Raw genomic sequence first — 288358 nt, 5'->3', positions numbered from 1 at the left:
CCACCACTACACGCCACCATGACACCATTCACACGGCTCCACCCCTTCACACACACACACACACACACACACACACACACACACACACACACACACACACACACACACACACACACACACAAGATATGGTACTATCTTATCTCACAATTAATATTGAACCAAAAGCATGAATTACAAATAGACATGCAAACATGCACAGCCAGGTGTACAAATAAACAGGGTTTGACAAATAAAGGGGAAAGTTGAACTGTAATTTGGTGTGCTGAAGTGTTTAATTTCGCTCTACATCTTTATGAGGCTGATTATCGCTGGCCTCTTGAGTAATGAAACAACGGAAAGAAAAGGTGGAGGGAGAAGAGAGATAGAGGAAAAAGGAGGGAGAAAGAGCGTTAGAGATAATTATAGAGAGTTTTTGGCTCTTATTTGATGAAAAAATAAATGAATAACCATGATAGTAGGTTTTTAAAAGGGCACCGGTCACAGTGTCCACTCTGTCCGCCCCACAGGACGCAGGAGGTGGTAAATGTGTGAGTTTCTGTGTGAGTTTCTGTGTGTGTGTGTGTGTGTGTGTGTGTGTGTGTGTGTGTGTGTGTGTGTGTGTGTGTGTGTGTGTGTGTGTGTGTGTGTGTGTGTATGAACAGCTTTTGTGTAAACTGTGTGTGAGTATGCAGTAGCTACATGTATATTTATTTCCACAGTGTTCTGGCAAGAGACAAATGATGCAAGCTCTTTGAAGAGTTTCCAGCAACAGCCATAATGTTCTCTACCTGTTGTAAGCCCTGGATTTATTGCATCGCTTAGCAGCCTTAATGGCCTAATAAACCACAAAAAAAGTAAATTTACCAGCAAGTATCCGCATGTACAGTCTGGAGGAGCCAAATGAATTTGCAAGTCTTTAAGTTTTTAGTGTCACCACTATAGGTTGAAAACAGTGACTCCTGACCATTCCCATGCTTTTAATGTATAATATGTACACATGTTACCTACTGTAAGGGGCTATGCACGGATGCAATACACGCTGGCAGGCATTGTGTGATGTTATTTGCAATAACTGAAAGTGATTAGTCTTTTCAAGCTTTGTAATATCTTTGGGCTGAGGTGTAAGATGGCGGGTGAAATCCCTTTCAGCCACGATCTTCTGTCTCCATCGTGTGGACACAAGAGGGTACTGCAGTTCAGTTATTAATAGTATAACTGTCACTCTTTGGTTCAGTCTCTTTAAAAAAGAAAAGAAACTAAAACAAAAAAAAACTTCAAGGATGTCAAGGAAGCATCACTAAATCCCTTCTGTCAATATAGGAGTGATAGAACCTTCATCAACCAATATACATGTTATTATGTTTTTATTTTCATCCGCCATTGAATCTACTTAATAATATTAGCTTGAGTGTCTGTCAAGATAGGATGAGTATTAGTATACATTTTCTATCTAATCGTATCATTATCAATATTATAATCGTTATGGTTGGTATTATTGTCACCATTGTGTTTGGTCTGTACTGTTCTTGTCTTCCTCGTTGATCGGTGTGTGATTCGTCTTTTGTCTTGCAATTTTTAGTTTTTAAGTATATCAAAGAATAATTATAATAATCTTTTTAATAATCATTTCTTTCAGAAAATAGAAAAAAAGAAGAAGTTCCCACAGCCCGTGTGACATTATACAAATGCTTGTTTTGTCCCTTTAAATGGTCCCAAAAACATTTCCAGGAAAATTAAATAGAAAAGGGGAGCAAATTAAACTGGTGAATGTTTGGCTTTTTTGCTTCACAACAAATGCTACATTTTTTACAATTTCTACCAATGAACTGAATGACTAATCAATGTATTGTTTCATGACTGTCATCAGGCATGTGTTTCTAAAGGCCCTACACACCCATGCTCCACACTGATTATTAGTCTTTATTCAAACAAGGTTCATGCACAAAAAAAACATTTAAAAAGATGTAAATTATAATGATTTATGTATTTAAATAAGTTAATTTACATGCATCCCCATCACATAGTCTGTACATATACCATGTATTATCAGTGAGACAAGCACACATCAACATATAAATACAAAATAATTAAAGATTTTCTGCTGGGGTGTGTACAAACTGTACCGAATTGACATTTGTCTGACTCTCCTATGGATTTAGTTGCACCTGTTAGCCTGTGTGTGGGTGTGCAGGGCCTTAAATACAGTAACTGTTTAATCTGTTCTCATTATTTATGCAAAACTATAGTTATTAATAAGAGAAACCCCTTATAACTTTAAGGGGAATCAAGAGGATGATTCTATTCTCAGCAGGATGACAGTACTCACCATCCAGAAGAGGGTCCCAGTGGCGAACTCTGCATATTGCTCTATAGTGGACAGGACACTGAAGATTAGACACACCAGGACCATGATGAAGCTGCAAGAGAGAAAACAATTATTCAGGAGGTTATCAGCACATATTACTCACTGTTTCAGTGACAAAAGAAAACAAAAAAAGCCATGCCTGCCACCAACCAGTCATTTGCAGTTTATCTCAATGTCATCATAAAAACATAATGTTATACATTTGTCCTGATTAGCGTATGAATTCTTGAGTTATGGCCAAAAATCTGTTTTGTGAGGTCACAGTGACCTTTGACCACCAAATATATATACATATACACATATGTACATACAGTATACACATACGTATATATACAGTATATATACACACATACGTATATATACACACATAAACATTATACATAAACACACATACAGTACATCTACATATACATCTGTGTATATATACAAATACATACACTGTGTGTAAAAAACAAAATGTCTGTATTAAAAGCTGACGGGATGTTTCCACGTCTCCTAGCTGCAGGGAAACATTCCGACGAGACTGTTCATCTGTCGGTGTTTGGGCCAATACGTAGTCAACAAATATAGCACATCCAGCACCAGCACTACTACATGGAGGTAGAGGAAGCAGAGGTGTATAGAGAGGAAGACGGGACTACATTGAGAGTGAAAGCAGAGCGAAAAGGAGTGGGAGAGGAAGAAAGAGGTGCAACTATCATCAATTCATCTGAAGACTATTTTTCAAGTCTTTTTTTTATTAAATACCAGGGAAAAAGATTTAAAAAATCCCCCCTACCCCTCTATATATTTCAAGAGTCCAAGGTGACATATTCCATTAGAAAGATATTCAGTTTACTATCTTAAGTGCAGTTTAATAATCTACCAATTGTCTAATCAAATAACTAACATTTATTTCCAGCTCCAGAGGAAAAATAAAGAAAATAGCAGAGGGGAAAGGGAGGAAGGAAAAATAAAGTGAAATGGAAAAAATATATATTCTTCAGATTATGGGCTGGATAATGCTTAATAAATTACTTGATTGTTTTAATACACCATAAGGATAATGCTTAAAAAACATAATTAAACTGTGAGAAAATGTAATTCTGTCTTTAATTAGTTTACTTTATTTGCAGATGACTGCATGTCATTTGAACATTCAGTTTAATTTTAGGAGATTAAGTGTTAAGTTTCTTCTTTTTTTAAATTAAGCATTACTTGATCATTCAAAACAGTTATTTCAAGATGCTTTAAAACTTTAAGTTAAGTAATAACTTTTTCCAACTTAGTTAAAAACAGTATTCTCTTCTTAAATTACTGCACTGTTCATTTACTTGTTAATTCAAAATTTTTAAAGAGGCTCATGCGGGGCTTTGCTTGGTCTCTGCTGACCCCGCAGGATTAACAGCAGAGTCCGTTGTGTGCACCATCTCACTCATAATCCTTAGAACACATCTTTTAAGTGCTTTTACAGGAAATACTACAGAATGCGAGTGTGTGGATGCATTATCAGCATCATGATCAAGCTCACTTTAAAAACACACAGCAGTGGATGCATTATGATGTTCTGTACGACACGGATTACATGCCATACGCTGGAAGGGTTATGTAAGTGTCTGTTGTTTATCATTATTTATGTAATCTACAAAATAATTCAGAAATGCAATTACTCTCACGTCAGAGAAACACTTGCACATTCAGAAGCCACCATGCAATAGATGTGATTTACGTATCGAGTATGTCCAAAAAAAGACATCCATGTGAGCCACACCTGCATATTGGACCCCCCCCCCCCCCCCATGACCGAAGCTGATTTAAAGAAAGAGGTAAAGGGTGCTTTACTTAAAAGATCATGCTCAATTCTGGTCTCTCCGGTAGTAGAATGAGCATAAGACAAAGTGGGGGGATGGAGGGTAAGACTCCTAAAGGAGGATTCCCCTTACACACGGACTGACACAGTGGCCAGATGGAACAGTGAGGATTACTGCATACGACTGAACACACACATACGCACACACTAGATGCATTAGAGCCTAATATTCTGGGAGTATTCCTGGACCTATAAGAAAGCCAGTCATCAACAGGAGGGTGATGACATCATCCCCTTCATGTACTTTCATTTTGACCGAGGTGACCACGGTGAGACTCAACCCAGGGTGGCAATGAGGATGCTATTTTGGTTTGTGTCCTCTATTTGCTCCACAAAAACTGGACAGCATGTCCAACACTGAACTCAGTCACATGACGGGATGCTGGAGTGGGACCTGGGGAAGCCATGGCTGAACACGGCTTTGGTGCAGTGTCCTGGACATATGTGAGTGGAAGATTTGAGGTGTGCATGACAACTAAGAACTAGACTTAGAGTCAATCCATCCCTGTGTGGGCCGTACACTTCCACTAAAAGCAAATGATTCAACACCAAGGACACCATGTAAAGTCAAATAGGAGGAGGAGAGGCCGTGCAAATGAGGAATGAGCCAGTTGGATTAAAGCAGTCATTAACACAAGGCTGTAAAAACCAGTCATATTACTTAGTTTAAGATATAAAGGATAATATTGCACTGGAGCGTGCAGATATTGATGAATATCACTGGTATAGCGGCAGAAAGCATCAAAAGACCAGCTCTCCGCGTCCATCACTTTGCTGATCCTCGTCACTTGCTGCTGCAACTGCCTCGTCCATATGACCTCATCCTATTTGCTAAAACTTCATCAGCATTGTTTACTTGACAAAAATGTAATGTTTACATCTGCTTACAGACCCTTTTTTATTATTATTCTGTGGATTTGAGGAGCTTTTTCCAACAAAAAAATGCCTTTTCCAACAAATCCTAACTTAGCAGATACAAGATGTGTAGACCACACATGCAGGTCAACTCACAAAAGAATAATCTTATTTGAACACCTTTACCACTGTCACATGTATTTTGCTAAAAAATGCCCAATGTACATTAGCGACTGGCTGATGGAAAAAAAAAAATTGTGTTCACCGTTGTTGCCAGGCAGTGTATTATCAGCCAGAGAGGGCAGGTAAAAAAAAAGAGGGCAGGTAAAGTCAACTCAAAACCCATTTCTTATGAGATCATCTTATTAGGATGAGCATAAATATGATGTCATAGTCATGTAGGCCATTGAGGAGGTCATGTAATCTGCGTGTTTTCCCTCAGCGCATAAGACTAAAAATATTTGTCCTCTTTTGAAAGGACAACAGTGTAATGCAATACGCATGAGACTCCACATATATGTCATAGAAGATGACTAAAGGCAAGCTGTACTAGATTAGATTATAAACAGTAGGAATCATACATCATATTTGTTTTGTTTTTGAAAGGTAGTGAGCAGCATTTTACCTGCTGTGTTTAGTGATAACAGACCAGTCTGCAACGTTAATAAAGCTAGGAAGTTAGGGCATAAACTAAATATTGCGTAACTGAAGTTGTCATTTCTTCAAGTTTACCAACAGTGTCCCCTTAGACATAAAATGTGTCAAGGCTGTCTTCAGGCTGCGTACAGCAGTGAGACAGAGCATTCCCCTAATGTCATATCCTGAAGCTTTCTGCATTGACACCATGGGGAGGTGTTTGCTGCGGACAGGACTGGGTCACTCTCAACCATTAGCCAACCTTATTTAGTCAGGCCAAAACCCCTGGGATCTGATTAAAACAAAACAGCTGGGGCTTTAGCGAGTATTATTGACTGCAGATTGACCGTCCAGCTTGACTAAAATAAGTAAGGCGTAGAGCAATACCAAACCCTGTACTCAATCAGCTGGGAAACTAAGGCAATATAAACTTAGGGAACATTAAATAAAAAACAGACAGCAGGGACAATGTGATCTCAAAAGTGTGGGTGACAAGAATGTGAAAGGTTCACACTCACAGATATATGCATTTAGCATTAATATATATATATACAGTATGTAAACACACACACACACACACAGCTGGCCAATCAACAGTAGCACTGCAATGCTAATTGTACACATTTAGCTTCTGGGCCAAAGAGGCTGGTTGTGTTTAACTCCAAGTTATCAATACAGATGATTCTACAGGGCCAAAGGTTGGGTGAGCCTTCCCTCCATGCACAAATCCAATCCAAATGTTACATGATGTCTTAACCTTAATCTCATTCAACCCAGCAATGGATAACCCAATTGAACCGTCTGGTAGGTATCACCTTTCTCTCTATTTTGCTTGAGAGCCATGGCCCGCCCAGGTGGCCCGCCATCACGGTTTGTCTCCACTACAAATTGCTAAAGACCAAAACTGCTGGTATCAATCACTTTCTAGGATGTAGTAGTGTATTATCCATACATTTACCTTCAAGTTGCTAAATACAAGATTGGGAGAATTTCTATTGCCTCTAAACCGCTAAACATAACGACGACTAAGCCGGCGGCTGTCAGCTATCGGTGCTAACGGCGCTAACAGTACAAACTACAGTGGGGCACGCTGGGCCGGCCCGGCTACGTCATCAAAGCAAGGAAAAGCTCAAATAGCAACACACACAGAGAGAGAGAGTGACTTCATTCTCTGCTCAGGTAGACATAATGCCACTGTGTCTTTACATAGCAAACAGATTAATGCTCTGAATCCGGTTGTACATTTAATCCACCCTAACAGATACATGAATAAAGGCGAGTCGATGGGGTTGTTGAGAGGGCACCTTCCAATCACAAAGGTGACACAAAGGTGACACAATGTCACATTCAGCACAAGCAAAGATTACATTTGGCGAGCAAAGCTTGTTTTCACAGTCCAACATAAGTTTCAATTGCAAATCCCAGCATCCACTTGCAAACTCTCCACCTCATCTGAAGGCATTATAACTCCAGCTTTAAGATCCTACCTCTACTTACCTTCGCACAACTCTATTACGTACAAAATAAATAATTGAGACTCATTCCTGAGTTTTGTACATCTATAATCTAAAGTAGAGTGGGCCGTCAACAGTCTCATTTATTGAATCTGTTATACTCAACTGTCCATTTATGTGTCAAGGTCAAATAAAAAGAAATACATTGTAAAATGTTGACAATAAGGTGGTCTGTTTAAGCCAATAGTGCTATGCCTTTGCCGCTGCAATACTGCTCAGTTAGCAGATGATATCACTGCTATGCTGCTCCTATGAAAAACATCTGCCCCACCTCTGGCCCAGCAACCAGCTGTAGGCACCGAGTCAAATACAAGTATAAACTTTGCACAAACTGTCTGCATACTTGTGCTCCTGTAATAAATCTGCCCAATGAGAGTTGGCGGACTTAATTCCCATCATATGTATGCATTTGTTTTGGAGCTAAACACCTCTGTATTCTGGGGCTGCTTCTTAAAATAAAAAGTGCGTGTGACTTAAACGAGCACAAATGTCAAGCCAAGAGCACGCACATCGCCCTGTTCATCATCACTGCTAGCAGGCAAGGTCAGAGACAGAGCTGCCCTCCACAACCCTCTTTACTGGCCCCCTCCCCATCCCATCCATGGAAGAGCTTAGGATGGATTACACCACATCCACCACCAGTCACAAACATGGATATTCCATCCTGGCTTAGCTATCATCTTGTCCACCAAATACTTGTGGGGGAAAAAAGAGGTAATTCTCCTTACAGGTTGCAGGTCAAAATTAATGAAAAGAGAAAGAGTTAAAAGGGGTAGCACACGATAGAAGCAGTATCATTCATAACTAGTACCTTTGCCAAATGAATGTCAGATACAGCATCAACTTCAATACAATTGTACAGTTACACACCTTTGCAAGTATTCAAGATACTGTCACAATCAGCCAAACAGTGCAATGAGTTTAAATATCTGAACCAACGGCAAACGGCACTAAGGAAGGCCAAGACATTGAGAGGTGATGCCATTACTTACTGACTGGAGGGTCGGTTTCATAATTTATATTTTTTGGGAGATTGATAATATTAAAGCTGACACAAACACCTTTATTGACAAGACATTGGAATTAGCAAAATATTCCCTTCACTCAAGGTTGGAATTCAAGCCTAAATTGTATATTATGTATTCTATTAAATTATATATATATATATATATTATATATTTTGTATTTGTTTTCTTAATTCAGGAGCAGCAGTCCCCTCTATAGGCTGCTTACAAGTTAAAGTATAACAGAAAGTAAGATCTGCAAGTGCATTGGTAATTGAAACATTTCTTGCATATTGAAAGTAACGACTCAAGAAACTAATTCTTTCAGCCAAAATTGCCAAAAGACAATGGACAAAAGCATTATAAAATATTTCCCAGCATACTTAATTTGCTGCTGAGAAATGGATGTGACCTATACAGTTCTCTTCATTCAGTCGGTAATCTCTTGTAAGCAGATATCCAACACGAGGTTTGCCTTTCTGCCCTTTCCACATGGATGGAGGGGATTCACTATAGCCATTTCAATAATCTGTCCGGATATAAAAGCACACAACTGAACCAAGTATTCCAGACAACATCTGGCCAGCTGCATTTTCACGAGGATAAACAGGTGCAATTCTTCTTCCACCGCAAACTGGCTGTGGTGTAGTGACGTTACAGTAGAAACTTCCTGTATGAGATAATCACATTTTGATCACAGCCACTGCAAATATAAAGATGGAGTTGTTTTAATAGTCAGTGAGAATATCTCTCTTTATTTTGTCTCAAGAGAATGTAGGTGTTTACTTCTGCATTGAAGCACACTGTGAGAAACCAAGATGTATGGCGGTAATCTGCTTCCAGTGTGAGTGAGAAGGGCGTTTAGGAATGACGTGGACATTCATGTCCATTCCCTTTGGTTATGTAAAAGACTCCAGAGTGAGTGGGATCAGAGCCCCTGGTTGTCTATGTGCTGGTGAGTCCGCATGCCATTGCATAAGACTCTTTTCGGGCACTCTTATCATACATATGCTGTCCTGAGTCACAGGGATTTCTACCCACTCTGACTAACTCTGTCGTCAGCAGCGTGACATGTGCGTGTACATTTGTGTGTCTGTCGATTGGACAAGCGTGACATTTCATCTATAATACATTCATTTGTTAAAATTAGTATAAATAATTGATTGTTTTCCAACATCAAGAGGAGACCGAATGTTGCCTGGTGACCCCTAAATAAAGTCTGTAACTGTATATACTGAGGTTCATTAATTAAATCATTTATATTTCAATTAGTGTTATGCTATGAACTCTTCATTAAGTAATAATGATGGTGCATGTGAAGCGCCTAGCTAGAAACAAAGTTAACAAAATAGGAAAAGTAACCACAATACGCCAAAGTTAATGTCAATTCACATGAAAACCTTCTGTTTGGTTTTTAAGGATAAGTATTGCAAATTGAATAAAAGCCTCTTTTCAAAAACTAATGGGATCAATACAAGCTTTCTGAGAAAAAACAAATCTGTCAAATCCATGAGGACTCAGTGAAAGGGTGTTTGTTGCACAAGTGTATATTGTGCAAGCATTAATTTGTGACAAATGTCTCCACATTGATCCGTGTTATCCCATTACGCTCCACACTGATTAGACAGATGTTTTGAAACCGCCAGATGGAGAGTTGACGAGTGCATTTTCAGATTTATAAGCACGATAAAGACAGCTGTGAATTGAGCAGCCACCTGTGCGTGCATGACCCGTCAGTGTGTGTCATCCTCATGTAGAGCAGGCCTATTAGGCCTATCGTGAGTGCTGTATATGGCCTTTTATGCGTCTCTTCTCCCCTGTAAGTCTCTAAAGGAGAATAGCTGGCCACCGGCAATAGCCGTCGACAAGTAAGAGTTACTTAAACGAGTGTCAGCGGGGATCAGTTAGAAGGGTTTAATATTAAATGAAGCACAGGCTCGGGTTCTCTCTCCTCTGTGAGGGGAGAACATTAGAGCCCCAATTACTGCTGGGAAGAGTTATCAGCAAGGCAGGGCACACAATACACAAAAACAAACACAGGACAACAGAGGATTTCTCCACTGTTTCCACTCATCTCTGACTGACAAAGGTAATAGCTTAATGGGACCAACTAACTCTACTTCTTTTCAAGCACAATTTCACACGGACAAAGCTGAAAAGTGGGAGGTGTAGCTGGCATTTCTAACGACTGCACATTAGGCCTTAAATACGTTTAAACGATTAGGTAATTTGAGGGCAGCTGAGCTAAAGCGCTGTAGAGGGAGATGAATACGTTTGGATAATGGATGCTTCGGGAGGAAGGAGACCTAGAGGAGGTGCAGGCATTGAGATCGTTGCACAGAAAGCTAAACACTCCCGGTTAGTCTGGGCCAGAGCTGCAGAACTGCTGAGTCATGATCCAAAAGTGAGACGCCTTTGAAGGTTTAAAGTTCATCAATAATTGAAATATATATATAAAAATTACCTTATATAACTTAAACATTTACCTTTCCTGTTGGTAACAATATGTTCCTTATGAACCTACACTACAGGGTTAACCAGAATTACCTGAATAGGTAACTACTGTGGAAAAGAAAACCACATGGAAACGTATTACTCGGGTGTAATTGGCGGCTGTGATGTTATTTATGTGACAGAATGGTCTTTAAACAGTATGTTGTATTATTCTTAGAGTTTTTCTACAAAAGGATTTTACTTTCCATGACAGTGTGACCTTGATGAACGTCATTTAACCGAATGTGATGAAGTGCTTTGGCCCTCAGGACACCATTTCTTTGAACTGCTCTGTGCTCTGGTTAACCGGTCCTGGGCTCAAGTCTACTTAGGCACAACATAGTATATGGTGGGTGCCTTTCAGCCAATTAATGACCCAGTTGAAGATGCATGTGTAATTAAAGCAGCCGCAGCAACTAATCCTGCGAACACTCTTTCAAAGTGAGTTGGTCTCAGGCAGGTCAGGATGCTGTATCAGGATGTGTTTACTCTACCTAACCTACACACAATCACGAGAAACATTCAATAGAAAAATACAGTCATCTGCGGCTGTAAGGGAGCAAAATAATGCCTTCAAACACAGAATTTAGCATCTATATTGTCATTACCCACAAATGGGGGGTCCAAATGAACCCCACCATTTCCTGAAAAACATTTGGGGGATTTATTTGAGTGAGCTGAAGATTCAGCTGAATATGAAAGAGTTCAGTAGATGACTTTCAATTGAACTTCTATTATTATAATTCATATTTTCTTCTAATCTGGTCTAAATCCATGGGCTCAGGGCTTACTATGACATCTGGGGCAAAATTGTGGGCTACTTCAGAGAGATAACAGAAGATTCTTTAGTCACATGTTAGGAGGGCATTCTTGGCCTTGAAATAATTTTATTTTCACTTTTGGAAAAAGGTAAGCTAACAAAAAAGCATCTCACCATCATTATATTATTCATCGCATATCTCACTCAATTATTTCGATAAAATGAATATTATAATGTGCTAAACATATTTGAATGATATAATATATTACTTAGATATTAAGCACTTGCTGGCCAGGAAAATAATATTCATTTTTAAGTTTGATCATGTTTTCTTATTTTTTATTTCCACTAGTTATTTAACTAATTTACACATCTTCTATTTATTTTCCAGGACATTTGAAAGGGGTCAAATTAAATATGGGGTCAAATTTAAATGGTTTCTACCGGTGATACAATACTGTTTATTCTATCAAATCTAATGTGTGTGACATCAAAACATGCTCCACAATCCAAAGGGTGGTTTGTGGCGGGTCCGGTTAGCACAGGGGTCAGCAACCTTTCCTATCCAAAGAGCCATTTTGCCCTTTTTTCTACCCAAAAAAAATTGTCTGGAGAAGCAAAAGCTATTTGATATCACAGCTTATGAAGTTTCATAAATAGTCATATTATACATATATACAAAAATTATAGTTTGTTGTATTTATGAAATTATAGAACAAAAATAAAGACAATTATTTACATTTGTATTGCTATTTTACCAGTTATAACTATAAAACTCTTATGCAGAGGAGGAGAAAAAAACAGTCATGTGTTAGTCTACATTGAGGTCAATTAAAAAACACAACTATGGGGACCCTGCTTCCTATCTATATTTGTGGCTCATGTGGTAGAGTGTTCATCCTGCAGGTTCAAACCCCGTCCACCTCAAGTGAGGTTTACATTTTAAAACGCATATATTTTGCAATGTTTACACGGAGTGTCCTCACTACGCCGGACTTTTAGAGCACCGCAAACGGAGGAGGACGGATCCGTCTTTACTAGCGGAAGCCTCACTGTCTCACGAGCTGCCACAGAACCAGCAGCAGTACTGGAGATTGGAGACATGATTCACTTCCTGAAAGTATATCTACTTTGCTCAGTTTGCTGCAGCAGTTGAGAAATCGCTCTTTTGGAGCTTGATACTTTTCAGCAGATGCTGTCTGCTTGTTCTGGAAGAGTCTTATAACATTACATGTTTTGCTGTTTGCTAATTTCTCGCCACATATCAAGCATACAGGTCAGCCAGCGTCGTTGGTAGTGAAAGCAAATGAATACGTCCATGCAGAATTAAACTCCGCAACAGACTGGCTAAAGAGCCGCAGGCGGCTCCGCAGCCGCTGGGTTGCCGACCCCTGGGTTAGCAGCATCAAGAAGGAAGTTGCATGAGTTATGGTTGTGGTTGCTGATTTGTTGCAAAATAGGCCGAGCTCACCCGTGCCCAAAGGTGCGGTTGAACGGATCGCACTGACCTGCTTCTGTTGGGCCATCTTAAAACAATCACAGACAGCCAGCAGGCCTCTCCTTTTGTTACTGGGAACCAGAACCTAATGCTGGAAGGAGCAGCACCAGATGTAATTAACGAGAGAGGGGCTGGAGCTAATGGAGAGACAACACACAGACCTGTGTCCAAAGTCAGACACTCAATGATACCGTTTTGCTGTCACAGTTTTAACACGTCCAGGAATAAAGGCTGGTGATTGTTTGGGCTCTCATGATGGAGACTTTTGTTTTGTTTCGTGGCATTGGTTGTTTTCCGCGAGTGCTCCGAATAATGTTTATTTACCCACGATTCAGCATTTTGAGCCCGACACATGCTTGTCAACCTCTACGGCTCTCTGTAACTACGCCTACTCATTCGGCACTGCTGCCAATCTGACCTGCAATCTGTGCTGTAATCAGAACACACAGAACCAGACAGTTACTCACACGAGGAAGTGGTAGAGGAAGCATCTCACTCCAGCAGGTCTCTCCAGGAAGTTGTACACATCCCCCTGCATGCTAGTCTTGATGAAAGGTTTCTGGAAATCCTTTTGGTGATGATGCATCCAGCTCGAACGAGGCAGAGGTAGAGGGCCAGAGGTGATGGAGGGCTGAAACGCCGGGACCTCTGTGTCCGCAGGCGGACAGTAAGGAATACCTGATCCATTATTCACCTCTGTGGGGTCCAGTTCCAGTGAAACAGGAGAGTAGCAGATTCTGTCAGGTGCAGGAGCCCGGAGGGTGCAACTAGTAGTTGTAGAGCCGGTGGAGGCCGCAGGGTCAGCGTCCATCTTCCGGTCCTCGCCGAGGTCGAGGCTCGTGCCGGCATACCCGTTGGGTCTGCAACTTATGAAGGAGCTCCCCATCCTGCTGCCATAGTCGCGTTGCACGTGGCACGTCATGTGAAAGGACTGCGCACGTCTTTCCACCATGGTCCGGTTCAGAGACGGGCCACGGAGGTCCTGGAGGTCACCGAGAGTCAGGTCGAAAAGGGACGAGTCCAGTAGGATGAGACGCCTAGCGAGGCATGGCTAGCTGCCCGCTGCAGACAGGAGCTCTCTCTGCTGCACTGCATGCGTGTCCATACCTGCAGTGAAAGAGGGGACATGTGTCATGGAGATAGTATGGCTGAAAGTAAGCCTCGCCCTCCATGGTTCATTCGGTCATGAAAAATGCAAGACATGAACCCTGAAGTTTGATTGACGCTCAGTTTACTGAACTGACATTACTACAGTTATATATTTTACCAGGGTCAAAGATTGGTAACACAGCACACTGTATTTCCAAAATAATTCAGAGTTTAACGTTTTAAAGCTACAATACAAACATCTTCTCCTGTAACATATGACATTCCATATGGCGTCATATGAGCCGCATAAGAGATGACCTGTTGTGATTAGAGCTTTTCATTGTATAACGGTCCAGTGGCACAGATGCCATCTGCGAGTAAGAAATCATAGCCACATTTCTACGAACATTTGAAAATTGTGATACTATTACGGTTTTGCTTTTAACCTGTGAGATATAAATCATACACATTAACGTGACAGAGACAGGTCAGCGCACAAGTCCATTTCCTCTGTGAGGATTTACTACTGTAAAAGCTGTCGCGTTGTCCCTGACGGATGTCAAGACCGGAAGCGTTTCCCATCTGGTAAGGTAAAACAAATGTACAACAAGCACTCTGCTAACATTTAGAAAACAAAAAAATAATCCAGCTTGACTAGACTACAACAAAATGTAACAGTTATACACGGAACATGTCACATTGCAGGGGCTTAAACAACGTACAATTACAATTACAGCCACGTGAATGTTTGTTTTGCAGCTCTTCTCTCGTATTTTTCACAGTTTTCCTGGCAACCGTCACAGTCAGCTCAAGACACACATTATTCAAGAATGCCAATTCAAGTGGATAGTGACACTAAACACTGCATGCTACTATGATGTGCCTTTGGACATGTATGCAAGTTCATTATTAGCCAACACACTACTTAAATCTACATCAACATCAACAGGAGATGTACAGAAGATACAGAAAAGCATGTGTGCAAAGGGAGCTGCATATCAGGAACACATCCTAAGTATTGTGTGTAATATATATATATATATATATATATATATATATATATGTATATATATATATATATATATATACATATATATATATATATATATATATATATATATTTATATATATTCCTTATCTATGCGAATGTAACTAAGTCCAGACAGTGTGTCAACTTGACAAAAACACTTTCCATCAAGTCAAAGCAATTTGGCTCCTTTCTGGCATACGTAACACTAATTAGGGTATCAAAGCAAAGTAGGTGGTTCGGTGTCTTCTCTGGAAAGACACCGACACCAGGTCGTGTGATAGATGGCCGGATGCTGCCTAAAAGGTTTCGGAAAAAGAAAAAAGAAAAAAAAGCATCATGAGACAAGTGAGGAGGGCCAATTGGAGGCAGCCACCACCGACCATGTCTGTCCTCGGCCATGGATGAGCTGATGACAGGAGCCACATGTGCTGCTGTCTCCCTGTAGATAGAGTTTCTGACTTTAAAGCTGCACAGTCGTGAGACACACAATGGACCGTCAGACACGCACAGGCGGCTGTGGGACTCTACAGTTACAAGAGTATTGTTTGACTTTCCGTTAAACTGAACCGACCCCGTCATGATGACAGCTAAAGCAAAATGAAATGACAGCATGTGAAATAAGGAACATTTAGCTTTTTTTTTCCCCTTTCACCTGTTTTAACTACCCTCCTGAAAGCAGTCAGATAAAGAGCAGGCTGTGGTCTGTTAAATGATGCTGCATAATCAAGAACATGTTATGTCAATATTTGCAGCAATAATGTTACACGCTGGTGTTTGTATCTGAGCCCTTTTAAGAATTAGGATGAACAAGTTAAACAGTATGTCAGACTAGCACGTCACATCTTACCTTTGACTCCAGAAAACACACCTCAAGTTGTAATCGGTGGTAAATAATGAGAAAATAGCCCAGAAGCCAGGCAACAAGTTCGCATTTATTGTTGTTTTTTTTAAACAAATAAAATACAGTCGTAACACCCCCCAAAATTTAACAAGTTAGAAATCGTCTTCGGCGCTAAAAAATAAAACCATAACATCGAAAATACACTGAAAGAACAAGTCTTTTATCGGCTGCTGCCTGCAGGACTCGTCTCTTTGAAGTGCATCGCAGCCTGTGCCTGCACAAACGCTGCGTTCAAGGGTTAGAAGAAAGTTGGTAATCGTAACATCAGCGACCAACAAAGTGGTACCCTGTCAATCTTCTATTACTACCAAGTAGACAACGTGCAAATCTGTAGAACATATGTGAAGATATGTGTGCTCTTATTGTTTTTATTTATTTATTTTGTATCTGTTTTATATTATATTATACTTGTTTTATTACATAATTTTTAGGACGTTGTAATGTTGTGTAAAGTGACTTTGAGTACCAAGAAAAGCGCTATATAAATTAAATGCATTATTATCATTAAGAAAAATAATAATAATAATATTGTACACTGTATAATTTATTTAACTATGAGAGTATTATTTGTGCAGCCACAGCTGCCAAAGTATGAATCCAGAGTGTGAATTTGTGTCAGATTGTGTTATATTATTATTATTAATAGTAGTAGTGTAGCAGCTAATATTGAATTCTAAATAATAATAAAAAAATATTTGATAACATTATTATTGAAAAATGCCCATGATGAATCCCCAGTGCCCAAAATGATGCCTTCAAATCGCTTGTGCTGTCCATCCATAAGTAAAAACCCTCGTAGTGTATGATCCTGAATAAAGTTTGCATGCAGTCATTGATACAGTAAACTATAACAGAGGACTCAACACAACTATTTGTGTAACCATTTGCATGTTAGCATTGTTGTGAAGATGAAAGTGAGTTCATACCTGACTAGCCATACCTAACTAATAATAATAAAAATAATAACTAGTAAGTTAGTAACATTTTACCAGAATAGCAAAAAACATGCTACAGTCGTCTTAAAAGTAGGACTAAGTAAAATAAACAACACAAATGAAGTATATCCTCATATAAAGTAAGCTTGTTTTGTACAGGGTGGACTACTCCAAAACCAAAAAGTAGAAGCTTTTTTGCTAACTTACCCCACGTGCAGGCTCCATTTATGCTAGATCCAGTTAATGCCTTGCATTTCTAACTATAAATATGTAATACACACGTTGTCCATCTCTGACACTTCCTCAAACGTGAGTTAACCCTTGAGTGCTTATTCACTCCAGTTTAAATTACACATTTTAAGTATATCCAACCTGGTTTGAACCGAAAACAATAACTTATGTCATGCCTCACTCCCACGTTTGCGTGGCCGTGTTTTGACATTACGAATAATTGTTACATAGTCTGCGTTTTGTGGCACTTGCAAACCGCGGAGTTGTGATTTTACAGCAGCATTTGAACGCACCACATGTGTCAGAAAGCAGCAGCAGCTGCGGAGTGACAGCCGCCGGTCACACGTGCATGGTCGCGCGCTTAGAGATAATCCACTTGCGTAAATAAGAATGGAGAAGGACTGTTGCATTTAATTCTGCCCATGATAATGTTTTGTGGTTCTTTGATGTTAAAGTATTAAACCCCGGATGAAGTCCCATCATACATCACGAGCTGTGCTTCCACGCCCGTGTTAGCCGGTAGGGGGCACTAAATACTCACAAGTCAAACGTTTTGCAATTCGCATAGTTTATCCCTCGATGGTTTCCGTAGTCATTGGGAAAACATGGCTTCACACACACGCAAGGCATTTCTGTCCCTAGGTCGAATAAATGCTGCTGGTCTTGGTCTTCAGAGACCAGCAAGCAGAGTCACATACGCGACGGATTTGTCTATAAATTCTTCTGCTGGAAAAAAAGGTGAGTTTCTGTGTAGCTGCGGACATAGCTCACACTCATTTGTGCTTCACGCTAGCACAACAGCTTGAATTGCAGTCACCAAGGCCATGTCGAGGGACCTCCTGTCTCCTGTCCTTCAACAGTGATGCACTTTTCTAGTCAAGAATATCTAAACTCGACTGATGAGTCGCTGTGTAACCCGTTTATTTTAAAACTGGGGTTCTTGTGAGGGTCCCTACGTCTATTTTATTGGTTCAGTGTCACTTACTGGATGACATTTTCTCTCTTCCCATCTTAATCTACCCACAGTAGAACTCAAATAGAATAGAAAAAAGCAAAATAAGTGTAATGACAGATGAGGGATAAAGAACTAGATAATATAGCAATTAACAGTTAATCTGCTGATAAATGATCTTTTTTAATCAAGCCATCACAATTTCCTGAAGCCCAAGGTGATGTCATGAAACTGCTTGTTTTGCCTGAATCCACAAAAGGCAGCAAATACTCACAATTAAAAAGCTAGCACCATGAACTTACCTAAAGGGTCATTGTTCTGTACATTGATAAATATGACAACTTAACTAATGTTCAGCTCTTATTTACGATACACAGTTCAACAAAAAACATGCTAATAAATATAATGGATTTCTACTGTGTAGCATGCAGCATATAGTGGGAATTACACCTATTGCATACACCAAACATTAATGGTATCTATGTAGGTGTGTGGCAGAAAATACAAATAACCACAAATAAAATAAACTTAATAAATCAATTCACAAATTGCACTTTAGAAGTGAGATTAGTGTGAGTGTATCTGCAGATAAATGTTTGCAGCATGACATTAAATGTGTTTTTTTTTCACATTTAAAGAAGTGCTGAACTTGCAACATTGTGAATTTTAGGCTTTCCCGATCGCGGCGGTCGAGGATTCGTAAGAAGACCCAGGAGACCTGTAAGTGTGCAAATGTTCTGTCCACGGTTGAATATATCAGGATGCACATATTTCAAATGAGACGAGATGTTCAATAAGACATTTTATGACTAAACAAAAAAAAACCTTCCTTTTGTCATCCAATTTTTTTTTCTGCAGGTAGGGGAGCCCAGGACAGAAAAGATGCCGGTGGATCAGGACTGGACTGCAGTTTATCCAACAGCAACCCCCTTCAGGCCGAACGCCGTCCCCCTGCCTGTGAGGATGGGCTACCCCGTGAAGGGAGGCGTTCCTCCAGAGAAGAAGGGCAACTTGGAGCTGATTAAGGTCAGACCTTATTGCTTATATGGACCCACTGGATACATTTGTGTTCGGAGTTGGGCACTGCATTGAACTGTAGGGCTGTTCCCACATGGTTCAAAGGATTAAAATCCCCTGCAGACAAAATTTGACCACATACGGTGGTCTGTATGCATCCGATCTCTATAGTTCAGCAGTCACCTCCTAGTCTTCATTATGAGGAGTCAAGTTAATTGTCGGCAGACGATCTTCTTGCATTACTGATGGAGCAGTTTCCGCTCTGCCCCGTGGCTTTGTCTCTGTGCCCGGATTACTGAGCTGCTGTGTCCAGACACCAGCTGCTCTATCTGGACTCGAGCCACTTGCAGATCCACTACTTTCACCCGCCACAGCTGGAACTCGGCCGCGCAGCCTAACGATATTGATTTCATTATTTAGCTCAGCCACGAGAGGGTCAACTGCTGTGCATCCCTTTGTTATGTTTGATCTTTAATTATTTAAAAAAAAACGTATTAATCATAACTCATAGATGTTGTTACTTTCAACGCAAACCAACCGTTTTGGATAATGAGAAGTGTTTTTAATGTCAATATAGAATATGCTATAGAATTATATTTATTAAATCATTAACATGCCCCCAACCAATGTATTCTGAAATATAGCATAAAATGTTTGCATATAGTCATGAAAATGTTACGTGAGAGTTTTGCTTTACACTTACTTTGATGTACATATTTAGACTGCAGGACATTTTCATATACTTGTTACATAAACAGTTGCATTTTTTACATTCACATAATCTCTCGCTCATAATCTCTTTCAGATACCAAATTTTCTGCATTTGACACCGGCGGCCATCAAGAAACACTGTGAAGCTCTTAAACGTAATTCATGTTTTTCATTTTAAAACATTGTGAAGCTCTGAAACCTGCTTTACTTTTTAAGGCTATTTCTCGGTGCGGCTTATTTTGTGTATGTAAAATATATTTTCCTGCTTTCAGCCTTCTGTACCGAGTGGCCCTCTGCCTTGGACACTGACGCCAGATGTGACGAGCACTTCCCCATCAAAGTAACAAGCACAGACTATATGTCTGCCGGCACCTCTGTCCGAAACCCTTCAGCCCGTGTTGTTCATCTCAATGTGAGTTCCCCCGCTCTTCCCACTCTCTTTAGTCTGAGCAGTTTCTTCAACTTCAACTGGGCTTCATCAACGTATAGAAGGACTTGTGGAGAGAACGCTGATCCGAAATGAGATTAGAGATTTACAGGGATGCATAATCACCAGCTGCCATCATGTCCCTGTGACTTATCTAGAGATCTTCTTTGTCCAGTGACCTCAAACCTAAGAAGTTATGCCATCGAGTCAACAGAGATTACAGGCCCTATAGAATCACTTACTTTCTTACTTAAGCAGTAAGAAAGTTGTTGTTCTTGTTTGTTTAAATTCTTTGGAAATGTGTATTTGACAACATATTACTTTCACAGTGAATAGTAACTAAACATCTCTTAATTGACATACTGTATTTGTTGGGACATTTTGATATTCCTCTTAATCCCCTCCCCGTTCCACTAATCCAGCCATGTGAAATCCTCCCTACAGACTGGAACCATACATGTAAACAAGTAACAACAACCCATGGAAAAAGAAGATGCAATACATTATCAAATACAATATTAAATTGGTTTAACAGATTAAGCAAATGTCAATTATATTCAGAGATTTTCCATACGGGTCATTAAAAAAAAATGGTGTTGCTAATATTTCAACAATCGCATTACTTCTGTGTGAAGGTGTCGGCATCGTTGTTTTACAGTTCCACAGCTTGATAGAACTGAGCAATACCGTTTTCTTGGTGGCTGAAAAGTTTCCTCATCTGACTTCACAATGTCAAAGAAAGCTGTCGAAAACTGTTCCATTTCATTCTTAACTGCTTTAGTTGTTTCCCCACATGTTAACAATAATAGTGGTCTGCCAACATCTTCCCTTGGACGAGGCCACATGCTGACACAAGATAACCGAGCAGACTTCTGCGCTCTAGAAACTCACCAAATTAAGTCCTGTTTTATAAACTGTGGAATTTCAACTGCCTTTGACAAATCTGTAATTTTATTCCAGGTGAAAATCATTTTTACCATTAATCACCAGCCATCTGCTCCACTGACACTTTGCCTTAGATTACATCAGGACGGTGGGAATTATTCAGACATTAATCCAGGTGGATTAGGCAGAAAAATAGATTAGAGGGCAAATCTCACACAGTTTCAGTTCAACAAAAATGCATTTAATCTTTTTGAATGACGAATGTGTGTAGTAGGGTTGCCTTTTAGTCATTTTGACGTTAATTTAGACGGGATGAAAGCAGCGGGGGAAGAAAATCCTGGAAACAAAATCTGTGGCAGAGTTTTATCCAGACCAGAGGTTCCAGACTAACCAATTCAAAACCAATTGTTATATAAAAACTGTAAATCATAGCTTGTTTTATAAAAAAAAGCCCAAAACTGCTGTATTTGGATGTTTTATACACGTGAAATATATGGTTTGGTACATGAGAAAATTATGCAAAAAAATAGGTTGGTTTTCAAAGTGCTAAACCAATTGAATCACCAGCCGAGGTTTACTTTGTATTGCCTATACATTTCTTTTTGGTGCAGTGTACAAATTGCAAAAGTCAAATCTCATGGAAAAAAACAGAGTATTAATGGAGTAATCTGTTTTTTTTCCATCCATCCATTGTGCTTAGGGGCTTAGAGGTTTCGCTGAGTGCCGGCACATATACAGTCATTTTATTTATGAAAAGTGTTGTATTTTAATCAGTCAAAGGTCTGTATAGAAAAAAACAACAACACTGTTTCTATTGTGGGTTGTGGTTTTATTGTATCTGAAGAGAGATACAGTACATGATGAAATCTCATCTGCTCTTATCTCTGTATGAGTATTTCTCTTTACATTGTGGAAAAACAAGTACCTGAACTATGTCTCTCGTGGTAATCTAAACATGTCATTGCCATCGCAGGTCAAGTTGTCCAGTTTGAATCTGGATGACCATGCAAGCAAGAAAATGCTGAAACTTGTCGGGAATAGATACTGCAAAGATACTGACGTACTCACCGTCAAAGCTGACAGGTAAGCAGTCCTTCCTTAGGCTTCAATATGCCGAATAATTCAGTCAGAAAAAATAAACAAATGCACTAAATCTCTTCACCTTTTATCTTTTTCTTGCCTTCCTCTACCAGCTGCCCATTGAGACAGCAGAATCAGGACTACGCCATGTACCTGCTGACTGTCCTGTACCACGAGTCTTGGGTGAGTTTTTTTTCTTCTTCTCTCTCTCTACACTGCTGAACCCATTTCTGTCTCGACTGAAGAGGAGCAGGCAGATACATCAGTCCCAGTGACCGGATAGGGAAAATGGAGTATTCACAGAATACCAATTTAGTTCAGTCTATTTGAGCCGTGCCATTTAAAGACAACAACAACAAACTCTACCAGGGCTCAAAGGTGACACCGGTACCTTTTCTCTGTCCCTTCTTGTCTTTCCACTCAGTCTCCCTTCTTGTTGACTGACCTTATATCCTCTTTCAGCAATTATCCATTCATTTAAAAGGCTGGTTGCTCACTTGCTTTACTTGTACCAAAGGCCTTCTGTCACATCAGTGTGTTCACCCTTTTGAGAGGTTTGTTTGAGATCAGATGAATGATACCCAATCTAATTGGCTGCAGCATATATATATATATATATATATATATATATATATATATATATATATATATATATATATATATATATATATATATATCTTTTTTCTAAGTATCACAGTGCCTGCATTAACTGCAGGGCCCTCTGTTGATGTATTATATGTAGATTCAGGGCAATTCAAGTCGATGCACCGATCAAATATTAGGTTTTCATATAATTTATCAGTTAATTTACACAGCAAACTAAGAACAACAACTCGTGTCACTCGCCACCCGATCCGCCCATCCTGCTGGATCGGTACTGAGCCGGTTTAACTCAACAGAGATGAGAACAAGATGGCTCCTTCCTTCATTGGCTCCAGAAAATACGATGAAGAGTTGCACATGCAAAGTACCGATCAGGCTGGTCTTAGTCAAGAATGTTACATCAGAGCAGGCAAAGTGTCAGCAATTTGCTGCATTTTACACAGAACAATCTAAATAATAGCAAAGAAACAAAATAATTTTAAAGTTTTATGGCATTCATTCTCTGTAGCAATCATATCGCATCCTTACAGGGTTAGCAGTAACCAGCTTTCTTTTCTTTTTTTTACGCATTGGTATCGGAGTGATCCACAAGTTTAGATATCAGAATTGGTTTTGGAAAAAAATTAAACATTTGTTGGAGCATATTTATGTGTAAAGCTAATGTTTTAGCAAAGTTATTAAACTAAAGGTTTATGTTCGATGAATTAAGTAAAAATAATTATGATTTTGAAAAACTGGCATACTGAGCAGGAAGACTACTTTTGTGTTAAGTGGTTTCATTATTTTTTTTATTAATATATTTATGACCAAATGTTTGTATTAAGTTTATAGCTTTATTTTTATTTTCGTGATTAACATGTCAGTTTTTTTTGGTGACATTTACATCCAGCTGGCTGCATAGCTCAGTAGCTTTTACCAGGGGAATTCCTGTCCACCTTGCTCTGCCATCTGAGATGCTCAGCCCATTAGCGAGGTATCATACTTGAATGGGCAGAAGGATGGCAAACAGCGGCATTGTCCAGTTGACATTTCTCCACAGATTGGGGGATAACAGACTATCCGATCAGGTGTTGACCCCGATACTGTTTATTCACATTAAGCCAGCCACGCCACATCAGAGAAGTCTGCCACCGGGTCATTAGCCCGGGCTCTGTTCGCATGAATTTGCAGCCAGCCACGGAAAAAGAAAACGACTCCCCTTTTTGTGCAACCCTTTTGCCATTAGGAGCTTTTCATGGCTTAGCCACGTTTAAAAAAAAAACAAACAGAAATCTCTCAGTTGGAGTAGGTGTTCGAGTCAGTGCGCAGAACACTGTCCGCTGCCCTTTTGGACACACAATGGAAAGCACAGTGCTTGTCCAGCAGGCTTGTGGAAGCTGTGAGAGTGGCGTAGCGATCAGGTTGTAATGCAAGCCCACAAAGAGGCCGATTGTTAGCAGCCACTGAGGTGATTTCTATCTCCGCACTTGGGGAGACGGACCGTCCCTGCTAATTCCTGTTTGTGCTAACAGCGCTGGGGCTGACTGCTCAAAGCTGCCTCCGACATGGAGGGAGCTTTACCACCAGAGGCACTCCATCTGCGTTTGTGCCTTCATGTCCGACACCTGTCCTTTCATCAAACTGAAAATATACACATCATTTTTGCAGGGACATCATGAACTCAATGGGGGAATGGAGGGCCATTTGTTATCAGTTATTCTGTCTGTTGACCAAACTACTTAGTGATGGATGCAGAAGGACAGACACGGTGTGTAACACTGTGTTCTTTTGCATTCTGTATTAAACCTACAACAGCAGGGAGAAGGTTGGATCGTTGCCGGTAATTTAAACTGTGCGGTAGACTTTTATTTAGTGTGACTAAACTTAGAAAATCAAATATCTCAAGTCTTTTTTTTTTTTTTTTTTATCTTAAAACAAATGTTTATTTGTTCAGTAGGCCTTCATTACTTCAAAAGGAAGCTACTGATCTGTTTCTAGTAGCTAGTGCTCCTCACTCACTAGGGCCTGGACTTGTTCCAGACGGGACGTTATGCGGATCAGATATGTATAGCGGTAATGATGGTCATTATCCTCAAACACCTGGAGAGCAGCAGAGCTGAGGGCTCGGTCGCTGCCCCTGCTTTAAACCGCTGCACAATGGGGCGCTTTGTTCTGGAGGGAATGTGATGACGGGCAGCGGAGGGAGCACTACATATGGAGAAATACTATCTCTGTGAGAGGAGCATCAAAGAAGGGGTGACCATATTTTACATATGTTGCCATAATGTGTTCCAAACTAGAGCCTGAGCCAGATCCATAAAAAAAGAAGAAACATTTTCTTACCATGCAGAACAAAACAGACCTTTGCCACAATAATACACACATACAGTTCAAATTATTATTATTATTATTATTATTATTATTATTATTAATGCTACAGACAATCTAGTTGTTTAACAGTTGTGTTCCGCTTTGCTTTTTCTTCAGAAAACAGAGACCTGGGAGTCTGAGAAGAGCGTGGCAGACATGGAGGAGTACAGCTGGGAGGACAGCCCGTCCCAGAGGAACATCTTGGATACGCTCGTACGCATGAAGGCGGCCGGGGAAGGAGAAGGAGAAGGAGAGGAAGTGCGAGAGCAGCTGCTCGGCAGAATAGAGGTGCAGGAGTATAAGGACTCTGTCACAAGGTTGAAGAATGAAGGCGAGAGCGAGAGCGCCATGCTGCAGTACAAGGAGGCTGTGAAGAAAGTGCTCAATCTGTAATACAGATTAATGTACAAATGTATTTATACGAAGATTGAAACAAAGAGCAGTAGGGTCCACAAAAACGTTAAATATGTGTGGCGTGACTATTCTATTATACATGATATTACAATCTCAAGGGTTGTATGATGCTGTCTTTAATACAAAAATAAAAGCCTAATGTATGCTGTAGTCGAGTGTTCGGTCTTTGAAGTTGGAAAGTTTGTGTGCATGATGGGGAAAGCTTTTATGTAATGAAAGCCCCATTCAGTCCGTTCCGAGTCTAAACTCTCATCCCACTCTCGTCGCTGTCAGGTGAAAGGATGCTTTCAGCAGCAGGTTGTTGAAAGGTACCGCACCCTTCTGAAGGAGCTTTGGTCTGTGGTCCGTGTACCTTCAGGGCAGAAGAAACCTGATGCACCGAGGAGATGTGCTCTGACTAAAGGAGGGTTAAACACTGAAGGGCCACAAGGCAGAAAGTAGTCCGTCATTGCACAGTTCAATTGCAGCAGTTTTTCTATAGAAGTGCCCATTAAGTCCCACTTAAGACCAGCATAGACAACTGGCCAAAGTCCTTGAGGTTTGGAATCAACATCAGCTTAAACTCATTCAAGTACATCAGAAATGTACGCCAGCCAAACGGACATCATATCGTCTTTCTTGAGGCAAATTGCTGCGGTCAAACGCATTGACTGAGTCTGGCTCTTCTGTCAAAAGTCATTGCATCTCGATAGAAACATAAATCATGGCAACTACGTGTTTGGTAATCCCATCAAGAAAACGTTACGCTTCACTCAGCCTGTTCAGTGAGGACACTACGGGTGCATTGGGTAAAACATCCCAATTACACTTCCCCAGTTTATTAATTACATTAAAAACAATATTTTTTGTATTTTAAGATTTGTGAAATTGTATGTTTAAATATGCAAATTAGGCAGTGTCTTCTATTACATTTGCTCATTTGCATAAAGCCATAAAATGGCCCAAAGGCCATTAAAGATATTCATTGTAAAATTGTTATTTTACAAGACACTACAGATGGGGTAAAAACGTTTTTGGAAAGTGTACGTCTAACCATGCATATGAGGCATTATATAATGCTAACTTTTGGTAAATTAAGGAGAAATCAACTAGTCTGAGACAGAATTGTCACCTCAATGCAATATATTACGTTATTATATTATATATAATATATTTCCAGCCCTATCTGCTTGGAATAAAGCAAAAATATATATAAGTGATGTCCCTGCTATTAAATAATCCAGTATGCGAAAATTATTTAACAAAAATATAACACTACAAATTCTAATTTATGTCAATTAAATGTCTCTTCACCCTGGATTCCCTCATTAAAACATTGCTGTAAACAAAAGAGAAAAGTCAGTTCCATCTTTTCTGTCGTCCCCCGGTTTTCAGGAGTTTTCTCTGACCAGCACGTATTTTATCAGACGCATGGAGCCTTTTTTCCCTCTCCACGATGTTCGGTAGCGTCCCATCCTCTTCCTCTGGCCCCTCCAGCTCACGACCAGCAGAACGGAGCAACAGCAGCTCAGCAGCACGGTGACGCAGATGGCCACTGCGACCAGCAAGGTGTGAGCGGCAACGTGCCATTCAGCTCCCAAACCCTCGAGGTCGTCCTCTCCGCTGACCCCTTGGCCTTCATCACTGCCTGCAGTGTGGTTCCTCCCCAAGCTGTCCGTGGTGCCGTTGGGGTGCGTCTCACTGCTCTCTACACTGACCACAAGAGCTGTGGGAGTTGGAGGGCTGGTGGCCAGCTGAGAGGAGGAGGAGGAGGTGGTATGATGATGGGTCGGGGAAGTGGAAGGATGTGCAGTTGTGGTGGAAGAGGCAGAGCTGAGGGTGGCTGCTGTGCCGGATGAAGGAGGCGTAGTGAAGCTGGGCGCAAGAGAAGTGGTGAAGGTGGTCGAGGTGGTCGAGGTGGTGAAGGTTGTTTGTTCGTGGTTCCCGGAAGCGAGGAGAGTCTCTGGAGTGGAAGATAAGAGAGCTGTAGTTGTGGGGAGGGTTGAAGGCCGTCTGGTGCCCTGTTGCGTGGTGGAGGCCGTGGTGGAGGCCGTGGTGGAGGCCGTGGTGGTTGCCGTGGCGTTGGGGTGCACCCTGCTTGCTGTGGTGGGGGGTTTAACTATGGGTGCTGAAGTCAGAGGCAGTGGAGGAGGGTGAATAAACTGGCGTTTGTCCGAGGGCAGCGGCTCTGAGGCGTTGCCTCGGCTGTAGTGGAGGGGTAACACGCCGCGCACAGTGGAGGTGAAGTATTTTCCAAACACCAACAGGTCGGGATCCACGCCTACGAAACAAAGACTGCTAGAGTCACGACTCTCCTGTGTTGGTGGTTTTTCACTTATTGCTGACACATATAAACATACTAGCTTTAAAAAATGTAAATAACAAGTTCTAAGATTTGTACTTGTAGTAGTAGTATTAGGAGGAGGAGGAAGTATTCAGATCCTTTTTGAGTACTGTACGATTATATATTATTTGATTATTACTACTGATGCTTCTGTACACAAGTTGTTTGATGTAGTTCAAGTGATAATTTTAACTATACAGTTGGGTTATTACAGTGATATCGCATGTTTTGTATGACAAATATGAATCAAAAAAGTCAAATAAGTGTAATGGGAAATGTATAATACTTCCCTCTGAAATGCAGCAGGGAATAATGTGGCAGAACATTGAAATACTTAAAGTAAATTACAGCTACCCTTAATATACTCATAACTCACAGTGCTAATCTCTTTTCTTGAGCATGTCACAGGCTGTAGTATATGCAGACAGGCAGAATATAGCTATAACCCCAGACAACATAAATGTAACTTGGAGGACTCATCAGAATTACTCACCCTTTGTGATATTATACAGAACAACGTTGCCTCTGTGGCTGAGGATGCAGCTCTCCAGCGTTGGGCAGTGCAGGTGGAAGCAGTTCTCTTGAGTGGTGTCATAGTGAAATATGGCCAGATTACAGGAAACTGTAAGAGGGAAATAAGATCAGTGAAGGCAAATGAACCAACAACTCCAAAAGAAAGCCACGAGACATGTTGCTCATCTGCGTGACTCACAGTTCCTCGTGAGGCAGCAGGTGCGGCTGCACTTCAGCGCGGTCTCCTCCTGGTAGAACTTCAGGAGCTGCGCTCCTCTGCGCTGGGACTCCTCGATGTCGATGAAAATCCCGGGAAAGCGTCGGATCCAGCAGTTCTTGTAATAGGACGTGGGTGAGCATCTGGACTCCGTGTGGCACACCAGACTCAAGACCGTCAGCAGACCCCGTGTGACGTTCATTGCGCGCGATGTAAATCAGACCATGTCACATCTCAATCTGGACCAAGCCTAGACATGTCTGTGGAGCGGTTTGGTTTGGAGCTGGCAGGCATGAAGTGGTGTGGTTTTACTGGTGCCAGTCTCTCTCTCTCTCTCTCTCTCTCTCTCTCTCTCTCTCTCTCTCTCTCTCTCTCTCTCTCTCTCTCTCTCTCTCTCCAGGTGTGTCACCGTCACGCACCTGGAGGAGGAGGAGACCCAGCCGCGTGCGTAATGTGCGCCAGAAGCTACCGCTGGGACACAATGGCACCAAATGCAGTTAAGATTTTGTATTTACGAATCAAATGTAATAGATTAATTTACTTATTAACAAATGGCAGAAACAAATCTGCTATAAAAAAAACATACTAATACAAGTCAGTCATATTCATACTCAAATGTAATGTCATATAGAAGTATATGGGGTGGGACATAATAACAGAAACACCTTACAGTAGGCTATAATATATCAAACCATTTTATTTCACTGCAAGAAATGAAACCTTTGTGTAGTTGATCATATCACAGGGAAGCCAGAGGAAGGTCCAGCAGATGGAGCTGCCCACTTCTCATGGAAGTGACTTGAGGCAAATTGCCCACTTTGTCTTAGCCCTTTAAGGCCTTTTAGTCCATGTTGGCTTAAACACTGAGAGTAATAGTTTAATTATTGACCTTGAAACCATCCAAGGTCTGCTTCCAAGGTCAAAAACTGACTTACAATCTCATTCTTTGTACGCTCAGTATCTGTATTTGACTCCTCAGGGGCTTTTTCAAAGTATCACCTTAAATTAGTTTGTGGTGTTTTTAAAATTGTGAATCAGAAAGATGTTCCTGTTCTATTGTAACTTTTTTAATGAGAGAACGCTATATTCTTTTGATTTTTAGTCTCCTTAAAATGTATTTTAAAATGTAAGACTGTTGACCTTCTGCAAACTTGTAGGACAATGTTTACCTCACTCATGTGTTTTGCATCTCCACATTACTACACCAAATATTACTCATTGTAAAGTAAATCTTGTTTTCGCACAAATTAAGCTAAACATTCCAGTAACCTCTTGTTTTTTGTGTCCGTCTGTTTTGAGCGAGGTCGGACATCTGAGAGTGGACATGCCTGTATTCTCTGTATTTCTTATCACAATCATTATTTTACCTCTGGTTATGTATTTGCTATACCATTATCTCACCTGTGAAATTCTGTGAACTCAATGTAGACAGGAAAAAAGTAATGACGTCACAGAACCACCACATGGCAGCGTTGTCCAAAAAACACGATGGGTCCCAACTCCATACTACACTAATTTTTCATTTTCATTTAAGATATCAATGTACTTTTGGACTGACATTAAGATAATACATAATTATTAATTACATACATTTCTCAAGGAGAAAGCAAAATGTTTTTTAGACGACTGGACTGTCAGAATGTTTATCACCAATCATTTTGGTAAGGTATTGACATTTTTGCTTGATAAATAACTAAAACAATTAGACAGCCTCTCAAATCTTCTGTTTATTATCACTGTACATGGAATATCTTTAGGTTTTGGACAGTTCAGACAGAACAAGCAACCTAAAGTTGTCACCTTTTGCTCAAAGAACTTGCAATTGGCATTTCTTTCCTTTCTGTTCAATATTGTATAGTCTAACAATTTATCCCTACTTCTAAATAATCAACAGATGAATTAATACTGAAAATAATTGTAAGTTGGAGGTACTTACCTTTTTTGTTTCTGGTGTCTTCTTTGAGCTGTAGCGCCACCTTCTGATATTAGTTTTAATGTTTATGTGCAAGCAGCTCTTCCGTTTGTGCATTGTATTGTTGCATCAACAACACATTAAAAAATAAAGCGGATTTCATATGTTTACAGAAATATCTGAATATGTTTTTACATTTTTCACCGCTGAAGCACAACAAGCAAAACCTTCCTAAATTATACTATCCTATAAAAAATAGGACAGAGCTAAGGTGATCACATTTGAGGACTTTTCACATGTTATGAGTATTGAACAGAATGCAACAAAAACACCGCAACGGAGGAGTTATGTAAGAAACACTTGTATTTTCATCCGACAATTCAGGGCAACTTACAGTTACAGTCAACCTCTGTGATCAGCTTACAGATCTAAGTCTGCTTCAAGTTAGCAGTGTTATTATGTGCCTTTTGGTTGTAGTCGGATCATTTTCAATTTCAAAAACAGTAAGACAATACAAGAGACATTGAACATTAAACATCAAACAACGTGAATGCAATAGCTCTTTTAAATCATTTTAGCCTCTTATCTTCATAACTCATGGTTAGAGGAGATGGATATGGCACTGTACATAATTCCTACAATTACACAAACTATTGGCACAAAAACAGTGATATTTTATGGATGTGCAAAGGAGGGATTCTCAGACTACTTATTTTTTCCCCCATTGTTATTTATATTTAAGTCACTAGGTGGCACCCTGAGGCAGCCAAAGTCCTCTGTAGCAAACGTCCCCTGCACATGCATGTGTTTAAAAAGAATAAAATCAAAAACAAGCACTAGTAAAATGAGATGAAAAACACCACCAATGACAACTTTCTCATGCAGGTCTTGTTTGGCTCCTTTGGTATAGAGACCACAGCGCATCATGGTCCTCTTCTTTTTATTTATTTTTTATTTGCCACTTTTCACACAAAGCCTGTTTCAGCTTCCACAATCCCAAATCCTCCTCTTCCTCAGCAGTAATAGTGTTCCTGGGCATGCTGACAGAGCCAGTGTTTCTCTGGGCTTCTGACCGAGTTGTGTGGTTTTCAGCTTTAAGCTTCCGGAGGAAGTAGTCCATAGTTTAGAGTCGTTGCTCACTGAGGTGCTACAACGGGTCGAGAGCAGGTAAGTTCCAGGTAAGTTGTCAGTCTTTGACTAGCCTGTAAATATGATGCTGTGCGCCGTGCTCACTGGTGGACACCTCGAAGACGTAGGCTATGCACAGGAGGGTTTCCAGTGTGTCCCTGTTAGTCACCACCTGTGGACAAAGAAGGTACTGCTCAGTCAAACCCATCTAGCCTTAGCTACCCATATTTTCTATTTATTCGTATTCACATCATTCTACTTAGCAGAGAAGAATGTAATAATGTGTGCCTTTGAGAATATGTAAACATTTATACTGAAAAACATACATTTCTCACAAAAAAATATTTTGATACGAAGAAATAAATTGTTTAAATATTTTACCGGCTGCTTATCTGTAATGATTTTGTCATGTATTCACCATCATAGAGGCAGTCAACATAATTGACCAATATCTGGTAGTGAAATCCTTATATCAGCCCAACATGTTGGTTTAAATAAAATACATTTAATTTACTCATTTAAAAAGGGGCTCACAACCACAGTAGATAATGTAGTCACTGTGGTGTTGTTGGAGCCATGGCTTTCCAATGCAGTGCTAAAGCACTACACGTATGAAGTATATTTAGACATGCCTTTAATTGTTCTCAAATGTAAAAAATACCGAGAAGCAGAAATAGTATCTTAATTTAATTCAAATCTAGTGCGAGCAGCATATGATTCAGTTTCTTTCTCTCAAACATAATTCAGCTGCTTCTTCACAGTAGAACTCTGAATAATAAATAACGCATGATCTCTGGTCAAAATGTTCTGCTATTCTACATGCGAGGCTAATTTGTATTTGCACACACGTCAGAGAGGTGTGTGGCGACCCAACAAGCATAAAACAAGCACACAACTTCATCAATTCATTGCGCGTTGCATTGAACACAGCACTTACACGAGGCGTATCGATCCATTGTGCTCAGCCTTGCAAAGTAAAATCTGTGAGTGCACCCATTTGTTGTCTTTATGTATGTGGATGTCTGTGCCTGTGTGTGCGCACATCTGTTTATGAGCTGTTCATGGTTATTATGAGCTAAATCAGCCCATTGAGGAACCTAATGACATGCTGCCATTTAGACGTCAGTGTGGGCTCAATATGGTCATTGTCCCATGCCAAGAAGGAATGCAGCCGCCAATGGAAGGAACACCGATGTCTTTGAACCCTGGTGTTGAGGACCACTTTGTTACTATGGTGATGCACTCTCCTTCTATTCACGTCCCTCTCCCCTGCGCTCGCTCTCCAAGGTGCACACTGACTCATTCAGAGAAGTCTGACTTACAGTTGAATGGATGACATATTTCAACTCTGCAAGAAACCATAAAAACACTGTTCATAGGCAGAGTGAAAAATGTCCACCAGCTGTTAATGGTCCGTCAAGGTTACCCCGTCGGAAATAACACAACACAACTATATTCCTTTAGAGAGCAGGATTAAAGAGCTCTGTTCATACGAAGTGCACGGAGCACTTTGCAATTGAAAGGAAGTACACATATGGAACGTCCCTGTTGCCCTATATGTGCTTTATCTCCTCAGAACGATATGAATGGAACTATATGAATGATGGACAATGGGTGTGTTTCAATGCATGAATGTGCTGCAGATAATGGCAGCGGTTTATGCCTTTTTATATCTCAAGCAGAATTTTCTGAGCAAGACTACAGTCACAGAGCTAATGCATTCTGCTAACAGTGAATGTGGTTAAGTGTTGACGTTCCTCAATTACTATGCTGGTATCATATTGAGGTAATTTGCTTTCTTACCAAGAGTAAGAAAAGTAGATCGATACCACTCTCATACCGTATTTTAAATGTGAAGCTACCGACAGCAGCCAGCTTAGCTTAGTTTAGCATAAATAGTAAAAATGGAAAGGTCCCGGCTAGCTCTTTTCCCCTGAAGTAAAACAATATGTGTTGGCAGGATGGGAAGAACCAGAAAACTTGCTGTTATTTCAACTTTGGAGTGTTCACACATTATTAATTCACTGCTAAGCTTTTGCTCAGGCAAGATAAAAAGACTAAATTGGCTTCTTTGTTGCCTTACATTATTGTAATTGCTCGTAAACAAGTGACACAAATAAACAGTGTATACATTAAGTGGTTTGATTATATTACAGTTAATGTTTGATTTTATTTGAATGCAATTTTAACTGTAATTTGTTGACACTTCTAAGGTTCTGTTCTACAGCGCCGAAGTATCATCGCTCTCAGAAAATCTCAGAAATTTCTAGTCAGAGGCTGACGTGAACATTTTTCCGAGTTAGTCTGTGACAACACAACTCAAAAACAGATGTCTTGTTCCGGGACACAGCTTCTGTAAAACCACACGTTGTTGTTTTTTTGTATGGATTAAACAAACAACTACTTGTGAACTAGTGAGCTTCGGAGGTGCTGGAACAATGATTATTGATTTGTTTAAAGGCAAGCTGTTTACCCTGTTTCAAGTCTTTATGCTAAGCTAAGTTACTGGCGGCTGGCTGCAACATCATATTGATCTTTTATGAGATCCAACTCTGAGAAAGAAGAAAAATAAGCATGTTTTCCAAACTATCGCACCATTCTTTAAATATTTAACAGAATAACTGAAAATCCTATATAATACCAGAAGAGTAATCCCCAGCCTCTATACACACTTTTAGGCTCCTGTATATCTCTGGTTGCTGCGGGTAGGCTACCTGTAGGATAGTGAAGTTCTCCAGTACGCTGTTCATCATGTACTTCTCCGGCAGGTGTTTAAGCTTGTGGATAAAGTTGATCATATATTCACATAAAGGGGAACGGTGGATTCGAAACACGTAGCGTCCATTCTCAAAACGTGCATACTCCGTCTAGAAAAAACAAATACAATTCACAATAAACGTATGCAGTACAATATTTGAGGTCATATACCATGTGCAAAGATAATTTAAAACACATTAAAAGGATCAAACGTGAACTCTATTGTAAAACAATAAGGATACGTATTCCACTGAAACGCAATTGGATACATTGGATGTGAACATCGATGTGATAAGCCGTAATATAATATACTTAATGCAGCATATGGCATGCCAGATATGACAATAAACATATTTCTCGTGACAACAGTAATCAAATCATGGAGCCATTAAATATCATCATGTGGTCTACTGAGGCAGATGGCTCTATCTAGGGATGTGTGTGTGTATGTGTTTATATTGTACAATCCATCAGAAGCAGGTGGGGGCAGGGACACTATTGTGTCTAGTTAACGGGAAGCATAACAGTTAGTCATGCTGGGGAGATTTGTTAATCACGTCAGTTTCCTGACCACAGATCAGCGGTAATTGACTGGAATCCATCTGCACCAAAAGCAGTCATTCACTCCTCTGGGTGATAATGGTGGTTTTTGACTTGGTCATGACCTCTTAATGTTGAAATATCACGCAGCTATTAGGCAATTAGGGATGCAAACTTCTTGAACTGTAACCACATATAGTGTTTAGTTTCCTGTTAGTACTTAGGAGCTGTACTAAAAAAAAAATTCCACAAATTGTGAAGCACACAAAGTCAGGGTTTGAAAGAAAAAATAAAAATAAAAAACACTATAATGCGATTGGTCACAATGCCATGTCATGAAAAAGCAGTCTAATTAAATAATTTGATTTCGATTAGCTATCAGAAACCTGAAACCCTGAAAGCACTATCTATTACTGCCTTGAAATTTAAAATATTGTTTAGGAAAATATTATTGTTTGTCATCTAAACGAAACATGAATTACATTTTTTTACATTGTAGATGCAACTCAGTTCAAATGTTGCCACTCAAAGAACAGATCAAATCAATGTTCAAGTGTATGCTATGTAACTAAATGCTGCTGCCCTTTGGCTGCAAACACAAGTAAGATTGTTTAAAAAAAAAATCATCAAGATTTGCTTTCTCTCCAATGTCAGAAATTATGAGAAATGATTGGGGAGCCAATAAACGTTTGTGTTACAATATACCGTAAAGGTCGGGTTACAAGCCGCTACTACGTTCGGTGGGTGTCCCCGCTAGTTCCCCGCTGTAGCCAGCTAGCGCTGCTGCTAGTTCTCTGCTAACTTCCGCTAGCTCGCCGCTAACTTCCGCTAGCTCTTGCTAGTTCCCCGACAACCACCGAAGGTAGTGGGACCAGCCCCGGCTCGACGCCCAACGGGGGCAGTGGCAGCAGCAGCGGGGAGCTAGCAGCAGCGGGGAGCTAGCAGCAGCGCTAGCCTTCTACAGCGGGGACAACCACCGAAGGTAGTAGTGGCTTGTAACCCGGCTTTTACGGTATGCAACTTTAAGTTAGTAATATTTCAAAATAAAGACAGGGTAAGTGCCTGACATAGAGGCATACGTTAGTTTAGGTTTACAAAATAGGCTCGATAACCCCCAGTGTCCTTGTCTTACCTCCACTTTCTCCACCACCTGCTTACCAAAGGAGCAGACTTTGGTGGACGAGGTGATAATCATGTTCTCAGAGCTCTCATACTGACTGGAAACACCATAGAAGAAGCTGCTGTCATCCTGCAGGTTTATACTGAGATCCGCCTAGAGGGACGAAACAGAAAACAGGTCAGGATCAACTAATGCCAATGCACACCTGTCAGTCTGACCCAAAAAGAACAATTATTGCAGCCTGGTGGTGTGGGCATGTATGAGGATTTACTGCCCCTATTTACACACTAGTCTGCTCCACACTCAGCATCTAAAATGTCAAGGATATGCAGGCCTAGATCCATAATCTATAACAAAATATCAGGTTCTACTTTTTGCTCACAGATGTGTATATTAGGGTGTCGTGTGTGTCAGTCTGACAAAGACACGTCACCGAGAGAGTAACAGCTCAACAACACTTGAGGGTGATTCTCTGCAAAGCCAAGAGGCATCTACTGGCCAGATCCTTGTTGACCCAGTGGAGCGCTGTTAAATCCAGCCTCTAGATTCACAAGATGCTGTGCATCTCTTTGTGTGCATGTCTTGCAAGACAATAATGAATATGTTTTTTTTAATAATTACAGCCAAGTTGAAATGAAAAATAGCTTTTTAAACCCTTAAAGTTCACATCAACAGTCATATTGCGCTCCTATTTGACAATATATGCCAAGAAAGAATAACAAATCTTCGTATTTTTATATAAAATTCCAATAACTGTTTCTTCCTGGAAAACAAAAACATGATGTGTGATTACGCGAGCTCGAGCATCAATCAATTACAACCAATAACACCATGACATCTATCCATAAATCAATCTGCAACTTTTCATGACTAGAAAGGTGAGAAGCCACAGTCCTTCCTCTGTAACATTGGGTGTAACTATTTGACTCGTATTATAAATATGTATATCACTTTGGCTGGAAAAATACTTCACATGGGAAGCAGATCAGTCTGATACATTTGATGAAAGAACAAATGTAATATATATCTGTTAGATATTGATAAGATACTGAGCGGGTCTTGCCGAGAAAAGCAGTGGGGTTCACAATAACAAGTCCATTAGAAAGGTCCAATTGAAGTTTTATTTGTAAACAAGTACAGGAAACTAAATCTTTGACCACTTTTACAAAAAAGCAAACAAGGCAACGTCTGTTTTGTTCTCAGTTGCTTAGCGGCGACTGAAACCAATCGAATGCCAAACACTCCGACTACTCGACTGCCTCCGCCAAAAATATGACCTCACAGGTTGAATTTAAAAGGCCGCGTAGAATCAAGTTTCTTCCTCTTCATGTGAACGCTCGGATCCTTCCACTAGTTCAAGTTTGAATCGAGGCGAGTAGCGTGTAATCTGATTTTGGATCAGACTGAGGTGTCGTTTCCTCCGTCAGACAGCTGGGCTGTTTTACCTTTTCCCCTGTCGGGCTCTTGTCTCCTAATGGGCCATTGAGACACCGCTCAGCCTCCTCTCATGTCTTCATCACCCCGTTCATCTTCATCCCTGGCTCATGTAATTCCTCGATTTGTCTTCATCCCTTGGGCCTAGTGACCCTCCCCAAACCGCCATTCCCTGCTTCCCTAACAGCCTGCGAGGGAATTCATCCAATTACAATCAGCAGCGTGCAATTGGCTGATTAGATCATGGCGGGCAGGCTGGCTGTGTAACAATTTAGCAGAGCCAGCTCAAATCGGATTCCCCCTGCACTTCAAAGGCGCGAGACAATCCGTTAGGACAGGGCCACGGGCGCTGAGAGGACGAGGAGGAAGGCGGGGAGCGGGGCAGGGCAGCCAGCAGCCGACAAGGGGGTTTGCTGGAAATTCAATCTAGAATGCCATAGCTTTGGAGGAGGGCCAGCCGCCTGTCAGTGTCACCATGCCAACCCGCGCCTCAGCACACCCCCAAGTCATGACCTACCACGCGGTCGTCCCACAGCGGCGACATCAAATAGGCTCTCCCTGTCTTTTACGATTGCAGAAAATAAAGTTATTGTGTTTTTAAATGTGTCGAGGATTTCATTTGGCTTATCTTCATAGCCAAGAGCGTGTTTTTTCTTCTTCTTCTTCTTCTTCTTCTTCTTCTTCTTCTTCTTCTTCTTCTTCTTCTTCTTCTTCTTCTTCTTCTTCTTCTTCAATATGGGCTTGGACATGACCAGCTGTTTTGTCGCATTTCTGTGTTTTGTCATGAATGCCTTGAGAATTGGAGAAGCCCCTTGGGATACGATAAGATAAACGGACTGAGAGGGGACAGTGTTATAAGCGGGCATGTGTCAGAACTGTTGACTCAACAAGGCTGCGACATGAATGAAGACTCCTTCATTGATGAATGGCTAGTTGCTTACATGGTCCCCTGCCGTTTCTCATGCCATATGTCTGCCATCCCCGAGTCCCTATTTCTATCTTTCACTGTTTATTGCCGTCTTGCTCCCTTTTTCTTTATGATATATGGCGTCGCTACTCATCCCCTCCTCCACCTCACCCCTGAATCAAATGCCACGGCTGGACCAGCTGCTCTTTCAAAGGACCGGAGAAGACTTCTTCCAAAATGGTGTCACTCACCAATGTCTTTTATCTCTCTACAATAAATAAAGTGGCAGTCAAACATGCAAGATGGGCCATGTCATGCGTACAAAGCCACCTGGTGGCATGAGATTGCAAGGCAACACTTTGAACTTGACCTTTGCAGTCTTCGGCCCTCTGAAGCGCAGCAGTTAACGCTGTATAAGCCTATATATCCGCTTTGCCAGTCACCAATGGCCTCAACGCAACACGTTTTTTGACAAAGGTGGATCAGAGCATGATGGTCGACTTTATATTACAATGTTGCACAGGAGTAGTGAAGATGATGGTTTGACATTCTTCCCTCCGCCATCAGCATCCCCGAACCACACAAGTTCAAGGATCCACACCACTTCGGTAAGTTGCAGAGAACCTAGAATGACCTACTGGATCTTCTCTTCAGCGCGCCATTTCATTTCAGACCTGCAAAACACTCTGATACTAAAAGTAATTGGCATCTAGAGACTTCTCCTCAACATTGTGTGTCAGATTTGGACTCTGCTGTGGCTGGGGCACGTTGACCTGATCACTGAACACCAGAGTAAGGCTAACATCCACAACTGGTATGCACAACAGCGCTGCAGTACATGCCTCAGGTGCTACTGAAAGAGCCTTGCCAGTAGTGGGCGGTTATAGCAGACGGAGAGCATGATAGGCCCGGTGCCGAACCTCGGACAACCTCTCAAGGCTCAGCCAGACCCCACTTGTCCTTTCTACTTCAAAACATGAGGAGTTTATTTACTCCAAGACTAACCTCCACCCACAGTAGAGAGGGAAGTGAATAATATGCACCATACTGGCCACAGTGGATCTTCCAGAAGGCTGAACATTGACATCGATTGTGCACTCAGAAATAAATAGGGCAGCTTAGTTCAATGGAAGGAAGAGATTTGTGCAGCAGTGCTGTAGTCGACACTCATTCACGGCGATTCAAACAATTCTACCAGTTTGGGTCCTTTATCTAGGTCTGTATTTGACAATTAACGATGGAATTAAGTTTAAGTTGGAGAATAGAACAAAGAGGCGAGAAAGGGTTCATTTTGTTTTGTTTTCCCACAAACCTATCATTTGTATTAAGATAGTAGATATCTGTGATGTTTATTTATTTTTTACAATTCTAATTGTATGTTTTTTTATGTGCTAAAAGGTTTTCATTTTGAACACCAAAGTGCCGCAACATCCATTATTACCTCACCATCTCATATCTGTTTTAGTTATAAAAGGTGTCCGCACAGTGAAAATCACTTAGTAATCAAAATAGTGTGGCTACCAAGGTGCAAGATGATTGAAGTCTCCAATAAGCTCTCATATACAAGGAAGTAGCTCAGCAGCCCTAGTAGCTTTAACGTGCGTGAAGTTTCAGTAATTCTCTCACATACTTTGTGACAACAATAGTTGCCAATCCCAGCACATTGATTTTAACAAGTGGATAGCCTAAATAAATGTTTTTTTACTCTCTCTTATCATGCTTAATCCTTAGCTCCAATGTAAAACTAAAATGCCAACATAGTAAAGAGACGCAAAAACCTTTGAATAGAATTAAAATAACAGTCACTTTAATAACGAGAGACTGTAAGTGTGGAGAGAGGTGAGAGGGAGGGTTTGAAAGTGTGTACGTGCTGTGCATGACAAACAGGAGCGGTCTTGTCCTGAGGTAAGGCGAGGTGGCCCGATCAGCCGAGATGCACAAAATGGACGTGTCCAATTACACTTGTAGTCCCCTTCTGCGTCTCTCGCTCTGATCTCTTCTTTAATGCCCATTTACAGGTTGTCAGTTGACATATTTCCTATGTTTTCAACGATATCACACATTCTCCTCCATCTGTCTTCATTCCTTAGTCTGCATCTTGTCTGTGTGCGCGTGTGTGTGTGTGTGTGTGTTTTGGGGGGGCTTATCTATAAATAAGTTTGGGGGGGGGGTGTAATAGCGCTGAGACAGGTGCCTGGTCTCACATTTCCTCTGGTGAAAGATCAGACCTGCCACTCTCCCCAAGGCTGCTGTCACACACACTCACACACACACACACACACCTCACAGTCATATACAAATACACACACGCATAATGTGTGCCGAGCAGCAATGCCTTATTTGCCGCCATATAAACCAGCAATCAGGTCATGGGAGCTATGACTTTCCATTGAATCTGGCTTTAAATCACACTTAAGTTCCTTTAACTCCGATGCTTAAACTATCTCAACACAGTTGACACCGCCAAGCCATTATCAGCCAACAGGTGCTGCAAAACATTAACGAGAGTATTCACTGTACTCTCACTTCACAGCCATGACTCCGGGAGGATTATATGCTATTATGATGTATCACACAGAGTATAGGACTGAGCTTTACATAAATGAAAACGGGTATTAAAATTGGAATTGAAACGATTTAGCCACTGTAATTAATTGAAAAAGAATTAAAGGGAACGAACAGAATGGGATTGGACTGATCTGAACTGGGCTTCTCAAAAAATAAAGAAAAGTTGTATATATTTTACCCAGAACTTGACGAGAAAGAACGCGTTGTGTGGCCCTTTGTCGAACAGGTCCTTCAGGCCTCCTTTCTTCTCTGGGAACTTGTCGTAGATCTGCCTGACGTCCACAGACTCCAGATAGGCGTCGCTGTAGCTCGGGTTGGACTGGCCGATGTGCACAAACAGGTGCTTGTTGAACTGGGGAGACGAAAGTGCATAACAGGAGATGAACAAAGCCAAAAATGACAAGTGTCCAGTTTGCTAAATTGCCATTAATGCCAGGTGCACTGTTGGACGCTCCAGGACATCTGTTACTTTGGGCCTGTTGTTCCATTTAAACATATTTATTGGAATATCCCATCACCTGTCTCAAGGGTCCCACCCTTTTCTTCCCACTCGGCCGATTCATCATGAACATGTGATGTGCTGGTGTGTATTGTGTTTTTGTGTTTGTACAGATTATCTTGTGATTTTTGTGAGTTGCTGTCAAACCCTTACACACCAGGAATTACAAGTATTAAACCAAAATATCCAGTCTTTCTCGAGACATCTGTGACCTCTATTTATTTAGATTTTCGATTAAGAAATGTTACTTTTTTGATACTTTATTCATAGGTTTCTTATATGTATATATATATGTATAGTTCTTTGTAATCAATAATCAATTCATAGGTTTTATTTCAAACAGCTCTGTGAGTATTTTCTAAGGATGTTTAAAATATTTCATATAATGGCAACACATGCAATAAAATATAGAAAGTGTGAATCAGAACTAGAGTAGCAAAACTCTTTATATTTTATATTCTATATATTATAATATAAACTTTATTATATTATAAAAGAGTTCTAAAATCTCAAAAAGAAAATAGTAAAAAAAGCATTTAAAATAAAGATGTGAGTACCAAAATAGTGAGTTTTTGCTGTGAGGTACGTGTCAATAAGACTTCCTGATGGGCAAGAATGATAGAAAATCAATAGAGAAATGAAATAAATCTTTGTGTTGAGAGTAAATAAAACCTAACGCAAAGTGAATTCCCCTCTCGTCGACTCACATTCTCTGGGTCCTGAGGTTGCTCGAGGAAGGCGGAGAACTCCAGCATTCGCAGCTTGGAGCTGGCAATACATCTCCCCTGCCAGGGGGGGGCACCGGGAGACATTGACAGCCCTGCTGTGCTTTCATAACCTGCGGGACAAGAGGCCAGTGGGTGCGTAAATGTGCGGTTCGAGCATGACAATGTAAAACCTTAAAAAAAGGAAACGCTGTCATTTTTTTGCAGCCTTTTTCCTGAGCTTTGTGCGAGCTCTTCATCATGAGCCGGGGGTTGGCTCGTCACTTTCCCGGCATGACAGCCGTCTGTCAACGCAGCAGGGTGGCGAAAGAGCACCCACCTGTTATAGGGGTCGGGCCGGATGCTTGCATGGCGTAACTCTGCTGGGAGAAGGGCTTAATGCTGGAGAGACGAGACAGACAAGAGAGGGAGAAGTATGTTATGCACCGGCTCGGCCTCATGACCCCATCTCATGTACTAATTGGACCGCGTGACCTCTAAAGACGCAGGGGGCAGAGCGGTATGCTGAATGTCAGACAGCTGAAGACTTTTCTTTATAATTGTACTGATATGTTTCATACTGAAATGTATCTGATGGTTATTAAGATGATCACATGAGAAATCACTGATGGACACTGCAGCGCTACAGAGTAGAAAGAAGGACTACTCACTCTTCGTGGCCAACCGGCTGTCCTGGAAGCGCCCCGTGCCAAAACTGGGAGAGAAAAAAAAACTATATTACTCAGTTTCACTCACATATGAATTGCATATTCTGCTTTTCAAACCACAAGCACAGAGCGGGTTCTTACAAAAAGAAAATCCAGCTTAAATGTGTGAAAAGTATTTTTGACACACGCAAACAAATGTAATACTGTAAACGTCTATAAAAGTGAATATATCTCCAAAGTAACAATCCCAATAGATTTGAAGAAGACAAATCATCTGCAGGTCCATGAATCTAAAATATGTAAAATTGTAAAAAAAAAAAACACAAAAAATTCTCAAATATCTAGAATTAAGATAAACTAGTTTCATCTTGAGACTCTTTGTGAATTCAAACAACATCCAGGGAAATAAATAGAACATATTAGAGCAGAACGGGTGATGAAAAATAGTGTTGATTGGTCACAATTAGCAAACCACAGACTTTGGGATGAAGTCAAAGGTATTTTTTCAACAGACGTGGCTAATCTGAATAATATGGTGTAAGATGTAGGGGACGCTGGTAAGGGACTCACCCCACCAGGAGTGGGATAAGGCGGCCTAGACAGGCCCTGGAGAGCCATCTTGTTCTGGAAAGCCGTGGGTGAGATGCTCTGGGCTGAGGACATAGTGGCCATGCTATGCAGGGCCTTGTCTTTGGCAACCTGGTCCTGTGGAGACCGAGACAAACACACAGTTACCCAAAGGGAGAGCACTCATCAGACTCCATTTAAGTCTGCGTCCCACTTCCACGGTAACACAAGCAGAGCCCTAAAAAAGAAAATGAAGCATCGAGGCCAGCTTGCATCATCAGTGAATCGCTGCCAGGCGGAGAACTGAAGAGAAGGTGATATTACAGTCAAGGGCCTTTGGGTCAAGAGTTAAGTTTATTGCTTTGGCAGGGGCAAGCCAGCGATGACAAGTCGCTTCTGTTGGAGGTCACACTAGAAGACGAGGCAGGGAAAGGGGCTGATATGTTTCTGTATTAATAATTGGATCAAAACTGCGAAATGGCATTGAGTTTAAAATAGTGAGATAGCTACAAAATTGTCCTTCCTGTAAAGCGATACACCTCTTGTTTTTGAATCCACTCCTTCAGCAGTTTCCAAACCACAGAGGACTACAAGCACTTGCCGCCCAGCCCTAATGGGCAAGGCCACCCGGTGCATTCTTCTTCCCAGAACTGGCGAACACAAGGGCATAGCTGAAATATGGGGGGGTACATGTGCTTGGGATCTCAGTTACACCAAAGACTTATTTAAAAAAGGCCTGTCACAGAGGCCAACCCTGTGACCAGTGCCGGGCCCTGCCAGCTGAACCCTCGTGGCTGCCATCCAAGGTGAGCTGCAGTCCAGTTGCCTGGTGTACGTGGATGAGTAATGTAAACTGAGAAAGTACTGGGGGGACAGGGATGTGTGAGCTCTCAGCCAACCACACAGGAACACTTTTATTGAGGTACTTATTAAATGTAATACTTGGAAGGAATAATGCAGGGATTAATTTGTTCCCCGACAATTGCGTTTGGTTCATCTTGTTCACAATCGTGCACACTAAGCCTCGGGCCTCCTGAAATATGTTCACATTTCATCGAAATGTGTCAGCACGCCATTTAAAACCAGCATCAATTAGAGGGTGCAATTAAAATAACCATTGTTTGTTGTGGTAATGGGTTGTGAATGCATGGCAGTGCAGGAGCCCTACCTTAGACAAAACATGAAACTTCATTATAAGAGAGAATAATATAGTGTAATAACGTTTTCACCCTCTTTCCACCTGCTGCTGCTCAACTTACATAAAATCAAATGAAACATTTTTTTAAATGCAACAAACTAATCACACCCTTAACTCTGCTATGACGTTTTTCCTCCTCTGGCAGTGAGCACCGCCAAATCTGTGCAGTTCAGAATCATGGAGAATACAATAAGGGATTTGATCAAATCCACATTAACATCCTTAAATATGTTTCCTGATGCGTGCATTAAAAAACAAACACTTGTTAATTCTTCCATAACATATTTAGTGAATATAAAAGAGAGGTTGACTCACGTAGCGTACCTTCAGCTTCACCTGGATCTCCCTGGCTTTCCGTCGGGCCAGAACCTGGATGTGACTAGATACCTAAAAGACAGACAACAATGAGATGAGCATCGCGTTTATAAGACATGTTCCCAGAAAAAATGGGAATGAATAAGCAAATATGATAAAGCCATTGAGCTGGGAGTTGGATAAAAAAATGGCGCTGACTGTCTGATGGTTGGTTATGAAAATATAATATAAAAATTAAATGAAATTCAATATGAATATTCATGATCCTCACCCAACTAGTCCAAATATTTGAAATAACCTTGTTATGCAAAAAAATAAAGCAGCACCTTCAGGCCATGTGAGCCACACCACTTGAATATTGCTATGATTGCTATATTGCAGAACTGTTTTTATTTATTGAGTTGTGTTGCGTTATTTTGCTCTTCTTATCTTCACAATTCATATAACAAACTGGATTTATTATGCATTACACATACAGAGGAAAATACATGTTTGCTCCAGAACATTGAATCAGTTTACTGCTGTTGGACCAGCAGGTGTCCCTCTACCCCTCCAACCTGCCCCGCCATCCATTGCTAATCCTTCACTGTCCCCCATTCCTCCTCAAACCTCCACACATCTCTTTTCATACTCACACCCAGTCTGCCAGGTGACTTAGCAGGGACTTCGACTCCCCACATCCATCACTGCCCATACATCAGTCCATCAATATCAGATACCGTAGTGAGGATAGAGTTCCAAATCCCTCGCCCGTCCCGCCTCAGTCTCCCATCCTGATCCCCGTATTCCCCCAGCTTCTTCACCCTTCTAACAAGCACCAGATCCAGGAGGTGGTGAAGAACCAACACCGACACTTGATCCTATAGCATCTGTGCATTGGGCCCTGGCCCTAAATCAATCGTCATCTCGAGCCCTCCAAAACAGGAGGGGGTGGGAAGTCGGGGGGGTATACCCAGGGTGTCGGGGGCATCACTCAGCAGCAGAGGCCTTTTTCTGGAGGGGTTCAAAAATAGGGGCTGCTTGAAATAACATTTGCAGAGAACTTACCTGCTTTCTGGTCCGTGTCTTCCCCGTGCGGAGTTTGATGTACCGTGCAATCAACTCGTTTCGTCCTGTAAGGGACCAGAAAACAGCAGCATTTTAATATGCGGTACCATCAGTGCTTGAAGTGGGACAAATGAAGTTCCAGTACTCCCCTTATGCACATGCTGGCTTGTGTATCAGCCAGTATCAGCAAATCATTATAACATTCTGAATGTCGACAGTGAATAAACATGTTCTAACTCCTAACATGTAAAATACTGGCGCTTGGTCAGAGTGCTTCAGCATATTATACAGACACTTCATTCATTCATCATTTCAATCAACTCATCCCCTTGGATGGCTCAAACAAACACAGGACTAGAAAGCTATTTGTGTCCCGTGTGAAACCAAAGCACCATTAAAATATTTTCCCGTGGTTTTGTTACGTGACTGGCGTATTTAGCCGACGCCAGCTACTTAACGCTCTTACTTATTTTAACCCAAACCAGGATCTTTTCCTTAACCATACCAATACTTTGTTTTTACCTCATCTAAGGCAGTGATTTTCAACCATTGTGCCGCGGCACACCAGTGTGCCATGAGAGATCGTCAGGTGTGCCGTGGGAAAATGTCCAATTTAACTTAGTCGGTCAAAAAATATATAATTTAGTTGCCGCAAATAATTTGCCATTGTTGAGCCTCTGAGCCTGCAATATAGTGGCTGGCCTAGTAATTAAATACTCCTCAATGCCAGTAGGTAGCGCAATAATTACCTACCATAAATGCTGTATTATGCTACAATGTGACATTTTTTAACTTTTTTGGTTGTTGGTGTGTCGCAGGATTTCTTTATTGTAGAAAATGTGCCGCGGCTCAAAAAAGTTTGAAAAACACTGATCTAAGGAATCAGGGAGGAATGAGGAAATGTATATGCACTGTATATTTCTGTGCACATATACATACAAATAAGTCAGTCCATAATTAGGAAAAGTGGCTGCTTAAACATGTCCTTATTCACGTCTGTGTGTACACATATTTGGAAGAGTTTGCATGCATGTACAGATGACATGCAAACCACACGCGCCACAAGCAAGAGTCCCGGCTGTCAAGTTTGTCAATGCTGAAAACTGTAAGTATATCCTCAAGTATATACATCTGTCTTCGTGAGAGCTTGCATCAGCCCGAGTCTGACCCGCCGAGTGTGCTGAGTGAGCTCGTATCTCTGCGGTGTGTGTGTGTGTGTGTGTGTGTGTCTGCGCACCGCCGCTACTGACAGACAGGTCACATTGGCAGAGCAGGTGGAGGCCGCAGCCATGCGATCCTCTGGCCGGACTCGGGACAGACACGCGGCACAGGCCGTGGACCGAAAGGGGGCCCAAGTCTGGTGAGGCAGCCAGGCAGCTGGTGTGTGTGTCAATGTTTATGGAATATGCCTTTACGCCTGCAGTAAATCTTGGTCTTGTTCCCCCCCGCACCGCCCCATTTAGTGTCCGGTTACAGTTGAGGTTAACGGTCACGTGGCTTCTTTCAACCGCTTCTTCAAAACTAAACCTCTAGTTGAATGGCTTGGATTGGTAAATACACACACATAGACATGTATGCATCATTATTTCATAAGTAAGGGTTTGGGAGTGTAATTCATGAATAGAATAGTCCCAAGAAACAATGTGGCATGGGAGATGGACTGAATTAAAGCTAGTCGCTATTATAAAATGAATACACACACTTTTTCAAACATAGTGCTCAAGTCATTTCCAGATAGATGGATGGATGGATTCATTGACAAATAATTAAAACATGAATCTATTTCAGTAATAACTTCAATCTTGAACAGGAACATTGTGTGGAATTTAAGGGAATCTATTGGCAGAAATGGAATATAATAGTATTCCGTATTTTTTTTCTTTAGTGTATAATATAAAATAATAACCTGAACATACAAAATTGTTGCGTGTCCATTACCTTAGAATGAGTCGTTTATATCTACATATGGTGCGGGTCCTCTTCACGGAGCCGGCCGCCATGTTTCTACAGGAGCCCAGAACGGACAAATCAAACACTGGCTTCAGATAGAGCCACTGCACCGGCAACGGTGGTCCTCCTACACTCTTGGCACACTGTAATCTGCAACTTCACCAGTAGATAATGTTTTCTGGTGTCAGCTTCTAATATGAGTATTTGCTGATTTTCATTGTTTCATGTCATTATTATTTTATTATTTAATATATTAATTATACAACAGACAGAGTGATATTCGGTTTGGATAGCAAAAAGAGGAAAAGAGTGGTCGATCTGAGTCCTAGTAAAGTTCCAGGACCCTGACACACACACACACACACACACACACACACACACACACACACACACACACACACACACACACACACACACAGTTTGCACCACCTCTTAAACACGGTCATTTTTCCCTTGGCACCACATCTCCATGTGAATTAACACACAGATCAGTCACGACACACAACCTAGAAACAAACCCGTCAGACTTTCCCTTACATAGTGACGCTTAGGTCAGACCTCACAGCGCTTCATAAAGCGACCAATCGGGTGACCCCAAATGGTGAAAAGCAGAAACCTGAAACTTGACTAAACCCCTATAAGAAATTTCATCAGCCAATAAAAGTGATCAAATTTTTTCGCGGAACGCAAGACACCCTTTTCTTCCTGGGGCTCTGAGTTTGTTCAGACATGAATCTCCAAGTAATGCCTTTTGAAGGCGTTTCATTTTTGTTGCTAAGTCATAGCTTAAGTTGCCAGTTTGTATCCCCAGCAGGGGGTAGCTTATCAGCCAGAAGTCAGGCTCTAAGGTCCAACCTTTTAAGACTATAAAGAAAACCAGAGGATTTCCCAAATAAAAAGCATGTGATTGCTCAGCACTGAGGCTGATCGCCATGATTTCTGGATGACTTTCTAATCTTAAGAAAACTTACCTACTCACTAACTTACCTCCTAGCTTTGCTTTTATGTTGTGTTGGTTCTGTAAGTGATATTTTGGATGAAGGCTTTTTAAATATTAAATCATCATCATTTAAAAAGATAATTTTGGTTTAATCATAGTTCGGGGTATCATTTCTATTCCACTCACCAAAGTAATTACTGAGATGTGGAAATAAAGGAAGTCAGATAAGGCAAGAAATACAACTCTTTTGAAAATACTATGATAGTAATGAAAGCATGACCAAGTTCAGTTAGCTTTAGCAGATATTGTCCCTTTATACCTAATACAAGTGTTGAGGTGGGCTTCAACACCGGCCCTTAATGGCCACACAACACTAGCGGCAAAATATTCTTAAAAGGCGGGGCCCACATCTTTTAGAAATCCTTGTAATTAACCCCCAACAATGCTGTGTTCAAGAACAGCCTGCAGAACGGAGCCACTGTGTTATTGTATGTTTTACAATACACACATGCACAATTTCATGGAAAGCAATATTGGTAATGAGTGGACTATCCTGGTTGAATAAAGCCAATTTAATTGAAACTTCAATTTAAGATTTGTAAAAGATAGACTTTATCATCAGTCAAGTTATATTAGAAACAAACCAATATTTCATACATTAATTATACAACAGAGTGATATCATCTGTGAAGGAACTAGTGCCGGTTTGGATAGCAAAAGAGGAAAGAGTGGTCGATCTGAGTCCTTGTAAAGTTCCAGGACCCTGACACACACACACACACACACACACACACACACACACACACACACACACACACACACACACTCACGCACACACACACTCAGCTGTAGAACTGCCTTTGTGTGAGGCTTTTGTGGACTAAACCACTCTCACAAATGCCGTCTACTCCAGTTTATACACACAGTCGCACACTCAACACAGACTCACGCACACATTTCTGCCTGAGTCGCGGCATTCATTCCTTCTCAATCTTATTTTCCTTTCAGAGCTGTAACTCCTCAACCGTTTAGTGTTTATCGGGAGGTGCACTCGCCGGACGATTGTTTGAGCCCCTAAACGCATACTTCTTTAATTCCCCAGGGATTAAGAAAGTGTTCCACATTTCCTCGCAATCAAACTCTTTAAAAGACGAACAGAGAGCTTTGTCAAAGTCCCCACAGTACTTGACCTAAAATGAACATTAGGTTGCCTCAATCGAGTTCCTCACGTTACAGCAGCAAGCTCTTTCAGTTCCCAGCAAATTATCTTCCGGAAACTTCGCTCAGTGTACAGTAAAATGTACATTGTGTCTCCAATCCAATAGGGATTTTCAAAATAGCAGACACAGATGCGTGAGCATGGCTCCCCAGATGAAGACAAACTTTTCATGAATTCAGAAAACCAGACCATCTTTTTACTTTGATAGCGAGACACTTTTAAAACTCCTATGTTGTATTGATCAACCTTAAAGCCACAGCAAGTCAAATGCTACCAGGAACGACAGACTCAGGCATCAAAATTACAATGAAAAGGTTTTTCTTCTCAAGAATAATGATTTTCTAAATATATTCGACCACCAACAGAGCAAAGGTCAAACGGTTTTATCAATAGGACGGTATCCACGTTCAAAATGGGCCAGGTCTGTACTGCAAGCATGTAAACACCAGCGTCATTAATGGACTGTCAAAAGGAGGCTTCGATTCATGTTCTCATATCAGATGCCCTGCCGCTCCTCGTGTGAGTGCTTGGGGAAGGGCCCCATCAAAAATACCCTCCAACACATCCATGAGATCAGAGAGGGTACTGATGAGATCATGTTATCCAATGGGAGTAGCACAGACAGGAAACTTGTGCCAGCCAAGACTGCAGGAAAGTCAGTCGGAACATTATACCATCATCCACTGGTCCCCAATTTAATTTTATGTTGTTTATTACACTGGATGCAGTCACAGACTTGTCTGGGGGAAATCTGATTCTGGAAACATTTCTTAAGAGCATGAAAGGTGGCCATCAGCATAGTCGGAGTGATCCAGAGTTGAAGGCATTTTGCTGGGTTGTGCAACTTAACAAGCATTATAATTTGTGATTTGTAGAAAGGGAATATTTCTGATGCGGGTAGATGTTGCTTTCCTTCTGGCTCTCCTCTCCTCCTCGGCCTCAGGCCTGTTGGTAGAGGTCAGCGAGAGGTGGACGGGGTTATTGAAGTCGGTTAATCGTATCCCTTCCAAAGTCAACCTCCGGGCCTGGCTGGTCGTAAATCTGCCCTTCCCCAATGGGGCTGCGGTCATCACTGGCCTGGGCTGATCTCTCGCTGTGTCTTCTTCTCAGCCCAGAGCATTTTTCACATTCCTATATAGTGACTGGTCCGGACCGGGTCCTGAAACTGCTGTTCCAACTTCATCCCATGCTTGTTTCTCCATTGGTTAATGTACAATCCCCTATGCACATAAACCAATGGACAACTATATCACTTGGAATGATCAGTTCATCGCCCTAAACCACATTTTCACAGATTAACAGTTTTTAACAAGATAAAAAAATACATATTTTACCTGTCGTGCTATCTGTCAATCTAGATAGTTTTGGAGATATCGGCCATAGAGATGTCTGCCTCCTCTCTGATATAATGGGACGATATGGAACTCGGCTTGTTGTTTTTAAAGCACCAAAACAATCCAGATTGATAAATAGTACGACAGATAAAAGGAAAAATATGTATTTTACATTGTGGGGTGTGCTGCCCCTGTAAACTATGTTAGAAACTATAGTTATCAATCTTAAAAGTACCTTGAATGATTCAGCCATCTCTGTCGAAAAGCACTGTTCCTAGTATGTGTGCATGCAGCTGTATTTTAGTTACAATGTGCATTCATTTTAAACTACCATTTTTTTAAACCTCTGACCAAATTATATCTAATCATCATAATTGCTCACTATATTTGATAGTACGTGCATGTGCACATTTTTGTGCCTGTATGTCTAACTGTATACAAACTGCCATCCTCTCTGAAGACACATCTGCCAGCCATACGTTCCCTTCAACAGCACATATGCCCCAGCATGTCTGCTTTGGAAAACAAAGGTCACATTTAGGCTGCAGGAATGTCTTGGCTGGGTGTTATTTCCCGTCCGATAGAGTCTGGACGCAGCCGGCTGAGCTCTGAAAAGACCTCGACCAAGCCTCGATACCAGCGACGAGTCAAGCATGGCAACAGTATAGAGCCTGGAACGCAACAGTCCTGCTGGTGTTAAGAGAGCCACTGAGAATGGATCATTTAAAAATAAAGTCAAAGACTCAAAAACAAGCAGTAGTTTGAAGTCACCTCAAACTCCAGTGATATGTGTACAACTACATACTCCTATTTTTAGGACATTTTCTTTTCATATGAAGTTCTCTTTCTCCAAACCTAAATCTAAAGATGAAATCATGTTTTCATTTGACAAGTATCAGAAAACTTGTCTTCAATTTATAGGATTGTTATAAAATTAGAAGAATATCATTTTTAAGTTATTATCCGAAAGATTTAGGAATTGTTTTATCCATACAAATGTACTAAGAAGTACACTATTTCTTAAAAGTATTCTTGTCTCAAGGTTCTTGAGACAAGTGGTTAGTTATATACACTTCAAATCAATTACTTCAGTAAAGGGTCGTCCATACAAGTAAGTGTTACTCTCCTTCCTCCTATACTCCTATGAGCTACATTTCTGTGAGTTGTTCTCTAATTATGACAGGAAGCTGTGGTTTTTGCAAGCATGCACGACACCTGCGAGTCCTGCACTCATCAGCATAGTAACGCTGCCGTCCGAGCCATATCTGAAGTTTACTCTTGATTTCTGACAAAGTATAGTATTTCTAGCAGAGGAGTCAATTTAACAGATGTCACGTTATATTAACACAACATGCCACAAGTGTCTTCGCAATTACAGAGATTTATGCAGAGGTAGTTTGCGCGAGGCTCTGTGTATTTCAATCTCATAGACAGATCAACAGATGTCCGACCCGCTCGGGCCCTTTGACCTTTCACCTCGCTGATCTGAGAGGTCTGGATAAAGTGACAGTGACAGCTCTGTTACATGGCTATCGCCGCTCACCGGGCCCTATCGTTTACAAGATGCAGCGAGGTACAAGTACAGACAGACAGAGTAGAGTGACTGAGATGGAGGGAGCAGAGATTCCAGGAGTTCATCGTCAGCAGGGGGTTTCCTCGAAATCCCTCCAGAGAGCATTAAATCCCATGAGAGTCTGACAGTCAGCATCGGGACTAAATGTTAGGAGGTTCAGGTTCATCCTCTTCCTCGTAAGAGGCCAGTGTGACACAGACCACTTATCTGACGTGCTAATAAAAGAAAGGATATGATAGAAAGCACATGTATAATATGATACACAAGACATCAAGAATATTTCCATTTGACCGAGCAGTGCAACAATAAGAAACGTGCGGAAATAGACCCTTCCCCACTTCTTCTCGCGGCTTCTACAAAAGGTCAACAGGTCAAGGTCACTGGTGAATTTCTCACTTTACTGCCATAGTTTGTACCTGGGTGAGGACGCACTGTTGCTTTCCACTGACCTTTACATCACATTCTTAATTAGAATGACTTGAGGTCAAAACTTATTTGCATCGCCTGACACAAAACAACAATGGGAGCGTGATTCATTGTGTGGGAATTCTTTGTACTGCACTGACACAAATATATGCCACTACTGAGGGAAACATTGTTGACTTTATCCTCTTTACTAACACGTGTTTGCTTTTTTTTCTTCTCCCTTTTTCACAGGAAGCAGGACCCATCAAAATGTGAGAAAAAGTGCTCCTTTCACAGATGTTAGAAAAAAGAGTGATGAAACCAAACAGCTGCATAAAACATGGGATGTAAGTCACCAAATAAAAATAAGTCCAAAACGTCAGAAAATAAAACAATTACAAAAGCACATAACTTAATATGCTAGCAGTAAATAAAAAGGGAAGATCATCACATTTCCAGTGACACATTCTTCTAGTGAGAGCTGTCAGCACATTGGTTTCCACGGCACTACAAGTTTGGGACTGTTTTTCCATTATTGCAGCACGAGGCCTTCAGTCAGACCACAGGGCACGACTCACACAAGGCAGGAAATGTTTTCCTTGGCAGATGCATGTCGAATTACCGCTGGAGCACATAACCGCCACAATATCCGTGACACCGTCCCTAATAAGCGAGCTAATGGCTCTGTTGAGTAATGGGCGCGAGGGCCAAAGCTATGCACAGCATTATGGGAAAGAAATGCGATGTATGTACATTGCTAAAAACATTCCATTCAATTTAGGAATTTACAAGTGATAGAAGCAGACATTCCCTCTGTTTCGCTGCTCGGAGACTCAATATCATGTTGTTTAGTAAAGAATGGCATTCATTCCTCAGAGTGGAATTCAACCTCAAATCCAGAGTATGTCGCTCTCGGCTAACCGTTATTTTGCTCGAAGTTTGTTTTGGCTATGCATCTACATTTAGCCCATGCAAAAAGACCAAATAACATTTCCAAAACCATCAAGTCATGGCTTCATGTATGCCTTTAAAGATATTATCAGCTGATATTTGATTTGGCTCCCGGATTTAAGACCCCCCATCAGCGCTTTAACAACATTAACAACACTAAAGACTTTCAAAGTGGCTTTGCATTGATTGTGGTTGCTTGAATGACTTGAGTTGTTGGCCACTTGCGACCCCAGGGATGGTGATAAAAGGGGAGGACAGGAGAGCTGCAGGGGCTGGAAGGGAAGGGCTGCTTAGGGGAGACAGTGGGCCATGCAAGGGATCACTCTTGCATCATTTCTCAGGTCATAAATCTGGATTTGCCGCGAGGGCTGTCAGGTTGAACTCAGAGAGCAGCTGGGGGTGAACTGAAAGGCAGACGGACAAACTGACAGGACTTGTGCAGAAAGGACAAAGAGAGACAGGGAATGTGAAACAAAGAGATAGCAGAGTGGAAAAAACAGAAATAACCGCATAGGAGGTACTCAAAACCTCTATCTTTCTCACTGTAAAATGCAAACACACACACACACACACACACACACACACACACACACACACACACACACACACACACACACACACTGGAGACAGGTGTGAGAGTTTTTGCAACCGAGGCCTTGCAAGACACCACTGCCCACCTTGGTGTTTATTTGTCCACCCGTCCTCCTCCCCTCCAGGCGCTCAAAGGGTAAACGTCTATTCTGGTTTAGGGTTACAGCCGAGCTGCCTTGAACCCCCGGGCTCCCGAGTGCACATGCCATTCCTGGCGGGCCAACGCGCTCCCTGACTCGCATCACCTCAGTGCCTGCGTTGCCAAAAAACCCCACCATCACCACCTTTACCCATTCAGCCTCCACCCCACCCCCACGACACAGAATGAGCCACCTGCCCCGCTCTCCTCCGCACACCCTCCTCAACTATTATTACAGGCTTTATAAGGGTTTACGTGCTGATCAGAGGATGGCCATGACCTCGATAGGTGGCTAAGCTAGGCTAGGCAAAGCCAACAGTTAAAGGAGCTGTCTGGCACGGTGACAGAACAAGGCGATGACAGAGGCTGTCTGATAGCGCCACTACCTCCGTCGGCCCGTTTTCCACCAAACAGATCCGCTATCAAACAGACGGGCAGGAGAGCCCACGATGGAAAAGCCATCTGTTAGCAAACGTCTTTCAGCACGATGTCGTAGAGTAATGTCACCTCACCTTCCACAACCCCTGTTTTGGCAATAAGACAATATCCAAAGATTAAATAAGGAAAGACCTGCAGGAAAGTTGTTGCTGCTCCAAACCGCAATTCACTATTTTAGGATTGGAAGGGAGGCAAAAAAAACACAACACGTCTCTTGGAAGAGAACCAACTAGGAATCAATTATCAGCGGCACAATAGCGCAGACGGAGTGATAGCAAGCAACAGTTAAGGCCACATAGCAAATAGATTACTTGAGACAACATCACACAAAGCTGGCATCCAAGCCATGCAATCACTGCCGGGGAGGTTTGGGGTGAGTGATTCGGAGATACATTTGGTAACAAGTATACTGTAAAGTACACTTCACTATCACTGCCAACATACAATGGCACAAGAGCCTGGACTAAGTAACTCATTGTATGTTAATTAGGTTGACAAATTGTTTTTTAATGATTTACTTTTCACTGGGTTGTCATTTTTATGGATCTTTAAGGGCTGGATAGAAAAGCCGCTTTTTTATGGATGTGTCAGTACGTTGTTTTCATTCTCAGAAATATAATTTCTTCTGATAGAAGATGGACAGATTGAAATCTGCATGAGAGGCACATTGATTGTTGACCAAGTGGAGCTGACAGCTGTGCAGGAAACAGGAGCGATGTGAACCATGAAAACACAGTTGTGGTGGGGAATGCGTGTGTGGGGGATAGTTTGACAAACAAATTGACCATATGAAGTTAATAATAGTTAAAAGTCTGTTTGTGCATGACAACACTGAACACTGTGGGTTTATTTACAGTCACGTTTGTATGGGAAGAGGTTAACAGCCTGTAACTTCCTTTTCACTTACGTCCATCTGAAATAAATAGTTTGCCCCAATTTAATCTTCAACCTCAATATATCAATTACACCTTAAACCGTTAATTGTCCCACAACTCTTAGAGTAGCAGGAACGGCTCCTTATTCCTCCATGATGAAGAAGCAGTTTGTGGAGAAAGATTCTCAATTCTTTGTAGCCAATGATGACACTTTGAGATCAATATTTGTACATCAAAGTAAGTGTATTGAAGAAAATTATGTTTTTTATTTTTGTATTATTATCTCCCTCAGGCATAAGGCTTTTTGGCACTGTTAAAAAACTGACACTCAAAGAAAAGTCTCCGATATGCTACGGTCCAGTAAAGTTAGGCACGATATGAGATTATCTTCCCTGCAATATTGATTGTAAGGGTGCCAGGAGGGACAATTGAGAAATATTCATCTCTGTTTGGAAGGAGAGAGGGAGACACACTTGGCAGATAAATGCACTTTATTGAGTGCACTTTGCTCGTTAAATCCTAAAATATGTGTTCCAAGTCCGAAACAAGTCATTAAGCGCCCTTCGCCCAATTGAATGTTCTAAAACAAAAAAACAAAAAAATGCCTCTCAAAACAACTAAAAACAAAAAGGAATCACGTATGTTACACTTGTAATTTCTCAGCTAAATGTTTTGCATGTTGCCTTCAAGTTTCTCTGACCATAGCAGAGTCTTAACATTCAAATGTGATATTCGGAGATATACTGAATATCTGAATATACTAAAAATGAACAGTGTAGTAAAAGAAAGGATGGAGCAGGACTTTTCTGGCTTGCTAAAGAGCATTGTGCACATGTGCTGATCTTTAGGTCCTGTGTTTATCAACCCATTCAAGAGGAAACAAATGTGCATGACAGTATGACGATAGGGGTGGGCGTACCGTACATCTTGCCCTCGTCAGAGAGGATGATCTTCCTGCGGCCACAGGGCGGGTAGATGGCCAGGGCCTCCTGGAAGCTCTGCTCGATGTCGGGGCTCCACACGCCCTCCGCATCGTTCTCCAGGGGTTTGTCGAGCGCGTCCCCCAGCTCCTCGCTCCCACCCCTGGGGGAGGGAGCCGGCACCCACTCCGCAGACGTGGTGGGACCACGGAAAGGGGAGCAGGGAGCAGGGGATGGAGGGTCTGGGTGGGGAAGATGGTGGGAGAAAGGGAGAGACTGCAGGGAGCGTGCCTAGCTGTAGGAAATCCACAGATGAGATGATGGTCTGGATGTGGAAGGCAGTCCTGGGAAAGCAAGGAAAGAATGATGACATTTACATGGTGCTGTGTAAAGAGGAAGTTTCTCAAATCTAGATTTATCATGGGAACATTTTGCAAGAATCGCACAGGTTCCTCCTCTAAAGAATTTACTGAAGTATGCTTGTAAAAATTGTATTGGATCATAATATCAAAAGTCAGTTCATATTCAGTTCTGACATATTGAGCATGGACACTAACAGAATGAAAAATAAGAATTACATTCAAATAAATAATAAAGGCTGCAATTAACACTCCTTTGTATTAATCTCTTTATATTATTGATCAATAATTCATTGTTTATGCTATGAAAAGAAAGGAAATTTCCTGAAACCCAGGAATGTTTTGTGCGACCAACAGTTCAAAACCAACAGACATTCAATTAACAAAAATTTAAACCAGAATTAGACAAATGTGTTGATTTTCCAGTCAATTGAATAGTCGTTTAACCAACTATTCATGAATATGTGGGCTGCCTTAGATTAAAAACTTCCTGATTAACTCCCCAAAAAAAATCATCTATTTAGGAATGCAGATAATAGTTTTCCAGCCGTTCAGATGGCGCACTGTACTTTAGTTTCTTCAGTGGCGCCTGACAGGGTAAGCTCAAGGGGTCCAAACCTTGCAGACCATGTAATCCTTCACATTAAATCAAACATGAAAGCCACCAAAATATGACTAAGAAGGTTCTTCACTCTAAAAGTACTCGAGCCTCTGAAATCAAGTGACAAGCGAGCAGCTACATTGAGGTCGTCATATGAAACACGACGTGATCACATCACAGCTGCTAATCCTGATCTAGAAAAAGCATCTCTGATCATGAATTAGGTTAGAGAAAACAAATAAAGTGGCACCTAGTGTTGAGACAACAGCGGGAGGAGGAGGGGGAGCTGTAGGGGCCTAGAGTCAACAAATGAGGAGACGCATTAAAGAGGGATCACCGTCCTCAGACACACACGCCACAGGAGGATCATACCAGGATATTAAGGCCAGGAGGCTTTTTTAGGATGCGCCGTTTCTTCATCAAGACCACAGTCGACTGCATGATTAAACGTGGAGAACCGCAGCTGAGATTCTAATCAATGCGTTTGTGCATTGTTTTGGGTGTGGGATTCTAACAATAACCAGCTGACTAATTAAAAGTGTTGACATTCCATTGGCTCCTAATGGATGAAAACGCAGATTCACAAGGAGAGTGAGAGCATCTGGATGTTTGACTTCATATCCTGTTTTCTCTACACACACATTTGTTTAGAATGCGCACATGGCGCTCATACATTCGGGAAGAGGGTTTGAGACGAGACGTCGGCTCCACCTCTTCCTCTCGCCGGAAAAAAAGGAATGGAAGCGGGCACTGATGGAAGGACACGGGGAAGAAAGAGCTCGATGTTATGAGTCAATACAAACATAGCTTTGTGTTTGTCATTTTCTTGCCACTGTGAAACGGAGAGACCTCCATGTCCATGTAGGGCAATAAAAATAAAGAAGACCCGTACGTCAGTTATAATCCCAAACATGTGTGTGTGTGTGTGTGTGTGTGTGTGTGTGTGTTGGCAGTAGGGGTCTACAATTGTGAGGCCGCGGTTGAGAAGGTCGTAGTGAGCTGGTGAGTGAGTGGAGCTCTTCCTCTGAGCCGCCTGATGTAACACAAGGCTTCCTGCAAAGCGTCCGGCCAGTCTGCCATTCTCCCCATCCCTTTCACTCACTCACTCACTCACACACACATACACACACTTGTGTAAACAGACGAAGAAGCACACTCGCGCCCACACAAACAAACACCAACACAGTCATAGACGGTCAGAAACACTTAGAGCCCACTGGACCAACTCAGAGCTACATTCACATAGATATACACGACAGATTGTTTTTGACAGCCGTATTATTCATGGCTTGATGCTGCCACTCGCTTATCTTTCCTGCTGACACGTAATTCAATTCAAAGTGTTTTCCTCCAGTAATGTACAGTATTCCCGGCAGAAAGAAAAAGGGTCATATTCAGGGTTTCAACTGAAAAGATTTGTTGAAATTACTGCCAATACATGTTCATGCAGTGATTGTGGGTACATTTTATTTTTAATGGGAAAAGTAAGGTAGCACTGATACGATTATTTGGTAAATATTTGTTGATTGACAAATTGATCTTAATTGTTTAGCTGAATATCTTTGTTTAAACAAAATCGTCTACATGGACATTAGGAATCATCATTGTATGATTAATGAATGAATGAATATATACTTTATTAAGGGGAAGTTTGTTGTCGGAGTAGCAATTTACAGACACAAAATAAAATAAACAGGGATGAAAGATGTATACAAAAATAAAATGAATCAATTAATCCGAAAAAAATATATTGATGAATTCATTGATAATGAAAATAAAATGTAGTGGCAGTCCAAGAAATATTCTCCTTTAACTGGTGCTCAATGTGAAAAGGCTCACCTTTGAACTCAGTGTGACCCCAAAAGAAAACCTGCAGTGACACCGCACTGAAGTGAGTGTGAGATTGTTCATAATCAACTAGTTAACAGGTCATCTCTTGTGAGGCTGTGAAGGTTTACAGCGTATGTTTATAGAAAATGTTTTCAGCACAGCTTAAACGTCTGCGCAGAGAGAAATACTTTGATCTAAAACAAAGAGCCCTTAACCAACTGTAATGTTAATGCATACATTATGCACTATACATTATAGTTTTGTTGCAAACTCAGACATCTGCCATCGAGACACAACAAAATCACTTAACATTAACAACAGTAAATTAGAACCACAGTCAAACACAACTAAATCATTTGCAGTTATCAAATAATAATGATCCCAGACGTCCATTGCGATAGAGCTACTCAGCTTTAAGGCCGGCATTCTTACCTTTAATGAAAGCAGATAAACTAATCCAAATACAATTTTTCTGAAATAAATCAGGCAATGAGTTAATCTTTTTGTTGCACAATACAATAAGCTCTAATCTTGAGCACGAGCTGACCGACTACTTGACAGCGAACCAATGGCTTCATTAAAAATAACAACACGACAAAACTTCCAATTCTAAATGAAACCACAGCACATGACTAAAATGTTGTCATTTTTGTAACATATTATTAAATAACTGCAGCTGCAGCTCGGGACCACTGTAGCTCACTGAGACGGGTGGAGGCCATAAACCATTATTGTGCTGCTCTGTGCCGCCGTCAAAGTGTCCAGGATGTTAATTATCCTAAGCCCTGCCTTAAAACAACCCCCTTCTCTTACTCCACCATTGCCCCCTCACCCAGCACCAGCGAGGCCCCTCTTCCCTGGATCCGCTCAACAGGATAATCCCCCAGCTGGTGCTGTGGTCAGGCATGGGGCCACGTAACCCCTAAACCCCTCAACCCCTCAACCCCCCCCCTTAACACAACGACACATACAAACACACACACTGACCAACTGAGACAAACACACTCATGGCATCAAATTATGAGGGGAGAGGAAAAAGCCCTAGTGGCCCATCATGCATCACAAATGAGCCACAGATACTTAAACGCACTCACGGAAATCATCAAAGCAAGTTCATATACAACACACACTTATACACACACACACGCCAAACACCACATGAAGCTGCAGGTGGAGCTGAGCCTCTGTTCACATTTGCCCTGGGCCAGTGCCAGACAAGTGGGAGGGTAGCTATAGGTTACCATTTTATATGTTTTGGTATTATTAGAATGGCTCCATATCGGCCGGTCATTTGGTCGACCACTTAGATTAAAATGTCTCAACAACTATAAGATGGATTTCCTTCAAACTTTGGACAGACATTCATGGTCCCCAGACAATGTGTCCTGCTAAATTTAGTGATCCTCTGATTTTTCCTTTCGTGTCGGTTGGCGTTTGTAGTGAAATGCGCATAAACTATTGGAAGGATTTCCATGAAATCTGGTTCACACACTCACTCATGTCCCCCTCAGTATGAAAATTGTAATAATTATTACAGTCCCCTGACACCTTCGTTTAGCACCTTCATCAGGTAAAAGTGTCCCTCTGTCCAATACTTTGGGATTTTATGAAATACCTGCTAAGCTAATAACATTCCCATCACCCTCAGCAGTACGTTCAGTTTATTGCTCATTAGCAAATGTAAGCATGCTATAATGCAATTATATCTGCTAGACAGCATGCTGTCTTGTTACCAGGAGAATGTTTGCATCATATCGTTAGCATTTAGCTCAAAGCACTAAAGTGCAGAGCTGCTAGCTATTCACCCTTTGTCTCGCTGGTATTTAATCATTATCAACAATCAATAGGAAGAAGTGCAAAGGCCAGAGTGTATGATAGTTCAAGTCAATATTTAATACAAATATTTAAAAAATTGAAGGGTGACCAAAACCTTCATTATCTGTGGAGGTTTGAGTTTGTCTGCAGAGCTCAAAAACTCCAGAAAACTGCAATAACATGCTCCCACTTGTGCACTGCATGTGGCATGCATGCATGTGTGTGTGTGTGTGTGTGTCTGTGTGTGTGTGTGTGTGTGTGTGTGTGTGTGTGTGTCTGTGTGTGTGCGTGTGCGTGCGTGTGCGTGCTTGTACTAAACTTGTCACAATCTTCACTAATCAGGCCGGGAATGTAAAAGCAGGAAACTCAGTCTGGGGATCAGGCTATGCGATGGAAAGTTGTAGTGAGAGCCGGTGGAGAAAAACTTGAGTTTGTGCTGAGCACATGTTCTCTGGGTCCCACTGGGCTGCAGCAGTGGGAGTCTCCAAGCTGTGCACATTACACACACACACACACACACACACACACACACACACACACACACACACACACACACACACACACACACACACACACACACCACAGTGTAGTTGTCACAGATCCATGTTCATTTGAACATAAAGAGAGCAAACTCCTCCTTAAAACAAACATCACGTCATTTTGTTTATTGATTAATCAATCAATTACTCCATTAAATGCAAAAAAAAACATCAAGTTGCGTGTGCATATTGCTAGTTTTCTCTAAATCAACAATCCCAACGCAAAGACATTCAATTTATAATCACAAAAGAAACTGATAAAAACTTGAATGGATCACTTTTCACCATTTTCACCATTTACCAAACAAATTCTCTATCGATTGAGAATATAATTCCCATATCTATCAATCAAAAATGAAAATAATGATTAGTTGCAGGCCTTGTGCGGCTGTTGAAGATAGTGGAGCATTTAGCAGCTCAAAAGCCAGATGTGTCTCTCAGGAGCGACAAAGAGAGTAAATACTGGACTTACGTCTGCAGGTGGCGAGAAGCAACTTCAGATGAACAATGTTACTCTGTAACTGCTGGATATGTAAATAATAGGAAGTAACACATTTGACATAATATCATCTTCTATCTTATATGGCAATGTTGTGTTTACAGCTTGTTTTTGCTGCCCCCAAGTGGCCAAAAGAATAACACAAATCAGTTCCAGCAGGTTTAAATGGGGAGATGGGGATCAAAAAGACAACCTCTTCAAATTATTCAAGCTGCACTTTGTATATTTCGCCACATCCCACAGCTCCAACTCCTTATCTAACAGACCAGGCAAGTCTTGACCCTCTGTCCTCTCTCCATGTCATTGAGAGAAGAGTTGGAGCCAAAGAGGACAGAGGGTCTGTCAGATCAGCTCCAGATAGTCCAACAGAAAAATCCATCAGACTGGCTGGAATCAATGGACAACACAGTCACACACATTGCACAGAGCTGTGGGTGCAGAGTGCGGTTGGTAGAAAAGGAGGGGAGGGGTGTGTGCAGAAAGTCTTTGTTCTACAAGGCTCATATCTGAGGGCATTATTCGGTTCTCTCATGCGAGCGGGGGAGGAATGATCGCTATGTGGGATGAGCACGGCAGATAAAGAACTCCTCCGCTGTGGACCTGTCTCAGGGCAACTACACACACATACACACACACACACACACACACACACACACACACACACACACACACAAGGTTGGAACACAAACTAAATCCCTGCTCGCTCACACACCTTTTCATACCTTGTTTTGTACCTCCCTTCTTACTTGTTCCACTCATTCACCCACACAAACATACACATTCACCTCTAGGCCCAGTCACATCCTCCCACACACACTCACACACACACACACACACACACACACACACACACACACACACACGCTACTGCAGTGCAAACAATACAACTTTAGGGTTCACATTACCATATAACTCATAGCCTGAGACAATAGTGAACCCCAAGCCTTCATAACAAAATGGGCCAAAGCCTGGAAAGAACCCAAACTCCTCTGGCTGTCAGACCCTTCAGAGGAGGCTTTGACAGGTGAATGTTTTTACCCCCCCACCCCTCATCACGCTGTCAGTATGCTCCAATCCACCTGTTGCCCCTCTGGGACACCATAACACGCACACACAACCCGGCAAGCCCTGTATTAGTCATCCCTGATCGTAAATGTTCACAGGCTGCCTGTTCAGCTGTGCAGTGGTATGGAGAACAATACCAAGGCTGTCAGTCACACTTTTGTTTGGAAAAAGCACATTTGGTAAAGTTGTAAACTAGACTAAAAGAGTGCTGTAAAGGTGAAATAAAGTAAATTAAACATTTGGATTTTGGACTGCAAAACTATACTGTTCTATGCTATTTTAATTAATTAAGTAATTAATCAGTAATAACATAATCTCTAGAAGCCCCTCTATAACTTACTTTGTGTTTATTTGTCTTTGGGGTATTTCGCAAAACAGGATCATCAGGTTATCCATATTACTCTGGAAGTTATGAAATACAGTACCTTCTGAAATGTTGCTTATTTTAAAGCTCACTTGAGTATTTCCATGTCTTGCTTCCTCTACCTGCTGCTTCTGTATTCGGTTAGTTACTTAAGTATTACAGAAAACAGCAAGAATCAGCACCACCTTGACCAGCTACTACATCAAAATGCTGTTTGATATTATTGCATCAATAATAATGATATTGTAATAGGCTACAATTTAAATACAAATATAATAACTTTCATTTGCACTCATATAGTTGTAAGTAAATGTAGCTAATACTATTTCACTAAATACCGCATTTTACTTGTAATAAAGTATTTCTTACAACGTGTTGTGTTACTTTTACATAAGAAAGTAGCGGATCTGAATGCGCCTTCCACCGCTGTACGTTTACTTGACTGCATGTTAGAAAGCACAACGCTGACTAACATGACTGACTTTTTTTTACATTGGGTTATATTTTACTTTTAGTACAGGATCTGAATACTTATTTCTGTATAACGGGTCATGAAATGCATAAGACAAATGAAGAGCGAGACACATAACAGGCAACACCACCCTGTCTCGCGCCACTTCCAGTCTATTGACACTTGTTGGCAAAAAGAGTGCGTGGAAATAACGCTGTGAATTAAACGCGCTAGTTAATAAATACACCGTTTGAATGATCTCAGTCTGCCGGTGTAAAGCTTCAGACCGACGCTAATGTTTGACTGCACGGCTATGACGTTATTCCTTCAACAACAAGAAAAAAAAAAAAAAAACAAGAAAAAGTTCCGGCTGCAAGCACAGGAAGTCAAACCACACGCACTCCAGTGCTGGAATTATAGGGGAAAAAATGCAGGAATCTGAGCGAAGAAATGCGAGATATTTGAGGAATGTTATCTCCGACAGTGAGTGAAGAAGCATTCAGAGAGAAAGCGGTGTGAAATACTGACTCCACATGCACAATGCTCAATATTCAACTAACTTTGAGTTCACTTTAACTCCGACAGAAGACGCAGTTTAAATCACGAGACCAACACTTTCAAATATTGTAAAACACTTGTAGGAGCTTACCTGGTGGGGTTTCCGTCTGGCAGGCAGGCAGGTGGAGCAATGTTATTATTATTCTTTAAGAATGAAGAGTAATTTAGGAAGGTTTTTCTTTTATTTTGTTGTTTTTTGTTTTGTTTTCTTGCTGCCTCGTCTCTTTCCTGGAGCAGTTTGTTTGAAGCGAGAGGAGGGCAGGAATTTCAGGAATTAGCCGTGGTATGACATGAAGCCTGGAAAAAGCCAGAGAAAAAGACCGAGGGGGAGAAGGAGGGGAGGGGAGGTGAGGGAGGCAGGTCTGACCGGTCAACACGTAATGACGAAGGGGAGGAGAGGAGGAGGAGGAGGATGAGGAGGAGGAGGAGGAGGAGGAGGAGGAGGAGGAGGAGTGCTGCAAAAAGGAAAGCAAAGCAAAGGAAAGGGTGGTGAGAGGTGGGAGTGGTAAGCAAGTATCATCAAGAATAATAAATACTGTAAAAGCCATGCATTTAGAGGGACAAATACATGCATGACAAATACACTACTCATCTTCTTTACAATGACTTATGATGGGAGTACGTTACACAACAGACTATGACAAGGATGTTATAACTTTTGCCCATTGACTAAATTCGGATATCTGTTCACCTTCTTTTTGTTATTGTTGTATGCACATTACCCAGAACATTAGTATGTAGTATGTTACTGTATTACATGTAATCTTACATTTGTCTGTGTTTCTCCTGTTTTTTTTCGGGCTTCATGTAATAATATATATATATTACTGTCTTGAGATGTGGTTCTGAACTTTGGACTCATGTACATGAACTGGGTAACAGAGTCCTCCAGTGGATATTGTGGGTATGACATGGTGCTGGTTTAATGGCCAGATCTACGTCAAAGAGTGAGTGATTTAACCTGGAATTCGAGTACAGTTAGGAATGAGTCATCTTTGTTTCAAAGAGTAAGCAGCTCTTGTGTGCTGATCTGCTCAATGTAGATTCACGGCTGTGCCGCTCTCTTTCCATTTCTTTAGGACTGATTTAACTTCCCTCCAGAGGATGTGCAGGGATGTCATACATGTGTTTGTGTCCATCGCCTGCTATGTGTTTATCAATCATCTCTTCACTGAGTTGCCGGAAGTGTTCCTGTGTCCTCATGGTGTAGATTATTTTCAACAACACTGACTCATCAACAGCAGGACCTTGCAGAGGTGTATTCGTCCTGCAGTCAACAAAACGTGGAAAAGCACAGGTGTTACCAAGAACACTAATGATGCTCCTCTCTGTTCAAGTGTCCCAGTGAGAGACAGTGAGCCAGCATGCCAGGACCCTGATATCAAAGCATTCTATTATTTTTTTCAAGTCAAAATGTCTTCCATGAAAAGGGCCTATTGGCTGCACCAGTGATGATGTGTGTGATTCATATTATGGGGGGAATACTTCCACAAACATTTTGTTTATCCTCATACATTATCCTTTTTTTTTCTGGAAGGAAATGTCAAAAGGGGCAAAGGATGCAGGGACAGCGCCTCCTGGAGGATGGAAGCGACTTCAGTCCAGGAGTATTACTGTGAACAGTTGTGTAACATCGTCTGTGGCTCAGGAGGTGCAATTGTCTTTTGATTGCAGACCCACACAATTGAGAGACTAGCGAGTCACCCCATTGAGATGCAGTTTAGTTGTGATGTGGGAAGTAGGATCCAATAACTCAACAGCAACAGTTACATGGTCTCACTTTAAATCTGTATTACAAGTTGACAAAACGTAGAATACATACACAATTGTACAAAGAGAGTCATTTGTCTAATCCAAAAATGCAAATCACTTTATTTCAAAAGTTTCATTGCATTCTCAATCAAGTTTACAAGTTGGCCTAAGATACAGATCTTCTTTCAACATCGAGTCCATCCAAACCATACACTCAAGTGAGAGTGTATTCACATTGATTTAGTTTTTTATTTTCTTCCTTTTGGTGCTCATTCCTTTTCCTTAAAACAGTGGTACATTCACCCCACAACCCAAAGTGGTCTACAAACAGTCTGCACTATACTCTGTTAAATAAAGCCTTATTACAAATGACAGGAGATTTTTTTGCACTCATTTGAAGGAAATAAAAAAAAGAGAGATTAAGTTGATCTAAAAAGAATATAAATTAACTTAAAAGCCTCCTGTTGATAAAGAAGTTGTACTGTTGTATTTATAAAAGCTTCTATAGAAAATACTTGGAATGTATAGGAAGGTTTTGTACAAAATGGGACCTCCAGTGTCACTCCCTCTTACAGGTTTATAGGTGAGGTCAGTGACCAACAAAGGGAGAACACTGTTCCTAAAGACATTTACACTGTGCTGTGCTGTGCAGTAATACACTGCAGGGACTGACTGTAATCTGTAAAGGACCAATCTAACGAGACTTTGCTTCATGGTGTTGGGGGGGAGTTTTGGTCCAAGCTGAGTGAACCCCTTCACAACACTATGGATTGACACTGGGAGCTAAACCCTAACTTTCCCCAGATTCCCTCCTGTTCACAAGCTGAGTCCAGATAACGTCGAGGGTCTTCCTTAGTTACGACCTCAAGACACATCTCCATCTCCACGTTCTCCTCGTTCTCCTCATCCAGGGAGCGTGTCCTCTTCCCGTTTTTTACGACACGCCTCTACGTGCGTTTTCCTACTTTCACACATGACATCCTGACTCCAAACATCATTTCTTGGAAAGGAATTTCATCTTGTTTCCTGAAGAAAAAGCAGCAGATGCGAAAAATAAATAAGTGTTGTTTGAGTGAGATCAAAGGCTTCTTCGCTAAATGTAACAGTTTACTAGGAATGTTCAAATCTTTAAACTGAGCGTCTCTGACTGAATTGCCAGTTTTCAGAGGGGAATTGATTCATTGATTGACCGTAATTCTCACCTAGACCCTTGAGGAACTTGTTGACCCCTCTTTGCTCGCTCCCCGGCAGCGAGTCCAGATACTCTTGTGCCCTCACCTCAAATAAACCTGGAACAAAAAAGAACAAGTCAAATATTGGTTAGGTATATGAGTGACATAAAACTAACATGGAGCAGATAAGTAGGGGCTGACGCGATACTGAAAAAGCAGCATATACAACCTTTCATCCTTATTTATTTACTTGGGAAACTCACATTAATATTAAGGTCTTAAAACGGAATACATAAAAGAAAACTATAACTACATTATTTAAGCTTTACAGTTCATTCTCCACTCAAGGATCCCTAACTCACTTGTTCTGGAACTTTAGACTGTACCACAGAGTCCTCATCATCAATTAAAGATGTGGTGAGTAAAACTGAATGTAAACATAAACTTTGTTTGTTAACAAGAAAAACTTTTTGGACCACTTTTAGGACTCGTCTAAACCAAAGTGCACTGTATCATGAAACGTGGAACAGCTCCAATTCTATGAATAAAAAGGAAAATTCTCCTGCTGATGAAGATCAAGTGATGCAGTTGAAAGCCAAAACAAGTGAATAAGTGGAATACATGGAGAATGAGTGGAGCTTGCATTGGTGAATTGACATTTCTTCCAGGCGTATGGGAAAACTTTCAATTAATAGTTCACATATGCACATAGGTATTGGTGTTCAACCAGTATTTATACTTCAACTGTTATAAACTGTATTGTAAGACTGCTGCAGGTCTCAGTACCTCGGAGGCCCTGCCTGCGCAGCTCTCTCTCCTGGATGAAGCAGGTGAACATCTGGGTCTCCATGAACACCTCCAGGAACCGCTTCAAGCTCTTGGACGTGACCGCCTTGCGAAAGGCTTCGCGCTGAAAGGACGAGGCGGGGGAAGAAGAGGGGCTGGGCGAGGTGGGGGAGGAGATGGACTCATCCTCTCGCTCTGCTCCACCCATGAAGAGGGAGTAGTGACCCACCATCTCCACGAAGAAACGCACAAAGGCCTCTGAAACCACCGTGCTGAGGGAGCTGAAGTCTGGGTGGAGGTGCAGGAGGGAATAGAAATGAAATAGAAAAGATGAAATCCCAGCATCTTTACTGTCCTGTATTAAAAAATGACTTATACATCCAGGATCTGGAAAAATGATTGATCAATACTCATGACGCAACCATTATCTCTCCAAGGTGTTTTTAATGAAACTTCTAACTCAGAATGTAGGAACTACTACTTACTGGAACTAAAGTAAACAGATAGATTATACATCATACCTTATTACATATTGCATACATTTTCCAGAAATTTGATTGAGGCCAAAAGCCAAGCGCCCAGGCCAAAACATTAAAATGTAATTGTTTTGCATTGTCATACATTACGGCCCCATTGTCTCCCGTTGCATATGGTTTTTAAAGTGTCACCAAAATGTTAACGTCAGTTCAGACAAGTAGGCCCTCAAATTTACGATTTTTTAATAACATTTCATACCTATTGTATTTAGTTTTGGTTCAAATATATCAAATCAAATCATGTGCAACTCTGTATGTATAAGCAGCCTCATCCTGAAGTCAGAGAAACACTCCAAGCATGCATGAGGGATAAAAAACGTCTAACTGCTGCATCACAGCAGTGTTACACTGAACTCTATGGATTGAAATTTTGAGGTCTGATGTTGCATTATTGTGTGCTGCTATATTACTTTTGGGATGTGACATTTTCAACCAGAAAAAAATAAGATTCCTAGGATGGATGAATCCTGAAAGACTTGGAAGACTTGAATCCTGTTATATAATAAAATTCTTGGAAAATGATTGTAATAATTGCCCTAGAAAGATTGCTTTAATGGATCACAAAACTATTTCCAAATTGCTTTATGAGTCATAGACATAGATGTCTCAAAGTGTTTTCTAATTAAATCAGTAGGTCGGTTAAAGTGTGAGTGCACTGTACTGTAGAACATGCCTTACTCTTGATCATTTTACAGCACTGTCTTTTGTATAGTTGGTACTTTTAATAAAACTCGTATTTACTGTATCAATACAGTACACCTTGAGAGAGAAAACACTGTAATAAGTATGCTGAGTCACCAGTGGGCAGATCTCCTTTCTCACTGGCCAGCTCCTTCCTCTTGTCCAGCACATGCTCGAGAGCTGCCTGCAGCTTGTGGGGAAGAATGGAGTCTTCATCATCCAGCTGTGGAGGAACAGACACAGATGTGAATACAGTACACATACTGCAGTGAATGAACATGATGTATTCACATCACATCTGGTAGAGTCGCCACATGTGGAAAAAAGACTCTGTGTAGCAATGGACAGATTTCTACTGTTTCACTTGTGCTTTTACGGTTTCTACCTGTCTTAGGAAGCGACTGTTGACGAGGTCGACCACCAGGACCTGAGGGAAGAGCAGAAGGGGAGTGATGTCATTTCCTGGAGCTATTGTTCAGCGGAGGAAAGGCACCACAGTCAGCGCATCACAAGCACAAATAACTCATCACACCTCTTCTATGGGCAGCTCTTTGAGTCGAGGCAGAGAGCTGGAGAGGAGGCCGACTATGAAGGGGGTAGGGGTGCAGACGATGTCCAACATGGAGGGCGGGAGCACGGGGATGTACGTATGCTGCCAGGTGAAGGGGTAGAGGAGAGCCACCACTGCATGACAACACTGAGACAACGTGCTGCAGGAAGAGAGAAGGCAAACGGTTAATTCTCACGTAGTTGTTTCACAGAAGAAGATAAACCATCAAACAACTGCAGTGTACAGTTTAAACTGAATATCCACCTTCTGCAGATACTGTAATAATGGATTTTAATGTTATATTATTAGATTCGTATTCAAACAGAGCTCTTTCCAAGGTCAGTAATTAACTTTCAACCTCAGTATATAAGCCAACTTGAATGAGAAGCCATTCAAATGCTCAGGAAATCAACAAAACGTGGGATAACTTCATCTGATGAGCCATGTTGGCTTTATTCAACAACCCCCAGAAAACCAAGGTGAACTGTACAGAAGGTCAAGAGAGTGATAGTGAAACTCAAGAGGTCTTGCTCTTTGATTCAGAGGTACAAGACAATACAAAGTAATTTGAGTTCTCAATGTTATTCACAGAAATAGTCAGATAGACCACACACATTTCAACAAAAGCAAAGCCGGTCCTTGTTGTACGTCTGGGGGGAAAATACAAATATAATCTCTACCACAAGATGGTGCTAACCAATAAGCCTCTCCTGTCCCCCAAATCGTAATTTGGAACACAATGTTTAAAATTAATTCCTGTTGCTCCAACAATCCCGTTGTTACCCTGAGAGGAATGTAAAAAAAAAAAAAGAAAGCATCTCTTAGTGGACACTGATAAAAAGTACACAGCGGCAGCAAACACACTCACCCCACGCTGTTCACGTAATCTCTCCCAGGTGTGCATCTGCTCACAGTTAATTCATTAAAAAATTGATTGACGAGGCCAACTTTCCACTCCACAGTAGAGAATGTGCAACGACTCGTGATCTGCTTTTGAGCTCTGTTTGAGAACGGCTTCTTGTAATTTTGGGCGAGAAGGGAAGATGCACACGAATTCTCAACCAAAAATCGGAACTAAATCAGGAAACAATCCCTGCTTCCGCTTGGCCCGCATGCTAAACCAGCTGTACCACAACAGTTAACGGTTCAAAGTGGACTGGGTCGGTGTGATGACGTCACTGTGCACACGTGTTGGCTCTGGAGTCATCCTCTGAAGCCTAACTCTAAGCCTCCGTCTATCTGGCATCCATGACGGTGTTCCAGAGAAGTGATTGTTCCCCAGGCGACTGAATAACAAAACAGCATTCCTTCCTCTCCCACTCCGTCAAGATCTTCTTGTCCTCAGACTGTCTGTCAGCTACTCAGTCACATCCCTTCAAACTCTTTACTCTCTGTCTTTCCAGCATCAAAACACTTCCTTTGATAATCGGATCACAACCGATTGATTAAAAAGGATTCATTAAAATACCGCTATGACTGATGCAAGGGCTGGACATGTGACCTTAAGGTCAGAAAGCAGACAGTGCTCTGCAACGATGTGCGGACGGAGCCCACCTGAGTTTGTCGGCGGTGAAGATGACTCGGCGCTCCAGAAGTAGAGAGGCAAACACTCGGAGGAGGAGGCGTAGACTCAAGGAGGAAAAGAGACATTCAAAGTCCACATGTTCCAGACGAGAGTCTGACGGCCTACACAGCTCTATCACCTGCAGGACAGAGAGGCAGACACGTACACATGAGGACATTAATGTGATTATATCATCTTTTAAACACAACATGTCTGTGTTTTAACTCCAAGAATGGGGGTGAAACACTCCTGGTTCAAATGCTGCGACACCGCCATCATCTCACCTCTGTCCCAGAGCCGGGGAGGAAGTTTTTGACAGTGATGGTCCTTCCTGGAGCAGGGAAGGAAGCTTCCATTATGCCTCTCATAAACGGCTGCACCAGAGCAGGGGAGATCGCCCTCCTCTTCTCCACTTCATCCAGAATCTGCCAAACACAGAGAAAGGGGATCTGTAATTTGAATACTGGCAAGCATGAAAAATTCGATAAGTTTTGAGGTGCCATCTTCAATTAATGTAGGGTCAGGGGAACTAAATGTAACTGAGAATCCTTTGGCATACTTATATTTGGTCAACATCACTGCCTACCATCATCACAAACCTATTCACATTTGCCACGGTGCAGTGGAAACAGTCAAACATTGTCAAAAGTAAATAAATAAAAAACAGCCTAAATCCATCATGTGAACACATACTGTACACATCTGATGAGCATTACACTTGTATGCAGCTGATCTGATACAGATGACACACATTCAGGATATCGTGAGTACTTCCAATGCAGAGATAGCGTTCAATCTATTTGCCATCGCCTTTAACAGCAGATATGCAGTAGTTACCCTTTAAAAAAAAATCTCAATTCTGGCAACGACACATGTACGCTACACAGATTTAAATATATATCTAAGGCCCAATACGGGAAACCTTTTCCACTGTGTTAACCACATCAGCTGCAGTTCACATGTGTGTCTGTACTGTAGCCAGAACTACAAGGCTCAGTGGGAAAGTAGACAGATGGTGGGCGGGGTGGTACCCGTGCTCGGATTCACTATATCCACCTTGGAGAAGAGGTCGAAGCAGCCCAGCCGGCTGACGATGCAGTAGACCTCAGGGAGCCTCCGGCCTTTACCACTGGGCTGTGAACAGGCGGCAAGAAAAAAAGACAGCTTCAAAACAGTGTCACAAGACTGCTCACCCAAGTACAACCACAGGATTAGACTACTGAAGCAAAGCAAAGCCTTTGTTTCACAGAGACTTTGAAGACATATTTACTTTGAAACGTCCTGAGCAATTTTTCAACCAAATTCGAGGACTTTTTGTGGAAATATATAAATTGACAATTTGCAGACCGATATTACAGATATGACTATATAGTGATTATATGGACGAGGGGCAGCCTCAGGTTAGGAGCATACCAGTAATCGCCGACAGTAACCAAACCGCCTGCTTCCATCCTCACCAGTCAGGACAAATGAGAACGTCTCACTGGAGATGAAAATGAGAGCAAAAATAAATATATGTCAGACATTCTGGAAAATATTCAAAGACATTGTTGTGGAAACAGAAAACTCCTTTCCGGACTTGACTTTGTGTTTAGGCAAACAGGACGCGCTCACTCTGCAAATATCCACACAAACCCTCCTAAGCTCTACCTGACAGGTACTCATTGACCGGAGGCGACCTTCCTGACAGGCGAGATTGTGAGCAAGTTTAAAGAAGGCGTGTGTTCAATGCCCCACCCCACTCCCCATCGAACGTTTGCCTCCAGGTAATAATTAGCCGTCATCGGCGGGACACACATCATCACTTCTCAGAACAATGCAGACGTTGAGAGGCTAAGCTAGGAGGTATTTGGTAATACAGCCAATTTTAAACATCACACAAAGGGAGGTGATTGTGTAAAAACAAACCAGGTGTAAGGTGCTAAGTCCACCACTTCTCCCTGTAATCATTTGTCTCTGTCGGTGCTTCATCGTCGGAGAAAGAACAGTCATCTTTACGAGCCAGGGGGGTCATTTCTATTCGGGGCTTTCAGCTTCTTCTCTAATAAGTGGTTATTAACACTCTGCCGGGAAATTCCTCTGACCCTGTTTTGTTTCACTTTTTTTTTAATGTTAAAAGTGCCGTGGCAGCAGTCAGACTCGGACTGACCTGGGGAAGTTGTCGACAGGGGCCCAGTCTTTGGCGTCAGGGAAACAGAACTGAGGGATGACCTTCAGCTGGTCCTCAGCCTCCCGCATGAACTTAAAGCTTCTTTCAAGCTGCATGAAATAAAAAAGAGAGAACATTTTTAGATTTAATGATGCCTGAAGGATAACACCGTTAAAGTCTTGGACCATCATGTTTCACAGATGAGGTTGCTCTACAATAAACATGGAGCTGAGATACATGTGAAACTTACATCTGCATACAGGAAATAAACAATAAACTACAAAAAGAACCACTAAAAGTGCAAACCTTCTTTCTCTATTGCCATGACATTAACCTAAATTAAGTTAACCTTTTCATAATGCTGATCCTAAAACTAAAGTTTCACTATTTTAGGTAAGTAATGACTAGAGCCAAAAGTAATTCAATGAGAATAAGATACTGGTAAGTCTTGTTAACATCACACTATTGAGGAGTTTTGTACATACGAGGTAACCTACTATAAACTGGAACTACTTTCTTTTTCTTGTACTTTCCTTTAGTCAGTAGTAAACGTCACTGTTTAGAAATCACGGGGATATTAGTTTTTTAGTGCATAAAACCTGCTGTTGCTGTTCCCATAAGTACAACATGTCCTGTGCTCTTGCCATAAAAGTCCATACCAGCTACTCATAAACTAGCATATAGGTTGAATTATGACCATTGGTCTGGTTGGAAAGTAGACATCTATTTAGATAAGAATCCTTACAATAACGTCTCCTTTTCAGCAGTTGGTAGAATTTCCAGTATCTCATTTTGGTAAAAAAGTGCTCCAGTAACATTTCTATCCCGGTTTACCTTGAGAGGGAATTGCTGTGTGACTTCTGGCAGGTATGGGACTCCAGCCTTGGTTTTGTGGAGCGCAACAACGATGAAATACTCAAAGAGTTTCCTCTCCTGCAAGTCCATCAGATCCCTCTCCAACATGCGGTACCGCCCCGTCTGCCTCAGCATGGACTGGACCGACACCAGCCGCTGGCTGTGAGCTGAGGGCAAGAGAAGCACATTTCATGTAAATAGTGTCATGTATGCATATACATGCACAGAGGTCAGTGTTAGGCCACCATGTAAGGAAATCTGCAGTTACATCTGTGTATATTTTTGATGTTAGATACACAGTGGAACAATGAAAAGAAAGAAAACTGATCTGATTCAGCCACCTATTGTGCTTATTTGTAACTAATAAAGTTACATAGACACAAATCTATACATACGCTGCTCGGCCTCCCCGAGTATGAAGCTACTGCAAATGTATGTATTAATTTTCTGTTCTCACCTTTTAATTTCTCCTCTGTGTCACTTTCCGACTCACTGTTCTCATCCGTCACTAAATAAAAGAGAAGAAGGAGTGAAAAGGAAAAACAGAGTGTGAGCAGAATGCAAATGACAATCACAGGAAACTCAAAGCACATGGATTTTGCTCTCATTGCTTTCATTCTCGCCACAATGCCACCCAGTCTCGGGTCAGTCTCAACTGACCACAGAATGTAACTTTGCCCATAAAACTAAGTGGATACATATGATTGTTCATTTTATGGAGACAGATCTGTGAAGTCTTTCTGGTCAAACTGAGAGCTGTAAAAGGTAACCTCGTGAAATGTGTCTGCAGTGGGTTAGTGTTCATAATCCTGATGATAAACCTGATAGTTATTTTAGAAACCTTTTTGTCACATTTTTAGTCATGACCAAATAAACGTTTGACCAGAAAAACCTTCACACCCTACTGTATTTTGTTATTTTAACAACACAACTTTATCAAACAGAAGTGTTATAATAGCATTATTTTGTAGTCTTGCTTGGGTGCATCATTTAGGATTGTATTCATATTTTTCTTTTGCTTTAATGTAGGACTAATACACTCTTGATATTTGCATTAGTGAGTATGTGAGCATGTGTTAGTGTTGCAGTGATAGCATGTCTTTCATGTTCTTTGTTCTCTGCCTAATTTGTGTGACCGGGCTGCAGTGGCACATGACACAATTCTGAACATGCAAGTGTGAATGGCCTTTCAACGTTAAGAAAGCTTTTCAAAATAATTCCTGGATACAAACCAGGATCTGCACCTGGATCTGTTTTCCCACAAGAAACTAATCACTCGTTTCTTGGCCCATTGTCTAACTTTCCACCAAATTTTATTGAACTTTGTTAACAAGTGTTTTCGAGACATCCTGCTAACTAACAGAGAAAAACAAACACAAAGAACAGCACAACCCTTTTTTTTAGAGGCATTTCAAAGCTGGACATGATTAAAGTTTTTTTAAAGTGCAAACAGGGAGTTTGACTAAATCCACAGTTGATGTAAAGCAAACTAAAAGGTCAACATGTCATTTCTGCGGCCTGCCTCACCTCTACCTGAGCTGGACTCTGTGGACTGAGACACCCTCTTCATTTGTTTCTTCCCTCTTCGCGCCTCGAAGATGCCGTTGATTTTCAGCACCACCTGCAGGAGGTAAAGGGAAAGAAATATCCATCTCTAACTCCTTGAACAAATAAACCAAATCTGCCAGGCTCCACAGGAGATCCCTTTTCAATACACCTTCTGGGAGGCCTTCCTCTGGGCACACTTCACAATATATATATAAATATCCATCAGAAAATTCCCCCTGCCCTGCTCACCCCCAGACGGCAGCCTGAGTGGCCCACTCCGAACTTTCCCCGAGCAGCAGGTTGGACCATAAATCACAGAGAGAGGAGCATGAGCTCCGCGAGAGGCCTCTCAGACTCCCATACCTTGGGGATTTTCCTTCTTCTGCGATTGTACGGGTCTCCGGAGAGGCAGGGGGTGTCGTCTGGGCTGCTGGGTGTGGAGGGGGGGCTGATTCGGTAAGGGGAGGAGATGCCAATGTCCCTGCCGGTCTTACGTAGCTCCAGGAGCTTGAAGCTTCGCCGTTCTGAAGTTTGTCTGAAGAAGCCAGGCTTGGTGGAGAGCTGGGGAGGTCAGGAGGTGGAAAACAGACACACGGAAGGTCATTTTAGTATAACTTCTTCAGATCTTCTTTGTTTTTTATCCAGATGTGTTGGCGATCACGTACCTTAGTGGGCGTGTCAGGGACAGGAGATGAGGAGGCAGGTGAAACACATTTGCTTCCTAAAAAACTTCTCTCCAGCTCTATATCTTCGTAGGGGTTCTCCTTGGATGGAGGATCTTCAGAAAAAAATGTTTGTTAATTTTTTTCACAACTAATTAATGAATGCCACTTTGAATTCACAACAGCTTCACACATGCTTTCCAAAGAGGAGGATATTCCATGTCAGTCGTGTTTGTTTTGCCAGACAATTCCTACTCCAGATGTGCGTTAACCCCAGCTCATATATTTAACTGCGATGAGATGCTTGCACTGCTAATGCTAAATGTGACTCTAGCCACCCGTCCTCCCCTGCAGATAAGGAGAGAGAAAGTTGAATTTTCCAAAAACCTGTGCCTCTTTCTCTCTTTGTATCCGTCTATCTGAATCTCTCCTCTCCTCTGCTCTATCAATCCATCCGCCAGATGTGACCTGTAGGAGTCGGAGGATGAAGAGGGACGTTCAGTTCCCCGCTTCTTCTCCCTCTGAGGAAACCAAAGGATCAGCGTACGTTTTTTTTGTTACATTGCTGGCTGACGAGAACGTCACACTAATCCCCTCGCTGTGTTTGCGTGTGCTGTCAGCTGCGCACATTTGAGTCTGAATACGTGCACTGCTGACAGTTACTTTCCTCTCAATCTGAAAACCCTGACAGGCATGTGGATTATGTGTTGATGAGAAGCTTGTTTTTGCGTGTGGAGGTTGATGACAGGACTTGGACAAGACAACCGTTCATCACTTGCTTTATCTCTGCTGTTTTTTGAGCATTTGGTGAACCATGTCTGAGCGTTTTAAAGAACGATACCATTGTATGGAAGGAGGAAGCTATAAAGGAATCCAAACTAAACTGCGGCATCACTCAAATGGCGTTTAAATTAATTTGACTACTGCAAGCAAGCAGCACTCATTACCCACCAGTCTCTGTGATTAAAATCAAAGACACATTGAAGCAATTGCCAGTAATGTGCCGTGGCTCTAAGCTCTGATCCCCCCACAGTAGCCGACCTCAGCTGCAGCACGACCTCACACAACGCCAATATTGGGCTTGTTGAAATTAAACAGGCTCTAGGTGGGGTTGGCATAACCTTGCAGACAATAAGGTAGGAACGTAGGTTATATTTCGACGTATCATTTTTAATAAAAGAGAAGCAGCGTGGCTCTAAATTAAAACCGGAGCAGAGTAAAGACAGCTTGGCCTCTTCGTCACCTCTTTACTCTGTACTCTGCACACTGATATGAGAAATGAAACTAAAAAGGGTCATGCAGTGTATGAAGGGCCTAGAAAATTGGACAGCCTACCGACAGTGCAGTATTTCATAATGTTTTTCAGTTTTAGTGAATGCAAAGTTGATTACGTAACACTTTGAAACCATGTCGGGAACTTGATCTTCCACAATGTATTGCTTACCTATAATATCCTCGTAGACGTTCTCTTCTGATAAAGTGCGTGTTAGGCCCAGTCTGGACTGAGCGTACCAGTCCACCCTGCAGCTTTCTGAAGACGACTGGAGCAGGTCCTCAAATTCATACGACTTCCTGCTTGGACAGAGGAATTGCCAAACTTTAGGAGAATTGCACGCCAAATAGAAAAGAAGAGGAAGGAAGGATTTTTGAGTGTTCCTGCTGGTGCTTTTAGGAATGTTTGATATGCCAAGCAGGAAAACTGATGTTACCATTTACTAGTTGCCACATCTGAATGACCACATCTGTGTTTCATCACCGCCAAGGATTAAAGCCAAGTAGGATGAAGAGCACACAAGCATCCGTGGACGCATGAGTTCCCACATGCATGCACATACAATTAAAGTAAGTTTCCTCTTTATTGGTTGGAACTTGTCACATCCATTGCAACACAATGCAACGGTGCTTTCTTTCTGAGGCTGATCATATTCAGTATGGCTCTATTGGATATAGTGAAAAAAATGATTTTGCCACCCGAAATCTTGTCATATGATTTGCAAGGGTGTCTGCCTTGTCTTATTTTGTCAGTATGTTTTTATCTTTAACATTATCTTGCCTTGGAACTACCCATTTGGTTAAATCTGTGCAGCATAACGATGTCAACTGCTGTGCATTGTCCCTAATATATATATATATATATATATATATATATATATATATATATATATATATATATATATATATATATATTACAGTTAAGGAAAGTAAATGATCATGGAGTTAAATAAACACCTTTTGGACCGAGGTTTAGCGAATGACTGACATTGTAAGCTTTACAAAAGTGTGATTAATGGCGGAGCTGTTGCACAGCATTGGGTGAAGCTACTAGGTGTGACTAAACCTGCAAGTCAGTGAAGTTGTTCACACCCACAAAAATGCACACTAAGAGAAAGACAGCCTGACCAAACAAAGGGCTTGACACAGCACACTTGAGCAGACTGAGGCCTCCACATATGGTATGGAATGCAACAGATCCGAGCCAAGCTCCAAACAAGAATTCAGACCACTGAGAAAGTGAACAATAGATGTCCTCCAATACTGCCGAGTTCACATTATTGTGTTCCTTCCAGAGCTTTGTTTGTTTGACTGTAACCATCTGAATTTGAGTGCAACTTAGAAGACTTGTTAATGGCTCTTGGTATAATAAGTGATTCATATTCTGGATCAGAGTTAACGCTTTACAAGTGCACACATGTTTACATTTACAAATGCCCAACAACCTATTTGTGATGGGCTTTGCATTGCATCATTTTTACGGTCAATGCTTAACTTCTTGACAAAGCAAAAGGGCCTCAGCGCTCTCTTCCAGTAGAGTTTTGGAAAGAGGAATGAGTTCAGTTCATGTGTACATTCCTCCGATCCAACCAATGAGCTCATTCTTTGGGATATTTAGAAACAGGATGATGTCACCGGTGGTTTTGATTTACAGCAGATGGGGGTGATGTTTACCTCAGTGTTTGGTGGTGACGGTGGGGGGATGGTCAGAGGATACACAGCGCTATCAATGGTTCATTCTGATTCCACGAGCAACTTAAAACAATATATTTTGGGGGGAATTTAGCTTTGTGGTGAAGACAAGAAAAGCTTCAGTAAAGATCTTCAGGTCAAGGATGGGTGTCTGACATAAGACTGATCGTCCACACTATTCATGGCTGCCCATATCTTTAATTCTATCTGCTTACTCTCTTACCTGTTACTACTGTCCCGGGGTTTGTCAGCCCAGGGTCTCCTGCAAACTCCAGGTGGTGGGCACTTGGGTAAAGGTGGAGGAGGAATGGAGGGCAAAGGGGGCAAGTTCCTCCTTCCCTTCCCCGAGCCAGGCCCTGAAGCTGGGGTAGTGGGGGGGGTGTGATGCTGGAAGGTTCTCTGAGGTTTGGGTAGAGGGTTTATAGACGGAGCCCCTGGCTCACTGTATACGTTCTCTGGATCCCCCTCCCTCCTCTTCCGCGACCCGCCAGACCGAACAACGTCAAAAGTCCCAAAAATGGGCTCGTTGCCTTTCTTTTCTGTTTCCTCCAGCTCCTCCTTTGAAGGAGGGCAGAAGTAATTCCCTGGAAATGCCAGTGAAGGTCTGTCAGGAACGTCCTTTGTTGCCTTCTCCAGTTTCTTAACATGAGTTAAAACACTTTTCTTGTCTTGGGGTTGTTCTGTTGGCTTGGAAGCCCGAAATCCCCTCTCGAGGATAACTTCTCTGTCCTTGTTTGTTAAGCCCTCTGGCGATTTAGGCCTCGAATCCCCCAACTTTCCAACATTCTCCTTACCTGAGTCCTGTCTGTCCCAGCTGACAAACCTCTTGCTATCTGTCCTTTGGACCTCTGAAGCTTTGAAATCCTTTTTCCTTACGGTCTCAACTTCCTTCTGCGTCGTGCTCAGTGGACATGTCCCTGTAGAAGTCGGTGGGGCCGGCTCCTTTTTGCCCTCCCATTGTGAGATCTTATCACGGATGCTGGCGGTCTTTACTGCCGCTGGGCTCTTGTTGTTCAGCTTGCCACACAGCCCGTTCTCCGTGTTGGAAGTCCGCGGGTCGCTGGTGGAGGTGGTTCTCCTGTGAGCCAGCATGGTGTCAGGAGGACCCGGGCTGAGCAAAGGGGAGAGGGGACGCTTGGTGGACACAGCGGGGTCCCTCCTGTCTCTGTCCCCTGGTGACCCGCACACCTCTTGGCGATGGGGCACCGCAGACGACGGAGCCACTCCAACCTTCAAGCCACAGCACTGGAGCCTAGAAGAGAGCCACACAAAGAAAAGTCAACATACACAGTTGATATTCTTGCTTAACCCTTGAAAGGGTTGCAAACTAGCCTCAAGTGCCATACATGTACACCCAAAGCTGCCAAGTCAACTTTATATATGAAGACAAACACAAAACAACAGGAAAAGCCGGCAAATGTATGGTATTTCTTTCCATTTGTGTCAAAATATAGCATTAGCATTAACATAACAGGTTGCCAGTAAGCCTTTAACGAAAACTGCAAATATTAAGCAAATTTGCCAATTAAAAAACAATGTCTATAGTAAATTAAACTTGAGCAATTCAAACTTGCTTGAAAGTAGATTCAAGACAATTTTTCAAACCAGAGCTACATCATAAGATCTGTAATATTTGACAAATCCAGACTAAACAGGCTTAATAATCCCATGCAAATGTATAAATAGCAAGAGAATAAATGATTTCATCATCTTAAAATGATAAGATATTCAAATTTATTGAATTGCACATTTTGCAGGAAAAAGTCGAAGAGTCTTCTCTTGGGAAGGGGACAGTGCTAACGACAACTGAAGCACACTTAATTCAAACCAGAAAAACAGAGGCAGAAAGTACATTGCACCGTTGTCAACTCTAATAATTTATCGTGCAATTATTTTCATAGAAATGTCAGTTGCTGCTTTCAGTGTACACATAGCTAAGAATTGTGCTCCCCATAGCTTTTAAAATTGGCCAAGCAACATGAGCACTTACAATTACGGCCAAATAGGTCTTGGTTTCATGAGGTAAACAAGAATTCTCGTTAAAAGAGCTTAGACGTCTGTTTGGTGCCGCTGTTTTAGCCGTGAGTCACTCCGAGAAGATAACTGGGTCACGACTGTTTGAACTCTGGGTTCCGGGGTCAAAGTTTACAGGACACACACACGCACACACGCACACACACACACAGCCATTTCGGCATCTCTTCTGTTTTACTCCCAACCCTCAAATCTTTGCTTTGGCCTCAAGACCATTCATCAAATTATTGAATTTCCAACAAACGGAGGAAACATGGCCTTGCTGGGTGACTTCTGATGACATTGCTGGATGTGAAAACCAACAGTCATGCAATCCAGAGGAAATCTCAGGGGGAAATTACTGAATCAAGTTTCCTCAGAGACCCTTGAAGAAAAGAAAATACTTTTATGTTGCAACTATATGACCGACGAGGAAACCAAATAATTACCTTTTAAATTACTCTGGGTTTTATTAGTTTGGTCCCTCTCCCCCTCTCTGCCTTTCTTTCTCCTTTTGTGTCCCTCAGTCGAAACACCAGTTTTTATAAAGCATGAAGCAACAGAGAGGGGAAAACTAGGTCAGATAGAAGAGCCAAGCCAAGTAAAGGAGAACGGGAGTAGGCAGTGCTGTCGAGAGGGAAATTAATAGAGTATTTCCCCCCATCTCTATGAAGTGTTATTATGTTTGTGAAAAGAGAGAAAAAGAGTTTTGCCAAGGATGGGTGGGGCACTGAGATGACGGTCAAGGATGGAGAACGGGTACAAGGGCACAAAAACATCTATAACACAGGATCAGCAGATAAGAGAAAGGGTTTGAAATGGGCAGAACAACATAAAAGAGAAAAACAACTAACTTTTAACAATTACCAAAGGAAAATACTGAGCTTTTGAGCAATGGTAGCTACAGTAACCTGGCTGACCCGAAAAACAACAGACATGTGAACCTTCTACTAGACAACCCCTGTTATAGGCACAAACCATAATCCCTGCATTACAATCTAAATGCCACTAATGAATATTGCAAGGGTGACAGAAGGGACTATAGAATGGTCATAGAGGCATTAGACAGTGGCAGCAGGGGGGCAGTAACAGTATCTAGAAGCCAGATGGTCAACGCTGCCCTTCTCTCTCGCCCTGCTATTGTTGCTACTGTTGACCCGAATAGGAAGGGGTGTCTCCAGCTTGCTTAAGAGCAGCAAAGAACTGCATGACGGTTGTGGGAAAGTGTTGTTTAGGCTCAAGCACTATGCGGTGGAGAATGTGTGGAGGCATAAAGATGACAGAGTAAAGTGAACCAGTGTACAGGCTCAGAGCCTTTGCAACATCCTGCAGCAAGTGGGGGATCTGTTAGTTTCAGAAGTGTAAGGATCTTCAGAATAAAGGGTTTCAGAAGCATGTTTTTGGACAGCTTGATAGGTCACATGGCACTCAAATGGTTATGGGATACTTTAGTAATATACTGGCATAACATTTTTGACTTTCATTCTCTCGTACAAAACAAAAAAAGTTTGAATAAAGCAATTACATTTCAAACTCTACCCATCACGTTTGTAATGCCAGCTTTCTATTAAATATCCAGAGCCGCAGAAGACATTGAAAAGCTGTTGGGGATGAGTAGCACTCCGTGTGATGAGGTGCAGGACCCCTTCAATGTTTTATCTTTGGAACAAGATGTTAAATCACGCAGGAATTGACACAAATGTTCTACAATACTCAACCTCTGACGCCACCTTTGCAATTGAAAGCGCTTTGAGAGCTTTGGGAGTCCTAAAACTATAATGCACTTTTTACTTCTTTTCGATGAACCAGATTTGTTTTAAACAGTTGAGGTTATTTGTAATAATAATTCTATCCAAGGTTTGCAAATGCTCATCAAGCGATTCAAGCATCTGACCTATATGAAAAGAATAGGATTGTTACTTTCATAAAGCCACCAAATATAACATTGCCCTGTTACTAGAAGCAAACAAGGCCACTACCAAGATAATATGTAGCCTCTCCTGGCCTCTGTTCTGCACTGATGCTCTTCCACTGGTATAAAGAGGTACAGCTTTGTGACGGAGCGCAGCTGCATGGAGGATTTTACTAGAAGGAACAGTAGCAACACCAACCAGCCAGTGTTCTAAGTAAAAGGTTATTTACTGGCTTGACAACTGTCTCCTTTTTTGTAAGGAAGAATCAGCTAATATGACAATGACAGACAAAGCCGCACACTAAATGGTTGATATAAGAGCCTTGCTCAAGGAGACTTTGACAATAACATGTTCAAAAAGCACTACGTACACTAATAATTATTACTACTAAACATTAAATCAGAATAAAGTATTTGATTGTCTTTTGAGGTACCTACCCGTTGACTAATTGGTAGATACAGTTGTCAGAGTTCGTACAGAGCAGCAGGGCCCTCCCACCGGTCATGGTGCTAGCAGCTGGCATCCTGCACACAAAACACAGTCAGTTAGCATAATATATTTGTACAATGGGGTGAGTGCATTGTGTGGATGGTAAATGTTTGTTGAAAGACATGCGAATGCAGAGCAGACCTACATTTCAGTTTATAGGTCAGGAAGTTGAAAAGGACAACACTCACAAATCAAACTGTTGCAGAGCATAAATATATTTAGACGGTTGAATATATATATATATATATATATATATATATATATATATATATATATATATATATATATATATATATATATATATATATATGGAGATGATACATAAAAATAGGCGGACATACAGACTGACAAATGAGAGTTAGGTCATAAGAATCCTTTCGGTGGGACACATTATAACTCTACTGTGTGAGGGAAACTACCAAATAGCTCAAACTTCTCATTCATGGTGGTAAGCAAAACCCATTTTCTTAACCAAGCAGCAGAGAAGCAGACCTCACAGGTTTCACGCCATCCCGTAAAAACAAAACTTCAACAGACAAACCACATTATAATCCAGCACCAATGTGGCATTATGGAAAATTGATGGAATATACTAAAACTCCACATTGCAATATAATTAAGCTCCATTGGGGAAACATGGAGAAAGGCACTGAGTTCCACTTTTTAAGGGTATCACTCAATGTCTGGTCTTTTCCAGAACATATTTCTGGAGTATTTTCAAAACGAGAACTGCGCACACATTTTGTTTTTGCACTTCAAGTCCTCTCCGCAAACTCTCCTTACATTCCAGAAAGTAGCTTCCTTAATGTCTTCCAGCGCTTCACATTTCTCTCAGCTCTTTATTATGGACAAGTAGTGCCAAGGCGACTGTGAGAGGGAGAAATTATTACTTGGTACATGTGTCAGAGTACAATGAAACCAGATCCGCTTGGAACCATAGAAAGACCCTCCGTATGTAACAGTGAATTAGAGCCGCTGGTGCACAGCGCTCATGAGCTAGCCTATAAATGGTTGTGGAGGGTTGGCATGAAGCTAAAGGGCCTAGCCTCTGTCTGGCTCAGATGTGGTTAACATAGAAGAGGGGGAAAGGTCAGGTCTTACTCCTGTTGGCAGGTATTCACACATTTGTTCTTAAGTAAATTCACAGAGACACTAATACATGCTTTGCCACCCGGCTGCATACTCAAAACGAAAAACCTCATATAAAAACACACCTACAGAGATCAACACATCCTGCCAAATCTTTCATACTCCAGACCAAATTATGGATGTGTGTGTGCATGTGTGACTTCAACCAGATGTGCTGGGATACTTTAGGGTATCCGTAGGCCGTTAAACATTTCCTGTGCACAGCCTGGACCTAATCCCCCCACTTCGATCTTCTCCCAGTAAACCTGCATTACCTAACCGTGACATTTCTCTCCGTTGCCCCCCCTGCCTATGTGACCCGTGTTCAGCTGAATTCCACAAATCATTGTTATAACTGGCAGTCAGAAAAAGAGCCACAATTTCAATGGATTACGTAAAGAAAAAAAAATTGCAGCCAAATAGCTGAACTCTTCCCTGAGTTAACAACATAATTGGCCCTCTGGGTCCAGTGTTTTGGAATTACTCAGGGCTTTTCCTTTTTTTCCTCTTCCAGAATGAAAGATCAACAGGACACTACGGAAAATTTGCGGCCTCGTCTGGTACGAAGTAGACTAAAAGTACAATGCGTTTTTTTTTTTAGCTTCTATTCTCTCAGCTCAACTTACAGCCGTCCATTGCTTTGTCTTCAGCCCCCCCAGAGAGAGGAGGAGGAGGACGAGGAGGAGGAGGAGAGTTTGCGTCAACCATCCACCGGCCTGTGGGCCCAAATTATTTTCAGCTGTGAGCCGAGCAGAGGTCACATGTTTGAGGGGAAACATCAACCGATATTTTTCCCTTCCTCCCCCTCTTGATTTTTTTTCTCCTTACTAAAAATCCAACACAGAAATGAAGAACAGAAATCCTGCGTGGAAAGGAGGGTGGGCAAGAGGGACTGTAAAGAATGTGTAGAGCCTCCTAGTTTTACAGTTTAATTTTTCTCTAGCTTGGGGAGGGTGTTGTATATCACAGTGGGGAGAGGAACGTTGGGGTGGTGGGGAGACAGGGGTTGTCAAAACTAAAGAGGAAAGTGGATATTGCAAAGAATAATACAAGTATACTCTTGCCCTGTTAAAACAGTGTCAGCTTTTAGGCTGTCCCATTTCATTGTTTGGAGCCCCAGGGTTGGAGACGCCAGTGCCCTAAAAGGTAATTTGGTATTTTCACACAATTCAGACTGAATTCAAACTTGACACATGCAAGAGAGTGCTTTGCCGCACCCGCCCGAACCTAAGAAGAAGCAGCCTCGTAAAAGCAGTCAATTTTGACAGCATTGCTAGTTTTACAGCGTTCGGTTACTGAGGAAACTCTTTTCGGGAGCGGCGAAGGCTTTTGTCTCCGACAGCTATTGGCAACTATTGTTAACCCTGACCCTCAGAGCAAGATGGCCACCATAACAATGCAGAGGCTGAGGGAAGCCATCTGTTGAGGCCAATAAAAACATCACAGGAAACTGCCCCCTTCAGCCTCAGCCCTGTGAGGTGTGACAGGCCACTGACACTGTGGCGGAGGAAGTGGTGTTCAGCAGCTGGGTGGAGAAGATGGCAGTGGAGAATGTGTTAGGATGAATATAAGACACAATATGTTTGATGTTTGATATTAAAAGAGTCATTCAGTCCTTCCATAGCCAGAATCCCCTGCTGACTAGAGTTGGTTTTATCTTATTTTCTTAATGATCTTCAGATGAAGACTTTACAACGATATATTCCATAAAGGATACCCTCCTTCTGGCCTCAGATAAAAACGGATTGGTGCTCAGTGAACAGCACACAGTCTTAATTGCCTTGAAGCCTTTACTCGATAGAGATAACGTCAGTCGGGGTCAGATGCAGGGCATCAGAGCCAAGCATCAGTTGCATAACAAACCTTGCGGGAGATTTCTATCAGCGGATGGACACTGGGTATCTGGCCACGGACAGATTATTACAAACATGTACTCAAACACACCGCAGAGAGAGAGGGATGTTTGTTGTTTGTTTAGGCGTAAAGGTTGAATCATGGCGTTGTGTTAATGTAATAAATACAATCTTAAAGTAATCAAGGCTGCTCTAACTAGAGGAAATTTAACTAGAGGAAATTTGGGTATTTTTTGGGCCAAACGCGGCAAGGTTTGACCTGAGGGTAGCACTGGAGGGACCATTTATCCAAAGGGCTGATCCTCCTCTATTCAGTGGCTATCATGGGACATATCAGCTCTACATTTTCAGACCGTTGTCAGAAGGCAACCGTTCCGAACGGCCTTATGTGGAGGCGGGAAAAAAAGACCTGCCGTCATAGAGAGAGGCGAGATGTAACAAGATGTTTAATATGGAGATAATGGTGCACATTTCTATCCAGTCTCTCGTGGTTTGTGACAGAACAAGTTGTGTAAAGAAAAAAGTCAGAGAGAGAGAGAGAGGTTCAAACTCTGCTTACTTTCTCATCTGCACACACCTGGCCAATAGCTGTGTGAAGTGAGTGTGAATCCCAATCTGTTCACAAACACTTTTAATGAAACATCAAGGCAGCTTTAGACAAAGAGGCTATGCTGTTCTTTGAGGTGCTAACTAAAGCGCTGATATGCTCATGTTTAAGCATGTACCATTTAAATGTGTACTGTTAGAACTTCAGAGGTCACCTGTCACACTGAAGTAAAGAAGACAAAAGATGAGGACTCAGTAAATGAACAACGCATCAGGACAAAGGGGTGGACAGATGAACAAACAGCCCAAACGACAGACAGCCATTCGGACTATTTCATTCTAAGGAGCCATTTGAGATGGGATGATTATGATTAGTGTAACTGTCAGATATACACATCTAGGAACCCTAGATGACGAACAGACCAAAGGCCCCCCAAACGCCAGGTCTCCACAGACCAAGCCACGACATCGACTCCAAGCTCCACTGATCAGTCACCCCGTGAAAACTAAACAATATTTGACTTTAGCCCGGTCATAGAGCTGTAAATTAATCCGTAATTCACAAAGTTTTGCTCACAGATTACTCAGTAGCACAAACATGCAGACTTTCTTAGATGACAGCCCAACTGGTTTTTGTTATACCGAACTCACACAACGTTGGATTCATCGAGGGAATAAAAGAATCAGCCCGGACTCACACAATGGCAATGTGATGACACACTCACACACACCACATTTTCCACAGCAAGTTCCTCAAGCTGTGTCAGTTACAGTATGAAGTAGCTTGTAACCGCTTTGTCATCAATCAGGACTGGTGACATGAGAATCCTTTAGTCAGTGATAAACTATACAAATATCTCTCTTTACAGTATCAGACAGAGATATTGTGAGTGGGCCTTTTTGGTTTGCATCTTTGTTGTGTTAACTCTCTGTGATAATCTGAGAAAGTGTTGCTGTATGCAGGTGTGTGCTGTCAGTGTTTCGTAGCTTTATCAGGCCTTTGAATTGTTGTCAGCGAGCTGCTGGCTGCTGCTGCTGTAGTGCTCTGGAGGCCTGCTTGCCTGCCTCTCCCCAACAGCTGCTTTTCATAAAGATTTCATCCCCTCTATCCCTCCGTCCCTCCATCCCTCTGTCCAGCCCTGCAAGAAACAGCTAACACCATGACATCACCATCCAATGCTTGTTCTTCCCAAAACTGCTCTCTTTAGCTCTCTGTCATTTCGAAATACCTAAAAAGGGCAAAGTCGCTCACAGCCCACGCTGCATTTCACACTTATCAGGACATGAAGTCACATAACACACGGAGCGCAAACAAAAAGAGGCAGCCCCTAAACCACTTGGCATTTGTGAGTGAGGTTTGATGTAAAACGGGGATGAGGAGAGAACACGATAGCTCAAAATGGGAATTATATAATGCAATGAAGAAAGAAAAAAAATATTTATTTATTTTCTTTCTGCACCCACGTTGAGTTAAGGACCCTGTCCCCTACTAGAAGTGGCTCATTATAGCATGTGCCAAAAGCCTGGCCTGCAATCAATTTACCGCAGCACTGCACATTTAGCCTGCTCTCTCTGGAAACTGCAAACGGCAAACTTGGCTACTTTTTTCCTCCCCGTCTTTCACTCTGTTCATTTCTCTCTTTCATTCCCACTCAGTCCCGGAGTTGCGGAGACACAAGTATGATGGAGGAGGAGTTGTTTTTAATCCTTATAGCCCCCTCGTTCTCTTTCATGCTGAAATGTACGTCAGAGGTTATTCATGTACGGCCAATTTGTTGTGAGCGCTGCAAGGTTGCCAGATCTGACGGGACGTATGGGGATTTCACAGTGACTGACACGCTGCCTTGACCTGGTCGGCTTTTGCCCGGTTTTTGCTTGATTCCAGGAGAAGTAGAAAAGGAAGGGTTGATGGTAAAGGAAAGGATGTATGGAGAGGAGGAGGGGAGGAGAGGGTCGGGCAAATAAACAATGGAATTTTATCTGGGCCCTGCCGTCTCCCTCTCTCTCTTTCCCTCTCTGTTTCTGTCTCTGTGTCCTGTTCAGGGCCCCTGCTGCTTTCCCAAGCTGATTTCATAGCAAGTCCTTGGACATGAGCCAAACAGGCCAATTCTATGACTATGTGTGCCTGTATCTGTGTGTGTATATATCTGCCCATACACGCGATTGACAGCAAGAAAGTGTGTTACAAGCTTGGAAGCTGCACACTCGTTGAATTTGTTCTACGTGCCATTCAAACTTATAGTCCTCCTGGCCTGCTGTGCCGTGTCCTCTTGCCCCTCCGCTTCTCCCCCTGCTCCCTCCATTGTTAGGAGAGGATGGATGTGAGACAGCATAGAAACTGGGTTTACCACAGAACCAGACAGGAACTGATGGGGGATACCACAAACAATTAATTTCTCCCTGCATGTATTTTTGCTTATCAATCCACAAACACAACAGTGTCCATTGTTGTATTTCTAACGCCACACATGTAGCATTTCTTGTTATTGTGGTTGCCGTTTATTACTGAGACTCTGACGGCCTGGGTGTCTACAGTCTATCCCACTGGGAGCTGGAAGAATGGGCCAAAATATTACCTCAGAAAACGTATAAACAAACCCTAATTATAAGTGGGGCCACAGAGGAAGCCGCTATGGATGTAATTATGGTGCACATGCACAACCAAGGGACAGGATGATACACCATTTAAGCAGCACATGCATTAAATGAATAGGTATTTTCTTGTGTGTGTTTGTGCCCACAAACTAACAGGAAGTGAGATGTGATTTGCAGGAAGTTGGAGTAAGGCTGACCCTTCTGTGTCTTCTGAAATGAAGTCATCAAACTTTTGCACAGGAAGGTTTTTTTTGGCTTAAGAGTTCACCACATAGAGAACTTTAGTTCGCTGGTGATAAATGGGACAGCTCTGACTACCACAAGGTCAAAATGGCAGCAAACGGAAGGAAAACTCCAGACAAACTCAGCAAAATCCTCCCAAAGTCCTTTCCACTCTCTCCACCTGTCAGAGTTTACAAATGATCATCCCGTAACAGTTTAACCACAGGGCTTTAATGGAGAAGGTCTCCCTTTCCCTTTGGAGTTTGTGGCTTCCATTCCACATTCCACTGACTGCAAATGGTGCGGCTTGCAGGGTAATGATGCCCTAAAGTCTTCAAAGTGATAAGCCCTTCTAGGAATACAAGTTTGGAGGGGGAATCGCTGACATTGTTGGCCTGACAAAAGGTGAAAATTAAGTGGATAATTGAAAAAGATTTGCGGAAGCTTTTAAGCACAGAAGAGTTTCTTAAACCTGGACTGACCCGGTGCGAATAAGATTGAATTCTTCCACCTCCACTATGGCTTTTACCTAGCGCCAACAAATACATGAGAGGCCTTCACTCGCTCAATGAAGAGAGGAGAAGCCTCTCGACCTGAGAGGAAGACAAGATCATCACAAGGAGAAGAGAAAAATGGAGGAGGATGAATCCGTCTTGGAGGCAGAGCAAACAAATCTCTCTCTATCCCCCCATCTGGGAGCGGGTGTCGCGTTACGTCTCTTTGCAGGGTCGGCGCATCTGTCCTTCGACTCCCTCCCACAGACATGTCAGCCCCTCCTCCGCCACAGACAGAGAGCTCCCATCAGCAGAGCTCCTGACTCCCCAGTCTGCTCCCAATTACCCTGCTGGCTCCACAGACCAGTGCCCATGCCAACACATCCCAGGGCTTGCTTTCAAACAGCTCTCTCTTCGGCCTACACAACCCCCCCATCCCACACTGCTTCTGTCAAAACCCGAAAATGTGGTAGTCTAGCTTCAGCCAACGTCGAAAGATTCTGTGACGCTATAGAGGCCTCAGTATGTTTCGACCCGAAAGTGCTTGTTGGATTGTCTCACAGCATTTGAAACCACAATGCTTGAATGGTTATTGCGTATGCTTTACGCAATAACTGGTTGGCCAGGTGTGCTGTGGTGAAAGACTAAGCCGGATTTGAAGTTCTCTTTTTCCATTTGTGAAAGTGATTTTACACTTTCACTTGTAAAATCGAGTTGTCGGTCTGTCACTAAGTTGGTCGCTTGATCAATCCACCGCTTTGGTCCAAACTCGTATATCTCAACAACTATTGGATGGATAGCTATGAAGATATATCTCCCCAGACACTTTGGAAACCATGTGATGTTTTCCTCTTCTGCCGCTAGCAGGTCAAACTCTTCACTTACCCAGTGGAATATCTCAACATCTACTTGATGGATTGGCAGCAGAGTTTGTACAGATAATTATAGTTCTCAGATGATGCATTCTAATGATTTTTCCTGACTGTAGTGCCAACTGTTGGATGGATTGCCCTGAAAATAGGGACAGAGATTCTGTCATGTTAGTGCTAATTGTTAGCATGCTTCCCGGTAAATTAAGATGGCATCGTGAGAGCGACAGCTTGCTGTCCTTAGCATTTACATTGCGGCACTGTTGTGCCTAAGCACAGCCTCACAGAGTGTGGTAAAAGTAAAATGTCCATCTATTCGTGTTGGACAACAAATCTATTCCAATTCGGATTATTTACTTTTTTAGGTATTCAGCTCATTTCATTCCAGAGACAAATTAGTGCACACATCATGGGCTCATCTGGCAGTGAGACACCTTGGTGTAGGTGCACCTGCGGTTGGAGTCCTGTGGTTGCAGCCAGCATAAATCATCACTGACAGTGTAAGTAAGGCCATTGACAGGAAAGCTCGCCAAGCAAAAGAGGCCATAGAGCTCTTCCTGGCAATGAGCCTTACTATTTGGCAGGCAGTGATACATTTCAATGGACAAGGTAATTCATAAACAGCCACAGGTGATACGCACATATTCATTCTGTCGTCTGCAAACAAAGCTGTATTCTGTTGAACTATTCCTTTAAACAAAAGGGCACAGACATGGCATGTCTTAGACCCCAGACAACGCCTGTCTCGACTGTTAACAACTCCCAGAAGGCCTTGATTTTACATGTAAGGAAGTGTCATTGAATACACCAGCATTCAATGGGAAAACAGACTCCCAACAGTGAGAGGTATTTATAGCATCTGATATTACATTGCGCTGACACACAATGTGGGATTTTTGAGCCTAATGGTAAAACCTTTGCTCTCTAAAACAGGCTCGGCCACAGTAAAACGCACAGCAGTGAGTGGACCTGCAGATCCTTTCAACAATAACCTGGCTTCTTCAGCACACTGACATTATTCTCTGGGCCCCAGATCAAATTTCTCCTCCAAGCCGCAGTCTCTTGAGCTGAGCTCCAAAGCCAAAATCCTCTCTTCTCTTTCTCCTTCCTGTTCCCCCCCTCCCCTTTACATTTTAAGGGTTCCGCTTGAGAATTCCCACCAGAGCTCCCCCGTCCCATCCCTGCTCTCCTGCACGCCTGCACAGAAACATATTTTTATAATTCGCCCGTCAGTCCCCGGGGGAGCCGAGCGAGGCGAGAGCTTGGGAAAGTGCTCTTCCGGAGAGTATAACTCCAGAGTCAGAGTCAGAGTCGGAGTCGGCGTTTTTTGACCTCCACACACCCCGTGACCGACAACTGTGAGCCCGAGCCAAGACCGCCAGTGGACAAAAAAACTGAGTGAAATGGAGAGGGGTGTTTAGCACTGCCGAAGCAAGCCAAACTAAACTGGTCTTAAAAGGTGTGGGTTTCCATCGTCATCTACTCTGGACAAATAGTACTTAACATATGGCTAATGCACTTTGTAGTTCTAATTGTAGGCAGTTAGCAAAGACTAAATGCGAGCAACTGCAACATGCTGGGCAATAACACAAGGATAAAAGATTGTTTATACAAGAATTGATGATTTTGAGGCGATCCCTATCTGAATAAGACACCTATAAAGAATTTCAAAAGGACTGACTACAAGCGGACACTCTATAGCAGCATAAGAAAGATGACATTATTGTAGCCATCATTACACTACAGACAGACAAAGAGAAAACTACTACTTTCCCAGCTCTAGAGCTTAACAAGACCGTGTTTAGAGATGATTTGGGACGATCGAAGCTTCTTTGTGTCTGCAGTGTGTCTGCAGTATCTACTCATTAAGTTGTTACACTCGGATGAAGCTCCAGACATTGTTTTAATTCTCATTATAGAGTGGATCCCTAAATTGACAGGTAAACAACATTTTTCACATTCTCAGTCATGGCTGCAAGAGAAAGACGAAGGGAAGAGAAGAATATAAGAGCAGGAGTATGATGATTTGAAGGCCGTTGCTTTTACAGTTTTTCCATCCTGAATATCACACGCACATGCTGCACACGGCCAAACTAACAAAGCATGCGGCAAACTTTTTCCCATTTTGCTTGGAATGCTCATTATAACATGGCAACCGGAGCCTAAATCAACGAGCTGTACGGCCACATTAGAGTTACACTTTGAACCCAGATGGACGCATTCCTTTCCAGACGGCAGCCTTCGCCCACATGCAACTTCTTTTTTCCAAACTGGGGACGTCAAACAAATGGTAAATGCATGTTCACGTGCAAGTGCAGTGTGTCCATGCGTCTGTGCAGGTTCTGTTGTATATTTCCACGTCTGCGTTTGCATCGCTCTGTGCCCGTTTTCCTGCATGTGGTTGTGCGTGTTTTCTGGAGGAGGAGGAGGAGGAGGGTTGGGGTTTATGCCACCGCCACACGCTGCCAGAGCCAGTGGGCAAGACCTGCAAAGCCAAACCAGGCTCGAAACCATCGGCTTTAAGATGGTCTTCATCAGCATCGGTTTGCTGTGAAGGTTCTCTCGGCCCACATCTAACACCCTGCTATTAAACTGAAGCTGCCTCTGTCTTCACCAATCTCTCCAGACTGAGCTCAGCGATCCACATTCTGTACTGTTGTCTGTGTGAACGATGCAGTAAGACAGGGTTTTAAACTGCCATGTCCTGTTAAATGTCCCAATTAGAGTCGCAGCAACCATTTTCTCTTAAGCCGTGGTCTGAATTCTTATTAATACAACTTAAGACACATGAAGTGAAACTGCCAGACAGACGAAACAGCTTGCAAGAAACAGGCTTTGAAAGAAAGTGAGCGCATATGTGTGTCAGGGATATGGGTGCATCGAATGAAAAAAACATGGCCAGCTGCCAACTGGATAAATGTCTCCAGTGTCCAGTGTAATGGGATGCATTATCCATGCATGTATTTAAATATGTGTTGGTTTGACTCTAATAAGATTACTAGTGTCTAAGCTGGTATGCATTAACCATGCATCTGTGTATGTGTGTATGTGTGGGTATGTGTGTGTGTGTGTGTGTGTGTGTGTGTGTGTGTGTGTGTGTGTGTGTGTGTGTGTGTGTGGTATGTGGGGGGGGGGGGGGGGGGGGGGTTTGGTTTGATCATGACTAAACCCATGGCCATCTCCCAACATCACAGACAATACGTCCCCCACCATATCTTTGAAACAAGAGGAATTCTTTCACCATCACCACAGGACACATTCTTTCTGAGTGCGTCTCCGTGGTGACAACAGCAGCTCGGGGACGGCAGGAGATTGGCCCGGTGGGGTCTTTAAGTTGCGGGCCGCCCCCGCAGAGTGCCTGTCAAAAGCCAGTTCCTGTAAGAGGAGGGGTATGCAGGCTGTAACCTCCTAAAGGCCTGCTGTCACGTTTCTGAGCAGAAAAGAATAGAGGAGACAGATGTCACTGGCTGCATCCGCTAACACACACACACACACACACACACACACACACACACACACACACACACACACACACACACACACACACACACACACAACCCAGGAGGAAATGTAAAGTTAAACCGTGAAAAATAACCAAGGTAATCACGTTTTCGCATGACAACAGAAATATGGATACTTCTGTGTGTCTGCAAGTAGAACTGGCATCTAATAGTTAACTATCTTGTAAATTGAGGGCCATCGCGTCAACATGAAGCTAAACACTGTTTTCCTGGATGAATTTGCACTCTCGTGACTCATACCAATCATCAAGGCTGATTTCTCCACTGCAGCATGTTTCCGAGAAAGAAATAACACGCCGATTCAGTTGCGAGAGACGACAGACTTAGTCACGGTGCTAAACATCTGCCGTTTGAGTTTTCAAACAAAGCATGCATGCTAATGTGAAAAGAATCTGTGAACCTCTACTTAATAGATTTAAGGCCTCGTGTGTTGCATGTGTTGATATGTCGGGGTGTGTTTATGCGAGGGATCATGAGTCACGGAGAGTGATGACAAGACGTGTCCAGAAATGGGCGTGAAAGAAGGGAAAGAAGGGAAAGAAACAGAGTATGTTGTGCAAAATGAGAGCAAAATTAATCACTCAAGGAGGAAGATCGAGGCACTGAGAGTGAATATTCTGTGAGGGAAGAACACAAGGTCACAAATACCCTCTTTTCCACCACAGTGCACATTGTTTTGCACAGCAGTCGTGTAGACAGTTAGCCTCTGCCCCTGACTCAGAATGTAAACAACTGACCCAATCTGACAGACTGTGTGTGTGATAGTAACATTGGTACCACACACACACACACACACACACACACACACCAGAGCCCCTTTGCAAGATTGCAACCCACTTATTACCTCGCTGACGAGCAGACAGACAGTCCCTCTGTCTTTATCTCCAACTCTATAAACCTTCTCCTCACAGCGCCGGAGAGTCAGCCAGTCTCAATTCAATAAACTCTCAACTTAAGCCAGTTAAGTAAATACAACGCCAGGACAGACAGACACAGGAGAGCAGAGGAATGTTGATTTGTGGTTCGTAAAAAACAATACTGACCTGCGGAAGCTGTGATGCCAAAATGAAAAGAGCACTTCAGCTGCTATTACGATGAAGAATATAAAATCAAATGTTCCACTGTTGCACGTCACCGTGGGTCTTGTTCTTGGGTTTAATCATTGCCCAGCATGGTTGAACTAAAAGGGCCAAGGAAGCTGCTGAGATGGATTATGTTGGCTGGTTGATAACCATCTCTTTTGGGTCATTGCTTATAGGACACAGAAGAGATTCCTGTTGCATTGTGGTTTGAGGTTTGACATGCAGCAGACGATCCGGTACCCCCAATGAAGCGATGTGGTCGCAACACGGATACATGGATGTGTAAAAAGCGTCACGGTGCCCTGTGGAGTTTTTTAATGAAACTGAATGAAATTGTTTCTATATTGCTTGTATCACGAGTTCTACCAGCAAGTGCAGAAATAACACATTGCTTATGCATGCCACAAGCAAAGGCGTAGGACATTACGGGTGTCTTCTTGCAGAGGGCCATAAGAAGGTGGGCAAACAAGTCAATAGTATAGCATAGTCAGGAATGTATATTAACTTGCCCAAGCCATTAGTAAATAAAACTGGTGTTTAAATTTGTTTTAAAACAGCCATGTCAATTGAAGCAAAGGGTCAAGAAAACCCTGTCCTGCAGTTCCACATATTGTCAGTTTGGGTCAGTAAAGTAACAATATGGCAAATCAGAGAAGATGTTTGTCTTGGAAGTTTCGCAATATTTCCAAACATCGAAGAAAACATATGCCAATGTTTTATGAGGTAGGAAATGCATTCAAGCTGGTTGGTAGGCGTTAAGGGTGCATTCTGCTGAGAAATAAACTACATTGTGATTGTTTACAATGCAAACTCCACATGGGGCAATTACAAGTCGGGCTGGATCTTTTGTCGGTAAAGGATATGAATCATTGTCCTTTGTATTGCTCCTGGACCATACAGTATAACCAAGTTACATTCAAACAGTAGCTCACCTTTTGATATTATAAACCGGGGGGGGGGGGGGGGGGGGGGTCACTATTGTGATATCTGTTTCATTCATTCATTTGTTAAAAAGGATGTTGCACGTAGTGCTGTTTTCCAGCTCAGTTATATAGTCAAAACAAACACTGATGCTTGAAATTCAAAATGCCTCACTTCCTGCGGATTAGAGTATTTCCAAAGCCACAATGAGGAAGGTGGTCAAATAACATCATGTAAAAACTGTCAGCAATCGGCCATCAATTGAAACACTATCCCACGTCTTAGACATCCATCATACTGGCATCCTATTTGTCTGTTAAAAAACCTGAGCTGTGTGAATGACCACAGGTCCAATGTAAGCTTTCAAACACAACTGCACAGTTTCCACCATAGCTGGTTGTGAATCCCCAAACCATTTGTTATCCCTAAAAGCAGACTCTTTTTTTGGAGCCACCTGAACTCCTCTGTCCTCCCTGGGGAGGTCCCCACCCCGGCTTGCCGGCCCCATCACGACAATACAGCGGCTGCAGACTCTGCATGAAGAGGTGCCTTTGTTCACAGTGAAGAATGCTCATCTTATCCTCTCCTCTGCTCAGTCCTCCCTCTCCCCCTTTAACCAGCCGGTTTTGGAATATGCTGCTCTCAGTGTTCTCCAAATGGTCACCAAACTATCTTTCTACACCTTGTTTTCATTGAATAAGCAGATGAGAGCCGACAGCCATTGTGTGTGTGTGTGTGTGTGTGTGTGTGTGTGTGTGTGTGTGTGTGTGTGTGTGTGTGTGTGTGTGTGTGTGTGTGTGTTCATGTGAACTCAGCTACTTCAGTGAGGTAGATGAGTCTCTTGTGGGCAGCAGTAATGGACTTGGTGCAGACAGTTAGAGACCGGCTACTTGAGGAATACTTTAACTGGAGCCACAGCAGTCCAGAGTGAAATACGGCTCAAATAAACACGGACAAAACCACATCCTAACATGCACCATCCGTATTGCTTTAGACAAGCATAGGAGTACATTCTGTACATTGGACGCACACATACACACACACGCATCCTGACACATTCAAGGTCACGTACGCGCATGCACATTTAGACTGCAGAAAATAGGAGAGAATGCAAAGTTGATGCACATGCGTGAAGATGAAGGCTCTTGCAAAAAAATAAAAAAATAAGTTTAAAACTCAATATAACCAAATCTCTATGTGTGGAAATCAATCAACACGTTTTGCTCCAACACTGCTGACACATGCGCACTCTCCACGTTACCTTTCTGATGTGGGTGAGCCCTGATGAAGTGCCCTCAGAGTAGTTTCTCATTTTGCGTAACCTGACCCCGCAGAAGACAGCATCCACTTGCATGGTTCCTTTCCTTCCAAGTAGCTCGCCTTCCTTCCTTCTTTCTTTCTTCCCCCTCTCCCCGGCTCGTACACCGCTACCCCTGCAGCCACCGACCTCTCTCGCTTTGCATAGCCCCCGCCTGCACCTCGCGCACACGGAGGACGCGAGAAGTTTGAAAAGAGGCACAAAGTCAGAGAGATCCCTCCTCCCGTCCGGCCTCTGCGCCGGACTGTTTACAGCTCTTTCTCTCCACTCACGGCTCTGAAACACTCATTCGGACTCCTATCTCTCAATGACGCCGGCCCCTTCTCTCTCTCTCTCTCTCTCTCTCAAACTTTTCCCACCCCCCTCCCTTTCCTCCCTCCTCCTCGCTTCTCTCTCTCTCTCTCTCTCTCTCCATTTTCCATCATCACCCCCTCCTCTGCATCCCCCACCCACCTAAACCCTCCACCCCTGAACTAATCTGCAGCTGGCCGGTGGATTGGAGGCCTAGTTACTGGGGAAACAGTGTCCTACTAAAAAAAAAAAAAAAGTAAAAAGAAAAATGGAGGAATGGAGCAGAAAGGGGCAAAGCTGAACACAACTGAATACATAAATAACAGCCTCCTCTGGGAGCAAATTAAAGAAGCCCAAGGACCACTTTGCCTCTCTTAATGAGGGGACAACATGTTCATTTTTTGTATCTCTTTCCATGTGACAGTCAACAACAACAACAACAACAACAAACACAACAACAACAAGCCTACAAGTATATCACTCAGAAAGTGGTTTTGGCAGCGTTTGGGGTGATTACCACTGACCTCAGTGTCAGGTACAAACCGGGGTGTCCAGCTCTCCATCGGGCCCAGGGCTGAGGAGGGACTCAGTGCTCAAAGAGTGGAGAGGAAAGTGAGCAAGAGAGCAGCGAACAAGGCTGGACATGCATACAGATGACCAGTGTGATTAATGATTAACCTGTTAAACCCCACAGGCCCTCTTTAACAAGTCCATTACTACAAAGGTTTGTTTTACAGACAGTTTTCAAAGCCAACCATCTTTAATATCGAAAATGTATTATTGTCATTCATATAGATATGGGTATTTAATGACAAGACACTTAGAAATTCCCATTAATGAGGGTTGCAGCCGTAAAGGGACATCTTTAATATTATGCAATACAGTTGTTTGAGTGAGCAAATAGATACTTCATGGAGATCAGAGATGGAATTATGAGCCTCTCCTAGTTGGATAGTTGATCAAACGAAAATGAGTCCACAAATATACTTAATCATTGTTTAAAATGATAATTTTTCAAGCAAAAATACTAAACATCCCATGTAGCACCACTTTGTCAAAAGCAATTATTTTTGCTTTTGTATGAACTTCTTTTCTGTATTTTGTGAATGCTGGATATCACTGGGTTTGTGACTGTATAAAACGCTGAATGTTGTACTGTAGCTTTTGTGCTGTTGGAATTACACACTGTTTGGTAGTTTGATCTATGACAATGCATTGTCTTTTATAAGATATGTTTAGTCTGTAAAAATCAGAATCTGCAAAGTAACTATAATTATAGCTGTCAAATAAATAATGGAATGAGAAGTTTAAAAAAACGCTCTGGACTGAAGTGGAGTATAGCATCAATTAGATATACTACTAAAATGTACCTCAAAATTGTACTGTACTTAGAGGCATGAAGACTGTACAAGCACACAATATTGGGTACCAGGGTTACCCTGTAATTTAATCGTACAGATCTCTATACAAATGCATTCAGGGGCCTTTAGGCTTCATAACGTGTCCGACAGCATCACCTCTGCAGAGCAACTGCTGACCTCTGAGCCCGAATGCTGACCTCGCCTTTGAAATGCAAGGGAGATCTAAAAAAGCCTGGCTTGTCCATCAATGGCTGGGGGGGAGGCACAGGGGGAGGTGGGGGCTGGTAACATCTGGTTGGCGTTTACCCCACCTTATTGTGTTGCTGAATCCTCTATCAGGCCTACAGATGGGATCCTCCAGTGTCCGGAGGACTCACACCGTGACTGGGAACACGGCTGGTGCAAGTTCTCAGTCCTTGATGCTCCATCGTCGGCTGATTGCAAGACCTCTGGTTTAAGCAGAGGAAATGACAATGCAATCAAACCTAGGGTGTGTTTTGTCCTCCGCCTCCTCCTTTCCTTCATGACCCAGAAACACATTTTTGCCTTAATAATGCACCGCTTAAGTAATCTTTCAGGAACTTCAGGAAAAGACAGCATATCCTATCAGGAAGCTCTTCTTAATGCCACTTCCATTAAGGCCCATAGGCTACCATATACTGTAACTCTGCTCGGCCCAATAGCGTTTCGATCCACAACGGGCCAACAGCCAGCTCGAAGAAATTGTTGTTGTTGCATTAATCTCTTCCAACTCAAAAATGTCCTGCAATTTTAACACCAACAGATTAATCAAGTACATGTATTTTCAAAAATGTGATATAATTTATTTAATACAAATACTTAAATAATACCCAAATAAATAATGAAAACAATTATTTGTGGCGCTAGGAACTAGAGGTGTTGTTCTCTGTTATTCCTCCTCGACTTCACAAGCAAATTCAGAACACGTGTTTAGGAATGCATCAAAACACACTGTTTATGACTTTTTTTTTTACCGCCTTGTCAACTTAACTTCTGTATGAAAAGTGCTATAACATTTGTTTGCTTATAGTTGCCATGGGGTCTGCTCTTCCAAATTGAGATCCAAAAATGAACTTGTAGAATTTAAGCTTTTGATGTATACTCTTCCACAGCAGACATTGACATGTCACAGCAGGGGACGCTTTTAATGGCATTAATGAAGGTCATATTCCATTTAGATGAGCCAGGTCCATAATAGCCACATGCTGGCTCACTGGAAAGGCTTCATGGGACACTTAGTGGAACAGAGCCATTGTTCATGTCAGCTGCTCCCCCTGCTATAAGTCAACATGTCTCTGGTTATTCTATAAAACAGCAAATGGCTCAATCACTATGCTCAATTTTGCATCCGCGTTTCATCCATTCATTCCCTTTCCCTTTCTTCACAGGCACTCAGAATACTATGTGATTTGTCTCCATCTGTAGGACACTTGGCGTCTCTGCAGTAATTTGAAGAAGAAAATCAACTTGAAAAAAACGTTAACATTTTTGCACTATATATATATAGTACAAAAAAATTAATATAAAAAAAAGATCAACAAAACGGACAAACACGTAAATGTACTAGCTAACAAAAAGCGCACACAAAACACAAGTCTTGTTTTTTTTTTCTGGTGACGTGCGCCTTTAAGACGGCGCCACGTGATCTCGTCGGCAGTGCGTCATACCCGGAAGTGAAGCGACTGCCATGATGTTTTCAGGTTTTTTGACTGTGGGAGTAACGTCAGCTGAACTATAACATGTCGCACTCGTCGGTAGTGCGAAAAGAAGAGACCCAGTTTCCTCCCGTTTACAGGAAAGTGACAATAACGTCCACCGGTCGTCAGGGAAGCCAGTAGTAGCTAGCTAAATATTGCTTATTGTAGCATTAATTCAGGTCGCCTCTCTTTTTACTGTGCAATATCTTTCCATAAATTCGTGAATGTTGATATGTAGACCTAAGATTATGTAATGTCTTTACTGCTGCTTTAGCGAAAGGGTGTTTCGTAGAAACAAGACGGGCACATGGACAAAGTCACCTTCTGGACTGAGCTAACAGCCGTTTTATACGATGACCACCATTGTAACAAGAGCAGTCCTCCTCAACCTGAGGTGCGCCATCCAGAGAGCGGGCTCCTTTACCAAAAGCAGACTGGTGCCGAGCTCCAGGCCATGTTTCTTTAGAAGAGGTCGGATTTTAACCCAGATCCCCAAGGTCACGCTGCTGTGTTGGGGTGCAGTCAACGCATCGTCCTGTGCAGCCACATGCCAGGAAGCAACCCTCCCACGTCAGACCGCGGACAAGAAGTCTCTCGTCAAAGTCCAAGTGCACAAAGTTGTGTTCCTTCTCCGCATCAGTCTTCGTGCATTGGTGCTGCTCCTCAAGTTTGGCCCCCTGCTCCTCCTGTCCCCCTTGGCTCTGGTGTCCACGCGCTGGGCGTCCCTGTGGCTGGATGCCCTGCTGTGGGTGACTGAAACATCTGGTCCCACTTTCATCAAGCTGGGTCAGTGGGCCAGCACCAGGCGGGACATCTTCTCTCAGGAGTTCTGCGAGCGCTTCTCCACCCTCCATGTGAGGGTGCGCCCGCACTCCTGGGCTCACACCAAGCAGTGTCTCCGGAGGGCTTTCGGGGAAGGCTGGAGGAGGGTTTTGATGTTTGAAAGCAAAGAGCCAGTGGGTTCGGGGTGCGTGGCACAGGTGTACAGAGGCTGGGCGAAGGCGGAACAGGTGGAGGACCCGGTCTTCCAGTCTCTGGTGGAGGAGATGGAGAAAGAAGACTTGCTGGAAGCCTGGGAGATCCCTGGTCTGGGAGGGGTGGCCAGGTCCCTGTGGCAGCTCTGGAGGGGGAGTAAGGAGGAGGAGGACTTTGGGGAGAGAAGTCACGCAGAAAGGATGAGCAGCGCAGAGGAGGAGCATCTGATACCTGTGGCTATCAAGGTGAGAAGCCTCACCTGAGTGCATTGTGTTCACTGTTCATGTGACAGGCAGCCAACATTGACATCAAATTATATACTGAATCAATACCCTCTGGAACGTTTCCAGTCGTGCATTTTGTAAGGCTGTCATCAGATGTTTATAAATTGAGTCCGGTGTCTTACAGGTGGTTCATCCGGGCATCAGGAAGCAGGTGGAAATCGACATAATGCTGATGAAAGCGGGGAGCTGGCTCCTGCAATGTCTACCCGGACTCAAGTGGCTCAGTCTGTGCGAGGTGGTGGAGGAGTTTGAGAAGCTCATGACCAAACAGGTGGGAATATTCAGACCCTCAGCATTTATAATAATACAGAACTTTGGCGTTGTGCGCACGTTACTGGTTGGCTTACACATATGTGTATATAGGCGGGTTGTAGATATGTTTGTATAGAGGCTCGATTGTACAAAGTAAAAATAATGAAGGTACCTAAACAGCCAGCATGTAAAAAAAAATCTGACTAAACTTTTATTTTCAGATTGATCTCCGTTTTGAGGCCAGGAACATCGAGCGGTTCCAGGAAAATTTCCGCAATGTGGATTCTGTCAAGTTCCCAACCACTTTACGACCATTTGTCACCAGGAACATTTTAGTGGAAACTTTTGAGGTGAGTACAGAAGGATTTAAAATGTGTGGAAAACACTGACTAAGCCAGATCGAGCTCCAAATGTCCAGTACCAGTAAGTCACACATATCAGTGTCAAACGCACACGTCTATAACTAATGAACCAGTCTTTAACAAACTCAACCTATGTGACATAATGTCTGAGATTTCCAGGCAATATGGGAAGGAATTAATATACGAGACCAACATTCATTTTATATGCAACCTTTTCGTTCAGGAGAGCGTTCCCGTGTCCAACTTCCTGAGCCCCGAGGTTCCTCTGGAGGTGAAGCAGAAAATAGCCAGGATCGGGATGGAGGCCATGCTGAAGATGGTGAGATGCGTCACCTGCTGGATGTCGGCTGCATCAGATTGAATGTTGCCATTGCTGTTCATTTCATAACAGGTTTTTATGTAAGATTATATTCATCTGTGGTTTTTCTCCATCTATATGTCTGCATTCCAGGTTTTTGTGGACAACTTTGTCCACGGAGATCTCCATCCCGGGAACATTCTGGTCCACTGTTGGGGCCCTCTTTCCGGCTCCACCGACGGTGCTGGTATATCGGGGGAGCCCCCCGGTAAGACCACCCTCACTGACCTGTGGGACACGGTGGTGGTCAGCTTCAGGCCAGACGGGTGTCCTCTCCAGTTGGTGCTGTTGGACGCCGGCATCGTGACCCAGCTCAACGACCACGATCTCACTAACCTCAAGGCTGTGTTCACAGCTGTGGTGCTGCATCGGGTGAGTGATCCTGATTGAGAACACATTTATAAAACATGTTTGACACATAAAAAGAAAAGAAATCTGTTCCACAGCAAATCCAATCAGTCTTTATCTTATTAAATATTTTTCTTCGGTAGAAAAAAAACAACAACAAACAAGAAAGGAACGTAATCTGTAAATCAAAGAAAACCTCCAGGATCTTTTTGATTTCCTTTCTTCAGGGCGAGAGAGTGGCGGAGTTGCTCCTGAAACATGCTCGGGCCAATGAGTGCCACGACGTGCCGCAGTTCAAGAAGGAGATGGCCTATCTGGTGGACGACGCCCTCAGCAACACCCTCTCTCTGGGAAAGGTACCAACCTCCGTTTCTGCGCTCCGAGTTTGCGTTACTGATGCAGGGTTGCAGGACGATGGCTACCAATGTTGGCCATGATTTATTATGTTAAGGCCCATCCATTCTTATCAGACAACTTTCTGGTGACTTAGTATATACATAGTTAATTGATATTGGTGGTCCATGGCGGTCAGGGACTTTAGGAAAAAACAGTCACTGATTACTAGTAACATGTTTTTTGTTGTTGTTGCCATTTATAGTTCCAAGTGGGTGAATTGCTCTCCAGAGTCTTTGGTCTACTCATCAAACACAAGGTAAAATATCAGGAGGTTCCTAAGGTTACGTTGAACTAACGATCTCTTTAAGTGATATTACGACGGGGAACAACTCTAAGTGACTGTCATCAGGTTTTCTCAAGTAAAAGGTTTTGGGGGAGTTTTTTGTATTTCTTTTTGCAGTACTTTTGAGTTTTAGCTTGAAGAAATGTAGTATAGAAGGTCTATCCTGAGGCCAAAGGTTATTGAGGAGTAGCCTCAGCAACAGCAGACATTCAAGGTGAACCACAAGAGAACGTGACCATGGGAATGTATTACTTATAACTTTATTTATTAAACTCTTGATTCTTCAGACTGAACTGAATAATCATAGTCATGGAGCGAATACGTGTTTTGTCTTTTTCCCCGCTTTTTGACTATCAAAAGGATCAAATCATATTAAAAGATCTTAAAAGCCACATAAACAATCGTGATGTGATAACTACGTTGCTGAGCTTTTAACCTTGATGTTTATTGTCTGTTTATTTTTTTTAGGTGAAGCTGGAGAGTAATTTTGCCTCCATTGTGTTTGCCATCATGGTGCTGGAGGGTCTCGGCAGGTCGCTGGATCCGAACCTGGACATCCTGGATTTGGTCAAACCCCTGTTGCTAAAGAATGGCGCTGCACTCCTCTGACACACACGTACATAGAACACACACACACACACACACAGACAGAGCTCAAGCACAGTGAACCACGCACACCTTGCACCCGTAAGTACACACAGTACTAAGTTGTATATACTGTATACATATAGTGAAGTGTAGATAAGATGCATGTGTATACTGTATCCTCCTAATGCTCTGATGATGATGATGATGATGATGATGATGATGATGATGACGGGTTGTCTTCATGCGTACGATATTCCACTGTGGATCACAGGGTCACCGTCTCGTCACTACATTTTAGCAGTGACCGAATTAAGTTTCACACTTTCATCGCTGCTACTCTTGAGTTTTATTTATATAATATTTTCACCCACAGAAAAAAGGCATTTCTAACTGAGGCTAATGAACGAGGTTTTGTGCGCTTTACTTTTTTATCGAGTGCTAATGGACTCAGTAGCAGACACACACACACAAACACACACACAGCGTTTGTTGTGAGCTAAGATATAAAAGAAAATACTGAGAAAATCCCTAGTTGATACTCTGAGGCATTTGTTTTACTTTTTAATGACATATTTATTCAGGATGTCTTTTATCACCCCCATATTTTATTGCATCTTTTAGATAATGTTGTCTAATAAGCCACATTTGCTTTAGTGTGAATCACAATGTACTGTAACATTGACCATGTGAAGCCTTTTGCTAATAGTTCTCACAACTGACCCATGTCTTTTGACTTTCCATTAAAATTGTAAAAACATGTGGCATATTTTCAAAAAGAGAGTCTCGGCCAATTATTTCTTTCTTTTGTTGCCTTTAGTGACCGGTTGTAGGTTGTGGTTGACTGATGCAGCGTCAAAGCATAAAATTCACTACGGGATCCATTAATTTACAATTTTATTAAATCTGTCAATGAAAAACACAGACAAGAGACGCCATTCTGTCAATGTCATCAGGAAGAACAGTCAGCATGGCTGAACGAGTGAGAACAGGAGGTGCAAAAAAAAACTCATCACATACCCTTTATTGCAAAACTGTTGATTATTTTTTTTTTTCTTTATCGCCATCAAGAGCCAAGACAGCAGCACTGTTCAAGTAAAGAAGGAGGGGAGAGGTGACAACTGTGTAAAAAAAAAAAAAAATCTTTCAATATAATAATAATAATAATGATGACGAAAGAAATAAAAACATCTCTAGAAGACAAACACAATCACCTCAGTATAAGACGAGATTCTGTCACGGTCACAACAACCAGAGAAAAGTTGTTTTCTTTTTTTTTTTCTCTTTTTTTTTAATGAATTAAATAGTTTTTAAAAATATCTCACCATTTACTTATAGTCATCTTTTTTCATTTATTGCGAAAAATAGGCAACTGGACTAATTGTGATGATGCAAGTTTGTGTGTGTGTGTGTGTGTGTGTGTGTGTGTGTGTGTGTGTGTGTGTGTGTGTGTGTGAGAGAGAGGGAGACAGAGAAATAGAGATTAAGTGGAGAGATATAGTGGAACGTCTCGGAGCGTTGGCACCAAGAGCGGCAGCAGTGTGGCAACGCAGTACACTCATTCAGCCACCAGGTGGCACAGTTCAGTCTGAACATTCCTCCAGGGTCAGAGCTATGGCGGCCCACCCCCAAGTCAAGATATGCCAACAACAGCCTCTGTTTGTTTTGTTTTGTTTTTGGAATGATGTTTGTATGTTGAAACTTTGTCCAGGGTCGCTTTTCTGCATTGCAAGATCTCAGTTCTATGTACAAAGGTTTCAAATCCCTGAAGGACATCTACAAAGACAAGTGCAACCTCCATGTGAGACCGTCCCCTTTTTCTGGAGTAGCTCAGGGATCAAAGGGCTCCTCTATAGCGGGGAAAAGAGGGGAATAGTACCAATCAGGTCAGGTAAACGTGCCACAAGAAAAAAAAAAGAAGAAAAAAACGGAATTGTTCTCAGGAATAAAAGTCAGGAATAATGGCAGAGGACCAAGATTTAGGAATGTCAAGAGAGGTTGTAGTTACCTTCCTCAGAGGGGGCACCAAAATATTCTAACTTCTTTCTAACAGAATGTCCAAGAGAGGTGATGCAACAGGAAAGGAACCAGCGAAATGCACATAAAATAACGCAACCATCGTCCGTTTGTCGTATCCGTTCATGCTGATCCATCAGTCTCCCCATGCATTTTAAAAATAGTCTTTGACGACCAAGCGTTCCTCCGCCGTGTTGAATTGATTGTATTTTAGTTTTTTTTTTTTTTTGCTCATCCCGCACTTTCTCTGTCTGTCTTTGTCAGAGTGGCAACTGTCAGTGTGATGCACCCTGGAGGACTGGCTGCCCTCCAGTTCTCTGAGGTGGCCCAGCAGGGGCATGCAGCTCATCTATGAAGGGGGTGGGGGGTTTGATTCTTGGAAGAAATCAGGGTGTAAACTTTTAGTTGTGGGTGCTCTCTTCCATAGCAGGGCGAGGGAGGCAGGGATGGGAAACAGGGCTGGAGAGAGAGGAGAAAGGTCGACGTCGGCAGATCTTGAGCACAGGCACGTGCGCTCGTTACCTCTCTAAAAAAAAAAAACACACACACACAAACTCGTCTGTCTTTGAGGCCCTGGCTTTGTAAAGGCCGTGGCAGATGGAGCTACTCGTTGACTTTTCTTTCACGTCGTTGAAAAGATCAGCAGCTGTCAGTGGTCCATGACTGGATCCAAACACGGTAAAACTGAGCATTCCGGGGGAGATTAGACGGGAGGGACTGGCTGACATCTTGACGGCAGAAGAAAACACGTCTCTCTTTCAGACAGAGCCTGACTTCTCCCTTTTTTCTTCTTCTTATTTTTATACGTGAGCAGCATCCATCTTGAAATGATCTTTTTTTTTGGGAGATGTTTTGGAAGACACAGCTACTATGTCATATTATCTCCATACATTCCTTATGGGAAAAGACGAGGGCCTTGCGTGGGACTTAAGCCTACTCAGATAAGCATGTAATGGATGCGAGGGATAGGGCAGGAAAGAATACGTCTTAATCTTCTACTCTGACTGTTTGTCTCCAGCTTCTCTCCGTGCTGTTGTTCCACAGGCTGCCTGCCACCAGGGGATGATGTTCGGGCTAACTGTTGGGGGACAACGCGAGGAGGACGTCCGATCGGAGCTTGTGGCTACGAGTTGAGCCAAGGGTGGTTGAGGCATTCGCCCGCCGAGGCCCTCTTCTCAGGCACCATCTCCAGCATGGGCATAAGGAAGTGCGTGAAGTGGCCGGCGTCTTCGTGCGCCCAGCCGTACTTCTCCACTAGCACGTCGAACAGCGACCACGGCTTCAGCTTGGTGATGTGCCGAAGCTCACCTGCAGGGGGCGATAAGGGTCAGAGTCAATGACAGCAGGAGGATGTGAGGAGAAGAGAAAGTGGCTGAGTTTAGAGGGTAGGTTCACCGAAATTGGGAAAAACACAATAAAACTGGTGATGTTTTCGACAAAAAATTACCAAAACCAACAATGAATTGATCCTGCAAGTAGCCAAATGATGATATTGCTTATTCCTTTGTGCTGTGGAGCTCCATTGTTGTCCAAACACTATTTAAAACACGTTGTTGTGCTGGCGGACATGTTCCTTCATTATGATGAACATGGCCACTGTGGCTTGTTATGTGTCTATCTCCTGTTGTAGATACACAATAGTCCACCAAATGTGTATTAATACACAGTTGAAGATAGTCCCCAACAGATTAACAGCTGTTTTAGAAAATTACAGGTTTTGTGACCCATTTTTTTAATATTTACATCGTCAATAAGAACAAAGGTACTTATGGCGAAACGTGTTTGTTTTGTTTTTATCATGGAATTTGTTAAAATTTGAAAAATATAGAATAACACTCGTGTTATTACTCTAGTCATATCTAGCCATGCAGATATTTTTTATTTTGCTGATTGTTTAAGATATTCATCTCGGAGATTTCTGCCTCCACCCAAGCGCTATGTTGCTTCAAGAAATTAAATTATATTTAAAGAAATTACAAATCTTTATTCAAACCAGCTAATGCACTATCATGAACATGATCTAAATTATTTGGTATCTATACTTTAGGAATCAATCCGGCAACCCCTAATCTAGAGTAACTAGAACCACGTCTTTAAAAGAAAAGATCTTGCTGTTGAATTTTCTCACGTCATTTTTCAACGTTTTGTGCACACAAGCAAAACTATCTGCATGGCTAGATTCCCAAAGAGGTACGCAGATTTGTGCATTTGGTTGTTTGGGTGAACGGACTCTTTAATCTGATGCCATAGCAGGCCACCACTCTGCAGGCTGCAGCCCAACAGCATCTCACTGTGTCACTGATTAGTTCAGCCTCTCTGTTTGAACGTGTGCTACTCAGTGAGGTGCTGTAGCGATGGAGGGAAGACCTGTAGAGGCCTTGGCTGCAAACCACGAGAACAGAGGGCGAGAGGTGGAAGAGAAAGAGAGAGAGAGAAAGAGCGAGAGAGAGAGAGAGAGACGTGACGAGGTGATGGAAACAGACGTGGAGAGGAAGGTGTTTATTATGAAAGAGCGGAGGAAAATGATTGTCTGGGAGCACAAGACTGACGTAGAGGATGGGAAAAAAGGACGAAGGTCCATATGAACCATGGCTGCCATGGTAACCTCTCCTTCCTATACACTGATTGGAGAACTAGGGGAAAGGAAGCCATCACGACTCCCCTTATACTGTATGGATCCAGGCTCAGTGTTGAAGCATTTTTAGTTTTGTTTTTTTGCATAAATGGAGACGACGCTTGTCAGAAATTACTGTATGTTTCTAATCTTTAGGTGTGTGTTCTTATAGGAGTATATATGTCTCCAATCAATGTATCTACGTCCTACTCCGCCCAGGTTCCATACAGAGCAGTGTGCATGAAGGAAACAAGGTAACGAAGCCGCTCGATTGCACTGCACGGCCGAAGGCAGCGGGAGAAGCCCAGAGAGACGGAGCGGCAAAGTCCGACCAGATTACCAGAGCGCCATGGGATAAAAGGGAGAACATTGAGACATCGAGTGCAGGCTCAGACCTCAAATAGAGACAACATCAAAGGCAGAATATTCAGGTCTCATGGCACATTATGAAGAATGTATGAGCAGAAAGGGAAAGAGAGAAAAAAAGGAGAATAAATGAGAGAGTGCACGGGGTTATCAGCAGTACCAAACACAGATCCACACACTTACCGGGCTCAAAAAAGAGCAGCAACAAGTGAGGTAAAGCCTTGCTGTATGTAGGACTTCACTATCATAGGTATTCATAATATTGCTCTTGTACTTGTATTGCCTTCTTTTAAAGTGTGGAGGCTTTTGCTCATCAAAGAAATATTGATCCTAACTTTGATTCTACAGTGTGTAATAATTAATTACTTTGAAGTTTCACTGCTGAAAAGAAGGCAATATATCTGACTATCTTTTGTTGGTTTGCTGAAGTCCATATTAAGATAATATATTTCCTGATTATTTAGAAAAAAATGACTTCTGATTATAGTGAATTAAATTCTGCTGCATTCCAGATGATGAAGACAATCACAGCAGTCGTATCTGAAGTACTTGAATGTCATGAATACAGATGGGCGATAAAGTTGAAATCAGTATCACAATATTAAGAATATTAACAAACCAGTTTATATTTTGTGGGAACATGGGAGAAATAGAAGAAAAAAAAACATTAAAATAAATATTTAAATTGAAATATTTAAAAAGACAAATGTTCTCAAACTCAAATACAATGTGATCAAATCATGATGCTATTTTAGCAATGAAAATCACTAAACTACAATAATTAATTAACGCCCAGCCCTACAATTAATCACTAATTCCCGCTGTGATTGACATCTTATCATCTTATAATTCCTAATACCGTGGCAGTACTACAAACTTGACTTGATCTCAACCTCTGTGCGGTTCCTCCTCTACTACAGCTTCCCTACATCTGACCAACCACCGTGTCGTTTACCTTTCTTGGAGAAAAACTCTCGGCTGTACTTCCCGGCAGCGAACACTTTGCGTGGGACCTTCCCAAGGAGCTCCGTGATCAGAGCGATGTGGTCTGCCCACCACCACATACATCACAGAGGGGACAGGCACGGTTCATCATTACAGCATGCACACACACACACACACACACATCAACACGGCTGGCTGCATGGGACCGACACACACTGCTGCCGCGGGGCCCTGCATGGACACGCTGCTCCTTTAACACCTTGTGGTGGTGAGGATTTCATCTCACGCTTTTCAGTCATAATTTCTATTAATGCATCCGATTATTACCCAAATCAAATCCAAGGTAACATGAACTTCCACGTTTATATGGCGACTGTTCTCTAGTGTCCATGTCTGTCACATTTTAGACATCTGTGTGTCCCAGTCCCACCAGCTCTCTGGCCAGCGCTACCTCTTCGGTTGAAGAACTCCCGTGAATATTTTCCAGAGAGCGCAAAGTGCCTCGGAATACAGCCCAGCAGCTCTATGATGTGGGCTATGTGGTCTATGGAGGAGAGAGGGAGGTGGGAGGGAAGGGAAAAGGAAAAGGAAGAGGAATGAGGGGAGAAAAAAAAGAAGGATATGCAAAAGAGAGAAGGGTAAAGGGTAAAGACAAGGAAGGGGAAACTTAAATGAAAGAGAGGGAGAGATGAAAGTAAAATAAATTGTAAAGAGGGGGGATTGTGGGTAGGAAAATAAAAACGGGGATAGGAAGGGACAGGTAGAAGAGATCACAGGGTCGGGGAGGAATAAAAAGAGACAGTCACAGACCGCAAAGAAGAGAACCCTGTGTTAGTGAGCTGTGCCTCCACAGCAGAGGTGACAAAGAGAAGTGATCAGCCTAATTGGAATAAAAGTCACATGCATTCGGATTCAGAATTTAATGAGCTGGAAACTGAAGCTAGCTGTTAAATTTGGCCTCAAAGGAGGGAGATGAAAAGGTGTAAATCAGTACGTCATGATAAAACTGACACAAGCGTATTGCCTGTGGAAAAACATGCAGAATGAGGTTAACCGTGGGTCACATGCAATAAGAAAAATGACACAGCCGGTCAAAGATGTGAGGATGACGCTGCAAATAAAGGGTCTGTATTGCTTGATAGAGTGACATGTGACCCGTATATAGATGCACATATACTCACAGGATACTGTAACTGGCTAATGTTGCTCTCGTGCTTCAGTTAATAAATGTCAACGTTTTGCAGTTTCTTGGAAACTGATCTGTTATGCTGCAAAAGTCTCGACATTAAGCAAAATGACAGAAGTTGTGTGAGCTGAGGAGGGTGAAGATGAGTGGAGGCATAGCAGCAGAATAAAAGGACAGGATTTACAGTTGACAGTGGATAGGGGGATTCGGGGAGGGGGTGGCTATAGTTTAACTTTAAACTAAGATCACTGTGGCCTTTTTTAAAATCAATTTACAATACAACTGGTATTGATCTATCACAGTTTTTGTCCATTGCTCAGATGCATAGTTAGAAACAATAGCCCCTATTTTTTTATATAGATGGCATGCTTAGTAAGCATGCTTAAAACTCCTCATGTACAATCAACAATGTCAATTGCTGGTGTTTAAGAGTAAAATGTTGCAACTCAAACTTAATCCTTAAAAGTAGAGTTGTAACGGTATGAGATTTTCACGGTCCCAGAAAATATCACGGTTTCACTGTAGGTGGTATTACACACTGATATATTATTATTATGATGAAATAAAATGACTTTTGAAGGAATGAGAACAGAATTAGAATTTTAAAAAGTATTTACTTATACTGAAGGAGCCAGACTGCTCCTGTCTGTACCTTACACTCTGACACACACACTTACTTATGTCAGTTTTTTTAATACAGATAAGTAAATGTACACGATATGATAACTGTCAATTTCAATAGTGTAGTATACCGTTACAACCCGGACTGAAAGTTAAGTGCATTTGAAGCTGTGACTGCATCACAGCAACAATGCATCTGAACAATGGAGGTACTCTGTAAATTCAATTGAGTTTAAATACCGCACAGACATACATTTTCATATAAAAATACATCAAACCGATTTCATTAAAACAGTTAGGACACGTTTTGTATTACTGCGGTACATTGAACCTTTTCCCTCACCAGAAGCTCTTTTTCATCTTCAAGTCAATATCTAAAAAATATGGTCGAGGAAGTCTACAGTGCTGAGATACAATATTCAGCCATGATTTCGCTGTGGAATACTTTCACATGAGAAGTTTTCTGTTTCTATATTTGGAAATTAAAGTTTTGTGTACGTCATGAAGCTCTAAATACTCACCCTCATCCCGGGAGTAGTCCTCTCCAGAGTGAGGCTCAAACAAGTAATCTCCAGTAGCCAGCTCAAAAGCCTGCAAGAGACCAAACACAGTATACTGTGTTTGAGTCTATGCTCAATATGTATGTGTGACATTTAAAAGTTAAAATCTATGTGTGGATCGTACAGTGTAAATGTGTGTGTCCTCACCATGCAGGCAGTACTCCAGATGTCTGCAGGGGTGCTGTAACCAGCTCCTATCAGGACTTCAATGGAACGGTACTGTCTTGTCTGGATGTCCTCCGTAAAGTGCTTGTGCTGTATCCAGGAGAGGAGAGGAGAAAAAACATTACCCACAATTATTGCCCCCTAGTGTCTTGTTAACCTATGGCACCCACCTCATTACTTCAATTAATCTGAATGAAACCTAATGAAATTAATGATGTCACCACTCAATTCCCCATATATAGCCCTCATTTATTCCTGGGGTTTTCTTTCGCCGGAGGAAGATCTGTAGTTGATCAAAATGTTGATAAGAAAATTAAAGGGAGCGGGTGATTCCAGTTTGTGTGTACTTTTTGGATTGCAATTTTATTGGTTAATAACTCTCCATAAAAACTCCAGACAGAGGCTAAACCAGATCCTCTGACAAAACCAAATAAAAAGCTTTCTGCAAAACTACTAGAACCAAAGAGTGCTGCAGGAATGAGTCCTAAAACCTGGAAATTAGTTTTTGCACCTCCGGTTCCCTCTTCTTAAAGTTAATGAGATTTTGAATGGGGGTTTGGTTCGATGGCGGAAATAAGATCTGTGGTTTATTTAGGCTTAATGATTGGAATGTTTTGCGATATAAAATACGTCATTAAATACCACTCTCATGAACTTTGATGCTTTTCTTTAAAAGGCGGTCATCGCATCGACTAGTTTGCCTTTATGGCCTCTTGTGTGTACTGTAGTTTGTTTATAGCCTAAACGTTAGCTTTTTACTTTTGCCAATTGCATTTCTGCAATAATCCAAAATCCATGGGAACAATCCCATTGGCTTCTTGTCGAGGGAACCAGTGCGGATGCTAACTTCAGGGTTTGGCCTACAAAAGAAAAAGAATCATCAAACATCATCCCTGCATCAAGCTATATGTCCTACTGGATTTTGAGCAGTTTGAATGTCGATGACCATTTAATCCCGCGCTGCTGCCTGTAAAAAGACTTGTCAAATCGAGTAATGTGTAATGTGTCTTACCACCCAGCAGGCATTTCCAAGATCAGCGATTTTAACTCGAATAGACTCGGAGTTGCGTGGGTCGAGTGGGTTGATCAGGAGATCTGCAGCTCTGGCCCTGACTGGGAGGGGATGGAGTGGGAAAGAACAGGGTTAACACATACAGTAAGTAGAGATGAGAAGAGTCTACACACTGTATTGTACTAATACACACGTATCATAGACCAGGGGCTCACAATCCAACCCTAACTCCTGATGATGTATTTTGCGTGTTGTTTCTCTGGCGTTTTTTACACATTTTGGTTTAAAATCCTTATTAAGCTCCAGTGGTGTGATCCTAGAAGTGACCTTAGTGCGAGAAAGTTAGAGTCGAATTAATGATAATAAAATTAATGCTGTGGGTGGATGAGTAATGGTGGTGGTGAGTCATTAATAATACCCAGAGGTAGATATGTGGACACTAAAACGTAATAATGAGCAAATGGAGTATCTATCCCAGGCAGATATAACGCATACAACAGAAGACAATTAAAACAAGTTAAGTATTTAAGTAAGCATAGGAATACATTATGTAAAATATATTAACGAACCAATAAATTGTGTAATCTTTAAATACATTATTCACACTACATATATTAGTATGAGTCATTTCATTATTATTAGTATCTTTAGGATAAGTTTTATTTAAATGTATTTATTTCAATATTACAATTGTTTTCTACCGCTTCTAAGTCACATTTAAAAAAAAGTGACATTAAATAAAAGTGGAACTGGAAAAAAAGTTTTTTTAAATAAAAACTTACTTTTGATAAAGGGCATTTTAAAAGAAAAGGTAATGAAATACAAATAAACTCCAGCAAAAATGTATTATGAGTCAGAATGATGAAATAACATGTTGTGATAATCAGTGTCTTAAACGATGATATAGTTATTTATATATTTAATACAATTTATTAATTGATTAATTAATTGATTATTAATTAATTTTACCATACAACCCTAATTCTGGATTCTGATTGGCTGGAAGTTGTGAATTAACTTTTAGTAACGAGACAGTTGGGAATTAAACTGCATTACGGGATATAGGATGCAAAATATAATGTAGGCAATGAAAGTTGTTGAAATTAGAGTTTTAGTGTGAGAACTGAGTCTAAGTGTACGGATCAGGAGTTGAGGTGTCATTCAAGTGTCTCAGTTGGAATAAGGATAACACAGCTGAGGTCTAAGCCCTATAAGCACTGCTATGAGCTGAGGGAGCTGAGTTGTTTGTGTGTGTGTGTGTGTGTGTGTGTGTGTGTGTGTGTGTGTGTGTGTGTGTGTGTGTGTGTGTGTGAGTCTGTCTATGACCAAGTGTCTGTGTGTTATTGCATCTATAACACCTGCGTTACGCTGCCTTAAAGCCTTTTGTGAGATTTAGTATGTGGCAGCAGTTTCACATAAATTCAAACATGCATGCATGTACGTGTCATGTCAGTGAAGAATCCACCAAATAGCTTCCTGGCTTTTAATAGAGAGATTAAGAGGCAACACTCAAACTCTGGTTTTATACTCAGCGTGGACTTTGCTGAACGTGTTGCTGTAAAATATATTTGTGGTGCAAGCTAAAAAAAAAAGTAAACCTTGCCGGTTATGCCCCTTTTCTGGTCTCAGTTAACATTACAGTCAATAGTGCTGCAGGAATGAGTTCTGAGACCTGGTCATGAGTTCCAGTTTCCTCCTCTCAAAGTTAATTAGTGTTTTGAATGGGTTTTTGGTTAGATGCCTGAAATAAGGTCTGTGGTTAACGAAAGTTTAAGATACGGTATTTTAACGTTTTGTCCAACAATATAAAACAATTCTGTAAATATCCTACCCCTGAAGCTTTTACGTATCTTAAAAAAGTCGAATGCTAACTAAATGAGACAACAAAATGTCATCACGTCAACACTAGTTTAGCTTTTTACTTCTGGTGATTGCATATAACCTGAAAATATCATAAAAGTCATCTTTAAATCATTTGTGATGATTATCTATCTGAACTAAACCTGTGAGTATCATACACATTTGTTGCCACAGAGCTTATTTTCTGCATTACTCCAAAATCCTTTTGGCTTTTTGTCGAGGGAACCTATAAATATACGATGAACTGCACTCTTGTCACGGATATTTTTTAGATTCACGTGGAACATTTGGGAGTGAGGAGAAGTTCCCAGTCTACCTGTGATGTCATCCACTCTAACATTCCATCCATTGCTCAAATGGACGTATTTTTACCTACATATTGAACACATTTGGACTCCGTTATGGATTTCTTTTATGTGTGAAAATAATAATTGTGTGTTTGTAAATAGGTGGATACACAGTAACCCTACAGTCTTACCTTTGGGTGTGTCTCCCGTGCTCGAGGACGACACAGTGCGACTGCGGTCAGCGGCGGGGCTGTTGGGCGACAGGCCTGCTCCAATGTCTGCCAAGCCAACAGAAATGGGGTTTCCCGGCATGGGATCCAGGGGCAAGTCGGGGAAGAGAGGCATGATGGCCCTGTGGCGGTCACTGCCACCGTTGGTCAGCACGGGCTCGGCCAGGTCGCCGTTGTACATCTCATAGCCGGAGCTGAGAGAGTTGTCCCTGTCCGTGTAGCTGAGCTCGGACTCCACCAGGGGGCAGAGGAGGAGCTCGGGGTTTGGCGAGGGAGGCGGAGGATTGCCAGGGTTCGGTTTCAGTCCCTCGGATCCCAACAAAATGTGACCGTTGGTTTTGACCGAATTGCTTTTGTTGTTCTGGGGTTTGACCGGGGAGGTGTTGTCCGTGAGGAGTTCCGTGGTCGTGTCGTCGTCCTCCTCGTCGTCCTCATCGTCCTCCTCATCCTCGTCATCCTCATCCTCGTCCTCCTCATCCTCCCCCTCCTGCTGCTTTGACTCTACTTTCTCTACCACTGCCTCCTCCTCGGTTTTGCTCTCAGTCTTTGGCTCCTCTGTCTCATTCTCCTTTCTTTCAATGTCTTTCTCCTCCTCCCCATCCTCCTCTTCTTCCTCCTCTTCCTCCTCCTCCTCCTCCTCCTCCTCCTCTGCCTCTTCTTCATTCTTATCCTCTGCACCTTTTAATACCTCCTCCTCCTGCTGCTCCTCCTTCTCCTCCTCCTTGCCCTCCACCTCTGCTTGTGTTGGATCTACATTTCCTTCATCTGTAGTGAGAGGACTGGGGCCATCGCTTTCAGCGGTAGGCGTGGGCAAATCCTCCTCCTCCTCCTCCTCCTCTTCTTCCTCCTCCTCTTCCTCCTCCTCCTCCTCATCAGGGTCATCATCCAAGACGTGGGGTGCCTCGCTCTGCTCCTGGGGAGGCGCCGCGCCTAACATGGAGAGAGTGCAAGAAAAACGGTTAGGAGAGGAAGTGGGTGGGAAGGCGATACAAACGCAATCAAAGGCGGTGTAGGCAATGAGTAAAAAAGCATGAAAAGAAGGAGGCGAACGAGAGGAAAGGAGAATGAAAGAAACAGATGGTGAAGAGACAGAAGGTGGAGGAGGGAGACGGAGAAAGACAGGTTTTTTTTTTTGTGAATCAGCCTCGCCTCCCATACTCAGTGGGACCCGCGTGGGCCGAGCGTTTGGAGCCACTCCACCTCCTTTTCATTCACAGACAGATTGCACAAACTTACTGTACACAAACTGACACACTCTCTCATGCTGCAGATCTTTGCACATGCATCTTCCCGTATTCATTATATTAAAGATGGACAGCATTTATTCCTGATATCAGATTTGAATAAAGTGATATTTCTGTCCTTCGTCAGAGCAACAGCCATTAACATGGGAAAACTTGATATGACTCACATGTGTGATTCGTCAACCTCATGGGCCTGGGTCTCTCCCTTTCTCTCTCTCGCTCACTCTCTCTGTCTCGTTCTCTCTCTCTCTCCCTATCTCCTCCCTCCTCCTCCTCATCTTCCCCATCTTCCCCATCCTCGTCGTCGTCATCATCCTCGTCACTCTCTCCCAGAGCCATGCTGGGGCCCAGATGCGCTGGCGGCGGCGGCGGCAGGGGTGAAGACTGGTTGCTGTCATTTTCCCCTTTCTCTCCCCCGTCTTTGGCACTCTCCTCCTTCTTCTCCGCCTCCCTCTCCAGGGCTTCGATCTCCAGCATCCGCCTCTCCAGCAGCTCTGCCTGCCGCTTCTGTTTCTTCTTCAGCTTCTTCTTCTTGTTCTTGGAGATCTTTCCCACCTGAGACAAAAAAAAAAAAAAACAGGAGGGAGGAGAAAGGCAAAGCATCAATGAATACAAGGTAATCAAGGAATACAACGTTTGGATATTTATGGGAATTGTGGGTTGTGATGTTGTGATGTGTAAGTAATGTCCAAAAACACTTCTAATGTATATTGATAATAACTATTAGTACATTTTAAATAGAGCATATCATCACGGACCAATAAAATATACTGTATATATATTGATTTTAGCAAAACTAAGGGATCAAGTGTTTCTTGAAAACCTATTTTCTCAGTGACAGGGTCATCATGTACATGCAAACACAATGTTCTGTTTGGTTTTAGGTTTTCATTGTCTTTAGTTTTTTAACAATTGAGAGATTTGGAGAGATTAACTCTTAATAATAACAACAAAGAATGTATTTTTTTCTGAACTTGAACTATAATCGTTCCTTTATTTTGTCCTAAATATTCAGCTACAAAACAATATTGGAGATTTAAGACACGTTTATGTTTTGGAGATTCATGGTTTTCACAGGAAAGCACCAGCATGTTCAAAATGAAGGTTATTCTGATGGGGAAATGCAATGAAAGAAATATCAAATGTATTCACTGTGAATAGTACAGTATTTTTGAAAGTGTGAAAATCGCTGTGATCCCATTAATTGAGGATTCATTAAACAAACACATTTGCTAATTGAGAGCAGTAGGAGCTTTGAAACTAATAGCCAATTAAAAAAAACGAATAAGACATTTCGCCTCCAAATATTGTGGCGCGCTCAGTACCGTCCTTGTGCCTCTATCATGGAAATCACACCAAACGCTGTGCATTTCTGTTCCTTACTTTAGATTTTGTGTGTGTCTGTCTGTGTGTGTATTTATGTTTGTGTGTGTGTGTGAGCAATCCTCTCATTTTATACTCACATCTGTTGTGCTCACCGGTTTGAGCTGGGGGGCTGTGCTGACTGACAGACAAAGAAAAAAACAACAACAATCAGAGGCTCTAAAGTTCCACCAACATCAATCCGTAACACAGCCGAGTTCGCGCCGCGTTCAATATTCCCCTCGCCTGGAAAAGAGATGGTTAGGTTTTGCACATGCTCCCTTTATAGAGCCGATACGTACAGAATCTGTAGGTGAAGTGAGACAATTGCAAACAAATGAAGAAAAAGATCGTTCACACTCCCACAGGCTTATTCGCTTGTCCCAGATCCATAATATTAATGGTTTATTCTTCTCATGCCGGAGAATGTAGCTACTGTATAGTACAGTATTCTCTTACCTCAATCAACTGACACCAATCAAAATGTGGATAATACATTTTGAAAGAGTTGCAGTACGTGAAAAACGTAAATATATATAAATATTTGCAGGTTTGAGCCCATTTACAAATGAAATGTGATCAATCTTTCACATTTTGCATAAGTGGTGTCTCAATATGCACGCTCAACTGACAAAGTGGTGCAAAAATTCATTTTAGGATTAACTGATTTTAGTGTCATCTACTGAGGGTTTCCAGCTTAGCAGCTCAGCAAGTGCAATAATCCTGCACACCTTCAACCTTTTCTGAAACACATCACAAATGTCAAATGACACCAGCAGAATTAAGAGGCATTTTGCTATAAAACAGGCCTGCACTTATGGTAATGACATCAAACACGTTTATTTATTTTGCCTCTTCAATCCACACGACCACCGAGCCCTTCTGTTTTGACGGTTGATGACTGTTCGCCTCACTTCATTTGTGTAGAAATGTAAGCAGTATAATTGGTTACCCTAAGGCTCAAAGAGACTCCATCCGCTGATGCAAGCAATTGACAGCTCAAGTCGGGGTTCACCGGGAGGACAGGGTTCATGTCGAGTTTGTCGAGACTGTTTTGTTAAGAACTTGATTTTTTTCTCTCTCTTTCAGCGGAGGAACTTGTTGAAGGGAGATGAAAAGGCAAGAATCTGGGAAGGCAAAAAAGGCTTCTCTGTGAATCCTTTTCCTTTACGTCGCACATCTTTTTTAAACATTGAGGGTTTTTTTTATCATTTATTAAACATATCAAAGAAAAAAAACTGAATTAAATCTTTGATGATTCATTATTTATTTGCATTTCCGATAAAAAAACTATTTCAAATCAGGAATTTGAGCTACATGTACTGTAAGCTTATCCTTTTAGCTCGACTGATTCCCAGACGCACACTGTGGATTCAAGCCTCCTATTCCAGCCAGCATTCTCCTCCCCTTCTGCTATCTATTTAGCAAGCACACCATCGCTGCATCCTGGTCTAAGTGCTGTCAAAGACTATTGTGATTGGTTAGAAGAAATACCAACGAGCCTGAGTCTTTTTTCCTCGCTACAAGAATGATAATGAATGGAGTCAGACCTTTATTTAGCACTGACAGTGGGTGGAGATGTAGGTCTATCTGTGTGAAACTACGTTTTACCAAAAATGTCAATCTCAATGAGGAAGCTGCATTTCTTGCATAAATAAAAAACTAAACAAACAAACTTCACAGCATGCTGGGTGTCTGTGGAGCTATGCTACTGCCAAAGTTAGATGATAGTTTGAAAAGTTGAGGTTTGCTGTTTGTTTCTTTGTTTTTTCTTTCATTTTTCATTTTCCAAGTGAAATAAATGCTAACTTAAAAACATCTGTAAATGGCAAAACTAAGAAATAGTTTCCGGTGTTGGGAAATAATCATTATTGGCTTTCTTAAAGAGAGTTAGGTAAGACAGGTCTGTACCCTACAGCTGAACTCAGCATAAAGAATGGAGGCAAGGGGAACCAGCGAGCCTGTCCAGCCTCTTCTCAAAGCAAACCTCCCAAAATGTTGCGCTGTTTCCTTTCAAATAAACACCGTGTGGGGCGTCTGTCTACCTGCTGAGCCAGACGGTGGGGGCGCTCCAGCTTTCTGCCATTCGGTCGCCTCCATGGCCATGCGCCTAACGAAGGCGTCATCGACACACATCAGGATGTTCTCTGGCTTGATGTCCGTGTGGATGATTTTACATTTAGTGTGGAGGTAGTCCAGACCCTGCAGGACCTGCGTTCAGATAAACACAGATGGTATTACTGAACAACATGCTCACACTTTTTTGTTTTGGCGTCTAGACACAAAAATGCAGACAAGGTCTTGCCCCCTGTTCAGCGCTCCGTCTCTATCTCCCTCCTTTTGATTCCTTCTCTCTTTCCTAGAGCCAAATGAACCATTCTTCTCATGCGTGTCGTTCTCTGAGGGCAGAGAGGAGAGGCTGTTGATGTTTTTGATTCACTGTTTCTCTCATTTGTTTCTGTGCAGAGGCTTCTGAGATGGAAGCGGCCAACAGTCTCATTTAATTTCTACTCATCTTCAGCATGGCTTTCAAGAGGCGGGAGGCTGGCAGCGGCTGAAACGGCTCAACAACTTCACATGCTCATCAGGTGGCTGAGGGGGAAATGCCTGAAAGCACTGCGTCTGGTACTGAAGTGCGAAGTTCACAATAGCGTGAGCTGCATTATTATTCGGCCAAAGTATCGGGTGTGAATTTTGCTGTCTGAGTCAGTCTTTTGCTCTTTTTGTATTACATTTCTTCATCCAATTTTCTTTCTTTCTTTCCTCTCCACTCAATCTTTTATAGTCCGTGAATAAGTTTAGTTTTCTTCACCTCCTCCCCCAGAAAGAATTCCAAATAGAAAAACTGTAAGTCTCAGATCTATAACACATTTGCATGTTTCATGATTCACAAACTTTATTTTGCTTACTTTTAAGTGCCTTCTGCTTCACAGAATTAGAAGAATACTGCTGAGTTCTGCTATACGTAGGTGCGGCATTGCTTATCGAACAGATTGTACAATCTAATCGCTAATCACAATTAACACAATGAAAAGCCTGATATCTGAGTTTTCCAACAGCACTTAAACACAACGTGCATTTGTGGATTGCAGAAAAGCCCCAAACACAAATGTCACCGAAACAACATGAATTGACAATTTGTCAATAAATGCACCACAACTCCCAAAATGTTTTTAAATGTTAGATTTATGAACTCCATGTTGGAAATTTCTATTTCATTCAAATCTATTTTCAGAATTATTCGATGAGACAAAGATGACTATTACTGTCCCTTCAACGGTTAAATCTGACTGAAGTGCAGATTTTTTACCCTTTCACCTTTTTATTGATCATTCTCCGTTCTTTGTTAACACAGCTTGGCCGTTCTTGACTGTATTTTGTGCATGTTCATGCATGTGAGCGAGCCCAACTGTTAGCACTGTTAGCTCTGGTGAGCACGTTTTCCATACTGTTAGCACTGTTAGCAGCGTTAACTACAAGCCACGTTTAGAGGCAATCAAAATGCTGCCAGTCTCGCATTATTACCTTGTTTTACCTGTAATGCACTCTCCAAAAAAAATCCATGTGCAGTGGTGAGATACATAATTCATCCAGATGTTGAGATATACAGTCAGCGTTGGTGTGTGTGTGTGTGTGTGTGTCCACTTACTTGTTTGATAATGCTCTTGACACATGGCAGCGGCAGACCTTGGTAGTTGGATTTAATAATCCACTTCAGCAGGTGGTGACCTAGCACTTCAAACACCATACACACATCTGGGACATAGAGTCAAGGACTCACATTGTCATGTCTTTGTCAATCACACACACACACACTCCTCTGATCGGGATACGTATGCCATTGACTCCAGAGATCTTGAAATCATCTATCAGCTGAACCACCATGTCCTTGTTGGGGTCGCCGGGGTCGCTCTCCCTCACCTGGAGCACAAGAGGACAGAGAGATGAAGCGAACATGACAGGAGGTAGGAACAGAAGATGAAGTAGGGCAAAGACAGAAGAAAGAAAGAAAGAAAGAAAAATGAAAGGAGAAAGACACCAAAAACAAGGAAGACAGAAGACAAAAGGAAAGAAAGAGGGAATGGGATGACTGAAGGATAATTTGAAAAGAGAGCAGGAAAGGAAGAGGAGAAGAGAGATGAGTGTGGGGGATAAAGATGCTGAAAAATTGATTCCGAGATGAGTGTCTTCTGCACCCACCATGCAAGATAAATGACCAGTGTATCTTTAGTGTTTCTTGTTAACAGAGAAACACCGTGGGGGAGAGGCAAGGTGTGAGGAGGGAGGGAAGAGAGAAGAGGGAAGAAGCATATTAGGAGGATGAAAAAGGATGAAGAAATGGAAAAGAAAAGGTTGATAAGAAAAAGTGAGAATAGAAAGGAAAACACTAAACGCAAAAAGGAACAAACAATGGAACAAAACAAAAAAGATGAAAACAAAATAGGATTCCCAAACTAATCAGATCCTCACACATCGCAGCAGTTTGATCTCATCCAGGGCCGTCTCTGTGTAATGCTGGGCGCTCTTCACCACCTTCATGGCCACAAAGTTCTTCACTCTGTAATGATATGAACACAGACACATGCAGTCATCTTCCTACTAATGGGGTGTTAAAGACAGTAATGCTGATTAATGTGTGCGTCAATATCTGTGAAGGATTTAACAAAATGTCCCTCCCCATGCCTTTATTAGACACCATGCTATTGTTCACACTGCCCACACTGACATTGGAAATGCAAATGTGGCATTTTGTAATGTAGAAATAACATTAATACTCAATGCTTTAATCACCAAATGAAAATCTAGCGTAAGTTCAGTCAGGAAAACTATTCTTCTGCATGTCTCTCTCTCTCTCTCTCTCTTACTCATAATTTCCTTGCAGTAACAGGGCTGCCAGTCATGATATCAGCTCTTCTCATCAGCTGTTCATGACTATCCAATAGTACAGCATCACACTTACATTGTTAGCCTATTTCCTTGCTGTATTTTTAAATATGACTCCCTCTCCATCACGTGCGGCCCTCCACCTCTCGATCACCGCCCAGTCTTATCAGATTAATTATTTCATCAGCCTGCCAGTCTCAGCCACCAACCCCATCGCCACGTGTCTGGAGTCTTTGGGGGGGATTAATCTTGCTGCTGCTCAGGGCAAACGCCCCTCGAGTCCACGTCTCTCTGTTGACATTTAGCGGCAAAGACTTTCTGTCGAGACTTTACTAGAACATATCATCTTTTATAATAAACAATTATCTTGTCCTCATTCACTTGGTTCTCCTGATTGAAATGTTTTTGGCTATCAGGGTCGTGTCTAAAGGCTGTTTCCGTACATACAGTCCATTGATCAGTCATGTGACCAACTGCACAGATCACTATGAATACAGGTATACAAAATGATGCTATCATCTAAAAGACCATATCCACAAATTGTTTAATATCTTTTTAGAACATTTCTTAAAATCGTTTAGCTTAACTCCATGAATCTAATATTTTTCAGTACAAAGCAACAAATACTGTATAATTTTAAAAGTATATGATAAGTTATGCAAATGCATTAAAATCTACCGGAAGCGTTAAAACTGTAATAGGTTTTTTCTGTGTTTTTTTGGCCACTTGGGGGCAGCAGAAACAAGTGATGAACACAACACTGACATATCACTTTTTAAGTTAATATGACAAACTTGTTTGCAAATAATTCCTCATGGACACATCTTTCAGTTACTGAGCAAAATTATCATTCATTTGGAGTTATTATCATTCATTATAATTGTGGGCTCTAAATGCTCCATTATGTTCACCATGGTCTAGACCTGTCTGCCGTTTGGTCCGGAGCAGGTAGTGTACAGTCACAGCTGTTTCCGGTGGCCGACTAGGATGCGATGAGAAGGGTGAGGTTGAGCCAAAACAGTAAAGTTGTAAATTATGCATGTCAGGAAGTAGGAGAGAAGACAGCCAATGTCCTAATACTGAATATGACCTTTGTCAAGGACTGTCACTATTAAGAATGCGTTAAGTAACCCAACTCCACCTCACTGGTTTATGACCAGCATGAGAGTAATTAAAACCAGTGACATGAGTAAATGAGTGTGTGTGTGTGTGTGTGTGTGTGTGTGTGTGTGTGTGTGTGTGTGTGTGTGTGTGTGTGTGTGTCAGAGAAAGGTGACACTGGGTTGGTGATACCGTCATCCAGACACCCTGGTTGCCACATGAACACAGCAACAACATTATAGTGCAAATGGATGGATTTGGTGCCAGCGTGAGTTGGTGTAGGTTGCAACCGTTGTCCTGGTAACGTGCCTGCTAGGGTCAACAGGTTCATGTGTGGTGTGTGTGTTTTATATGTGACGAGTGTGTGCGTGAGAAAGAGAGCAAGGTGAAGTGAAGGACTGCAAGAAGAGCCCTGAGTGCATGTGTGACAGAGCTTTTTCTGGGTCATGACATGTCTGCGGTGTGTGTGTGTGTGTGTGTGTGTGTGTGTGTGTGACGTACTGTATGTCCCAGCATAGCCATACGGTGGAGAAGTGGCCCCACCCCAACTTTCTGATCACATGGTACCTCCCGTTGAACAAATCCCCGATCTTCACCGGATGGTACCCTCCTGAGAGGGATAAAGAGAGAGAGGATGAAGGTTACAGGCGAGTGTTGGTGATAACCAGGCAATGACATGAAACCCATTAGTGAGTAAGAAGTGGAGCGACAGCAGCATAGAGGGAGGGACATCAAACAAGGCAGAAAATGAGACGGGGGAGAAGCGTTGTGGATTAATTAAAAGAAAAAAGAGAAGCGGGGGAAAGAATCGCACAAACATGTCGAGTGACGGGTAGCTGCACAATAATTTTTTTTTTTTAATTCCCATTTTAAATCTGGGATATAGGAACATTGAACACAATTGATGATTTTGTTTTTTATAAATAATAAATCAGCAACGTATGAATGTTTGTGAATATCCGATGTAACTGATTACGTATGATGGACTTGCTAAAATAAATTGATGCCTCGTTAGAATTGACCTAATTTTGGACACGTCTGTCTGCTTGACTGCACCTGTGTCAATTATCTAGTGCTACTTTGATTGCGATTGCCTGGCAGCTGACACCATTTATGTTAAAAAATGTGAAGACTTGTTGAATTTCTTTGTCTTATATGATAGAAAACTGAATGTTTTCTGGTTTTGGACTGTTTGAAAAAAACATTTGAAGATGTCACCTTGGATGCTGTGAAATTATGATGGGTATCTGTCTTTTTTTAAAATTTATTTTTAAATTTAATAGGCAAAAAAAAAATCAGTAATGGACATTTTGCATTATTTAGTATTGAGCAAATATGAATTGTCCTCAATAGAAATAAATAATACAGCACTTCACATTTGGAGCAGGTCAGACCCTGCAGGAATTTGAGCCCCCATTCCAGGTAAAAATGTAATGCATAGTACACTTTTACATGCTGCCTATTTCGAACATTGTGTCAGAAACATGATTATAGAATATTGATTCCACACAGTGGAGCGTTTCTTAACCTAGTAGGCCTCCGTTTCAATTCAACTTAAAATGTAACAAATCTGAAACTAGCCTAGTGATTCTATCTGTGACCCATTTTGAGAAACCAATATCCCTGTGAGCACATTTGTTTATTTTGTGACATCAGTAGGTAAACAGAACAGTATATGTAAGACAAGAAACATTCATCCTAACTGTGTATGGGCACCAGTAAATTCGGTTCAATATAACTTATGGCAATTCCGACTTTATGATAATAAACTCCAAAAAGTTGCCTTTCAGAAGAAATCAGGAACCATTATATTTTGTGTCTGTCATTTCGGGGCTTGTTGTAATAAATGGGGGCGCTTATTAAGTGTTTGAACAAAAAATTATGCAGTAATTGTTTGTAATGCTTCAACCTGGAGATGAATATGTTTACCTCAAGGAAACATCAAAATCCTCTTTGTTGTTGCTGCGATGACACCACCAGCTGGCAGAGAGAGAAGTCTAGCTTGCCAGGGTTTCATTTGTTGTAGGTGTTTTTTATTGAGCACAAACTTGTTGAACTGAGTAATTTTAAGTAAAAAAGCACAGACACAAGAAGGGTAGGCAGTCCTAAATATGTACAAAGAACACTACAATGAATACTATTGCTACTGCTGCTACTACTACAGCTCCTAATAGAATATATCGTTTACTATAGTTCTTCTCCTAAGAGGTTGACAACTTGGTTTTATGGTGATAAAATGTCCATAAAGAAACACATTAGGTCTTTTTAAACTTAAGAGCCAGTGAAAAGAAGTCAAGATAAATAAGGTCGTACTTACTATTTTCATCCAAAACCAACAGTCATGATGTACTATATCATCACACCATGGTGTATTTAGAATGATAACAGCAAAATTCAATTTCAAACACTACTGCTACACTACGTTTTCCTGCAGATATTGAATGACAAGTCAGGTGTACTTTTCTGTGTTGACAGAATGGGTGTAGCTTTTTGAAACTGTGTAAAGACAATGAGCCAACAGCACAGCTTTTGGCATCCTAAACCACGGCAGGACTCTAGACTGCCGCTCCTTTCTGGCAACAACCAAACAGCCCGTGAAATGTTGGCGTCACAAACTGCCGAGCGCTTCACACTGATGGCGACAACGACGCTGCTGCAAATCCCACCAGGGTGACATGAGGAAAAGAGTTACAGATATGAGCAGAGAGAGAGAGAGAGAGAGAGAGAGGAGAAGGAGTGAGACATTGCTGGGCTCTGTGCGACAGTTATGCAGAGTGGCCGAAATGAGCCGGGACAGATGAGTAGGTGTCTCTCTGACCTTTGCAGTAGTCCGCGGGGTCCTCCTGCTCCTCATCGTCGGAGCCCAGGATCTCCTCCTCCGGCTCCGGGGGCCCTGCCGGCTCAGGGGGAGGCGGAGGGGGCGGCGGGGGAGGAGGGGCACTCACTGGGGCTTTCTGCTGGGTCTCAGGCCTGTGAACACAACAAGTGGGATGAAAGTTAGATAGCCTGTCCGGTCACTTTTTATAGGAAACCCACCTCCCAGCGTGAACCGTTTTCTTTTTAGTATTTCCTGCTCTGACTCACAGCGAGTGCAACTATAGACGGAGCTTTAAGTGCAGATGACTAATATCGAAATAATAACTTGTTGCTGACTGGCATCGCTCAACAGTGATTCATTCACTGAGTTCATGATCATCTTTACATTTGCTGCTCTGAATACAAGGAGTCAGACAGGTCTTTCATGCGGGGAAAGAAAAGGCACAGGAAGTGATGTTTTGTATGTCTGTGTTTGGAATAAATCCAAAAAGAACTACAGGTGGCATGACCATCAAAAGTCATATAAAATAAAGAACGGAGGTGGCAGCGATAGAAAGTCATTAAATCTACAGAAGACGATGGACATCACAACAACAGGAACCTTTTTTGACTACGGTGCAGTAAAAGCATAAAAAGTGAACAATGTACAATATGAAACAGGTTCCGGTCAAAACACCATATTAAACCAAGATAACTGGTATTTATTCAAGCATTTGTTGCAAGTGGAAGGTCGAGCCTATTAGAAGAACATGCTTGCAGAACTAACAATGATTAGTTTTAAGTTTGTGCAGAATTATTTGTTTTGTGTGTGTGTGTGTGTGTGTGTGTGTGTGTGTGTGTGTGTGTGTGTGTGTGTGTGTGTGTGTGGGCAGGCAATACATCCAAACACATTGGATGTAATGCCTGCCCTCGCACAACACCAGAGGTCTTCTCCATGATATCAATACTGTGATAATATAACCGCAGGATCATCTTTATATTAATTAATTATCTGAAGAATTCCAAAACAGGTGATAAAAAAAACAAAAGGAAATCATGCATTGTTATATTGTGTTTCTTAGCTATTTCTAAATTGTATCTTAAAAGATTTTTTTTAAGATTTTAAGATCTCATGCTTAGATTGTTTTCATTAGATATCAGTATTACAAGCCAAGACATCTCAATAAGAGATGTTCATTATGATGTAATCAACTGAAGTGACCATAAACAATAGTCATCACGCAGTTTAAAACATAACTGCAGTTGGCCGACCTACAGGCATTGTCTGTAGGTCACAGACAGTCAGGTTGAACCGATCAACACCCACCCAACACCTCGGGCATGAATCACCAGAAAAATAGATACTATCCAAAATCATTTGGATCCTGGAAAAATGTAGTATTACCAGAATGGAGCATGCAGGTATCCTTAAAATGCATGCCATGATTAATGACATTGACATAATAATAAATATCTGAATACCAACTGATAGATAAGACATGATCAGACATGGTTCATCTCCATGGTCAGTCCTCTTCGCTAACAGCCTTGTTCCACTTCCTTTTCCTCGTCTAAAATGGAACTGAGCCCATGAGAGAAAACACATAAAATAGCTGCCTCTTTCTCCAGACCTGGCTACTTTTTGAGCATTTATCCAGGGCGACGTACAATGATTGATCAGGCAGGGGACTCAGCGCCGGGCTTCTGGACGCTGCCGTGGCACACATGGCTTTTTGTGGGAACGCGCCTGTCATTGTTTCTGTTTTGGATCGATCCCACCAAACCTGCCTCTGCATGTGCTATACTTGTGGCAAGACACTGCAAACTAGAGTGTTTTTCGGGTTTGAGATGTTAGTCATCTTTAGAGCAGTGATTCCCAACCTGAAGGACGGGACACCCCAAGGGGTCACGACCCCAATGTGAGTGGTCAGGTCATTTTTATGCCATGCAAAAGTACGCTTACTTTTTCAGATGTTCCAATAGAGGAGGAACTTTTTTCCAACATATGCCACCTGAAGACATTCAGTTTCAAAGGTTCACAAGCAAAGCCATTTGGGAACCGCTGTATGCTGCACCCAAAGTGTGGATGTACCAATGCCATCCAACAAAGGTGGCCACATTGTTGTGATTATGCTACTTTAATTGAGGGACATTTCCTTCATTGTATTTTGTTTCTGTCTGATGGCCTCTCATATCACAACCCCGTAATATATAGACTTCTATAAAACAATATGTGATGTGCTTTGGATGTAGCTCTTAATTTTTTATCAATTTTAAAACGTTCAATCAATTTCCTGATCGTGATTCAATAGAATCTTCACCCTTAAGACATTAAGACGAACTTTAAGGCAAACACTCCCGATTTAGTTTCACTTCAGGGTACCGACAACATGATCAAATGCTAAATTAAGACGGGAAAAAAAATATAAACACACAAAGCCAGTGCTTGTGAGCTGTTTTGCGGTCACAGGCTCAGACACATGATGGAGCCTCTTGGTGCATTGCCATGGCAACTGCAGAGAGAGGAAGGGAGGGAGAGAAAAAAAAAATCCAGGACACAAAGCGTTAACGTGGTGGCAAGGCCAGCACACACACACACACACACACACACACACACACACACACACACACACACACACACACACACACACACACACACACACACACACACACAGGCAATGGTTCCTTCTTCCGATGCAGCAGTGAAGGACAGCAGATAACTTGGCATTGAGATTGCATTGTTATTTTACAACTGACACACACACACACATCTCACACACACACATATGCAGTAGAGGGCATGTGTCCTTGCAGCAGGATGTTGCTTCTTTACCAAAGCAGTCACGTAGGGTGTCATACATCACGTCTATAAGCTCAGCGCTTTTCTCAGCCTCATCTTGCCATTGGCTGTACAAACACTTAGCCTCCCATAACTTTCTGGACCGGAGCCAAGCAGCGAAAACATTAAGATAGCAAAGACGCCACAGCCTGAAAGACAGACAGACAGGCAGAGGAGGGACGGTGGAAGAATGAAGACGAATCAAGTGGGTGAAGAGACGGAAAACAAGAAAGAAGGAGGTAGAGATGACGAGAAAGAAGAAAGAAAGAGAAATAGGATCAGGTCAGATGGAGAGAGAGAGAAGCGTAAGCAAACGAATCCAACAACCCAAGAGACAGACGAGAGCAGGAAGACAGACAGAAAAATATGCAGGCAGAATTAGACAGACAGGCAAAATGATTCAGATAGACAGGTAAGAGACGTTAAAAAAAAGAAGAAACGGATAAAGAAATACAGTACACAGAGAGCGCTTTGAAAAACAGCAAGCAGTGGAAAACAGAGGCAGCAGATGAAGAAAAGAAAAAAAGCAAAGAAAGGAGAGCGAGACAGGAGGAAAACAAATAACAGCATGGACACAATCAGGGAGGAAAACATACCAAACAAAGCAAGATTTGCCTCGTATGTGGGTGTTTTTTCTTCATCGATGACATAATGAGACATAATGTTCATCATTCCATCTTTAAATTATTCAGAAAAACAGGTGGAGGTGGAGAATTCATTAGTGCTGAGCAAGTGGAAAACACAAGCAGTAACAAACAGGAGGCTGACACTTCGAACACCAAAGCACAACAGTGAACTAAGGTCATTACCTCTGAACATACTGTGCAACATTTGTGTAATTAGAAATTAAGATGGTGGTGCTTTTTCTTTTTTTTTTCTTTCTCTGCTCCTGTTTGTGTGTCGACAGACATCCTGCTCGACCGCGACTGTACAAAGGGCGTCACGATGTTTGATGTCCTCCACAAGAACAAATGATTTCTATGATCTTTTTCAGTGCAAAATCTGGACAACTATTGTCAACCGAACCAGCACAACCGGTATCTTAAACTAGTGATTCTAAAATGTGCCGCAGTCAACTGTATGCAGAGTTTCATGCTTTCTCCTCCGGTTAAAGGCGCAACAATCAATTTCCTCAACTGATTGGCCCTATTTTACACAGGCGCAGCATCAAAGTGCTCCTTCTACCTCGCCTACGTGCACAGTAGCTGCTGTGTGTTTACCCCTCATCATTTATGTAACTTAAAACTACATTTTACATACGTCAGATCTTCATTTAGTTCCCACCCACACACCTGTAAAGTTGTGTGACTGCATCTTTATGGCGGTGACAACAATCTGCTGACGGACAGACAGGAAAACACCTGGCAAAGTAAACCAAAACTCACAAAAACGCTTCTGTGGCAATTCACGATTCAGTAGGTGTCTCCAGGGCCACATTTTTACCACCGTCACTCACTCCCTGACTCACAAAAATTCCAGCGTCGCTATCACTGGTAAAAAAAAAAAAAAGAGAAGCTATACAACATTATTTGCTGTGCGTGCGTGTGCCACGGTACCGTAAAGGTCTACGACCATGACTCTGGACCACTGTTGGTCTGCCAGTCACTTGTTTAGCCTCTAGTCGGACAGAATGCACCCAGCACTGACTCAAGGTGGGTACAATGGGAGACCGGTGCCGATCCCCAGGATGGCATAAACACTTGAGTATTTGACCTTGACAAGTGTGTGTTTGTGCCTTGCTTCTAGTAAGAGAAGCATGAGCCATCAGGAATGTCCTGTGTGTACAGTTAAAGAATGTCTATGTTAATTGTCCACTGCTTTGATACTGGCAGCGCTGTTCCCATACACTAGAGGTACAGGTTGAGACAGGACTCTCTCGGCCTATAACCTTTTTTACTGTGGAAGTAAATGGCTGCAGAATGTGCCTTCCATCCTTCAACTTCTCGTTATGTGTGTGGACATGCCCAGGCTGCTTCTTACACCTTAACCCGAGTGTAAATGTGTAGACAGATCTGAACACACACGCTACGCGTTTTCAGTGTCAGGCTTTCCACTCGAACGCCCCGCGATGGCATCTGAAGCCCCAGTGTTACATTTTCAACAGCCCTGTACGTTGTTTTTTTTTGTTTTTTTTCAGATCCAGCATGCTTTATCTGAAGATCACCAATGCAAAAAGAAGACGTTTCACGCATAGGACGGCTCGTGACGGGATTAGTTCACATTTTGTGTCGCACTACTAAGCCAACTTGAAAGGTTTGACATGTTGCTAATCACCAGAGGACAATGTCCAAGCTCCACACTTCACACCTGAAAACCGGTTCTGTCATCTGCACGAGGTCATACAGTGGAAACGCTACTTTGAGCTGAGGTTTGTGGACAGTATTGAAAAAGAAAGGAGATCCGACTGGATCCTTCACAAATTGCAAAGCAGTGTTTCCCAATAAATTCCTCGCCATACCACACTGTTTAACCATTAACACCGAGTCTGTGCAGTGTTGCCGCTGTGAGTAGCTGACTCGACAGGGCAGAATATCAACAGTGTTGAGGCAAAACAACTTCTGGATTTACCCTCAAAACAAGGAGTCATTGTTATTAAAAACACATGTCTGTTTCCACAATTACCAGAATCCACTGTCATCATGACAATGGAGTTTAAGGTCCAGACATATTCAGGTGGAAAAGTTCTGGATGGTATTGTTATGGTGTTGTGAGATTTTCACAGTACGATAACAGATTCTCATATTACACTATTATTAGGAATATTGATGAAAAATAACATCAGCTGTGAGCTTTTATGTCTAATGTTTATGCACCTTCCGCCATGAAAAATTCCTCGTTTGTGTAAACATTCCTGGCAAATAAACGGTTTCTGATTCTGATTTATAATAATATAATACATAATAATGAATAGGTTAAATAATATTGTCTAAATAATTTCATACAGCTCTGCCCTGTAGTTTTTAACATTACTAAATCAGGAGAAAATTGTGTTTTCAGCCATGATTTGGTTCTCTAGTAGTTCATATTTACAGCAGCAGCACATGTGGACATGTAAAGGAGCAGCATGTCACCTGGTGCATCAATCATGCAGCTCACTGATGTCTTTTATTTACAACTATATAAATAAATAAATAGTTCATGTGCTTTTCTCATGTTGAATCCCATCACTTTCAAACTGGGTCTTTCAATGCATTAATACGTTTGAGTCCATGAATCTGCATATAGAGACAACTCCCAGTCTTATTTCAAAGGTATGGAAGCTGGAGCTGTGTCTGTGACTAAATATTTCACTTGATATGAGTGTTTTTAAATTACGATGTTGGGAGAGACGACGTATAATCAGCCTTTTGTGTTGTCGAAGGAAGTTTGTGCGTTTCTGGATTCGACACACAGTTTATCTTGAGAATTCCAGTCCATACACATATTTTTGTTGTTGTGTTCTGGCTTGTTTTTTTTCTTCTGCTTGTGTTGCAACTCCTCCATCCACAACAAATCAGCAACTGAACCAGTTGAGAAAATTCCACAATTGCTCATTTGTTCAGGTTCGCTTGTTGGGAATCTGGGTCTCACTGTGGTTGTCCCATTTAAATGACACATATCTACCGACGGGTGAAAAAAAATTAAAAAGTGAAAGATTTATTTTCTTGAAAACATCAGTAAAAAGACATGAGTGAAAATGAGTAATGAGCATGAGCTTTGCTATGATGTGTCAGTGCTATTGCCAGGCCCAAAATACATGCTGTTGTGCAATACATAACAACAAAAAATACATTATTCATTCAAGCATTTTTTTGTACAAAAAGAAAAAAAAGCATCTTGAGCACTTCTCTCTTTTCTGCAATTTCATAATTTATCTTTCTGTTTTTTTCAGTTATATTAATATATTAATTGCCGTTTTCTATATTCTCCCGTGTCTTATTATTCATTTTAATTTCATAAGACCTGACATCAAGGATGCATCCTGCTGCTGATGACAAAGAAAACCACGACCCCGACCGCCGAGAAGCCGTGCAGAACAGTGACCGCTCAGGAGTTCAAACTTGATGACTCATCCTTTAAACATGTCTCGTTATCACCAAGGTAACAGGTATTCCTTAGCAACGAGAACATCGTCCTCCACTCTCGATGTTAAGGCGTGGGTTTCAGACCGCGGGTGTCCTTCAGCTCTGCTTAACCATTCCAACAGTCCCTACCTCTGATTGATTCATCGTTAATCTTTCATTCTCTGCGTCTCTCCATCTTGGCCCGGGCGGACAGCTGACTCATTCTCTCCTCTCCTCCAGAGTCTGCGTCTGTGTGGAGAACTGAGATCTCACCTCTATTTTCAGGATGCAGCCTGCCGTCTCTTAATGCTCTGCCCCCACATAACCTCTTTCTGCACCTCGTGGCTCAGCAGGATCCTGTTTCATACCGCTATAGCCGTCAATTCAATACATTATCACAAGGTGCAACGCTAAATTCCCATACAGTATAAATTGAGAAAGCGGAGGGAAAAAAAAGGCTCCGGCTTCTTTGATTCGTTGAACTTCAGAGGGACTTTCCTCAGCTAACATGGTGAATCAACAAGGCAAGGGAGAACAGATCCAGTGCATTTAAACGAGTGCTCCACTGATTTAGCCTTGAAATGGGCAGTTTAAAGAAAAATCTTAATCGATGCATCAGAACCAAAGATATCATCTTTTAATTCCATGCAATCTTCTTCCATGACCAAATCTGCCGCCTACATTACCCACAACATGGCCACCGACTTCAGCTGTGTTATGCAAGTAGCGTATGTTTTTTTTATATACATATACTGTGTGTGTATATATATAGCCACCAGCTCTGCCTTTGTCATCTAGAGAGCCGTGTGGAGGCAATAGATATGCTCTGAATTTTGTTTTTTAGCACCTTTAAAATATTAATTGCAATCCAGAGCCTTTCCATCATATTGAATACTGTTTTGTAACTAAACACTTTGACATTGATTTGTGTTCACCCGATAAGTTGCTAAGAATATTTCTTTCCCTCGAGTGAGTTTGCAATTTTAATATTCTTCATGTTGAGAATGTTTTTAGGCTCCCTCCAATAGCCACGTTGATCCATAATATGGATCCAGGCTGTGTGAACCTGGTTTCAAAGAAGCAACATTCCAGACAAAAGACCAGTGTACTAACCTCACAGAGCATTAAGAGACTGACTCTGCAAAACATCTGGTAAGTAAGGTATGTAAGGTATGTGTGACTGTCACCGAGAGACGGCCTTTTACCCTTTGACCTCTCCAGTGCTTTCAAAACCATCCAGCCCATCAAGCTTGATGGGGAGATTGCAGGTACACTGCAAAATGAGCAGTAATGTCAGACTAAAATATTGTGCACTGTATGTTTGGAACGCGTTGTGGATCTGTTGCCTCCTCCAAATGTCCTCTGATGACACCGAAAGCACTGGCTGCATCAATGAGATAAATGCAAAGTAGAACAGAGGTCTGATAGAAAGATTTATTAAACAGAGTAAAAAGATGAAATTGCCATTCGAGCATGGCTACGGAGCTAGAGATCAATTTTGTCAATGACTATCTGATCTACTAGTGCTACCATCATGGAGAAAGCATGTAGAGACGGAATCTCACCAATTCCTCAGAGCACGAATCAATAGAAAAGTATTACCATTATTAGATAAGCTAATAACACAGCTTACTTATTCATTATACAGCACTTTGGCAGATACAGTTGCACAAAACGTGATTTATTTTTCACGCAGGTAGAGTTTTCTTTTAATTTCTATTTTCTAGTAATTCTTCATGTTGAGATTAGGATTGCCCGATTGCGTCATCTACCCCTGAGCTGCTGTAACAATTGAATTTCCTTTCAGGAATCAATACAATAGCTCCATAACTAAGGCACTCCAGCTAGCTGGACACAATTGAAAAATATACACAATGCAATAAAACGAATCTATGCATTTTATACAAATAAATATGTGTTGCATCAACGGCCATGTGCAGAGATGTTGTTACACAAGACATTGACCTGGTTCCTCCTCACACACGTTACTGTGTATCTTTATGGATAAAAGCATCAGCTAAATGGATAAAATCTTGAACGCAATCCACAATTTAGTCACAACAACATAACGGGCTTGCAGTGTTTAGTGCAGCTCGCCATGATTAAGCCAAATGCTGTAGCTTTTAATTAATAGACACAGTAACACATAAATACTGGCAGGATTCAGGCCACACCGATCCATAGAGGCTGAATCGACTGTCGTCTGTGTGCCCCACAGGCAGCCGAAGGATACAAGACCACACGCTACGCTGCATTGACTGAACTCTACAGTAGATATTTTATGCAACGCGTACACACATACACAGGGGGGCGAATGCAAACATATCAAAAGGCATGGAAAACCCTTGTGATGAAACCAGTTGACTTGGATTCAAATGTGCTTTGGAAAACAGGAGCACTGCTCTACATGGCTGGTTGGGTGCGTATGTGCGCATGCACATCAAACACAAACACAAACACAAACACACACACACACACACACACACACACACACACCGCCTTGAGGCAGTGGAAGTCAAGTGGCATGACTATAGACCGAATGGGACAAGCACATTTCTATTTCCTAAACACAAAGACCGACATCCACATCCCCAAACACACAAACACATACATGCACACCAAGGAAATGTTGTTGTGTTTTTTGTGTGTTTCAGGTGTGTCTGTTGCACAAAAAAACATCAGTCTGGGGGTTGAAGGTATCTTCTGCTCAGTATAGAGACATCTAACAATATTTCTTATACAAAGAGCCGCTGGGTATCTATTATATTTTTCATGGTGTGGTGCATTTTACCCCCTGCAGTCCTTTCAATATAGTGCACTCATTCACTGCATTCTGTATTTATACATTCCAATGACGTCAGCCAGCCACAAAGCCCGGTATTATGGAGGTTACATCCGCCCACACTCCGTTACAGCAAGCGAGAATCACAAGAAGCCATGTGTGTGTATGTAAAATGCTAATACAAACTACTGTAGGCACAGTGAATACACAAACATGTCAACTGTATTCTCTCATGCAATGGTACGATATGTTCGTTACCTGTGGTATATGGCCCAGATAAGGATTTCAGGAACAGGAAGCGAGGATGCAAAAGGCTCAGAACGCTACAAAAAAGGGATAGTTTGGATGTTTGAAGTGGGGTTTTACTTTTATAGTCTGTGTATTACCGACAGTCAGCAGGCTTCCAATTTGCAGAAACACTGAAGCAAAACCATGTACTGGTGTGGACAGGGGCATCAGCAAAACTGATTTTTACCACCTAAAAGAAAGGCCCACCAGAAAAACAAGATATCAATTGTACACTATCTTTAGAATATTCTTCTCTTACCTTGCAGGGCGACAGCTATACAGTCCAGGTCTCTGACAGGGAACTGAATCATTTATCTATACTCGCCAAAGTGTCTGGACTCCATTGGAATAAAACAGTAATTTTACCTGGCAGGGGTTACTAATCTACCACTGCCTCAATCAGTTAACTTGTTTGTGTTATTGTGTGACTTTAACAAAAGTCAAAGTCTGGTGGCTTTAGCGAGAGCATAGATTGATACAACAGCTTTAGTTCTGCCTCCGTGTGGTAAATCCTTTCTGATTCTCCAAGCTGGGAGCATGCTGGCTGCCATCTACCACTGACTATGGTTAAGTACCTCATACAATTCCACTCAACACCCGTCTGAACTATCCCTTCAACCATAAGTTCAACCAACGCAGGCAGGTTTTGAAGGGAGGTTGTTATATTCCATTTCAGAAGTTCAAACCGGATTAACGCCGGACATTTTGACGTCCTTGCAAGAAAGCCCAGAACTAATTAATACCATTGATAAGGGTGCACTGACATGGCTTACTGGGTCACTCAAATGAAGTGGAGCTATCGTTAATGTTATTAATTACACCTGTGTGTTTGGTGTTTTGACAAGTCAGAGTGTCTGTAGTGAAAAAAAGGTCTATTAAACTCATAGGCTGTCCTGTTATTCACTGTAAATATATGAATGAATACAGACTAATACTATTAACTGAGCAAACATGGAACTTCCCTTTTTTCTGCACATTTACAATAAAAGGTACCTCAAGCCTTCTATTGTCACAATTATGCGTCACTATATATCTATTTACAGAAATCAGCCATACTTAAATTAGATTGAGTCACACAAAAAAAGAACTCCAGTGTATTAATAATTATTTAACTTTATATTAACTATGCTCCACAATGGCTTGCAGTAATTAACATCCTGTAAATGCCTTGTTGAAGAGAAATGTATACTCTATATATATTTTAATCTGCCAAGGTCCACAGTCATTACAAGCCACGCACTTGCTGGTTTGAGACTGTTCATTATTATTAGCACTGCTGCTGCAGCCTGCTCAACACTCCCGAGGGGCTTCATCGATAGCAAAGACCCCAAGTCGAGCTAGGCAGCAATAATCTTCATGAAAAGTCACACAACGTTATTAGTTTTCTGAAGCAGGCTCTAAATCATTTCTATTAATCACTGCCAATCAAAGAGAATGTCACTATTAATGAGTTCTATATATATATACTGTTTGTGTATATAGCTGTGCCTCAGCACTATAATAAGATGCAATATAGACCTGTTAATCCAAGGAAAAGAGCTTGTTTTTTCACGTGTTAACGTGGATTGACGTTTTTTCCCCATGTAAGTGTCCAAAACCACATACATGTCCAAATTAAAATTCTACAAATTACCTTTATACGAAGGGCCAAAATCAGAGTTGTTGAATTGCTGGTTTGATGTGTTCCATGGGAAGAGGTGTTCCTGAGATGGATGTCTTAGAAATGGCAGCTATCTTTGCAATACACCATCTCTGGTATACTATCTATCTGGTCTTTATATATCAAAGCCAAGTTTGCTGTTTTCAGCTTCATCAGCTGCAGGAATGCAAATAGAAACCTCATTGGACTGGGTATAAACCGCGGTGCTATAATGAGTCTGATCCACTCAAAAGGAAGTAAGTCGAATGTGCGACAGCAACGTAAAAAGCTAAATTAGAAAAGCTTTGAATGCTTGAAAAACATTAACATTTGTGAAGAGTGGTTGAACTATTTATGACCCTCCTTTTTTCACGAGTTTAATCTATTCTAAAAAGAAACTCAGCAAATTTACCCTCAAAGTACAATCAATACACAGCCTGCCTGTTGTCTTTTCATGTTGTCTTTCAGTTCTAAACAGATCAAGACCAAGACAAATATTGCACCACTAAAAACTTCACTCTGGTTTTGCTTTAGGACTGCATGTAACAACTGTTTTCATTATCAGTTAATCTGCCTTTAATTTTCTTGATTAATCAATTGGTCTCAATATGCCCCAAAATAGTGGAAAAATCCCGGATGCCTTCTTCAAATGTCAAGTGTATTGCAACATAAAAAAGAGAAAAGAAGCAAGTCCTCACATTTGAGATAAATCACTGCAATTAATCAATTATCAAAGTAGTTTAATTCATCATGTCAATCGACCAATCAATGAATCGACTAATAGTTGCAAACACTTCAATAAAATACTGAGTAGTGTCTGCAGGTATTCCTGTCTGGTCACTACTTCCACCTATAAGGGAGTAGAAACAGAATAGATACAGCACTTTTGGATTGAAAAAACGTTCCAGCTCAATTTAAATGACCACAGCGCTCTCGTTCAAAACAAGAAGTCCCACCCCATCTTGAACCTTGTCTATTGGTCTTGTCAATCCTGCTCCCCTTTAACACTTTATTTCCCTCATTCTTTCTTATTTTCTTCCCCCTTTCTACCTGTTTCGGAGGGCCCTGTGGCGCAGGCGGAGCACGCACAAAGCCAGACCCCATTTCTTCTTCGTGGTGAGACCTGAGCTTAACTCCATAGGGTTGGAAAGAGGGGCGGATGAACAAGAGGACGCCGTACAGTAGCTCCCGCTCTCAGCTGTAGACTCTCGGATGCAACGGCGGAGGGACAAGACGAACCGAGCCCTGAATTCCAGCAGAAGTCACATGGGACTCTGACACCCACCTGCGAAGGATCCTTCTCAATGCCCAGTTTGGAGTGTGTAAGTATAACGGTCATTGATGGATCTATTTTATACAGAAAACGCATGCACGATATCTCACATATAGATCTGAAATGCAACACATTAGCACCCCTCTATCTGGATGAGCGCTAAAACCAACGCGTTACCTAAAATACACTCTGAGCACTCTGAAAAGACATCCAGTGTCAATTAAGCTTCCAGACTCTGCTCCCAAAGATATTTTCTAATGAATGTCAGCTCATTAAAATACCACGGTGGCTGGAGTCAAAGCTTTGCATATTGCGATTAAAACAGAGTAGAAATGGGGGCTTTTAGTTTCAGGACGACTGTCAGCTCACCTGCAGAAAGACCAGCAACGCTGCGCGTAAAGACAGTTGTAAAAAATAATGACCCCGAGGGTTGTCCCAGCTTGGTGACCGACCTACTTCATCAGAGTTGAACTTTATACGTGAAATTGTGTCTCACTACTTAAATCCACCAACTTTCAGACAAAAGAAAACATCAAAGGAGAAACACTTAAATATATTATTATCTGTTAGTATTTCCATCGTTTGTCTATATATATATACATATATATATATTTTTTAAAGAAGTAATAATAACAATTTGTTTTCATGACGTTGAAGTGACACACCAGGGGAAAAAACAAAGGCATACTTGTCTACTGGCAGTGGGAAAGTAATCTATTTAGTTTTATTTTGTGCTTAATAAATCATGCATTTTCATGCTATTTTGGATGGGGAAAGGGTATTAGTATTAAGTAGCTTAATTAACTTAATTCCAATTCTGTGTGCATAAAAATAACAAGATAATATGTGACATTTATTATTGATTGTGCCTAATATGTTTCACAAAGGCAGCAGGATGTGTTATTGTATTCAGCAGTTCTGCATGAAGTAATCATTCCGGCTCTAGTTCATTGTGTACCCTGAGACTTTGTCCACATTTAAGTCAAACACAGTATATTATATTTTTCTCTCATATTAGCATATAATATCGGTATGCACATCGAGTGTGCGAGCACACACATCGAGATCGCCACATCCTTCTCTGCAGTGTGGTCCAGCGTCGACAGGAAGACACACACAGCTGCTGCGTATTGGACGTCACCACCACTTTACGGATTTTAAAACTAGAGGCCCGGGTGTGAACTGAGCGTGCAGAGTTGGCATGTTGACAACCAGGAAGTGTTCCAAGGGCCCATGGCTCGAGAAAACCCACCCACTCAGGCCTGATGTGGGTCGACAACAACACACATGACCGTGCTGCAGGAAGACACAACAGCTGAACAGTGTTCGCAGACACAACAGACGAATATTGTTCTCAGTTACGCAGCAGATGAGTGACTCAGTCCTACAGGGCATGAGGCGTAGATGCGGGGTTAAGTGTGCACGTGTGTGTGTGTGTGTGTGTGAGAGACTGTAGCAGGAGACAAAAGGGGACAAAGAAAGTGGTAGCTTCAAATGCAAAAGTGTTATCTTTTCACACACATCCATATGCAAAGCCGCACAAACAAACACATGCCACCCCCCCCCCCCCCCCCCCCCTTACCCCCCCCCCCCCCCACCACCACCACACACACACACACACACACACACACAATCACAGAAACAGGCCATTATCATTCCACTGCTTCAACGCTGCAGCATCAATAGAGATTAGTCCCCCGGTGACCTAGCATTACCCAACACACTGCGCAAGTCTGCAGAGAGCCATCTATCTTCTCCCTCCATCTTCCCTCACTTTCACTCCTCTCCTTCCTCCTTCTGCTTTTTATCTTTTGTCTATCCGAGGCTCCCCAGCCATCTCCATCAGCTCTCTCCTGAGGTTTCTGCTGTCCTTTCCTGTTCTCTGCTCTCAATGGCTCAATCCAGCATTCTTCCCCAGGCTTTATAATCTATTTTTTTTCCAGCCACTCTAGTTCAACTTTATTCTTGGACTATCCTCCTTCTGCCACGTTCCTACAAAAATACATTTTTTTTTTTTTTTTTTTAAATGTCCTCCCTCTTTCTTCCCTCTCCTCCTTCTCTCCCTCTTCCACCATTTCCCTGTTTCTTCCGAGAATAACTTTCTCAGTGTTGTAGCAGTAAAGTCGACTCCAGAAAGACTAATACGCTGATGGCAGATAGCTGTAAAATAAAGACAGAAAGGCCCTGGCTGCATGCTAACTATCCACACTGCAGCTAAAGGCATTACATAGTAAGATAGAGGAACTAAAGGAGATTGTTTTTCCTCAAGTTTTTCCTTCAACAAGCTCGTTGCATAATGGAAATACAGTCTATTATTAGCATCGTTGGAATTATTAAAACCAATGAGTTCCTCTTGGTGCACAGTTTAACAATATACTAGCAAATGCAAGAATGCCACTGAGTTTGCTTTTGTAACCAAATAGGACATTTTGGCTGTAAAAGAAAAGTTTGCTCAGATTACCGAATTATACATTCATACTGGATTAAAATCAAATTTAGTTTTAATGTTGCAAAAATGCAGTAAGTGGTGCAAAATGTTGATGAAGATTCGCTTCTACATGACCAATGTCACCATTAGTTTAAAGAAAAGTAATGCATGATCGGTTCCAACAGAGACACTTAAAACCTACCGAATGGAAGCAATAGCAGACGGCAGAGGGATATATGGAAGTTAAAAACAAAAGGAAAGAGGAGAGAATGAAGACAGAAGGAGAAGGAGATAGTGAGAGGGTGAAAGGCAGTAAGGGGAGAGTGAGCGATCCTACATGATCGGAGCAGCACAGGAAAGACTGGAATGCTGTATATGTAAACATACAGAGTCAACAGGGGACTAAGAGCACAGGACACAAACACTCAAAGTCTAAAGCATGAGAAAAACAAACCCAACAAAATGATAAGCACTTGTGCTGTTTGTCATATGGACCCAGTGGGAAAATGAATACTTTTTTAAACAAAGTAAAAGAATGTCGAGGTAATCTGCTCAAAGTGGAATGCAGTGCAGTGTTGACAATGGAAGAGTGTGCAGTAACATTAAAGGTCAACACAAAACAAACATCCAAGGTAAACAGGCCAATATCATGTGGGAAATTGCGGGTGTACTCACAAAAAAATAAATAGAAGAGGCTCTTTAGATGCAAAAAGATGGTGTCCTGGTTATTGTTCTATGATAAACACTTTATTTTGTTGCATGTTTAGGTATGCTGGCAACATTAGCACTGGGGAAGGCAATGTCTGTCCACCACACTGAAATATCTCACCTGCTAAAGAATGGCTTGTCATGACATTTTGTACAGACATTCGTAATGACCAAAAGCATGGAACCGAGTGACGTGGTGATCCCCTGACTTTTACCCTTCGCTTCGGCTTGTTACCAAATACCTGAAAGAAAACTGATTACATTCCCAGCAGCCTCGGCTGTGTTTTAGCAAATGTTAGCGTGCTCACACTGAGCTCAGATGGTTAACATGAAAAGCATGACGCATGCTTAACTTCAGCATGTTAGCATTGGCATTGTGAGCGTGTTAGCATGTAGCTCGAAGCACTACTGCAGTGTACTGATTTTTCAGCTACGACGGAGTGACCTTTGACCCCACGCTTCACTCACTGACACCACAATCCTGCTGAGACACACTCACGCTAGATCATGAGCCAGGGTTCGGATCACATGACCCGCTCCTTCGGGGTATCGCCATGGCGATCGGGTTTGACACACCACTCGTGAGGTGTCTTGTTCCTGGCTGCTTGACTCAGTGATTCCTATTACTGATTAACCACATAGGAATTCATTGAGCAGGGTGAAAATTCCCAGCATTATTCTGTGGGGACACAAAGTTTTGCTATGCAATCAGGTTAGACCTGACTTCAGATTTCAGACCAGTTTTAACTACAAATGCACCCACATGCACTTCTATTTACCATTGCTACATAACTAAGAGGTCTCGGAGGGATGGAAGAAATGTCACGCATGAAGATGTCTCCTCCTCCATCTGTCCCAAATGGAGATTGGAAGCCGATTGGCCGCAGAGAAAGTCAAAGTCATCGTCTGCTTCTCTCCAGACATAAGAGAGGGGGGCTGGTGGGATGGTGGGAATAATGGAAGCCAGGAAGCCAGACAGGCAGTGCAGGCTGGCTAGTTGGCTAGCTAGCTCCCTGCCACGCTTCATTAGCTATTGCCATGTCGCTGCATGGCTGGGGCTGCTCGTGTCTGTGTGTGTGTGTGTGTGTGTGTGTGTCTGTAGCGATGGGGGTCGGACCACAGAAGATGGTGGAGGCCATATAGGCCAGTCGAAGCCACATGTACTCTGTGAACGTGATCACAGCCATCACATGATATTCCAGTGCTGGATGTGATGTTGTCTGCTGCATCTGCCTGGCTTACTGGCCGACTGGACACATTCCAACACATCACACAGCATCCTCTGCTGCTGCTCTGTCTACCATTTTCTCTTCCCTTTTATCCTTTGCTTTTGTATAATCTCCTTCAGCATTTTTTTCCCCCAATACGCAGATCTGGCAAGACAAGTGTTCGCTTAATCGATTCGTGACAGATAATCATTTTCACCAATTAATTGTTGAAGTAATTTTTCAAATAAGCAAAAAAGAATCGGTTCTAAAATTTTGTGTCACAGAGCTGTTATTCATACACAAGGAGGAAGAAAAGGGAGCCAGGAAGGAGGCTGCAATGAAGCAATTGGATGCATCCTGCAACCGGTGTCAAGTAGATGAAAGAAGAGATGAGATGGAAATGTTTGGGTCGTGTTGGAAATGGCTGGAGGTGAGTGTGTGTGTGTGTGTGTGTGTGTGTGTGTGTGTGTGTGTGTGTGTGTGTGTGTGTGTGTGTGTCTGTGTTTGTCTGTTTCCCCCTTTTGTACCCTTCTCTTGGTTCCTTCTCCCTCTCTTCTTTCTGTTTGGTATCGGTGCATCACCCAATCACACTTACAAGGTGCAGAACAACAAGGCTTGAATCATGCATATAGATTACGCGCTAATTTCAGACCATTAGCCAGCCCGTCACCTTCTATCTGCTCCATGCACAGTTTGAAGTGAACGTGACATTTTCTACTGTGAGCACTACACTTAGTTCAACACACAGACCCCAGAATACACGCTGACATAAGGTGAGGCGATCAACGTCAAAGACTGTGAGGTTTACCCGCCACCTCTCGGCGCTCCTTCCTCTCATCAGCTACAAGAGCTACAAGCCAGCTTTGCAACAAAGCCGTTAAACTCTTGACCTTTGGGTGTTTATTTATCAAACTTTTGTTTAATCCTTAAACAAAGTCTGTTCAAAGGGACATAAGCCCTCCACCCAACGGCGTCGCTTATGACCTCAACCGACGTGCCGTCACCCCTCGGAAATAAGCTTTGAGCTGCTCACACGCAACAAGTATGTCAAAACACATACATATCCTTACACACACACACACACACACACACACACACACACGCCATCCTTGTCCTCCATCCATCTGCATCTCCGCCATGCCTCAAGTGCCAAGTTACACAACGAGGATCGTCTTCCTAATGCGAGTGCTCCAAGAGAAACTTGTCACAGTGCCGCCTCTTGCTCTTTTCAGGCTCAACATTCATTTGGGTTAACGGTTATCCAACCTATTCTGCCTTATTGTTGACAAACACGTTGCTGCACATCCCAGATGAATGTGTGTGTGTGTGTGTGTGTGTGTGTGTGTGTGTGTGTGTGTGTGTGTGTGTGTGTGTGTGGCGCCTGGATTCCAGATGGTGTTGTAGACAGAAGAGTTGTGCTGATATGTTCCAAAACACAAGCCAAATATAGATTCAAATACAGACCACCAAAAAAATTATAAAGAATAGGTCAAACTTCGAAATCAGTCCATGCTGCTTAATGTGCAAGAATTAAAATATGTCTGTCGTAAATTCATCTAATAACCATAATCAGTATTAGGCACGCATTTTATTAGTACATATACATTAACGATGAATGCATCAATTTTTTTTAATTATGAAAGAGAACTTTTGTCCGTCCAACAGAGGTATAAAACACAGAAATGCAGCAAATCCTCATATCTGAGAAGCTGAAATTAAGACAATTTACGACAATGTATGAGTAGTTGGGTCAATAACAACAAAAGTTAATTGATTAATTTACCATTGATTTACTGCTTCATTAATAAACAAGTGCATTCAGCAGAATTCCGTACACCACCATCTTTACATCCATACGTTGTGTACCATTGGCAGTGGCAAACAATACTGAATTTGCATCTAATAAGTTTGATCTTTCTAACATATCCCTTGCCATAACAATCTCTTTTGTGAGCAGCCAACGTATGCTAGGTATAGATATAGAATAGAATAATGGTGCACTTCTTTTTCTTGAAAGCAAGACCTGCTGTGTTTGGTATCTGAACGTATCCTGCCCAAAAGGCCTCCCCAGCTGTCCATGTCACACTCACAAAGCTGCCGATTCCTCTCTGGTCCTTAGCACAGTTCAGCTTGTGGCATTCAAATACAGCTTTGAGCATGGCGGTATTAGTCTATTCCTGAGGTTCATAACGGATAGTGTTATTGTTTTAGAGAGAGAAGAACCTCATGACTAGTTACGCTAACACACTCGCTGGGCTATTCTCACACCGGCGGTAGCATGCACTGTTGCTTTTGTCATATGAGATGTTGAAAGAGGGCAGCAGTTTGTGTGTATGAGTGTAGCGCTTTGTTGTTACCTGCCATGGTACAAGGGGCCGCTGCACTATTCTTAATTACAGTCAGACGGCTATGACCCAAACAATAGAGGCAGCGACAAACGAGCCGAGTGATGAAATCCACAAACCACACCAGGGCTGCCAGATGATAGTCTAGCGTGTGAGGACTAAACATATAGAAAAAGAGATAAAAATAGAGATATAATTTCCCTCCATCCATTCACTCTTAGACGCCTTTCTATGTGTGTATCTATATCCACTGCCTGCTCCTTGAACTTCTCCTCGTGTCCATCCGAAACTGCCAATGTAATGCTGCTCTCCTCTGTGCCCAACTGCCCATGTAATAATGCCTGATATTGTCAGTGCCCGTTTACTTGGGCCTATCTGTGTGCCCACTGTGCTGAGTTGGAGTGTGCCAGTCTGGGGCCTGGCGCTACGTTGTGTGGATGGCAGCGGCTCTGCCTGATCGTACTTGGCACAGCATCAGTGGCTACCTGAGTCATCCAGTCTGCCTGCTCCTCACCCTCCAGCACCTGTCAAATCGCGCTCTTTCCGCATTTGCACACTGAAAGCAGAATGTGGGCTTGGCCCGATTAAATCTGAATGGATATGGTTTCCAGTGCTTGCAGATAAGAGGTTTGGACACACATCACGACTTTGACCGATTCACGTTTGGATTCACTGCTCAAAACCAAGATGGAAACTAACTACTAACAATGTTACTCTCCTCGCCTGTTTTTCTACTTGAAATTTGCAAATGAAAACTTGACTTTTAACAACTAAAATATTGCTCTCTTTGATCTTGTAAATCTGCCTGTTTGAGTCTAATTAGACATGAATATGTGCAAATGCTTGAAGAGGCTATTAATCTCTATAGAATAACAAGGAGATGAATGGCTTCTGAACCATGGCTACCCAAGATACATATGCTTGTCATGTATTGTGTGTATTATGTCGAGACGATTTTTAATGATGCTGGTATGCGTATGTGTGTGTCTTTGTCTGTATGCATTTTCAATTAGCTACAGTGTGCCATGTGAGCGATGATGATGCCTTGTAACTTTTCAAGCTTAGCGCCGATATCGAATGTTTCATCATGCAAATCTACGATTACAGCTGATCCAAATATGATACAACTGCTTTCGGGTGTTGCATAGAAGTCGTGTGGCGTTCAAAGGTGCCATTATTCAATAATGCCACGCACTGAGGGGCTTCATGTGGCGAGCTGTTGTCTTGCATCGCTGCCGAAATGCACTGCTGCTGCTGCTGCTGCTGCTGCTGCTGCTGCTAATGTTGACGTGTGTTGACACTCTTGCTGTGTAAGCTCTGTGCTCCAGCTCCATAAAAGAGACAGTATGTGAGCGTGTGTGTGTGTGTGTGTGTGTGTGTGTGTGTGTGTGTGTTTGTGGTGTCTGTATGAGTGTGTTCTTGTTATTGTTGTCAAAGACGTTGCAGCCACATATGGGGACAGCAGCTTGAGTGTGTATCCGAGTAGAAGTGTGTGAAAGATTGTATCTTAAGACGGAGTTTAAGTGTGTGTACTGCGTGTGTATGTGTGTCAGGATGTTCTGTTCAAGGAGCCAACAGAAACCTCTAAGCACCATGCAACAATGAACTACTGCGTTTGTTTCTCTCTTTTTAACCCCCTTGCTACAATCAGACTGCTGTGACCCAGACAATGGAAGAAACCAGCTTAGGATACACAGACTGAGACAGAAACAGAACAAGAGAGGACACAAAACATGGAGGTGCTGAGCGGGTTGTGGGGGGAGAGGAAGAATGCAAAATAACAGACAGAAAGAAAGACAAGCACGCAGACGTATGGGGCTGAAATGATAGATGAGGACAGAGGGAAGGAGGAAGAGGAGAAGGAGGAAGAGGAGGAGGAGGTGTTACCTTTCGGGGGACGAGGATTTCTCCGAGTTCACGGACATGAGCGGTGCCTGTTAGCCGCTCGCTGGCCCAGGGACCACAGGAGACGGCGAAATAGAACAGAAAGCTGCTTTCTCTCTTTTTTGTACTCTTCTCACCCTATCTGTCTCTCTGCTGTGTGTCTATGTATAGGAGAGGAGAGGGTTACTGCCTCCCCTCCTCCTCCTCCTCCTCCTCCTCTTCTCCTCTTCTCCTCTTCTCCTCCTCGTCCTTTTCCCTCCTCCTCTCTTGTCCTCTGCTCAGAGGAGAAGAAAGGATGGAGGACAAGGCTCCGTGAAAGGATAAAAAAGAGCAGCAACTGTGCAGTGCACAATCTGGCTTAATGTGTGTGTGTGTGTGTGTGTGTGTGTGTGTGTGTGTGTGTGTGTGTGTGTGTGTGTGTGTGTCTGTCTACATCGGTGTGTGTGTGTGTGTGTGTGTGTGTATGTATGTGTATGTGTGTGTGTGTGAGCTGATAGCGAGAGCAGCAATGTCAGTCAGGCGCCCCTCCTCATGCCCCAGACTCCTTCCTCCCTCCCTTTCCTTCCTTCCTTCTCCTCTTTCACCTTGCCTCGCTTTCACTTTCCCCGCTCACACTGAAGCTCCCTTTCGTCTTCCTCGTCCCTTTGTCGCCTTCCTCTCTGGGTGTCGCTGGTTGATCTGGGTGATGAAATGAATACACGAGCTCTAGATCCACAGTGTGTGTCTGCCTCTGTCTATGTATCCCTCCCTTCCTTCTCTCTCTCTGTCTAGCTGGCTCTATCAGGCCTTCTGCAGCTCTGCACAACAACAGAGCCCAGAGCGAGCTGGAACGTTCCACTTTCTTCACAGGCAGAGGGGTGTTGGCTTGTCAGAGCAACAGGAAAATGTATATCTTTCTCCTTGAAGCACACTGTCCTCCCTCTCTTTTCACCTCTGAATTAGTCCCACCCTCCCTCTCTCTCTCTCTTTTTCTCTCTCCCCTCTCTCTCTCTTTCGCTCTTTCTCTCTCTTTCTCCCCCCACAATTGGCTTATTACGACATCCTGTATCTCAGGGCAACGCCGTACAGATCTGCCTTGCTTCACCCCCCTCTCCTCAAATTCTGTTTATATTTCTTACTGTATATTAATGTGTGTGTGTGTGTGTGTGTGTGTGTGTGTGTGTGTGTGTGTGTGTGTGTGTGTTAGTTATTATTTTCTGCCCCCATCCCTGTCCGCAGATGGATCTTCTTGTACATGAGTGAACAGCTCACAGAGAGGTCGCCGGAGGGTTTGCCATGATGGGGGTCTGTCTCCATCTCTCAATCTGACCTCAATATTAGCGCGTGCGGATGTATGTGTGCACATCTATATGTATGGATGTGTGTGTGAAAAATGCACAGTTGGGGTGAAAAGGGCATCCTGAGGTTAATGTGACTGACTAGTCTTACAGGGAGTGTCCAGAGGAAACACATACAGTGTAAGTGGTTACTGTATCTACAGGTTCCTTCTCTAATATTTGTGACTATTCAAATGATTTGTAGTCAGTGAGACTTAAAACAGCAAAGGCATACTGATAAATATAAGGAGTCAAATCTGAACTATATGTATATATATATATATATATATATATATATATATATATATATATATATATATATATATATATATATATATATATATATATATATCTATATATATATATATATCGTAAGACGGCAGAGTTTCTTCTACCAGTTGATTTTCGTACTGTGCGGCAGCTGTCCCTTTAATATCTCTGTGTGTTTTTAGGTCATTGTGAGCAATGTTGCAAATTAATGAGCATGGCTGCTTTATGGCAATGTTAGATTTGCTGGATTTTCCACCAGTGTGATGAAGTATCTTGTTGTGTCAGGTGCCAGTGGCATGGCTCTAGACATTGCCAGTTTGTCGATTTTGTCGGTCCACTACTTTTGTCCAGACTGAAATATCTCAACTACAGTTGGATGGATTGCTATGCAATTTTCTACAGACATTCATGGTCTCCAGAGGAGGAATCCTGCTGATTCTGGTGATCCCGCGAGGTTTCCCCTTGCTCCATCATGAGATTTAGTGAAATATAAAAAAAACTATTGGATGAATTCCCATGAGATATACATGTTCCCCTCAGGATGAATTGTAAATACTTTGGTAAACCCATCATCAGGGCATTTTTATTTGTCCAATACTTTGGTTTATGATCAATAAATGACGTTAGCTTTTAGCTCACCGAGCCGCTAGCATGGCTCTAGAATCTTAAGTTCTTTTCAGACATAACTCGGTTATTCATACTGTCGCACAACAATAGACAACAATTTTCCGCTGCCTTTAATTTTTGGTGGAATGCACAGAGCGCAAACATTTGTGAAAAGTCTGAACGGGAAAAATTGGCAATTAATTTATCCTGAACATGCAACATTTCATATAATATTGGGTTGAAATAATTCAGTAGTTGTTCGGTATTTGACATACCATCACATCGCAATACAATTCAAATGAAAATCATTATACAGTCCAAGTGAGTTGTTATGCTAAACCGTACATTGTGTACGGGTGTATTATGGCTATTGATTTTGTACAAATCCATTTTCACGGTAATAGTATAAACACAGATGTAGGAGACATGCCTGAGAGACAGAGACAGAAGGAAAAAAGGAACACAATGATCCTCTTTCTCTCCGATCTCCATACAGTTCCACTTTCCCACATAAAAGGACTACATTAGGCGCACATGTCTTTGAGCCAAACTATTGTCCTCATTCTCTGTGGATGTGGGCCAATGGGGGGTAAAGTACACACTCGGTCTCGGCGCATCCAGGCAGCGAGAGGAATATTGAACTAATATGAGAGGTCACACTCCACTTTCATTTATTTTTTTATTTCCCATTTATAACAATTTTTCCGGGTAACGGGAGGTGGGGGAGGGTGCTGGAGGTTATCTCTCAGCAATTTATCTGACGTATTGAATGATGTAAGAAAACCAAAGAAGGCATCCGCGCTACCATTTAAATTAGTGCTGAAACAAGTGATCCTTTAGCTGTTTCACAGAAAATGCATCGTCAACAGTTTAATTAATTGGAAAATAAATGAATGCATCATTTACGTTTTTACAAAAAAAATCTTCATCCCGGCTACTTCAGTGTTACTGCTGCAGCTTTTCTCTGTTTTATATCAATCTAAATTGAATTTTGTTGGGTTTGTGGACAAAACTGGACATTTGATGAGCCCAACATTGTGATGGCCACTTATTTTCTGAGAAGCACTTTCTCCACTTGGTCAGGTTGTCATGGGTGACAAATGCACCGCCCTAATTTTGATGGATGCTGTGTTACAATCTCAATGTCACCACTTCATGGAGTTAAACTTTAAGATCCCCAAAAATGGAAAAGCTCATTCATATAAAGAGGAACACGCACACACACACACACACACACACACACACACACACACACACATACACACACATCTACTCACCGAGGGTATCAATTTGCAAATTCAAAGGCTGATTCTCGTTCTATTTTCAAAAGGAGACGGTGCAAAAGAAGAATAAGAAAGATGGGGGAGGGAGAACGTTGATGACTCTCATGAGCAGATATATTTTGGGAGCCGGTATTGAGGCTGCCGGGAGCTATCTTTAAGCGGCCTACTTCTCCTCACTGCCTGGTGGATGCTGGGGAGTGAGAAGGGGTTTATGCATGCAAACACACACCCACACACACACACACACACGCACACACACACACGCCCAGGTCCCATTGCAAACTGCTCTGGGACAAACAGCACACTCAAACACACAAATGGAGCTGCAGACAGAATTCACAGCAAAGCACAATCATGCAGACAAGAAGACTATGGACCATGGACTGTGTGTGTGTGTGTGTGTGTGTGTGTGTGTGCGTGCGCGTGTGTGTGTGTGTGTGTTAACACAGATGGGTAAGAAGATGCCTCCACTTCAACAGTGACGCTGCTCTTTGTGTCAGCAGCCTTGTTGTTACCGTCTGCAGAGAAAACACTGCCCTCAAGTGGAGAGACACACAAGCGCACACAATGACATACACACAAAGGGGTTTATCTTAAAGCACGTGTGTGTGTGTGTGTGTGTGTGTGTGTGTGTGTGTGTGTGTGTGTGTGTGTGTGTGTGTGTGTGTGTGCACGTGTGTGTCCAGATTGATTGACATATTGATAGCCTCGGGTCTGCCTTGGAGCAGCTAATTTTCTTTGCTACAGACTTCCATATGGAGCCCACTCGCCTTTGGGACTGAACAATTCAGACAGCACGATAAAGCCCGTGGATACTGGATGTATGTATGTACACACACACACATACATAGTTAATATGAGCGTGGAAGCATTAAAGAGGGTGTGAATAAATAAATGTGCAGGCCAAGGATGTACACATTGTCAGAACTGGTACTACTATTCTATATATAAAGTATCTTTTCCTTCCCAACCTGCAGAACTGACCCCGGCAGGATAAATGGTAAATGTAACTATCTTAAAGGTTCACTCCATTGATTTGAGGTCAATTCACTGGATGAGAGGGAGTTCTACTGAGTGTGTGAATGTCCTCAGTATAACAGAACGTTTATGACATGAAAGTAAGCGTGTTGTCAGCGTCAACAACTCAAGACAGCTGATTGCAGAACTAGTCTTGTGAGGGTTGAAATACGTTGAATTGACTCTGACACTACATCCATATATACTTTTGGGCTCATGAGGCGTCGATCTTTTTGGATTATGACTCAGATGTTGACGCTGTATTTACAAGTCGATGGTAACTGCATTATGACATGAACGTGACATTAATTTCATATTTTATATTCTACTTTTGACTTGCATGAACGGAAGTGTAGGTTTTTGGATCTTGACACATGCTGCAGACTAGACGTGAGGATATCTCATATCTCAGCCTTTACTGCTTCGACCATTCTTTTTATAATCTGTCTCTTCAAACCTACTTTTTTTTACATTTATGACTGTTAAGGAGACACATGACACAATGTTACACATTGAAGTCAATTCACTTATTGAAACAGTATAATGTGTTCACCTTGACCCTCTCTTCTATAGGCCTCCTCTTAACTCGTTGGAGTCTGACTTAATGAAAGTGCGATATTAAATCAGCAGAGTGCTCCTTTACCAGTGGTAACCAGACTGGTTTCCTTGGTGATTGCAGAACTACAAATTACATTTTTAGGTCATCTGATTTGTGGAGAAAAAGCTCAGAAGGGCAGACATGTCTCATGGATCATGTATTAGTTGCCAGACTGATTCCATCTCAGTGGCCAAGTAAGCCATGACAGTCACCAGGCCTTCACAACGGAGCTGGGTCACATGTCATTATTTACGCCTGTGCTTTTCCTTAGAAGGCCATAAACCAGACGTTTGTATTCACCATGGGCTTCTATCTTACTCTGTGCTTTGAAGCATTCCACTTATTCTCTCCATCTCATGTCCCGTCACTCAAGTTTCTTCCAGTTAAGCGGAAAAAGCCATAACCCTTCCGACCACACACACACACACACACACACACACACACACACACACACACACACACACACACAGTTACCGGTCAGTGTTGAGTGCCCGTAATTCATCCAGACATACACAGGTAAGCAGCTTGCACTTTCTGTGCCTCATTACCCCGGGGAAGGCACTCTAGAGCAATATGTTTGAATGTGTGCACTTTGCAAGTTAAAGTGAGTTTGTGTTGGTATGTGTGTGTGTGTGTGTGTGTGTGTGTGTGTGTGTGTGTGTGTGTGTGTGTGTGTGTGTGTGTGTGTGTGTGTGTGTGTGTGTGCAATAAGTTGGCGAGGAGAGAGGGAGAGAGCGAGAGGGAGAGGGGAGAGAATATGTACAGTTTAGCAAAAGCTAAAACTGATTATGACCCAGTAATAGCACCTGGTCGTGTGTGTGTGTGTGTGTGTGTGTGTGTGTGTGTGTGTGTGTGTGTGTGTGTGTGTGTGTGTGTGTGTGTGTGTGTGTGTGAGAGCTCATTAGCAGAGTGGTGTGTGTCTAATTGATGAATGAGTGACCTCTGCCCTCTGTCCATGCATTCTGACCCCAGCTGCTTCACAGGGCTGACATAGATTGCACCGCAAAGCTTAACACCAAGCACACCCACAAAATGGCCGACTTCTTGTTTTTTAACGCCCTTTCACTTCAGTAATGGAGGACAGGTCCATGAGCAACACTTAACATGAAGGTGTTTGGGTGATCAGCGTAGGTATGATGTGCCTGCAGGGACAGTTTCATGTGTGTTTTGTGCGACAACAGTCCAAGAGAAAAATATTTATTAAATTTACTATGACATGTGAGTTTCAGATGCATTTCAACCAACGATTGAGTTTTGATATTTTCAAGTCTTCTATTTAAGAGTAATAATTTAAATGTTTCTTGCAAGTCTATTAAATCCGCCCACACACACATCAGGCACAACACTGATAAGCCCTTTAATGTTGTTAATAGTGTGTTATCTAAATCAGTAGTGAGCTTATTGACTCACAGCAGTGTTCCTTAAATGCATCATTACATTACTATAAATCTAATTTTATTTGTATTTATATGCAACAAGAATGGTGTTTGCATGCATGGCGATATTTAACTTTAATAACTAGGATTATTATAGTTTAACCATTCAAATGATAACATTTGTAAAAGCACGATGAATGCAATTGTTTTTTGACTCGTCTACCCGAGAAGCACCAAAGGCCCTTCTCCAAATATTTATTTTGACAGAAGTGAAAATGTAAAAGATGAAATGAGAGAATTCAAAAGAAGTGACATGGGATATTTGTCTGTACTTCACTGACTCACATAAAGCAGCAAGCCTTGTATTCATTATGGAAGGAATATAGAATCTGATTGATTTCTATAAGTAACTACTAAAGTATTCAGCCATCTCCAGCACAGACACAAACCTGAAGGGGAAGAACAGTACCTACAGTGACTTATTTCATCACAAGACTACAAACTGGGACATGGCTACCCTCTAATGGACAGAATAAGAAATACACTCCTGAGACTCGAACCTGCACAGCCCACTTGATACAGGACACCGAGGAAAAGTAAAGAAAGCGGCACTTCGGGAGGCCAAACAAGGATAAACAGGAAAATAACAAGGTGTTTTTTTCCCCCTATGTCATGAAGCAAACTGAGTATAGAAATAGGCTGCGAGCTGAGGGGACGTACAACAATAAAATGTCCACATGTGTGTCCAGCTTCAGAGTACTGCAATAACAGGCCTGCAGGATGGGGACAGAGAGTAGCCAGGCCTGTGGTCACCGGCAAGCGTGATGTCATCACAATGAGTCTGGTCATTCACATAGCAGAATAACTGCTGTAATGGGACTGAAATAGACTGAGACTGGCGGTGAATGTCGAGGACGAAATGTGAGATTACAGCCTTCAAGTTCAAAGGCAGACTGGAAAATATGCCTCAAAATAATTGGATAGAGGATTTTGGCCATAGCACCCTAACCCAGACTGAAATATCAACAGCTATTGGATGATAGCAAGGATTTGCTCAAAAAGTCATGTCCCAGTAAGAATGAATTGTAAACACGTTGAGGGTCCTCCGACATTTCAAAAATCTAATTTGTCAATACTTTCAAAACTAAAGACATTCCCATTAGCCTTTGGTTGTGCACATTCAATATTAGTTTGAGTTACTTCAGTTGTAATTCCAGAGGTGCTTATTCACATTGAATGCTCATGAAATACAGCATTGCAACCCCTTTACAACTAATTCAATATGAACAAAAATGTAGATTTCTTAACTTCTTGATTTTATAAGAGCTGGACCGATAAATTAAATCTATTTTGATAATCGAATGATTCGTCAAAATAACAAACATTCCCAAGTTACAGCAGATCAATGGGGATTTGCTGCTTTTCATTGTCACATATGATAGAAAATGTAATTTCTTTTGGACTTTTGATCTGAGAAAACACGTCATTTCAAGATGTCATCTTGGACTCAAATTAAACAGAAAATCATTAGTTGCAGGCCTAGTTTTTTCCCAACCTAATAATTTTGATGATTTGCTTATTCAACCAACCACAATTGGCCCATCTTTCCATGACTACGTTGCCAGAAGCTTCTGAGTCTTTTACTCTGACGAGATTACAACAAGAATTTCCAGCCAGGTTTTCGATGCGGGGCTAAAGGAGGACACCAGACGGCACGGCGTTGCCAATTACTCAGTGTTTACAATGGCAGCAGCAGCCTTGATAGAACAGAGCGAATGCATGGACTGGGCAGGACACACACATATACACACTCTCGCCAGAGATCTGGGTTAGTGTGCTGAAGATATACAGAGACAAACAAATGCCTTGTGGCCAGACTGCAAACGCGAGAAGCTGTGATTACAGCCGACACAAGCAATCCATCACCGTGGGAATGAGTATTGATCGCAGAGAAAGCAGGGCAGCTTTACCTGCGTGTATGCATTCATCAATATCTGGGATTATTGGTTAATAAAGGAGGGGGAAATGTTTAAATGTGCTCCACTCTGATCCATCAAACCCCACTGACGACATGAGCAGCATCTTGGTAACTCATTATGAAAAAAGGCCCTCTACAATTAACTGAAACTGTACCTACATTCCATGAGGCTTTTGGGTTTGTGTTGAACTTTTCCAACTTTTTAAAAGGGGGCAATTACTTTAAATCATTGGTGGCAGTTCACTTTGTGCCAAAGCTATTAGCCAAGTACCGAGAAGCCATGGGATGACCTGGATTAGTATTTATTTACTGTATTTATTAAAGCTAGGGTTGGTAATGTTCTTCAAAAACATTTTTTGTTATATTTTCTGAAATTCTCTTTCGCTTCTTTTCTGAAGCATCACGCTTAGTAGAGGTGCACAGATAGTGACGACCCAGTCAAGATTATGCAAAAATTCTAAATGCAAGGGGTGTTATTTCCAGTAGGGGGAAATTAATTTACTAATTAGTTTTATTTACAGTTCCTATGCACCTGTGGCAATATCAGAGAGAAGTGAAAACACGGTAATATTTGACCATGCTGAATAACTAAAATAACCCACATGTACAATTCTGTAATGAGTTCGGTGAAGTGTAAATATGAGCTCAGATAATTCATCAAAAGAATAACTGTGCTGTAGGGCGCTGTGGAGTGTAACAGCTGGCTCAGCAGTTCAATGAAACTACATTTTGAGAAAGAAAACACCCAAAAGGCAGCTTACGCTGAGGAAAAGAGGAAATAAAGCCGCCAACACCCCCTCAGTTTCTGTCTTGTCTACATAATGTGTGAAAACATACTAAATATTATCAGAATAAAGGTCGGAATAAAGGATTTACTTGATAGACTTCCCATTGAGAAGGACCACTTTTGCAGCTCGTCAACACGGTTGCTTAGTGAGCGTAAAATGTTAAGCCACATTAAAGGTTGTAGTAAAAGAAATGCATAAATAAATAGAAAACAGAACATCCACCAAAAATGCAGCTTCATAAGCAGCTTCACCAGAAGGTGGCAGTGGCAGCCTCCAGTCTGTGAGGAGCTCCTGCCCTCACAGACTTACATGCCCTATTAATGTCTTCCCTTCCTCCTTCCATGATGACCCACTGGCCTGCACTTCAGACGCATTACATGAGGGGAACAAATCCTATTTGGACCACACACACTCTGAACACAGGAACCCCCCCTCGTCTTTTGATTCACTCTTGTTCTGACTGCTCATTCAGTCTGATCGACTCGGTAGATTTGCTCGGCTCTTGTGTTTTCTTGGCCGACGTTCTGGGAAAGCAGGGGGGGGGGGAATCCTTAAAGAGCTCAAACTCCCCGAGTCAGACAAACATTTACTTTGACAAAGGGGAGCAAAATCCAAAAGAAAAATCCACTCGTAGCTTTCAGGAGCTGTTCATATAATAGAGTACAGTGCTGGCAGACTTGATGCCTTGAGCTGAAAAAGGAAAAACACTCCACTTTAGCCTCATTAAGGTCCAGACAAAGGCACCCGATGACTCACGAAACCAGCACACCTAGCTGATTGCTTTGGAAAAGGTGAGCTTGAATTGGGAATTTTTCTACAGGAGTTCCTACTTCAACACCTACTGGAGTGGCCTACTTACGTCTTCTGCGGTATATTAAATTAGCCAGAAATAATACGGGCACTGTGGCCATCAGGGAGGAAATCATTCCCACTCCGACACCACAGAGGAAGCAGCTAATATCACATTACAATTCAGTATGTATAACAATTAATGGATCTGTGAGGGGCATAGCCAAGCTCTCTGACAGTATGATGACCACAAATGGCAGTTCTGTTTGGGTTTTTTATTATCACACTGTAGGACTAAAGAAAAATACATTCAGGAATACATTTTCAAGACTTGGACAAAACATTTCCTCCTACAAGCAGCTAGTACAGATTACGAATGTATACACATCATCAAAATACATTGTTTATTATGCATTAAACCGCTTTCCTTCTGATCAAAGTTGCACTAATTTATGGATTATATGGCAATGTATACTGTAAAATGTGTCACTCGTCGTGAAAAAACAACAGCAGCAGCTCCACTATGCATTTAAGAATATCTTTTAAGCAAATTCTTTTGGGCTTTACAGCTTGCAACTTTTCTGTCTTGGTTCAGGCTCACTGCTCTCATCACTTCAGCCCCATTTCCAGCAGCAGCAGGCAGCTGTTTTCAGCATTAAAAATGTTTTAAAAAAAAGCTTTGATGAACCCACAGTACGCTACGAACACAGCATCAAATGGCAATTAATTCTGCTCAACTGTCACTATAAAATCTAATGCGGCAGGCTCAAATACAATTAGTTACACCTCACAGTCCTGACATGACAGACAGTGTGTGGATAGCTCCTTCATGGCAATGAAAATACAAACGGACACAAACAAACCGAACACAGACATATATAGCAGTCTGTGTTGGGCCAATTAACATTTTGAGCTCTCCACCCTGCTTCTACATTCAGCTGCTTGCCATTCAGCGTATGTGTCCAACGCAGCAGTTTTTACTAACTCTTGCTTCCTGCCTTCAGCCGCCCTGTGGCATCCTCTAATTCACTTTCTCTCCTTTTCTTTACTCACTCTCTCCATCCCTGGCTCTCCTATTGCTATTGGTTGGCCAGACACAAGCTCACACATGCAAACTTTCCTGTTCACCTACTCAGTCTTCCTCCCTCTTATTCTAGCTCTTTATCTTTTGCTCCACCTCTCGCCTGCCTGCCTGCCTGCCTGCTTGCCTGCCTATCTCTCTCTCTCTCTCTCTACATGCAGCGTACATCCTCTGCTCTCAGCAGCCGCCATCAGCTCCATCCAATTAGGTAGCAGTATTGATGAAAGAAACATTAACTGAGCAGTACCAATCTGCTTGCCATAGATCAAATCGTCAGGGCTCTTCCTCACGTCTGTACAATACATTACATACTAGCCACCATGGCTTACTCCTCATGTGGGATCTGGCCACTGGTGTTCATTCATAGCTACAGGGGCTGGACTCACCAGCTCCCAACGGAATCAATTCAATTCATCAACAGGGAACCTTTTGCTTACCACAAGCTAATCTATAAAGGACCATTAATCACTATATGCTGATTTTACACGTGACCAAAAAGAAAATAATGGAATTAAATAATGTAATGGAAAACCCAAAGGCTGTCATTTTGGGAAATGCACTTTCTTGCAAAGAAGAAGATTGATACTTCCAGGTCCGTCAGCTGGCTTAGTTTAGAAAAAGGAAATGGAAAAATGCCAATCTGTGATTTTACAGGCTGTTGTGTGCTGTTGGTGAACCACAGGATTTTGTTATTTCAGAAAGCTATAGGCTAGCTGTTTCCCCCTGTGTTCAGTCATTATGCTAAACTAAGCTAATTTACCAAATATAGCCATATCTTACAGACAGGTCTGGGAGTGTTATTAATCTTCTAATCCAACTCTTGGCAAGAAAGCATAACACATCCCCACATTTTGAAGTGTAGTTGCAATATCTCACACACCAGCAAAATCTGTATATTATAGCAAACTAAACATAATTAACAGCATTCAGAAAAATTATAATTTAGATGGACTCTGAGGGGTTAAGATGCTGACTATTAACCATTTATTGCACCTGTCTTTCTCCCTAGTTCCCCCTCTTCTATCTCCACTATCATTACCTAATACAAATATGGCGAGCCCGTATATTAATGTTATACAACAGTGTGTACATGATGATTATTTACATCATGTAAACAAACCCAAATGTAAATCCACTTTTATCGTCACTCGTGCTCACAGCACAGAACACAGTGAAATGTATCCCCTGCATTGAACCCATCCGAATATCGTGGGCTGCTACTATCCAGCGTCCAGGGAGCAGTTGTTTGGGGTTCCTGTGCCGTGCCCAAGGGCACATGGGCAATGCCTGGAGGGGCGAACTGGCGCCTCTCGCTACAAGTTTACGCTCCAGTCTAAGCCAAATCCTCACAGACAGAGAGAGCTACTGCCACCCAAAATGTCATCTTGTGTCATGTATCATATCTGCTTCAGTTTCATGGATTCATAAAACCTCGACATGTGATGTCAATCGTGACAGACTCCAGCTTCAGCTTGCTGCCTGATACCAGTGAATAAAGCCTGTCTCGTCTCTACACAGTGTTCTAACCGGCTGCCTCCTCTTCAGTTAAAGACTACGCGCTGGGCAAAACCCAGACCAAAAATCAATGCAGTTTACAGTGCAATGTGTGGGTACATTAGTCAGGAAAGAGCAGCTCATTTCATGCGGAAAGGTCCGTAGCGCTACGAATAGCACCGCTAGCTGGCAGATATATGTCCCGAGAAAAATATTAGCATTTAGACTCATTGTGCTCTGGCTGGCGAAGTTATGACTAATGAATGCTATTTTACTGGTGTCACTTTATATATCTTTCACCCTCACGACCCCAATCTGTTCGGGTATGCTGATCCAGATCCAGTTCATCTTGGAGGCAATTCCCATCAAAGCCTCGGCCACTTGAAACCTGCTGTGAGGTGTCACCGTCTAATATGAGAAGCAGCCACGATCTACAATCTGAATGGATCGAACGTTTGATCTTTAATCAAGGATAGACAGTTAGTCGAATTGCACCCGAGGATGCACACGCAACGATGGGTAACTTGTGGCAGGTCAAAGGTCAACGACAGGGTTGCTCGTCAAAACTCTCGCATTAACCTCCTGCAGTCATATGTATCTGCACCAATAGTTGTCATTTTAAAAGCCGGAGTACAGAAAATTGCTACTCTGCCAGAACTACTGCATCATTGTTGTTGTTATTATTTCTACTCGTCTCCTAAAGTCACACAGGCAGTGTTTCTATGGAAACATAACCAGCAAAGGGCATGATGGTCCATTCATTTCAAGGGACAGACTTAAACTCAATAAAGGGAGGGATAATTAAGTGAGAAAAATAACTGTTAAGGTGTAAAACCTATGACCTGTCACTAAACAAACCCTGTCAGAAAAAAACATAACAACTGTTGTTTTTGTTTTTGTGGCTCCTGCAGCAACTGGCAAAGTGTTCATATGTTGTTGATATTAGTTAAACAACTCCCACTAAAAACAATTAGCAGATTGAACAATACTGAAAATAATCAGTATTTTGGAACCGCATAAAAAAGTATGTAGTCACTGTCTGGTATAAGAAATGCTGGTGGGAACCTTTATTAAATTAAACCATGCTAAATCTTTAGCATTAGTTCCTCAACCTGTTGACCCATACGCAACATCTCGGTTGGCGCAGTACCTGCTAGCTTTCAACGCCTCAACTCCTATAGAGTAGAGTATCGCACACACACACGCATACACACGCACACACACACACACACACACACAGATCAGCATCCAGATAGCCAGAGCAGCAAGACAGGCCAAAGGATCAACAAATCGGTTAATTGAATAAAGAGATAAGATCAGCTTACGATGTGCAGGCGATAGCCTAAACTTCAAAAGGCCAACAAGTGCAAACATTGGATGATAAAAAGAGACAGTGTAGCAAAGAACTTAGTATGAACTTCTCTTCTGGGTCACAACCAAGTTCAAAGCTATCTAATCTATCTAGCTAATCTATTTTAGTATATGGATCCAAAGCACAACTGCGCTTCCAAATCACAACTGGTGTCTTTGAATTTTGCTGGCATTGCACATTGAAGAGAAGTGAGAAAAGCTGGAAAAACGGCTTTGAGGAAGAGACTTGCAGGTGCAAGCCCAATAGATCGGTGTCTTGCTTCCAAACTCGCTCTGCTCAGCACACCATGCAGTTGCTCTCCAACATGAGTCTGATCTACTTCTGAAGCTCTTTAACATCAAGTTTAATTGTCACTTAGCATGCGACCCCTCACAGATGACGCAGAGACCCCCAGAGACTAACGTGTCACCCTGTTTTGTAATCTGGGAAAGAGTAAAAATGAAAAACTCCTGAAACAACATTCATCCTGTCAGTAGCTGATCGTTGGTGCGTGAGATCCTGCATGCGGCAAATTAAAAGATGACTGATCTCATGATGTCCCCTAATAACAGAGTCAATAAATAAATAACTGTCACGGTGTCATCACTTGAGTACATCTGCAAATAATCTGTGTACATTGCCCCACAGTAATAGTAATTGTGGGGTTTTCTTATTCAATTTACAGCTTTTGGTTCCAGGTTTTGCAAAACAATTAAATAATGAAATGATCAACAATTTTGTCAATACAGTGACAAGGCTAACGTGTTCATAATTATAGGTAGCATTTACCTGGTTCACCATCTTAGTTTAGCCTGTGTATGCTAACATTCGCTAACCAATAACATACACAAAGTATAGAAGAGGCTGATAGGAATGACGTTGACTAAAGTATTGGACTGATATTCTGACCTGATGCTGGTGTAAGATGAAAAGTCAGGGGATCAGCAAGTCAGTGCGATAAGGGTCTTTAAATTCTGAAGCAAATTTCCTGACGATCCATCAAATTGTTATCACCCACTTAAAGCCAAAAATGTCCAGCTGCTGAGGGGATCACCAAAGTCCACAGAAAATGCTGCTGCAGTAGCCACACTTTTTTTAACAACGATAACTGATCTCTGGAAAGGGCAGAGCAAAAAACATCACTTCTTTTGTTTGTCTTCTCTTAACGAAGACAAACCAATCTGTTTGAATACTTCTCATGTATATTTGGATCATAAAAGCTGTTTTACATTTGATCAGATGAATTCTCTTTGGACTGTTTTGGTGTGTATATACGCTGGTACCCTGTACCGGTTCAGGGCATCGACCACAAATTGCAATGTCCCCTTTTGTTGCATGTAATTCCACAAGTCTATACTAATGACAGTACACTAATTAGCGGAAAATGTTGTTGACCTCACATGCCCCATGCAGCATGACTCTGCCTTACTTTACTCTGAGTAAAGGACCTTCGGAGGAGAATGACTGACAACACATATGTGGGTATGTGATGCTGATAATAGGATAATAGATCACGTGTCCCTCTACGCTTTAGTTAAATCTCTCTTCTACCACTGTTGTTGGCCAGATTGAGGTAAAATGGCACACAGTTGGTAAGGAGTCCTAGTCAGGAATCCTTTGTTTGTGCCTGCACGTATGTGCATGTTTGTCTGAAATAATCAGTTCAAACATGGGAAGTTGTATCAGCTGAAAAGATCAAAGTTAAGTGACAATGCATTGACAGAGCCTCGGAACACATTGCACGTCTACATTTGTGGTGGAAATGTGTGTGTGCGTGTGCGTGTGTGTGTGGGGGGGACTGTGTGTGTGTTTGTTGTGGTTCCTGAACACAAAGCTTTCCCCCAAGCTGTGTGAAGCACTTCAGTAGAGGCCAAGCAGATCAAGAAACTTCTTTCTTAGAAAGTGAATGTGTGAGCAAGAGAAAGAGTGAGAGAGAGAGAGAGAGAGAGAGAGAGAGAGAGAGAGAGATGCTACTGTGACCCAGACCTGGATAAGCGCCTGCTAGATAAGGAGCTTACATGATTCGCTTCATTGTACAGCTGGGACAAATAGTCCATTGACAGAAAATTAAGCTGCAATTATTTTTGATAATCGATTCATGTTTAAGTCTTTCAACAAGCAAAATAATAATAATTTAAGCTTCTTTACTAAATGATAAATTGCACATTTGGACCAAATTTGTAATCTATTGCTCAAGAACATGTAAGCAATTAACATGGAAAAAAACCACCAACTGCAGCCACATTTCATTGTGAATATATTGAAAGAATAATCTCGCGTCAACAATCATTTTATTTCTCATTTCCTCTGTCTTGCTTAATCCTTATCCCTATATAGAGTTAAGCCCTGCTGTGTATATCCCATGGCGAAAGGCCACATCCACACAGCATGTGTCACCCATCTCAGAACCACAAGGCTTTATGAATTGACTTTTGTTTTTGCACACACACACATCTGTCTGCTGTAATTCCATGTTCATTTTCAGCGAATTCGAGCAGCAGACACCGAGCTGCCCCCTGGGGGCGGCCACACCGATGGTATCACCTAATTGATGCCCTCTTCGGCTGCCGGTGACGTCACTCCAATAGCATCGTGCCATGAAGTAAGCCCCCCCCCCCCCCCCCCCCCCCCCCTCACTCCGATTCGCATGCACTTTACAGAGCCACTGCGCTGCACACACACACACACACACACACACACACACACTCCAGTGCGCTGCAGCCGCTCGCGCCGGGGCTTCAATACCCGTGCATCTCCCCCCTGCAAGACTACTTAACAAAACCACACACACATACACACACAGCAGGAAACAATGCTCCAACAAATTCAACAAAAGTTACATAATCAAACACCATGTGAGAGATTCTTAAATAGACTCGGCGATAAAGGGAGGTGTTTTACTCCTTATCCCTGCTGCAGAAGGGGCCAAGGAAATGAGCTGTCACATCTGTCACACCTCTTTCTGCAACCCCTCAGTCCCAAAAAATGATAATATTAATCAATCAAGAGGCCATCAGTAGGGGAACCAAGCGCAAAATAATAAAACATAAGGTGTGCATCTTCGGGGTTGTAGGCTACTGTGGGAGTCAAGTGGGGTTCCTCGTCGTCCACATTAGAGTCCTCTAACGTAAATGGCAACTTCCCACACTCCAGAGTAGTAGTCTGTGTGCTGAAAATATACACGCCTTGTGCCATATGTGCGCACAGTCTATGCCGCCGACGCACCGGCAGCAGCGCCGGCGTCACGCGGAGACGGACCAGCTGCCAACACAACCAAACCCCGGCAAACAAACGCATCACTCTCACTATACGTCGAGCAGTCACCGAACCGACCGCCGCCCTGCTTACCTACGATGGTGACCCGTTCTGTCTTTCTTCCCCTTCGGCCTCCTTTTCCTGGCCTGGATGGCCATCACTGCCGGGGTGAGGTAACGTTCACCCACGGGCACGACCGACGTCCGAGTCCGGGGGAAGGGAGTAGGATGGTGTGGAGGGGAGAAGGAGAAGAAACACACATCATTAGGCTATTGAATCTGGCTGGCCACGGGGCATTTAGCGTCGTTTAGCATGCCCCGGGTTGGCTTGGCTGCACACGTAACTTTCGCCACCTTTCATGTTGTATTACAAGCAGAAGAGCAGAAGAGCGAGAGCGTGGTCAAGTTAGAGGCTGAGGGATACGCACCTTTCCTGGAGCTCATGTTTCCTCCTCTTCCCCTCAGCAAGGAGCGGGCAGCTCAGCGGCAGCAGCCGGATTCTCTTCTCTCTCTCTCTCTCTCTCTCTCTCTCTCTCTCTCTATCTCTCTCGCTCTCTATCTCTCTCTCACACACACGCGCACAACAACACGACTACACACTAACCTCTACCTATAGATGGCACGCGCTCCCTCTGGCGGGAGTCGCGTGCATTCCTGCCTGCGTGGAACTGCACGAATTTATTCACGTTAGGTTTACCAGCAGGATATATTCAGTTGTTGGCCTTTTTTTCTGTGCCCAATAATAATCTCCGGCAGAACATTAGAACATGTTATGATCCAAGGATGTTTATTAAAACATGCATGTATATATATATATATATATATATATATATATATATATATATATATATATATATATATATATATATATATATATATATATATGTATATTATAATTATAAATTGAACACCCATAAACCAGAGGCCTTGAAGGCGCTGCATGATGTGCAAAAAAATTATATCTAAAACAAAATCGTTGCTTATGTGCTTACAGTGTATTACTCGGCGAAGGAAGTATTCCCAAGTACTGTTTACATGTTTTAGGTATATTAAGTTAACTTGAGTATTCCCATCTCAAACATCTCTGTACGTTGTCTATGCTTTTAGAAAATACATGCATTGCTAGATTAAACTATCCAACTATGGTATATGTATAAAGTAGTTTTGACTAAGTGATATTAAGAACAGTACACACTCAGTTCAAAGAAACTAAAAGTCTAATATAACATTCGGCATAATGCACATTCTTATGCATGCCTTATGTGCCTTATTACATACGTGCCTTATTTTTCTTTATTTTTTACCTTTAAGTGTATTCTAATTATGTGTGTTAGGAGGACACAGCAAAATAAGCTTTTCGTTGTATATAATAACTGCCTGTTATCTGTGCATATGACAGTAAAATCATCTTGAATCTTGAATTCTGCTTCAATACTTTAAGTGTATTTTTTTTATAAATAAAAAATTCCAGGACTATTATGTTCTAAGAATTATTGTGGTATGTATGTTTTTTTCTACTTAAGAATATTTCTTACACCACTACCCGTCTTCTGGTTGTTTTTGGATAAAGTCAAAAGATGAACAGTAAGGCTCAATAAGTCATATGCAGGGTTGCTTATGTTACCGGTTAAAAAGCATGACCTTTACTGCATGTCATTCCTCATCTCTCTGTCTCCTGTCATATTTATGTTGAGTCTCTCATAAGGGAATAAAATGACCAGAAAGGCCTTGGATGAAGACCTCACAATAGACAGATTGCATAACAAAGGTACAGTAGTTTCGCAGTGAATCTGATATACTCCTCCTCAGCTATGTATTTTTACACAGAATCTATGTACTATTAGTATAATAACTTGGCAGCAAGCTCATGTTGCCTCTCTATTAATAGTGTTAGCTGTGTTTTGTGTATTGCTGTCTGCAGCCCACTCTCTGCTTTATGCAATTTCATCAAGATGTATTTGACTTTTGACGTAGATGTTGATCCTGTACTGGAACATTAAGGTTTCTGTTTGGATAAAGTAAAGGACATAAATATTGTTAAGTTGTCAGTCATAGCAGCAAAGGTGCAGTGGTATTTATACAGCTCTGCGACAGACAAGTGAGATTTGGAATTACTTGAAAGTGTAGGTTTGTGGATCACAGAGGTACACATTTATTACTCAGAGTACAATAATTATAATCCCCCAATCCCTAACAAAAAGCAATTCATGTCAGGAAAAAGAAAAAGATGGTAGACTTTGTCCCCATTATTTGTCAATATGTTTGCAAAGATCTTCTCTGAAATCCTCACCAGAAAATATTGTCTGACCTTATAACCTTAATTAGCCTTATCGATTATTAAAATTAAGTTGATGCATTTTCAGTTGATGACACTCAATTGTTGTAACTCCAATGTATTTTGTTATGTCAACCATACATAGATGCTCTGATAAGAAACATTCACATGAGACATGTTACTGACAACCAACGCAGCAACTAGACATAAACATAAATACAAAATAATCTGCAAATTTGACCAGCTGGGGCTCAACACCCTGCTGTGTAACTGGCTGCTGCACTTCCTCAGTGAGAGACCACCAGCAGTATGTGTCGGCAACAACACCTCGAGCAGCATCACACTGAGCACAGGGGCAATTCCTGGGGGTGTACACCAGCGAGTACCTCTTGTGGACAGCCAACACAACACCACTGGCAAAGAAAGCCCAGAGTTACCTATACTTTCTCTGCAAACTCAAGAAAGCCAGAACCCCCTCACACATCATGTGCACTTTTGACCGTGGCACCATTGAGAGCATCCTGACAAACTGCAATCACTGTGTGTGCATAGTGAATACAGCTGGACAGATCATTGGTGCCTCATATGTAACACCCGCCTCACCCACAAAGTGAGCATGATCGTGAGCCACTCCTTCCACCCCTCACACGGTCTCTTCAGTCTCCTGCCCTCTGGGAGAAGAAACCGGAGCCTCTGTGCTCGCAGGCTGTAGGAAGCTGAACTCTCTCCCCACTCCCTCCTCTATGTCTGACTGCTGCTAAAATACAGAATGATAGTTTTTCTTAATATATATATGTTGTCTCAATGTAAAAAAAAACCATTTGCACCTTATTGTTATCTGTATTCACTGTATATGTTGGACAAGCAAGAGGCGTTTTTTCAACTCTCCTGCATGTTTGGTACATGATGAGGAATTGACAATAAAAGCTGCCTTTTAGAATATTTTTGACACAGTTTACTAAAGTTTGGACATTGCTTTATCGAGTTGTAGTCTGTGAAAAGCCGTTTGGGCTTCAGGTTGAAAAGGCACCGCTGGGATTCGAACCCAGGATCTCCTGTTTACTAAACAGGCGCTTTAACCAACTAAGCCACGGCGCCGATGTAGAGAGGCCTTATTGCTACTCTACAGTATCGGAAGAAATGTGTTGAAATATTAATTATATTTGCATGCACGACCAGACACTGGTCTCTTAATTGTGCCAATGTTCAGTAGTAAATCTGGTGATCTGGTTACTATGGGCCGGCGCACTCTCTGGATCTCATCTGTTGTGTGTGGAGCACATTGAGCTTACATTATACAGAGAGTGCTATGCTAGGCAAATGGTTTTGACTTGACGTCAAACGTATTTATACGCAAGTTAAGGATAACTGTATTAATGCAGAATAAGAGTTAATGGTGGTTTTCAACGTTTAATACAATTGTCAGCTGTGGAGTTTATTTTTTCTTCTTTTTTCTTACTCCTTTTGTATCATTATTTTAGCAAACCCTTTATTAAGTCAGTGCTTTTAGTTTTAGTTTTACCTTTAAATCAGTGTAGTTGCAACTTGAGCCAGGCTCGAGCTGCCTCCATGATTGACAGGTCCCTTAACCAAACGTTTGCAGTGGGCGGGCTCTAGGCCAGGATCTGTTTCCGGAACCGAGCACACACATACACACTACACGTGCGGGGTGAAGCTGGCATTCAATGCAGTTCGTGCTCTTGTGAATCTCACCAAACGCAGGTAAGTTAAACCAGACTTTTGTAGTGCTATAAACAGAAACGTGTCTCGCTTTATTTATTTACACCAGCTCATCTTTCCTGCTCGCAACGTTAACTATAACCAGCGATGTTAGCAAACAGATGGAAGTGCGAATGCGCTAGCGGGTTTGCTAACTTTGGGGTTGTCAGCGTTACGTACCTTACGTTAATTTGTGTCTTTCCAGTGCCGGTGTCAAACTCGGGTCCGCTAGGAGGTGTCTGCAAGTATTTGAGACGAGAAGCGTTTCCCGGTTGCACGTCTGCTTCTCTCCTCCTCGGCTCCACAAACAGTAAGTCGGTAGCATCGTTTCGGAGGCCGTTGATGACTGTTGTTGACCCACTGACTTCAAGTGCAGCAACTTTACGTTACTGCGTAGATTCAAGTGCAGCAGTTTAAATGTGCTAGCTAACTAGTGATGGTGTGTGAAACAAGACTTATCATACCAGATTGACATACCTGGGCAATGTTAACTCTCACAAAATAGGCAGACATGCAACTGGAGCCGTGATGTTCTGACTTTTAATCCCGTAGTTTAGTTCATTTGATGTGATGAGAAGGAGGACATTAAATCATGTTACCAAATTAACTTCAGGTCAAGCATTCAACATATGAACAAATGTTATCTTGGATGGTAAACGTACACTTTTTTTATTATTATTGTGGTGTTTACATACCGTTTTAATGTGCAAATATAACGTATTCTTATTCATTGCACCATAACAGTTTTTAACCGTTTTTAACAGTTTTAAGCAGTTAAGGGCTAATATGGGTCAAGATCCCAAAAACAACAACTGGATTCTACATTTCAAATAATGCGACTTCTTTTGTTTTACTTCCCTGTTGCCCATGTTTTTGAAACACCATACCTACAGTTTGTAATGCTTTTATTTTTGCATCCTGATGGGTGAGCTGTTTGAAATGTTACATGTTTCAAAACTATGAAGTTAAAATTATAGTTTTTTTTTGTCCAGCTGGGGACATTTGCTCTCTGCTGTCACCCAATAAAAGTAAAAAATAACTAAAATACTAGAAACAATAGGGTTGTCTTTGAGCCCAGCCCGGAATAACCCTGATGACTTTACAAGTAGTTTTTTTTCTCAGATGACATTATACAATTGTTTTCACAGTAGGTGTAGTCCCCATGGCAAGTTAACTTATTTTCATGTGTACAATTGTTGGAATGGCCCTTTTTTATTTTATTTTTATTTTTTTTTATGCTTGTGAATTATAACTCTCTGTCTCTGCTGTCACAGCTTTGCTCTGATGGCTGAGTCTGAGCCTCTGCAAGTTGGTGAAAAGCGAGGCTGTCCAGAGGATGAAGAGAATGACACGCCGTCAAAGAAACCAAGAGTTGAGGAGGATGAAAAGAATGGAGGCCCTGCCCCCGACGGTGAAGAGGAAGAGCCCGCGGGCAAAGTCAGTGATGGGGAGGAAGGGGAGGAAGAGGGCGAGACCTTTGCTGATATGATGAAGCATGGCCTCACTGAGTTGGATGTGGGCATCCTGAAGTATGTCAGTGACCACGAGGGCTTCTCCGGAATCCTGAAGGAAAGGTTCGTCCGCCAGAGTCCTTGAGAAGTTTGTATCATTTCTTTCCGTTTGGATTGTTTAACAGATGATTTGTTGTGGCTTGTTCTCAGATATTCTGATTTCGTGGTGCATGAAATCAGCAAACAAGGCAAGATTGTGCGTTTAGATGACCTCTCTGTCCCTCCAGAGGCCGAGGTAAGATGTTGGGGTGAATTGCAATCACTGGTGTTACTTCTCTATAAGGATGGGACGGAATATAGGATTTCATTTGGGCTTACAGTAAAAAAAAAAAAAAAAAAAACGCAGATAATTATCGTGAAATGAAAGTCTTGTATATTCAGTTAATTGTCTCAATGTTTAAGATGACTTGGGGAGTACCAGTCAGCCTTTAAATTTTGGTATTATTTATTTTTCAACCCGGAGATGAAACTTAGAACGTCTCAAAATAGCATTAACTGCGATGACGCTCATAGCAAAACAAATAAATAATAAAGGAAACGTTTGTAGATGCCAACGTCGCATCAAGTCACACATGTTTTGTGTTTCATCTCATTTAGGAAGTCCCAGAAGTTCAACCGCTGCCAGAGGATGCTAACGTGCTGACTGAAGAGCAGAAGGAGCAGCTTGAAAAGCTCCAGCTCTACAAGAATAAAGAGGACGATGTCTTCATTGAGGTGAGTTCACAACTTCCTGGATCCCTTTTTTTGACCTCAGTTAAAGAGTTTTACGTAATGTCCTTTCTCCTCTTAACATTTGTAGGTGGTGGATGACACTAAAGAGAAGCGGACGCTGGTCCACAAAACCATCAAGTCTCTGTATCCTGGTCTGGAGACAAAGACTGAAGAAAAGGAAGGGCGCAAGTTCATCGTGGCCTACCACGTTGCTGGGAAGAAGGCTCTAGCAGGTATGTGGAGAGGAGGCAGAACCAGACGTCAGCCTTTAACCGTCTGGACAGACTTCTTGTCCAGTGAATCAGTGAAATTATCAGAGAAAGGACTTATTGCATGTGTACCCTTTTTTTGAAGCTCATGTCTTGCAGTGCATGTGGCCTCCAGAGCAGTAAAATATGTTGCATGCACTTGTTCATAATCAAGACACCTGCATGATTCTGCTCCATTATTTCTTACAAATTTTAGCTTATGGCTGTTCAGTGGATTACTGTTTTTTGGTCACAATGAACAATTTAAAAGACAAAAGGAAAGGGGAGGTTCAGTATCGTGGTGCCTTGACAAACCCTGCACCCTTATTGCATAAACCATTTAAATTCCACTCTCAGCATGCATGAGGTCTCACCCCTGACAACTCGCCACACGATCCTTCAACATCTCTTTCTTAGTAACATTATTTTATCCTCCTATTGCTCCTCTCTGGTGGATAGAGGTCAAAGCAACTGCAGGTAAGAACCTATTCTCTACGCAGCGCAGAGGAAAAGGTTAAAACCCAGATGGAGTTAGGTGTCAGTTGCTAAAATGCTTTTCGATTTTTGTAAATACAATTTTAAGTTATTTCCATTATTTATTTTGTGATCACAAGGTAGTTTTCTTTACAGGTAACCACGTGGTAGTGCAAACTCTTATGAGCTTTCACTTGAATATTTTAATGTATTTTTAATTTTTTTTTTTTTATTATGTGTTTAGCTCAACAATTCATAATCTATATTTCAGTGCAACCTTTTCTTCTGTGTCCATAAAAGCTCCAAGGAAACACTCCTGGCCCAAAAAACGTGGCAGTTTCTGCCACTTTGTCCTGTACAAAGAGAACAAGGACACGATGGACGCCATCAATGTGCTTTCAAAGTTCCTCAGGTCTGACTGTAGTACTTAAAAAACTATCTTCACTTGATGATAAGAGACAGATTGACCGTTTATTCTCCCCATTAAGTATGATTGTCGCTCAGGACCTTCATCTTCACAATATTTGATCTCTTTCTAGGCTCAGACCCAACATGTTTTCCTACATGGGAACCAAGGACAAGAGAGCCATCACTGTGCAGGAGATTGCAGTGCTCAAGTGAGTGTGCAAAGCTTTAAATCGCTACATTAAATAATGTTCATCTGTTTCCAAATTGTCTGCAGATGATTGTAAATAGGGGGTACATGCTGCATCTTGTCAGTGCTGGAGGTGTTTCTGCTTACTAGGCAGATAATCTCTGGTGGATCTTCTTGTTGTATATGATCTGTAATTTAAAGAAACCTCGTCTTTGTCCTCTCAGGATCACAGCGGAGAGGTTGGCTCACCTCAACAAGTGCCTCATAAACCTCAAGCTGGGAAACTTTTGCTACAAAAACCACCCTCTTAAACTAGGAGAGCTGCAGGGAAACCACTTCACTGTGGTCATCAGGTCAGCAGGTGTTATTTATGTGCAATAGAGCCCTTTCCTGTGCTTTGTTGGGAATGCTGGTTTGCTGTAACCAACCAGTTGCTGTGTATCCCACAAGTATTTTCTTAATGCATAATGTAAAGATAACCAAATTTTGCTCTGATGGCTAAAAACTGGTTTCAAAGTCTTTATCAGCTTACAAAAAACAATGCAGGTCATCATGGACTGTCAGCACATATCGTATGCTTGTTATGTTTTTATACGGCCTAAAAAAACAAAGAGATATAACGTTTTAATCAAACAACTTACATTTATTAAACATTTTATGTATAAAGCATATCTTTTTATTTAGCAATTCATCTGTCACCAGGAGTTGAAGGCAACCAAAACAAAGCATTTCCAAGTACCGGTAGTCAACAACCCAGAGAAAATCCATAAAGGAATATTTCAGCTTTCCATTCGAAAAATAATGCAGGTCACCATGGACTCACCTTATTTTGTTGATCATGCAAAAATTTAATCTGACTGCCTTTCAGTTTGATAATCATCAACATAGATCATGTTTAGATTTCTCCATCCAGTAGTCAAATGTAATGTTTACAATGCTATGAATCACCAATACGTAAACCTTGTTCTTCAGTTTGAGTCTTCTTGCATGTTCCAGGTCTTCAGTTGATCCATTTTAATCGTGATGTTTGAACCTAATTTATTAACGACTAGCATAAACTCTCGGGTCTAAATACGTTGTCTGTTTTGTTTTAATTTGATCATTACTTTTTATGTTTGTGTTTCTAGCCTCCATTTTTGTAAAACACTGTCCTGTACTGTGTTAACGTCAATGTTGCATGGCTGCACTTTTAATTCTTGTTTAATTCTGTACTAGAAACATCTCGGGGACAGATGACCAGGTCCTTCAGGCCTTGACATCCCTCAAGCAGACGGGCTTCATCAACTACTATGGCATGCAGCGCTTTGGCACCACAGCTGTGCCTACACAACAAGTTGGCAAGTAAGGTCAATGGAAGAGATACTGATGAGGTACTGACCTACACTTAGATTGTGACATTACTGAATGGTTATTTCCTCCTCTTTGTTTGGTGGTAGGGCTATCTTGAAAAACAACTGGAAAGAGGTGGTGGATTTAATTCTGAAGCCTCGTCCTGGAGGTAATAAAGCCTTTTTGTTGTTGTTTTTGTCCTCACAGACCCCTAAGTGGTTAAGAAGTATGTCAAACGTTCCCCCATCTTTACTGCTTTCTCTAGCGGAGAAAGAATTTCTGGTCCGCTGCAGGGAGGAGTGGGCAAAGACTCAGGACCCGGAGGCAGCCCTGAAAAAGCTGCCCAACACGCGATGTGTTGAGGGGCAGCTGCTGCGAGGCCTGTCTATGTACGGCAAGAAGAGCATCGTCAATGCTTTTGAAATGGTTGGTTTATCAGTTTCTTTTTTAGTTTTTAATGATGCTATTAATAGGCTGAAAATGTGAATGAGACATATAGAGCATAAAAGTAGTATAGCCAGTAAAGGTGCTCTTCCATTCAAACCGACCAAAAGTATGACTATTGCACTGCGCAGGTGTAAATATGTGTTGCATGCTAACTCATGTTCCCTGACCACTCATTTACATTCAAAGAGACAGGTTTCTGCTTATTTCTGATTACTCTCTGATCTTTTTTCAGATCCCTCGCAACAACCGCCTGATGTACATCCACAGCTACCAGAGCGTTGTGTGGAACACCATGGTGAGCCGGAGAATCGATGCCTACGGCCTGAAGGCCGTGGAGGGAGACCTTGTGCTCAAAGGAAGTAAGTAGCTCAAATTTTTTTTCCCAGCAAGCTAGTGTTAAATATTATAGGAATGGCTCAACATTTTTGGAAATAAACATTCACTGTCTTCCTTCACCCCCTAAAAAAACACATTTTAAGGGTTTGGACAAAATGTCAAACTAGTACTTCAATAGTTTCAAAGAACAGGAAATACTTTGAAGGAACATATTAATTCAAAATAAGGTAAAATGTAAATGCTGCCTACTGATGTTGTCTGTACTCATGAAGCGACAGCACAGGTGCTGTCTGCAGAGGAGGCCGAGAGCTGCTCCATCCATGACGTTGTGATGCCACTTCCTGGGTTTGATGTCATCTACCCCACCCATCCCGGTAAGAGGTTGCTCTGGGTTTAATGGATAAAATGATATTTGAAAGAAAGTAAAAAGTGTGGTATAGCAAAATCAAGTGAGAAACACAGTTAAAGTAAGCTTACAGATAAAGCAATGAAAGTTAAAAAGTAGTCCTGAGCTTGTAATTGACTGTAATGCTTGCGTCTTCTTGTCAGTGGGGGAAGGATACAGAGAGCTGCTCACTGCAGACGGGTTGGACATCGACAACATGAGACACAAAGTGAGGGACTACTCTCTGGCTGGAGCCTACAGACGCATCCTCATCAGACCTACTGACGTCAGCTGGTTAGCACCAAATTAAATACTAGTATATTGTTTTTTTTAACATGGTGTAGCGCTGTTGTACAAAGACCTTTTTTATGCTGTAATACCAATCGTATTGTAATACAGAGACTGTTATTGTGTACGGCAGTTTATTTGAGCGCTTTACTTTAATTAACCTGGAGTTTTGTCTCCGTTATGCAGGGAGGTGGTCCAGTACGACGACCCCAAGATCTCAATGGTGCATAGTGATGTTGAGATACTAGAGAACCAACCCGCTCCTGTCTTCAACAAAGGTAAGGTTTCTTTATGGGTTGTTTTTGGTGTCTACTTTATTATTATAGGATAAAGTGAGTCAGATAAAGCAACTTTCTGAACTATATTGGAATATACTATATTGCCATTGCAGCAGGACACCTATTTTATTTTTTTAAATGTGCCAAACATATCCAAGATTTTGTCCCCAAGCATCCTGAAATCTACGTTGCTCTGTGGCCAAAAATAAATAAATAAAATCAAGCAGCACTGACAAATCATGACCGTAAGGGTTGATGCGGTGAACGTGTTGTGATGGCTGTCCAGCAGACATGGAGGATATGCTTCTCCTAAAGAGGGCGAAGAGAGAGGAAATGGAGACGCTGCACTCTCTGATCCAGTTTGTCCCTCTTTCCTCCCACAGAGGGGCAGTATCGCGCTCTGCGGATGGAGTTCTCCTTGCCTCCCTCAACCTACGCGACAATGGCGATCAGAGAGGTCCTCAAGTTGGACACGAGCATCAAGAAACAGACGCAGCTCAATACCAAGTGGTTCAACTGAGACCAAAACGCACGCTGGCACAAGCTGGACTGCTACTGCAAAGCACCCGTCTCCTGTGGCTGCTTTCTGTTGCGGATGTTTTTAAGTGTATTATGCTCGAGTGTCTGTGTGTACAGAGAAACGTGGTTCCTTTTTTTTTTCTTAACTTTGAGCTGAATGTATGGATTGAAAAAAACTCTTTAAGAGAGAAATAAAAAAATGTTGAGTTGATGTCTGTCCTCTGTTATTAAGTATTGTCAATATCATGTGGATCTTTTACATATGGTTCGATGCTCTGAAGAAGCCGGTTTCCACCTTTTTATGTCATTCAGAACAATATAATTGTTCAAGTCATGTCTTTCCCACAGGAGTGTTTAGCAGGTTGTCTCCTTCTACTGGCCCTCAGCGTTAAGTGGGCTTCCAGTTTAGGATGTGAAATGTATTTTAGGCTCTTATCAGTCTGCTGCTGGTCAAAAAGTGGAGTTGACCATCTGGCACTGTGACACACGCCAGCTGGCAGAACACAGCTACCCTCTCCAACTAGATATTAATCATATCATCATTCCCCCTGGGGCTCTGTCTGCCCTCCTGTCTTTGGATCATTTTACTGTTTTTATGGTTTCATACTGTTTGCATGATGACCGGCTGTACCAAAGAGATCTTACTAGATCTCAAAAATAATGAACAAAGCCACACTTTTTTTTTTTTTTACTGGGAGTGATATTCTTCTTTGTATTTTTACGCTCCACTTTACTGAAATTGTATTTAGTGTGTAGTTCACATTTCATCTCACGGTTGAGACCAAAAGGGAGTACCGCAAAACTTCAGAGAGCTACAAGAGGCTGAACCCCTGAAAAGTTATTACTGGTAACTGTTACTGTAGTTCTCTATTCTGATAAGCAGGGTAACCAGGAAGTTAAACACTAGTTGTATTTGTGAAGAAACAAACAAAACAAATGAAAAATCAGAATCTTGATATTGACCAAGTTTGTCTGTGTGGCTTTCCATAAGAGCAGCGCCCAGTAGAGCTACAGACAAGTGGCTGTATGTGAACATGTAAAGCAGTTGGTCTAATCGGTCTGCGCTGCACAGGCAAGCGTAGTTCTTTGTGATTAAGAGGTCAAGTTAACATGAGATGTACAACCATATAGGGCTTTCATGGCCAGTTTATGCACCATAAAAGCTTGTTAAGGCACCATCGGAGTTAATATTATTGAAATGTATTTTTTTGGAGGATCAATCTTGCCAGGGTCATCTGGTCAGGGGTCCACTTAGTCTTTTGTCTTTAGGGCCTTCAACGTCATCTTCAGCAAACAGAGCTCAGAAAAGCTAGTTGGTGGACTTTTTTTAGTAAAGATACTTTTTTTAAACTGAAGAATACAGAATAAATACTTAATAAATAGGTCAATATTAGTCTAATTATAACAAACACCAGATGCATAGGGGTGTGTAACATTTTAATCGGCAAACAATCTGCCACATAGCAATTACATGCAAAACTGTGAATTTGATGTGGGCGACATGATTTCTTTACTCATGGAAACTATAGAATTTAGAATAGATTAATTAAAACAAATAAACCATTTTGTCAGCTACTGAATGCTTTTCTATTATTGATACTGGTGGGACCCATCCCCATACCCTCAAGGCACATGTAGGCCGCTATTCCTACTATCGAGAGGCACACAGTTGTCATAGAAGATCTGGAAAGAGCTGCTAACATAAGTTATCTTCTTTAGGAATTCCTCCAACTGCTGCACCGTCATCTCTTGAACCTTGTTGTCCCCCCCGTCGTTGAGCCCGTGAGCTGCATACGCAGGAAACTTTGAGCGCTCCAAGTACGGCGCGTTGTGGTCGAAGTCAATGCAGCAGTAGGCCGACCAGAAGTATGCGGGGATGCCCAGGCGTTTGATGTTGTGGCGGCGGATCGTGTGGCCCGAGGTGGTGACCCCGGTGACCACGTAGGCGGTGCCGCGGCAGTAGTTGTTGAGCCGCCTGCGGATGGTGTGCTCGTGGTCCTTCCAGGGCCCAATGTTGAACTCTCTGGCCTGAGGGACCACGTTTGTGAGGGTGTAGGTGGATGCTTTGTCATTCGGGTGGGCCTGGTGCTCGTCTGGATTCAGCTGACCGCGTTCGAAGGTCACAGAGTTCGAGTAGTCGTCGAGCACGGCCTGAGCATCCTCAAAATTGTTGTGGAGGTCTTCTGGAGGGAACGGCTGCATGTCACGAGTGCCGGACACTGTGGAGAGCTGTCAGGATAAACACTGTCATCACTAAAATCTCAAAATAACAGATAATCATTGCCAAAGGATCTTTTACAAGTTTTTCCTATACTGGACATTAAAAACCAAGGTATTTTTTAGGATTCTGCTTGAAATAACATGTATCTCTGCAACCACAAGGGCTATTTGAATAATGTTGGTGTTATAATAAAGGCAACCCATGTGAGCTTTTGTTCAGATGTGTAAATATTAGTATATATGTTACTGGTTAAGAGTAAATAAAGATTGAAACACAGCAAAAATAGAAGTTTCAGGTCCGTCTCACCCTATATAGGTGCCATGGTGCTTAAAAGGTTAAGCTTTTCTAAAAGGAAAATCAAACACTCAGCCCATACCTGTGGCTCATACATCCAAGGCACGTCGACCTTCTTGGAGCCGTCGGAGCGCTTGAAGGTGTACGCAGAATACACAGGGATGTGGTTGATGCTGTCGTACAGGGTGACAAACCGTGGGTTGCCCTCGTAGAACTGGCAAATCTTTCTAAAAGGCTGCTCCTCGAGCCCCCGAGGCAGCGTGCCCACGTACAGGAACTGTTTACACTCAGGTGAGAGATGCTCCTGCACCTCCGCTGCCGCCATCGCAACGAGGAGAAGACAGACGAGCATTTGATCCGTTCTGTTGTCGACGATCATGGCAAATTGTGCAGCTTGAACGGTGCTTGCAGTCCCTTTGAAACAGTGTCCCGCTGTGTGGACTTTGCCTATGTGCTTCATACCGTCGCAGGCATATTATGCAAATCCTTATCTTTTTCACTTTACAAGTAGTAATGGGACTCCATCAGTGGCCTTCACAGTTCAGGCCATAAAGCCACAGGAGCTTCGAGTCATTTTTTTTGCTGACAATTATATGGGAATTATGTGACAAATGTACTGAAAACCGAACTAAACTGTGTGGGAAATATGAATCAAGAAGAGACAGAGGGACGTTTATCACGGCAGACATTTTACTAACAATATTAATGACTCTGTTCCGTTTACACTAAGTGTTCCTGTAAGTCATTAATAAAAAACACGTGTAATTCCCCTGCAATGAGGTAAACATCAGCCGTGAAAAAGGCAACACTAAGCCCATTACCTTCGTTTAATATGTTTAATATTTCAAACCTTTTAGCCTCATTGCATTAATGTCGGATGAACTCTGAGGTCACAGCTTTCCATCTGTGCCACAAGCTCTTCACAGGCCTAGAAAAGGTTTGCCAATTATATCCAAAAAGGGAAATGCACTTTGTGTTTTTAAGCCACTGAACATTAACTAATGTATTATAGCCTCTCTTAAAATGTTTGGATTGTGAGTGAACATTTTTGTGACGCCAGAGGAAAAATGTCAATACAGTTACTGTAATTCAGGCCATCGATACCAGCTGTTTTCAGAAGATTTATCTGTATAAAAGTCTTTGAAGTTTGTCCTTTCATACATCTTGATATGCTCTGTTGGTCTTCACCTGTTTTGTTACTCTGTATCACTTCCTTCCCCTGTTGTTTCCCACTGTGATGCACAGCATACAGTTGTATTCTCAATGGAACAGTTGTATTTACTCTGTCTTTCTTTCCTTCTCTCTCTGTGTGTGTGTGTGTGTGTGTGTGTGTGTGTGTGTGTGTGTGTGTGTGTGTGTGTGTGTGTGTGTGTGTGTGAGTGTGTGTGTGTGTGTGTGTGTGTGTGTGTCCACCACCATGTTTCTGTGAGAGAAAAGACTGTGGAATGTTTTTGGAAACATCTGTCTCCATCACAACAGGTTGATGGCAGCGTGACCTTTGCCCCTGTGGTAACAAACACTTCCTGTTTACCATCGGAGCGTCTTCAACGTTTACACTCTAACCCCATGCTGACCTGCAGTATCCATACATCTAATATCCAAGCTTAGATATAACAGAACCTTTAAAAAATGTGACTAAAACTCTTTTTGGTATAATCTCTCGGGGTGAAGTTGAGTGAATGTCAACTACATCCAACTTGCACACAAACTGATATGAAGTTTTGTATAGTAATAACTTTTATTATTAAATGTAGATACTTAACATCATAAGGCCTCTGGGATAAGACACCAATCATGACCCATGAACCATGTCTCCTGCTTGAATTTCCACCATTTGTATCAAATTTATATTATAATTTCATGAATGTATATGTTATAAAACTCAAATGTTTGCTTTTAAAGCACCTACACAACTAAACTGACCAATTGCTGGTTGTCACTTTGTATAACAGTGTGTCTGGTCTTTTATTCATGAGAAAAACATGTATTATGATATTATTATATGATAGCAACTACTGAAGTAACTAAAAGTCTATCTGGTAAATTGATTTATATTCTACTCATTGTCCACATTTCAAAATAATTACTCTAATAGATAACTATACTTTAATGGGCGCCCTACTGACCTACACTACTATATTTCCCTGTATTTGCAAAGTGCTGTATCACATTTGAATATTTGTGAAAACATCAATGCATAGTCGAGGAGACAACGCACAAGTGGAATGATGCATATTGACGAACTCTAAAATCATAAGTCAGTATGTCTTTGCCATACAGTCAAGTTAAAAGTAGAACATTTTGATTGGGATTGTGGATTAGAAGTATAAATAATATAAATTGGAAAAACCAAGTGCAGTAAGTACCTCAAAATTGTACCGACTTGTATTTTAACTAAAATGTAAATTAATAAATGTATGAACAGTGAATTGGAAGAGTCAACACAGCTGTGGGTCATCTGTAATCTGTCAGTGTCGCTCTTTTTTACATCAGGTAGGTACAGAATAACGGTTTTAAATAAAATCCTCCCACACATTCACCCGTCTGTTCTGATGCTGCGGCCAGACTGTGAAAGTGAGGGCCGTTATTTGTTTGTGCTCCGTGTGGCTTGTTGCATTTAACCACTGCATACACGGTGTGTGTTTGAACATACGAGACACAATAAAAGAGTGCGATTGTGTTTGCATTTGGATGTGCGTGTGTGTGTGTCTGTGCATAGAGAATACCAGCAGCCTAAAGGAGTGTGGGGGATCTGTTTGTGTCTCGGGTTTGCATGTGTTTGCCGGGGGGAGGAGGAGTGATGTTATTGTGTCTCTTGGGAGGGTTTGTGTGTTTGTCCTATGGGTATTTGCAGGTCTCGTAACTCTCTGCTGGGGTGGTCTGGTTTGAGAATGAGAGAAAGGAGGATGTGTGTGTGTGTGTGTGTGTGTGTGTGTGTGTCCGTGTGTGGAGGACTTTAGATGAAGACACACCTTCTTCAGCCGGCTCAGTACAGATATAGAGATGGAGGGAGAAGCAGGAGGACAAGTCACAGAGAAAAAGTGGAAAGAGAGAAGACAGGATGAGAGTTCTGATGATCATCACCCCGTCATCTCAGTAGAGGTTCCATCGTCCAGGCCGGAGGAGGTAAGTGTCTGTTGTAAGACCTCATTATAACATGCAGTTTAGATAAAGCCTGTAATCCAAATTTACTGTATGAATTAAACAGATTTTTTGCATTGTAAACCAGAAGATAAAAGCAGAAACAGACAAATGATTCACATGCTGCATTTTGGCATCCAACATATTTCTTAGATGATGAATGGTCAATGCATAGGAAAGGCTCATTGCCTCTTTAAACTCATTGGGAGCGACTGAAGCCTCTGTTTCCCTTTGCATTCTGGTTGTCTTGTAACAATCAAACTCTTTATCATAGAGGTCTAAAACGTTCGGCAAAAGCAGAATGTCTTTTTCAAAAGACACCTGTGCACAAGAGAACATGTTCGGTATGAGCATGGAGAAGAACACATGCAATGTACAGACATTTCATTGTTGTTTGCTAAAGTCTGTTTACAGCATTTGTGGGCAGATTAGAACTACAATACTAAAGTTAAAGTAAGATGCGTGTTGCTTAACTTTGCCTTGTTGTTACAAGCTGTGCCTGTACAGTATTTGCAGTAGTTGAACCTGTTGCAAAAGTTTAAGAATCTCATTGTGTTTTGTTACATTTTCAGAGGATCCGAGTCAACGGACAGGGGAAGAAGTGAGCCTGAACAGGAGGATAATCCATGACAGGAATCTGGGCCCAGAAAAAATAGTACCACTGCAGGAGTTTGGACTTTTTGCTTCAAGACATCACACTATTACAACGCTATATATACTGACCAAACTTCAGCTTGCCAGGAACGTATTGGGACCTCCAGTGATTTTAAAAAAGTGCAAATGATTTGATATAGACACCAAGGAGATGGACGCACAGATGTCAGACGCAGACTTCCTCACCTCCCCCTCTCCTTCTTCCACTCCACTCTTCCACTGCGACTACAGCGACTGGTCTCCTTCCTACTCCATCATCCCGTCCGTCTACCTGCTGGCCTTCCTGGTTGGTTGCCTCGGCAACGGCCTGGTGCTGTGGGCCTACCTGAACCGGGCTGATGGGAGAGAAACTGGAAAACGCTGTTGCACTGGCATTTTCAGAAGCAGCCAGCAGAACATAAGCGGCGCCGGTAGATTCCCCCCCGGGTCCTTTCCCCAGAAGAAGACGGAAAACTGTGGCTCTTCCTCCTCTCACTCCTCCACCTCGTCTTCTTCACGCCCCTCCATGCCTCGTCCCTCGCGCTCTCTGACAGACTCTCTCATAGCCAGCTTGGCCTTAGCCGACCTCTGCTTCCTCGTGACTCTCCCTCTGTGGGCGGTCTACACAGCGATGGGCTACCACTGGCCTTTTGGGCAACCCCTCTGCCAAATCAGCAGCTTCCTCACTGCGCTCAACATGTACGCCAGCGTGTTCAGCCTGAGCATGCTCAGTGTGGAGCGGTACTGGGTTCTGACTGGACGCCGGCACTCCAGCCACCGTGCCCCACAGAGGTGCCCCAGCAGGGCTTTGTGGATACTTGGAGGGGTGTGGGGGCTGGCGGGGGTGCTGGCACTTCCTGGTTTGCTGCTGCGCTCTGTCAAGGAGGTGGAGGTAGACCTCGACTCTGATTTTGATTGGCAGCTGGAGCCGGTTCATCCTACGACTGACTCTGGATCAGTCTTCCTCTCCTGCCAAATGGATTACTCCATGCTGATTGGAGCAGAGCTGGAGGAGACCGATCGCGAGCAGGCGGAAATGTGGTGGGCGGCCGCGTTGAGTGTTAAATCAACTCTAATTGGCTTCCTGCTTCCTCTTGTCATCTTACTCGTCTGCTACTGCTCATTGGCCCAGCTCCTAAGCAGACATTTTGGGCGGGGCCCACGTCCTGACCGCAGGCGCCAGCGAAGACTCCTCAGGGTCATCGTCACTTTAGTGATGGCTTTCTTTCTGTGCTGGCTGCCTCTGCACGTTAATAAGACGGTTGCCATGCTGCTGGAGTTTGGTTTTGTCCCACACTCCTGCTCTTTGGATCAGATTTTACTGGCTGCTCAGCCATACGTCACCTGTTTAGCTTATCTCAACTCATGCCTTAACCCTCTCCTGTACGCCGCATGTGACCCATCGTTCAGGAAGAGATGCAGACGAGCTCTTCTCCTGCTGTGCAGGACGAGGAGGAGAGGAGGAGGAGGAGGAGGAGAGGGAAGGGCAGGAAAGAAGGATGAAGAAGAGAAAGATGAAAGGAGTTCAGCTTTTCCCTCAAAAACACAAGAGGAAACAGCAGATAAGACAGAGGGAGAAGAGGAGATGGTGGGTGCCATGACTACTGAGATAACTGCTTGAAATGGAAGAATCGTGTCTAATTTCACATCGGGGAACAAGGACATCAAGCTATTTTGTTTGCCGCCAATAAAGCATGTGTGATATACTTTTTCAGTATTTCAGTCCAAGACGATCAATAATAGATGAATGCCAAAGTGGAACTCAGACTCTGGAAGAAACTGTGTCAGAGGTCAATAGTTTCAAAATAAACATCCTTATCAAATGAACATCCAAGATTTCCGAGACAAAATTCCAATCCCCAGATTTCCCACAGGAACAATCCACCACTTCCTAAAAGTTGATCGTCTTGCCAAGCCAAAATGTTCTCATGCCATCTGATCTGTTTCTATATTTTGTACTGGTAATACACTCTGAGTTGTTTACTGACTTGTCTTGCACTGTTGTTTTTATTTCTATTAAAAAGGGTCATGTAATTCCTATTTGTCTTTTGATTGTGAGAAAATAGTACATCAATAAATATGTAAAAGAAAAAGAAGAAATATATACATATATCTGGTAAATTCTGCAAAAATACAGAATAAAACTGACATTGGACAAAACTTAAACGCATCAGGACAAAAGCATAACATATTTGAAGAGTAAGTAGGTGTTCAAATGACATGGATACAACAAAATAAATAGATACTATTATAAACATTCTTGCCATACGTAAAGTAGATCTGTGGGTGTGTGTTTATGGTAAATAACAGTGCAAGGTTTCCCTAATACAATATTGTGTATTTGGGAATAGTACATAGTCACATCATAATTAATTTTAATATAAAAACGATTGTCTTTTTGCATTCATGTCGACCATTTCTATTTAAACCAAAGCATTTTCTAACCAGTAAAGTCAAAACATATGTACATTAAGCATATTACTGCAGAAGTAAGTACCAGACCCCGTCCAGAGAGTGGCGCCAATTTACAATTAAACTGTTCGACAACCTCCAGAAAACTCAAAGAAGACTTTGTCTGTTTGGCTGCATGCCCACATTTGTTTCCATCCAAGGTTCATGCAGACCGCTCTGGTGTTGTAGTTGTTCTGGTGAATGTTACAGGTTTGTTTACAACACAGATTCTCCGTCAACTTCGTGCACAGTTTGTATTAGAACCAGTTCGCTAACTTACAAGAATAAACTAATGCATTAATGAAATGTTGTCACATGTGTTGCAGTTTGACTGGTTTGAGAAATAACGTCGCAGTTAAAGAAGATGGGAACAGCATTGATATATGATGAGGAGATGACCAAATACAAACTGCTCTGGGTTGAGTAAGTACCAGTTACGTTGAGTCTTTTCTGGGAAATAATCTACGCGAGTGAAAGCGTCGCTTGTTTATGTGTTGAAACAGGAAGTCAGCAAATTGCCTTTCCTTTGAAATAAAGTTGTTACAAATAACACATAATGACTGTGGAGTCTGTTTTGTGCAAATATCTGTCACGTAAATTAACTCTATAGTACACGAAAAAAGAAGAGAAAAAAGATATACGTTTAATTAACGGGATTCGAACTCATATCATTGGGTGGAAAAAGATAACAGGTCAGTGGCATTACCACTACACCAGGATAGACATAGTGGATTTTCAATCAAATTATCTACAACACAGTCAGCAGTCACATTTAAACGGCAGAGAGCCACCAGATCAACTTGCGACCAACTGCGACTCCATGGAGCATGTTGACGTGACCTGCGGAGCACTTTACAATATCGCTGCTTTCTCAAACTAATAGACAGCTGTTTAATATCAGACCATTCAACACGACTGCGTTTTACCTCAGTTAAGTTAAGCTTACAATACGCTAATTACTGAGTCCAAACGGGGATAAATGGTTAAATGTTGCGCGCGAAGTACTTAGTAAATCGTTACTTTTGATTAAACATTGGTCGGAACTGAAGTTGCGTTTCGTTGTGTCGCTGCTGAACGCGGACGGATTAGCGAGGAGCACCCGCAGCGTTAGCTTCAAAACTAACAGCGGTGGTTCCACAACGTTACCTTCTAGCTTAAATCTGTTTATTTCCTCAGACATTTAAAGCGTAAAGCTAGGGTTATGTTGTACCGTTTTGTAGTTAGACTTAACATGGTCTTCGATATAGTCTCACATATTTAGGAGAAATTATTATGTTTGTATTTGTACATTTGCTTAGTGTGCATCATGCATCATACACCAAACAAGCACAACCACACCCTCAAATAAACAATCAAAATCTTTCCAATAAGTACACCACTGTAGACCAATAGAGGTGTGAATGCCATGTTATGTATCTGTATGTATTTTCAGCACCAATTGTGTTTTATACAATGTGTATTCTTGATTTAGGGGAGTCCACTGCTTCTTGACATTTCACATCTGTTATCTGTCTGTTTATGATTTGTGCTCAAAAAATGAAATTGCGAAACTACTAATGACAAAAAAAAACATGAATTTGAAAAGATCAATCACAAATTCAGTTGTGCTAAAGTAGGATACACATCCTTCACTCGCTCATAAGATACACATCTATTAGCTCGTAATGTACAAATCCTTAATTTAATTGTATGGAACATCATTTAAATATTATTTTTCTCCAGCCCTGCATGTAAGATTGAGGTACCTGAGCGTCTGACGGTGAGTCATGAAGCTTTGGTTAAGACCGGCCTGGCTGATCGATGCGTCGCCGTACCTGTGCGCGAGGCGACCGAAGCAGACATCCTGCTGGTTCACAGGTCGGTCCTGCTGGCGACAAAGACACCTGGTTCAGTTCATTGTTCTTCCTCTTCTTGAGGCCAACATAAACACCTAAAGCCACTCGTCTACGTGCGCTTTGCTGATCTTAACAGTGAGGAGTACTTGGAGGCAGTGAAGAAGACCCCCTATATGACTCTGGAGGAGCTGAAGGAGTTCACCCTGCAGTATGGTGACGTCTACTTCCACCCAGTGAGTCCTGTCCTGCACTTGATATTCCTGATAGCGGAGTAGCAGCCGTTGCCATTTCTTCATATCTATAGGTCAGCTTCACTCCTAGTCCTGGATAACCCTTCCTTTTTCTCATTTACTGCCCTAGAACATCTATCACTGTGCCAAGCTGGCTGCAGGAGCCACACTGCAACTGGTGGACAGTGTTATGACGGGGAAGGTGAGGAACGGCATGGCTCTGGTCAGGTGAGGCTTATTCACCCCTTAGCTGTCCTCCTATGTAACCTGATGCTTTGATGTTCTACTTTGGTGCTCCTTAAGTGCTGGCTTCTTTTTCTACTTTTTTTGTATCATTCCAGACTAAATACTATGGGTTTGTATGTAAGTTGTCTTTTGCTCCCTCTATAGGCTAAATGATTGATCCATTACTGCATACAATCCTGACACATATATCTCTCCTCTGTCATTGTTAACAGACCACCAGGACACCACAGTATGCGCAGTGCTGCCAGTGGGTTCTGTGTGTTCAACAATGTGGCCATAGCAGCGCGATACGCCAAACAAAAATATGGGATTAAAAGGTAACTTGAGACTGTTTTTGTTTATTCTTGAAAGATGTACTGTGTTAGTTTTGACATGAGGTATTTATTTATTTCTTAATTTGTTTCCAGGGTGTTGATCGTTGACTGGGATGTACATCATGGTCAAGGGGTGCAGTACTGTTTTGAAGATGATCCAAGGTGAGTCCTTGCAAACTGACTCGTTACATTGTTTACGTTGCTGTTGTCTTCTTGCATGATACATTCTGCGTGCCGCATGTTTATTCCCAGCGTGCTGTATTTCTCGTGGCACCGCTACGAGCATCAGAAATACTGGCCTCAACTCAGAGACTCAGACTACGGCTGTGTTGGCAAAGAGAAAGGGGCTGGATTCAATATCAATGTGCCATGGAACAAAGTAAGTAACCACAGAGGCACTTGATGTTATTGTAAGGTATTTTTTTAATTACAAAACATGTCTTGCTTTATCTTACACTCTAACTTTATGTTGACTGAAAGAATAAAGTTGAAAGGGAGAACAAATGTCTGCTTTGACAATTTTGTAAATTAGCTTGGAAATAGGCTATTTAAAAAAAAGGCTGCAACTGTATTCATTAACTTAATCGGTTATTTCAGGAATAATTGTATTATTAAGTTATCAACTAAAAAAAACAATATGTAGTTCATACAAAGGAACAAACAAGCAGCATTAGCTTTTTTTTGCGTTAATGATGTAACATATTTGCTTTAATGGTTGTGTGACCATGTTTGTGTGTATGAATATATAATGAGGTCACATTGTGATGATTCAGGTGGGAATGAAGAACAGTGACTATCTTTCAGTCTTCTGTCACGTCCTTCTGCCAATCGCATACGAGGTGAAGCATTTCAGAAAATTCACATTTTGCTGACAGATACTGATGTGGTGGATATTATTTATGTCAATGTATGATTGATTATGTGTTTCTTTGTCACAGTTTAGCCCAGACCTGGTCCTGGTGTGTGCAGGCTTTGACTCAGCCATCGGTGACCCAGAGGTACTGAATAGCCATGAAATCATAAAAGTAGACTTTATGCGTCCAGTCTGTTTTCCATCATTGGGTCATTATTTGGTAAACTGACTGCTTTATTTTCAGGGAGAAATGCGTGCCAGCCCCGACGTCTTTGCCCACCTCACTCACCTCCTGATGAACCTCGCAGGAGGGAAACTGTGTGCCGTGCTGGAGGTCCGGCTGCAGATACGTTACAAACATGCTGCCATGCTGTGGGAGGAACATTTGTTGTGAAATATGCTGTTGTGTTTTCCAGGGAGGATATAACTTGACTTCCCTCCACCAGTCTGTGTGTCAGACGGTTCAAACTTTGCTTGGAGACCCGGCGCCGCGGCCTGCGAACCTCGACGGTCCCTGTACAAGGTCGGTCTCAGGTCAGGTAAATCATGTGCGAGTGTGTTTTTGTAACTGTAGTGAATTATTTTGTTCTATTTGCAGTGCACTTGAGTCCCTTCACTGTGTCCGAGCAGCTCACCGGCAGTACTGGTCCTGCCTCAAACATGCAGGTATAACACCCACGTTATGCTTTCTGAGCTTTTTCATCTATTCTTTAAAAAAGCATCGCACTGATTTTAGGATAGTACTCTTTTAAATAGTCTGACTCATAGATAGTTTACAAACAAAAGGATGAATTTGATGAAACAGAACCAGAGATATGGGATCTGTTTGGACATACTATTTATACTAAATATTACGTAAAATGTTGCATGTAGTGTGTTCCAAGTGCATTGTATGTGGATTTTTTTAATGCAAGAAATTCCCGGGTGTACTGCATACTAGATAAGCAAGAATTTCTGAGTATGAGAAGTGAGCTTATTGGACATACTCAACCGCCCCAAAACGCATTGTGTCTCTTCAACCTGTCTAGCAAGGTAGAAGGTTTAAATAAAATACCTAACTGTTGGATAAAATAATTAAGAACGATGGCGAGTGACCTTAAGGTACAGTTATGAGAAAAAATGTAATAATTTATTTAGTGGGCAGTACAACCATCATCCTTTTTTATTGACACACATCCTCTTTCCTTGTCAAAACCTGGCGTCTACATTACCCACAGTGCAACTCTGTCACTGACAGTTCACTCTGAGATTCAGGTGTGTCGTGCTAATGTCTCCTTAAGCCGAGATGACTTTTAACTTCATTGCTTCATAAAATATTTCATTACTCCTTTCCCCAGCTGAGCTACCCACCTCTGACTTCAGCACAAAGCGCATTAAATTAGACGAAGGAGGAGGAGAAGAAGAAGAAAGGCAGAAGACGGGAGAAGAGGAGAAAAGCACAGAGGAAGAGGCGTGGCCAGAGCCTCCGAAACGCTTCACTCCTCCAGTTAGCACCGCTTTAGTCCTCCCTGAAGGTGTGGCTTGCCCAGATGGATGTAAACGCTTCACCTCATCGGAGGACCCGGTCATAATCAACAAACTCAGGTTTCATAATTATCAACTTTATGTCTTATTATTGACACCGGAAGAATATCACAGGAGGTGTTGAATTTAAAAGAATATTTATAATCAATTTAGTCTTTATTATTAATATACTAAATATGTTTTTTTTCCATCAATAAGGGAGAAGTTCCTCACAGATTCAGATGACGATCTCACAACCCTCTCCAGTCTTACGGCCCTTGTAGAGAAAATGGAGAAGAACGAGGTACAGGCTGGATGTTGTTGTTTGTGTCTCCTCTGTTCGAGTGCTGTGATATGATCTGCTTTTCTGACCGGCCCACATGAGCTGCAAGCTGATTATATTTAATCACCACATCTCAGATCGGCAATGGCTTGGCGCTGGTCCGTGACGTCTCCATGGCGATGATGTGTGTTGTCGAGCATGCTGCAACTGCTCACCATGACCGGTATAACAAAGAGGATCTAATGCATGTGTACATTGAAATGACTGCATGCTTTTAATGTTACTGAGAAAGAAAAAGTGACAAATAAGACCGGCCTTGTTACAGGAAAGGAATAGCTCTACATTTAAAAAAAAACAACCACTAAGACGTACTTTACTTATATTTACTTGGTTACTTACATGTGTACTCTAGAAGGTAGAACTATTTGTTTCAACATTGTTTGTGTTTCTGGGATGTTTTGGGCTCAACTTATTATTTGCTTAGTTTTTTCTCATTTGTGCTGAAGGGAGTTCTGTTGTAGATGAGATTTTAGATCCTCAATGGAAATAAATGATCAAGCTGACGTCACTGAATTGGATTTGATTCCGCTTTCTCCTCATGCAGGGTTCTGATCGTGTGTGTTGGAGATGCGGTGGTCCAGAGTCAAGGCACAGACGATGGGTGAATGTCATTTGTGTGTCCCTAAATTAGACTTTGTGTACACATGTTCCCCCTTGAGCTGTTGAAAACATAGATATATCTGCAAAGGTTTGCACAACGTGATGACAGAAATATTTCCATCTTCAGGAAAACCCTCCTGGTGCAGTTCAGCAACAAGGAGTCAGAGGAACAGAAAGGCAAATTTCACATTCCTGTGTGTCTGAAGAAGGTACCGTGTATTACAATCGTAGAAATCACCATTCAGAGGATTGTGGTGGATGCTAATTCAGTAATACTGTTGTTTTTTTTTGTCTTTTTTTATATTTATATAGATATATATTCACATATCATGATGTTGTGGCCAAAAAATGCCACATCGTGACGTATTATATACATTTTGATAAGAATATATTTTCATTTAGATCACTGTAATGAGTTGATTTAATTAGGGCTGCCCCTCAGTTGTTATGGTCAACTAAGATTTATTTCGTCTATTAGTGTTACTTATTTTCAAGAAACGTAGGAAAAGATCTCTGATAAACACAAGATTAAAAGTGCTTTTGGGTGATTCTTTGTGGAGTAACTCAATTTTACAGGTCTGATTAAGGTGTTAAGTCGACTAAGAATTTATTTGGTCAAGGACAGCCCTGCTTCTGTTCAATAAACATATTGAAAACAATCAATGTACTTTGGAATATGTTACCTAATGTTGTAACCCATTGATGTAGACATATTATATAACATGATTATGCCCCTCTTTGCATGATGTGTGTGTGTTGGACACATCCCAAGTGTATTTGTTTGTCTTCTCACAGGGCTGCAGCGACGTGTCCGGGTTCACACAAGCTGTGCTGGGCCTCCTTCTGCCTCTGGGATACCAGTATGACCCCAGCCTGGTTCTGTTGGTTCGGACGCCGGGCAGCGGGCTGTGTGACGGTGCGTGGCAGCAGCTAACCGGCCTGCTGCAGGGCCTCGCACAAGGACACACGCTGGTGCTCATGCAGGTAAGAAGAAGAAGAGGTCTACGTGTTCATCTTTGGCCTCTTTTTTGGGGTGTTTTTAAATGACAGGTGTTCTACTTTAGTGGTCGGTTATTTTGTTATTTCAGGAAGGTGAGAAGGCATGCGTCGGCCCCACGGCCTCGTCTCTTCTCGGGGTGGCCGCTCCCTCTCTGGGGAAACTTCATGCTCCTCTAACGGAGGACGTGGAGGCGCTGGAGAGACTGAGACTCGGGCTGCAGGCGGACTGGAAGCTACTGCGGACTACAGGTGAATTCACAACAGCAGCATCACATGGCAACATTGCACATCATGAGACATCCAGAGAGTTTGAAACAACCTGTACTAACTTAATAGGAACTTTTGTCTCCTAAAAACAGCACCAGAAACTGGAGGAGAGGAGCACTGAAGCCGATCCTGCTCTTTTTTTTGTTCAGAAATGAGTTGAAGCGCATCAATCAAAAGTCTTGATAAAACTTTGTATTTAAAAAAAAAAAAAAAGTGCTTTTTAGCACTACCGCTGTACCCCAAAACATACTGTGTTTCTCAAAAGACACATGTTTGGAATTAATTGAAATCTTGTGAACCCCACGATTGATTGTCAAATAGATTTGCATAATCTTTGGTACATTGAATAACAAAACAAATCAATCTATTTGTTTGTGCAAATTTGTGATAGTAAATCATATAGGAGGTCTAGCAAAAGGGCTTTTTTAATTTATTTTTATATTTAGCCTCAAATGTTTATACATGAATACCAAATGGTAAATCTGAAATAATTTTTGTGTCGATCTTGTTACAAACAAATGTCTTCATATGTATTCAAATCAGCGACATGATGCAAATGTTTGCATTCAACAAGGTTTTCGATTGTTTGAAAATGATTTTGGGTGGATGTTCATTATTTGTGAACAGAGGAGAATCAAGTACATTTACTCAAGTACTGGACTTGAGGTTTGTACGTAACTCAATATTTCCATATTAAGCTCCATTGTCCTTATATTCCACTACATTCCAGAGGGAACCCTACATTTATGTCACAGCTAAAGTGACTAATTACTAATAGTAAAGTTTTACACGCAAAACATCTGATCGTTTTATAAATGTAATGCACTGTACACAAATCATGTAATAAATTGCTCAACCAACTACAGTATAAAACTATTGCTTTCATGTAGATGCATCATTAATAATGATTCATTATGATATTTAACACAGAATACTTTCCTTGATACTTTAACTACATTTCTCTTTTAATACTTGTTGACATTTTCTTGAAGTGTTTAAGTGCAGGACTTTAACTTTTTGCAAATAAGTATGTTTTACATTTACAAAAATACTTCTGAGAGAATCTAAGCTCTTACACATTTTTAGAGGATTTTCAACAACAGTTCATGGTCTTCGTTTATTGAATAGCTCACAATGCTAGCTTGAAGTTAATTTCCCGCCACTATTTATTAATTTACTGTCATATTGTACAATAAATAGATCAGCTAATGATGTTGCTTTAGCATGATAACGTCTATTTCTTGAAGACCAGACGTTGTAACCTCTGTTCCTCGTCCCGCCGCTAGGAGTCGCTGTGACGCGCCCCGTCAGTAAACATAGAAGCAGATGAAGCTTCTGACACATGTGAATCATTCGTCTGTGTTGATGCACGACGGGCGCTGTTTCCTTCAATCTGTCTGCCGGTGAATGTGGTGGCTTTAGTGGACCACAGGGAGGAGTGACATTACTCACAGGCACAAGCGGTGCGCGTGCTCTCCACAGACGCATCACACAGAAAAGATGTCTGGGACTGCGAACACAAGCGCGACTACGCAGCCCGCAAAAATGAAAAAGGACGAATCTTTCCTCGGGAAATTAGGAGGAACCCTGGCACGGAGGAAAAAGTCTAAAGAAGGTACGTCTTCTGTTTTTCGTTTGTATGATATTACGATGTGATAAAAGGCCTCTTTCTGCTCCCCTTGTTGGGGTGTCTGTCCATGGTGCTGCAGTCACATCACGCGCTATTCCAATATTCTCCTCTGGGACATCACTGGCACTTTAATCTCCTGCACACAAGATTTACAACATATGGGGAATATTTAGCCTACAGCGTTTCCCTGCTGTTTATCTTGAAGAACATTGTAATCTGGGTCCATGTTTCATTTACATCCTCTCGATGACTGTCATAATTCAGTTATAGGTTCAATCATTAACACATTTTTGTTTTTGTTTTGTAGTTCTCCAAGTGAATAAAGAGGAGAGACAAAGTCCTCCTAGCAGCTCCACAAGCCTTTAACATGAGGCGATGAGTATAAATAGATCATAGTCACTTGTGATGGGAATGCAAGGTTATGAAGATAAAGGTGTCCGAGGATGACTCTGCTCTGCCTGTGTTTTCAGGTTTCTAAACACTCTCTAACTTATTGTCTTACTTTTCCAGGCGTTGGCCAAACTATTTTCTGCCCTCCCAAAAGGCCAGACACTGTGTGGTAAAACAGACAGCTGCAAGGTTTAACGCCTCTATGTGTGTGTGTGTGTGTGTGTGTGTGTGTGTGTGTGTGTGTGTGTGTGTGTGTGTGTGTGTGTGTGTGTGTGTGTGTTCACAGCCATGTGTTTATAATCTCCATTAAAGGAGGTCCACCAGCAGGAGGACGTAGACATACAGTATTAATTGTTTAGGGGGCCTTAGGAGCATCATTAACTTCCATACATCTCATGTAAAAGAAAAGAAAAGAGGTTTTCACTCTTTTTAATGTGTAGATTGAACAGTTGGAATTATCTTAATCAAACTGTTCAAATTAAATTCCATTTGTAGTTTAGCCTCTGAAGTCTGGTGGGACAGTCGCCAAACATCGTCAAAACATAAATATGTTTGGATGAATTGATACAGACTTATATATCACATCTGAAACATTTAGTCTGATCCACGTTAGTCCATTAGTTAAGAAAGAATGCTCAAAATACTCTGGTTGCAGCTTCTTTGACTGGATTTGTTGCTTTATGTTTTCATATCATTGTAAATGAAAAATATTTGTATTTTAGACTGTTGGTCGGGCAAACAAAAGCAGTTTGTCACCTCCATCTCTGGGACACATATGTCTGTTTCTCTACTATGATAACGAAAAATAATAGGGAGTTGCAGCCCTAATGTATATGTAGTAATACTGTCATGGCAGAGGGGAATACGGTGTTTCTTTCTCACCTTAAAGCTGCTTCAGGAGTTTAACAGAGAAAAGTGCAGACAGCTCAGCTCAGTGATTTAATTAGACGATAACGGAGTTGCATCCCTGGTTTAATGAGGAAATGAGAATAATTGTCTTCCTGCTGAAGGCTGTGCTTTAAGCTTCACTGAAACCAGTTGTATAGATTTGCTCATGGTTAATATAACTTGGTACACAATGAACATAGACCAGCATTTATCAGAATGATGTCCCAAAATTTGACATAGATGCAGAGTTGTGAAGTTGTTTTACAAATTAAAGGATATTATACGTTTTTATAGAGAAAGAGCAGCTTCAGGGATTGTTTCAAACCAATCAACACTAATCCAACTGCCACACATTGTTGGTTCCAGTTTATCAGAAACAAAAATTTGGGCAGTTGGTGGAATAAAACAAGCAATTTGAAGACGTCACTTTGGCATCTCGGGAAATTATGATGGAAAATGTTCCTTTTGGTATCACAGAAAAAAACAATTCATCAATCAAAAAAACAGCACTTTGAGTATGATGATAATGAAAATAAACGTTAGTTATATTCATCCGTATTGATATAGGAATTACCTTTTTAGAGCTAGCAGTTTCTATCTGCATCCAGTCTTTGAGCTAGGCTAGGCTAGGCTAACCTCGTCCTGGACCTATAACACACAGATATTAAACCTTCTCATATGGCTATGGGGAGCACACTTTTCCCAACATGATTTTGATAAAGAATCCACCACTTATCTTTATTTTTTGCCCACATTTCTGATGTTTTAACCTTTAATATGTTGTGTGAGGAGTCACAGGTTTGTCAGAAAAAACCTTTTAAACTCTAGTGCAGACTTCAGTGCCGGGTTAAGACATGTACAAGTGGAGGAAGGGAAACTTGTGATCGGAGGAGCCTTAAGCATTTTCCCTTTGTGCTGATATGTAATGAATGCTACAACAAAAAATATAACTGTTCCTATAATTTTTCAACCTCCAGCTTATCTTCAAAAAAACCCCTTGGTTGTCCCCAGCCCTTCATTTAGCCAACGGATGATTATAAGTCTGTGCTGAAGGTGATAAAGTCTGCAGTGAGGACAGAGGGGAGTCACGCAGCCTCAGCGTCTGTGTGAGAGCAGCTTGTGAGAGTGCAGTGCCCCTGTGTGGTCAAAGTGGATTAAAGCCCAGCTGATGAACACATTATTTTAATAAAGGTATAGATGATCTCGGAGATGTTGGAATAAAAAATCTGTAAACTCTGGGAGAAAAGCATTTGAGGTTTAGAGGTAATGACGCACAGCTCATGGGCTCAAATGCTGCTGCTGTTGTTGTGGTTTCTGTTACTTTTTGGTGTGGTACTTTGTATTCTTTAAGAGGAACACCCAAGAGAGACAAGTTGCCACTGGAAAAAATGCTTCAAGTTTGCTGAATAATCATTTACAGTGTCATTGGATGGTGCCCTTTAAGAAAGGGAGTAATGGTTTCTTTAATAGTGTCTTCACTCCTTAGCAGCGTGTGCACTGTTTAGTATTACGCATGTAAACCCTCCTTTTCCTGTTGTATCTGTGGTGGGATGGAAAGTGTTGCTTCAGTCTATACAACACGACATATAGGAACTTTTTTTACACAGCCCAGATGGCTGCATGTTCATGTCTCTTTCTGTATCCTGATAAACTGAAAGGAAGTCTGCATTTCTCTGACAAGGCTCAACTCCCTTTGTCAGCAACAGGCAGTGTTGCTTTATAAGGACGGAGAGAATGTACGTGAGATCACGTCCTCGCTGTATTATCTCAGGGTGAAGAGTATTTACTCTCTGAACATACGCAATAGTACTAAGATACAGGATGGATGCTGATAATAGTAAGTCATCTGTTTATTGTTGCTATTTCTTTTTTTACTCCCTTCATATACTCCTTTTATTGTTGCTAACTATCAAAAAGAGATAGAGGATTGTATACATCATGCATTAATTCATGTATTAAACATCCCCAAATTGTACAAATAAAACCAACATTATTATACATATATTACAATATATAGTTTTACTGTTGTTTATACTGTTGAGAAGTATTTAGCATTTCCGTGCAAATACTTTACAAATAATAAAAACATCCAAATTGAAAGTAAATTGTTATTAGCAGTCTTTATCCAGGAGATTCACTGATATGTTAATTTAAAAGAGTAAAGTTAATCCTAAAAAGCAAAGAATTTATGTGTTGTTTCAAGCAATTGTAGAACTAAAATGTCAAATAAAGGATAGTTAATTTTAAAATATTAGCTGATATAGTGTTGACTAATGTTAGCTGATTAATACTTTATATGTAACAAGAAAATGCAGCACAGAAATGCTGAAGATACGTTTGACATAACGTCATTTTACAGTTTCTTTATCCGAGAACCCTGAAATGTCAAACTCAGGAAGTATTTTGTCACAGCTTTTATAGTCCTCTTATTGGAAATGTTTATGTCTGTTATGTGTTTAGTAAAAAGACCAGTAGAAATCCAATATGGAGAAAACAGAATTACAACCCAACAGGTGAATAAAGTACATAATAAGTACATAATAGGTGTAAAAAGCCCCCTGTGGAACAGACTCAGTGGCTCTGTCATCTCCTGGCTGCTGTTACTCACTGGTGCCAGTGTTGGTGTAAATAACCGGGACTATATATAAGGTCCGGCCTGTCTTCTCCCTACAGCTGCATTATTTATATCTTTCCCCTGTGCCACTTTGAACCCCCCTCCCCTCCCCTCGGGAGCAGTGGAACCAAACAGACGTGGTCGATTTCAATCTGCTTTACGCTGTTGTTTACGATGCCGACTGATTACGCTGAGAACATTTTTATCTCTAAAGCCAAAACACATCTGACCGTACGCTGTTGCTGTTCTCTTGTGTCCCTTTCCATAAGGGTTTGTAAAAAAAAACGCTGGCATTCATTTGTGCAATGGAGCTGGCATTAGATAAATGTTCTCGACTGCAGGCTTTGATTCATATTGAATTAGTATAATTATGTTAACAGGAATACAGCCGCTGCCTGATTTATTATCCGCTGCAGCAAAACATAATAAAGGCGCCGTTCACATGCATTTATATTGAGATTAAAATGAAAGGATACCTGTCACAGGTCAGTGAAGTTGTGTCCTGTGTCCACCGTCAAACAGCCCAGAGGTTACTGGTGTTGAGTTGATGTTGTGCATTTATGTCCAGTGTGGACCTTCCTGTCCCAAACACACACACACACACTCACACACACACACACACACACACACACACACACACACACACACACACACACACACACCCCTCAGCGTCCCCTGTAACTGGACCACAGACGTGGGGTGGAGGGCTGTGACAGAAATAAACACGTGATGACGCCCATGCCACTGCTCAGTCCCACCGACTACAATTCTCACACACACACACACACATATACGTGCACTCCTGCATATTCTACCTTAGCTCGCAGCCATCGTAGGGAACCCGGCGGCGTATCGTGTGAACATGGCGGGGCTGCTGTGTGGCACCAAGAGGAAGAAACAAGGTAGATTTGGTTTTGATTTGAGTTCTTTGAGGAACTTGGAAGTTTAAATGGGGAAGCAGGACCTGTTACCTTAGTGCAACTGTAGGTTAACGTCCAGCAATGTGTTGTGTTGGTTGTTGTGGGAAAACAAGATGTAAGTAGTCACCACTTAAAATCACAGAATCGACTGTGTGTGAGTGTTTGTGTGTGTGTGTCTGTGTGAGGGTTGCTGTTATATTTCTGGACCCCGCGGGTGAAAGTATTTGTATTTCCATAAATCAACTCTGTAGAAATCTGTCATGGTAAATTCATTATATTGTGTAATTTGAACATTTTCACCCTCGTTTTACTCGACTGTGGGAAGTGCCGACAGCGGTAATTCAGTCGGATGGACTCGAGGGAGGAAGCAGCACAATTATGATGAAATGCAGTAAGCTTGCTCTGTAATTACAAAGCAAACTGCTGATCTGTAGAGAGATAGTTGATATTCCACTCTTTATGGGAAGTTTGAATCAGATTGGAAATCTGTGGGGACTCCTCCTCCCGGGGTAATTATGTCTCTGTTCATGCTTTGATGTTCATATTTCGTCCAGATTCTATCATAAATACACCGCTCCAGACTTTCTGTTATTATTATCCGTTAGAAACATCTATTTGACATACTTTTAATTTGAAAAAGAGCTCAGAGTGCAGTCATTGATTCTCCTCTCAGGTTGTATAAATAGCAAAAGTCAATGAAATGACAGATTTGAGGCCATTGATTGTAGGTCAGCCTGTTGCCGGTCAGACAACTAGTGCAGAGTGATGAAAGTACTGTGTCCATTAGGGGAAGAAAGCCTTTGAATCCCTGCGGTGTCTCTCCAGTCAGAAGTAAAAGCATCTCAGTGGAAATTGATTTTCATTCTATGTCTGAGTCAAAGTGTGCGTTAGTGTTTGTTACGTTGTGGGTTTGGTGTCCTTAAATAAACTTAACGTTTCACAGTTTGATGCTAAATTCTCATTCTGATCATATTTTCAGTATGTTGTATGTTTACACTAGGAAAATCATGCTTAAATACATGCTTGGATTACTTTATCTGACCCAGTTGGAGTACAAAGTGCATAAATCATGCACACAATGAAAGACAGTGCCTTACATAAAAGCAAATAATCATGACTTTTACAATAATACGAGGATGAATACAGTTTCATGAGAAATAAACATGAAAACGATGTGTCTTAAGAGTACCACGCCAACTTATTATTGCACAAATATAACATTATCTTTATAACATAGGACTTTTTTTAAAGGATAGAAATGAATGCAGCAGAACCAGAAATATTATCTTTTTCATTCCACACATTCTTCATCCTTGTCAATACATGCCGCCCTAATTACACACAATGCAAGTCGACCCGAGCAGTTTAAATTGTAGTTCAAGTGTGTTATACTATGATGTAAATCTAATCTATAGCTTCAAGCAGAGACGAGGAGTCGGCTCCAGAGGTCTGGTGAACACACTCCTTCCTAACGCCACAACTTCAGACTTTTTTTCAGCCCCAACCAACGCTGGCATCACTCTGGGACATTTATCAGACTTCACAGAGCTCTGGAGCCACGAAAGGCTTTATACAACAGCAACACAGAGACTTTTATGTGTAAAATCGGTTGAGTTCCACTTGTAAGCGTCTTGTTAAAGTGTCTACAGATTTAGAGAAACCTTCATAAATGACATTTTGCTCCGCTCTTACTTTTACGGACACTAACCAGAGAAGAGTGGTGGTGGTGGAGTGGCTGAAGAAGTGTCGGTGGAGGAGAAGCAGTATCCACAAATTGTCATCAAATCGACACCACACTTTCCCCACAAGGGGGATTTGTGGTGATTGTGCTCTAATACTGTTACCAGAGACTGTGACGGGCTTTCTATTTATTGTCTTCTTCTTTTATTTCTGTCCCACAGTCTCTCCCTGCCTATCTTTCTTGCTGCACTCAGAGAATGAAAATACAATGAATGCTCTTTTCTTCCAGTTACTTATAAGCAGAACTAACAATCCAAATATTTTTTTCCTGTTGATTTGCATCTTGTTTTCTTACAGTGAGTGATCTCCATGAGGAGGGGAAGAATGCCATCAACGCTCCCATGCTTCCCACAGGGATAGACATCCACCCAGAGGACACACTGCTGGGTATAAACACACACACACACACACATGGACATGTGAAACTACACATATTATGCTAAAGAACCATTACCTGAATGTGTAAAATGTCTTACTTTACGCAATCTTCTTCAAACTCAATTGCATTTCGAATGTTTTCAACTTCTTAAAACGTTTGCCTATCGCTGTCAGAGGTGACTGAGGTCACGGGGGATAATATGAATATGTTGACACATGTTGAGTAATGGAGACTTTGACAGTGGAGGAGCAGGAAATGAAAGTGGTTGCAGGGGAGACGCCTTCGTCCTCAGTCGGCATGAGAATCACCCTTGACGTCAGGGCAAAAGGAACAGTGTGTGCGTGTGTGTGTGTGTGTGTGTGTGTGTGTGTGAGAGAGACAGAAAGTGTGTAGGAAATAAAACGGGATATTTGAGTGACACCAGAAACTGAATTTCTCTCACATTATCTTCACCAGAGGAAAACGCTGAGAGGATCATGTTGGACCCAACGTCGCGGGAAAATCTTAAATTTAAAGATCTGCTGAAGGTAGTCTGGGATTCTATGTAGTGCTCAAGCATCGCATTTCTTCAGCACAATCGGAGCAGTAAAACATATGAAGAAACAATACATAGAAGAAGTTTGGCTGTAGTTTATTTTTATTTTGTTGTGATCTGTGCCCAGGTTCTGATTGACTGGATCAACAGTGAGTTGGAGGAAGATAGGATCATAGTCAAGGACCTGGAGGAGGACTGTTATGATGGACAGGTGCTCCAGAAGTTATTTGGTGAGAAATTGGTTCTTTGGCATCACAACTCTCACAGCGTAATTATCTACATGGCTTATTGTGGCCTTCAACTTGCATGTAACAACATGAAAAACAGTTATAGTAGAGAGTATATAATTACTGCAGTTTAGTGAATGTGAAACGATGCATGTATATTAGAGCAACAGGCTACTCCAATTACATTTTTATTTGCAGCTTGTGGCTTTGATATAAAGATGTTTTTGTTTCATATTATGAGTTTAATGTTTGACAGAGGTCAGTGACTAAAACCTTGCATTTTCAGTACACTCAGAGCTACACAGTGAGCAGCCATTCATATTTAAGTTTTCAGAAAATTAGCAGTAAGTTGCTACTACTATGACTACTATGAACAAAATTCACTCGCAACCTTTCTTTCATTTGGTAGCACATTGCCCACCTTATTTAATAACATGTGCTGATATTGGCCCACTCCAGTTTCCACTGTGATAAATGTGTATCCAGTATCTTTGGTCTGTTCGGGGCTTCCCCCTTGTGTCTCTCATTTGTTACAGCAGGCGGACCACAAACCTACAAGCCGTCACTGCATGCTAACGACTTCTGAACAATAAATCTTCCCGACCTCGCCAAATAAAAACAAAACATTAAAACAGAAACCCTGCAAGCATTTTTTTTGATGACGCACTACCGTGCAGGTTGGACAAAAGCACCCACTACTGTCACATGAATATGACGTAACGCCATTGTAACAGTAACAGTAATAAACACGATATTTGTATGATAACATTTGCAGTTATTTATGTTTTTAGTGGTAATATGTCACACGTGCATCTGTTCCTTCGTGTCCATGTGTATTTCTTGTGCTTCAATTATCTATTGCATTTATACATAGCACATGTTTTTCTTGTATGCTGATTCTTAAATTCTGTCGGGGGGTGTTTTGTAATCAAAGAGGAAAACTGAGCTTTTTTTCTTCACAATAAAACCGGCTAATTTTAGCAGCCTGGCAAAATGTGTCATCCGCTCTCAAACGTGTAAAAATAAAACATCAACAACGTGCATGTTCAATTAAAAAAAAAAGCCAGGTAGTACAACACAGGAGTGGCATTTGGTTGCATATGTTGCCGAAGTGTTAGAACAACAACTAAAACACAGCAGGAGACATTTAGTTAAGTGATGTGTGATTTTCCTCATTTCTGTTAAAGCCCTTTTTAGTTTTCACACTCTTTTATCACGGTTGCACCTTCTGTTCTCTCAGTCTTTTATTGCATCAGTGCCCATTTTAGATTTCCTTTCTTTATCAGTGTTGCTGGTTTCTTTTTATATATATTATATATTTGAACACACACACTTTAGATAAACTTCCTAAATCTTACTATTGCTGAGAGCAGAGGATCTTTGTTGTCTGCAGCCGCCGCATTTGTACGTTTTCAAGATCATCGTGTCCTTGTTTTCTAACAACATTCATAAAGATTTCCTTCCCATTTTTAATCTGTCCAAGAGTTCCCCTCATTTGTATTCAAACATTGCATGCTTGCTAGAGTTCACCTGTTCAACACAAGCCGCTTGATGGAAACAATTATTCAGTCTTTCCGCATTTGTTTGAGCTGATATCTCATCTCCCCTGTTGTCGACAGAAAAGTTGTCAGGCAGGAAGCTGAACGTGGCCGAGGTGACCCAGTCGGAGATCGGCCAAAAGCAGAAGCTTCAGACGGTTTTGGAGTCCGTCAACGAACTGCTGCGGCCTCACGGCTGGATCATTGAGTGGAATGTGGACTGTGAGTTTTACATCAGCCATTAGCCGCTTAAACTGCTACTCCAGCGATTCAGTTATGTACGTCTATAACGTTAGGAATCTCACAAGTGACAGATTTAAAAAGGAATGGTTCAAATTAAAGCAACGGAGATATCTTGATGATAACTTTTTGTTGCTAAAATGGGTCACGCTTCAAAAATGTGCCTACTTTTCCCATAATGCAACTCAATTGCATCTTTTTAAATTCACCATCCTTCAAACTCTCCACATCTATTTTGCAATGCAGGGTTTCTGTTGGAATGCTAAGATAACCCTGATGACATCTCTATGACATCATTGGGGTCATTTTGGCACAGATTGGAGAGCTCTTCTATAGCCACAGTTTTACAGGTTTTAACCTTGTGACATGCAAACTCAACTTCATGTGCAACATTGGTGGAATGCCTCTTCAGCATATCATGTTTTACCTTGCATAATTAATAGAAAGTATCTAATATAGTACAGAGTTTTGAGGGGCTTGCAGCTTTTTCCTTTTGAGTTTTGTCTCTTGAAAAAAAAAAGGTAACAGACCTGTCATCTTAAGAAAGGTACTTGCATCATGATGCTAGCTTGCAGTGAACAACGGGCTGACTGTCCTCTCTTCTGATTTTCCATCCCAGCTATCCATTCAAAGAACCTTGTGGCTATTGTATATCTGCTGGTGGCTCTCGCGATGCACTTCCTGGCGCCCATCAGGCTGCCGGAGCACGTCTCCGTGAAGGTGGTGGTCGTCAAGGTAAAGTGGCTCATCAACATCACACAGGATCGGCATTCATTGTCGTTATTGTACAATGACGCACGGATGGAAACTGAGGTTTATAGTTATTGTTATTCATTTATTTTAACTTTTATTTCACCCTCACTGAAATTACGAATATCTCCTTCAAGATTGCCGACGATAAATGTGACAAACAACACAAGACAAATAATGCGAAATATACCTCAAAATTGAACATAAATGTGTTGATAAAATCACAAATAACATTTACAATATGATAATTTCCTCTGAGAAACTGCCTGAATGTAACCTTAAACAACATCAGAAACTATGAAAATAACAAAGACCACCCAAAACAATAATATAAGTTTATATATAACTGTCTCACTCATCTATCAGTATTTGTCTTTGTACATGTGATTAAAATAAGAGGCATCAGTTGTAGTTATTCTCTCACGTAGTAACTGAAGCATTTTGATTTTGTTTGAGCAGAAACGAGAGGGAATCCTGCAGACGGCTCTTGTGACCAAGGAGCTGACGAGCACCACAGAGTAAGAGCTTGAGGATTGTCTCCACAATCATCCTCCTTTCTATATTAATGCTCTAATGTAAAGTAATAATAAGGTTTATTGTAGTATAAAGTATTAATGAATAGTTGTCTCTCATTTTCTTGTTTTTCAGAATGATGATGGGAAGGTTTGGTGAGTCCCAGACACATTTTATTATGGAAATGCTTCAGCATTTTGGGAACTGGGTTGTTCGCTTCCCTGCTGAGTTAGATCAATCACTCTAATATCTGTTTGTGAAATGTGATGCTACAGCTAGTCTAGCTTCATCTAAAGGGACCGAAATATGTCTTCTCGCACCTCTAAAGCTCACTAATAAACATGTTAAATCTTGTTTGTTTAATTCATACAAAAACTAAAGTGTAAAAGCAACAAGAGGAGACTATTTCTTTACCGGGTGCAGTGACTTCCGGTCTACTGCTTCATAACCCCAGCTGAATAACAACTGTACATTTACAACTTGCCAGGCTAGCTGTTTCCCTACTCTTTGTGCTAAGCTAAGCTAACCATCCTCCAGCTGTAGACGTATATTTACTGGATTGATATGGGAGTGGTATCGATCTTCTTATCTCAAAATCTCCCAAATTATCAAACTGTTCCTTAAAGTGTTTTGGTTTCTTCTTTTTTACAAAGAGAGAGACGCGTTTGACACTTTGTTGGATCACGCACCAGACAAGCTCAACGTGGTGAAAACGGTATTTCAGACCTTTGCTTTGCATGATAATACAACAATGATGTATATAATAGATACATTAATAATATGATTGTACTGTAAAAACGATTAATAGTTCCTTGATCCTGTTACCAGTCTCTCATCACCTTCGTGAACAAACACCTGAACAAGCTGAACCTGGAAGTTACTGAGCTGGAATCTCAGGTAAGAGATATAAAGCTTTACCTACAGACTCACAGTCCAGTGAATTATTACAAATATAATGAGTTTGTGTTATCTAAAATATTTCCATCCTCTCATTATACGCCTATTTGCATGGACAATTTCATTTTTCAGACATATATAATCCAAATCTGATTTGCTTCTGCAGTTTTAATATTGTATGTGCTGGAAACTGTTGTGCAGGTTCTATATATAAACTGCATATGTATTTATTTATGTCTGTGTGCATCCAGTTTGCTGATGGTGTGTACCTGATATTGCTGATGGGGCTGCTCGAGGACTACTTTGTCCCTCTGTACAACTTCTTCCTCACCCCTGAGAGCTTCGAACAGAAGGTGATCACATCCTCAAAAAGTGATATGTGTCAGTCAAACAGGAAGATTTTCAGCGACTCATCAGTACATTGTGTCCTCCCTCAGGTCCACAATGTGGCGTTTGCCTTTGAGCTGATGCAGGATGGAGGCCTGAAGAAACCCAAAGCCAGACCAGAAGGTATATAATAGACATTGTTATAAGATCAGATAAAAGACATTTTCATGGAGGTCGACTGAGATTATGAGTCTATTGCGTTGACGGGGACGGGCGTGTAAAAAGTGTGTTTAATGGAAGCTTTACAGTAGCAGTCATATTAAAGGTTGTCCAGTAGATGGAGACTTTGTCTTACCCTTTATCTCTGATGCTGGGTGATGGTGCTGAGTTCCTTTTGCCCCGAGCTGCACGTTTGAATAAACCATCCTGTTCTTTTTAAAGAGAGCTTATACTTAAATAATCAAAAATATGACTTACTGGCTTCACATAGTTATTATGTTGACTATTAGTTCATAAGTATAGTGTTTCACAGATTTTCACAGACACATTGTATTTGACCCATAATGCTCCACAAACCCCCTGTAGAGTTAGAAATGCTATTACAGGAATAGCTTTAAGTCGTCTAATACAGTTGACTGATAGCGTACTTTAACTGTAATCAGCATGTTACTTAACTGAAGCCTTCACATTTATATCAGGTACTCTAACTCATTTTAATCCCCAGAATATGATATTGAAAGAAAAATGTGTTCGATACTTTGCGACTTTAAATGTAACTGGTAACAGTCAGTGTAATCATGTCAGCTCAATATATTTAAGAACACATATTTACATATACAGTATACATCTCTTGTATGTACTTACATAATTCTCAGAGCTACTTTAAATATTCACGTTTTGCTCCACATTCTCATCCCATATTTCTCCATATTTAATATCCCACATTCCAGTTTTTAACCACTTTCTTTAACCACTGTACATACTGTTGATATTGCGCTTTGTACTTATTATTTTCTTTGGCATTAATTGCTTTTTCGATGTTGATTTTCAGATTTGTTTCTCTGTTGTATTATAAGTATAAATATTTGAATCTTGCATCAGTATGTGTAAATATTGTTTCCCTCCACACTGTATTCATGCAAATGCTTTCCCCTTCTTCAAACATGTTTTTGATTAAGTCAAAAGGGAAATATTTCCTTTTTGACTTAGTATTAATATTAATATTTCTTCTTGTGCAATAATTGGACATTATAACTATTATTTTCATACCGATATTATCTTCCAGCTGCTACGACAGTTATGTGTTCTCATTCGCATTCAGTTTGCTGAGCTGTGTGCACATCTGCAGGTTCATTATAAACTAAATTTATGATATCAACAGTGTCATCTGAGCTATCAGGGATATGCAGACGATAAGCGGCTAAAGGCGTCCTAGTTTAAATGATGATGCAATAGGACACCGCTGTAACAAAATGATGTCAGGCCTGAATCACCTAACAAAGACCTAGTTGTGATGAGAAATTACAATAAGCAAATAAGCACTGATGTAGTACATCATGTTGCTAATGAAGAGAACAGAGAGTGTTTTTGTGCTCTCCTGTTATGAAGTAGTACATCATATGATCTATGATGAGCTATTTTAAGCTTCATTTCATTTTCAAAATTACAAATAACCTTTGAAGGAAAGTAGTCCAACAGCAATCACAGTGGGAGCTCCTTTGCATTGTGAACATGATTGTATGGGAGCACAGCTCATTCATGTTGTGCTTCAGTGTTCCAAGGATCCAATTTTGTATCATATCAAATGAGATTTTGTGCATGTCAAAGGTCTAATTATTCTTCCTGAAACTCCTTAAAATAATTTCAGCAAATTAAAGATCTCTGCCGTATCCATTTTGTTTTCCAGATGTTGTCAACCTGAACCTAAAATCCACCCTCAGAGTCCTCTACAACCTGTTCACCAACTACAAGAACTCTGACTGAGCTTTTTCAGTTTCACCCCCTGACATCACTTCTGAATGCTGCCCCGTTCCTGCGCTGATATAATGCGTCACAGTCCGGACACTGGAGGAGGCCGACAGGGACTAAAAGTCATCATTATGTGGGACTTGTAAAGACCCACAGGGAGTAGCCTGAAAAAAAAAGCTCTGAATGTTAGTATTTTATCTTCTCCAAATGTCAGTATTTATTTATTCCTTCCTTGAATGTTAAATTCAACCCAGGAAACCCTGCGACCTTTAGCCTGCATTTGAGTACCGTCACAAGAATAATGGATGAGGGCAGGATGCTAAAACTGGAAAACATTTCTTTGTTCAATCCAGAATATTTAAGAAAGTTGAAAAATATGTTATATATTATATAAAAAAAAATATTATGTAAATATTAAAAGAATAGTTTTTGGAGAGACATATATTTGCTTTCTTGCCAAGAGTTTGATGAGAAGATTGATTCCAAGCTCATGTTTAACATCTTTAATATTTAGTATTCAGAGCTGGCCGCCGGTTTTCTTAGCTTAGCATAAAGACAAGAAACGGGGAAACTGGTCGCCTGGTGCTGATCAAAGAACACACAATCTGTGTAAAGCTCATTATAACACATTTATAACCAAAGGGTTTTATATTGCTTTTTTTAATCTGTTGAAAAATAAAAATGTCAAAATGACAATAACTGGGGAAAACCTTTTTAAAGTTTCGGGTTTTACAACATTATTGTCCATAGATAGAAAGGCATAGGTGCCTTTATTTTATGGGAACATCACTGCCATAAAACCTATAGATCATTTCAACAGAATTGCTAGGCAACAGCTTGAGTTCATGTCACCTGATGCCGTTCACATCCACTGGAGCAAGGACTAGCACCGCAAAAGGAAATAAACTGGGATTCATTTGGAACGTTTACGACTGAAATGGTCTACGTATATATTGCATTTAAAGATGCTAATGTTCCTAATGTAGCTCAATAACCACATATAATTGCACCATAATTGTCCATTAGAGTCAAAAGCTGAGATGGCTTTTCGTTAGCAGGAGTTCATCTTGACTGAAATTAGCTAATTTACTGAGCTAAAAAACGGCAATGACAATGTTTAATATAATAGCTATGGGAAAAAACAATAAGTACATTTAGTTTGAGCTTTAGCTAATAGCTGTGAGTATCTCAGTAGCTAGCTTTGAGTTGGTATTACTCTCTTTCTTCAGCTGTCTAGTTGGCAATCGGTTTAGTTTCTAGCTCTGCTTTGGAGAAAAAATTAAACTGATACCAACTCGTGACCAAATTAATTAATTATTAATATCACTTAAAGTATAGAGATTAATAATATTAATGAATGAATGCATGTTTCCGTTGTTTCCCCCTGCTTATCTTAATGCTAAGCTAAGCTATGGCTATGACTTCATATTTGTGGACTCATTGTTGGGCATTATCGATCTTCTCCCGCAGCCTATAACTCTTGACAAGAAAGCCAATGCGCATTTTCCCCCAAAACTAATCCTATAAGAAACTTGAAAATGCTCTGTATTCTACACTATCTGAAAATGCTTTGTATATTCTCACTACACACTCGGCAGCTGAAGGAACTGTGAATGGTCCTCGTTTACGCTGAACTATGCACACCGCATCTCAAGCCATATTTAAAAGTCAATGCTGTTGCCTTAAGTGCAGCGGGCTCTCTCCGTCCCGGGAGAGCTCCAGTCAGAGTATCTCCGTATTCAGCGGCCTTTCAGCCGGGTCTCTGAGGAGGCCCGGACCTCACACTGCCCTCCTGGAGAAGAGCATTGGACCTGGAGACCTGCTAAGATGTACAGTGGTCGACTTGTGCATTTTAGAGCCGGGTCTGAATTATTAAGAGAGTGGATGATTCAATCTAAACCGTGCTTGCGCTGGATGTCTCACTGGATGTCTCACTCCTGTGTGTGTGTGTGTTTTTATTTTTATCTTGCCTATCAAGAAATAAATGCCTGAAATCAAACAGAATGAGAATTTCATTACGTCTCTTACTTGTGTGATGGGTTAGATTTGCTTCGGCTTTTGAGCGAGATTGGCTTTGGAACAGACAATTCCTGCAATTTGGGTTTCGCTAAAGGAATTATTGGTGTATTTTAAACCTTTATTTTCTTGTCTCATTCCTTTGTTGCTATGGTAACCTTCCACATCCCCCAAATTGCCCCTTCGTCTGGCTGATGGGTGGTCCTTTTTCTATTCTCCAACGAGGCTAATGCGCATGCAGAGCTTTTTTGTTGTGTTGTCTCGATCTCTCTTTTTGTTGTTTGTTGTTTGTTGGAGAATGGAGAAGGCTGGAGACCAGACGGCAGCGAATTGATCCGGACACAGATGGAGACGTGTGAGTCGAGCCTGAGTGGTTCAGGACTCTTGAGCGTCACGTTTCTCTCGGACCTCCTGAAGTGTGGTTTTCCAAACAAGTCATTTGCAGCCAAGAGTCTCCCTTGTTTTCTTCTTCTCTCGACACACACTTAATATAAAAGCCTGACCGCAGTCAGACAAGCAGTCCGTGACACAGAATATAGACGCCCTTATCTGAAAGAAACGCTCTGCAAAGGCAGTATCAAAAAGAGGAAGTGCTACCTTCTTCTCTACCACATCCTCTCATTTGTACTTATCTTCCGTTTCGGCCCTGCGACATGTTATTTTCTTTTAAAGCGACGGTTTGAACTTCAGTGCCGTCAGACCTTTTGCTCAGATAGAGTACAGCCCTCCGCTTCTTATATTGCTGTTTTGACAGTCCGTGGAAACATCAGTTAAGGAACTAAATTCAGCAGAAGTCATCCGATTCTGTCGAGTCGCTCTAAAAAGATTGCCAAAAGGTAAGCTCTTTGAAAAAGGCTTTTTGTTTGTGACCTTGTTTGAAAGTGACTGTCAAACTCAGGAAAAGGAAGCCCAACACACATACAGTAAAACACACAGGAAAAGTAAATTTCTCACCGGTTGCTTTTCTCTTCACATCCAGGAAACAACAGTTTGACACACTCCAGGTCACAACTGCTGTGTCAGTGTTACTTTGTGTTTGCTGTGCTTTGTCTCAAGGCCGTGTAATTCACCACAAAAAAAAAAAAATCTGAGAGAGAGGTGCAGCCCTGCAAATCTGTGGAGGGGATAGAGAACTTGATCTGTTGAGCCTGCCGCTGTAAACAAGAAAAGGAAGTGAGGAAACTAAACATCTTCCTTTTTCAGTTTTTGGCCAGTTCAGTTGTGTTTTGAGACACTTCCTAACATCCTCAATTATAAAACAAACCCAACTCTAGAAATCCGCTGAGCATAAATTGTTTTTCTTTGCACCCAAGAAGCAGAAATTTTGATTTCCATGCAACAGTAAGCTGCCTGGCAGTGCGATCAGCATCCTCCACTTCTGGTTAGCGAGTAGCTTCACTGTAGCGGTTGGAAGTTGAGCAAATTATAGTTGAGGACACTCACAGAGCCCCTGTTGAGAGAGAGAGAGAGAGAAACTTTCTGACAAACAGGTTGATGGAGAAGGTGTTTCTTCATTCTTTTGTGCATGGTTTGTATTCAAGCTGTTCTTCTGCAGGTTCTGCTCTCAGGTGTTGAATACCTCATCCTGAGGAGAAGCGATGGAGGCGGCTATTTTTGAGTATCACAAAGAGGAAGACACTGTGGACGTCGAGTCTTTTCAGGGTCAGTCAATCATGATTTGTGTAATACATTTAGTTTGTCTTGATACAATACTAACATACGTACATTGAGATAAGTATTAGTGTCTGTACTCATTCGTCTTGTCAATACTGGAAGAAATGAGAGAATTGTATACTCAAAAGACTGTGCATCTGGAAACAACTCTGTTGAGAGTGGATAAAAACAGTAAAGTTGTGGGCCATAAAACCAAAACAATGAATTGAAAACGCATAAACCAAAAAAAGACATTGAATAGTGCAGCTTTAAACTTCATTATTACACCACATTAATCTAAGATTGATTGCAAATAATGTAGATTGAATGTTCAATGTGATTTACTACACAGTTTATGCAAGTTTCAGGCTAATTTCTTCCCATATGGAAATGAATGGAAACCATTGGATGTCAGGATCATTATTAGTTCCATCAAGAAATGCATGTCAGGGATGCCTTTGTAAAAAAGGAAATGTGTGTATATTGTTAATGAGAAACCACAATGTTGTTGTCTTTTAATAAATACAATAATTCAAGTGCTAGAAATGATAATAGAGCTGTCAATCACATAAATAAAGCATGTAAAGGTGGTGAAATAAGAAACAATACCATTTGACCAATGCTGTTTGTAAATATATTCACACAGGAGAGAAGCAGAAGCTCATTCAGCCAACGTCGTTAAAAGACCCCAAACTAGAAAAACTAAAGGAGGTAAGAGATGAATTCCTGATATCGACATATAGAGTTTTGTCTGAAATCTATGTCTTCGATTAAACATTTACTGCAGCACCAAAGCTCATCCTGGACTACAAAGGGAGTATTTCCTGAGTGGGCTGGAGATGAATGCTACACAGGAAATACATTACAGAACCTGCATGTATATGTGTGCAGTGAAGAGCATGAATAATATCTGACACAGGGAGAGAGGTGGAAGGTTTGGTGAAATTTTAATGAACATAATTATCAGAGATGATGGGAGACAGCTAAGAGAGTCTGCTGGATCCGACTAAAAAACAAGGTTTTGATTGGAAAATAAGGCAGCACAAGTGCTTCATGCAAGCAGCAGTGAATGAGTAAATAACGCAATAAGCCTGGCATGTCTCATTTATGGAGTCGGCAGGGCAAACAAATAAAATCCAGTTATTTTGAGGGGAGTATTTTGTATTTGTCATTATTTCCATCTTCGGGATCATATTATCTCTGAAAATCAATTAAGAGATTTTCTTTTTCTTTTTTAAACAAGGTTTCATGCTGTTTTTCATTTGGCACGTTGGAAACAGAAAAATGTATGCAAGAAGATGAAAGCGTCTGGTGTTTGTAGCTGACTGTGTGATAAATTGTGTTTTGGTAGGCACTGGTTTATTGGATCAATAGCACTTTGAAATCGGAGCACATAGTGGTTCAGAGTCTGGAGGAGGATCTGTACGATGGACTGGTGCTTCATCACCTGCTGTGTGAGTTAATGCACATTTGTATGAAAGGCTAGTGTGGTCATTCATCATCGCTGTACTTCCACTTTATCATTATCTAAATCTGAAGATTAACAAATATTTCCCCTTGTAGTTCACCTAAAAGCTTGTCATTTATAATATCCAAAACAAATCCCTTGCCAGTATCAGAATCAGAATCAGAAACCGTTTATTTGCCAGGAATGTTTACACAAACAAGGAATTTTTCTAGGCGGAAGGTGCATATGTTAGACATGAGACGTTAGACAAGACAGACAACAATCAACAACAACAACAGACAAGCAGATAACGTTAATGTAAGTGTATGTTAAAGTGGCATGTGGGTTTAAGTTAAAGTGTATTTTTAAGTGGCATGAGTGTCCGGGAGTGACCGGTAAGAAGAAAGAAAAGAATGAAAAAGAAATAGTCGGAAAAATAGTCCTGGGGGTGAAAAAATAGTCGGAAAAATAGTCCTGGGGGTGAAAAAATAGTCCGAAAAATAGTCCTGGGGTGGCAGAATTAGTCAGTGGTAAAACATTATCATAAAAATAAATAAATAAAATAATATAAAAAAGGATGATGATAATTCTAATCATTTTAATAATGATGATTGTACTACTACAACTACTACTACTACTACTACTACTACTACTACTACTACCACCACCAACAATAATGATATCATACATAATAACCATAACAATTGCCTGATTTCCACAGCCAGGTTGGCCGGTGTGCACGTGTCTGTGGAGGAGATGGCGCTGACCAGCCTTGCTCAGATCCACAAGCTGGGACTGATCCTGGAGGAATTGGACGGGAGACTGGGCCTGCAGGACAGCAGTCGGATCAAGTGGAACGTCAAACGTGAGTCATGCAGCTGACTGGGCTCGAAAGCAAGAAGAGAACAAATGTTCCATTCTGGCAACGTCTTCGAAATTACATCGGGATTCAGTGCTAGCTCAAGGGTGCCACGTTTGCTTACACCAACTGTGATGGATTTTGGTGGAGATGAACGCGGTGGGGTTCTGTTTGAGTCACGTAAACTGATCCTGAAAAAGAAAGTGCCAAAAAGGACCATTGTCTTTTTTGGTTTTAAAAGATTGTGGTGAGCACCAACCTCAAATGCATTGCATTTCCTGCAACTGCTTCCCAATGAAACCCCATGTTGCACAAGTTGCATGCTTTTAATGTGAAGCAGCAGTCGTAGGAAATGTTTGATTGGGCTGCAGAAAAATAAACAGTGACTAATGCTAATATAATTACATGCTGCATCATTTCCTGTGAATCCCTATGTGCGTATTGCATAGGCAATTGAATCCAGCATGGGATTGGCCGACTCCACCACTAAGCATCGTGGGCATTTCAATCAGGAGAGACTGGTTGCCGAGTTTTAAACATAATTTCTTACAATTGCAAACAATCAAATTGTGCAACAATCAAATTGTGCAAAGTCTTTGGCGATTGGACTCCATCCTGAATTAGGATAAGCAAGGGGTAGTGATGCTGACATCTGCGCCCGCACAATCCCCCCCTGGAGTCCAGACACTGGTGGTGGTGAAGACAAAGAAGAAGACGAGAGTTGCTGTACCCGTCGATGAATAAAGCAGGACCGACTGCTGACTGGCGGTGCCCGGGGTGACGGAGGGTCGCATCGGTTAGAGCTGATATGACAACTGACAGCCCTGTGGAGAAACTATTTCAAGTTAGACAACAACGCTGTGATTGGTTTAGAGAATTGCTCTGCCAAGCTGGTTCGTTCAACATACACGCCCCCCAATCAGCTGATGGAGTCATCGCTGTGAGCCTACCGACTGGCTCCTGAACGAACCAGCGGGTAACTAATGTCTTCCTTACTGAACTTGCGCTTGAGCTTCAATTCTGGCACCAATTCACCTTCTTCTAAAGAACATGGAGTGGGGAAGAAAAGTATGAAGTGGTCCAAACTCCAGCCACACTTGTAGCATAAAGAGCATTATGTCAGTCTCACATTGTGTGTGTAAGTGTTGCTGGACTGTTGATCAATGAAAACGTCATTGCTGTTGTGGAGAATGTGTACATGAATTAAATGGCTATTGCTGAAAACAGACTATAAATAGGATCAAAAACAGGGTTTGATTTTATGATTATGACGTAAAGTTTTCAGTAGTAATTAAATTTCAGTTCCAATTTCAGTTCCTGTTCACAAAGTGAGTGTGTGTGTGTGAGTGTGTGTATGTGCGTGTGTGTGCGTGTGTGTGTGTGTGTGTGTGTGTGTGTGTGTGTGTGTGTGTGTGTGTGTGTTGTTCTCTGCTGTTCGCCTGTCAGTCATCCACAAGAAAGACCTTCTGGCCACTATTCATCTGCTGGTTGCCATGGTGAGAGCGTTCCAGCCTGAACTGGTTTTGCCACCGAATGTGACGGTTGAAGTTGTGGTTGTGGAAGTGAGTTTCAGCTTAAGTTTTAGCTTCTTTTTTTTCCTGCTCCATTTCTTAAACACCTTGTGTAATTGCTTCTTCCTTTTGGTTCATTTTCATGCAGGTGAGCAGTAGTGGAATCAAATCGGATGTACAGACGGAGGTCCTGACAGAGGAGAGGTGAACAGCTTTATGTCCTGTGTGATTCTGCAGATGTGAGAAAAACACCTCATGCTTTTTTATTATAATCTTGTGTGTCTTTTTCCAACAGGGATGCAGGCTCAGACTCCCAAACCAAGACTGAAAGTTAGTAAAAAGCTGTCGGAGGTTGAGCCGACTTGACATTTTGAATGTCACTGAAGCAGCATTTCAGCCTGCGAGAACTTTAACACAGCTTTCTGTCTGTCTGCTCACCCAGGGGAGGATCCCATCGAGCAACTGCTGAAACTTGAGGCTCACAAGGTCAACACGGTGAAGAAGGTATAACAAGGAGAGGAGAAGAAAAGCTAAATGTCGCAGCTCTACCAGCAGTCAGAGAGCAAATGTCGTTGTGTAAAGACAGGATGTAAATAACTATCATTTATTTGTGGAATTAACTTTTAAACCTGAGATCAAACATGATGAATGATACATGAAATTATCAAATGGGAAATATATTTTTCCCCGGGTATATAGTATTTGTGATTAAATCAGACTATTCAAACCAATAAGCAATTTAAAATAGGGCTTGAGGTGACTATTTTTGTTATTGATTAATCTGCTAATCATATTTTTGATTAATTGATTCATGATTTCATTGGGCTATGAATTGTTAGTGACTTCAATGATTATCAAAATAGTTGCCAATTATTTGTCAATTTGTCAAGCAACCATCGATAAATCAACTGATTCAAGCAGGGTTCTTCATAAGGATTATTACGAATTATTTAATTATATGTATGTTATATGAATTAATATGTCGACAAAATATGACCTTGTATTTCAAACTGGGTCCATTTTCAGGCCATCTTACACTTTGTGAACCAGAATATGTCGTCCATGGGTCTGCAGGTGGCTGATATGGACAAACAGGTAAAACAACAAGCAAAACAACAACAGTGAAACACCTTTGGAGCACTTCCGAGGTTTCCTGTAAAAAAAAAAAAAGAAAATAGACTCACAATCCTCTGAGATTACATCATCTTCCTTAGACGGGCTCCAATCTCCGGTGTGCTTTCTGTCTAGTTCGCTGACGGCGTGATTCTGCTGCTGCTGATCGGACAGCTGGAAGGCTTCTGTGTCCCGCTTTGTAACTTCAACCTGACTCCCGTCAATCCCTCTGAGATGGTACAGTATGCACACACACACACACACACACACACACACACACACGCACACACACACACGCACACATGCTCACATGCTCACAGGTGATGCTAATATCAACCAGTCAGAAGAGACATTTTCCCATTTCAATTACAAAGTGATATTTCTTTTAAGTGTAGATATGCCCAGACTGCATTAAAAGTACAACTTTTTTTTAAATGTGTAATTTGAGATAATCTAATTTCCCACAAGAGCATGGTGGATAATGAGCTGAAACCTGACCCAACATTATAGCTATTACAATATTAGATATGATAAAATGGATATTTTACTATTCCTATAATAAAAGTAGATGCATAATTACTTCTGTGTCACTTATAATGATATAGTTGATCTCGCTTTACTTGAAGTAATAGGACTTGTCTATCAAAAAGTTATGACTCTTTTATTACAGATATGAGCAGTTTATGAATAATTTAACACACAGTGACTTTTTTTTTAATTTCTTTGACCTCTAGCTTCACAACGTGACCTTGGCCTTGGATCTCCTTAATGACACAGGCCTTCAATTGTCCAGTGTTGATCCACAAGGTGAGGAAATGACACCCACTGCTCACACAACATACACACTCAGCCTTGTTGACAACAGAATAAACTCAAATTAAAATGCCAGGCACTGAGGATGGGAAAAAAACAAAAACAAAAAACAGAAGTGTGATGATTGCAACAGAACAACACCAGAGCTCCTAGACAACAATGTCAAACTAATCTGGATGATATCAACTATCAAGAGCATTTATCCGTGACACGGAAACGGCCAAATCTGTTTGTATATCAGGTATCAAGCGGAGGTAGTTTGATTTAATCTCCACTGCTCTGTGGGTTTGGCAGTGTTTTGGAGGGAAAGATGAAATTGCTTGCGGAATATGTGACTAGTGTCTCGATCACTGCGGATGATTGTCTCAGTCCGAGGTCATCATCATTCATTTAGAGAGGCGCGGCGAGAGGGAGACAGTCTCAAGGGGCCGATGCCACTCTGATAGACACAGGGAGCGCTATGGCTATATCTAGTGTGTGTGTGTGTGTGTGTGTGTGTGTGTGTGTGTGTGTGTGTGTGTGTGTGTGCCTGGAAGACGATATGGTATCTGTATTCATAAGCACAGCTAGTGTATCACCCAGTTATCAAACAAGTCCCAGAAATATTATGATTGTATCTGTGGACTATAAAAAGGAGTCGTACATTTTTGTGTTTGTCAGTTTCAACAGTTATCAGATTTTCCACCGTAAAATCCCGAATTTCATGATTTGTGGCATAGATTTGTGTGAGAGTGCGCGCATTCATCCGAATTTTTCATACACCAGTGAAAGCACTGCATTGCTTTCTCCTTGGTTTAATAAGGTGGGTGTAGGTTCATGGGAAACTGACTGTTTTGGTGAATTTATTTCAAAGGAAATGTAAAAGTACCCCTTCACAATTAGTTAAGCTATTTGAGATGAACGACTACTAATTGAGGAAAATAACTCAGGTCATGAATCAGATCATTTGCCTGATAAATGTTTCCCCATGGAACATTAGATACACTCGTGTAATTCCTTTAAAACGCAATCAAATAACTAAAATAACACAAGAGTAAATAGTCAAAGTATCTGAGGGGTGTGGAGGTAGACAGGGATCGACCTTGTGAAGCCCATGCTGTGTTTTTGAAATAAATATCACAAATTAGACCATGCCAGACACAAAGCCAGGTCCATAAAGAAATGTTGTTTTCCCCATTGGCTGTGGAAGACCTTGACTAGCCTGCACAGAGCCCTGAACCTGAACCTCAACAACACCCTCCAACACCTTTGGGACTTTAACATCGACCTCACTTGTGGCTGAATGGGAGCAAATCCCTGCAGCCAGCTTTAAAATACATCCTGAGTAGAAGCGTTATAGAAGTCTTTTATCAGCATTTGAGGACTCATGGTTTTGGAATGAGATGGAGGTCAACAATCACACATGGGTGTAATGTTTGGGTGTCCACTTTCGGCCATGTTGATTAAATCAATCAAAAAAGAAGAGTAAAATAGAACAGCCGACTTATCTAGGTGTGTCAATCAATCAATAGCAAATGGAGCTCCCTCCCTTCCCTGCAGAACCATTATTGACAAGACGCTGTGTATTCTCTCTGAGCTCGAATCACACTCGCTAGAGCTTCTCCACAACATTGCCTGGCAGCCTGTAATTGTGAAGCAAATCCTCAACACGGAAAACTGTTACTGTTAGGACCAGCACAATTAATCTAAGCCAGGAGCAAGTGACTAATTTAATTCACTTTCTGTGTCTTTTTAATTACTGGCATAATTACAGTGATGGAATGAGGAATCCCAGCACCGAGGGTCTAAAAGCAGAAGCGCGCTGCGTGCATTAATTAGGTTAGCCAGTGGTGGAGTCGATCTTAATGTCACATTCATTCAGTAAGTGCATCTTACAACAGAGTGCAATTTTGTTGGGATCTCGTCTCACCAAGGACGTATTGATTTAATGTCCATCTAATGTTTTATTTATGTTTTTGTCCACCTGACCTGTTAGCATAGATTGTGAGAAAAGTTATTAGCTAATGTTGCTAATGCTGCTAAAAAAAAAAAGCATTGGCATATCCTCACTGCATCAGTGGCTTGGTAGATGCTGAAGGTGCATTATAAATACCCACTAAATGTCTCCCGATTGTGTGACAGATATCGTCTCACAGGACGCCACCGCCACCTTGAAGGTCCTGTACGCCCTGTTCAAGAAGCACAAAGGGAAATGAGAGAGGAAGAGGAACTCAAGGGATACAAACAGAGCCGAAGAAAAGTGAAGCATTCGACCAGCTTGTGGTTTCTTCCGTCTCTAAACTGTTACGAATGCTGTACATCACGTCGAGGGAGAAGTTGATTGTTCTTAGACCACTTGGACTCAAGGATGAAGTGATTAGAATTTGGTGGTCAAAGGTCACTGTGACCTTACAAAACACATTTTTGTCCATAACTCAATAATTCATATGCTGATTATGATAGTTTTACACAAATGTCTGATAGGATAAAAAGATGAAGTGGTAACATTTTGAACAGATGTGAACGCTGACGCTTGTTGATAGAGACACACAACAGGTGGTAATGCCAGTTTTTTTAATACATGTTTTCAAATTGGTTCACATTCAGTCAAAATGTATACGGTGTGGTTGTGTAACCCGGTGTTATGTCCCTCTTCCGCTACAGCTTCCTTCACTGTATTTCCTTCTCAGTGTGACACTGCTAGATTATGGCACTTTTAATTCTTGCTATAGAAATCCATCGTTCTTAACAGACACTTCTCAATGAACAGGGTGAATGTAGTCCTCTGCTTCCTCCTTGTGTTCCTGCTGACAGTCTGTGACCTCCTCTTTTTCTATTCTGTGAATGCTATTGTCATTTTTGTCATTTTCTCTCTTTTTTTGCCATTGAATTGTTCACAACTCAATGTCACACACATGTAGAGAGGGTGCGTCAGGCAGCGATGGAGGGAGGCTCAGAGAATCAGAGACAGACAATAGATGTGATACCATCAAAGCATTTTTTGCAGATTTAAAAACTGGAAAAATCCAAATTGTTATCCTTTGTGTTGGAAAGATGTGCCATTTCTTTGTTGGAAAGAAATGTATTCTAACCATCACTGTTACTCAGGTTTAGGTTTGTGGATTTAGCTCGTGTATTAGCACACTGCAGCGTGCATTTCTTTGTTTTTGTCTCGAGGTTAAAGGAACTATAAACAGTAACCACAGTGACGTTCACACTTCTTATTCAGTTCACCCAGTGTTCATGCAGATGTGTTTGTTGACATTCACGAAGCCAATTTATTCGTTCCCACCACTGTGGTGGAAAATGCTCTAAATTCACATTTTATTTCCCCTGACATTTCAAAAGGTTTGCATAAAATTGGCTTGGCAGTCGGATGGAAACACAGCTACTGTATAGAGACAGAGACGCCGAGGTGTGTGTTGCTCTTGTTCATCATGTAAATTGGTCATTTCAGCGGGCAGTTAAAGTATTATGAAATCAAAATAGCTTATCCTCTGTTTTCCAATTTACACCCCTTGAACTCCACATCCCGAGTGATAGTAAACAAGATTTGTTTGTCGAAAATGAAATTGCACATTGCTTTATGAAAAGCAAAACCCATTGTAGAACACGACCAAACCATGAATGAACAACAAAGTGCCGTCTATTTGCATTTCATGGCCTCTCAAGTGTAAATTGTATTTCATACATATTCCATTCAATCATACATGTTTGTTTGTCATCTCTAACATGAGGTGGTCTATATACATAGTATTACATATTTCTGCATACTGCCTTTTGTGTAACTTTATTCACCTCATCTGAGTTTTATATTCATATTGTTTTGTATCTAATTGTTAAGGGAAATGTATGTTCTTATTTCAGGTACAGTCACAGGGTTTTGAGCTCAGGGACAGTCTGTACGAAGCTTGATAATATATTTTGAAAAGAATAAAATGTGTGTTATTGTTGCAATAAATGGCTAAAACCTCGGTGCAAATGGGACATGAATGGGCTTATTTACTGCACCTTCAAATATATTCTGTAAATGACATGGATTGAACAATATTCCTGCAAATGTACAACATACTTTATCTGTTTCTTTATCTATGGTAACAGTCTTGTCTCAGACATACTTGTCAGCATCACCAATTATCTGCTTTCCTGATGTGATAAATGTCTTTTTCAAAATGACTTGTACTGTAAATGCCAATTTTAATTGATCTTGTATGTTTTATTTCAGAGTTAATAGTGTGCGTTTAAGCATCCTACCCTGAATCAATGTTTGGCACGGATGTGACAATGTTTAAAATATTGAAACAAGCTTGATAAATCACAATGTGTGTGCTGTACGTGCAAACATGTGTAGCTTTGACATGCAATTGCGATTATCTTAAAGACACACAACAATGTGAGTGAAAGTCAAGGGCGACTAATGTCTTTCAGCCACTGTACACATGTCAGGAAAAAGGTCACAGCTTAGCCTGTCATCAGTTTCTAATCCATCACAACAAACAAGGATACATTTCAGGATAAACGTTTGAGGGATTAAGTCGGTGCTGCTCCAACAGAAACAACACTTTCTTCTGCCTTCATTAGGAATCCACCTCTCCTCTGCTCAACATTGTAAAACAGTCACTGTAAAGAGATACCTAACTTATATTGCCTGTTAAGCGAGGGCTGAGAATGTTATATAAATCATTAAATCATATTTCATGCTACGGTGAGTATATTTTATAGTCTGGGGGTGACCACACCGGAGGATTTCTCAAATTGTCGAAAATAAATGATGTCCCTCTGCAAACCCACTGGAGTCAGTCCAAAATGTTCACAGGAAACATGAGTAATGTCTGCCTAACTTGCCACACCGAACAGATGCATCTCTCTGTGGATGGAAAGCGGAGCAGAGCTAAGGAAGCAGCAGCGCTCTCATCACTCAGCTGCTGTATGAGTGGTATAAGTTATCACAGAGGTGACAGCATCATGGGAGGGTTAAACCTAAATAATTAAGAGGGTTGTAATTAATTAGTAATCATTAATAAATAATACATAAAAATTAAATGTGCTTGAAATGTATTCAAGGCAGTTACATGTAATTGTACAGCTTATTTCGTACACTGTACATTACTCAACATAAAAATGATGAGATGTGTCCACAAAATCAGACTCTCAAAGCTTCTCTGCAGTGTTAAAGAATAAGAAGCATTTTATGTGTGCCTCTACAATTAAAAATCATTATGGGGCTTACTAATATGTTTCTAGTGCACTCATTAGAGCAGGAGGCTCGTGAGGACGTACTGTGTGTATTAACACCATAGAAGGGGAATCAATCGGCACTCAATCATTTCAATTAATCTATGAAAAGATATACTGTGGCTCTATGTGTGTATTCACAAAAAAATATGCAAGAAGTTATACTTTCTTTTGTATTTTAATACATTTTATGAAATATATGAAATTCTTAAACACATTTTTATCAGATGTTGCCATATTAAGTTTCAACTGAAGATGGTGAATGATATCCTGAGATATTTTTTAAGTTGAATTGAATTTTACACCAGTTTCTGCCATTAAAAAATGTGTACATTAGTGGCAAATTAATACATAAAAAATACACAGCCTATTATTTTCTCCCATGAGTGAGTGTGTTATTGTTATTTTAATGACTTATACTGAATAACAACACTTCTTCTTTGGTGCTGTTACTCAGGAGGATACAATGAAGAATAATTTAAACTAAATTATGTTTACCCATATTTGTTATGCTACAACTACAGATCCAACTGGGGAAAACTTGTCCTCTGCATTTGACCCATGCTCAGTATTCATAGTGAGCTGTGCCTTGTGCAGCTGACACTAAAAACAGTGAGTTTTTAAGTGATAAGTCCCCGATGGACAGAAAGTCAAATAATTGCATACAAAATCCACCCAGAAAAAAACTGGGTTTTTTTTTTTTGCTCCAAAAAGTTATTTTCTGAGCAAATAATGCTATTTGCTCAAATTAACTTTCTTTAACCTTTGAAATGACACACTTCGTTTTATAGGTTTGTCCTCATTTCAACCGCCTCATGCTGAGTGGGAGTCGGAAAGTGATGGCAGCAGACGGAAAGGGGGCATTGCGAAATGAATGAGGAGAAAATTAATCCCTTATACCCTTCCTCAAGCTCACATAGAAAAGCTAGAGGTGGGGTGGTTAAACAGATCTGTATTTGTCAAGTTGCAATTTATAATATATCAAACGCACCCTTTTACGACTGGGCGAGGTTAGCCGTCGTTATTGTAGCCACCATCTTGCCGCCGACTCTTTCCACTGATTCACTATGATCGATATATAAAGAGAACTTCACAAAGGAAAAAAAAAACTACTGGCTGCTTGGGCTTACATGAACATTATAAATTAATGTGTTGGCTCTGTTAAATTGGTGTTTGTATGCTTGGGATTATCAATCAGTTATGAGACTGGCTGTTTAATTTTTTCTTTCAGATCCTACGTTATATCTTTGAGTTCTGTTTTCTACTTTAATGCTGCAGTAATTAAATTGGTTGACAGCATTGCTATCAGTATTAATTGTAAATTACCTTTTTGAAGTGGCTGACAGTGACATTGTTTTTTTTTGTTTGGTGTTGGCACTTACATTGTGATGCGTCCATGCTGTCTAGTCACATGGTGGGGACATACACATGTTTGAGTGTTAAGAATCCGAGGGGCTGAGTTGGCTTTGTGTATATTTCCCTGTTGCTCTCTTGTTGCTGTTATTTTGAGGGCTCATGGAAAGCCAGATCTGTATTTTGTGGCTTCAGGGCTGTAAGCATGACTTCACACAGCTCATTCACATAATTATAATCCTGTAATATTGGCTTCGTGGGGAGCTCAGTATGGCTTTTGTTACATTTTCTCCACACATTTCATATTCAGATGAGCATTAGTGAAACATGTAAACTGAGAGCAATGGGTTTGTGTGACAGCTTTATTTTACTATTCTTCATACCAACATATCAATTACATCTTAACTGCCCTTGTTTCCTTGTGTCATTAATCCCACATTCAGTTGCACTCATGGATAAAGCGTTGCATTTTTGAGAGTTTAGTATGCGTAATAATTATTTTCTGCACTGATGATGTATCATAGCTTGCTGCTCCAAATCATGTGGACCGTGGTGATTGTGTTATACTCCCTGCAGTTATGGGGGAATTCACTTTATTATTTACTCTCGATCTCTCAGTTGTGTTGAGCTTGTTGTTAGATCAAATATGAACTATTTACATAATTAATCTGTTTCCATGTGAGATAGCTGACGTGGCTCTAATGAAAACTACAAAACCAATTTACACAAAATATTGTTCATGACTAATAAATATTAAGTTAATGAAGTTTACTGAATCCGTCTGTGTGGCAGTGCGGTTATCAACAGGATAGGAAAAAAACCATGAAAAACAAAAATGTGTTTTCCTGACTTCTCTAATCTTACATTTGATTGTAAAACAATGGGGGGACCTTCAGACCTCTAAACAACTGCTGTAATTAATCAATCAATCTGAAAGGCTAATCACTGTTTGGTTAAACTGCTCACATCTCATATACTTGCAAACTGTGACAAAAGTGTGCAAGTAAACACTTTAAATGAGCCACACCAAAAAGGTTGGGAAATACTGATTAAAAAGAAATTCTGATTAATTTTTTTGGTCACTTAAGTATGAAACTTTTCCCCATTGCTCATTTTGCTTGAGAGAGACAGTGGAGAACATTGGTCATGGGTACTTTATGTATACTACTTGCCTTGTAATTTAAAGTTGCATCCTTTATAGTTTATATTTTTATTTTACTATACTATATCTTTTTTTAAACTTTTCTTTATTTACCTGTATTTATTTCTGCCCTTGTGCTACTGCAACACCCTAGACAAGTGTGAAAAACATTAAAAAACAATGTGTAAGTGGACAAGGCCGAGGATATAGCAGGTCAGAGTTCACCATCCGGATGGGCTGTTGAAAGAAGTTTATTCTTGTTTTCTCTTTGTTGGACAATAACATCACTTTAATATCATTCTGTCCAATATATAGCTAAAATCTTTCTTTGGTCTGGCACTATCCTTTCTTTGGATCGACTAGGTGTGGTCCACCACTCCAGCATTACTTGAGCACTCAAAACGGCTTGTTTAAATGGACTGCATGAAACATTAACATTAATATTGACTTCTTCAGATGGATCTTAATGTGGTGTCACTGCCACAGAAGATCTGGCCTGAGCAGACAGGCCATCGGAGAGACGAGGCCTAATGGAGTTTTAATAGATAAATGTTGGCAGGATGTATCTCGGGCTCCTCGATAACAGCAGGATGTGGAAATCCAGACAACGGTTTTTAAATGGAGATGGATGGCAGCAATTGTATTCATATGCACATAGATGGGAAGAGCGTTGGTTACTGGCATTCTAGAAGAAGGAGGACACAGATGGAGGAGTAAATAAGAGAGCGAGGAAGCAGTTTGATAAGCTGAACCTTGACAGAATGATCGACAGAGGTGGATGAAGGTGGGGAGAAAGTAGAAGTCAGAGCTCATTAGGAAAGCACAAGGGGACCCTGACAACGTGGTAACAAACGCCTTGGCTGCCGCGGGCCTTTGACGCAAGCGAGCAGCAGCAGGTGTCTGATTTGAAGTAATCTGGAGGTCTGACACAGCCTCTCTTTCTCACCGTCACCTCGTTGCTTTAATGATGTTCTTGTGTGGGCCTGTTTTGGATGTGGCTCTGTCAGCCTTGGGAAGGGTCAGTGCTTTGAGGCCGCATGAATCATCTCGTGGTGTATTGATCGGTCATAGAAAAGTACGCAGTTCATTCAGAGGCTTATCGAGCCCGGAAACTCATAAAAGGCAGTGAAAGGTTTTCAGTCGAGTCAAAAACACGACTGAAAACATTAATAACTCTGAGTCAATGTTTTTCTTTTACCTCACATCAGTTAAAAAAATACTAACTTCAAGACCATATCAACTATAACTAGGCATGGCACACCTATTTAGCTTTAAATTCCTCTAGGGATGCGCCAATAACATTTTTCTTTCGACCAAGTACAAGTATTTACATTTGGGTTTGTGCCGATACAGAGTGCCCCAGAGTTACTATTATTTTTCTCTAAAGGAAAAATATTTCATAATTTTGGAGCGTAATTACTAGCCGTAGTCATTAGAGTAGGAGCAAATATTCAGCATAAAATCTATTGGAGTAAAACAGCGTGACGACGCCCACAACGGGTCCTCATCTAATTCTAGTAAATATATCATCATGTAGAGTTAAATATGAACACTACATAGAGTAAACAATACTCTATTTCGTGAATACTGAATTATTAACTCAGAGGCAAGAGTAGATTTGACTCTTTTTAGACTGGGACCAAATGTACTGTGTACCAATATGAGTACTTAATAATATAATTACAGTGCTAACAATGGCTTTGAAAACATGTTTTATTTTCATCAGGGTGTTCTGACTGTGACAAAGTGAATGTACCACATGATGCTGCTGCTGACATTTTAACGTTCACCTTTGTGTTTTCCTGATTCATTTTTATGATTAACAGTCAAGGAATTTATGAAACCCTGACATGAGTATGTATGCCGGGCAGACAGCTTTTTGTTGAAATTTGCACTTCAGGACCCTAGCCGACCATTTTCCCAAAAATATGACACAAGCATTACGTTTCCCAAAAAGCATCCGTTAAATCCAGTTAAATGGTTAAACTTGAAACGTCTTGTTTGAAATGATGAACAATGCAACATATATCTAATCTCTGTCAGGTCCAAGAATGTAATAAGCATCCAAACAAGGGTTTTACATGCGCTACAAACATAATATGATGTTTTTAGATTGGGATTTTAAATTGTGTGCCTATATCGCAAACAAAGCTAAACTTATAATTAGCTGGTGGAAGTTGATCAAATATATAGGTAAAGGACAAAATAAAATTATTATTTATATTTCCAACCAAAGTTTTCAACTCCATTGTAATTAAAAATGGTATGATTCATTGGTAAATTCAGTTATAGTTATCTAGACTCTAATAACCTTTTACTGACCTTTGTCTGCTTCTGGCCTCCATGGAGGGCTTAGTAAAATAAAGCAGTGTTTTCTTTCCAAAGAGCACCTGACGCAGAGGGATTTAAACACACTGGAAAAGATAACACTTTATTTCTCCCTGTCGTGACAATACAAAGTCAACAAGTGCAATAACAATCCAACTGAAAACGGTACTGATCATTCTATCTAGTAGTAAATACATAGACAGAACGTGGTGCACATCATCATCATCATCATCATCATCATCATCACCACCACACCCAAAACGTGAGGTATCAACCACTACAGAGCTTCTGTGTACAGGTGGGTATTCAACTGTAAGGCAACTGTTACCATGACAACCTGACAGACTGAAACAGATGTGCGCTCTCTTCCTCACATCCCTTTTTATGTTGTTTTTTCTTTAATTGTTATTTATTCGGGTTGAAGGTTGAGCTGATACGATGTACAGTACCACGTCACGCATCAGGTCAGAGTCACGACTGTTTTATCAAACAAAACATCACAAAACCAACTTGAAACATTTTAAGAAACGGGGGGAGGGGGATATTAAAATTTTGCTGCTGCTACTGCTTGCTTAGCATTTTTGCTTTTTCTTTCCTTTATTGTTAATGAGAACAGACCTCCTTTGCTTTATTACAGGTAAGAACAGCAAAAACCCTGAAAAAATGACATTACCTTAATTAAACACATAAGCTTTTCCCCACTTATTCAGCATTAGGGACTAATTAAATCCCTTTTGTGCTGCAGCGCCTGTTAAATAACTCCTCCCTGTTTGGTGCTCCTGTTCACACTCTGGGAATAGTGAGGCAGCTACGGAAAGAGGGCAGGAGAGTGTAATCTAGAACAACTGCAGATCCCTGGGCCAATTATTTCACTTTGACACATTCTATTTCTCTGCCCCTGAAAGCACAATTAAATGTTAGCCATTGAAATGGGAATTAACTTGCTCTAACAACTCAGCAAATGTGAATATTATTGCCGATAACTGAGGAAGAAGCCCAACCGCAAAAGAGTTTTATTCAGAGGATCTACTTAAACTTCATGAAATAGGGAGGACAGATATGATGGCAAGACCCCGGGTCTCATGGCTGGCCAAGAGCCAACTCTGAGTGATTAGCCGTATCTCTTGTTAGCTTTCAGTGAGGACGTTGCAACGTTTGCTACGGACCAGAGATTCTGCACGAGCGCAGGCTCGGCAGCTGCCAGAGTACCAGTTGCAGAAGCAAGATTGGGACTGACACCTCTTTTCTGATGTACCTACTGTCTGCCCACCTGGTCCTCCCATGCTATCGCTCACATACAGTCTGGCACCAACAGCTGCTTTGTCTGTTGCAGTATTTTATGGATTACAGAGAATCTATCTCAGTAGTTTTAGTTGATTAATTTCTTGTTTTTAGTCATTTTTCAAGCAAAAATGCCCAATAGTTCCTTAGTTTCGGAGTTGCTGCTTTTCTTTTTCTACTGTAATGGTGTAACACTTCATAGACCAAACTAATTGTTGATTAATTGAAGAATGATTGGCTGTTTAATCAATAATGAAATGTATCTTCAGTTGCACCCTTATTCAATGAATTAGTTGATTGATCATTTATTTCCAAGTTTACACTGATTTCACACGTGTAAAGATGTGATCATATGTTATGTGTTAACCTATATGATAGTGTAACTGAATATCCTGGGTTTTGGCCTGTTGGTTGAATAAAACCAGCACTTTTAGGACCAAATGATGAATTAACTCATTGAGAAAATAATTGTCAGATTAATCAATAATGAAAGACATCATTAGTTGCAGCTCTAATGGAAAAGTTTTTCTTTAAAAAGTGAATTGTTTTCACTCCAACGCTGACGCAGAAATTGTTGGGGACCTTTTTCAATACGAGTTCATTCTCCAGAAATGCTGTATGTCCATTTTAGTAACTTCACCTTATTAAATGTAAACTAAACTGAGAGCTCTGCAATTCCACCTCAATGATTACCCAATGTTCATTTAGCTGGCGCCTCTGAGTTGTACATACCATAGCATCCGTCTGATTAAGCTACTGTACATTATTGCTGACAGCGAAAGGGGTTTTAATGTGTTTTTTGTTTTGTTTACATTCTCTATTATGGCTAATCGCTTACAATTGTCTATTACCAATGTGGGATGTATAGAGTGCTCCTCATAAAGGAACCAAATGGATATTCATTTGCATCATATTGCTAATGGAGCTGTTTTTCAGGCAGTTCCGGTAATGAGGAAGGCCAAACCAGTCAATGGATGAGGTTACAGAGGCAACTGTCAGTAACTTTATAAGTAATGGTTTCAAATGGGCTTGCAGGCTCGACGCCAAGGATTAAGGTTGTGTTTAACTTAGCATGAAGCTCCTTGCTGTTGTGAAGGCGTCCCTGATCCTCATTACGACGTGTTCACATTACGAGCGACAAAGCAACAGGCCACGGTTCATTCTCAATGGAAGCCGGTGACATGAAGCTACAGGCGAACTCGCCAGTTGTGTGAACATATCATTCATGTTTTTGGGTGAACTTGAAAGTCAAGATCCCTTTCCTCAGCATCACCAAACCAAAAGAAAACTCGATGACCGAATGTAAAGCCTTTTGACCTACAGCAGTTGATCTGCATGGCGTCGTGTCCTTGTCAGACACGTTACAATGTAGAGAAATCACTTATTTTGCAGAGAGGAGATCTAAAACATTACATACAGGATGTTGTTTCCTCAACATGGCTGCAGAGACATTTTGTGTCTGGTATCAGTAAGTAACAAAAACATTCTACTCTAAGTGAGATGCGCAGCATCAACCTAAGCTGTTACATGTTCCCGATTGTTAACCACTCATATATTTCTCTGACTAATTCACATAAATAAATCACCAAATAGATAACCCACAACTGTGTCTAACTGCTACTGAACACAAACTGACACAGCAGTGTAATAAACATGTTATATTTAGAAAGATGAGCTTTTGTTTTTTTTTGTTTTTTGTTGAAAAACGGGCAAGCCTCCTCGCTTGTGAGTACAGTTCATCCAGTTCAGCTCGGATCTTTTTGGGGTACTCCGGGCCGTGGCAGTCTTTTCTGAGGCTCACTGAAAAGCTGTGAGCCGTCCAATGTGTCGCTCCTCTGCTGCAGCAGCAGCAGCAGTACAGTCCTCTGTCTCTCCTGGCAGCCTTTGTTCAGCGGGGTTTCTAAATGCCATGTCGGCGTGCTTCTGTCGGTCCATAGGTGTTTTGTGCTCATTAGGAAAGGGCTGTAGTCTCTTCTAACTACTACAGTATGGCTAGCCCACCACTGGTGTTTGTGTCTGTGGTCCAGAGAGGGGGCATCTGTGGGACCTCTCCTCTGCACCATGTAAGGAAACAAGGTGTTGCTACTCTTCGGTTGGTCCACTTGCAGAATCATTCTGTAGAGAGAGAAATGCAGATAATTGAGCAATCTAGACAAAACAAATTATCACATCTCTCAGTTGTGGGAGTTGCATGGTTTGGATGTTATGTGACATAATTCCTGTTTCTTAAGGGATGGTCTCTGGGGTCAGATGCTGGGACCAGTTCTCGTTCTGTTTTTGGTCTTGTTTCTGGTTTTAATTACCAGATCTGAATGCGTTTGGTTGACGATAATTTTCTAACCAATATGAGTGAAATTCCCAAAAGTAATTATCATTTAATAGCATCAAAATACAATAGCATGCAATTGACATACAACCACGCTTCAAGGAAACCAAGCAAATGAAGAACAGATGTTTTAGGATCACACACATACATGCGTACACATTTCAAAGGCATCATACAAATGGATCAAACTGAATGGAAACTTTTAAGAATTGGATTAAAAAGGAACAAAGGGGGTATTATTGCCTTGTATGCTCCAACTGCCATTTTAAAACCCGACCACGTCATCAAATTCCACTGAGTTGCTTCATGAGCTCTTTAGAATTTTTTTTTTTTGCTTTTAGCTGCATGACTGAAACTGTCTCAGATCATGATGTGTGTGCTTAATGATCCACATTGATCTTTATATAGGCCTGATATTGGCTTAAGAATCATCTCAAGGCCCGAAAACACAAAGACCAATAAAACTGCAGCTCTGCTATTCAAAAAGTAATTAGATTTACAGAACACTTTTACATTTCTTGTAAATACTTTCAGCCCACCCCAACTCTGTGATTCACATCCCAGTCATTTCTGCTACCCAAAATAATGCAACTACATTTTTGACTGTAAAATAAAAGTTTCCACTTGAAGGTTATTCTATTGCACTCTTGAGAAAATGACCCAAATGCAGTTTGCAGAAGTTAATGTATGTCACCAGATCTAATAAAAGATCATAAACAGCCCAGGAATAGAATTGCTGCTGCCTCACTTGCTCATGGCAATGCCAAAAGTAATTCTACAACTCTCAAGGAGTTAAACCTATTCTCCTGCTCTTTCCTTTTAGCCCACAGCAGAACTCTGTGCCTGGCTGCCTTTGTAGCATCTATGATGTTAATTAACTCACACCACATGGAGAATGTTGCTTTAATTGGACAAGGTCTTGGCACGCTGCTCTGTGGACAGACAAGCCAGGAATAATTTCATAATGTTCTATTATTACCACAGAAAGCCAACCACTGAGTTCAAAGATGGACGTGAATATGCAGGAGACACAGCTCGGCTTTGATCATACTCTGACAGAAAAAGGAAAAAAATTGGTGTGAAAAAAAAAGATGTGAAATGCTGTTTCAGCTTCCCGAGTGGAGCTAACTGTGTGGCTCAGTGACAGAGCGGGTCGTCCTTCAATCAGAAGGACAATCGGCTCGATCCCTGGTTCCGCTAGCTTATGTCGATGTGTCCTTGGGCAAGACACTTAACTCCGAATTGCTTCCGAATGCTGTGCCTTCGGTGTATGTTTGGGTATGAATGTGATTGAGTCCTGATGCGAAGGTGGCACCTTGCATGGGCAGCCCCTGCCATCAGTGTATGCATGTGTGAATGGCATGGCGCGTTGAAGCGCTTAGAGCGGTCAGAAGACTAGAAAAGCATGAGTACAAGTCCATTCACCATTTACCAAGTGTCATTCCCTCGGCAGACAGACCTGCAGGCGTTTGAGTGTTGGTGTTAGGGATGGATAGCTACGACCAAAGTGATGTTACACACAGACTTAGCGGAGTGGTGGAGACGCCGTTACTGTGTGATAGCGCTGAGTCACTGAGGTCTGACTGTAAGGCACGGTGTTACGATCGGCCATGAGTCAGGTGAATGTGGTGACAGATGCCACCTCACCCGGATGGCTCCATCCACTAAAGCTCAGAGAGCCCAGTTTGAGTGAGTGGGTTGTTACTGCTGCAACTGGGTGCCAAGTCATTTATGAATCACCAAGTGTCTGTTGATGTACAGTGGTGCCACTTGATATTGCCCAACATCTCATTTCACCCTCTTTTATTTATGCTAAGCATACATTAAACCAAGGTTGAATCATCCATCCATCCATTAGTTATACCCACTAATCCTTTAGGGTCACAGGAGGTCTAATTGGACGAGAGGAAGGGTATTCTGGACAGCTCATATTTTTTATTTTGACACCAAACATGGGCAAAGAAGCCTGTTTAACCTTGATCGCACAGCTATATATGCACGGCAAGTCTTGATCAACACTGACTAAAGACAAACTCAATTTATGCAAAATATATGCAATAAAGCCAGACTGAAACGACAGCAGCAGATCAGATAGTTCTCGCAGTTCTGAGAGAGGAGAGTGTCAGGCACACTACACAAGGATGTAAAATAAGGGACAATATAGGAGATGCTCATCGCCAGCTCCTTAAAAAAACTGTCTTCTGGTGTCAAGATATCCAGATGCTGCTTCTGCTTCTGCTTCCCACAACCACGAATTGCTAGAGTCTGAATACTGGACAAAGAGGGTTGGCACAAACTGGGAACCTGGCCAAAGTTTGAATGTCCTTTAATGTGATATGTACGAGTGGACAACCAATCAGGGCTTTAATGCTGATGAGCACTTTATAGCGTCCAGTTTAAATGGTGCATCGTGTAATGTGTAGCCACATGCTCCAAATAAATAGGGGGCTGCATTTCACCTCTATTACTGGGTCCATGCAATCTAAATGTATTGTTATATTAAAAATAAGAAGACATCTACTTAATTACTGAAACTCTGCTGGGTCTAACCTGTGTAATGGCAGCAATAGAAAGTTGGCAAGTAAGAATCTATACTGTCTGCCTTGGCAGACCTGTTGTTTTTCGCATGCAGGAGAGTTCAATAAAGGGTATCCACACAGAGAAAGTAACAGTTTCCCAGGCCGCCCACACTGAGCCCCCAGCAGATCTGCAGCATACCAGTCTGCTCACGTGGCGATATGGTAAACAATATGACGACACGCTGAATGCCAAGCTGCACTTTTTCCGGAGAAAAAGATCTCTGCATGTTGGGAAATAGTTTGATACTTTGACTTGCTGTGAGGATTGCTCCGGTGCACTGACCATTTGGGCTGGATTCCTGACTTGCTGCACGACTGGGTTGTTTTTAGATGCTGCTGCGGCAGATGCGGGATTTGACCCCATCTCTATTTATTAACATTAGGCGAACAGATGTTCAACTAACTGGACCCAGTTTTCTGAGATATTACCCTTTAACTTCTCTGGGGATAAATATCTGTATGACCACGAATAAACTCTGGGCCATCTGATGACGCACTGTGTGTGCAACATCAGCTGTGGTATACATACGGTATCAGCCGTGGTTTCTTAACACATTTAACAAAGCTCACTAGATTGTCTAGATTGTGAGAAGTGCAAACAAGCTATTCTACTCTTGCCTCAGAAATGTTGTGTGACTGAATTTAGCTCCCGGCATCTGTCATTTTCATTTTTTTTGTACTGATTTGATTGATTATCAAAGAATATTCATAGCTCCTGACCTTTAAGAAAACAAAACTGAAGAAAAAAAAATACAGAAGATTATCCATTCTGAAGCTTTTCCCATCAGTCATCATCAGCATGAATTACCATGAATTTAGCATGCTCTCGTTTTGTACGCCCACTTTGTCAAGGAGCATTTTGCACATTTTTCTAAAGTTAAATTATTATTATTTTTTTTTTTAAGTTTTTAGTTTTTTAAAAAGTTAAAACATTTTTCTTAAAGCTTAAAGCTGGAGCGCTTCCAGTGCAGGTCAACCTTGTATGTCTAGGATTGATGAGTCCTATCATATTGAACTGACGTCATGTCTAACGAGGAGGCTCCCTAGGTATGTCCAGTGCAAGTTAACAATGTTTCAACCAGCAGAGCAGCCCCAGGATCCTTCTGCAGCATCCCAGCTCTCCTATCTATGGCTCGCACAGTCAACGCTGCTTCTCAAAGGCATTTGTCAAACCTCTGCCCACATTAAATTATCATGACCCGAGAGAGATATCTACCTCAAGCGAGAGACTCTGAGTTAGACAGATAGGTTGCAGTGTCGGAGACGAAGAACTGCATGAAAAATGGACTGCACAGAAATGTAGGTTTGTTCAGACTGTGCTCTATGAGTGTGTAGCTTTATTATGAAAGTCTGAGCAATGGCTGCCGAAAGAATAAGTTCCCCGCGGCTGTTATGTAAATCACCTTGTATGTTCTAACAACAGTCGCACGCAGCCCAACACACCTTGAGACTCCTGTGACTGCTCTCAGCGCTATTAACAAGATAAACTGAAAGGACAGCAGATGGTGTTTTTTTTCCACAGGAACTCCATGAAAGGTTTCTTATGTGTCTCAGAGTCGAATCGTTCAGGTTAAATAAGAGTTAGGGGCCTCGGGCGGGCAGTGCAGCTTTCACATTATTCTGTTCTTTTCTATTCATTAATATTGAAAGCTCCCTAATGAGCTGGTCAGACTGAAAACCCCAATTTCTCTTTTTAAAAAGAAGTTGATGTTGAGACAGAGTTCGGCTACCGTATTTTGAGTTAAAAGACAAACACAGATCAGATGCTTTGCAGAAAATTATACATTAGTGAGTGGAAGGAAGAATCACAGCAAATCACTCGTAAACAATCTTTCTTAATGTATGGTTTCCCTTTGACTAAGCAATACCGACTCTGACAGGGACATATTTAGCAATATCATTGGTAGGCAGTAAACATGTGTGTTTGTGTCCTGTGTGTATCTTCGTGTGCACACTGCACTCTTAATAAGGATTGCAAGTAAACAGGGAGCCTGATGTTTGAGCTTCATCTATGTTGACTCGGGAAAGGTATGCCGGAAATGCTGTAGTTTGCCCTGTTGGAAACACTGTTTCCCTGCTATGTTGCTCTCTCTACGTGACAAAACACTGAGTGCAAAGAAAGAACAACACAAGAAAACGAGACGCAGAGAGAACCTGTGTTAAAAAAGAAATGTGGGGAAAAAAACATTTCTTATAGGGACATTTGAAGTTATTAGTATCTGTTACACTATTCTATTCCAGCAAGAGTCTGCGCTATAATATGCCCATCAAAGTAGAACAAATCATGGTTTGTAATAATCAGCATGGTTGTGCAACAAATCTTACTGCACTTTATAAGCACTTTAGTAGCACTTAAATGGCACTTACTTATAGCACTTTGTAGTTTTGCTTTCTTTGAGAAATTGCACTTTCTTAATTCTTGTTGTTCTCTGAGTTTGTACTCATGGTTGAATGCACTTATTGTAAGTCGCTTTGAATCAAAGCGTCAGCTAAATGAAATGTATCGGTCGCCTTTTGGAGGTCTTCAGTTTTTATATGTGCTCTAAAAGAACTTCAACAGATAATAGCTTGTTAGCTAATCTAATTCTGCCACTTACGTTTCTTTAAAGTATTTTTTCGCAAAATATTTTCCAAGATCCACAAGATCTACCACACAGCACTTATTTAAAAAGAAAATACGTCACTTTTAAAGCTGGTTTGCCCGTTACTCCTATTATTATAAAACAGTGACAAACACCTGGAGTTGAGGTTGGCGTGTTAACTGCATGACAAATGAATCAGAGCACACAAGGCAGAATTGCTTCCTAAGTTGCCATGTGACTGGTAGGTTGCAGCCAAGCAATGTAGCTTTTAAATGGAGTCTGGCGCTGTGCTCAATCTTTTTATTTGTATGTGTGTCTATACTGTATCTAAATTAAGGGTTTAAGGTTGGTGGGTGTCATATTTGGCTTTCTAAATAAAATGGATTTGACTATAATCACTTAAATTAAAGATACATCATCATTGCCCATTGAACTGATCTACAATCCCAACAGTCTTTTCCAGTTTCCTGTCTGTAATGTATAAATTAGTATTTGCACACTGCCGGCGCTGCCATTGAGATATCTCCGGTAAGACACCAGCTGTGGTTACCCAAGTGATTTGTGACGTGAACATTAGTTCACGCTTCGTGATGCTTTACAGTAGACATGCGTGCCAAACTGCCGGTTGGCGGTCGCCATGTGCCGGACAGTGACTCACCATGCGGTGGATGTGTTGTAGGGCAGGAGTGTGGGGCTGTGGCTCTCTCCTCTGAGGCTGTGTCTGGGCTGGTAGTGGCTAGGCAAGTGGCTAGGGACCGCGGGCTGGGCTGGAGCCTGGGCTTCGCTCTCCTCCGGCATGGACCTGTGCCACTGACTGCGAGCCTTCTTCAGCCAGCGTCCTCCCAGACCCCATTTCTCCAGGTAAACCCGGCACAGCTCGTAGTTTATGGCTGAGTAGTAGAGAAAGTCCAGCGCCAGCAGCACCAAGACGAAGAAGCCGTAGATCCACACGCCGACCAGGGCTGTATAATTACTGCGTGAGAGACAAACTATGAGTATTAGCAGTGTAATCTGAGAAAGATGATGATAAACACTCTGGCATGCTCAGAGCTACCATCCAGATACCCTTCAGCTAGGCCCTTAAATTTCAGCTATGAGGGAGCTGCCAGGTGTGAATGTTTTCTGTTCACGTGGACCAAGACGTTCATCAAATCCTCCCTAGATAAAAACTGGTTAAATAAACAGAACGAAAAATGATTAAGAAGCCCTCCATCTGTTCCGTTTCCTGCTTCTTAAATTTTACAACACATTTCATTAGCACGATACACATTTTTAATCCATTTGCTCCTCCGCGGTGCCTTCGAAAATCTGTGCTCCTACTTTTTAGTCATACATTTTCTTCATGTATTACATGATCCAGCTGGATTTAATGTGGCACTTTGTAACTTTCGTTTTGCCCACCCACATCCATAAAGTGCAGCAAGGTAAATCAGCAAAAAATAGCTACATGAGAAATTTGAGAGGCGGCATTTTGCCAAATCAGGGATACTACATATCTGGTGCAATGTCTTTGTTTCTACGGAGCTGAAAGCATATTATTATAACTCTGAGAGACAAAGACAAAGCAGGATATTTCAAAATAGAGATTTATGTGGAGGGAAACCATCTTTTATGTCATTTCGGCACAATTTGCAATTTGTTTGACTGCATTGATTGAATCCCTCACAAAATAAGTGATGCCTAAGTGCTTCCAGTTCAGTTGATCAAGCGAATCCACTTATTTCTGAAAACGATGTGGCCTTGGGATATGTATCTACATAAATGACTTTAAAACGAACATCTGTTAGGCAGGCGAATGCCACTACTGCACTCAAATCTAATTGTATCCGGAACTGCAATTGCCTTTCTTCACCTCTATGTTTGAGACATTTAACCAACAACTGAGTTTGTGTTTCTACTCAGGTAATGTGTGGAGGCAACATGCTATACTTGAGTCCACCTGGAGGTAAGAAAACAACAACATGTGCGGTCCTCTGAGAGATCGATCGTGACCACACAACTAAAACAAATGTTATTAAATATTCAACACAGCTTCTTCAGAGTAGGAACGCACAAGCAATTGATTATCTGTCAAAGGTTTCTTGTTGTTACAGTTGCTTTTCTAGAATGTAATTTCTATTCCGGCTCCGCATCATTCCAGCTATTCTGTAACTACATGGTGAGCTATATGCTACAGAGCACTGACTCGTGAAACCCTCAGAGGACCAACGCCTTTAGTTTTACATTGATCTGTAAATCTCAAACTATATTACCATTTTACCCATGCAGTGTGAGTAGAGAGCAGAATTATGGCCAGTTTAACTCGCTTGGACAGTGGTAAATATCAGACCCGCAGTCCTATCGCCCAGTGAGCCGCGATAAAAGAGGCCATCTGACACTAAAATGAAATATCATGCCCTGCTGCAGGGCAGTGTGAACCACCAGGGGCAGAGGCATGCTGGGAGGGCATTAGTACAGAGAGCGGAGAGCTCCCACTGAACAAGAGGCTCATTTTTGTCCCTCACTCAGCTGAAACCTGTTTATGCTGCAGCGCATAAATGTGTAGTCATGCGTATGTGTACTACTCCGTGTTGTAAATCGGTACGTGTAACGTAGTTTGCTATTAATAATGCTAAAAAGTACTGTACTTCTTGCATCTGTACTCCTGCATGATAGGATATGATAGTGATACTCAATATAATAGCCAGCACTTAACACTTGCTTTCGTGAGCTATCGTGTGGCGGCGTCCCACTCACTACACAACTACTGCTTCAATCATCTGCTCTTCTCTGTGGTGGGTTGAATGCCTCTGTAGGTGTGGATCAATGTCAACAAACCCTCTGAGTAAGAGGCAAATGGTGTCAATGAGTGCAATACTGTCGAGGGAGCGAAGCGTTTGTGAGCACGCAGACTATAAGCAGCTGTTTTCATCTGATCTGAGGAAATGTCATCGCTGAAACTCTTTGTTTCACCATAGCTGTTCCCATAAAACTCCGCTCGAGAATCAGCACAACCTATTTCATCCCTAATTACCTCCACTGAGCCACGGAGGTTATGCATTGGTCCCATTTGTTTTTGTTTTGCAGCATAACTTAAGAACTATTAAACAGCTTCCAATGCAATGTGGTGGGAAGTTCCATAACGGGCCAAAGAAGAGCCGAGTACCTTTTGATGTGGAGAGCGCAGGCAATGAAGCACATAATATTTCAGCCCACTGCTTCTGAACCATAAGGGTATACACGTAGATATCCTTTACAGCTGCAACAATTAGTCGATTGACCAAAAAATAACTATTTTGTTTATTGCTTAATCATTTTTCAAGCAAAAATTTTGCAAAAATGCCAAACATTCTCTAACCCTTGGGCTCATGGGTCTGTGCCTGCTGGACCCGTTTCATAATCCACCCATGGATTGAATTATTCTCCAACATCAACAGAACTGACTGTCCATCATCAAGTATTTTTATATGGATCCAAATGCTGACTGAAATGTCTGTTTTCACAGTAACACATTTAGAGTCGCAGCCTTGGCGAAGGTATGCAGCACTCTGAGGGCTTTCTAGGTCTTCTGTGACCTAGAAAGCCCTCAGTAAATAATGAACTTAATGTGTGTGAATTTCACAGTGTTTACACATTGACACAGTATTTACCTTTTTGGTAAACTCTTCAAACTGTCTGTTGCCCTTCTAGTCTTTTTTGTGTGCTAGAGCATTATGATTTATTGTGTAGTATCCTCATCAGGGCTGCCACTCCTGGTGAGTAGAACATTTGAAGTTGTTCTACACGATGGGTTGCTTAAGAACAGTGTTGATATAGATAATAATGGAATTTTAACATTTGTATTTTATTATGTATTAGATGTCAAATTAAACCAGGATAAATAAGACTAATTACTCGTACTGGTACAGATTCAGGTGTGTAAAGAGGTCAAATAAGGTAAAATGTCAGTCATTTTTGTACTTACTTGTGTGCATAACCATCTGAGGTGGTGGTGATGTTGATCTGCATGACAATCTGGAACTCTGTTTCGTTGCAGCAGTATTTGAAGGCGGTGTTGTTGTGGTGGCAGCAGTACATGTAGGTCTTGAGGTTGTCTGTGAGGCGAGGGCAGTGAAAGCCGAAGTGGTAGCCCCCTCTGTGGTCCGAGTAGGGTTCACACACTCGGTAATGAGCGGAGAGGGCTGCAGTTTTGTGGAAGACAAAATTGGTGTAAAATTGACTGAGAAATGTCAGACAGCTAGTTTTTTTGTACAGCGGGAGAGAAGCACACAAACACTCAGTGAAGCGTTCATGGCAAAAGCTCATCAACCCAGAAACATTGAGTATTAGGTCATAAACAATAGTGTAAGTGCTTCTGGATGGAAACACCAAACATGCTCCTCAGACCGGTTACATAATTTGTTTCGTCAGTCGTACTTCTTTTTGGCAGTTGGAGTGATACTTGCTGATAAGACTACTGCGTTTATTATTGAGCAATGCAAAGACATGTGATACTAATAGTACTCAGGCTCATTTACGTCCATCATCCATCTGCAACTGTGCATTAAAGTCTGTACTGCTTTAGGAGACGATACATCTGCGCATCTTTGCTGCCACAAAAGGGAAACAAAGCAATATTGTTTTCATTGTAGAATCTGGCAATTTACTTCAGCAGCAGCTGAGACTCCATCTGATAATAATAAATCATCAATTTGTCAGAGAAATGAACCAGATATGATTAGTGTCAGTTTATGGGGCCTCAATGCCTTCATAACGCATCAGTATCACATTTATTTTCCAACTATTTAATAAGGAAAAGCCTCCTTGAAATTATTAATCTGGCAAATATTGGCAACAATAACAGTGAGTTTCAGAGAAACAACATACGAATAACACAGATAACACAAAACATGCCACACATCATAGTAATGTGATTATTTTTGCTTGTTTCACCATAGAAACAACTCAAATAGCACATTTTAAAACAACAGAGGAGTTGTCTGAAAACATAAATATAAATAAGACCAATTGAAAAGAAGAATTTCTAAAAAATACTCCTGAATATTTGCAGCCCAGAATTATGACCAATATCTGTACCGAGACATTTTACAGTTGATAAATGAACTTGTTTTCTCTTTCTGATGGACCAGACTATGTAAAGGTGACACATCTTAAATAACCATTTCTTTAGTACAACATATGCTATTCGCTGATGCAATTCTTGGGTACCAAAACAGCCATGCTGATATACCAGTCTGGCTCTATTTAGTACATCGTTTGGCGATTTTGTAATAAATTAGCCTCTTTGATTTCTTTTGCTTCATCATTCTCCTTCTTCTAAGCGTGAATTAAATTAGGCAATTTCATGTGAAGTTCATCCAGATTAGTTCTATTGTAAATGATTTGTCTTTATCTTGTATGTTTCCTTTCATCAGTGCAGCTTACAAATCTGGCAGTAAAAGTGTTGTCGCTGTGATTTAGTTCAATATCCACTTTTGATGCGGGGTGATAGAAGTCTTTCAGTAATCTCAGGCAGCGATGGATCAGCATTTGAAAGGAGACAGCTCTTTCAGGTTATAATGAGCTCGGTGTGGCCGGCCATCTTCCCTCTAACAACCCGAAGCAGAACTGAGTCTGTGCAGTGAAGCGGTGCCGGATTAGAAGAGAAGGGTGGTTTATATAAAATTCTTCATTTGACCTTTGCATTGACAGTACCGTGGTTCGGCAATCAACTCGCGATATCCCACAACACCTTGCATGTAAGGGAGGGGGCAGCAGTTTGTAGGTGCATGAACTGGCAATGAGGAAACAGACGCCCTCGACATTGGAAGTGGACCGTAAAGTCCTTTAACGACTTAAAGGTTTGGAAAGAAGAGAGTAGAGGGGAAGTCTCCGGCTTCTCAAATGAACAACAGCTGGTTCTGGAAACCAAACAGTTGTAAACACACCCACCTGCCTAATTTCATTAACACCTCTTGAAATTTAGGATACAGTTAACAGCCTGGCTCTAGCGTTGCAGCATGTAAACAATCTGCGGTCTGAACACTACCATGGCTCCCTCCCCCATTCCCTCACCACGAGCAACATCTGAGCATCAGTCGGCGTTCGAACATCATATTTATTTATTCATGGCTACGCTCAGACCCACGGGTTGTCATCCTTCTTCTGAAACAACACAATACATGCCAACAGCTTATCAATAGAACAAAACAATTGTGGCACTAAATCGATCATTTATCAGGCAAAAATGCCAAATATTCGCTGGTGCTGTAGCTTTTCGGGGGTAAGTTTCAGCTATTTTTATTTTTGTCTTTGATCGTTGGTTGAACAAAACAAACTTGATTATGTAACTTTAGGACATTTAAATGGTAATTTCAAACAATTTTTGCTGACCAAAATGTAGATTTATCAGAAAAAGGCCAGATTGATAATAATTGATATTACATAGTTGCAGCTCTACTATCAATATCACCTGGCTATATCACCGACTACATTGCAAGTACTTTAGGAATAATCAAAATAAATGATTGACAATATAATTATTCTTTAAAAATCGTGATTTAAGTTAAAGGTTAGATGTAAAGTCCCTTTCATCAGTTGATTGCAATGGATTTGAAGTGTTTGAGTTAAAAAGTCACTCTGCTGATTATTATGGGTTTTACATTTATTCCAACCTGCTCTGTGCTCCTGTTTCTGTGGCAGCGGGTTTCTGCATCCATCCCCTATTTTGGCATTGTAAAACTTGAGTTGGCATCTTTTCCCTTGTGCATAATGTATATGTCTCAGAGATATGTGTTGGCTGGGCTCTTCTCTTTGTATCTGTTGGGGTTATAATGCCCTCATTTACAGAGCACCTTGAGGTTCAGAGCTTTTCCTGCCAAGTGCACTTTGGCAAGGAATGTTTTTTTAGTCCCTTGATGTTGAGTGTCTTTGACTTATCTTCTGGCCATCAGATGTCAACATGTATCTCCTTCTAGCCATAAAAGCTGTCTTTTGGGGTTGTTTCCTGTATTTAGTTCATGGCACTAATGAGGACTGAGACAGACATTTCTGAGCATCCACAGTTTATAGAAACCACTTTGAGCATGCCTATATAATATGAGAACACCCTGAAACTCCTATATGAGTTTCTGGAGGAAATATACTTTTCAAGGGCCAGACAGGCAGACTCACTGATAAGCACACACTAAACTTTGCAGACCTGCAGTGGACAGCAAGAGGAAGATGACCGTCAGGACATTGAAGGACTGCCGGCTGGTGATAGTCATCTTCTCGTCCTCATGTGGGAAGAAGGGAGGGAGCGAGAGGTAGGGAGGGATGGAGGGATGGAGGGAAGGGGGTGTCTCTGCTTTAGCTGGGCGTGGGCATCCTCTGCTTGTTGACAGATCCTCTCACATGGCTGCTGCTGGGCGTCAGGACTCCTGATGGGAACAAGACAAGCAGAGAGAGGAAAGATTAAGAGATTTTATTCGTATTTAAGGAAGTTCCACCCTACTGTGTGGACAGCTTGTCTGGCACTGAGCTCCAATGATGCCTTCCCAAATCTGTCTTCAGGTTTATATAATAGGATGGCTTGGGCATCAATTAGAATTGAAATTGGCACTCTGGGCGAAATTCCTATTGTGACAACAGTTTTTCCGTTTTTTGACAGGAGAAATGTTTGCACATGATGCTGTTATTTCAGAAGGGTGGGGAACTTCTTATAAATGTATTTTAGTAAATGTTGAGGCAAAAATAAGGAATTATAAGCCATTGAGCTGAAATACTTTGATTAATCGATTTAGTGGACTGACCTCAGCAACTACTTGATAATCAATTAATTGTTTTTGTTGTTTTACAAACAATTGATAATAAGAATTATATTTACTTTAATTTACAAGTCTGTAATTTCTGAGCGTGTAATTTAGCATTCATCAAACTGCTTTTCCACAGCAGGTGAGAAGAACAAGCAAAAAAAAGAAATCTGCCTTCAAGGAAACTTAGAAATCAACATATGGAGAATAAAGCTTCCAATAATAAAGGAATGAAATACCATTTAATGATTAAATGTCTGGAAATTCGAGACCATACAATTAAACATAATGATTAAGTGAAGCACTAATTATGCACATATTTTGCTGTTTGACTCCATTTCCCTGGAAGAACACATAATGCTTACTGATGCATTATATCAGCAACCTAAAATAGTAAAGACAGAGCTTCTACATATATTTATCTTGCGCATGTTTAATTGAAATCATTCTAATTTATCAGTTTCTCCCATTTAGAGCCGAGATAAAAAAAAACACAAGCCAGCAGATACCTGATTATATAACGATGCTTAGCAGTAAAAAATAAAAACGCTACAAGTGCACTAAATGATGGTGTTCTTAGACTAAGTGTTGCTTTTATCAAATATTTAATGAGTTAGAGGAACTCGCTCCTTCAGCACAGTTTACAGAGTTTTGATTGCAGAACTGCTGACGGAGCAGTTTACTTGAAAACGGTGCATCGTGGAAGTTCGTGAACTCTTCTTCTGTCACTGTAGAGTTACCATTCAAACGTCTGTCATCCGTCCACTGATGCTTATGGAGATTAATGGAGTGGCATCACATTGTGCTTAGCCATGCTTATTCCTCCTGTTCTTTGGAAAATGTATTCCTTTAATAGTACCAGAGAAAATGACACATAAACGATTCATGAATAAGTTAAAGGTGATGTTTATGATAATTTATTACAAACTCTGGCAATGAACCATTTGCATTTAGTAGTGGTTTTACAAAGGTAATGTGACTTTGACGCGCTTATCAGTAGCAGCCACATGTGACAGAGTCACCTAGGTTGAGCTGGATGATAATGGATAGTCTCAATTTCAGGGTGGCTGAAATCAAAGTCATCAAAGCTATCTACACAAGTGTTATACCAAGTCATATGTTAAAATGGTTTGTGAAATATGGTATTTGCTACTCAAGCCATAAAATGAAGTGAAGTACCAGAATCTGCCTTTGAAAATGACTCCAAGACCGCCGAGGGCTTGAGCTGCAAGCTTGTGCAAAAACAAGTTATTCTCTGTAGAAACTACATGAAAAGTGTAAAAAAAAAAGAAAAGTCCTGAATAATTGAGAGGCTGACAGCTGAATAGAAAGCACATATAAGAAGCAACAACAACAAGTGTAAAACAGCATCAATGTTCTACTTTTCTCTTGTGATGAACAAGAATGTAATGGCGGATCACATCCAGTTTAATGTTGCATCATTGCATCATCTTTTTTTCTTGAACTTTTTGCAAGCTGTTTAGGCGAAACTCTCGGGAGGAACGTTTTGTTTTGAGGCTTCACTTTTCACTCTTCGTTAACCAGGTCAGAAATGCAGTCACGTGAGGGGATAAATGGTGCAAGAGATCAGCTACAAGCTACTTAGTGTCTACAGGTCGCACACAGGTAGCCACCTTCATTGCCTCTGTTATGGAGCGTGGGAAGTGTTTTTTCAATCAGTCACTGATCGGATATCAACTTATCAGCTAATTTTTGCTGCACAAGAACTACAATATGTGTTACTTGCTACCCGATTCTTATATCCTGTGCATGTGCAACTCACAACATGCATGTATATTTGTATTAGTTTGTTTTGTTACGGAGACAGGACAGGAAATAATGGTATAGGAACATCTCTTTTTGAAAGAACACAGCCTTTAAAGCTGCCAATACAGAGTTGATCGGTGAGCTTCAGGTTGGCTGTGAAGAATATAGAGAAAGAAGAAGCACTTGACAATTTTCACAGCTTTCACAGCTTTGCACACATGGCTAATCCATGCAGAAAACAGGCTTGGCTGGCAACTTGACAGGTTCAGAAATATTGGGTGATGCAGACTTCCAAATTAAAGACTGACCTGAGTGGGCCGGAGAATAATGATGGTGCAACACCGTTTAACAAACGGCCTTCAAAAGATTTGGAATCATCACATGATGAAATGTGATAACGTATCCGCTTTGCACATACTGACACACGGACCTGAGACCTGAAGCAAAACGATGGGATCCTATATGACAAAAATCTCATTTGAATTCTGTTCCTCGGAACCAAGAAGACCCGTAATGACAAGGATATAAGGGATATATATCACAACATATTTATAACCAGCTATATATATAGCTGGTTATAAATATTTTGTGAAGACAAGCATTACTGAAAAAAAACGTGCCTGTTCAATTGAGCCTCCGTGGATAAACAAATGTATTGGAGGAAACTAAAGATGCTTGAACCCTTTGGAGAATCCCCTTCCCTGTCAGTTGCTTTGTTAGTTACTGTCGCTCTACCTGTTCCAGCTCCTACTTGTTGCCATGTTTCTTACGTAATCCAAACAGCACGGGCTGATGGTGGCACGTGCCCAACCCGATGTACAAAGCAGTTCCTATGCACCGTATGGACAGAATGCGTATACGTGGAGCACAGCAGGCGGTTTCTGCTGGAGTCCTTTAAAACATTTTGATCAGACAAGCTGTTCGCTGTTCAGAAAGCCAGGCAGCTAAGGGTCCCAGGAGGCTTGTTAGAGTGGCATTTTTGTATGTTTCTTCCCTCTCTTTACTCCTAGTGAAAGCTTCAGTGTACTGTCAGATGACAACGAGGGATTCCCATCCTATCAAGTCCCCCTGCGAACCGACTCCTATTCCTCTCTACTGCATGTCGTCTCTGACAGTGGTGTTATTTCTTCAGTCACATGGAGTCACATCATTGTCACATCGCTCTTTGTGCGGTGCGGGCAAGGTTTACTTCATCACGGTGCGAGGCTTGTTTGCAAAGGAGAAGTGAATGTGAAGGGGTTTGTGTAATGAGCCTGATGGTAGTGGAGCAGAACATGTACTGTAAATACACAACGTAGTGCCCAGTGCAGAGCTCCCTGGGACTGAAACTAGAACACGGTGCTCAGCTGAGCTGGCGTGCAACACAGATGGAGCTACTTGCTGTTTACGTCTGAGATCAAACTAAAATATACATAAAGACCATGACAACCCAGTGTTACCACTCTCAGAGTAAATGTAAAGGCTGCTACTGTATGAGGGGAAATATCTAAAAGATTAACACACTCCCGGGGTAATCAAAAGCACAAAGAAATTGTTCATTTGTCCACATGGTTGTTGCCCGAGAGAAGAAGGAAATATTATAAGTGACCAATTACTGCAGCAGGGTAACGGCACACTTTTCATCACAGCAGAGCATTAGACCCAAATCTGTCAGAGGTTTGATGAGGGAAAGTGCAGTGGAAGATTTTGGACTATTTAGAGATTACATGCGGTGATATGCAGCGCAGCGCCCCCATCTCATGAGCAGAACTTTATTTTTGTTCTAACATTAACTTCAAAGTCTTTGACACTTTAGTACGCTTTCTAAAAACCCTTATCTGTTTATTTCTGTCCTGCTGTGTCTTTTATCTGATAGGCTTTCAAGTTTGTAAAGGCACGAACTCGACATTATAATTTTCTCTCTCTTCCTCTGCAGCTTAACTTTATTTTTAGGTGAAACATTTAGGCGGTTCTTTTTGAGTGTTTCCATAACCTTTTTTTTTTGTGCCTGTGGATGATAGTAGGTGGATAATTATTATATTACTTTTATTAGGTTTGCGTTTTCCTCGGTGCACCCAAATATCTCTATGGGTATGTCGGGTCTTAATCAGTGTTAAAGTGCGTTAACAATCACCCTAAATCACACGAGTGTGTGAGCATCCAGAGTGAAGTTCAGTTTAGAGATGAGACTCCCACTTCACACGGGTAATGAGCCTGCTTTAGCTAAGTGACTGCAACTCATATCTGGGTCTGCTGATGGGCTCGCATCCAAGTACCGATCAGTATTCTGCAGCAACGAGCCCTGCGTCTAATTGATGCTCCCTTTGACTGTCATCATAATAAATTGGGTTTCATTCACATTTGATGACATTAGAGCTTCACTCAGAGGCCCCACGGCGCTCCATTAGGATGTGACTTCCAAGTCGGGAGATTTAGAGCTAAGGTCTAATGATCGTCACTGGCACAGAGACGGGAATTGTGTGCAGCGCGATTGTCAATGAGTTAAGAGCGGCAGTGAACTGGATGGCTGGTAAATACAGTAAGCGCCGCCAATGGCTTTCATCGCCACAAAAATACAATGTCGAATAACAATGAATATTAAGACCTTCCCAGTCATTTTATACAGCTCTCCTGCTGGGTTTGAAACATACAGTATTTCAGCAAGCACGTCATCTAGGGTGAAAGGCGGGATTCAAATTCGTAGAAATGTACTGTTCTTAAAAAAAAAATCCCTCCTGATGTGCTAAAGATACTTAAACTCACGATATCTGCCCATATCCAGGAGGATTCACACATTTTAAATCTGTATGCGTTGCTACGTTGATCTCATTGGCATCTTTTTGATAAAAAGGTAACATGAGGCCAGAGATTCTTGTAACGTATAGTTGAAACACCAAAATATCATAAGATTTGTATTTGCCGTCGATAATACGTCCTCATAACAAATATTAAAACATAAACCATGCACACAAAAAACAAACCTTTAATATAACCCTGCAAAATGTTTTTCCTTCCACAACTATTGACCAAACACCTGACGGGGAAATCTTTTTCCACTGCTGGAACTGATAAGAATCCACCAAAGAAGTTGACTGCGAGTCAAAAGCAATTTAACTTACTCTAACTGTCTGTGGAATATTATTTACTATTAAGTTTATACCTTATTGTAAAGAACATATATGCTGTATAATTTAATGTAATGCTGGGCTGCATGATGCATGTTTTAAATTACATTTATTGTATGTAACACAGGCAGTCTGTAAGAAAGAAATGTCATCCCATGAACTTACATTTAGTTGTATTGCCCTGAAAGCTTTTACATTTTTTTTCCAAAATACTCATTTTGTATTTATTTTTTGAAAAAAAGGAAAGGCTGAGTTATAGGACGTATTTAACATTATTTTAAATGTATTTTATTGTATATTATTGATCTAAATAGTAAAAATCTAAACATTTAGACAGATAAAAGCAGCAAGAGCAACGTTAATTCATTCAGGGAACATATACCACGCTTTTCCTTCTTTTTCTTCGAGCCTTTATTTGCTCCAAACAGGCACAGCCGGGTATCTTTCCATTATACTGATGAAGCACTGTCAGGGTAATAACTGCTCATTCATTTGCGCTGTATCACTGAGAGCTGAGAGCTGCAGAGCTACACATAAATATGACTGATGAACAGAGGTTCTTCTTTGGTTTATATAATCACCCACCTGAATAAATATCCCAGATCAAATAGTCTAAATAAAGCCCAGAGGCAGCAACGTGTTTTGTTCTGGTGGCTTGATGTTGCTTGGGAGACGTTTACGTCACAGGAGATATGATGAGGAATGTGACGGCTGTTAATTAACGCCCACAATGCAGTGTACAGGAAATGAATACAGTCGATCTGAAAGGGAGAAAAGCACAGCAGCGTTGCCGTGGAGCTTGTTGTGGAGAGTTTGACCAAGAAGGCAACATACTGGGCTCAGCTATTGTGCAGTGCAGCCACCTTGCTGCATGGGTGGTCTGTTTCTGTTTTTGACTTGGTAATGGTTTGTTAGTTTAAGGCAAGCTGAAGATGAGAGAAGAGCTGTACTCAAACTTACATCTGCCGCTGGCTCGCCGAGTTTCTACCTGCTGAGAGCCGTCATGTTGATGGAAACCATTCGGCCTCCTGCTTCATTTTGTCTCACACATTGATGATGAATTGACATCATCAATTTGCATCACAAAGGATTATTTTTTAAATAATACAGGTATTTGTCTGAATATCACCAGAATAATAACTCTGATGAACTTCATTGTATTCCTTCATACCTGGTAGAAATGGCATCATAGTTTGGGACTTTTAGTTGATATGTCTGCAGAGTGCAATATCAGCATCCATCTGGAAATAAACCTCCTACAGCTTCAGCTCCACTAGCCTCATTTCAGCTTGCATGAGCAACTGGTATCAAAACTATGGAGGTGATGGGAAAAGAAACCTGACACCAATTTCTCAAGCTTTTTACCACATATAGGGAGAGAAAGGGGTAATTACAACACGTCAGAAACACCCCAGAGATTAGCACCATCCAGCAGCTGATACAAGAGCATCTATTCTTATTCTTGACCAAATGAGAATTGAATGTATTGCTTGGCAGTAAATACATGCATGCAGTGAGGGAGAGACGGCTAATGAGACATCTACTGGAGTCTAATCAGTTGAATTCATTATACAATCAAAGTCTCTAAGTCAGTTGGGGGATGAACATTTTGGGAGCCCCATTTAAGATAATGCAGATTAGGTCTGCACCAGGATATTCAATATTATGTATCAAAGGATAAAACCTGTTATTAAAGAACAGGAAAAGCAGCCAGAGTGCTTATAGCTTCTGTCTCTTTTGACGAGCACTGAAATCATGGTAAATCGATTAGTTGAAAGAAAATGAGTCAACAACAACTCAACGCATACGTTGCAGCCCTACTTTGATCAGAGCTAGCTGTCCCTGATCAGCAGCTCTCCTAGATTTTACTTTGATCAAGCGACTTTGAGGATTGGTTGTTGTTGAGTTTGACTGCTAAATGTCACTGAGACACAATAGCTGTCGCAGTTAAGTCAGTTTTAAGGCCACGGGAAGCCTTCCAGGAATCGCTCCACTGCAGCGCCCAACACATGGCTCCATCAAGGTTGGAGCTGGCTCCTGGCGACGCAGAGACCTCGTCTGTCAACGCATCGCCGCTTTGGCACTCAAATTCAGTTTTCTTTGGTTGTGGGATTGTGACTCATGGAGAATAACTGGACTCGATTTGGCTCCGGGGTTTTGGAGACACATTCTGACGACTATTTGGTGTCTGTGATGCAGACCGACAGGACATTATCTCCCAGACACAAACCAGCATTGTTTGTTTGGATTTGCTTTAACACCCGACTCTGGGCTCAGTTGGTTTCTCTTGGAAACGTTCCTCGTCATTCTCCGCCTGACCCTGGATTCAAAATAGCTTCTACCCGCGGACAAATAGGCTGGTGGGAATTTAGAAATTGAAGAAAGAGAAAATCAATGGGGCAAAAATGGGACAGCAATGCATGACAATACTGTTGCTGAAATACAGCAGTTTGTGAATCTGTGTTAATATTCAAGGTTACTCAGACCACCATGGTTAGGAGGCAACATAACAAACACGGTGTCTATTTGCAGAAGAATTATGTTCTGACCCAGCAGTTATCTCTCGGTATTTAACACTAATAAATCAACAAGCCTTAAATGGTAAAAACACTGATGTGAGTTATAGCTTGTGTTTGGTATGGTCCCACACTTTGCACGACATTGTACGATAAGAAATGCTACTTTTTGTGATGGAAATTTATACAAAGGGGTTTTTGCCTTTTATTTTTTGTGCATAGATTTATGGCGCAGAAGGAATATCTCTTATCAGATACGCGGAGAAATGGCTGCAGGCAAACTCTCAAACAAAGGACAAATGGACTCAACTGTATAAGTGGCATTTACCTTAAGATTACAATATGATCGTATTTAAAGACTGGAAAAATGTATATATCTACAAGATGTAACTTATTACTACACATATCATTTGATGACCCTGTTCCTTTAAGGGTATTAAGTTGCTCATGTCAACCGACACTCCCTGAAAATATCAATAGAAATAGTAATCCACGGTGACATTTACGAGTGTGTCGGATCCAAAAGTGTCTCACAGCGCAGTTATCTGAGGGGTGTGAGTTTCCCCTCAGATAACCCTCCTGAACAATAGTCAGCCTTAAGAGGTTTAACACCCCAGACCAAACCCCATGCAGCTTACTGTCTAGCCTAGAAATAGCTGTGACAGATGTCCTGTGGAGACCAGGAGAGCTCTCTTACACCTTAGGGTCCAAGAGGTCATCTAGGGCAGCGACCCCACTGTACTGCCAAGAATACCTCCGATGAGAGCGGATAATATCCCACAATGCTCCACATCCAAATGCTAATGGTGTTTTGGCAGCCTGTTTAAATGGCCTGTGAGAAAAACCTTAAAAAGCAAGGAAGCGTTTGTAGGCCGTTCCAGCGATCATTACTGGACGTGTTGGTTGACTGGCCGTCGTAGTGGGACGACACCTCATTAATGAGGCTGTCCTGATTTTGACCCATGGAGAGTGAACTCAACTCAAGTTTGCATCATTTTGGCAGATCACCTTTGAATAATCATTTCCTATTATGTACTGAAATGCTCTCTGAATGCTAGTGAGTTCAAATATGCTCTAATATCATAAATGTGTGCTAAAAGCTCCAATTAAGCCGATTTATGTGACTGGAATGACATTTTTTTTATTATGAAACTGGACAATAGCAGAGGTACCTGGTGTTATTAGCTGATAATATGTGGACGTGATTACTGTGCCTATTTAAATTATTAGTCATTATTGGAAAGAGGGATTAGAGTCTGTCGTTTTTTTTCTTCACCATGTAATAAAATGGCTGTCATTTGAGCCCATAATGACTCACGGATTATAGTGAGTCTTTAAATAACATTATCTGTCAGCATGGTGAGCACATATATGTTTGCTGCTGCAATATAGACAAATATTCATATATACACATACACACACACACACACACACCAGTTGAGTTTACAACCCCTGTAATGAGGATTTTCTGACGTGTGCCATTTGACTACAGTATGAAGCAGCAGTCTCCTCGGTAGCTGACTAGCCCAATCTGCCACAGAGAGACACACACACACAGCTTTTATCCACATTAATGCTTTTCCGGCCTCGTACCAACGGCAGCATCACCGTGTCTTCTGTTTTAACGGTGATGTCCACCACCAGTTTTAAAGGAATGTTAAATAAACAGCAACACTATTTTGGTTTCATGTGCATTTTTAAGTTATTTAAGTAAATCCTTCACACCATAATGTGAATATGACAAAAACAACACAGCTCAATGTCACAAAATCATCTCAACTCAAAAGGTATACTTTACGGAGCTGCATAACAAATTTCAGCTCATTGTTTGTTCCGACCCACAGCTTCACTGTTTATGTTCACTCGAGCCACTGAAACATGGTTTTCTGTTTCCTGTGAAAACACTAGCTCACCCGCAAACAGCCGACAGATCAGGTTAGTGACTAGCTGGTGAACAAAGTGGAGCTTTTAGCAGCCAGATATTTCCCTCAGGAGAAAACTAAACTGAGCTAAAAAATTGTGAATATTAGGCTATTTGGTTATTTTGTTACTTTTCACAGATTAAAATTGAACTAAGAAGCATTTTTCATTGTCAATCCAGCCAAGAAGAACAGTTTGACACCATGATAAAGATAGTTCTTATCACTTAAATCATGTAGTTACCAGAGGTTGCGTGCCCAGCTGTTCCTTCAGTCTTCTCACTCGCCACTTCTTGTTGCCGCTATAGATGCATTAAAGCCGTTACCTTGACATGCTCCTTTTATCTGGTGATAAAAGCTTTTTCTCTACGTTGAACAGCAGAGCTGAAGTGACAGAGGCTCTGCTGCACCTGTAATCTACAGCTAGTGTCCGACACCGATGTTTAACCCTTCGTCCACTCCCTGTGCGTCTCCGCTGTCAATCGAATCTGCTCTCTTCCTACAACACCTCGGTCAGGGAGGTCAGTCGGACAAATGGCTTTATGTGGATGTTGCTGAGAGCAGTTAGTCTAGGATGCTTAGGTCTTGGAGGCGTAACGCTTATTCAACTCTAATTCTTTTATGAAAAACACTGGAGTTACATTATACACAGTTGAACTCGGAATATTGTTCTATGTCCCTTGGAGGCGAACACATACTGTATATGTATAACTGAGTGAGTTTAAACTCATGATACCTTCTGGTAAGATGCTCTAAATGAGGAGTTAGAGCACATATTAAATCTAAATATGTGTGTATGTGTGTTTGCAGGCAAACTAGCTGAAATTGTGACAAAAACAACCTGTCGATCATTTGCCACAATAGTCTGAACTTCATCTATTTTGACGTGGCTTTGTTTACTGCTCTCAAAGGAAATAACCTGTTTTATACAAAGTGTTTCCACAGTATATAACACTATAGATCTGTAACATATTGCACATACATTATAGAAAATATATATTATTTGTATAAAGATACACAGAGCTTCTCTTATCGTAAGGTTATTTTACCATCGTGGGTATTAGTGTATTTGTGTATTTCTAAATTTGGAAGCCGCTCTATTCCGCGTGAATTTACATTAAACTCTGAATATAAGTAGTCAATGCAGGTTTGGGTCCATTTCTAGTATTGAGTCACCACCACTAGCAGCAGTCAATATTTCCATGTGAAGTCTGTGAAGGTGATCAACATCATTCTCATAATAGTCACATATCACACTGATCAACTGGAGGGTAAACACAGGTCGAAGAGGAGGCCTCGTGGAAAAGCTGCTCTGATCATAGGTCAGACACCAACTAATGATAATTGGCATAGGGTGGGGTCACGCGTAAAGATTTAAATGCCAATATGTCGATATTATGGTTGTTCTCTGTGTTTTCTCTTTTTGAATATCACCCTCGGGAAAAGTCCCCTGACCTTCCTGCCTAAATGCAATTTGTAAGAACTGATTACATTAAAAAGAACCATAATGTACAATAAATGAACAATCGGCAATAAATGATTGAAATGAACAATAAGCATATAAACGCTATACTTTGCACAATGGGCCCAACTTTCTGATTTCCCCAAGTATTACATTTCCCTCTTGTGAATGACTATTCATGTGTGATGGAACAGTTTCAGCTCGGTCAATACTACAAAAGCCTCTGAGGAGCCTGAATCGATGTAATTTTTATTCCCTAAGTGTTAACACACACACACACACACACACACACACACACGCACAGAGCAAACCGTGCGTTAATATTCAAAGCAGCTACTGGGTGAACCTGTGTCTGAATTTCAACAGCTTGTTCGTTTATTTGATTATTTCTTCGGCCTCTCATTTCAGTAACTACACACAAGGAGGAAAAAGCTTTTCTGATGCCAATAAAAAGAAGAAAAAAACACCCCATCCCCCCCTCAAAAAATAACACAGCAACAGCGCTCAAAGTAATGTACACACACAGGAGGAAAATAAATGCAGCTCCCCAAGATATTGACATTTAGATTTTGTGAAAAACATGCAATGGGCTGTTTTATCAGCGCCAAACAAGCATAGAATTTGGACCTGTGTGGCTGCTGCACAAGTGTAACAGTACGCCCAGAGGGGTCGGAACGCATGGATCCACGTGGCGCCGGCTACTGATATTAGCATCGACAGCATAATGGCACAAAGTGTTAGCTGGCTTTCTGCCTCTGGCGACTAATGGTTACAGCATTGAGGTACACTGGGGCCACATGGAGGGAGAGCTAGCGCTTACAGCTGATGAGTAAGGACAGTGTGTGTGTGTGTGTGTGTGTGTGTGTGTGTGTGTGTGTGTGTGTGTGTGTGTGTGTGTGTGTGTGTGTGTGTGTGTGTGTGTTTCGCTCCACAGGCCTTTTTAGATTATCATCTGTTTGGTGGAATCTGATATGGAGGAGATGCCGCCATCAAAGGAAACGCAACGTTTCGTCAAGAAACCTGCCTCTGTCAGCCTCTCTCTCTCTCTCTCTCTCTCTCTCTCTCTCTCTCACACATATTAATAAAGACACACACACACTAAAATCCTCACCCACACAGCTGTAAGCACATGCACAGGCATACTGTACGCACGTACTCTTCCTCTCTTTTTCATCTCTTTCCAACTCTTTCTTTCTAACAAGCACATAGAAGACAACACAAATTAAAGCACACAAGTAAGACACACACATACCGTACACCCACACACACACACAGTTTGCACAGGGCTCGGGAACTTGTTGTGAACCCTCGGGAGTTAGAAGTCACGATGACAGACCAGAGAAACCAAACGAATGCAGTTTTTTGAACTGCAGATCAGAAAGCAAGACACTTCTGTGCACAGTGTGACTACATGCTGTTTATTTTGGGTTGAAGAATGTAATTAGATGGCTGCTGTTGGTGTTATTAATCAGTTATACTCTCGGCTGGAAACTGTTCAATATGATTTTTGGTGAGTGGGGAATGAGAGGATCCAGTGCACTAAGAAAGTCAGATTAAAGCCTTTGTTTTGTTCAAATGTGCAAACAGATGTCTTTCCTTATTTCACTTTTATTGTGTTTGTTTGCTATTTTAAAAATCACAACTAAAGGATTACATTTCAGAGAGCTTGCAACCCCTATGATCAACATTAGAACAAATATTTCGAAGTCTTCAGGGGCTTTCACATCGACTCCCAATGGAAGAAAATAGCAGAGAAAAAGGCAAAGACAAATGCCTCACAGATGCATTAAGATAAATGTATAAACCTCAAGCCCGACTAAATGCCTTATGATAATTACTACTGAAAGTTGATTAATCTGATAGTCGACCGTCAGAAAATTAAGCTTCAGCTATTTAGTAATTGATTAATTGGCATTCATCAAGCAGACATATCAAACATTCACTTGTTTCAGCTTTTAAAATGACTTATATTATGATCAATATCTTTAGCTTTAGGACGGTTGGCTCTGGACAAAACCAACCATTTGAAGACCTCGTCTCGAGCTCCAGAACATTGTGAGAAGGTTTTGGACAAACCACTGAATTGATTAATGGAAAAACATTTTCCGTCCCTCTGTGTTTATTTTTTCTTCAAAAAATTCAAATTCAGAATATGTATGTATTTCAGAATTCTGAGATTGGAAGGCAAAAGAAAATGTTTATATGAAAGTCAACAGGAGTTGAATAGATTGTGACATGCTTGAAACTGTTGGTTACAGTAGGATGTTCCAGTAGTTTTTCCTCTATTGAGTATAGAACTATTTTATAGTGGAGAAATGTGGGAATATATAGCTACCTGGCCGACAAAATGTTCAATATCGGATTAAACATTGACTTCTGTTTGTGTGTGATAAACTGGGGACACTAAACTCTGAAATACAGTTTCAGTTGGTGCTCTCTCCTAAATAACCTACTCTGTCTGCACTCTGATACGTCAAGATTCATGGCTGGATTGTGCTGTGTGTGCAGTGACAGAAAATGCCGCTCTGTATTACTGAGAGCTTCTTCTTTTTTTGCCACATCTGAACCGTGATAAGAACCACCATCCGTGAGATGACGAAACCACGGTTGTATTAATTTCAGCTCCTCGCTTACGACTTTTATATTTGAGATTGTGGCACCGAAAACATTTCCTCTGCCAAAAGATTGTCTGCATCTGTTGCCGCCAGCACTCGGCAGCTACTCGGCAGCTCCAACACCAGTTTGATCATCTGTTCTGAATTTGAAATGCTCCTCACTCAAAATTTTCACCTTGAGGGCTTCTGCCAAGCCACCGGTCACGACGCCTCTCCCTGCTCCGCCTCCCCTGGTGTGAGTCCGTGCGTGTGTGTGTGTGTGTGTGTGTGTGTTATTCTGCCTTTGTGCATGTGTATTGGTGCATGATATATGCCTGGGGGGAAATGTGAGTGTATTTACTGTAAGTGCAAGTTAATGTGTTCACATGATAGACATTGACACACCCTCAATGTCAATGACTGCTCCGAGTAGGGAAAGTCAGGGAGCCACTGATGGACTCACTAACTAACTGCCCCTGCGTAGCAGCACTGTGTGTGTGTGTGTGTGTGTGTGTGTGTGTGTGTGTGTGTGTTTGTGTGTGTGTGTGCGGAGACAAGGTGACACAGGAAACACGCCTTTACTGATGACTGATGGCCGAACCCAACTGCCCTCACCCTGCTTATGTTCGGTCCCTGCTATAGGTGACTGAGATTATGAGACAGAAACAAAGTCCAGACTAAACACAAAGCGAGCACGACGGTCACCGCACTAATCTCCTGCTGAATGATCCTTTTTGAAAGCATCTCTTTACTTTAGTTTTTTTTTTTTTGTATAAACACATCCTGTTGAATATAGTCCAACACTTTACCGTCACTAAAATGAATAGACACTAAGGCTTAGGCTTATGCAATATCTCTCCTTTTGTGTCAAAACAGTTTAGAATAATTGCCCTACGTGCCTCCACCTGTGTTTACAAAGAGAACACAATACTTTTTTTTTTCTCGTTAATACATTTTAATCCAATCGCCTCCCCTCTCCACCCAGCAGTGAATCTTTAAAGAACTCAGTCATTCATCAGCCTGCGTCAGAGGTCTTTGTTCGCAGGAGCCAGAGGCCAACCTCAGTGTCTCCAGGCACACTTATCTTAACCGGGCTGAAAAATGGCTGTGAGTCGAGGCTTTGTGGAAAAAACGGTGAGCGGAAGATGTTCTTATTGGTTTCAAGGAAAATTGTCTCGCTCATACACTGTAAATAAATACAGCCTGAACAAAAGCAGAGTCCTTCGGGAGCTCATTCATCGCGTGCACAACTGCTCACCCATTCATTACAGAAATTACACAATGGTTCATCACCATATGAAATCAATATATGGGCCAGGGTGTTTATTTAATGACTTTTTGTCTTATCCTCCTGTTGTCTGACTAGTTTACGGCATGAATAATTCCCTCCACATGTGGTAATTAAACACGAGGGCTCACCTAAGAGACTCTCTACCTCCAATGCAGACCCAAGAGACGTATTATCCGGGTGCATGCATGAACCCACACACAACCGTGCACATAGCACACTAACACACTTTCAGTTTCACGTGCGCTTGCAGCGCACACACTCGCAACAATGTTCTGTCATGCAAAATCATAAGAGCTCACAAACCGCTGCCCCTGGGCCTGTTTTCACACAGACACACATGTGAGAGCGGGATTGTTCCCCAGAGAAGCCGGCTTTTGTGTGGATGAACAAAGGGAATCTCCTTCGTTCTTTGCTCCTCTCTTCACCTAAATCCTATCATGTGCCACCGTGCGTCTCCCACACTCCTGTTTCCAAGTTACCGGCAGCGTCGGCTGCCAATCCCACTTAATTGCCTCCTGTGTAAAGTGACGACTGATGAGAACGAGCTGTCCTCGCCTTTCCCCGCTGCTCGCTCGCTGCTACCTCACCAGAGGAGAGACTCCACCTGAGACCCACACCGAATACCTCTGGGAAATTACACAGTCGCGTTGACCTAGAGTGAAACTTCCGTAGCCAATCTGGGGACTTACTGTATGAAAAATAAACGTCACTGAGGGACTTTTCATTTTCATTTTCAGAACTGTTTCAATTTAGAAAACTGCTCTGTGAGGACATTTCATTTCAGCCCTAATGGACTCTAAGGGATGGAAAGCACATGCATATGAAAGGCTTTGAATAGGAAATGTCTTGTTTGAGATAACAAAGTAAAGAGCAGAGAATAAAACAATAACAGCACATAGTGTTTGCTCTAACGATAAGCAGCTTTCCTCACTAACCTTTGCTCGAGCCTGGAGAAAAAGAAAAGGTCTTCTCGCTCACTCCCACTCGCTGAATTTACCACCCTGTTGCTCCTTGTTTCCTCTTCCTTTGTTGCGCCTTCCTCACAAATAGAACCTCCTCATCCTCAGGACCGGGGCAGGAATTAACAGCTCATGAGGGAAGCCAGGCGGAAGAGAAAGAAAACATACCAGAGAAGAAAAGAAACACTTCTCTTCTCGCCCCTAAGTCCTCCCTGGCAGTGTATCCCCATCCGTCAGAGCACAGCAACTGAGAGTGTGTGTGTATGAGAGAGAGAGAGAGAGAGCGACACAGAGACAGATGAAACGATACTGAGTAAGTGGGCGAGTGAGAGAGAAAGTGAGAGAGGGAGGGACAACGAGCTTGTGTGTATGCAGTGGAGGGTGATCCTCTATACTGTATGAGCTCATGTTTATCGCCCTGTCTGTCTCCTCTGCATGCATTCTTTCCCAACAGAAGCCACAAAAGTCAGTCGCTTTTACAGTAACAACACATTGTTTCCTCTTGAGGGAAAGGACTTCCTGTTAGTTCTCCACTCAACTTCCCGCATGAGCAATACACTCCCTGTGTTTTTGATGCATTTAAAATTATCTATCTCTCTCTCTCCCCTGCAAACACAATCTATCCCTCTGCTCATTTATTAGCATCCTTGTAAGAGTTAATCTAATCTCTTCTCTCCCAGAATTGCCTGCCCAGTGGTTGTTTCGGATTCACGCTGTGCAAAGATACAGAACAGAAACGACATAGGCCGTTTGAGAAATGAGCATGGTTTGCACAAAAAAAAAGATCAAGATTCAAAACTGCATTAATGCAGCATCACACAGCAACCTCCCGGTTCTCAAAAATGAAGCAAATGCGGAAGTGCCTTAAACTTGCATTCTCTCTATTGGACAGCAGAGGGCGACGACTCTGGTTGCAAAAATAAGTCAGATTGTATGGAAGTCTATGAGAAGATGACCCTACTTCTCACTTGATTTATTACCTCAGTAAACTTTGTAAACACACGTTTATGATCTCAATCGGTAGTTTCAATCTCCTTCAATACAGCATGATGTTTATTGAGTAAATTATGGCCCCATTTATAGTAAAATATATCATAAAGCAGGATATGCATTAGGGTGGGTCCACCTTGTGATTGACAGGTCCCGCCTACAGAATGTCTACGTCACTGCTCCGCAGTCCAAATATGGTCACTTCTGTTCACTGGCTGCAAAAAACAAGATGGCGATTTCCAAACCGTAGTCCACAAAACCAATTAGTGATGTCACTATGAATAACCAACAATGTGATCTGATGGGTACTTTTTGATTTTTTTCTGATTCTATAACCAAAACAATTCAGATATTTATTTATTTTCATGCTGGAAGTTAAAAAAACACAGCTTCTGAAATGTGACAATCTGCTGCTTTTCTGTAAACCATCACTGGAAAGGTTATATCTTTGATATTATTTGAGAAAAATAACTCTATTGTCCTTTTAAAAACTATGGAAAGCTGTGAAACTGCATTCCCCCCCAATTGTCAATCAATTTATATAGACTATTAACTGAAGAAGAAAAAATTATTGATGAAGAAAATCATCATTATGTGCAGCACTATTGCGTTTGCATATAAACATTTTGTTGACAAGACAGGTGCTGGTTAAGTGTGCCAAGAAAAGATCGGCTTGCTCTGGGCCACTATGGGAATTGTGGCACTTTATGGCCACCTCCCAGCATCAACACTTTCAGTGCTTATCGTAGATCAGAATTAATTTAAAGCTGTCCAAATTATTATTAACCCTACAATGACATTTTATCAAAACAAGGCTTTATGTCACTGTCTGAACAGTAAACTAGTGGGAACTGTTAGTTTTGCAACATTACAGGCATAAAGACAAACCAGTATTGACTCTGGTGACTCGGTCTTAAATTGTCAGCACAGCTTGTGTGTATGGGACATGCTGTAACTGTGATACTCTGCCTTTCTTCCCTTCTCCTGATGTTGCATAGCAGCCGGAGAGCCTAAGTGTCTCCCCTGAGGTACGACACATACTCGGGTCAATATGCACGTGAAGCGGTGGATCAATCGGGTCACACATACCACTGAAAGGTGATACAGGGGCCCAACTGACAGCTTCTTCAATTATGTTGATGAAGTGTCAAAATGTCATGAATCGCTCTCACACACACACACACACACCACAGGCAAAGTGACAGTTCACACCGCAGATGAAGTGATAGAGAATCTCCTCAGAGCGGGGAAACGAAGGGCATGAACATATGGCCGTGCTATATTGACGCTGCACGTTCGCCCGTGGTGCACTGTGGGTATCGCGCCGTCTCAGCTGCCGGGTGATGCTCCGCCACATGTAGCAGGAAGAAGGAGCTCCGATTAGGCCAGTTTCTGTCGAAGGGAGAGTGGGTCGACAGCGCGGCCTGAGGAAGGTTGTGTGGGGATTGGGCTGGGTGATCATCAGCCAGGAGGATGCATGCACAGTTGTGATATAATGAGTGTGTTTGTGTGTCTGCAGCTGGACTTGAGCGAGTGTTTGGAGGAAAAAGCTAACTACTCATAGTCATTTCTGACCCAGCACAGTCATCCACGGGCAATATTCAGTGCCGTTCTCTCTTTGTGACCAACATTTAGTGCAAACCGATACACTGAGCAAGTTGAAAGCTGGCTAAACATAATTCTCAGTATATCCTATTGCATTTGTGCTATACGTGAACCCAAAACTATTGTGAAAATAAACTTGAATCCATTAAAAAAACACAAAAAAAGATGATTTAATTTGTCACAGAAGAGAGCCGTTATGAAATTCTTGCCAGGATCGCTGTTTTTATATGGAACGCTCACCCAGAGCGCCAGAAAGTAAATATTACACATTTCTCTTACAACTCTTATGAAATATTGAGTGGCTTGAAATGTACTCGGGAAACGAGGTCATGATAAATGAATGCAAAGCAGAGAAGCTGGCTGTGTGGATTGCTCACTGGCGGCACTTAGTCACAAGATAATGCCTCTGATGACTGTATCAGACACCACGTACACTGACTGTTTTTACTGTAAATAGATAGATCGTCATTTTTTTTTGCAGCAGCTGGACAAAGGTGTGAGTTTCCCCTCTAGATGTGTGCTGTGCATTAGCTCATTAGCTGTACCTTCATATAGATTAGAATGATCTTCTCCAGTTCCCTTTTCTATTTCAGTTCCTCTCAGAGATTCAGATGATAGGAGTTAGTCTGTGTAGCGTGGGCTTTTTTCCTTTTAGCCAAGCTCTAGGAGATTTCTTTGAATTTTTTTCTAAGGAGGCTCCATAAATGTAGGGGATCAGCTTACCATTACACTTGCAGGGTATTTGATACAGATGTGACTTTCAATCTATAAAAAATAAGAGAGATTTCGGCTCAGCTTTGTATTATATGGTCCAAGTGCAAGGAAAGGACTTTTTGCAAAGGCTCGTCTGTATTTTTCTTCCTTTTTTCCTCTCTTAGATCCCTCTGCCTTCTGCAGCAAAACCCTCAGGAGCTGGGTTCTCCTATTGCAGGGCATTTGTAGTGGTGGTTTTAAAATGAATTTTGGTTCTTATGCAAGATGTAGCCCCGCTATGAATTAAATGTCCTGCAGCTGATGCTATGCAAACCCCATGATAATAAAGTGAGTGAATGCGGTTGTCAAGCTTTTCTCAGGGGTCCTGCTTAAGCGCACTCGATAGAGGTCAGAAGAGACATGCAAATCCCTGCAAGTCATTGCATGTCCTCAGCTTTTTAGTCAGATGCTGCTAATAGAAACGTGCATCTTGCTGCCTTCTCAAGTGTTACTTTCGGACATCTGGGTGCAGTTTATCGCTTTTGCTTTGTTTAAATTCAAAAGGTCAAAAAGAAAAAAGATGAGTGAGTTTCTTCATTTAAATCCCCAAGTTGCTCTTCAAGTATAAGTTTGAAAAGCGAGCCTCCAGAAGGCTGGTTAAGGACACTCTACCTCCAGCACTTCATATGATCGCAACATGCGGGTGCTGATACAGTCTTTTACAAAAAGAAAAATCAAACACAACATCAGCTCTATGTTTAGACAAATCCCCTGACTGGTGGCTGTCCGCGTGAATTCCCTCAATTCAGGGAAGTGTGTCCTCCTAATTGCCTCGAAGGTAGCGTTGCTTGTTGCAAAGCTTTAAACCCCATCTTGAAAGCAGTGGGGTGTCACTTTAACATCAGCAATTACAAGACTCAATCATAAACCGCTCAGCCATCTGAAAAATGTTAGGATAATCATTTTTCCTCCTTGAAAAACAAACAACCCAGTGAACACACGAATATGCTGCTGAACAAGCGAGAGTTTTTATGGCCCTCTTTGAATACTTGTTCTGAGCCGAGCAGCTGCATTTCTCACCAAAATCAACGTCTGGAGGGAATTACAAAGTGAGATTATATGCATACTTACACACAGAGAAACTAGCTTTTCATTGTTGCAGAATATAACTTTAAATGGCATTCATAGATGAAATTGTTGTTTGGGGGACGGATTTTACGAGAGTAAAACCGTAGACTTTTCCAACTCTGAGCTTGTTGCACTTTCCACTGCAGAAGAGAGTCTCTCTGACAGGTTTTGAGTCATGCCCCCACTGTGCTGTGTTTTCTCAGTCGTATGTCTAATCGATGTCAATGTGAACTGACAAATCGGTCCTGGCATCACACTGAAATAGCTTTGCTCTCTCAAAAGTCCCTCTGTCCAAACTCCGGACTTCTGCAGCTGTCATCATATTGCCAAGACTGAGGTCAGCTCTGGTGTTAATGTTTCTATTCCACCAGCGTTTCACCATCATCATGGAATCACCAACATTTTTAGTGTCAAAACAACACGAACACACTACTGTTCTTCCATCTGCCCTGCATTGGTTTTCCAACTCATTCAGACATGAGATGTTGCTCATGGGGGAAGAAAAGGATACCTGAAAGGACCGAAACAATTAGTTTACTAACCTATTAGTGAGTTAAAAAAACACATTAAGCAGGAGCAATTTTCAATCAATCTGTACGTCATCTAAATGTTTCATCTTATTGTAATTAAAGATATCTTTGAGGACTGGTGGTCGGAGAGAACAAGCTATTTAAAAGTTTTACTTTTAGCTCAGGGAAATTGCAATCCTTTTATTACTTTTTTGATAAACACTAAATGATTAATCATTTTGTTGTACACTTTTTTTGGGACAAATGAAATGAAATTACAAAACTATATTGGTTTTTGTTTCATTAAATAAGTGTAAATAATTACAGTTTCAAGGACATAGTTGCTCTTGTATTAACTTAATGAATCCCCAATATTTGGGAAAAGTTGTGCAATGTGCAAGACTATAGAGGCAACACAAATTTGGAAATCGTGCTGTCAGGCGACCTGCTAAATTGGGTGATTAAATTAAAAAGAGTTTTTTTTTTTTCAAACAAAATACTACAATACTTGCACAACCCAGATTACTTTGCCCTCAAAAACGACCAATGTTAAAGGCAAATACTCCTAATTTATAAAAAGCATTGCTCCTGCTGTAAATCACAGTGTGCATTCAGTTTGCACTATTTAAATTGAGATAAATCATTCTGGAACAAAGTTCTTAACATCTTTTTTTGTACAACATACTCAAAAGATGAACAGGCCAAAAGAAATGTCAGATCACACAGAACAGCTCCATAACATATTCACCAGCTATCAATAGTATATCTGCTCTTTTTATCCTCTCGACTGTGTTGTAAGCCAGGAAGCCTCAGTGCACCGTCACCATCGCCCATCAGGACACTTCACTCAGACGCCTCAGTGGGGAGAGCAGCTGTCCGTCAAACTGATTCAGACTGATGAAACTGGTGGTCCACCTAAATTGTGTATGAGGTTTCGTCACAGCCGAGACCTTGTTATTGCTGTCATAAAGCACTGGAATTACTTTTGTGTTTGTGAATAAAGATGATGCATTATTACAACATTCCTCCTCTCAGATGAAGTGGAGGTTGTTTTGTGCAAAGTTTAATAGCTTTTCACCTCCGGAGAAATTGTGTCTTTTGCAGCGATTGATGCCTTCACTGTCGATTTGGCCCAAGATCATTAGTGAGAAAACAATTCAGGAATTCACGGCGCTGAGATCATTTCTATTCTCCGCCAGACCTTTCCTTTTTTTTCCTTTAAAGCGTCCATAATAAAACTAAACATTGCCTCAGGACAGCAGGCTGTAAAAATGACAGGGTGTAGAATAGCTGATGAGCAGCAGGGCTGTACATTTTCAGCTTTTAAGGTTCCTGTGACAGGTTTTAACTTAGCCAATGAAAAACTCATGCAATAAAAGGAGATGGGTGACAAATGGAAAGAATTAGCAGAATTCAATATGAACATTTTGGGTTTCAGAGGTGTTATTAGTAACTAATGATATCTAATGCTGACTTCATTATCTTTTTGCCACCAATAAAATTAGCAAAAGAATACAAAAATTAAACAAAAATATTCGGAAACAACATAAATGGTCAATAATTAATTAGGAAAAGCAATAGTGTGCTGCCTTCAGAGCTTTTAATGACAAACCGATTAGATTTTAGCAATTTTTTAAAATCTTGTGTTTTTTCTTAGAAAGGAAATAAACTGAGACTCATTCATGTGCCATCTTTTACATCAAGTCGTACTTCAAGAACTTTTCTGCTTCACCTTTTTATAGCTCAGGCTTCTGAACCATGCCAACCCTACTGATAGCTTCAGTAACGGTGCTACACATTAAAACCAGAGAAGGAGCATGGGAGAGACAATAACTTAAAATACAACTCACTTTGGCATTAACACAAAAATGTTTAACTGCAACATTAATTCTCAAATCTCCGTGGCAAGGGGCCTTTGTTACGTCTGCCCGAGTCAAATCTAACACACCTGGGTGTCTGGCTCCTCGTGACTCAGGCCGTGATTCACAGCTCTCTGAGAGGAAAAATAGATCTCACACTTGAGGAAATTACCTCCTTCATCAAATTCAACTGTAAGCACTGACGGTATATTGCTCATTTGTGTCTAGTTATCTCACAATACTGACTTTTTAGACTATTGTTTAGAGTAATGAACCTAAATTAAGTGTTAACACTTTCAACATGGCACACGTCTGTAAATGTGTTATCTCAATCGTTGTCGCTTATGCACAAAATCTGTTTAATTAATTAGTAGTAGTAACAATATTTGGACAGCGGAGGAGTGATGTGGTGACACCGGATATGGCTCTGGTTGAGGAGCTTGTTCTTCACATATTAGAAATTAATAAATAAATGTATTCATAGATTCATTGTTAAAATTGATGGCGTCAGTTTACTCGCTCGACAATAAAAGTGTGGAAAAGGGGGCGTGGCTTATCTCTGTTCTTATCTCCACGAAAAGAGCTATCATTTCCGCTATCGACCGAGTTGGAAAATTTCAACTTGCGCGAATTCGGCCCGCGTCAATTCAGTTACAGGTTGCTTTTAAGGCTAATTATGCCACGACATTGACGGTTAAGCCTCTGGTGTAAAGAAAGCACTGAAAGCAGCTGTATAATCAGAATAATTCATGAATAAATTCATTCCTATTGATTGACTACCAGTGCATGTCACATTACTGCAACGTCCAGTGTTTTGATTCCCACCCTTGGTGCCTTTATCACATGTCATTAATTTATGACCAAATTTAAAAAGAACGTGGCTGAATAACCCAGTGAAAATAATATAAATATAGGCCAAATGATTGGGGGAGTAATGATAAAGTGGTGACCCAGTGGTTTTTCAACCCATGGGTAAACTTTACCCAGTACTGGGTCGGTGTTAGATTGACCCAGTACTGGGTTCCACATCTGGTTGACCCAGATTTGGTTAACATTGACCCAGTATATATTTATTTTCCTCGAGTATGATTAGAGTCCCATACCTCTTGCTGAGTGACTGGAAACCGGTAATGTAATACTGACAACACTTTGAATAAATGAAATATAAGATTGTGTAATTACTGTTCAATCACTTTTTCTGATATATAAAAATCCTTCAAAGAACATAATTTAATAACACGCACATGTAGTGCATGCTACATTACCAGTTCATTCTCACTAGTGTAAACTGGCACACTAACCAAGGGGTTTTGCTTGTGTACTCAGATCCTTGACTCTTGAGTAAAAGTAAAAGTACCACATGAAATAATTGTTTTTTTCACCAGAGTTGGAAAATTTCAACTTTACCAAATACGTTATAAATGCTGCCTCCAACGCGTCATTCGAACGCAGCATCTAAATATATTTTTGTATCCATCAGAGCCTGTCAAAGAACCCGAAAACGTTTCTTCCTCGCCATCATAACTTTCTGAACACTCTGCCGCCAAATGTTGCACAAGCAGGCAACTCTTTCTTTAAATGTCATGTCTGAATGTAGCCGTAAGGAATCTTTACGTAAAAGTCAGTATATCTGAATGCCATCACTTACACAGATAGATGAAGCCAGAAATGTTATATATTACTTGCCTGAAAAGGGGATTCTTATGGGAATGTGGAGGTCTAAGACACGGACTGACCTCCTGACCTGAACATTTCTGTCCACTTCCAAGAAATCCAATTAAGGCTTTTTCAACCTCGCAATGTCTCTTCTCCAGTTTCTGTTTATGTGCTCTGAGCCTCAGTACTTTTCAGATTTTCCATGTAGACTTCAGTACATTGAGAGAAATAAACTCTTTGGTGTATAATTCCCACCTTCCTTCTAACCTTTTAACTGTGGTTTAGAGAATAGAGGGGGTCATCCTTCAATCAGATGATCGGCGGTTCAATCCCCGACTCCTCTGGTCCACGTCGATGTGTTAACCCCAAATTGCCATGGGTGTGAATGTTAGTCAGGCCATATGAGCAGGTGTATGAATGAGAGTGAATGACATGTCGTGTTAAAAGCATTTTGAGTGGTCAGAAGACTAGAAAGGCACTATACAAGTACAGTCCATTTACACCATCTCCCATTGCTAATGGAGGAGCACATGGCTTTTAATAAGTCGTGCAAGACACCACAATGGTGTTGCAAAAAAAACAAAGCCATTGACAGTGTGTTAAAAGCATTGGAAAACAAAGAAAAAGAATACTTTGTAAAAAACAACTCCAAACATATTTGCAGGTATTTGACAAACCCATACGGTATAAAATACCTATACTGCAAAATCCCAACAACCACATATTTTACAAAACTACCCAACCCAACTATTTGCAGACTATCCAAAGAAACAGTTACCTCATGTTATAAGTATAGGCTACTATACTATTTGAGAGTAGTAGTTCTTAACTGTGGCAACTACTTTGAGAAACTTCACAAACAAATTGATTGACTCAACTGACAAAGAACCCCCCCAAAAAAAGTCTTGTGAAGTCTTGGGAGGCAAAGTATCCCGCCATATTTGAGCTGGATGGAAAATTATACTGCAAAGCATGTACAACACCTCAATAAGTGAGACATGAAGTTCAAGTTAGCACGTCCTAAAGAACCACAGAGCGTGCGAGTGAGCAGCTCAACCAGCTGGCTTTCCCAATTGACTGGCTGATGAACACCACCTTTTGCAAGAGTTTCATTACTAAGCTGACTTATGACTGCATAGTATCCTCATTTCTCCAAGTTTACAGTGACTAAATAGTGCAATCATATTTTTGACTTCGGCAACCAAATGACCAGCCTGGCAACCACTTTTTCAAAAGTTAGTGTTGAGGCCTTTAACTTCATTCCTTCACTATAAATCATACACCATTGTGCTCCTTTTTCTTGCAACAATAGTTTTGGAGTGGAGCAGTTGAGGTGTTAAGATGGTATTCAGTTCAAGACACAAACATTAGCGTTCATTGAGGCTTTAAAGGAAGTCCTCCTCGAGGCCTTCTACAGGAAGGGCCCGCACAGACTGTCAGCACCACAAAGGACTATTTATATAATGTTTACCTTTGAGGCTTTTAGTGACATACTTATCCAGAGGAGCTTAAACCGAGTCCGTGTGAAACAGCTCAGGGACGCAGACAAACGATGCACGGTTGCTGTGGGGACCAAATGTCTCAAACTTCCTCTGTAACTAAAACACTGCCACCACACTGCAGTATTTCCTGGACAGATTTATAGATAACGGTAACTCGTAAAACACAACATTGTCACCAGCCTTCTTGCACTGTGAGGTCTTCCCCTCTGTCTTCCCCTCAGCTTTTAGTAGTGTATCGATTTTAAAGTGATATACCCTCTTTGCGAAGCTATGTGCATCACACATTTGATTTATTTTTTACAAATAATACCATCAATCAATCAAAAATGTTCTGGTTATTGACTTTTCTCTGAACCCTGCCCTTGAACAGTGATTGCAAACCGTAAGGCATGTCAACCTTTGTGTGGGGCTTTGGTAAACACAATACTGGATTTAGGGTGGTGGTGTTTTTATCAATCCACTAAAGAAACAAAAACACTAGAGCAAAAGTGTAAGAAATATAGAGTTTGGAGTAACGTTAGCAGCTCTGTCCTGGGTGAACATGCAACTGTATTTCTTATCAAAGTATGTTTTTCTAAAGCCCAAACCATCCTGGGGTTATGTTAGCACAAATACCATGTGTTTGTGTAAGCATCAGCTAGCTAGCTAAGACTAAAATAAGAATACAATGTTCTAGCTAGCAACAGCCCCCATTACAGCTGACAAGCACACTCTTCCTTTCTTGCAGACAGTTGTAGATATTGTGTGTGAAATTAATCGAGTGTTGAATCTGCCACTGTAAACTGCAGACGATCCCAATAAATCATTAGATAATTAGATATTAAAACCTTCAACAAGTAAATTACATTTAGGGGAACAGATGAACAAGGAGTAGACATCTGTTGAAAGGTTCTTGTCTCTAAGAATCTTTGTTGATTGGGAAGGAATAGTGATCAGCACTTTCTATTACTAAATCAGCATAAGAGCCATTTGGTGTGATTGCACAAGGTCGTTAGACAGCTATTCAGTCGCATTCAAGAGCCCCCTTGTGTGTCTTTGTGGCTGTATGCGTGTGTGTGTGTGTGTGTGTGCGTGTGTGTGCGCGTGTGCGTGCGCATGTGTGCGTGCGTGTGTGTGCCTGTCTGTAAGTGTGCATCTAGCTGCTTAAAATCAGGCAACCTTGCGATGTAAGTAGGGCTCTTTGGAGCACGCTTCTCATGACTGATGAGCTGACCTCTGACCTCAGTGTGTGTGAAGGCATTACAAGATCCCTCTTCCGATATAGAGGCTGCTCACGCCCTGAAGCCTGAGGCTGATAGCTCATGAACTTGAACATGAAATCTGAAAGCCATATATTTTTCCCACACTACAATTAGATAGATTATAGTATGTTCTGGTTGTTCAAAGATGGTTCTGCTCTATCTGTAAAAAGCAAAAAAGTGGATAGATTTGGAACGTTTCTCAGGCTAGTCTATAAACACATGTGTCATGCTCTGCTTTAATTAGAATAATCAGACACTAAGTAGCTAAATTGAGAACTCTCAAAGCAGCTTTGATAACAGCTGATAAAACGCTACAGATCTAAATTCAGTGACAGGTTGCTTTCAAGGCTAATTATGCCACTACATTGACGGTTAAGCCTCTGAAAGCAGCTGTAGCGACTCGAAGTGAAACAAAAAACTGTATAATCAGAATAGTTCATGAATAAATTCATTCCTATTGATTGACTACCTTTTCTGCCCGATTGACACGTTTCAAGGTGTGAGTGCATGTTGCAAGCGTGCGTGCTGTACATCTGTCTCAAATTATCAGAGCATCTAATCTTTACTGGACTTTATGAATTGTACGTGTGTCATTTGTATGTGTATGTGTATAATTTGTGTGTGCGTGTGTATAATTTGTGTGTGCCAACGTCAGATCTGCTCTAGCCTGATTGTCAGTCATACATCCTGGAGCGCTTTGGGAACCAAGTGGTTACAGTGCATGTCACATTACTGCAAAGTCCGGGGTTTTGATTCCCACCCTTGGTGCCTTTATCACGTGTCATTAATTTATGACCAAATTTAAAAAGAACGTGGCTGAATAACCCAGTGAAAATAATATAAATATAGGCCAAATGATTGGGGGAGTAATGATAAAGTGGTGACCCGGTGGTTTTTCAACACATGGGTAAACTTTACCCAGTACTGGGTCGGTGTTAGATTGACCCAGTACTGGGTTCCACATCTGGTTGACCCAGATTTGGTTAACATTGACCCAGTATATGTTTATTTTCTTCAAGTGTGTTAAGAGTCCCATACCACTTGCTGAGTGACTGGAAGGTAATGTAATACTGACAACACTTTGAATAAATGAAATATAAGATTGTGTAATTACTGTTCAATCACTTTTTCTGATATATAAAAATCCTTCAAAGAACATAATTCAATAACACACACATGTAGTGCATGCTACATTACCAGTTCATTCACACTAGTGTAAACTGGCACACTAACCAAGGGGTTTTGCTTGTGTACTCAGATCCTTGACTCTTGAGTAAAAGTAAAAGTACCACATGAAATAATTGTTACAAGTAAAAATGAAGCATTACAAAATGTACAGTGCTCAAGTAAAATATCATCTACAAAATGTACTTTAAGTATTTCTTATGTAAAACTGTCCATTTCTGAATGTTATATTGTTATACACCTTGAGAAAGACATTTAAATGCAGTTGAAAAAGCAAATAGCTTGAACATAAACTTAGACATGGATTATTATTTTTTTGCCAGGTTTATAGAATTATTTATATAGTTTTGTAGATTATAAATACATTTTATGAACTTAAGATGTTTTTTTCTCTTGCAATATCTGTAAAGTGCAGAATATAAATACTGGCAGTCAACTAGACAAACATTTTGGGAAAGGAAAGCATTCGTTCTACTGAAGCGTCCTTGAGGAAAACACTAAACCCCTACCAGTCCAGAGTTTCTGACTCCCAAAGGAGAGAAAAAAACAAAAAAAAAGAAGGGAATTTCTTATTGGTGGGATCAATATGCTATCACAGAAAAGCATTTAGTGCCACAGGATAGACTGAATGGACCTGCACTGTTTCTACATTTGTCTTGTTTGCTCAATTCTGGAATATCATAACATGGTGTCTTTGGCAGTTGGCCTGAACTCATGCAGAACAAAGAAGCCGACTAAACCTTTGTTATTCCATCCAATGTTTGGGGTTTGGCTACACAAGACAAAGCTGTGAAATCAAGCATGAATCATCAACTCGAGGATCATTTGTGATACCAACAATATAATTATAGCGGATCACGAGAAAGAACACAGAATACAGGAAAAGGCAATTAAAGGGTGTTAAAATGGCATGGTGTAAAAACTCACAAAACAAATGACTGCAAAAACAAAACACTTTACACTTAAAACAGATCTTATTTGGATTGTTTTTTTCTTCTTCTTCATTTTAACAGGCATTATCATTCCTGATCCTGTGGTCAATTCCTCTAGTATGCTAGTCACACACACTGCTAATCTAAGTCTTCTTGTACTTTATTGCTTTTCAGGGAATCACCCTTAATTGAAGGCGTATAACCCAATATTTCTGAAACCCCCATCGGGGTGGACAGATAGGCTGGAGATTTATTAGCGGTTTAGATCTCAGCAGACCTGCAACGCGTCATTTACTGAGAAACATGATTTAAGCCCTGTGTAAAGTCACAGCAAATATCAATCATCTTTTCTTCCTCAATATTTGAATTCTAAACATGTAATATAGCTGCAAATGTGCACATTTTGCACATTTGCAGCTATATTATATCCTTTTCATTATTTCCACAATAAAAGCTTTGAGAAAGGTGTTAAATGACACGGCAGTTTAAGTCACAATTTGCCTAAATTTGACATATGACTGTCTACATTTTACTGTTCAGTTTAAGATATTTCTCTCCCCATTTTGGATTGTGAGAGCTGTTTTGGGGGTTTTCCCTTGGATCCGAAGAATACTGCAAATCCAATCATAGCAATGCATTCACACTCAACCCTCTGCTGAGCCAACAGTGGCACTGTGTTTGGGATCGCCTTGAGGAAAGGCGAGATTAGCTTTGATCGTACACTCACACACTGTCATGAGAACAGACGTATTGTGGCTCGTCTTTCATCTGTTCTCACTGTTTGATTCCATCTGTCAATTGTTCATACTTAAAGCACCTCAGGGTGTGTGTTTCGTCTTTCTCTTTGTTTGTCTGTCCATGTGTGTGTGTGTCCCTTTTGAGATGGGTGAGAGGAAGAAGAAAAAGACAGACTCGCTCTCTTTTGCCCTCTCTGAGCCCTTGGAAAAAGCAGACAAGGTGATTTAAATTTGATTTGTCATGAATCACATTAACTCAACATGACACAAGACAGACACTGCACACAGGCCATGACCAAACACTCGGAGGCCCACTGCATGCAGAGAGCGGTATCCACTGCATGCCAACGCCGCTCGATGCTTTCAGGTTCTCCTTTCTGTCTTGGTCCAACATAATATTGCGAGTGCGACAGTGCTGCTCACCTTTATGACAGCCAAATGGTGAGAATGACTCTTGAGTTCAGACACAGATGTGGGCAAAAACAACCCGTTTTCCTGAACTCCAAATCGGTATTCTACTCTTTTTTTATGAGCAAAGAACAACATATTCAGCAAGGAACTTCTCACTTTTCACTCAGTGTTTTCAGTTGCAATGGTAAATACTAATTAATCTTAATTCTATGAGCGTCGTATACCAATACATCAGGTGTGTGTGCCCTCTGCAAGTGGCTGACTGTGTTATGAGGTAAAAGAAGCATAACTCAGTAACACCACTGCACAACCGCAAATTAACTTGAAAGACTCAAACAGAGCGATGCGTCTTCTCTCTGGCGGATCGCGTTACTTCAACGTCAGGAGTCGCATCCTCCCTGTTTTTATTCACGTGTCAGTAATTTAAGCTAAACAGCTTTATAGTTTTGAAACGGGACCTTTCAGGGTTTGAATCAAGAAGCTTGTGAAGCTCTGAATTCAGCCCATCTTGGGTCTACAGCTTATGTCAATGTGCCAGATACATACTTAAACATTTAGGTAAATAAGGATTGTTCATTCTGCACTTGCAAGTACAACATTAAATTATCAAGAAACATCTGGTGTCTTAATCAATTGTCAGAAAATTAAACGGAAATCCTTTTGATAATCAATTTTAAACAAAACATAAATGTGATAATAAATGTGTAGTTCTAGCCTTTCTCTGTAGTCTTGAATAATGAGGTTTATAACTTTGGGTTTGGAACTGTTGGTCGGTAAAAAAAAAAGACATCTGAGGAGACGGTATAGCAGGCATACACACACCGAGACAAGCGTGCACAGAGGCACCTGAATGGTGAAATAAATGAAGCGTAATGTGATCGCTGACTGACGGGCCGATGGCAGATGAATGTTGGCAGCATGTGGATAAAGACAGGCAGGTGCCTTCAGCATAACAGAAGACAAGCAGCCAAGTGAAAATGAACAAACAGAAAGTTCTTTATTTCAAAAAAGCATTTTTTTTTTTGGTTCAGCATTACCGAGAATACACAGTCCTTTTTGTTGCAGTTAATTGTTCAGTCTTAAAGGTTTTCATTAGGCTTGTCTAGGTGGGCGATATCGCTGCTGCCATATGGTGCGTGAGCGCACGCCAGAGTACTTTTCTCTACGCCGTCTCTATCATCAGTTAATCTCTTTCTGAGAAGTCTGGTGCATTCAGTGAACCGAACTAAAAACACGATTCAGGATTAATGACCCAATAAGATCAAGAGTGACATGGACATAAGTCAATCACATGAATGGACAAATGAACAGTTGACGTCACATGGAGCAAGAAATGAAATTTCAGGTAGATTATGTGTAAGACTGCACTTCTGTATTGAGAGTTTCGTCTGTGTGAGAGAAATATAATTTGTCTTATTAGACTGTAAGTGTCCAAACTATTATATTATCATTTCAAGTGTTATTAAATCGGTGGAGTGTATATTCTACTCCATTTTTCCATTTAGTTTATGAGCTTTAGACAAGAAGGAACCAATTTCACATTGGGAATCAGGAACCTTATCATAACAGAGGGGTCCAAATGCCTCCATGACTTTAGAAGTTATGTTATTTGGGTCAGTAGCTGCTGGTTGTGTCTGCCGTGTCAAATTGGAGCCGAAAAAGGATTCCGTCTCAGGCAGAGTGGCCAAAAGAGGACAAACGTGGGATCGCGGGGTGCCCCTCTGAAGCCGGGCCCCAGGCTTGGACCCATGAAGCTTGGCTGGGCTCAGCCTGAGCACACGACATAGATCGGCCTTGTTTGGTGTTTTTACGCCCACGAGGAGAGAGGATTGTCAGGCGGCTGAGCTTGTGCGGGAAGTTTAGCAGTATGAATGATGTGTGCAGACTTACGCTTACCTCTCTGCACAGTGCTGGCTCTGCAACAAAGCTGCACAGCAGGGACCGCACTCTCTTTTGGTGAGATGTACTTGGGGATACTTCAAAGTCGCTGGCTGTAAAGCCCATCCTACAAAGAAAAATAAACAGAACTGAAAGTTAGTTTAAAGTGGGACAAATCAATATTTTCACCATAATAATGGATCATGAACTGTGTGGAATTTAAAAAGGCAAATCTGTAGCTCCCCTCAGCTTTACGGGGCTTTATAGCGTCTTTCAGCTCATTGTTTTTTTTTTACTGTTTTATCTCTCATAGCATTGTACACTTGTACACTTGTGCTAATGTCTCTATACCTGTTGGATTTAATAGACAACTGTTTGCTCACAAGTTGCTCTATCATCATATCTATATGTTTTTTATCTCTACAATTAGTTTTAGCTGCCCCCAGGTGGCCAAACAAATCAGTTATTGCAGGTTTAAGAAAACAAATAGCAGATTCAGAATGAGTATTGGCCTTTAGTGGGCCTTGTGCTTGTTAATGCGACAAATCAAGTCCAAGTATGTCCCTGACGGTACACAAACATCTGTCAAACCGGCTTCTCAAACATGTGCACAGTGTGCTTCTCCAAAGACTGATGAAGCAGAAATGCGTCTATAAACATCCAACACTTAACAAAACAATGTCACCCTAACTGCACATCACCACTCTAAAGTGATGCTTCATGTAATTTTGTCATAATTAAATGCAGTGTTCCTCTCTCTCTCTCTGTCTCTCTCGGCTTCGATGCTGCAACAGTGTCCTTTAATACAGATTTTCAATTTCACACAACTTCAATTAGCCCTCGTCTTGTCATGACTGACACACGGTGGTTTGTAATTAAAGGCACAATGCACATCGTACACGCAGAGAAAGAGAGCGGGGAACAAACAAAGCCCACGTGTAACACTTGTGTCAGTCCTTGCCGTCCCTCGCGTGCCGTGTTTGTGCCCGTTTGATTCCTCAAATCTGCATGTGAGCATGTCCGATCATTACTTAACACGCCGCAGACAGAATGCAATTAGCAATATACAATTAGCAATATTGGTGTGGACAGTTTCCTTTGACATTAATGAAAAGAAACATTTGAAGAAGAAAGGGAGACTCTCACCGGCAAAGCCTGGTTGCCATGGCAGGGCTGAAGCAAAACAACAGAGTGTCCGCACTCCCTCCTCTCTCTCTCTCTCTATCACACACACACACACACACACACACACACACACACACACACACACACACACACACACACACACACACACACACACACACACACACACACAGAGTTGTTGGCTATTTTAAGAATGTAATTTGAGTGCTACAGTATTGACCATTGTAACTTGGGGGGGGGGGGCAGACGGGGGACGAACAGCGAGAGGGATCAGAGGCTGACAGGGGTGGAAGTTAGCGGGACGAGCAGCTGAGGGTATAATGGGAACACAGCCCAAGGTGCCAGCGGGCGGGGTCAGGGGAGACACTTGTTATCCAGACCACCTTTGCCCCCGTAACACTCTTTCATCTGCTTTCACCCGAGAAAGCCCTCCTGGAGGCAGACATCCTCTTGGACTGCCTGTCGGATTGTACTTCAGTCCCAAAAGCATTTTCACAGCACGGGGGGAACGTTTTGTCTCAGTTGCGCTCGTGTACAAAATTGCCGCGCCTCTTTTTGCAATCACGTTTTCTGGACAATTGCTCATAACATCGGTTGATATGTTTGTGATGCTAAACACACAGGGGGACCTTGTGCCTACGTGTATGTGTGTGTGTGTGTGCCATGAATAAACAACTTTAGTGACTCATGCAGGTCTACTATACTGTAGTCGTGCGTTGCACCCGCACTGACAGGAGAGCAGCAGCGCTGGACAAATGCCACCTTGGATTCCTTGCGAGATGAGTGGGTGGAAGCTATTCTCGGACCTGGACAGGGCTTGCTTTTCAGACATCAATTAGTCTGGGAATAGCAGCAAGTCAGAGAGATTATTACCAGGATGATTCAGAGAGGAGGCAGACACCTGCGCCACACTGTTTATAATGGAAGATCTCAGGCAGCTGTCATACACATTAGTGTGAAGGGAGAGAAGCTTACATGTGACTCGGCCTGAAAGCCTGTGTGAACCAAAGGGCATAATGTGCGTTGTCTTCTTCTTAGCATTACTCCTTTACTAGATGTTATAATGGATTCTTTAGGGCACAGAAGTACTTCAGGGAAAGTGAGATGAAGCAATATTATCAAGCAGCAGTTCGAATGAATCAACAGGTTTAGAGCAGTTATTATAGAGATCATTGTGTTTGATTTAATCTTTGAAATTACTGTGTTTAACTATAATGTCAGAGATGTTTTTGTTCAGGTATGTTAAGGTTAGAAGTCTGGAACTGCTGTTTAAAAGCCTCTGACTTCTTTAGGGCTGCAACTAACCATTACTTTCATGACCCGTTTATCTGTTTATTCTTGATTAATAGATTGCAACAGTGGGGAAATGCCCATCACAATACTCTGGAGCCGGGATTCTCAATCTTCTGTAACTTAAGGCCTTCTTTGATAGTAAAAAACGAAAAAAAATTGGAAGACCACCAACAGAGCAGTTGTCCTTGTCATATCACCCACCAACACTCAAAGGCCCCCAAAATATGCAATTTACTATAATGTTGATCTTCAGCCGAGGGGCTGTATTTCTGGGTATATTTCCAGGCCAAAACCTCCAAAATGACCATACAGTTAAATTGACTAATCTCTAAAGCAGTTTCAACAAAAAGTGAGCATTAAAACCTTCATCGAGGGAGGATTTATGGCAAGACTCTGACGGTGAAGTAGTGTTGGCTATATGTAACTATTAAACTGGCAGAACCTTTCATTTTGTGATGGTTTCAAGCTTTTACTGCCATGATTTTTTAATCACTCATGACTGCTCCAGGAGAGATTAGCAACTAATCAACATGTTATAGCAGACAGCCTGGCTCAATTATCACAGCCAGTAGGAGCAGCGTCCATGTTAGAAACTCTTGGTGCTACTACTCAAATGCATCACTCCCATTGCTCCCACACCCACCACTTTTTTTCTCCCTCAAATGATCCGCTGCATTTGTGATTTTTAAGGAAGAAGTACAGGAGAAGATGTCTGATTGTAGTTTTCACTGGGCTTGGGCATACCGGAACTAGTTGCTGTCACGACAATGTATAGTCTTTGTAATCAGTTTTTCTTTTTTAAGTACGTATGTAATTTACTGGCCTGACGTGGAAATGATCAAAAGTAATAGCACAGGCAACACCGGAGAGCCTTGATCACTTCCTGAATCTACAGTGCGCTCAAAGTATACACAGACTGTGGCATCGTGCCTCAGTCTCATTATACAATTTGGGTTGAAGCGGTGTGAGCGTTTGAACCCGTCCACAGATCAAACAGCAAATCATCATTAGTTTGCAAATGGCTGTCTTTCAGAAAGAAGGAGAGAAGAAGAAGGAAAGGTTTAGTGGGTGTTCAAAGGCAAAAGGAAATATGAACCATCTGTGCGAGCCCTAGTTTACTTTGGTTGTAAAAAAACAAACATATATCTATATTTTCATTTCTAATAAGCGGGCAGTGTGTCTTGTGGCTGTTTTCAGGCGGAGACGTCGGATTCTCCGGGCTAAACAACAGTGAAGCAATGAGTCAATGGTTAAATCATTCAATGTAGAACGGCTAAGTCTCTCTGAAAAGCGTCTGTTTCACAGAGGTCACTCGTACTTTACTGCTGCCAGACATTCCCGCCCGTAAAAACTTGCCCACAGTTCATGCGTCTTCAAACACAAGTGACAGTTGTTAATACTGTAAGAAGAAACCCGCCGTTCGTACTAATAGCATATATTTCTGTATTTTGTTTCCTTTTTCTATAACCAAGAGCTCTAATGATAAAACTGCTCCGTGTCTTATTCCTCTCTATCAAAAAAAACCCAGCAAGTTTCCATGGCAACCACACTGCCCTTAGCCAGCTGTCCAAAGTGAGATAACGTTGCATGCAGAGAGTTGAGAGGGAGTTCTATAAAATCCCATTGTGATCCCGTGGATTAGAGAAAGCGGTTTCGTCTGCGCTGAGGTGTGCGTTTACCTGGCTCACATCCGCTGGGCCTCATTCAGCACCACACGCTGAACGCTTCTTCTTATTAGCTGATTTTATCCCAGTCGGGTGTGTTACTCACACATTTCACAGAACAGATTGGTTGAAAAAGTTGCGTTTCGGTTTATTATTATGATATATTTTTCCTTCATTCATGCAGAATCAGAATCAGAATCAGGCATGTTTCCATACGAGGAATTTGCCTTGGCAGGGTGGTGCATGCATTAGACAAACAACAACAATCAACACAGTGCAAGAAATAGAAACATAAATTACAATAGAATATACATTATAAAATAAAGTGCAAAGACAAACTATACACTATAGTACACTGTACTATAAACAAGTGTACTGTAAGTGTATGTGAACGTGTAATGGGAAAGAGGGAAGTGTATTTAAATATGGAGTATGAAGGGATGTGCAGGTCACTCAGTTTTGAGTGCATCTCAGATATTACACTATTTACAATTCATTAGCACTCCTTGGCATAATTGTTCCCTCAGATTTCCCCATGTATTGAATACTCTTTGTGACAGAGCATGACTGTATTGTGCCAGTGCCCTATGGCACGAATGCATCAGTTAGGCCACCATCTGGTAGCTTGTGCAGTATTTGTCCTGCTGTGCTTTGCACAAGCTGCCTGCCAAAATGGCAGGATTGGTAATGTGGAAGCAGCTTGTCTGAGACATACAAGCCTTATTTACATGCCTGTCCCTATAGGCGGAAACCGGTTGGCAGCGGGCTTTGTTGAAATCTATATTAAGGTGACAAGGTAGCGCACGTATTTCTATACACAATCTAAGCACAGATCGATAGTTATGTGTTAATGCACCATGCAGACGAATATTCATGCACAGACACAAAAGTGAAGTATAGCATCTAATTGAGAAAAAAAAGGCAGATAAAACTGAAAAAAATGTGCATCCCTACCAGTGTCTAATAAGTTACCATGACAACCAGAGTGGAGAGGATTGCCCTTGTTGAGCCTGAGCTCCCTTTTGCTGGGAAGGTTTCCCTGCTTCTCAGTCTGCTATAACCACCTCATGATGAAGACACTTAATATATATGGAAACAATATATTCCACTTGATAATGTTTCATAAACCAATCAGAGGAGAGGACTGGAGATGTCTGCTGAAGGCAATTTAAAATTCACTCTCACTGAGTCAGCGCTCTCCCACATTTTAAAAGCTGCTGCAACATAAGAAAAGCTGTATAGTTGCTTTTTGAAAGACACAATATATGAAAGACACAATATATGTACACAATATATATCCAGAATGCAGAATGCTCAAATGCTGCATGCGGTTTGGGGGATTTTTGTGTTTTGTTGCAAACCTGATGTGAAAACACATCACAGTCACGTCACGTTTGAAAATTGAATGTCTAGAAATAAATAAAAAATGTAATTCTTTTCATTACTATCTGCAGCAGCGGTGAGGAAACACTCATTGAACCACTCATTGCATTCCCATAATCAACACTCCCACACCTGTTGGAGAGGATTAACACGTGTCACATCCCTAATCCCACTTTAATATGCACTTCATGTAACAATGAGCTGCTTGACTTCCCCGATAGCTCGGCTTGAATCTGATTCAAAGCCCCACCCCCGTGGCTTTCAGGGCTCCTTCTCTGCCTCAGCGACTAAACTTTGTTCCGCTATTTTGTATTTAGCCCTTCATAACACCACCAGCACCGCCCCTCCACCTCCTCTCCGTCTTTCACCGCCTGCCAAGGGAGCACACATCTCATACGGCGAATCAGCGACTCATCTTCTGGCGCTCTGATCTGTGGAGGCTCCAACCGCCGGCTGAGGGGGCACAGGGCATCATTTACCACACGCATGCTCTTCAGAGAAAGAAACACATGACGTGAACCACGATGCCTTCCTGTTTGTTTCCAAATCACTAGCGGTACAAATTGAAGGACCCTTTTTAATAATACCTGATGTTTATTTGATAGGATTCATTTATAGTTGATAACTGTTGAGTTGGGGGGAAGATATGTGATAATTTAAACTTTAACAATCAGGTGAACAGAGAGACAAATACACGTCTTGGTATCATACTGCAAAAATGTATGTAATGAAAACAAAAAGAAACAAGAAATAAACTAATGCAAATGTGTATGTTCACATCCCAAACGTAAATGAAAAGCACATCTTATTAATATTTATTTATTTAAAAAGGTACCATGTCAAGTTTATAACATAAATGTCACCATCGGATGCCTTATAGCTCATTCCCATCTGTAGTTGGCCTTATCTTGATGGCGCTGCTGCTTCACAACCCAACCGTAAAAGCTTTCAGACACAGGGGGGCATGACGATATGAAGAGGAAATGCAAAATATTTTGCATCAAAACTATCCCTACTGGCAGCAATGTGAATTTGCAACAGTTGTATCAAGTTTAAATAAAATGTTTGAAAAGATGAACCAAGGATCTTATTAACTCAGAGAAGCATCTGGCAGTCTGTCTGAGGTAAACTGTTGTGTAGCCCGAGCTACTGAGAGCTATTAATGAGTTTCCTCTGGTAAACAGCTACAACGTGTATATTTATATTTATTTTTATTGTGAAAGGTAAGAAGGGAAGGAGTGGATCGGGTCTGCGTTTGTCATGGTTGAAAGTGGTAATAAAGTTTGCCATCTTGGATCGGACGACAGAGTCTCCTTGTGTCGTACACTTTGGTGTACTTTTGAATATGTCCGTTCTGCAAAACACAAACACAACAAGCTTGATGCCTTTATTCGTGGTGCGACAGCTCAGAAAAATGTACCTTGTTCTGGAGAAAATGACATTGCTTTTGATGCCGCGTAATAATAACACAACACCTGGTGTATAAAAAGGCTTTAACTATTCAAGGTCAATACCTAACCTCAAAACACAGACAGTACTTAAAAGAAACCGTTTATCATGAGCTGAACATCCAGGAGTTAACCTGACCTTCACTTCTCATACAACAGCATGAATACCCCATATCACTTTGTCATGACATTTTATTTCAGGAATTTTGTCATTTAAATGATCAATCTATCAATTAACTTAACTTAACAGAATGACAAGCCCATACTACATACAGTTCTCAAGCATGTTTTTTACATACTGCTTCACAAGGCTCAGAGAGTTTTGTTCACACAGATACACATTCAAGGATAACAAGAGATGTTTTCATTTTCTTTCTCGCTCGTAGTGAATCCCCAAGTCCACGTTGTCTGCCTTTGTTATGGCATTCTTTGTTTAATTATGAACCGCTGATTAAAATTCCACTACCATCAAGGTACTGAAGCACACGCGGAACGAGGAATGCAGAAGCTGACATTTCAATATCGATTCCTAGCTTCAGCAAGGAGATGAAGGATCGTGGCCCCCCGGGTGAGAGCAGGGGAGAAACTCATCAAGGTGAACCCGTGAAGATAAATGAGAGTGACAAATATTGTGACATAAATGTTTAAGATCATGTGTGACATTGGGCCACACGGCACACCCCTCCAACTAGGAGAGTGAGCCAAGTCGTTCTGCTCTTTCAGCTCAAAGGAGGGACCTGCGAGGCAACGGCCAGCTAAATGTCACATCTGCCTGGCCAATGCATGCGGACGGCGCACGCTCACAGCCCTGCGAAACCACAGGCTACTGCTGCTGCTGCGTCGCTCTTTCATAATAAAGTACCCATCTCAGTACTGGGGAACAATAGCGACTGTCATTATGTCACCTGGGTACCTATCCTCCTGCAGACAATGGGCACCACAGGCATTGCTTAGATGGCAGTTTGTGACCATGTGTGTTTGAATAGATAGTAAACCTGGACCCTTTCTCAGCCAACAAGCACCTCCCCCCCCCTGCTGAGCTTTTATGCCTCTTTGTGCCTTTCTTTTAAAATGCTAGAAATCCCTCTTTGTTCGGAGAGTTTCAGAGTTATATGTAAGGACACCTTGTCTCTCCTACTTCATTATTTTCTTGGACTGCGCTGACAGCTATTATAACACTCTGCTACTTCACTCTGAAGGACTGATGTCAAGCTGTTTGTGCGAGTCGAAAACTGGGACCACACGGCGGGGAAGTTTGAAAAACACTTAAATCGTTCCTTTGAGGCAGATTGATGGTAGATTTCTGCTGCTGTTTGTTGCAGGACAAGTGTGTTTTTCATGCGTTTCTATCTATATAACTGGCATCATTCACCACATTTGATTTTCTCGGAAATTAAAAGGGAGGAGACGAGGGGGAGAAGGAGAACATGTGACAGTTATTGAGAGATTATGCGTCATTATTGACATTTTTTAGCGAGTTGTATTCATTCTCTGGTGAATTACTCCCTTTTTAGCACCTAATCAGTCCGCCTCGGATTAGCTTCAGCTCATGTAAAATGTATTTCATGCTTCAGCTTCTAGGAAAGCGGCGCATGAAAAAACACTCAGACCAGGGAATGTGCCACAGACATGTAAATAAATGACATTTGGGGTAGCTTTAATGTTGTGTGGGAGTATCCTTGAGCATAATAAGTAATTATTTTGAGCTTCTATGGCATACCATACTATTTCACCAAGTACTCTTCATGCGCTTCAAAATTCTACAAAAATACAGGAGTGAAAAACATTTCACAGGATGTCAAAACATTGCATTCCTAAAGCCTATTTGGTATTCTTTCTGTTTCATGTAACCCAGACAAGTTGCACTGTGGCCGACCTTTAACTGGTGAGAGAATTAAGCTATCCACCGGGCCTATTTATATGGAGAGCAGCATCTTATTAATATGTTAATACCTGCAAATTCTTCCCCGCTTCGCATTTAAGAGAGGAATAGCTTGACCTTTCCTGACAACCTGCCACACAAAGTCAAGCTGGCCTAATTTAAGAAAGTTGTTTTGTGTCAATTGCCTTTTGAACCAGGGGAGCATTAAGAGCTCGAGGCAATGCACTGATGTCTGGAAAAGACGACTGGGAGTGACAAATGTATCAATGAACAAACGAATTAAGCCTCTAAACTCTTTAACTGTTTCAATGTAATAGTTTAATCATTTGGAAAGTAAGTTAAGATA

At 41.5% G+C, this 288358-nt stretch overlaps 14 protein-coding genes across 14 annotated transcripts in view; 7 read left to right on the top strand and 7 right to left on the bottom strand.

Annotated features, from left to right (window-relative positions):
• kcnq1.2 (potassium voltage-gated channel, KQT-like subfamily, member 1.2) overlaps positions 1 to 13905 on the bottom strand; it is a gene marked incomplete at its 5' end in the record, with an annotated part of 150228 nt that extends 136323 nt beyond the window's left edge. Inside the window, 2 exons of the mRNA XM_079223149.1 lie at positions 2306 to 2396; positions 13421 to 13905. Coding sequence (XP_079079275.1) covers positions 2306 to 2396; positions 13421 to 13905 — 576 coding nt within the window. The remainder of the gene's footprint in view (positions 1 to 2305; positions 2397 to 13420) is intronic.
• A 3838-nt stretch (positions 13906 to 17743) lies between these two features.
• Positions 17744 to 25720, top strand: mrps35 (mitochondrial ribosomal protein S35). The gene is made up of 8 exons (XM_079223920.1): positions 17744 to 17877; positions 18762 to 18811; positions 18950 to 19117; positions 19914 to 19974; positions 20092 to 20231; positions 22105 to 22214; positions 22325 to 22394; positions 25281 to 25720. Exons 1-8 carry the CDS (start codon positions 17745 to 17747, stop codon positions 25554 to 25556), a joined length of 1008 nt encoding a protein of 335 aa, XP_079080046.1. The 5' UTR covers position 17744; the 3' UTR covers positions 25557 to 25720.
• A 1227-nt stretch (positions 25721 to 26947) lies between these two features.
• mansc4 (MANSC domain containing 4) lies at positions 26948 to 28832 on the bottom strand (the record flags this gene model as incomplete). The annotated part of the gene is made up of 3 exons (XM_079223378.1): positions 26948 to 27837; positions 28394 to 28522; positions 28613 to 28832. 3 exons carry the CDS (start codon positions 28830 to 28832, stop codon positions 26948 to 26950), a joined length of 1239 nt encoding a protein of 412 aa, XP_079079504.1.
• A 2061-nt stretch (positions 28833 to 30893) lies between these two features.
• Positions 30894 to 57365, bottom strand: tead4 (TEA domain transcription factor 4). The gene is made up of 11 exons (XM_079223731.1): positions 57329 to 57365; positions 45995 to 46059; positions 44948 to 45019; positions 43438 to 43572; positions 42871 to 42914; positions 42540 to 42601; positions 42203 to 42333; positions 41175 to 41348; positions 36100 to 36240; positions 34385 to 34537; positions 30894 to 31842 (listed from the first exon to the last, which is right to left on the bottom strand). The coding sequence occupies exons 1-11, from the start codon at positions 57333 to 57335 to the stop codon at positions 31729 to 31731; spliced, it is 1098 nt and encodes a 365-aa protein (XP_079079857.1). The 5' UTR covers positions 57336 to 57365; the 3' UTR covers positions 30894 to 31728.
• Positions 57366 to 67190: 9825 nt separating this feature from the next.
• Positions 67191 to 85078, bottom strand: LOC306741510 (DENN domain-containing protein 2A; the record flags this gene model as incomplete). The annotated part of the gene is made up of 19 exons (XM_079223808.1): positions 67191 to 68188; positions 68365 to 68451; positions 69121 to 69408; positions 70455 to 70560; positions 70723 to 70764; positions 70870 to 71047; positions 72442 to 72590; positions 72736 to 72876; positions 73508 to 73585; positions 73865 to 73934; positions 74601 to 74710; positions 75435 to 75622; positions 75913 to 75963; positions 76989 to 77076; positions 77367 to 77564; positions 77669 to 77781; positions 79110 to 79237; positions 80853 to 81881; positions 84993 to 85078. 19 exons carry the CDS (start codon positions 85076 to 85078, stop codon positions 68157 to 68159), a joined length of 3162 nt encoding a protein of 1053 aa, XP_079079934.1. The 3' UTR covers positions 67191 to 68156.
• Positions 85079 to 103316: 18238 nt separating this feature from the next.
• Positions 103317 to 106979, top strand: adck2 (aarF domain containing kinase 2; the record flags this gene model as incomplete). The annotated part of the gene is made up of 8 exons (XM_079223377.1): positions 103317 to 104183; positions 104347 to 104493; positions 104696 to 104824; positions 105060 to 105155; positions 105288 to 105566; positions 105770 to 105898; positions 106141 to 106194; positions 106690 to 106979. 8 exons carry the CDS (start codon positions 103317 to 103319, stop codon positions 106828 to 106830), a joined length of 1842 nt encoding a protein of 613 aa, XP_079079503.1. The 3' UTR covers positions 106831 to 106979.
• A 2966-nt stretch (positions 106980 to 109945) lies between these two features.
• Positions 109946 to 169212, bottom strand: srpk2 (SRSF protein kinase 2; the record flags this gene model as incomplete). The annotated part of the gene is made up of 16 exons (XM_079223172.1): positions 169122 to 169212; positions 168788 to 168854; positions 130078 to 130229; positions 127761 to 127869; positions 125745 to 125832; positions 125108 to 125195; positions 124924 to 125030; positions 123320 to 123485; positions 121376 to 121416; positions 120080 to 120467; positions 118630 to 119598; positions 116292 to 116392; positions 115262 to 115369; positions 115076 to 115145; positions 113199 to 113291; positions 109946 to 110130 (listed from the first exon to the last, which is right to left on the bottom strand). The coding sequence occupies exons 1-16, from the start codon at positions 169135 to 169137 to the stop codon at positions 109946 to 109948; spliced, it is 2748 nt and encodes a 915-aa protein (XP_079079298.1). The 5' UTR covers positions 169138 to 169212.
• A 4759-nt stretch (positions 169213 to 173971) lies between these two features.
• pus7 (pseudouridine synthase 7) lies at positions 173972 to 179955 on the top strand (the record flags this gene model as incomplete). The annotated part of the gene is made up of 15 exons (XM_079224015.1): positions 173972 to 174261; positions 174349 to 174433; positions 174796 to 174912; positions 174998 to 175142; positions 175932 to 176043; positions 176171 to 176248; positions 176451 to 176579; positions 177442 to 177567; positions 177663 to 177724; positions 177821 to 177981; positions 178235 to 178361; positions 178611 to 178712; positions 178888 to 179017; positions 179198 to 179289; positions 179673 to 179955. The coding sequence occupies 15 exons, from the start codon at positions 173972 to 173974 to the stop codon at positions 179807 to 179809; spliced, it is 1893 nt and encodes a 630-aa protein (XP_079080141.1). The 3' UTR covers positions 179810 to 179955.
• A 1476-nt stretch (positions 179956 to 181431) lies between these two features.
• On the bottom strand, positions 181432 to 182648 carry LOC306741123 (endonuclease domain-containing 1 protein-like; the record flags this gene model as incomplete). The annotated part of the gene is made up of 2 exons (XM_079223376.1): positions 181432 to 182037; positions 182406 to 182648. The coding sequence occupies 2 exons, from the start codon at positions 182646 to 182648 to the stop codon at positions 181432 to 181434; spliced, it is 849 nt and encodes a 282-aa protein (XP_079079502.1).
• Positions 182649 to 186269: 3621 nt separating this feature from the next.
• On the top strand, positions 186270 to 187718 carry aplnr2 (apelin receptor 2; the record flags this gene model as incomplete). Its single annotated transcript, XM_079223375.1, has 1 exon — positions 186270 to 187718. One exon carries the CDS (start codon positions 186270 to 186272, stop codon positions 187716 to 187718), a length of 1449 nt encoding a protein of 482 aa, XP_079079501.1.
• A 1194-nt stretch (positions 187719 to 188912) lies between these two features.
• Positions 188913 to 196593, top strand: hdac10 (histone deacetylase 10; the record flags this gene model as incomplete). Its single annotated transcript, XM_079223959.1, has 20 exons — positions 188913 to 188971; positions 190271 to 190405; positions 190520 to 190616; positions 190744 to 190841; positions 191072 to 191176; positions 191267 to 191335; positions 191426 to 191552; positions 191947 to 192012; positions 192112 to 192171; positions 192271 to 192360; positions 192443 to 192549; positions 192625 to 192692; positions 193364 to 193610; positions 193749 to 193833; positions 193950 to 194035; positions 194417 to 194473; positions 194600 to 194681; positions 195268 to 195456; positions 195561 to 195720; positions 195831 to 196593. 20 exons carry the CDS (start codon positions 188913 to 188915, stop codon positions 195857 to 195859), a joined length of 2016 nt encoding a protein of 671 aa, XP_079080085.1. The 3' UTR covers positions 195860 to 196593.
• A 5529-nt stretch (positions 196594 to 202122) lies between these two features.
• Positions 202123 to 212146, top strand: parvb (parvin, beta; the record flags this gene model as incomplete). Its single annotated transcript, XM_079224167.1, has 13 exons — positions 202123 to 202162; positions 204218 to 204307; positions 204756 to 204826; positions 204962 to 205064; positions 206681 to 206821; positions 207459 to 207574; positions 208049 to 208107; positions 208238 to 208257; positions 208756 to 208817; positions 208931 to 208999; positions 209251 to 209352; positions 209437 to 209509; positions 211233 to 212146. 13 exons carry the CDS (start codon positions 202123 to 202125, stop codon positions 211307 to 211309), a joined length of 1023 nt encoding a protein of 340 aa, XP_079080293.1. The 3' UTR covers positions 211310 to 212146.
• A 2762-nt stretch (positions 212147 to 214908) lies between these two features.
• On the top strand, positions 214909 to 222953 carry parvg (parvin, gamma; the record flags this gene model as incomplete). The annotated part of the gene is made up of 12 exons (XM_079223216.1): positions 214909 to 214972; positions 215610 to 215674; positions 216315 to 216417; positions 217132 to 217275; positions 218716 to 218831; positions 218929 to 218984; positions 219076 to 219110; positions 219223 to 219284; positions 219807 to 219875; positions 220029 to 220130; positions 220628 to 220700; positions 222828 to 222953. The coding sequence occupies 12 exons, from the start codon at positions 214909 to 214911 to the stop codon at positions 222899 to 222901; spliced, it is 963 nt and encodes a 320-aa protein (XP_079079342.1). The 3' UTR covers positions 222902 to 222953.
• An 11073-nt stretch (positions 222954 to 234026) lies between these two features.
• shisal1b (shisa like 1b) lies at positions 234027 to 246736 on the bottom strand (the record flags this gene model as incomplete). Its single annotated transcript, XM_079223678.1, has 4 exons — positions 234027 to 234138; positions 240169 to 240483; positions 243454 to 243670; positions 246670 to 246736. Coding segments are annotated over 4 exons (600 nt in total). The 3' UTR covers positions 234027 to 234137.
• Between the last annotated feature and the right edge of the window lie 41622 nt (positions 246737 to 288358).

The sequence above is a fragment of the Taurulus bubalis genome (genome assembly GCF_910589615.1).
Source record: "Taurulus bubalis genome assembly, chromosome: 9".
NCBI lineage: Eukaryota > Metazoa > Chordata > Actinopteri > Perciformes > Cottidae > Taurulus > Taurulus bubalis.
Note: the sequence above shows the minus strand (reverse complement) of the source record. Positions and strands in the feature narration are given on the sequence as shown.

What these genes read in the sequence shown, in the direction of transcription:
- mrps35 (XM_079223920.1), top strand. Translation starts at nt 17,745, where the DNA reads ATGGCTTCACACACACGCAAGGCATTTCTGTCCCTAGGTCGAATAAAT. An exon ending in TAAGAAGACCCAGGAGACCT is followed by an intron (nt 18,812 to 18,949) that starts GTAAGTGTGCAA and finishes TTTTTTCTGCAG; the next exon opens with GTAGGGGAGCCCAGGACAGA. An exon ending in CCCGTGTTGTTCATCTCAAT is followed by an intron (nt 20,232 to 22,104) that starts GTGAGTTCCCCC and finishes TTGCCATCGCAG; the next exon opens with GTCAAGTTGTCCAGTTTGAA.
- tead4 (XM_079223731.1), bottom strand. An exon ending in CGGCCCGACCCCTATAACAG is followed by an intron (nt 42,334 to 42,539) that starts GTGGGTGCTCTT and finishes CTTGTCCCGCAG; the next exon opens with GTTATGAAAGCACAGCAGGG. An exon ending in TCTTTCTCGTCAAGTTCTGG is followed by an intron (nt 36,241 to 41,174) that starts GTAAAATATATA and finishes TCGTCCCTCTAG; the next exon opens with GCGGATCTCAGTATAAACCT.